Here is a 287,527-nt window from a genome sequence, read left to right on the forward strand (position 1 = left end):
GTTCCATAGCAAACCCATGGAACCCATGGTGAAAATTAAATCTTCACCTGCCTGAAGGATGAGCTCCTGTTAATTCCCCAGGCAAAGAAAAACTCTGTAAACTGGTAAAATACAGGACAAAAACAACGTTGTCTTCTATTTCAGCTGAAACGTGTACAGTGTCTCTATGACCTCGTCTAAATCCTTATTTTGACTGAACAGATGCTCCTAAATTTTTGAATGTGGAGAAAAAATGTTTGAAGATGACAAAAAGTCCAGCTGTATGCCCTGCGTAGTAAACTTGTGCTGTTTTTTTTTGTTTTGTTTTTTCGTTTAAGTTATCTTGAATCAGAGTGGCTGTGAACATCAATCCCCAAATTCTTTTGTTTGGACTTTGACTAGACCATTTTAACCACGCCATTGTAATTCCGCCTGCATGTGTAAGGCCAGATGAACTTTGACACCATTGTCAAGTCTTTTGCAGCCCAATAATTAGTTTTTTCAACCTTCATATTTCATCAAAGGGATTCTGGATGAAGAACTGTGTTATTAAAAGTCTTATTTAATAAAATAAAACCTTTTTTTTTTTTTTTTTTTTTTGCGGCAGACTCCACTCCCGACGAGCATCCTCCTCTCACGCCTCAGCTAGGTCATCAGAAAGCGGGCGCAACGGAGGAGAACCAAATGGAGAACCAAATGGAGATCAACTGCAACGGCCATTCCTCCTCACCGGAAAACAAGGACAGTTCAGAAAAACAAGGGACCAAGGAGTCTGCGGAAGAGCAGGAGGACCAACAGAATGCCAACCAACCAGAAAACAATGCAGAGACTCCAGACTCTATAAGTAACAAAGAGGAGCATGAAACCTGTGATGCCTCACCCGCAGAGGCTGATCCCGCCTTGGAGCCTCTCCCTGGATCCCTCAGCACCGACGTCGCCGTAGAGCCAAACGAAAGACAGGAGAAAAAGATGGAGGACATGGAGACTCAAGGGGAGAACAAAAAGGAGTGTGAGGAAGAGGACGGCCAGAGTGGTTAGTTGCAGAGCAGATATTGGTTTTCCCTTTTGGCCTACTTTACTACACTTTCAAGATTTGACAAAATTCATCTTGCTCATGCTGTTTCTCTACAGAAACAGCTGAATTTTATTGGAAAAATATTCACTGTTTAAAACAAGCCTGGAATGAATTCCAGGAATATGAAGAAAATGTTAAATGAATATGCTGTATTATTTTTCTTTAAAGACGAAACAAGACGACATCACATAATTAATGTAGATGTAAACCAGACTGTAGTTTGATGTAAATGTAATGTAGTTTAACCACAGTGAAGCTGTGCTTCATGGTGATTGGAATCGGCTTGCTGACGCTCTAAACTGTGTGGGTTGAATCCAGTCAGACTGCTGCATTATGAATGTGTTATTTTCTAGTCTTCACACATTAAGTCAAATCCTCCAATGTAACTTCAACTTTCTTATGAACGCCCACTGCAAACACTTTGCAGCAAAAGTTTCCTCTGAGTTCTAGTCCGTAAAATTCCTGGACATGTTTTTATGTAATCTGTGGTGATGGAGAGGACTCGGTGCCAGTCTCTCATCTGTTTTTGTCTGATTTCTGACTCCGCTCTGTGACAGGCTCAGCAGGCAGTTTGTTAGTAAACCCCCTGGATCCTCTTAACGCCGACAAGCTGCAGGTCAAGATCGCTGACCTTGGCAATGCCTGCTGGGTGGTGAGTAAAAATATGCATCAGAAACAAGGCAGCTTCTTGTAGGTGTTATCGGGCGGGGCCTCTGTGGGTCAGTCTTGACAGAAATTGAGCCATTCTTTAAATGTAACTCAACATGCTTTCTGTTGATTATAAGCGTTTTGAGTCTTTTCTTTTTTTTTTTTTTTATCTTGTAGCTCATCATGTTCGTTTTGGAATCTGAATTTTACTGAGATGTCAGCATTGTTTTTGCAGCACAAACATTTTACAGACGACATCCAGACACGGCAATACCGTTCGCTGGAGGTTCTGATCGGAGCTGGCTACAGCACTCCAGCAGACATCTGGAGCACCGCCTGCATGGTAAAACACAAACACAGGACCGCTGCATGGGCAGTGCAATGAAAGCCAGATACGTTCTCTTTAGGTTCCAGCAACCTGTCAGTAGAGAAACGCTGCTGCCTTTAAAGTAAATTCTCCAGCTTTGACTTTTATTGTTTATATTATATACTTGAACCCAGAGAACACAGGAAGTAATGCATTAATTTGTGATGTCTGAAAATATTGACTTGAAATAGTCGAATATTACAATAAATGCTTAGGTTCCATTGATTCCATTGGAAATATTAGAGGTGTAAATAATGATTTTTATCCAGAATTATTTTTATGGGATTTTATTCATCCTTTCATAGTTGTAGCTACATATACATCTGTAACTGTTTTCATTGTTGAATGTAATAATTAGGCGTCTTTTCGCAGGAAACTTTCAGGTATATAAAGTTTTCAGAGGGAGAAACACAAAAACTGGTATAGCTGTAATTAAACCCTCCTTAATTCTGCATGTATGTTTTGTTTTGTCAGGCCTTCGAACTTGCTACTGGAGATTATCTGTTTGAGCCGCACTCTGGAGAGGACTACTCTAGAGATGAAGGTTGGTCAGAAAACAGGAGTGCCTTTACAAATGTGTCAGAACTGGATTCAATTTGGGATCTGAAGTATATAAAACCTAAAATTGTTAAGAGTTGTGACTAGACGGAAACATTAAATCGAAAATATTTATGTGATTGACATATGTGTGTGTGTGCTTGTAAAGGGAAAACAAGATGTTGGTTTTCAGTATTTATAGCAAAAATCTCAAATGTAAAGATTCAAATTTGCTCAAACATCACCTGAAAGATCCATAGATCTCTAAGGCTGTCACGGATCAGCAATTTTCATTCACACAGCAGAAGTTATTTTAAATAGTGACTTGTCTTGAGTGAATGAAAGCTAGGATAAATTATATTTATAGATCAAATTTGACCTTTTTCAGTCAGGACTGGTTAAATTTTCCTATATACATATTTTTTCTTTCCACCAAATAACAATCAGGCCCAGATTAATCCGATTGGGTTTCTCTTCTTGGTGTTGTGGTTCTGCTTCTATAGCATCTTTTTCTGTTTGAAACCATGTTTTGTATTTTGTTTCTTTACTTTCAATTGTTCTATTTTGTCTCGATCACTTGAAAAAAAAAATCCCTTAAAATACATTTAAGTTTGTGGTTGTCGGAAAATGTGGAGGGAGAAAAATGTTGAAGGGTTGCAATCGCCTTTGGTGGATCTTCATGTTTGATTCTTGTCACCTGTACTCACCGTGCGTTTCCGCGTCTCTGCTCCCTGCAGATCACATAGCGCTCATCATTGAACTGCTTGGCAAGGTTCCTCGGAAGCTGATCGTGGCAGGCAAATACTCCAAGGAGTTTTTCACCAAGAAAGGTAAACACACTTGCCAGCTGTCTGCTGGAGAAGCTGCTTCCCCTTTCACTTTGAAACATCCTCAGGTATTTGGAGAGGAGATGCTATTTCAGGGCTAAGCATGTGACTCCTCAAAGGGAGCAGCCATCTGCTTCGCTCAGGACAGAACCTGCAGAAACTAAATGAAGTTGAGCTCTGTGAAGGTCCACCGAGACTGAATCTTATGACACGTGTTTCTCCCAGGCGACCTGCGACACATCACCAAGCTGAAGCCGTGGGGCCTGTTCGACGTCCTGGTGGAGAAGTACGAGTGGCCCAAGGAGGAGGCCCACTCTTTCAGCAGCTTCCTGCTGCCCATGCTGGACCTGGTGCCTGAACGGAGGGCCACGGCGGCCCAGTGCCTCTCGCATCCGTGGCTCTCCTCCTAAAGCCTGTACGCCACCGCCATTTTTATATTTCGTGAAAGAACCCAGCCAGCAAATTCATTCATGTCTGCGAGCTGGACCCTCATGGTGCCAGTACATCCAAACGACAGAGAGGAAAGCAGTCGAGGCTCTGTCACTAATTGTTCAGTAACGCCCTACAATTGTACTTTGAATAAATTGGCATTTATTTTTTTATTTTTTTTGAGTGCAGGTGTATCGCTGGTGCCCATTTTTTTCTGTTCAAGAACTGAAATTTGCACTTTTCTGACACAAACAGAAGTGAAAGAAGCTTTGTGAAACAGTAATCCACTGGGTGTTGTACAGCTGAGCCAAATCTTCGCCAGTCATCATGTGCCAGCTTTTACACTTTTTGGCCTCGCTTTGTTCAGTTTGTTCCTGCACAGTGCTTATCAGATTAAAAAGTAACCAGTGATTTTTAAGAACAGTCTTAAGATTTATCATCACCAACAGCAAAAAGAAGAACAAAATTGTTTATTTTGGTTTTTTTTTACATTCTTCCACAAACACTTCCACAGAATAAGACATTTAACAGTGCGCATCAATGACAGTTGTCCAAAAATACACTGACAACTAGGCTTTTTTTTTGTTTGTTTGTTTTCTTGCAATATTGTCAAGGTTCTACATTACTTTACATTTTTTCAGCACTTGAGGGTGAAACTGGTGTTTTTTTTCCTTCTGGGTGGACAGCTCTGCAGACGGTTTATAAACACTGGCATACTTGGAGTCCAGCCACACATGGATAAGCAACCAGCGCTCAGTACGGCGTACCAAAGAGTTTGGCTTGACGCAGGTTCTGAACGAGACACTGAGTAGCAAAGGAGATTATCCGAAGGGCTTAAAAACTTTCTCATTCTGTGTGATCAGGCAATAAATTTAGCTTCTACTGTGCAAGACTCCTCCCCTCCCCCCATGAATGTGCTGGTTTAACAAAAGATTGTACTAATTGCAGATATTATTTTATTGCTTTGACTTTCTTCACAGTTGTCATATGTTTTAATGATGCAAGTTTCTTATGTCCATGTCTTCCGTCTTTATTTCTTCCTGTAGAATATAAGAATAAACACTTTTCCAAATTAGTTTGCCTGGTGAGCTGAAGGTTTTTAGTAACTCCTTACAAAAAAATCAATTCACTCACAACAAACGTGAATGTATTTTGAAGTGTTTAATGTGATAGCCCAACAAATAGGAGTAGTAGAATAACATATTGTTGAAAGAATATGACAGACATTTTCCTACATTTTTATAAATATCAGTCAGATTATTTTGGTATGTATTTATGCTGCCAATATTACATCCCTACCAGTTTTGGACATCTAAAACTTTTTTCCTTCTAATAATTTTTCCCCACCTGAGCTGTGGATCTGTAAAGCTCCTCCAGAGGTACCGTGTAAACATATCGGAGAGTCTTGTATAATTTTCCTTCCACTTCACATTTATTTGTGACTTTGGCTTGTGCTATTTAAGAAAAAAAATACATTGAGATTTGTGCCTGATGCATGACAAAATGTGAACAAATTCAGAAACTCCTCCAATAAAACAAATCTTAATCATATAAAGGTTGAAAAATTAAAAACAGTATTTAGAAATTCAATTAAAATAATTCATAATCTTTTGGGATTTAGGTTTAACTTTATTTGACCAAAATCTTCTCACTAGAAGAAACACTTAGAAATGTTGGGAAATTTGTGTTTCCACAAATTCTGTTTGTGACTTGGATATGATTTTATTTTTATTTATTTTTTCTCTAATCTGTAGAGCACTAAAGCTTCGATTGACAACAAGCAGGTCTTCTGTCTTCAAAGAGAAATCCTCAAAATCTCTGAAATCGGCCATAAATTTTGACCAGCGATTGTAAGAACGGTTTGATCAGTTTGATGTCATTAAATATTTATAGTGGACAGTCGATTGCATTGTCTGGTTAAACTTCAGAGAGATTTTGACCTAATTTTCTGTCAAAAGTAAACTTCTTGCTTGAAGTCCATGATACCATAGCAGGTCTATATTGAAGCCAGAGGTCAGAGGAACACCTTCGCTCTGTCAGAGTCGTTTCTGGAAGGACTTGAAGGATTTTCGCCGGTAAACTCCTGGGGGTTTATGTCAGTGTCGAGTTGGTTGCATTTCCTCATTGTGTTCACCATGGATCTATGCATTATCTGTCAAAAGAGGTAAAAGGTCAAATTAGTCGAATCAGATGTTTGCACTTAGTAGATGAGTGAGAAGTTTTAACATTTATAGTTGGCAAAGCATAGTAAAGCCCTGTGCATCCTTACTGCATTTGTCTTTCTTTGCTCAAAGAATAATTTGCACTGCACATATCCAGATAGATGGGCCCAGTGTGGATGTTTTTGAAAGCTCTCTGATTGGAGTGTAAATTTGTTTTACAATTATACTCAGTCTGATTCTGCTCTACACATATACCGATGTCATCTTAATTGGACCACTCTCTCTGTGTCTCTTTTTTTCAGTGTGAAGGGTAAAAGTATTTTTGCAACCACCTCAACCATTTCAAGTCACGCCTCCTTGGGCTCTGTCCGTCCACTTCCTGTCCCTTCACGAATGTTAAAACCCCCCACTCCTCTTTTCTCGCCATCCTTTGATCCTCTTACCCTTCCCCTCAACCTGGAAGTCCTCGGGCAGCAGCTTGTCCTGCCTGCTGCCGAGGCTGAAGGCCAGAAAGGACAGGATGAGTGAGTCCATGATGCTGATGATGGCCAGGATGTAGGCCCAGCGCACCGTGCAGTTTCCCAGGGTGTATTTGTCAGTGCGCTGGCCGCACATGCGCTTCACTTCCTCCGAGTCCCAGCCGTCGGGATAGATCATGCAGCCGATCACCATGCACGTACCTGGACAGGTGGGAGACACGCAAAGCGGTGAGGCGGCGATTTTTGAAGCTCAGCGGAACTTGCGTCCGTTTGTTGATTGAGGCTTTGAGAAAAGGCCCCTGGCTTGCAGAAGGATTCTTGGAACAATGAGGTTTTGAAGCCTGGATCAACCAACAGGAAGATGCACAATTTGGAGTTTGTGGAAAGACTGAAAGAACATCGACATGTCGAGAATACAAACCATTTCCTTCAGCTACAAGTGAAGCAGATCACCAGAGAAATAAAACTTACGCACACCCTCAATATCGAGTTGCTAAGCAACGTCGAAGCGCAGAAAGACGCAGCTGTTCATCCATTATTAACTCCGCATTAATCTCACTTTAACGTGACGTGAAACTCGATTCTCTGACGTCTCGGATGTGAACGTCCCGATGCCTGCAAACACTTTAATCCTCACAGAAACAGCTCGGCTGAAGAGTTTCCTCTAAACAACACAATTTATTGAAAATATTTCAACTAGAAAAAAAATGAAGTTAAATCAGAAGTTTTGTTATAGGCCAGTCTGCGATTAATTTAGAAATGTTTAATACTGAAAAATAAATAGAAATAAATACTTCATAGCATCTGTGCTGACCTTTCCCCAACAGCAACTTTAATGTTGCTCCATTGTTGCTGTGTGTTTTTTTTTTTTTTTAAGAAAACTTTAAAAAGTTTCAAACTGACCACACACCTCTTTCTATAACCTCCTGGAGACAGAGACAGTAAGCGGCCAGGACGCACGGTGCGCACAGACGCGCTGTAGACAGCAGGTGTGTGTCGGGATGAAAAGCGAGAGTAAAGCGTGTAACAGCGCACCTCCGGTTTCCATCTCATTACTCGCTTCACTGCAGGCTCGTCCTTTCACTCGCAGGCTCGTGTTTCTCTGCTGCCTCTCGGTGTTTCTGCAGAGGCTGAACTGCGCCTGAGGCACATGCTCTCATTTACCTGCATGTTTTCATGCCGAAAGCGACTCATTGAACAGAAACTGCATCATCAAAAAATGATGATACTTTCATAGTAACAAAAAAATTCATAAAGAAATGAAATTTAAAAAAAATAACAACAAAAACGTGATTTAGTGTAGGCTGTATTTTCTAATGAGGCAACGATTTCACTTTCTGGATGCGCAAAGGCAAACCCAGACAAAAGTGCAGCTGCAATTACAGCTAAAAACTTTTCTCCACAAGAAGGCAACAATTTGATACCTCCACCTTAAGAAATGAGGGTTAGCTTTGTGTGGTGAATATACCCGCCTAGCTCTAAGTACACATCCCTCCATCTGTTCAACACGTCAACCGCTTGAAAGAGGAAAAACTCTGATCCAACTCTCACTGGAGGCCAGCTGCGTCCAGGCGCAGATCTTGTAGACGCTCCCGGCGTTGCAGAAGAAGAAGAGACTGAAGCAGACGATGCTCCCCACGATCAGCAGCATGGAGATGCCCACGAAGAACATGGCCGTCTTGAAGGCCCCGGACGGGATGGAGCCGAAGTCCAGCGCGCTGCCTTTGCAGGTGAGCTCCGAGGTGAGTGCGTTGCCGATGCAGTAGTGAAACAGGCCGAAGTAGCCCGCCTGCGGCGTGTTCACGCTGTCCCCGATCCAGTAGGGCTGGATGAACACCACCACCATGATGACGGCGAAGGTGACGGTGAACACCTGCCACATGACGCCCATGGCCCGGGCGTTGCGCACGTAGTTGGTGTGGTAGATCTTGGCCGCTTCTTGAGCAGGAAGCATCCCGAGAGGCAGCTGGTAAAAGTTAATGTCCTTATCTTCAGTTGAGTCTAATTCCCCACTTCAGATGACTCTCTGGAGGACATCAGAGGCCTCTCGTCTTGCGTCACGAAGATTCAACACCACGGACAGCTCCCCGGTGCTGAACGCCACGAGGTTCTCTGAGTCATCTGCCCAGCGGACGGGCTGCAGTCGCAGTGGCTTTATCCCCGAGCCTCAGGCTGTGGGCTTCACATGATCAATCATTAATTGTTAAACGATCCGCTGAAGGGTGAGACACACATCCAGCACCACCAGCCGCCTTACACAGCTTTACTGCAATGAACTTTATTTAAATAAAGGAAGGTGCGACTCAGACATCAGTGTCAACATTTGCGTGGCGCGTTTGGCGCGCCGTGCCACCAAAAGCGAATCCCCGTCTGTTCCTTGACACGTTGCGAAAAATTTGATACAATACAACAATAAAATAAGACAGAAAACACAACACCATCAGTTGGTTTCTAATCACAATACACAAACACACACGCGCGCGCACGCACGCATTCATGCGGTTAATGTGTAAATACCTGAGCAGTTTTTAAACTATATCTTCAAATTAGAGTTAAAATAGACTTTTTAATGTTGGAAGGCAGTTTTGTGATAGTTGGTTAATGTGATTATTTAAATGGCCTAATATGGCAACAGAGACTGTTCATGCAGTCCGTAGCGTTTTTTTTTTTTTTTTTTTTTTGTAGTTTTTTGTTGATTCGCAATTTTCACACAAACTGCTCTCCACCTCAGGACTTTCCAGTCTTGGATAAATTTACTGCGTCATCGTTGTGTCGTAACAACTCTGTTCATCTTTGTCTCTCATTTTTCTCATGGAACCTCCGATAAAGAGTAGATCCTTCAGGGATGGTGGGCCATCAATTGTTGCTGCAAAGCCTCCTTAAACAATAATAATAATAAAAATAAAAATGACTCCATCATAGGTCATAGGTCAGTAACAATTTAAAAAACAGAAACAAGCCTGTGACATGTTCTCTCACTGGCCATGACCCTTTTTTTCTTTTTAAATAATCTAATTTGAAGTAGTATGTTGTTTGAATTAAATTAAATAGCATTTTTTTTTTATTTGCTGGCAATGTACGAGAAAAGTTTCTGTTTCTATCACAGTCGGCACTAGATGGAGCTCAAGAACTGCTCCAAGCCCACAAGTCTTCCCTTTTTCTTTATTTTCTAGACCTTTGTAAAGAATTGTACCCCAAACGTGTAAAGCCGTGTTAATGCATCCCAGTCATTCAAAGTGACGAACAGTAGTCAATGAAACTCTCAACTGCTTATCCCCTCCCCCCCCAAAGTATGCACCTGGGTATTTAAAATAACTATTTTAAATTCTGAATCTCCTTTTCTGTCATGTTGAGTAGAAGCAATTGTAGAAGTGGCAACAAATCAGTGTACTTGAAAAACCAACAATGCTGTCATATATTTAAAGTTTTGTATCACGTAAGCCGACCATAAGTTTAACATTTTCTGACGTGAGCAAGTATTTATTTTTTCCAGTTCAGTTTCAAATCTTTGTTCTTAGTGCTTGTCTTCATGTTGCTGCACAAAGAGAACACAGGAATGTGTCGACTAAAAGATGTCTTTTCATACTCCTAATCCTAACAGATTTATTGTTTCACAAGATTTCTAATCCTGTCACCACCTAGAATGAAGCTATGTTTTGTGTTCACCTTTAGCTTGGTTTAGTCATGCTTCTTTCAATGCACATACAAAAGGAGTTATGAGTTATGATCACGCAATAGTTTCTCTTACTGTCTGAATGTTGACACACCAACAGGGCACTGTACTTTATTAAGTGTGCAGGCCCTTTTGTGAGGCAGAGGCTGCTCATAATCAAGTTATCTGGAGAAGAAATCCAATTTTCTTTTACAGAATGGAGTGATATTTAATGTGTGTGTAACTCTGTGTGTGTGTATGTGTGTAGAGGTGGACATTGGTGTTTAGAGAGGGAGTGAATTTCGTGGGGGTTTTTTGTGCAATTTTTTATTTGCATGCCCAAGATGGTGAATAGATGATATAAAATGTTACTCTGAGTTCACTTGACTGAACCTGTGAATTGTAACAAACCATAATGAGAAAAAGAAAACAAAATGTCTCCGAGGCTGATCATTTTATGGGGGAAACTGTCTTCCATATGTTGCAGCAATTATGCAGGTCATTGCTTCTCGTTGGACGACTATAAGCAACATTTAGGCGTGCAAAGATGTCTCTGTTGGCTTTGTGAGTTTGGGACTGACTCTACATTTTTATTGCCTGGTTTACTTCGAGAACATCAGAGAGTGAAAATGCTTTTCTGTCATTTTGCAGGTGGTAGGCTTGTGAACGGACCAAGTAGTTACAATATACTTGGTCTCCATTATTCTCACTTGACAAAACAGCTGCAATAATACTGCAATAAAATGTCACAAACATGGATTATGTTTAGGGTGAATAAAAATGCACTCCACATTTTTCAAAAAATTTTGTTTTTCAATTTTCTTCCACTTCACAACTATACACTACTTTCTGCTGGTTGTTAACTACATGAGTAAAGGATCTAATGTTTCTAATGTTTCAACAATTAGTTGAGGTAGTATTACAAATAAGCAACAGAAATAAATGTGTCTGCTTCATGATTCTTTTTTAAAAAAACAAAAGAAGAAAGAAAAAAGAGGTCAGTCAGGATAGTTTAGTATTAGAAAAGTGACTGACTGAGTGAATGCAAAAAGCTTGCAGTTACCCTTGGACTCATGAGCAGCCACACTACACCGTCCTTCACATGCTGGTCTCGATGTGCTTGTGTTGCACCATTTTCTCGGTCACTACCTCCATGCTCCCCTCCCCTGCAGCGACCAACCACTATGAGCCACCTTCACGCCTCCACCCGTCGGCCTCTTGCTCGCGGCCCATCAGGGAAAGCCAGAAACCGGAGAGAAATGCTGCGGGTCATTAAGTTCCCCCTCGGGAAAAGACTCTGAAATGTAGGTCCACTTTGTGGTGGAATCATCTCTGATCAGTCACAACCAATAAATCCCCCTCTCTTTTTGGACTGGTAATCTGCTCAGGGATGCGCAAGTGATCTGTAGCCAGAACCTTCCACATATCTTTACATTACACTGCTGCTTTCACGCTGCTCTACAGATAAGTCCACATTTATGTTGTAATTGTACTGCCTCTGCAGCTTGAAATATGCATTTTTGTTCAGTTCTTCCACACCGTTTCTACAGATGCTGCTGTTCAGCTCTGCTCTGCTTCAGCACTAACTGGGTTCAGAAATGTCTTGTACAGCTGTTCGCTCTGTCATGGTACGATGCATAAATGCAGTGTGTTGCAGAAGTGTTCACATTGGGTTTTTCGCTGTTTGTCTGTTTCAGCTATTGCAGCTGCAAATTAGTCGTGGAATGTCTCTGCCATCTTTCCTTTTAGCAATATCAGAGTATTTGAAAACACACATGGTAGTGTGTTTTATTTGTACAAGTCCTTCCACTGCACAGCTGTTTTTTTTTTTTGTTTTTTTTTGACAGTGTTCTTAATGTTGAATAAAGACCTCAATCGGCTTGAGGAAGTTTATTACATCGTAAAATATCGGATTGCTTGTGACTTGAAATATTTGCTTTTTTTGTGTGCTGGATTTAAACCAGACAGCAAAATGGTAAATAAAAAGAAGCATGACTGTTCATTGCCTGATGTAACTGCTTTTGTTAATGGTATCACAAATTTCTTTAGATATGTATTATGCAAATAATTCCGGACAGTGGCAAGGTTAGATGGGCGGGGTTGTCCTTTTGAAACGCCCTATCATCGTCTCATCAACATATTCAGATACTCTGCACAACCTGCAGCTCCATTTGTCCTTTGAAGGTAAAAGCTCCCACAAAATAATTACCTCGCCAATGAGATTTTTTTTTCATGTTGTGTATTTTTTGGTCAAAGATGACGTTTTCGTCCACCTTTTGGTGGTTTGGAAGGAGATTTGACTTTTGAAGACGGTTATTTTTCTTCTGCACATGCCGTCTTATTGGACCGCAGTCAGCATCAGTAAAGGCCTTAAGTTGGATTGAGGTTGAAAACCTTTCTGAATCTTTATGTACAGTCTGTTGGAACTTCCTGATCAGCACAGGAGAATTTTTTATTTATTTTTTTGTCCCATAGTCCTCTGGAATTTAAAAGGGTTGTTCTACTGTGGGCAACCTTGGCAGTAAAGGCACCTTTGCTCATGCCGCCTGACAATCCTGTCAGGTTCAACGACAAAGGCCCTTTTTTCCTTTGGTACCACGGAGTCATGAGAGAGTGAATGCCTGACAGGAAATTACATGAAAGACAGACTATTGTGCAGACTTGAATTTTAAAGCTCTTGTGGTCTGAAACCTTTGAGTTTAAATGAATAATTTGATGACTGTGTTTTGTCTCTGACACCTGCCTCTTGTTGGTAATCTGCAGCCACTTTAGTGTTTTTGTTGTGAGTAAAAAAAAACATTTTTAGGGTAATCCCTGATTAGAACTAAACAAGCTGGATTCCTTCTACTCAGGAAATGTGTGGCCTGGATTCATTCCACCAACAATTGTGCAAATATCAGGTAAATATTTATACCCCTCACCATAAGTCTTAAAGTTTTATGTTAACAGATAATTATTGTTTTTTTTCCCCTTTGAGGTAATATATTCTAGGAAGATGTAATCAGAATTCACTGATCAGGATGAGTAATATAGAAGTAGTTTCAGCACAGCAATGTTCGCCTTTCATTTTAATAATTTTTTTTTTTTCATTTTTACGGTTGTTTTTTTAAAAGCAGTCAGTAAGTCTCATAAAAAATAAGCTCAGACCCCCGCCCAACCCTACACCAACACTTCAAGTTTGCAGTATGTAATTTCAACATAAACATGATCCAGTGGGTTCCCTAGAAGCAAATGCTGGATTTTCTTAATTGGAAAACATCTGCATTAATCAAGAAACACCATAGCGTTGTAAAAATCACATATCTCAGTGATACTGCAGTGCCAAACTCACTTTTAAATACTTCTGGTCCATCCTTCAGACTTCTTCGTCCATTTGAGACCTGTACTTTGACAACAAGATGTTGGAAAGGAATTACAGCTATTATTAACTTGTGAAAAACCCACTAAAGACTTTCTCATGTTTGAAAGATGTGAGTCGAGTTTTGTAGGATGATGGGACAAAATGCAACACTGCCAAGCTCTAGCAGCAGGTTGTTCTGTTTCACACCACTGCAGCTGACACAGATAAATCTAAGACACTGTTCCTCTGTTGCACACATGCATGAAACACAGCCAGTATCAAACATCCATGAATGCTCAATAACACTCGGCCAAGAACTCACATTGTGTGTGTGCATGCGTGTGCATGTGTGTGCTTGTTTATGTAATCTACCTAACCTTCTCAAGACCAATGGGAACTTTGGGGGACAAAGTATGACCCCCTGTTTTTGTGCTGTGAGTTAGAATTAGAGGCATGATGAAAATTAAGTTTAGGGATAATAAGGTCATGGTTAGGACTAACATGTGAATAGAGTTTTGGTTAGTGTTAGGAATACATTGGTGATGATTGTGTAAGTGTAAGGATTAGAATGTAGAAATGAATGAAAAATGAATGGAAGTCAATGCAAAGTCCTTGGGAAAACAGAAAGACGAACTGCATGTGTGTGTGCATGTGTGTGTGCATGTGTGTGCGCGTATGCTGTGATTTCTCCTGCAGGCAGGCAGTCAGGTTAACAAGTTCCAGCTGCACCTAATCCGATCACATCAAGGCAGCTATAAGAAAGTGAAAAAGGAGACGGAAAACAGTCAGATATTGTTCCACACTTCATTGCTAAACTAGCTCCTTTTAATTTCCTCCTGGCCTTCTTCTGTAAAGTTGCTTACCTCTCACTGTCCTTCTCTTTAGATGCTTGGCTCTCTGACACTTTGTGTTGAAATGATTCCCCCTCTTCCTCCTTTGTGTTCCTGGTTTGGCTTCTGCACCGAGCATCTCCCTCCTCTTCCTGGTTCCGAATCCTCCCGATCTCTTCGCTGCTCCTCCACATGCCTTCCTGTCTGCCCTCCACCCACCTTTAGTCCTCACCCAGAGTAAAGTTCGACAGACATGCAGCTTCTCCATTTCCTCATGTCAACTTCAGATCTGGCCAATACCTGACACTATGTCTCCCAACACAAAATTACCAAAGTAAGTGATGTGTGTGTGGCAGAGCACTACACATCATCCTTGATTACAACATATCCTCTCTGAAACATGGTGGCAGAATCATGCTGTGGGAAGATGTTTCTAATGCAATTACTTAGAAGCTGGCCAAAATTGATGCAAGGATGTATTAGACTAAATACAGAGCAATAACAAGGATATTTTTAAACATTTATTTAAAAATATCCTAGTTTGTGTACATCTCTGACATACTATCCCAAGAAACACACTTTAATGGGGTAAAACATCCTAGTTTTAGCTGAAACACAAACCTATTTGATGAGATTTTTCTCCTTTAGTACCAATACAGGATTAATGAAAATTGCACCAAGTCAATGTATTTCACCATTTAATGTGTCATGATCAAAATGATACGTTCGGTGTTTAAAAATACCCTCAAAAAACTGCAGTACGAAACACACATGACTCATCTTTGTTTTCTGAAGGCAGGATCTGGTGGATATTCTCCAAAAAGCAGTCTGCTCGCATTGAAATCATGTATCTGTAGGAAGCAAAGCATTTAACCGGAGCTGAAGAAATAAACCTCTAAACCTCGCTGATGCAACCTAAGGGCAACTGGGATTACTTTATTTCAATGCCTCTGGTGGTGTTATGTTGCTGGTAATTTAACTGTATGCATCTGTAAATAACAGGATTATGTGTTGGTCTAACAGATGCCAAATTAGACCATTTTCAGGGTTTTCTCGCCCACGCGATGTACGCTCATGAAATATGCTGTTTATATTGTTGAAATGCTGAAGATTTTTTTTAAGGTAGATCTCACGTGATGAATCACATACTGTAGAAACGCATGAAGAGGAATGCTGAAGAAAACAGGGTAGCGTAATTACATAACGGTTCATAGCGTCTGAAAGTCTATGATGTGCATAAATGTGTGTTCGTTTAGGTGCGTCACCCTTTGATTGTGTGCCGTCGTTCCAGTTGGGGAGGCTGCAACCTTTCCCTGTAGATCTGGAAGGATTGCAGTTTTATCCTTATATCTGGTTGCTAATCTCGCGTGGAATCCAGCAGCGCTAATATTGCCACCTGGTCCCCGGCACATCAACACACAAACGCTGCAAGCTCCTCTTTAGCTACACAACATGGGTTTATAGTTCATGCTAGTGCTCACACTCTATTTTTGTCATGAAAAGTGACTTTTCAGCCTGTTTCCTGAATCCAGTGAGTCTGCTGCTGTGATCAGGAATCCGATGATGGTGCCAACTCCTCACTGTTCAGCCCACGGATCAGCATGTTGTTGTGAAATAGCCCAGTGAAAGTATTGCGCTGCAAGCTGTTGGTCAATTATGATCACTTCCTCTGGGGAATCAAAGCTTTTGACAGACTCCAAGGATTAACATTGAAAAGATGTGAGTTCCCCACAAGTTAGAGCCTTGCTATTAGTGGTGTGAAGTGTGGTGCTGTACATAGCTGGCTCATGGCAACCTAAGCTGCTGCTGCACATATTTTAAAGATGAAGTTGAAATTTACTACAGATGTACTTGCTGTCAGCTCCTTTTTTAACAAGTACAAATAAATGTCAATAAAATAACAATATATATTTTGCATACAAAACATATTCGACTTGACCCCTTCTGTAGCAAAATTGACCTACTTTGAAAATGCATTTACTGCTTTTTAGTAATTTGCTAATGTGGAGTAACTCATTTTTGTGTTGCAGAAAACATTCTGTGATTTGGCACATTTGCAAACTGGATCTAGGAATATTAAGGTTGCAGCACACAGTCAAATGTTGAGATTTTAAAAGGGAAAATAGGCTTAGATTTAGTGACTTTGGATGTGATCATAGATGTAATCCATCAATTTAGAGCCCCATTCCATATCCAGCCTGCTCTATTTGCATGTATTGTTCAATTTAGTAAAGGAGGAACATACATCAGATCAGAATGTAAAAAAAAAAAAAAAAAAAAAAAAAAAAAAAAAACTGAAAAAAATTCACATTATGCAATTGTTTGACGCAACAAAGAGAAAAGGCTCCAATTTCCCCTTTTGAGTAAATGTCAGTCAGGAGAAGGAAGAGTGTTTCATGCGACTTCCCTTTATATGCACCCAGCCAGCCTTTACCGTTCAGCTTGCACATAATAGGCTTTTAACAAGCTTTGGCCTTTGACCCCAAGGTGATCACACCGATGGCCCCTCCTCACCATCACCATGTTTTTATTGCAGCTTCCTGGGCTTCAGATGTCGCCGCTGCAGCAGAGGGTTCAGAAAGGCCCGGTAATCTTTACAGCAGGCGGTGGGTGTGTTTGGTGGGCGGGACCAACACGTGATTGCAGCCTCTGGATAGGTGTGTACTTTTAAAAGAAGGCGGGACTAATCAAGCCTGTGGCTTTATATCAAGTCAATCAAACGTGATTATGCTGCTTTCACTGACTTTTGGTATTATTTATTACTGCCATAGGAAATACTACATTCATTTGGTGTTAAGACAACGCAACGTAAATAATCTCTTCAAAACAAATGTATGAGGAGCAAAAGTTATAACATAAATCGTTGTTGTTTTTTTTGCTTTGGTTTTCGGATGTCCTGTATTGATTTAGATTATTTATTCCTAATTTAACCTTATTGAAATTAAACAAAGCTTTAGTTTTATTGTAATTTTGATTTGATACACACACATTATGTTTAATTAAGTATATTTTGTTGTTTAGTAGTTGAACTTTCATCTGGAGTAAATTCCTTTGCATCGCCCTTGATTGATTGATTGATTGATTGACTGATTGATATTTACCAGATTACTTTCATAACGGTGTATGCTGGCTTTTATATTCCACCTTTTCTACCTGGTAAAACATATTTAACGTAAGTATAAACAAACTGTTGCAGTAAAGATTTGGTGCATATCGAATAAATGGATGAACACAACCATGATGTGTGATGATAGAGGTTTCTTGGAAGGGCCCCAAAAAGCCCTGGACTGGCCTTGGCACATATGTTTTACATTAGTTTTATGACATAGGACACATAGTGTAGCTAAGCAGCTTTATAAAACAATCTGGCTGATGAAACATGGCTATTAGCTCACCGTATTCGATTCATGTATTTTAAAAGCATGTACAAGTGAAACCAAATAAAAGTATTTGAATGGCATGATTTGAGAGAGACCACTCTGCATTTCCGACGGCCCCTGAACGCGGCACCAGCTTCCCCCCCCCCCTCCCCTGTCACGCACCGGGTGAGCGCTCATTCAGCTTTATCGCCCAGAGAAGCGCTGTGGTTTCAGAGAAGTGCACATATGCTTCGCTCACAGGCAGTTCAAACAGGATGTAGCGACTGAAACAGACCACGGAAAGAGAGAGGCAGACGCAGAAGACAAGAGCGGCTCGAACTGTGTGATGTGACAAACAGCAGGCAGACAGAAATGACCGCCTCAGCGGAGGAGAGGAAGACGACAAGAGGGGTCCCGGTGAGGAGGCACCTCGCCGCCGCTGGCAGGTCTTGACGGCTGCTCCCGGTGACCTGAGAGAGCCGAGCTGGAAGCAGCAGGACGCTACCCACGCTGAAAAACACGGCACAGCCGGAACAGTCCACGACAACCTTGAGAGCCACCATGGCGAGCCAGAGCGATTGCTGTGTGAAGGTTGCGTTGAGGTAAGCCTCCGACGTCTGTCCGCCGCTGGAAATCTGCCGACTTTGGCAGACAACATTGTGTCTGTGCCTGCAGGCGGTCAGTCAGATCACACGCATCCTTTGGTATCATTTTCATCACAAAACGCGCCTGGATGTCACAGCTCAGTGCTTGATCACCCATAACACCCGTTTGTTGTTTTGCAACATATAGGTGCCGCTCCTCACTTTATTGATAAGAGAAAACGTGTCTGTGCCATGCGATCTTTGTGTGACTGATTTCATGGTGCATGGCTGGGAGTTTCCTTTCATCACCGGTATGCTTACAGTGGAAGCTGAATGTTGCATTCAGCTTTTAAGACTGGGTGAGGTGACGAGAAAGGACGGCTACAGCCAGGTGCAGGGATAGGGAGGACAATGGGCGTTTCTATTCACGCCAGCATTAGTTTAATCATCTCCACAGACCTCTCCCTGCATTGCCGCCTTGCATCTAGTCAACGCTGACCATGTGCATGGCAAAGTCTCTAACAAAGCTGCATAAAAAGCAGTGGTCTTTACTTTCCTATTGTTCCTGACATAAGCACAAAGACATGTTCCCCATTCCTGGACCTGTATTGAAAATGCAAGTACAAAAGCTCCACTCAAAACTCCACTTGATTTGTATGAGGACAGATGGATGTTTAGCTGTATGCAAAAATAATTGCAAATTCAAAGATGATTGTACAAATGCGCCTTTATATTTTAGCACATTTAGGATTGAAGCGTCTGAAATTGGCAGACAGGACCTAATTCTGGCTTTGTGTATATTCTGAAATCATACTCTAAAATAAAACAAGCAAAAAACAATCTTGCATAAATGAAGCAGTAATGTAACATATCCCAGACATCTTTTTTTTGTAGAACTTTTAAAACTTTATAATATTAGCTTTGCTTTCTTGAGTGAAAACTCGCTATGTCATTCCTGCATTTTCTTAGTTATGGACACACACTGGCTCCTAAGTGTGTGTCCATTAGGCGCCAGTGGTGTTACATGATTCAAAGTCTTGTCCTTCATGATACTCAGAATTGTCCCTTTGTCACCCCCAATCAGTGCATGCTCAGAGGAACCAATCAATAAGCATCAAGGCTTCCCCAGAATTCTTTCTTTCATCTGGGAAGAGCATGAGACCAGTATGATGGCACTCTTCAGTGGATTTCTGCTGCTTATTGATACTTTGATACCAACCAGAAAGAATCCAATAAACCAATGGCTGGAGGCTTCAGACACTGGATGGACTCTGATGCTTGTGAAGGATCTGCAGATGTTTTTACAGTGTATGTTGTATAATTCACTTTTGGACTCCCTTCTTTGGAATGCCTCATCCATTGGCCAAGGGTATCTCCCCATTTTATATTTTTTGATCTAGTGAGGATGACTTTGACTTTTTATACGCAACATCCTTGCACAAGGGCTGTCAAACAAAACTGATTAAAATGACTATTGGCTTTCCATGTCAGCTTATGGTTTGATTTAGCTTTTCATAGTAATACAATGCATAAGTGACCCAACTGGCAGGTCTTACTGTTTGCCAGGTTCTCAGAGGTTCATCGTGTCACTTGGAGGAGGTCGGAGGATGTAAGCCATAAATTGTGAATTTTAACAGATCTTCATCAAGACCCCATTTGAGGTTCATGGATTAAACTTGAGAAAGGGAGGTGACTGTAGGACTGCTTGGTACAGCTGAGACTTAAAACAAATAGCTCCATTCCCCAGGGGTATGTTTCAGCTGCTGAGTGTCTCTCTTTCAGTTTGTTCACACCGCCAACTGCAACAGGAAGTAGAGTAGATTCTGCTTAAAAAGTCTCTAAAGAGAAACTGTATAAACCACCAGTGACCGCTTCACAACAGGTCTTATCGAACAAGGGATAGATCGATCAGAGTTGACTCAGATCTGTGTTTAAGACCTTTGCAAGCTAAAGACAAGACCAAATCAATTCAGAGTGCTGCAGAAACCTCAGTAAACTGTTAAATCTCTTTAATTAATGTTCTCCTCAAGACTTTTTTTTCTAATTACACGACTGGTTTCGTTTTCAAGCTTTTCATCATGAGTGACCTATATTTATACACCCAGTGAGTGGCACACAAAGTGTCTGTGTATTCAACAGGAAATGGGAAACAGGCAAATAAACACACGTAAAAGGATAACTTCCTGCCGCATTTCCCCCCCCATATCCTCTTAACAACCTTCTGAGCTTCTTTTTCTTCCCAGAGAAAGTCGCCTGCCGATAAGAGGGGGCTGCTGTTTAATTGCTCCCATGTTGTGTTGCCCGTAGGCTCACTAGTTTCACCGTTTTACTTTTAAGTTTGTGTGCTGATGTGCAAGCATGCATTCGGGGGTCAGTCAGGTTTTTGTAAGGCTGAAGGAGCACTGCGACTGAAGTTGCCGTTTCCTCAGTGTCTGCTTTGCTTTTCCTAAACAATGTCCCTGTATCCAGTGACATGGCCTACAATCCTGCATTCAGACCCGACTGCCTGAGGGACGGATTATTCACACTGCATCTGCAGCGCTGTCAAGTCAGGCACGACCCCACACACCTAATGGAACAGTTACTTTTTTAAAAGCAAATCCTATGAAAAGGTGAACTCCTTTTGGTTATATGTTCCATGCACAGAGTGAAATATCTCACGTGTTTATTTGTTAATATTGATAATTATAGCAGTTTCCCACATTGCACAAGACCGCTGTATGGAGACTGCCTGCATTTGGATGTATTGTGGGGAAAAGTTCCACGCTTAGACGGCACCACCAATACACCGTGAATCAGATGTAGTTGGCGCTGGGATTTTTAGTGTGTCATCAAAACATGCGCGTGAAACCTCAGCTTCCGACTCATTTAGAAAACAAGAATCCATCTCTGATGAACAAAGTGTTTATGCAGCACATATATATTCTTTTTCAGAAGTTGTGTTAAACTGAAGAGGTTAAGTAGCACAACACAGCACAAAGCCATCTGCCATTGTTTTTGTTTGCCTGCCCATTCATGTGAAGAGTGAATCCTCAAGCCTTTTGTTCTCTGCATTTTCACTTTCGCGCCTGTGGAGTACTTCACACCTTCGTGGAGTTATTCCCGAAAAGCTTCACTCTGAGACCTGGTTTCAAAAAGCGCTGATGTCAGAGACTGCGATTGCTGGAGTCGTATGAACAAGCAGCTGGATTGCATCAAATGTTACGGTTTCACTAAAGAGCAGTTCTATTTAAACAGAACCCCAGAAAACCCAGACAGAAACGTATCCATAATATAGGTTACAAATTAACAGAAATAAACTTTTGAAATGTGCCACTTTGTGTTTAATATAGAATGTAAAGGGTTTTACTTGAATTATTGACATAAATTACCTTCTCAATTACATTTTAATTAATAGAGATACACACTATATGCACAAGCTAACTATTGGTGCACCAAGGTTTAAACAAACAATTTCAATATCCCTAAATCTTTAGTTACATCTTTTCATTGGTTTGAAGTTGTTGTTTTTGACACAAAACTTTTCCATCCCCATTTGTGGCTGCACACTGCCGGTTAGCTGGCTGAACAAAGGTGCTTTTCCATCACTTGCACAAAAAAATGTGGCTGTGCTGAAATAGTTATTACTGAAAGAAACACCTCCATGGTATGAAACCTACAGAAGTGCCACCCATCATTTTTTCTTTTAGTGAAAGTGACTGGCTATCTGAGCTGATATCCTGACTATTTAATCAACTGAAGTAAAGCTAATAATCCTTGAGGGGTTCTGTATAGGGAATCATGGTGGAGATAATGAGTTCATGTTATACATTTTTTGTTTTAAAACTTTGTGTGAATACCATGCCATTAAAACCATGGTATTTTTATTTCAGGTCATCAGACTATGGGGAATCTCATTTTGGCCCATGTCTAAATGTGACTCCTATACTTGGTGAACTGTGCATCTTTATAGTCCTGCAGTCTTTTACTAAACTACCTTACTCTGAAGCACAGGGGCTGTAAGGATAAAAAAAAGATTAATTTGCAAACACAAGGTTCTATTCACACACATGGAGTATCACTTTATGTTGAGTGCTTTAAAAGGTTTACATTAGAACTGACCCGAGTGTTTTTGTGCACCGTTATGAAAGCCAATAATTCATCTATGTGCACGCGGGGTGGAGCCCGACTTGTGAGTTATGAACTCCGTGTGAAATTCCTTCTGCATATTGATCGGGCCCACCATTCCTCCAATTAGACCAATGAGTGAGTCGTCTCCTGCTGAACTGCTCTGTCAGCCCCTGGCACTCCTTATAAATAGACACAAAGACAAATCTGTTTAATGCGGCGTTTGAACTTGTGGCCTCTCAGAGATGTTCTTACCTTAACACACTTCCTCCTTAAGGCTGTCCTGCTCGTTCAATTTGCAGCCATGGCTCAAGGAATTACCAAATAGTGAGCCTCTGTGTGCTTCCTGCTATTGTGGTTTTAGGGGTGGGGGGGTGGTGCAATGGGGATGACTTTAATGAGGCGAAATAAAAAGGAAAACTGGAAAACGGAGCATAAAATATTCAGTGTTACTTATTAGCCTACAGATGGATGAGAAGCGTTTATGACGCAGAGCGTTTTTAGCTAAGAGGCAGGGGGAGCTCAGCTGATGAGGTGATGATCAATCAATCTCGAACCATTCAGACAGAGAAGACTCTCATAAATCCATTACTGCTCCACTGCCTGCGAAACAAAACAAGAGCAGCAGAATACAACTGCGGAAGTGACCCCTCTCACAGCTGATACACAAAGGCTTTAAATGGGACAACAAAAAACATGTTTTGCTGTTGGACATTTGTCCCGTGTAGGCTACCAGTCTCGCCTGTTTCCTGTGTGTGTTAATAGTTTGCCACACATGCACTGTCTGGGTTACTTACCTCCCATGGGGGTCACTTCTAAAAGGTTGGGTTTGGTGGGAAAAAGTCAAGGATATCAGGCTTAAATGGCTGGAGTTACTGGTCATAAGGTTTGGCTGCTGCAGTTTAATCTCCTCATAAAAGCATTCATACACTTCGCCTTGATATTTTCCTCGGCCCTCACCTTGCAACTAGCTTGACAGCAATTGACAAAAGTAAAAGCATTTTTTTTTTCAGGAGTCGCTGCAGTTGATCACTGATTTTTTTGAACTCCAGGGAGGGAAGAGGAGCAGGAAATGTGGCAGAGCACACGCCCAAGTGCACCATCCACAGCTGTGCATCACTTCCTTCTTACCCACCGTGCTTTTTTTTTTCTTGTATTGCAGATTATTATTTGGTATTCTTATGTGATCGTGGAAAGAAACGGTAAATGAGTGCAAAGATAAAGTGAGCTTTAAAACAGGATTTCATAAACATCCATGTATTGGGGCACTCATGTCACTGATTTTTAGTGATTTTTGCATTGCTAAACCTGGGGAGAAGGGTGTTAAAGATTAGAAGCTGCACTTTTTTATGTTTTCTGTCTTTTGGACTTTTAAGGGCATACATAATTACTTTTTAAAATTTTAGACATGTATGTAAAACATATTATTTAACAAAAAAGGCTTGAATTTATCACAAAGCAACAGTTGTTGAGAAAGAATTTTAATAAGTGCGGTTCACCAAACTTTGGCGTTTTATAGCATCCAGCTCAAATATTTGAGTATTTTTAGGTAGACATTCTAATTTCTGCTTGGGTTCTGACTGGTGTTGGTTCACTCATGTGCTTGGGTAGTACTTCCTTTTCTCCCAACCGTTGCAGTGGTTTTATAAGTGCTGTGTGGCAGTAAATGGAAGCAGCTAAAAGTCACATTTTCCTCCACATAATCATCCTCTTAGTCTTGTAAAGTATTACAGTATTAGCTGTCAAATGTAATTTTAAGGACACCTAGTCATGTCAGGGACATTTTCTGTTGAAAAGCCACTTTAGTTCATAAGATCAAAATACTGCTTCACAGTATGCTGTTTACTTGGCTCATGAAACTCAGCTACTTAAACTAGGTCTTTAGGGAAAGTAACTGTGCTCACTTTATCATTTATTCCTGTGTTTCTCATTAACGACCACAAAACCGTTAAACAAATTCCCCTTTGAAAACATTCAGTTTGTCAAGATATCAATGAAGGTGCTAAGAGCAATTTGCAAATGCGCTGTAACATTGGTTTGAGAGAAGGGTGACTCAAAAGCAATTTTTTGTCAGAACAGCATGTCTAAAAGTAATATGACAAAAAACGGAAAGACATATTTATATTCAACCTTTTAAGTTTTTAGATTTCCTAAAATGACCATAGAATATAATTAAATTTGCAGCGAGAGTGGTTTTTTATATCCTTTGAATTTGTTGGTGAATATTATAAGGAAACTAGAACGTGTGTGTGCATTGGAAACGGTCAACTTTTGGATGCTTTTGCTCCAAATGTTTAAGTTGCGTCAGCAATCTTTTGATGAACTTCTCCTGATTCAGTGTGTGGGTACTCCCAAATGGTGTGCTGCTGTTGCAGAATGACTTCCTGTAAGGCCGCTGCTGAACTATCCACACTTCCTGTTCGCTTCCTGCTTTGTGAGCCGTTGCTGTTGACATGATTCAGTGTGCGACTCGGAGGTGAAACAGACTAGAGAACAGGCCTCTGGCCTTCACTTGACTGAAGCTGGGCAGTATGCATTCTGAGTGTGACTAGCGAGCTCACTTCATTTTATTTTACTACTCCCCTTTCAAATGCTTTTCTCCTCTCTTGTGGATGCTTGTTTACGCAGTCTGTAAAAATAAAGTGTGAAACTGTAACCAAATAATATTATTTTTTTTGCCTAGCCCCTTTTATTTAGTACCTGAACATTTAAACACGGACACAATCGCTCGGGTCTGTATTTATTTGAATGCACTCATTTGAATTTAGAAAGGAATGAATGGTGCTTCAGTCTCTTTCAGCATTAGAATTTCACTGTTAGACATGGCTCTCTAAATAGCCATGTTTATCATTATTTATGCAGCTTGGGCTCCAGTAAACCCTTTTTGCTGCTTGTGTGGCCAAAACAAATAATAATGGACGTCCTTGTGTTGTCGTATTGGCGGGAAACAATAAATGCGTTTCTTTTAGTGTCCTTTGAAGCTTGCATATTTTGATAAATCATGTGTGTGTTGACATTGTTGTGGTCATTTGGAGATCACAAGGGGCTCTGTGTGTGTGTGTGTTGAGGGGGAAGGGGCTCATCTGTAGCTCTTTAAACAGAGCACCTCTTGGGTGAGTGTAGACAGAGGACACAGTGTGAATGAGTCTGATGTCACTGCAGGTCTTTGTGCGCTCTGCTGAGCTTGCACACTCATACAGAGACTAGTAAAAGAGGATGAGGTTCAGGCTATAATTTTTAAATTGTGTAGAGAAGAGATGTGCTTGGAGTGTATTCCTTTTGTTGTCTTATTTTCATAAACCGCTCCTCCTATGTTAAAAGGAAATAACGTTTCCTTGATTTTTAGCCAGGCAAGCACAAGGAAGAATGAGGTGGAGATGCTGAGGAGGATGGTGGGCAGAGGGTGGGTGAAGTGAGGGGGGAAAAAAGAGCAAGTGTCTTGTCCTTTGTCAAAAGGGTTATTGTAGCGAGCTAATATGAAGTGCCCATGTGTGCGCGTATGAATAATTTGAGTGCAGCTGCACGTGTTTGCTATTTTCCCGGAGAGAGAAGTAGAGGCAGTGGAATGGAAGCCCTCAGGTGTGTCTAGACTATAAAGTATTTATCTACTTCCCTGTTTTAATGCCAGAAACCCTTTTGAAATAAAATATATCATTGTGTACTGCTTTCATTTTCTGTAAGCTTATAACTAGAGCCTTATTTTGTCTTCACATAGACACAGTGCACTTTTTGATGGACTCTTAGTTCGATATTAATTTGCTGTGTGTGTGTGTGTGTGTGTGACCAGCTGGCCCATGATCACCTCCACCATTAAGTAGCTTAATCACAGCTGGTGTCCATTTGTCTTTTTATATGTTTTTGTGTCACATCTTTGAAAGAAAAAGAGGAGTCAGCAGGAAAATAATTTTGTTTCATATGAGAACCGTAAGTCCTGAAGTTTTTTTTTAAAAAAGGAATCACATCTTCAGCCTTTATTTAACCATATTAATAGTCTGTCAGATCAAAGAATCCAAAAAATTTTGAAAAGACCAACACAGTCACATTACTGTGAAGTGGAAGGAAACGGTTGCATGGTTTAAAATTTTTTGACTTAGCAAATTGAAAAAGTGTAGCCTTCATCTGTATTTATGTACAAATTAATACACTATTCAGCCACTATACTCTAAATACCACATTTAATTTTAGATACTTCTCCACCAGCTTCACACAACTAGAAAGTAACAGTTGTGTCCATTTATTGATGATGGTAAAATAGCGGAAGCTTATTTCATGCTTTGTGTTGAATGGTAATCCTTAAGTCTTAGTTTGTTTATTTGATTTAGCTCTGGAAATCTTTTAGATCCATTTATCCTGCTATTAGTTGTGACTCACTCCGTTACATCATTGCATCATTATTAAATGGTGCAATGAGACGACCGGTGGTGATTGAAATGGCAACACTCTTCAGTGTGGAAACTGTCACTGCAGAAGAAAAACAGAAAGTTTGGTGAGGCTTGTCATTCTCCTCCTTTGCTGTTTTGTTGCAGATTTAGTGGTTTCAACCAAATCTGCAAAGTAGTCTAACAATTACTATTTTTGCTAATTTCCTTTTTAAAGGTTGTATTGGATCTAGTGGCCTTCATTTGATAGTAAATTGACAGGAAAGCGGGTAGAGAAGGGGGAAAACATGCAGTAAAGGTCGCCAGGACGGAAATCGAACCTGTGACAGATACGTCAAGGACTAAGGCCTCCATATGTGGGTTGTGCCACCACAACACCCCATTTAGCTAATTTCTTACATATTTTCCTATAACAACAAAAAGAATGACCAAGACAAAAAAAAAGCTAGAAATATTTTTTTATTTTGATAAATATATCTATATATTTATTTAGTTTATCTCTTTAATAAGTATTTCTTAGGCTGCACTCATTTTAGATTCCATATGTTTGCTGCATTGGAAGGAATTCATATGTTTCTGCAGATATCTGCCATAAAGGTTCACATACCTACAGACAGAGACAAGCTGGCTGAATGCATTAGCACTCAAAGTAAATGCTGTCTGACAGTAGGAGGCAGGGTGGGTGGTAATGTTAACCAGCCCTCAAGGGAGCCGGGCAGACGAGCAGAGTCATGGTAGCAGTCTGCCGCTCTGCTGTATTTGTTGCACATTTAACAAAGGCATCTGCTCCAAGTCTTTCTCATATTGGATTTGTTACCTTCAATTTATCTGTCTAAAATCATCACAGCGTGGTGGCTTTGGTGGAGGCTTCTTGGCTCGTCCAGGATTCAAAATGCCTTTTAAATCCATCAAGCCCCATTTACTTTTAGCTTTAGATTTGCAAATTTACTGCTACACTTCCTTCTCCTATGCTTAACCAAATGAATTATCAAAGAATTTGTAGCCGGGGATGCAAAGTTAGGCTTTGCATGCATTCCAAGGACAGTAAACCCTGGACAGACGACCTCAGGCTGTGAACATCCATTTTGTATCATATTAGAAATTACTTGTTTTAAATCTCAGATATTATTAGATTTTTTTTCTGCTTGATCTATCAATTTTTCTTACTCTGTGGAGTATGTCCAAAAAAAATCTCTCTAGTTTTCAGTTCCTTTAGTTTGTTTCTTTTCAGATGGCTGAAATTTGTTAGAATCAAGCTCGGATGCATACTTACTGACCTTGACAACACTGTCTATCATGAAAACGTAGGAGAGGAAGCTAATTTGATTCTTTGTCACGCCTCCACCTCCCCCATGTTGCAGCCGACAGAGCAGATGAGACGGATTGGAAGGGGGAAACGAGGAAGGGGGAGTTGGCTGAGGAAATGGGGTGAGGATTGACCCAGAATCGGTTCTTATGATGCGTGCTGATGTAGTCTGGTCACAATGAGCTGAAACTGACTGATGGATGCTTGTATTTGACTGCAATTGTGTAGACAGGGTAAATTTCTTCCCGACTGTCATGATATCTGTTGTTCTACAGTTTTAGCATGAGAAGTGCAAATATATGTAAAATAAACTGTTCAAACAAAGACGAAAAAAAAAAACACGCCTTGTGATGAGAACCTTCAGGGTAATTACTCTGACAGCCAATCAAGGCAATCTTTGTTGGCTTTGTTTTTTAATCTCTTGCCAAAATCTATCACAGCGAGGCTTCCCTCATGGTTTGCTCCATACAGCGCTGTCCTAATTTAGTAGATCTTTTCTGCTAAATAAAGGATAGTTTAGATCTTTTAGTCTAAGTAAACACAAACATATTGGCTTTAGTCCATATAAAGATAACCTATTAAGAATGGCTAAAACAAAATGACTTGTGGATTTAGACTGAAAAAATTTATAACCACTTTCTTTTTGAAGATCAATTGTTTTATTATTCATAAATACATCTTTTGATTGATCTGATACAACTTGGCTTTAGGCTCCAGGAAATGTAGGACGACTCTCTCTGAAGTCTGGCTCAGATTGGGAAATGTTCATGTTAATGTCCATGAACCAGTTTGCCCACTTGTTCTCCAGAGTCTGATACTGGATGTTAACAAATCCAGTCAAACCAATGTTCAGAGGGTATTTGAATCCAGCTCTCTCTCATCGCCGATTACCGATTGGCATCATTGCCTCTGGCAGCGGGGTCGCCAGCCTGCAAGGATCATTTTATAGAGAGGGATGACATGAAAGAGGAAAGGAGAACTGCATACTCTGTGTTTAAGAGTGTATAAAATAATTATACAAAGGAAGGTGCGGTATAGAAGATGGTGATTAGCAGTGTTTTGTTTCCAGGATTTAATAAATTCAGAGCTTCTAAACTGACCTTATTTTAATTAGATTAATGGTATTTTACAGACTACCTTGATTATAAATGAATGAATGGGAGATTTTCACTCATTCATTTTGCGTAACCTGAACCAACATAAGTAACTCTGAATGTGAGCGCCGTACCACTTGGACTGTGGCCCATCACCCTGCTGTGTTACTGGGTCAGCGGGAAGCGCTGGAAGCTGAAGTGAGACACAGATTTTGGAGCGAATGTCCCGCTACCATAAGCCAGAGTGGCAGAGAGCTTCCTACTATTTCACTCATGCACAACACTTAACTGATTACAATAAGAGAATAGCTCGGACATTATGGGAAGAGTGTCTGCGATTGATTGCGATGGCTAGAGCATCAAACAGAGGAAGAGAAGGAGCACTGGAGAGAAAGAGTCCGCTGATGGCTTTATGTGCTGATTCACTGCAGTTTGCTGATCCAGAAAATCAATGTCAGCACTGATTAAATGGGCAACAGCACAGAAATGCCTTGTGTAGCTCAATAATCCCAAACTTTTAGCTGCACTGTGCCGGGACCCTCTTTGTCAGATGGCAGGAAATTGGTGTTTACGCTATAATAAATAGTTGGGACCTTTAAGATGCCAAGAGCTTTTAATTTCTATGTTCAGAAAATTAACTGCAGAAGGTTAATTTGTTAGGGAAGCAAATTGAGCTGCCCACATACTGAAATATTGCTAATAAGGATTAGATCAGAAATGACAGAAAATTAGGTCAGTAAGTGACAGGATTTTTTAGAACTAAATAATTACAAAACTTTTAATCAGACCGCTTATAACAGCTGTATTTGATATTATTCTTTAAATTATTTGATTACAAACAATTCTTGCATTTAGCTTGAACCACAAAGTATTCTCTCAGTCAAGTACTGACTGAAATGGGGATTAAGTGTAATACACTGAAACAGATTTAACTTTTAAATTATTTTTAAACATGTGCTTTTGCTCAATTTCACTCAGGTTTCAATTAGCTTTGACCAGATTCTTTGTCCATTCTAAAGAAAAGCTTCTCCATATCATGATGCTGCCAGCACCGTGTTTCACAGTAAGGGTGATGTGTTCAGGGTGATATTCAGTGTCCTTTTTTAAGTTTTTTATTTAAAGATAGAATAGGCTTTGAAATACCCTCTGCCCATCTGATCTTTTGCTTCCTCTCCCCTTTCTCCTCTCATTCTTTCCTCTTAGTCATTTTGTTTCGACCTTAACAGCCATTGGTCTGCCTCTTCTTCATCCATTCCCGCTCCACCGGGCCTCTCTCATTTCATTCCAGAGTCACTGATATGCCCAAAGCTCCCAACCCTAAATGGGCCAGGGTAATTTCCTGAGTTTCTGAGCTTTTCATGTCAAACATGCGGCAACCTTCTTACGTTCCCATTGCAGCCATTATCCTGTGTCCTTACTTTCGTTCTCTCAGGCTCTTCATTGTGACCAAGGCAGATACAGTATGAATGCAAAAGAGAGATAAATTGTCAGGAGAACATTGTTTGATTCCACCTTTTTAGAAGTTCTGTATCAGTTTGTGTGAACAAAGGGTGTCCACCTTCAAAGGTGTCTTTGTTGAATGTAGATCCCTCATCCCTTTCCACCAACATTTAGTGCCGTAGCAACACATTTTAGTTCTCTGAATCTGGTAAGGTGCCAGCTGTGGTATCTGGATCAGTTTAAAGAGTCAAGAGAAGTGTGACACATTTGATGTTTTTGCTAGCAGAATGTCAGCTTTTGATAAAAAATAAAATATTTTTTATCAAAAGTGAAAAAAATGTTTTATTTTTTCACTTTTGATACCTCTCTTGCAATGTCTTATGTTCTGGGAGATGCCTGTGTCATTTCCTGTCAGAAATGAGCTTCTTAGTTGAAAGAAAATATCTAAATCTAAATCTGTCTGGCGTGTAAATAAATTGGGGCTTAACTGTATGCTGTTGGACATGGAAAGGGATTCAGAGTGTGGCTCCAGGCTAACTTTTCTGCTCTTGTTGAATTGGTGCACCACCTTATATTTTCTGCTTTGATTGTCAGATTTTTATCATTTTCTATATACAGATGGTCAAGTAATTGACTGCAGCTGCAACAAATGTGCAGGTAAAGGTTTCTTTACTTTAGCTGTGACAATCAAATGTTCAAAATCTGTCATTTTGTCCAACTGATCCTATAAAGTGGTGATCATTAAAGTCCACCCATAATCTCCAGCTTATCAGAGGGGGGCAGGGTTGCAGGGCCTGGAGAGAAACCAAGACCTTCCTCCACAATGAATAAAACAAATAGTCCTTATATTAAGATGTAATATATGGACTAATTACAGTCCTTATATTACAGGAATACAGTAGTCCTGTAATATAAGCGCTGTATTACAGAGGATATACAAAGTGTAAAGCATTTACAAAAAAGCAGACAGTTATTGGAGATTATTGACCATTTTGCAGCTAAATTGCTCTGGAGTCTTTGAGAGTATCCAGACATGACCCACAGACACGCTGGGTAAAATACAAACTCCATGCAGAAAGACTCCCAACTGTTAGGCAAATGTGAGAACTGCACCACAACCATGTAGCCCTGGAGCTAAATGCGCTGACTCACTTACAACTTAAGTTTATGTTTCCAGTCAACATTTCAGTCTCTGCTTGCTACATTATTATAAGAGATTAGAGTAAAGAGAAAAGGTGAAAAAGGTCCATTTTTTTTTGTTTTTTCAAAGAGGTCTGTTTTGCTCTTCACAGAAGGGAACTTCTTTGAAAGTATGTGCGCGAAGTTATCTTTTTCTGGTTGCCCTGGGACATGGGTTTGACATGCTCATACAGCAGAAAGATAAGAGCCAGCTGAGTTTGGAAAGTCGGAGAGCACACAGACAAGCTAGGAACCTTTTGAATTTTGTTAGGTGTTTTTCATCTTTATTTCTTCTTGAAAATTTAGCTTCTTAGTTTTAACAATGCTTCATGCCATCTTTCCGCGTAAAGTTTTCATACTTTTCATGATACGGTTGTCACAAGTCAAATGCATGGTTGAACATACAGATATTTTGTAATTCACCATTTTTTATTCTTATGTGGAGAGAGCCAAACACAGTCAGTTGGGGTAATCCTTATCTGAGATCTGATGACAAAGCCCTATTCTGAGGTATGGCACAGGCAAACTGAACACAACCAGATGGACATGTGTTTGTGTTTATGTAATCTCTGTGGTGCTGGGTAATCTCTCAGGAAAAAAAAAACCCTGTTTCTGCTCAGTAAACCAAAATTAAAACACTAAGCCTGGAAGGCTCTTTCAGGTGATCATTGTTACGTCATTGTTACTGGGTTGGATCATACATCCATCAGACAGGCTGCTTCAAAACTAAAAACTCCCAGTTTTGTGCCTATAGCCAAACAGGTACTTTGAGGCATTTTTGAAATGGATATCATCTGATGCATCAATGGGGTTAACCTTGTAATTTCAGAATTTTCTGCTGGATTTAAATTTACTATATCTTTTCGTTTGTTGGTACATGTTCACTTTGAAGCTTAATTGGTGGGCTAGAGTTGGGAGCTCATAGACGTCTCCTCCAGTATATTTATTGATACAATTTCATAGTAAAAAAAAAGCAGCATTGCAGAAAATTCTTAAAACCATCCTTTTACTGAAGTTTTGTTGAATTGATTGTTCTTAAGACAGTCATGGCTAACATACCTTGAGTATGTTAGCCATTTTTTTGCACATCTTTGAGTGTCAGCTGTTCAATAAGCACTTTCATTGATGAGACCTCCTTTTAATATTAAGTTGATAAAAAGCTTCATTATTCTTTGGCAGCATAAGACTGCAAGAGTTTATCAGGAACCAAGACTGTGGTGTTTCTGTAGAGGTAACACCCAAGCAGCTGACTGTGTGGTGGAGCTGTGGTGGAGTGAAAGCAGCAGGGATCAATCATGAAGCTGCTTGGAATGGTGGCTACTACAAACAAGTGATGACAGGCCTGGAGTTAAGAGGAGAACACCTCAAAGCACATTAAGTTTTCTCAGGAAAATTATTAGACTCTGGCTTTCATGTCTCTGCATAGTTTGTATCATGTTGAACAGAAATGGGTTGTTAAAAAGTGAACTGTCATTACTGAAGGTGTCTCAGAATAAAAATGGCAGTAAATGCCATTAATAGGTGACATTATTATGAATGATAATAAATGCTTTAGACATTTGAGCTTTTTATAGTTACTTTCCCCTTTCAGATTCTGGTCCCTCTGAAAAACAATACAACAAACCTTCAAAAATTTTTGACATCAAGAAGGTGAAGATGTAGATCACGAATTGAGAGTATGACCTGATAAGAGGTATTGTCTTTCTTTCACCTGACTCTCCAGAACCTTCTGTGTGTCAAACATCCTGTTCTATATGCTGAAAATATGAAAATATGAAAAGGGATAATGATGGTATGAAATGGAAGCATACTTTGCATTGCAAGGCTTAAAGTGGAGCTAATGGATTTTAAGTCTGTTCTCCAGGAAATATGTATGAATAGTTCTTACTGCCAACTTTCTTTTCATTGAAAACATAGAAACACTTCTGTCTAAGGTTTTATATAAGCAAGTGACATAAAAATTATGTCACAATATGGTTTAAGAATTAACCTTATTCTGGGTCTAAAGCAAATATCAAGGTTTGTTTTCTTTAAACATCACTGTTTAATTGAATTCAGCTCCATGTGAGTGAAATACAAGAATCAAAACAGCTACAGCTGCCCTGCAAACTGCAAACCAATGCTGCTTTGGCTGCAGCCAAATAGTTGTCACCACAGCTGAAAAGGACTGGTCCACAATCTTCCTGTCAATGCACATTGTACGATGATCATCCTCCTTCTACATAGAAAAGTGTATCCAGTCTTCTGTCTGTGGAACAGGCCTCCTGATTATTGTGAAGGGCACACACCTCCAAAATGCACATGATCTGGTTGCTTGGAGAGATTATCAGAATGTATATGTTAAAAGCAAATCTTAAAGGACTTGCACTCTGTCTTTAGATCTTAAGTTTTAAATACTTACTAACACAAAATCAGTCCCAATCTTCTGGTTTTCATAGAGATACGTTGGTTGTTTTTACAGTGGCATTTTTGAATATCCTCTTTTATCTGTGTATTTATTTACAGGGAAGACAGATCATGCTTTTATTGTCTACTTGTTAGCTCAACACTTCCTGGATTGCAAAAGAGCCATAGAGGTATCTGTCAACAGCTTTTCTGGATGTGCTGCGGGATCAAAGTGGGTGGACGGGGTGTTTGTATTTTAAACAGTAGTTGGTGGAGCAGACACAAAGAATTCAATGTGTGTGTTTTTCAGTAGCAGGGAGGCATTTGATTATTAGAGAGAAAGACAGCCAGAGGGTGAGGAAATGAGAGAGAAAGAGAGCTAAAGTCACAGTGTTGGAGAGGCTCTCTTGTTATCAGAAAGAAGAGGAAAGTGGAACAGGCCCTTTAACTCCCTCTGCTATTCAGTCTTTTGTGCTGCAGTTTTCATTGGCAGTAAACCGAAGCTTAGCTGAAAACAGCACGAGATGTGACGATGGACAAGAGCACAAAGCCTTAGGCACTTTGCTGCGCAGCAATTGTGAAGTCGATATCACAAATGGCAGAGAGAAAACTGGAAGTGAGTTATTTTAAAGAGTTATTGAGGAAGAGAAGATGTTAATCCTCTTAAAAACAACAAAAAAAAAGGGTCGCGCTAAAGACATAAATGGAGAGTTGCTTCCTCTGCTGGCTCTGTGCCAGAGGAGAGACAAGAGAGATCTGAAACACTCACAGCTCCAGTGAATACTATGAACTGTCGCTGTGTGTGCAGGCGTGCATGTGCGTGTGTGTGGGCTGTGCCTTTACTGAAGTGTTTACATTAGGGAAATGAACTGTGGCTATCATTCGCTTGGTCTTGGAGGTTGATTGAGCATGAACACACAAAATTGCCAATACACACACACACACACATGCACACGGGGGAAAATGCCACTTACTTATTATTGAAAGTGATCACACAGACTGATTTTTATTGGCTCTGTGGTTACACACCCCCACTCCCATCCCTCAGTTGTTCAGAAGACTTGTGATTTGGATGAAGCTGTTTTCTGGAATGCAAATGGATATCCTGTCCGCACTTGTGTTACAGCAAAAATGGATGTGGTACCTTATTAGGATATGTAGTTCACAATTTAAAGACCACGAGAATTATAATGAATCAGTAATTAAAGCTCTAAATTATGTTTATAGTTTCAGCCAATTTAGTTTATGGGGTCTCTGCTATTTAAATGGAAAAATACATCAAAATATTGATGCTTTTACTGACTTGGACATATATTTTTAATTTCTTTTATTTGCACATCACAAAATTAGCATTGTCTCGTTTTTAATTGGCCAAAAAATGTAAGGGGTATTATTTTACTATGTAACATTTCAAGTGAAATGAGGCATCCAAATCTCTGTGTTTGTGAATGTGTGAGGTCCTGATGTTTTGTGGCATCCCTCATCCTTCTTGCTGACATGTCAAATTTCAAACAGCGGTTGTTTTTAGCTTTTGACATGTTCCAATCTCAGTGTTCTTGTAAGGGTAGAAATCCCATTACTTTTGAAAAGCAGGATTGTGATGAGAAAAGCTGAGTCTTCATGACTGTATTTTTGAAGAAGCCTGCTGCCTTGTTTATGTTTCAGGTAACTTAAGGTAAGATCCCACCTAAGGTACTTGAACCTTTTTTATGTTTGAACTCAAAAGATGAGAACATATGGAATCATATAGTCTCTATTTCTGTCTCTCCCGTTTTATTGCATGTATTCATGGTGACTTGGATTAATTATAGCATCAGATGTTCTTTATTGATTGTGTGGTCTGAGTCTGATTGGTTGTGCACATGTGAGATCAATGCGATGGATCTATTCTTTTGTTGCTGCAGCTGTTTTAAACACTCATCCAGCTGAACCCTTGTGCTGGTTGATTACCGAAAGCTGTTAGTTCTTCATCCCACAGTTAGATCATGTGATGGGATCTCATTGCCATGTATGTGTCATTTGTTCACAATGGTATTAACTATTGATTAACTTTTGCTTATAGTAGTTCATTTAGAATCATTCCTCATGTTTTTGTTTTGCCTGAAAGGCACCCAAACTCCAGGGAACAGTAAATTATTTCTCTAGATAAAGAAGCTATTTAAGATTGGCTCATTAACCACTTGGTTTCTTCTTTTGTTCCCCAGTTGTTAAATTTTTCTCATTTTTCTCATGTTTTTGTATCAGCAAGTTCTGGCTTGCTGACACGGCTGAAAATAAGCAAAAAGACATCCAAAGTAGTATATAATAGTACTACATAAAATCCAAATACAAGACATCGAGGTTTGAGTAAAGTGACAAATGCAAGTAATTGCAGTGGTTTGAGTACATTTGCATAGTGGGACACAAGAAGTAATTCTTTCTGTACTCTATTCAGTTTTTCAGTACTCTTGTATAATTTCTGCAGGAACAGTTTAGCATAAATCTAAATTTAAGCTGTTTTATGTGCATTACGTTCTCTCTTCCTCTTCCCCCCAGCAGCACACACGCACGCACGCACGCACGCACGCACGCACGCACGCACGCACGCACGCACGCACGCACACACACACACACACACACACTCTCTCTCTCTATCCTGCAGTGGTCAACTCTCTCTGTATAAAGTCAGTGTGCTGCTCTTTTGCCATATTCACTTTATGTTTATAATTGGCCAAAACAGCACTTTTAGATCCATTAACCTCTGTGTCAAGGTCACATCCAGGAATAAAGGAAACTCATCTGTCTGCTAACTGCTTTCAGCCTCTGTCTTTATAATAAGGTTGGCCTGAGCTCGTATGTGGCTGCTGAATCGCACAATTCAAATGTGTTTAATCCCCTGCTGGAAGAATCTCTCTTCAGAGATGCTTATGTGCCTGAAGGAGAGCCAGACAAAATGCCCCGGTGTGTGTTTCTGCAGCACCATTAAAACCTGTGGTAAAGGGATTAAGTGTATGTGTCAGTGGAGGGTGTGGTACTTTATGCATACTTGAGAGGAACCATGTGTGAAGTGAAGATAGTACTGGTAATTTTTTCCCCCTTTATGTATAGTATTTACAGAAGTTCCAGTGTGGATGTTTTTGTAGTTTAGTCCCGTCCTACGACAGCTGTTGGGGATTTTTCTGAATCTCTCTGGCTTTATAACGTATGTTTTTGTGTTGCAATTGTAGTGCGTTTGTCTCAATAAGGAGGGTTTTTTTTTTTTTTTTTGCACCAGGTAAAGACTTTATAAAATATTGCTGTAGTAAATGTCACCTCCTTACCTTTCTTCTTACCCCTCGTCCCCATCGGAGCTCTACCGTCTCTCCAAAAGCTCCAGATGCAATCCAGCAGACCTGCTCTTCAATAGTGAAGTAAATTAAGAAAAAGTAAAAGTTCCCAGATAGTTTTTCTTCAGTGACTCAGCACAGATGCAGAAGCATGTAATTGTGGGAAGTCTGAACTGCAGTAAATCAGTTTTATCTTGCCTGTAAAGCTTTCTCCCATTGTTCTGTCAAGAAAATCAAAATGATCCTAAACTCAAATGTTCAGACGTCATTTATCGGTGACTTCAAAGCTGATCTTAGCAAGGGATCGCTTTCTTCCACTCTCGTCTTATCAGGGATTATTTTCCATCTGTGATGTTAGGGGAAAATAATTAATTTCAGCGAACTACCTGTCAAGATGGAAACCCGTCCTGATTAGAGGAGTTGACAACAATGCTTGTAATAGTGACTTTAGTCACTCTACATAAACTCAGATGCAGGTTTTTCTTCCGAGTTTCCACATTGTCTGATTTAGTACATCTAAATGTACCAATAATGTTTTGGATTTATTTCAGATTTCTGCTCAGTTTCATCACTTACAGATAAGTTAAAGTGTTTCTTTTATATAATTTACCTAAACTTACTCCAACTTTCCTCTTCCAGTCTGCTCTCTGTAAATCGTCAGGCACATCATTTACATTTTACGTGTTGGAACTATGTAAAACTGTTCCTACCCAATTGAAATATAATTTTGTTTCTCCTGTTCATTTCTGACGTCTAACTTGAATTTGTAGTCCCTGCATCCTTTTCCCTAAATGTACAAATTTGCATTTCTATAAATAAACTGGTCAAACTGGTTCTGTTCATCCTTTCGAAAAACTTCTTTACATGGTCAGTTGAAGGAACTGAGCATCGTTACCAAAATGTTGTGCTTTGTCTAAAACTCTAGAGTTAGTTTATGTCATGACTAAGAGTAATTAAGACAAAAACGTTAAAAACACTCGGTATTATCATTAATTAAAAGTGACATGTTTGGATCTATTTCAAATCAAGACATACAATTAAAAACATTTCATGTCCTTTCAATCCCATGTGTTCCAAAAAAAAAAAAAAAATCAGCACTATAAAAGGTATCTTCGCTTTTTTGAAGTTTTTGTTTGCAAACATTTAAAATGGGCTAAAAAATCTGGAAAAGCATTGTATAGAAATCTGTATGTTTGTGGGGATGCACTTTTCTTTTGGCATTTATATAAATTTGACCAAACATATTATTTAGTGAGGTTACGAAGAAATGTAGTGTCTCTATTGCTGTATTTTGACCAGTAGATTTACTCTGACTCAGCTGACATCCACACACACGTGAAACTAGACCGCAGCTTGAACAGACAGTGCCACGGAGTCTGACCTCATTCATTTTCTCGCACCATTTATCTTGATTAGTGTCAGAAAAAACTGTTCTGGTATCTGGTTTCATAGATTTTCAAACAGTAAAAAGACCTTTTTTTTTTTATATAAAAAACCCCAATCAGTTTGATTTGTGAGCAGAGAAAGTGACTGATACTTACTGTACATGAAAAAAAGTTTTACTGTTTTTGAATTTTCAAGATTTTGATTAAAAAGTCTGAAACCATTAACGTCTTTTAATTTGTTATGATTTAGTCTGATTAACAATAAAAGCAGGCATTTAGTTAGTTTTTTAAGTTTAATGAATTATTTTTGACATGCTACTTTAAATAATCTAGTGAATTTGGGAAGCCCCTTATTTTTGCTAAAGCATCTCGAGCCATTTTCTCACATAATCCCCACAGACTTTTCAGGAGAAAACTGCAGAGTTTGGTCCAGACGTTTCCCAAAGCTGCCGTCCACACGTATACTTCACACCAGAGGATTTTCTACTTGAGATGCATTCTCACTGCATTTTTTTTTAGCAGCTATATAACGCAATACCTAATGAAATGATCCTGTTACGGAAGATAATGCAACAATTCATGTCAGGAATGAAAGCAGAGGCTGTTAGGCGATTGTTTTGTATCACCTTCACTTGTAATTACAATAGTGATGAATGGATGAAAAGGTTCACACAAGTCAGCAGATACCAGTAGGCACCCCCTCTCAGCCACAGCAAATGCTCTCAAAGATTTACTGCCTATGTGTGTCCTTAAGATGTCCGGAGGAAGTTCTGCAAATATTTGCATATTTCCGTCATGCAAGCGAGTAAAACATTCAGATTCAGTTTGGTGTACTGTTTGGTGCACATTTTCACTGGAAAGATGTTAAAACTGCTTCTGTTTATGTTATACATTTCCACATTTAAATCTCTCATCTTGTCATAAAATCCTCCTTGCTTGATTTTTATGTCCATGTCGTTACTCCTTATCTTTTAGGATTCGCCCTCAAATGGCCAAGGAGAAGATCGAGGGCTGTCACGTGTGCACGCTGGTCACACCAGGAGAACCACAGGTCCTCCTGGGAAAGGACAAGGCCTTCACGTACGACTTTGTGTTTGACATTGACTCAGAGCAGCAGCACATCTACCAGGCCTGTGTGTACAAGCTCATCGAGGGCTGCTTCGAGGGCTACAACGCAACCGTGTTTGCTTATGGACAGGTGCGACCACGAGGCTTTGTAGATTTGGAGTTATTTAGTCTGCAGTTACCACACATTCACATATCATTGTATGTTAACAACAGAAAGCATGCCGGTCACTGGTGTGGTGACATCAAGCACATCAAAGTACTGTGAGCCATAAAAAAATCACTGTCAGTGTAAATGACGATAGCTAACTGATCATTTGTGGCTTATTTTTATTATTATTATAAACTGTAAGATGTAAGAATGGCTTTTGGATTATTTTTCTACTTTTCCTTGTGAGAGATGTCATTAAAGACATTAAAAAATAATATAAACTAGGCAACATAACTAAAAATAAGATTAAATAGTAGTTCAATGAGAAAGAACTACTGTAGTTCAACAGTGATGAGTGCAAGATTGTTCATTTATTCAGTTGCAGCCATGACTTGGAGTTGGTGCTAAGAGATTCTGTTAATTAATGTTGTCTTCATGCCAGAGGGAAAGTGGCTTCCTTTTAAATAGCCTTAATTTTTAAACACCTCACTGATACTGCAGACGCCGAGTTTATTCAGCAACAACTTTCAAATTGTGTTTTTAGTTCTTTAGCTCACTAATTGATTGTTTTTTGAAGTTTAGACCACCAGTCATGGCCAGTTAAAGTGAAAACCTTTGACTGGCCAGTTGATTACACAGTACATTAACTGGTTTAAGAGTTTTAATGAGCCTTCACTGCATATTCATGGATAGATAAGAAACGTTATGTAAATCTAGGGATGGTAAGAATGTTTTTTTTTTTTCTTTGTCAATAAAATGTCTTCCAGACGGGCTCAGGGAAGACCTACACCATGGGGACGGGTTTTGATGTGAGTCTGAGCCTGCAGGAGCAGGGCATCATCCCCCGGGCCGTTCACCAGCTGTTTGAGGGCATCCAGAGCAGGAGGGATCGAGCCCAAGAGACCGGCATCCAGCCGCCAGAGTTTAAAGTCAGCGCCCAGTTTTTGGAGGTGGGACACACGAAAAGATTTGATCTAACATTTTGAAAAGTTCTGGATCAATAAATTTGGTTGTTGGTCCATATTAATGCCAAGCAGAACATAAAGGAAGCAACAGGATCAGCCTTCTCATCCACAAACAGGATGTGACAGTCTGAAGACAGATGGGCTGTGATGTCTGTGTGTGCTTTGTGGGACCTGATTAATGTTTGCCATTACCTCTGACATTATTCCTCATCACTGAGGAGCAGAAGACGGATAAGAGCGAGGAATCAGAGAGAGGGCGGGATGCTTGTGTAGGAGAAATTAGATATATGGCTACTAATCATTTCCTCGGGGGATTTCTGGAGAGTAAGTGTGAGGGGCGTGTTGGGAAGGGTTCTGTTGTACGTTTGGGCGTGTATGTTGTGGTTTCTTTAATGATCAGGTTATAACAGAAATCCTAATAAAACCAGAAAAATAATAACCTTTTACAAACAGCTTCTACTACTTTCTTTTTTAGTCTGTCCTGCTCTTTGATATTAATGTGTTTTCTTTTAGCTTTTGGGTCAAAAGTTTATCCGTGTTGATGGTAAACAGATGGGTGTGTGTTTGACATTAGGTGGGAACAGCTGAGCTTTCAGTGGCCCTCTGTGACCTTTGACTTGGCTTGTTTGAAAGAGGTCATTATTTTGAATGTTGTTCCTGGAGATTTAATTTTTTTTGTGTGTGTGTAATTTGGGTGTAATGTGCAGTCTGAAAAAGTGCTTTTATTATTTACCAGGTTACAATGAGCATAAATATAAGAATGGTATAAAAAAATTGTTTAGGAAAAAAATGTACTAGATGCAGTGTTTTTACATTATCTTAAAATGACATTCTTTAATTAATTTGCCTTATTACACTTTGATATTTAACATACTACACTTCAGTAATGTTGTTTTTGAAACTAGAAAAAAAATAGAATTTTGTGATTAAAAAAAAAACTAAAAAGAGGCAGAAACTCTGACAGTAAATATCTCAACTCCTAATCGTAGTTGTACAATGAGGAGATCCTGGACTTGTTTGATGGAACCAGAGATCCAGAGAGTCGCAGCAGGAAGTCCAACATCAGAATCCATGAGGACGCCAACGGCAGCATCTACACCACAGGAGTCACTTCCAGACTGGTGCATTCAGAGGACGAGGTGGGTCCTGGTTTATATGGGTGGTCTTTTTATAGCCACGCAAACTGGGCAAGAGTTCACCAAGTTTTTTTTCTTTTTGGTGGTATTCTATAATTTTTTTTATGTGAAAATGCATCAGTTTTCCATACTGTTAGAAACCATCTTTTGCTTATATACCAAATTTTGTAGGATCTTATCACTTTCACGTTTATCCATCAGACACTGCCTGCTGCACAAGTCAAGACCATTAGCTGATTGATATCTAAACACATAGAAGACGTTTTGTATTAACATATTTTTGGAAACACTACAGCACCTTTGCAAAGTACAAAATTGTGACTTTATTCTTTAACTGAAAATAAAAAGTAAAAAAAAAAATCATTTCCACAATGGTACCATGCCAGTAGTAGTCAGTAATTGTGGGAGGAAAAGACTTCAGATATTATTTTATTGACTGATATTTGTTAAACGCAACAGAACGATCAGAGGAATTAAATGGCCTAGGCATGATTTCCTGATTCAGTCTGCATCACTATTTCAATCATTATTCAGAGTGTTGGATAGAAACGAATGATAGCCTTATTTGTTTCAGCTCACCTGGGCTCTAATTTCCCAAAAATATAATCTATTTAAAGACCCTTGAAGATGAATGGATGCTCCTTTTGTGACAAAAGACTTAAAGCAGCAAAACAGGTTGAGGGGGAGAGAGTGTGACAATGAAGGAGCGAGGAAGGCAGATGCAGGCAGGATGATTAAAAAGTTAGGAGAGGAAGCACCAGGAGGGGAAAAAAACATGGTTGACAGATATTCAAATGAGCAGAGATGAGTTTGAGTTGGGAGAGGGCCAGATAACAATTTTTCCTTCTAAATGATTAAATAAGTATGCAAGATTTTGAATTCCTCTGGGCAATGATGACAAGCATTAGCATAAAATTAGATTTTCTTTTCAAAGTTGTGTCTGCTTTAACAATTTTCTCTTCTAATTTTAAATGAAAAGTCTGCAAATGTCCTGTATGTTTGGCGTGTTTTGCAGCTGCTGCAGTGCCTGAAGCTTGGGGCTCTGTCCCGTACCACAGCCAGCACACAGATGAACGCACAAAGCTCCCGCTCACATGCCATCTTCACCATCCATCTCTGTCAGATGAGGGTCTTTCAGCAGCAGCAAATGGTAGGACTGGAGGTTTGGAGTAGAGATGTAGAGAGTGCCTTGAATGTGAAAGAGAAATAAGTAAAACGTTTTCAGAAAGCATAGTTAGGAGGTCTAGCTTAAGGTGTGTACAAGTTTCATCATTTTTCTAAATGAGACTGGGCAGACGGAGAAGACAAAGATAGCATAGATAAATGGAGTGTGTTTTCATATAGAACTGAATAAAACAGAATTGTAAGGAGCATGCAAGCTGGTGAAATAGTTACCAGTTTGAAGTAAGATGCTGAAACTCATTGCTTGCCTCTTTCTTGGAGCAGAATGGAGGAGAAGAGAACGGCGAAGTGAACGGCGTGGACTCCTCCCCCATCGCCCAGCCGGAGTACGAGACCCTGATGGCCAAGTTTCACTTCGTGGACCTGGCCGGCTCAGAAAGGCTCAAACGCACGGGGGCCACTGGAGAAAGGGCCCGAGAGGGAATCTCTATTAACTGTGGACTGGTGGGTCAGAAACAAAACAAGATTGGATCATCAGTGCATTTAAACATTTTGCTCTGTTTAAATGCTGTTTGGTCTCTTCTCCTCTCTGTGTTAGCTGGCTCTTGGAAATGTGATCAGCGCTTTAGGTGATCAGACTAAGAAAGGCGGACACGTCCCTTATAGAGACTCCAAACTTACCCGACTGCTGCAAGACTCGCTGGGAGGCAACAGGTACTCAAACTGTATCTTCAAGTGTAAGAAAGTCTCTAATTTATGAGATATGTCTGAAATGAACCGAGCTGCTGATTCTCTCCTCTTTAGCCGCACAGTCATGATTGCCTGCGTCAGCCCGTCAGACCGGGACTTCATGGAGACGCTGAACACGCTGAAGTACGCCAACCGTGCCCGAAACATCAAGAACAAGGTGGTGGTGAACCAAGATAAGACCAGCCAGCAGATCAACGCCCTGCGTGCGGAGGTGGCCCGACTCCAGATGGAGCTGATGGAGTACAAGGCGGTGAGTGATGGATGTTAGGTGCGTGCTTTAGGGGGAAAAGGAGGTGATAGATAGAACCAGAAATGCAAGAAGCCATTTTGGATTAAGCAGAAGGGGGAAGATCGAAATGGAAAGTGGCAGGTTGAAGAAGAAGTGATAACACCTCGTCGGTGGGACGGATACTAAAAAGAGAGCAAAGGAGGTGACAAGATGAATGAAACCGAGGATACTAACTGGACACAATACAAAAATATAACAAGAACTTTGTGGTTAAGCTGAGTAACATATTAATAAAAAATACAAACATTTAACACATTTAATATTAATACCAATTGAACTTCTCAGCATTTGGAATAAAAGGATATGTGACTTGATATATTTTCAGATCATGATCTAAAGTGTGGTGTGTATATCAGTGAACTTCCCATGTCAATTGAAACAGATTTCACTACATTTACAGCAGCAATGCTTTTGGCTCAAGAACCACAAGTGTAGAAATATGACGTAATAATATCGGCACCTTTAGGGGCTACTTTTCTTTAGCTTTGACTTGTGTGACTGAAACAGACAAACAGTTGTTTAGCTTGAGGTTACCATGGTTGCCTAAGGGAAGAGACTCTAAACTGCAAGCTGACCTCTGAGTGGTAAGAGATGCGATGTGACTGTAGTCTAGTAATGGACTGTGGCGTGAGCTGTGACTAGATACTGGCTCTCAGTTTCAGACATAAACAACTGATTTTTTCTCCCCAAACCCAACAATGACTCCTTGAAGAGCCACAGACGATTGCACTCATTCTGAACAATGGCGCAGTGTTCGTTTGGGATGCAGAACAACAGCGTTTTTTCCCCCAGCTCTGACTGCTATTCTACTGAAGACCGATTTAGTTTTTATTCACTGCCATGTTTTTGTTTACTTCCATGCAGGGTAAGCGTGTGGCAGGTGAGGATGGAGCTGAAGGCTACAGCGACCTGTACCAGGAAAACGCCATGCTGCAGAGAGAAAACGACTCGCTGCGCCTGAGAGTGAAGGCCATGCAGGAAACCATCGATCATCTCAACACACGGGTGACGCATCTGCTGGCCAATGAGGTCAGCACTCTGCTCACCAAGTCAAGTACGTGAATGCAGAGATGCTCTGCACCTGAGCCCTGCCTCTTACACTTTATATGTTTACCGGTTAAAAATAATCTTAACAAAGTCGACTTTATTTTTACCTGCAGGTGAAGGCAATGAGGAGATTGGAACGCTAATACAGAACTATATCCGAGAAGTTGAAGAACTTAGGTAGGGGGTTACCTGCAAGCTTCCCCAGAGTTGAGAGGAGATTTATGAGCTTAAATATCAATAAACCTTCCCACTCTTCCTACCCTGTTAGATCCAAACTCCTTGAGAGCGAGGCCATGAATGAGTCACTACGACGGCAGGTGGCCCGGCTCTCCTCTCGTTCCTCGTTTCCAGCCTCCGCTCTAAGCCCAGCCCCCGGCCATCCCCCTGGCTCCTCCCCAATAGCCATGTCCATGGAGGCCGAGATGACGGACGTTCTGCGGCGCGCCAAGTTGGACATCGAGCGGCTGAAGAAGAAGGAAAGGCGGCAGAGAAGGCTGAGGTGAAGGAACTGAGACTTTCAAACTGTCTACAATTTGCTTTATCTTTCCCAAACTACACAGTTTGACGAATCCTGTAAATGAAAGTAGAGATTTGCAGTTAGCTCAAAATTATACAATAGTGTGGTGAAGCATGATTACATTAGCTTTAACTGAAAAGGACCAGGAGTTTAATTTTAGTTCTTTTTTACACGTCAGCTAACAAAAACAAGTTACTGATAAAATCTAATTGTACTAATGTGTTTATTAAACCAGCATATAAATGTGTTGAATGGTTAAAAATACAGGCAACAAAACAACCTACTTATCATAACAACAAAAGGGTGTCTAAAGTAATGAGTGGGTGTTCAGCAATCTGATTAAGCTCGTGCAGTTATCCAAATTTCCTCTGATTTTCACTAATCCGTTTAAGAAAAGATCTCCTCTGAATCTGGTTTGCCCTCTGACCTAAGAGGTAAAATAGAGGAAGAGTTTGAACTTCTCTCTTCCACATTCATTCTTATCCAGTTCTACAGAGTAACACATCATTTTCCATGTTTGATTATAAATGCCAGCCACTTCCTCATGGGATCTCAGACTCTCAGCTATCAGGTGGGAGAGATGACGCTTGAGCTCTTTATCTCGATCTCTCCGTCGTTTATGCTGATTAACAAGAGAAGACAAACTCGCCGGGACCATGGAGTGGTACAAATGTTGATAAAAGAACTCAATCTCTCTGGAGTTTCACAGAAAAGTCTCTTTTCAGGGAAGTTGAAATAGTAAACATTCTCTGTAATACCACTGGCAGACAAGCAGGCAATGTTTACAAAAAAAAACAAAAAACAAAATGAAGAATTTGCACTTTGTCTCACCAGCCCAGGTGATCTGGCTGGACCTCACAGAAACTAACACATAGAAAATCCAAACATAAATAAAACCCTTCTAAATTGAAAGCGAAACAGTGACTTCAAACACCTAAGCTTTATGTAAAACAATTTCCTAATTTCTCCTGCTCAGCTTGGATTGATGCACCTGTGCTGAATTTTTCAGCCTGAAAGGGATTAATGTGCTCTGCAAACATGCTCTCCTGCCTCACTTTCTCTTTAAGAGATTCATCCAAGTCAATTATGACTCTGGGACTTTGGGAGAGTTGGAGTGCTATCAGTGCTGGGTTGTAATGCTGGCAGGGACACTAAAAGGTTTCACACAGTTAGCCATGGGGTCATAAGAGACAAGAGTAGGAATCTAGCAGACTAATTGCTTAGAAGTGGTGGCAGATGGAATTGGTGATAAAATCTGTGAAAGTAGGAGCAAAGGGGAAAATAAAGCAAGTAATAAGACTTAAGAACCTAATGGGAAGATAAAAGTTGATGTACTTTAATGGACTATGGCAATTACATTAGAAGACTCATTTTCTCTGTGAAAAAAAAAAAAAAAAAAGCCAGTGTTGCAAATGTTGCTGGAGCATAAAGCAACCATTTTAGCATCAGCAGTCATGCAGGGCGATGAAATACATTGATATTATTAGGACTGAAATGATAAATCGATTACGGAAATAACTAATTGATTATTTGATAACTGGAGTTTACAGACTAAATAAGAAAAAGGTGATTGGCTGAAAAGCAACATATTCTGTACAAAATGTACATACATTTGGCATTTATTATAAAAAAAAATGCACTTTTATTTCCTATATAAAAAAGGTTGTAGTGGTCAAATGAAAAATCTGTAGAATGTCAACATTTTTTAATCTGATTAATCATCAGAATAATTGATGGATTAATTGATTACTAAAATAATTGATAGTAGCAACCCTAGATGTTGTATATGTGTTTATTTTATAAACACCTTTTACCCAAAACCACTTTTCTATCTCCTGCAGCCCAGAGTTGGAGAAAGGTCTCAAGAAACGAGTAAAGCTGCACACTCAGGAAAACGGGGAGAGTCGGCGAAGCGGCGAAAATGGACAGAATGGAGAGATCGATTCAGATGACAATTACACCGAGGTGAGGTCTTCGTCCTTTACCATGTCATCACCATACAGGCAGAACAACATCTTAAATAAAGTGTTTGCCTCTGTAGGATATTATGTCTCCACTGCAGGAGGAGAGCGGCTGTGAGGAAGATGAAGGCGAAGATGAGGAGGAGGGCAGGGAGGAAGAGGACGATTTTGACAGTGACGAGAGCCTGGTGGATTCAGATTCTGACTCGGATGAGAAAGGTAATTGCAGACTCTACATTTAGTAGTTACACTCACAATGAAAACATTTTAAAAGTTCAGTATTTAACATGTCAGTTTGGACTGATAGTTTTTTTTAAAACTGTGCATCCAGTTCTTTCTTAGACTGGAGTTCCAATAATTTTTTGAACCTCCCAACTTGCAGCCAACTTCCAGGCAGATCTTGCCGACCTGACCTGTGAGATTGAGATCAAGCAGAAGCTGATCGACGAACTGGAGAACAGCCAGCGGCGGCTGCTAATGTTAAAGCTCCAGTACGAGGAGAAGCTCATCCTGCTGCAGAACAAGATCAGAGACACGCAGCTGGAGAGAGACCGCGTGCTGCAGAACCTCAGTGAGTGAGGCTCGGTAATCCTCAATTAATAACCCTTCGGAGCACCTATTCAACGTTATTACATGCCTACGCAGTGTCCATGGAAAACTACACTGAGGAGAAGGCCAGCAAGATCAGGCAGGAGTACGAGAAGCGCCTCAAAGAAATGAACCGTGATCTGCTGAAGCTGCAGGCAGCGCAGAAGGAGCATGCACGTCTGCTCAAAAACCAGGGGAGGTATGAGCGGGAACTGAAGAAGCTCCAAACTGAAGTCAATGAGATGAAGAAAGCAAAGGTAAGGGGGAGTCGGGAAGAATTATTCTGACAGAATGATAAGAATAAAGAAATTTATTTGAGTTGCCATCCTCCGGGCTGTTTGCAGGTGGCGCTGATGAAGCAAATGAAAGAGGAGCAACAGAGAAGGAGGATGGTGGAGGCGAAGAGGAATCGAGAGATTGCTCAGCTTAAGAAGGAGCAGCGGCGACAGGAGGTGAGGAAGCTTTTAAAGATTGTGTATTTGGAGGAGATGTGTATTTGTGTCCTCTCAAGAGGACATGTATCAGCTTCACTGGATTGTAGCTATCCGTCTTTAATATTTTGCATATGCATTTAAATATTTGCTCCACTGCCAGAAATAGAAGAAGCTTTGAGATACGAGAGCCAATATTTCACAACATGCAATGTTTAAGCTGACTTACCAAAGAATCTTTTCGGAAAGGGAAGATAGAAAGCCTGAAGAAAAAATAAATGCAAAGCTGTAAAACACTTAAAAATGGGGGTTTATATGTAATCAGTTTACATTCTGCATCTTGTTCTTCACATTAGCACATATTCTGAAAATATTACCTTCCCATTTGGGTTCTGTTTGCTTCTTTGGCGCAATAGACAGTACACAGTGATGCTGTAGGCCTCGGTCCTAATCCTTTTATCTAGGGCTTCATCTTAAGTCTTAAATCCCTTCTTGATCAGTACTTTGTGAACTTGTGTGAAAAGTAAACACTTTGTGCTACGGAACATAAATAAAATTTAAATAAAAGAAAAAAGCCGTCTATGAACTCTAAATGATGCTGAGGCTTGTATTACTCTGACGACATCAGTACCAGATTCGGGCGCTGGAGTCTCAAAAGAGGCAGCAGGAGCTGGTGCTGCGTAGGAAGACCCAGGAAGTGACGGCCCTGCGGCGCATGGCCAAGCCCATGTCGGACCGCGTGGCGGGTCGAGTTGCCCGCTGGAACCAGACGACTCCAGTTACGGACTCCGGAGCTGATTTGTCGGCCAACACGACGGCAAGCAGCTCTGAGGCGGAGACTGCGAGGACTGTGAGCGGGCTGGTGCGCCAGTGGAACAACAAGAACAACGCATATGGATACATGGCAGAGAGCGAGGGGAGTGTGGATGGGACGCGGGTGATTAGGTAAGTAATTGTCTTGTTGCATAAATGGGGCTGAATCTGTGCAGCAGTATTCACCTCCCCTTCCTGTCCAACCTTTCCACCTTTTGACTCGCTACAACCACATACTGCTGTGTGTTTCATCAAGGTTGAATGCATTGGGACAAGTAATGCTATTGTGAAGTTGAAGTTTCTTTAAAAACATAACAGTTTTATGAGTAAAAAATGAAATGTGTTGATTTTATGTTTTCAGTCCCCTTAGATCTGATGCCACTGAAGGAAATGCAGTGAAATTCTATTAGTACTTAGAAACAGAACAGTTTCATCATTTGGGGATGTTTTTCTTCATTATAACTTTCCAACAGCAGGAAGAAGCTTCAGAGGAAGCCAGCGGTCCTGGGCAGCACTGCACCTGCAGGCAGAGCCAACAGCTTCTCCAAGTCTGCCCGTCTGAAGTGGCAAACCCTTGAGCGTCGCATCATGGACATCGTCATGCAGAGAATGACCATCTCCAACGTAGAAGCGGACATGGATCGCCTTATCAAGGTGTGGGAAGGTGTTTTTAATATGTTTAGAAAATGGGATTTCTTTTCCTTTGTTGGAGTTACCTCGTTGCATGCCACCAGATGAGATGAGCTGTCAGCAGAAATTAAGCATCAGATTGAAAACGAAGCCGGTAGCAGCTGTTTTGACTCGTTCATGTCAGTAGATAAGAAATGAAACCACTGTGAGGACCTTGGTTCCTCTTCTTCCGTTGTGTGTGAGTAAAAGCAGCTCTCTGCTGTGGTCACTCTAAATTGCAACACCTTAAGACTAAAACCAACAAAGGTGTTTAAGTATGTATCAGGCCAAATGAAAAATGGATGTGAAACAAACTCCAATTACTTTTATTGTTTTAGAGAATTATGATTAATTTCTGAAAGCCTGTGCTGTTTGTGTTTTTGATGAGTCAGAAGCGAGAAGAGCTGACGATGCAACAGGAAGCTCTCTCACATAAAAGGGAGGTACTGATGGCCGACGGCGAGGGGCCAGAGGCGGAGGACCGCCTCCTCCAGGAAGTCAACGAGGAGATTGAGGTGCTGAATGCCAACATAGACTACATCAATGACAGTCTGTCTGACTGCCAGGCCACCATCGTGCAGATAGAGGAGACCAAGGTAAGAAACATAATTACATGAAAACACATCTCTGTGTGTGTGTTGTGATGCGATTCCTCCATTGATGCGAGTGCTGTTTTTAATCAGGATGAACTGGACTCGGTGGATACCTCAGTGGTGATCAGCTCCTGTTCCCTGGCTGAAGCGCGCCACCTGCTGGATCACTTCCTGAAGGCTTCCATTGATAAGGTGAGTTAACATGAGGAAAAACAGAAGCACAAAGACAAGTGAACCGATTTTTAAACCTTTTTATAGTTGCTTGTGTTGCAGTTGTAAAAGGTTCCTTGTATGTCATCTAGTGGTATCTCTTTGTACTACAGCAAGGTTTCATACTGGAATATTAAAAGTTAATGTTATACAATTGTATTGCCACATTTTCAGCTCTGATTCAGGTTTATAGGAGTATAAAAAGTTGTTTTCTTTATTGATAATTAAGAATAAAGTAGTATTTCCAAGCAATCCTATATTGGATTATTTTGAAAGACAAATTTTCTCTTGCAAGAAAAGTTCTGGATAAAGCCTTCATGACCATGGCTTTGATTTACTTCCTTAAAACCTTCCATGTGTTTGTTTTTTAGCTGCTAATTATAATGACTCATAAGAAAGGCTCCACACAAATAATAAAGTTCTGCATTTCATTCTGTGCCTTTGGAGAAAGTTTGAAGCTTTGTAGTTTGAAAAGTTTGACCCCAATTAAACCACTCAAATGAAAGTTATTAAATAAAAATGTAATCTTCTTACTCTCCTTGTCTATTTCTTTCTCTGCCTGTGTGACTGTGTATAGAGCTTACAGGTGGCTCAGAGGGAGGCGCAGATCCGACTGCTCGAGGGTCAGCTGAGGCAGACTGATGTGATCGGCTCGTCTCACAATCACATGATCCTCGACGCGCTGAGAGAAAAGGCCGAGTGCATTCCTGAGCTCCAGGCTCTCATCCACAACGTCCAGCAAGGTGAGAGCATTTCTTTTTCTATTGGAATGCAAGACAAAACATAAACTAAATAAAATGAGGGAAAAGTCAAATATTTTTTATTGCGTTTGGTTTGCTTTATTTCACCTTCTTATCATTTTAGGAACATTTAAGGCATTACTCTTAAGATTTGTTGTGTTCAAAATGTTTACTTTAGATCAGCAGCCACTAAATATTTGCTTTTGCTCGCCGATCAAGCCTTCTCTTGAAACTTGGGTTGTGCAGCTCAGGAATGTGTCTAAAGAAATTACCATTGGTCAAATCCTGCACCGCCTTTCACCCCAAGATTGTTTAATTTAGACAAACCAAAAATTACAAAATGTATTAGTGGCCTATAGATTAATATGATTTCTTAATATTTTACTACATATTTTACATAAAATTTTGATGTTTTATCAAAATTGAAAGGACAACACAAACCACACAAAGCTTTAGAAATTTTATGTGAATAAAAATGTAAAAAATAACTCTAACATGCATTTGTATTTAGATGACTTTACTCTGATAAACCTAAATAAAATCCAATGCCACCACCCTCGGGCACTTAAGACTTCTCCTATGTAGTCTAATTGAATAATAAATTCAGCTGTTCTGTGAATGCCTCATAGTTAACAAACAGCATCATGAAGACCAAGGAACACAGCAGATAGGGTGGAGATTAAGATGTTTAAAGCATGTTCAGGTTATAAATCCCAAGTCTGAACATTTTACAGAGCACTGTTCAATCCATCTTATGAAAACAGAAGGAGCATGGCTGAAAACTGAATATAGTGAAAACCATGTTGGCTCTATTCAAGCACATTAGCGTGTGCAGCATAAAACATCAAAGAAGGATATTTCACCAACAAGGCTGTGTCACCTTGTTTGTCTGAACATATGATTTGTCCTCACTGTTTACTGTGAGCTTTCGGGTTTTGTGCTTTGTTTGTTTTCAGAAAATGGTTACGCCAGCACAGACGAGGAGCCCTCTGAGTTCAGCCAAGCCTCTGACAGCAGGTGAGCCGTCAGCATCTCCACTTTACTTCCTCATCATCAAAAAATCTGAAAGCACACGGCTAACATATTTTGGTATTGATCATTTTGTCCTAATGTGGAAAAAATGCATTAAATCATCTCTAAAAGTTATGCAACATCTGTTTATATTGTTTCACCTTTCTGTGATTCATTTAGTGTGTCACAGATGAAGGAATCCAACAGCCAGGATGACTTTAAAATAAAGGTAAAGCTCTTTATATAGAGGAACAATATCACTTTGTATTGGTGTTTGAGGTTTTTGTCTGCCTGCTTTCACTGGTTGAAACCACAGGGAGGCAGTAGAGGCAAACACTTAAACCTTGATGGTAGAAAACAGTCAGCGTTGATGCAGATCTTCTGTTTATGTTGGTCCTTTTTAGACTTTGGTGTCTCTTGTTTTTAGTCAACATTAATATTTATTTGCTAGCAGCTTATGCTTCCTTGTCTTCTCATTTCCTCACCAAAACATGCATTGGAATAATTTTTAGCATTCATTATTGTATTATATGTTGTGATATTCTGTCATCCCACTGCCCTCCTTTCTCAGTTCACCCTGGCTTTTCTGGTACTTTTTAACACAATCTCTTCACTTGATTCACCCAGATGGAGCCTCGCCTCTCGGCCCAGATGAAGGCGGTGTCTGCGGAGTACCTCGGCCCCATCCTGGATCCCTCATCAAGCAGCAAGCAGCAGCACATCACTAAGTCCCTAGCCTCACTGACCGACATCCAGGAGGATGGCTTGAGTCTTGTTCCAGGAAGTCTGGCACTGAGCGTGCCCCTCCGGGACCCTTTTCACAGGGAACGAGCGTCCCGCACAATCAGCCTTCCTGTCAGAGGACACACTTTGTAAGTCATGGAGAAGCAAACTGTGTTGATTAATTGTTAATCTTAGGAGTGAGAGATCATACTAGATTAATGTTTGAAATTACTCTCAGTGAACTTCTTAAAGACTACAGACCGTTTTTGTTCAGATTCCCTAACTAGAATTTTGTAACAATTTTTTTTATGTTGTTTGTAAATATTTGTGCTGCAATTACTGATTTCTATGAGAAAATGTAAAAGACAAGCATTCCAAAATCTTTTTTCTAGCCTTCTGGTTATGAGTGGCTGTTTACTCATGAACCAAACTTGGTATTTAATGTTCATTTGTAGATTTTGCCATTTATAGTCACAATCCTTTATAACTTCCTTTTTCTGAAGATGTTGCTATAATATTTGTTAGTAGGCAATACACTGAGTATATCAGGAAACTCACTGGTTTTTGAGCAACTGGAGTAGAGTTAAGTTAGATGTCATTCCCAGTTTCAACACTTGCTACCAGCATTTGTTCTTTTTCTGCCAACTTTAGCTCATACTTTGTGTTATCAAGATCTCCATGCACATGCTGCTTCTTAGCTCTGCATCACATTGTTTTTGTACAAATAGTTCTTGCAACACTAATACTTAATAACATTTCTAATGAGATGATAGCCAAAGAATGGCCAGATGGTCATACACCTCTTGAAATGTTTAAGAAAATCTCACATTTTTGAGGGTTTTTTTGACTGGCTACTTAAATAAAAAATCATCTGATTTCAGCTGCAATTTGAGTTTTAATTTCCTGGTTTAGAAAACACACTTATTAAAATGGTGTCTTATATTTTATCCATTTCATCTCTCATGAGCACCTTTGCAATCAGCTTAGTTTTTTCTTCTGTTATCTGTGTCTTAGTCCCAGACAATCTCGAGGTTATGACACTTCCCCTATTACAAGAAGGAAATCTTACGACCGTTCGTACAGGTACGTATGACTTCAAGATCGGATGGAGATTCGATTATTGAGTTTTCACTGACATGTTATTATTTCTTTAATTCCTCATCAGGCCCACTGATGTCTACACTCCCCCTTCCTCACCTCCTTTAAGGACAAGGAATGATCGCAACGTCTTCTCCAGACTGACCAGCAACCAAGCGCAAGGTTCTGCTCTGGACAAGTGAGTACCGTCCTGCACAGAGACCCGGACAGACGCTGTGCACTTTTTGCACCCACATCTGCTCAGTTCAGTCATTTCCTCCTCCTCCTGTTCTTCCTATCCCTCTTCCTCTTCTTCATCTTCCCTTTCCTCTTCCTCGTGCTATCTGTGTTGTCAGGCCTCTTTCTCATATCGATGCATTAAATACATTACCTTTGGAGAGCAATGTAGAATGGAATCCCACTTCCACACTTTATTTCCTCCCATTAGTGTTAAGTGTTGCAGAAAGTCCAAAAAGCTATGTTGGAAAGACTTTAAGATACTGAAAAAGTCAGATCAGCTGAATTTTATAATATTATAGTATTTCCAAACTATTAATCTCCCTTAAACTTTTTCATATTTTGTCTCATTGCAACCAGAAACATTATTGAAGTTTGTTGGGATCTGATAAACATCAGATCACAACAAATTTGATGTTGCGGTCAGATTTGCAACAAAGTTCCTAAACCTATGTGATTTTTATTAATAAAAATCAGAAAATTGTGTTTGCTTCTGTGAACATCAAAATTGAGGTCTGTTTGATTTCAGAATTGGGTTTTTCATTATTATATTTTAAGGTCTTCTCAATTTTCAGGTCTTTTGCACCTACTAACTATGCTAGTTTTCATCTAGAATTGCTTTTTAGCTCCATTTATCTTTCTATCAACTGGGCCCAATTTCCCCGTTTCAGCCAAAAAAATAATTCTCTCAACAACAAAATGTTACCATCATATGCATTTTTCAGATTTTTTATTTGCAAAAAAGTTTTTTGTAAATCATGTATCCTTTCTTTTTAAATGTATACTTATGTAGTACGCTACTTTGTCTGTTCCATAAACATCAATAATATACATTTAAGTTTGTGGTAGTAAAGTAACAATGTTTGAGAAAATTAAATGGGTATTTTTGCATTTTTGAGGCACTTTCTTTTTGTTTTTTTTAACAAGATTATGCACAAAAAATGACTGATCTTGAAAATGCAAATGAAACCGTCCCAAAATCTGCATTGTGCAGTAGGTTTGAAGTTGGCTGCCACATTTCTCTAACGGTGTCAACATTTAAAAGTGTAAAAAGACACTTTTTGCAATGTAATTATTTAGTTACATCAAACTGAGGAGGTGAGGTCTTATGGATCCAATGTCAGCTGAAGGAAGGAGAGCCCAGCCAGAAATGAGGACTTGCTTCCCTTCCCGTTTGCAATCAATTCCAACATCCTACTCTGACAAATGTCAGTGGTTAATTTCAGCCAGCATTTGCAGTTTTTTTTTAGTTTTTTTCATTTCCCATCTGTTATTAAGTCATTGAATATCCTGGCTTTGTAGAACCCTAATTGCTAGCAAGATTGCTTTGAGGAATCAGTCAGGGTGTTGTGCGTGTGGTATGTTAATAACTGCTGACTTTGTGTGTGCTGGAGCCTGTGGCTCCTCATTATCTGGACCAGAGGTAGGTAAATGGGATGGCACTTGTCATGTGCTTGTGCAGCTGTTGTTGATGGAAGCCATTTTGAGTTAACATGGTGTGGGAAGGTGTTTATATTTAAGGTCTCTTATAAGGTTGCCCCAGGAAAATACTCTTGTACAATATGATGCAGCAAGATGGATTGAATTGTGGATTTTTTTTCTTCCTCATGTGCTGTTGTTGGCAGTCTTGGAATTTATTTATTTATTTGGAAGGACATCATCTGTTTGTTTTTATCTCTGTTATATGTGAGATGTGTAAATGTTTTGCTAAAAAACTGCTTTCATTCCAAGTTTATAATTTTATTCCATTGCTGAGACCTTTTGAACTCTACCACTTCATGGATTAGATACATGCTTACATGTATCTAATATTTTTTTAAAGCACAAAACCTCTTGAATGATGAGAAATGAGGAATTGTGCTGATAAAGCTCTTCTACATCTTTTCAAGTTCAAGCATCCCTTTGCATCTTTTAAAATGCAAAAAAGAAGTTTTACTCTCTAATCACTCATTCCTGTTTAAGTGTTTTTTTTTTTTTTTTGCCTACGAGACGAGAATCAAGCCATTTATGAGTTAAAAAAACAACAACTGGTGAGCCTAAAATAAACAAATTTGAAACAGTTTTCTTGTTTTATCTTCTGGCTTTAATCATTATTGTAAGAATTCACATTATATTTGAAAAAGCAATGCATTTTAAAGGCTTTTGGGGAAAGTTGCTATAAAAAGAGAGAAATGGATCAATTGCAGTAATTTTTTATTTTTTTTTTGTTAGCTCTGCTACTTCCACAAACCTAGAACTAGGTATGAGCTGGTATGAGATGCTTTTCAGTGGTTTAGTAGTTTATGCCCCATACGGCGAGTCAAAACTCTGGTACTTTTTGTTTTTAACTTAAACCATGGAAAGAAAATAAAGTTTTCCAACTATTTATACTTTTCTAGCTAACGTTTGATCTGTAGTTATCCATGTTTTGACCACAAGGAGCACTTTGTGGCTTTGTTTGACAATTTTTAAATAAATAATTTATTTTCTTTCTTATTTTGATGGATAATTGTAAGGGGTTAAAAATATTTTTTAAATGCATGCATTCTTTGAAATCTGTTACCAGCCCATGCCTACAGAATATTGAGATTTTTTTTTTTATTAGAAAAAAATAACAAGGTGACAAATAGGAGACGACTGAATATATTTTTCATCATTATATTGTCATTGTCTAACAGAACTTGTTTGACTTTTGAGTGTGGCATGGATGTTGGGTTTTCCCTTAACTCAGCAGTTTTCCCCTCCTTTTGTTTAACCCTGTTTTCCCTCCAATATCCGTTTTCTGTACTAATGTCTTGAAAATGTCAGCAAAGATTCAATTTAAGAGGTGACCCTGACCCCATTGCCAAAGAGCAACTAATCTGCGACCTTTGGTGTGACTATCTTGGCATCAGTGTTTCCTCCTTAGCAGCCTTTTTTTTCTCTCCTGATAATCCCCTTAAGTTTTTATTTTGTTTCGACTGACAGTTTGACATTTTTGGAGATGCGACTATTTGCTTTCTTCAAGAGCGATATGTGAGAATGTTGACACTGCTAATCCATCTTGTTGGTTCACAAAAGACAAGTGGAGAGGCAGCAGCAGCAGTTAGTTTAGCTTTAGTGAATAACTTCTACAATCAGTGTAAAATAAAGAAAGCTAATCTTTGTTTTTGTACTTTAAGGTACAGTCACAACAATCAGAGTTTTATAGACAATTTTTGGAAACTAGATTTATAAAGCTTTGAGAAAAGTCTAAGAATTTAAGAGAATGGGATTAAAAACGATTCTTCTGGCCTTATTTATTTTAGAAGCCCATGTTTTGTCACATTATGTTTGAGAGAGAGCTCTCACTCATTCAAAACAAAAATAAAAAGATTATTTGGTCAGCATTTTAAATGGTCTTCAGAATGGCCAGTAATACTGAAACAGTGATGCCTCAATAAATATTCCCTTGAGAGCAGAACTGAATATAGCTAACATACTGAAGAGATTTCAGTGACCTATAGCATTTAAGTATGGCACATTCACTAATTGGCTTAAAGGTCTGATCTTTGACGTTTTGACCTGCTGGTCATTGGTTAGGTCTTATTAAGCTAAAAAAAAAAGGGGCCAAATCCAGTCACTACATGATTTCATGAATCATATTTACTTTATAGGTTGAAAGCCAACATAGTCTAGTATGTATTTTTATAAACTTTTGTCTGAATCCAGACAGTTTTTGGTGTTGTTGACAGATATCATTCTCAGCTGACCTCCTATGAGCTAGGCTAACAGGCTGCTAAGTGTACATTTTTGTATGACTCTATTATTGTCTTGACCAGAATGCAAATGACTGTACTTATCCAAATGACCTTCTGTTCCAAACCTTTTAACCTGTATTTTTTAGCAAAAATTAAGTCAATTTAATGTTGAGTGTTGGTGGCCGGATTGAGACTGACATTGGTCAAATAATACAGCTTGTTCAGTGACTTATAAAGCGAGCTGCCTAATCTCACTGAACAAGATTTATTTTTGACTGAACTTTCCTGCCTGTTTGTGCTCTTATGTCTGAACCCCTTTCTACTTGTCTGTGCTCCCTTTTTTAACCCTTTGCCATGCAGTAACCCTTCTGTCTTTTCTTACCGTGGTTAACCCTTTCCTCTTCCCACCTCCCGCCTTCTCCTCGCTCCTCTTCTGCCTCCAGGTCGGATGACAGCGACTCCTCGCTCTCCGAGGTGCTCAGGTAGAGGAATCGTGTCTGTCGCTCTGTTTTCCCGTTTTGCCTGTTAACTTGTATGGTGTCTTGTTTTCACCTTCGCCTCTCCCTTCAGTCCTCCATGGTTGAAGTCACTGTGAAATGCATGCATTAACTATAGGTAGCTTTTTCTATCTTTGCCATGCTGTTTCTCTGTGGTTCCATGCAAGACCTGTACGAGTCATACAGCTTTTCTTTGTTCCACTGTTGAAAGGCATAAAGGGGCAATACATCAGAATTTGCAAAGCCTCATAGCAGTATTAGTTTAGTTTTAGATGAAAGGCTTAAAATAGAGGTTAGCAAATCAAAGCTTGCTGTGGTGTAGAAAAAAACCCTTCCCATATCACTATATACTTATTTTTCAAGGACGGCTGTTGACTTGGTTGGTCTAAAAGTTGAAACAAAACTAAGGGATGGACTCTTCTATTATTCACTATCACTCTCAGAAGTCCTCAACATGCAGCATTTTAAAACTCAACTGAATCACTTTATCTTTTAATAGTACGAGAAATAAAAGATTAACCATCAAATCTGAGACATTAAATCTGTCTTCAATTTAGTTTCACCCTAATGACCTGCTGGTCTTGGGGTGAATGACAAGTAGGGTCATTCAACCTTTTCTTTTGAAAACCAGACGTTTTCTGGTTTTTGAACGCCGCATGTTTCTAAGGGTTTGCTTTTACAAACACAACATGCCACTCTGAAAGAGTTCTGACATCTTGTGGAAGTAGTACAAGTCAGAAAACATGTGCTCACAACATTCATTTTGGACGTCTCATGGTAGATTACCTCCAACAAGTACCTAGTCTGTAGGGCTAGTAGAATGATGGAGTGAGCCAGTGTGATACGCCAGCAGCTAATCCACTCTGCCGACCTGCATGTTGCTTTCTATTCCCTCATCAACATCTTGCATATGTTCAAGCAAGGAGTCTCACCTGCTTTTCTTGACATGGTAAAGAAAAAAAAAAACAAAAAGGAAAAAAAAATACAAGAAATACATCTTCATGTCCAGTCTTCTGTTCAATCAGCCATTGCAACACACTGGAAGATTTCCACTTGTGAGAGCACATCTCCAGCTGGGAAAATCTCCAACTGTGAAGTACTTGAATGAGCAGCGGCTAAAGAGGATGTTTGAAACCAACTTTCAAGACTCATTCAACACAGTTCACAATTGTTCAGGAAATTAAGGCATCTTTTATTGCACTAGCATAACACTGAATAATTTTTTGGAAAAATATTAATATTAATTTGCACACATCTATTGTACAATGCAATTATTTCTTAACATTCCTATTAAGGGATGCTATTTCTTAAGTGTTTTGGGTAGAGGCACAATGGTTAGCCGTCAGCACATTGTGTTATAGGCGTCTCCTGTAGCATTTCACAAGTTCGACAAGATTGGGGGGTATAAAGAGAAAAATTTGACCGTTCTGAAGAGAGTTCTGGGCCCTTTCTTGTGTCTTCTCTTCTGCTTATCCTCCAAATGGCCAGAGGAAAAATGGTGATTATGCATCATGTGGTGATTTGACAAGGAACCCTATTAAAAGCTACAAAGTCCATCAGATTTTTATTAAATTATCTTGATGCTTTTGCTTTGAATACATGATGTCATACACTTTAACAAGGTTCTCAGGGCTTTTAAAAGGGAAACAGGCCCACAGTATCATAGATCCTCCACCTAACAGTGGGCATGAGTTGTTTTTACCCCATTATCTTTTATGGTTATTATGGAGACTTGATGTCAGTCTTTTCTACAGCTCTCTAATACTTGGCAGTGTAGGAATGTTTTGTCAATGCCTTTATCATTTTTTTTTATTTATGTACTTATTGGAAACACTGATTAACAACTAACTAAGTAGAAAATATAATAAATAATTATTCTGCTCCAGTTATTTTAAGGAGCTTGTTAGGGTGCCAGTAATTGTGTCACTGGTCATTTACAATCATACTCAAATGTTGGCTTTAAAATTGTCCATGTGTAATTATGCTACTCCAATAATATAATTTTATCTGAAGGCTTTTATACATCATTTTAATAATTGACAATAATTGTGGGGTAAAAGAGAGGGTGTATAAACAATACTTACACTTAGCAGCACTTAGTTTACGACTTTACAAAATGTCTTCAGTGTCACTTTATTTTTTCAGTTATGAGATTCAACTTTCTCTCTTGAATTATTAAAAGTTGTTCATTTTAACAAAATGTTGCTCACTTTATTAAAACAAACAACCCTTGATGCCGGACACTTAGATTCAAAAATCTACTACAATCCAATTTTAAATCAGGAATGATTATCTCCCACCCAGATGTTGAAACTTTCTTGGTATTTCTTCTAGACAAATATGGTTCATTAAATATAGATATATAAAACATCTTGATCTTTTCTAGTACACACAAAGACTTTCCTGAAGTTCCTTCTGCCAGTTTTTCTCTGTACTTCAGAGAGCACATGCTGATCTCCCTCCATGTTTTCATTCGTGCTGGTCTCTTGGTTCTTAGCCCTGCAACATCCATTAGCAGCTCTCGCAGAGTGCACAACACAGTAGATCGTGATATCCTGTCCTCAGACGCTGATAAAACTGGAACTATATCTGTCATTTGAAGTGTTGCTCTATTGTAAGATATGAAGTGCTGCATTAGGCAGCAGTGGCGGTTGTCATTTAGAGAAAAACAACATGCAGAATAGAAAGCTTTCAAATTGAAGCTGTCAAAACCTACTTTTGTCAAATAAAAGTAGTTTAGTTTCACATCATCTAAGTGGGGAAAAATGTATATCATTACTCTTATTGAAGTGCTTCTGAAAAAGTTTGGTATTGTTTTTAAATAATGGAGAAAACCTATTCAGCAGTATATTTATTTGACACAGTTTCTTTTAAAGTATTTGTGAAAGAATGTCATATTAAAATATAATATGAGTGGTTTTAAATTCAAATCCATAAAAATATTATGCACAGAAGACTATCTGGCAGGTGAGTTAGGCATTGCTTTACATTCATCCCCTTAACCCACATCCCTCCCTTTGTGATGCTACTGCATCTTTATCTTTCTGCATTTCTTGAGTCCTATCAAGAATATTGTGTATTTGCTGAAATGTACAGCATTCAGTCTCTAAACTTAGCAGGAAAATAGAACTTGTAAAATGAGTGTAGCTTAATCCACAATGGGAATTTTATTTAAAATGGAAAAAAAAAAAACAAGACAGGCATTTTGTGACTCTCCATTTCACTCTGAACTTTTGTCCTGTAATCCCTGGAGAAGTTACTCACTGGACAACTTGTTTCCACCTAACCTACATGTACCACATAGCCTTCTTTCTGGGTCCCTAAAGGCTTTTGGCTGTGCAGGAGCTGAGACTCCACCTCCCGTTTTGGGGGATAAAAGTCCACAGTGTGCTGCATGTGTCAATAAGGACATTCCCGAATCCCAAGATGGAGTTCATTGTTCGTAGAGTTGTTCATTTGACTGTGACTTTTTTTTTTTCTTGCTAATAATTGCTTTTGAGCTTGTTCTGTGCCAGTGAGTTGAATTTTTGTGCTTCGTGAATCTTGGCAGGCATGCATGTTTCACTTTTTTTTAATGGCTCATGGATGAGACTTCTGTTTTTAATTGGCTGGCCATTTTACGTGCTTTGAGCGAGATTTATGAAGTATGTTTTCATGTTTGTGATTTGAATGATGTTTTCTTCATCTCCTTGTGCACATGAGTGGAGCATGTTGCCATCTTTGACACAGTGAACCGTGTTTGTGTAGAAACAAATCTGTTCAGAATGTTTTTTGGTGTGCAAGTCACAGTTTTGCTTTCTCACATCCTCTAGTTGTCCCTGTATCTTTTGCACTTCTTCTCACACTTTCTCACATACATGCACCCTCACTTGTGTGCAACGTACAAGCCAGGAAGTCCACCAGGGACCAATTTTTTTCCAGAAGTCTTCCTCTCACTCTGATGACTGCTCTCCAGGCATTCTGGGACTCTGGCCTGTCACAGTGACATAGATTGGGAAGGTTGGGAGGGGATGGAGGCTGTGGCAGTCCATCTCGAGTGCCTGAGTGCACGTAATACATGTCTGTGTATGTGAGGTTATGAAGAAGAGGTAACGGACCGACAAGTAAAATAAGGGAGCAGATTTTTACTGCTGTAGTGAGCTAATTGGGTTGCTCTGTAACAAAAAGGGAGCAGGCCAGAGAGCGCGAGGAGAGCTTAAGACATCAATGTGTTGTTTTCCCAACATCGCGAGGACATGTAAAGCCATGCAAAAGTACTTATAACCTTTCAACTTTTTTATATTTTGTCATTGTACAACACAAACCTTCAGTGGGTGTCAGTGAGATTCGGTGTAATAGGTTGACACAAAGTAGTGCATAATTGTAGGAAAAGTATTTCAAAGTGTTGGCACAGAGTTTCAATTATAGTTTCAAACACAATTTGATCAAACTAAGATTATTTTTCCAACAGGTATAAAGTTTTCTATGTAATGTAGCCTGGTTGTTCACATCGAGTCACTGACTGTGCTGCCCTTCTGCTGAGTTAGCATGTGGCGAGGGGAAAGGAAAGACTTCCTTTTAATGTGAAGGAAGCTCCAGCTCTATTATGAGTCTCCTGTGGGTTTGAACAGACCAAGCAGACACCCCGAAAACACAGAAGAAACACATGATGGGTAGAACTTTATATATTAAAGAAAAAGAGATGCCCTTTTAAGAGAAATGCACATAAGCAGCTGATTACTGAGCATGTTGCTGTTAACATTTAGTTGGTGGCAGTAGTGGTTGACTTGATGACTTTGTCGTGGAGAGAAGGATAGGGTTAAGCACAAAGGCAAGACAAACTGACTTCTGTAGACAGAGATCATGAAGTTAATGGCATTATTAGCTCAGTCGTCCACCTCTGTGGACAGGTGTGTCATGCATGAGTCTTGAGATGCTTTATTCAGCTGTGGGAAGTGCTGCCTTACCAGTCTTTTTATTACTGGATTATTCCTCTACCAACTTTGCAGAAAAAAAAAAAGATCCAGCAATAGAAATGTCGAACAAATTTTAAGTTTTTGGCAACAAATCACATGCTAGTAGGACTGGACTTTTATTGAACAATAGTAGCACTGCATCCTCTGAGGCTGAACCTTTACCCCTGTCACAAGATTTTCATATCCTCTAATAGGTTTTCTTCCAGAATTGCCCTGTGTTTTCCTTATCTATGAATGGCTTCCCTGTTTTGATTGAAGAAGACCGGCTCCTCCAGAGTTACCATGGTCTTATTTGATTGTCTCTTTGTACAGTTTCCCAGTGTAGATGGATATCCTTGTCATGGTAGATTTTTGCAGTTCTGCCACTAATTAGATGACATCTTATAAAAGCATCATGTTGTAGTAGATTTTAGTTTAGTGCATTAAAGGGGGTTGAATATAAATACATGCCACACTTTTCAGATTTGTATTTGTTAAAAAAATAAATAAATAAAAATAAATAAATAAAAATAAATAATATATATATATATATATATATATATATATATATATATATATATAATTTCGTACTCTGCAATTATGCACTACATTGTAATGGTCTTTCATGCCCAAGCAAAATTATTTGTGGTTTGTGTTCAAAATGTAATAAAATTGTTCTGAACAATGAAACAACTTTTCATAGTTATTTCTTAGGGTAATTAGTTCAAGCATAAACTGGCTTCTTATTGGTTACAGAAAAGTTTCTAGTGTTTTTTGTGTGCATGCTCACTACGAGCTTATTGTATTGTGCATCGACTTTTGATCTAAAACAAACAAACAAAAAAAAAACGCATTTGACCTTTCTCATTTAAACTGATTAGAAACTGATGTCGTTTTGGTGTTTTTGACCCATAGGGGTGTGATCAATCCCATTGGAGGTGTAAAGGGGGGTCGGACAGCACCCCTCCAGTGTGTCTCTGTTGCAGAGGGCCACTCGAAGCCGGTTCTGTGTGTGGATGCTACAGATGAGCTGCTTTTCACTGGATCTAAAGGTACACACACAAAGACTCACAGAGGCATGCATAGTTGACAAAACACAAATAGGTCACCTTAAAATAATTGTAATATGATGTCACGAATGTTATCACTGCATTTGGTAGTGATTTGAAACCAAATCTGTTCCTGTTTGTAGAAGGAAAATGCCACATTATGTGGCTTTTACATTGCATAACCAATTTTAACAAAACAAAAATAGTGTAAACCACAGATATTTTATAAAACAATCACATATTGCACTTTCTGTAATGCCTCTGACTCATCATTGGCTTAACATAAGGAATGCAACAAGTGCAATCACGGACACGTTTGTGTGCTGTGGCTCTTGAAACGACGAGTTGAATGAACTTTGCTTCTAAATCCTGTCCAGCTTGCCATTGTCCCTCTGGTTTATGCACTGTTTTTGTAACACACTTTTTTCTTTCACTGTTTTCCACTATTGCACTAAATTAAGTCCCCTGTGATCACCCATAAAGTGGCATTAATCCGTATTTAATCTCAAATATGAAAAAATGTGATTTAAATTATATTAGCATTATGATGTTTTACACGTTGAATAGAGTTTAATGCAAATTGTTGATATTAAGGAGGCAGTAAGATTAGCAGCTGCTGCTTGTGTGATATTTGCAGCATTAAAACCAACATCAATATGTTACTGTTATGAGATCCAAATGACATTACTTCACAAATTACAAAAAACACCAAAATTTTTCAGTTTTATTCTAGCTGTGCAATAAAGAACTGAATTAAATGCCTCAGAAGAGTGGGTATGCAGACAGAAAGTGAATTGTATTGTAGATTTTGAAGAAAACCTTGGATCCTAATCCAACTTTTCCTGTTTTTGTCTTCAGATCGCACCTGTAAGATGTGGAATCTAGTCACAGGTCAGGAAATCGCCACCCTCAAAGGCCACCCAAACAACGTGGTGTCGGTAAAATATTGCCCCTCTTCTGGTCTGGTCTTCAGCGTGTCCACCTCATACATCAAGGTGTGGGACATCCGTGACTCTGCCAAGTGCATACGCACACTGACGTAAGCTTGATTCCTTGATCAATTAGATGGCGCCATTTAGAGATTGATGAAACATTTCAGTAAAAGATGATGTACAAAAATGCTCTTTTTCCCCTTCAGCAATGTGCTTCAGGTTGCATTAAAGTGACAAATTAAACTGAAGTGCTTTTAGAGAAAATGGCGGCCGCTGCTTCTTACATTTGATCTTTTTTTTTGTTTGTTTGTTTTACACTGCCTGACCTGGCTTTACCCTTTGACAGGTCATCAGGGCAGGTGGTTACAGGAGACGCGTGCGCTGGCACAACCACCCGGACAATCACCTTTGCTCAGGGCGAGTGTCAGATCAACCAGATAGCGCTCAACCCGTCAGGATCTGTGCTCTATGCTGCTGCCGGAAATATTGTTCGCATGTGGGACCTTAACAGGTACATTTGTAACAAGTCATTCACGTAGCATTTTTCTTCTTTGGTTAATTATGTAGGTAATAAGTCACTTATTCACTGTTTATCTATTGGTCTTTATGTTTATGAAAAATGTATTGAAAATTTATGTTAGTTTGTCCATGTGTTTGTACAACCATCCATCAATGATTTTCTCCAACTCTCATCTATCAATTCACCCAAAATTCACTGATTGCTCAATTTTTGTTTGTTTGTATAGCATTCTTCCAATTGTTTTGTCCATTTATCTGTCTATGGTCCTTCTTTTTATGCAATATTAATTATACTATTATGCTGCCAATCGCCCATAATTCACCTGTTAGTTCATCTGGCTACTTAACCATCCGTCTGTTTGTTTGTCCACCACTCTTCCAGTCATTTTGTCTGCCCGTCCATCTGTCGATTTGGAATCCAGTCAGTGTTTTATACAATCAGTTTTGGATATTTTTTAGTAAGGCATCATTTTCTTGAGTTTTTCTACGCCTTAAAAGAGAAGTGATCAACAGATTGGAGCAGACAGTTTGCGCTGAGGGGCTCCAAGGTATTTAATGATGCATAAGAAACCCCCCAAGAAATGAAAAATGAACAAATTAGGCATTTCTTCATTCTCTGCCAGAGGCATCAGTGTGTCGTAATAGTTCAACTTTACGCAAGAGAGGGAAGGTGTCTTCATGTGGTGACACAGACAGCTTGAAAATCAGATTTCATTTTCGTGATGAATTTCACAGACCTTTGTTTCATCTCCTAAGTGTGGGTGTCTCTTTGTGCAGGATGCAGGCAACAGGCAAACTCTCAGGCCACATCGGTTCTGTCATGTGTCTGACAGTGGGACAGTCTCTGCTGGGCAAAGACCAGGTCATCACTGGCTCCAAAGACCATTACGTCAAGGTACAACTCAGGAAAAGCAACCATACACTCTTGATTTTTCTTACATTCTGTCACTTTGCAATGGCAAATTATAAAAGCTAATTTTATTAATTGGGAAGTAGAAAAAAAAAGTATGCAAGTTGTCGTCTTTGTACATAAAAACATTGTGGCTTTCATTTGTATTCATTTCTGTTTGTCAAGACTTGGAACTGGAATTATAACCAGTTAACATTTGAGCTATGTTGCTGTGGAGAGCATTTGTGAACATCAGTTTTCAGGTCTTGACACAGATTGTTAGTTGGTATCAGATCAGGCCATTGACAGCAACATTTAAAGGCAAATATATTTGGATCTGAACCATTTTGTTACCTCTGACTGTATATTTATGGCTGTTTTACTGGAATGGAAACTTCCATCTCAGTTTGACCTCTGTTGCAGTTTCCACTAGATTTTCCTTCAGGGCTTCCCTGTATTTAGCTCTATAGTCCCACTAACGCTACCAGCTACAATATTTTCTGATTAAGAAAAGTATCCTCTCTTGTTTGACCATGGCATGTTCAGGGTAATTTGGAATGTTTTTCTATGTGTTGACTGAAAAGGTTTTTTCTATTTTTTATCTGACTAGAGCACCTTCTTTTTAATCAAGACTTCTTATGACTTCATCTCAAATCGTAAGAAATGAAGTTAGAACTAGTATAGGACTAGTGGTTATCCTACTTTAGATTTTTCTCTCCTGAGCTACAGATCTTTGCAATTCCTCCAGAGTTAGCATTAGTGTCCTTGCAGTTTTCAATGGTAGGACTGTTTTTTCTAACATACTCCTATTAAACATCTTCATAGCTTTATCCTTGACCTGATCCTTGATGCTAAAGCTGTTTATTCAGCAATGTTGTTTAAAAAAACTTATTAGAGAATGAAGGCTGCATAGAGGCAAAGGGCCCACACATTTGTTTTGTACTTTGTGGTTGAACTGTGACAAAATTTGAAATGGGTGTTATGAAAGCTTGAATTTTGAAAGATTCTGCATTAACTATCTAAGTGCACAACATAATGCTTCTTTCTTTTTTTCTCTTGAGATATTTGACGTGGCAGAAGGAACTCTGGGTAATGTGGGTCCCGCTCATAACTTTGAGCCGCCGCACTATGACGGCATTGAATGTTTGGCCGTGCAGGGAGACGTGCTGTTCAGCGGCTCGCGAGACAACGGCATCAAGAAGTGGGAGCTGGAGCAGCAGGAGCTCACACAGGTTTGTGTTGTTTTGCATGTATGAGGAGTGTAGCAGATGTGTGAGGAACCCCAAAAAATATATTTGTCATGTTTAATACATGTCAACAGCTGCAAAGTGATTTTTGAACAGAGAGCTACATGATCCTAGTGTTTTGTCTCCTGCTGACACTCAGAGGTTCACTGGGTTGAGTTAACAGGAGGAGGGATATTTTATTATCATGTGGATAATAATTCACACATTGAAATTAGAGGAGTACTTTCTTGATGAAACATGGCATGAGTCTGCAAGTTGAACAATGAGTAAGTCTTGAAGGCAATTAAATCCTGATTTCTTGACCCCCATAATTACAGGGCAATGTCCAGCCTGCCCCATACAGTCTGTGCTGCAATTAAAGGTCTAACAAGGTATATAGCTGCAGTAAGATTTCCCTTATTAGTTATAATGGTGAAGAACTGCATCACTACATAAGCATAAGCTCCTGATCAGTGGAGCACCTCTTTAAGTATTAGAACTTTGCTTCATCTTCCTGACTAGCAGGACTCTGTAAAATTCTGCACCACATCATTTAGGTTGAAAGCTCATAAATATTTACCCATTTATAGTTTAAATTCCTGCAAGCTGCTCAGAGCTAATCTGCATTTGGTAAGAGCAATGCGTGATTTCTGTATCTTAGGACGAGTGAACATGCATATGTAGATATATAAATGAAATCGCTCCATTTCTTTGAGACGTACTTGCTGGTATTATTTTTAGCAAGTACTTTACTAAAGTACTTGGACTTTACAGCTAGATTAGCCTCTAGCTGTAAAGTATAAATAAATTAAAGTGTCTGAGATTGGCAGGAATGAAATAAAAATGTTAGGTAACACTTTCAAAGTAGTTGCTTTATCCTACTGAGCTAAACCACAACATCAGAAAGCAGTAATTGGAGAGCGCTAATATAGAGAAAAACTAAACATCAAAATGTAGAATATACTACAAATAAAATGTTTATTGGTATACCTGTAATTACTTTAAATTTACCTTTCTGAAGTTAAGCTAACTACATCTTTTAACATTGTTTGCTTATTACTGGTGCCAATATATGACCAAAAAAGGCCTAAAAGACAAGTTTTTTGTTTTCTGTCTTGCCAGATGTTTCTCTTTTTTATGATTTTAAAAGATTTAAGTAAATAAAAATATCATCAGCTGACTTGTTCAGCCTGCTACTTGTAAAACTGTTGCATTTCAAAAATTTGTTTCATAAGAGAAGTCCTAAAAATTATTTAGCTCTCATGGTCCCTGTAATAACCATGAAGAACTGAGCAGCCAGTTGCAAGCTCAGCTGGTGGCCAGCTTCCTGCTACCCGAGTGATCCCTTCACGTCTCTTTTACCCGCAGTGTGCAGGTAGCCAGCGGTGTGTGTTGTCATGTGTAATGTGGCAGGAAAGTGGCGTGTCAACAGCGGGGAGCTTAAAGCCCGCTCACACCTCAACCACAGGTAGTGGTGGAGGAGCGTGTCTTTGTTCCTGTGATTCTCCACGTCTCCTGTGTATCCTCTGCTGTCTGTGTTTGTTAATAATGCATAATCGTACAGCTTGTGGGCGGATGTGGTTTACTCATTTGCATGCACATCACTTTCCCAGTTTGTTTTGCATAACTTCTGTTTTGCCTTTTGTTTATTCAAACAGACAAAGCCAAATCACAGGACATAATTATTTCTTTCCAGAGCTGGAATTAAATCATCTCTCTCTTTGCTACGGACTGTAGCATATGACCTTAACCACATTTGTGAAGCAGCCAACACTATTCATTTAAAGCCTTCCTGACTCAGCGATCTCTGTATAATTATGTAATGGGATCAAATTGTGGCTTTGGGTATAATAATGTAACATATTACAGTGGACTCTGAAGCTCTGCCTTCTTCAGGATTATTACTGGGAGCTCCTAAGCCTTGTCCAGCACCATAAAAAGAAGCCTCTGTTGTTCTTTTCCTCAAGGAATATGTGAAGTAATATTCTTATAATTACTCAAGACTGCAGTCTAGTGGATCCCACACTGCCCAACATGATGAATGTCCCAATATAGCCTTCCCAAACAGCTTACAGTGTGTATGCAGCTTTGCCGAGTAATAAGTGTTTATGTAACTGTTGTTATTACTGTGTGGTATTATTCTCTGTAAGGTGTTCAAAAGATTTGACAGATTTTCACCCTGATGTGTAAAGCTACAACAGAGAGTGTTAATGTAGATTTATCAGGTCTTCTTGTTCAGGTCGTTCTGCACCGTTTCTCAACATTTCTGTTTATGAATAATCATGGACCACATATGCTTTCCCTCCCTTGCCAACAATTGATAGTGAAGCCTACATTGAACTTTCACACAAGTTTTAAAATTGTTTCATTTAAGATGAAAAAAATGTACAGCAAAGAGTATTCACATCCCATTTCATTGTTACAATCAAAAAAATTTGGATATTTTGTGTGATATGCCAACACAAACTGTGCAGCCCATTTTTAATGCACTCTATCATCTTATTAAATATATTCTTTGTATTTGACTGTTGTCCTCTTACTCCCCATATGGGGCAGTTACCCAGTTAGACAGAAAAACATCCCCATAGCATGATGCTGCAACCACCATGTCTTCTGCAGAAATGGAGAGAAGTGTTGCATTTGGAGCAGCCAAAGATCTGCTCAATGTAAAAACAAGATAATAACAACAGTATGCCTTTGGTAACAATTCATGCACTTTTTCATTCAATTGTGAAAAGTACGGTAAATATATATTGGGATTATGTGTGTAAAATACATTAAGTGTGCTGTTGCCTAAAGATGAAATTAGTTTTGTTTTGTACTTGATCTATGGTTACCTCCTGGTGACCTGAAATTTATCTTTACCGGCAGTTCAGGGAAGGAAGGTGCTGCATTAAGATGATCTAACTTTACAGTGTTTTATTCTTTTATTTTTAAAATTAGAAAAAGCATGTATTTACATCTACAGGCAGATAGTAATAAATAAATGACATCTGTTGCGCAAGTCTCAACGATGGCAGATTGTGAAAAAATCTTTTAGGTGTATTTTCATTAAAAGCAAATAAAAAGCATGTATGAAATTTGGTGGTGACAGATGACAGATGTGCAAGAAAAAGAAGGGGATTAATTTAGGAAAGCAGTCTTCCTCAGTGTGTGTTCCTCTGCTCCAAGCTACCTTAATGTGAAGCCCTGGCGGCTGAGATGAATGCAATTATAGAACAACATTAAAACCCAAACTGTACGAGTCATAAAAGTTTAATAATGCCCTGCATAAAATTTAAATAGCTCTCTCTGTGTTTGCTCTGTGTTTTTGGGGAAAAGGGTGAACTGATTTTGTTTGACATCTTACCTCTGCAGTGATTTTTCACAGTCTTGTGTTAAAAAACTCAATATCCAATCAGAGTTTTTTTTGTTTGATGTTTCTGTGGCACTCTTGGATTTTCTCAGAGCAAAAACACAGCCTACGAAATAAAATGGCAAAGACGATTTGAGGGCAAAGATTTAACATATATGAACCATAATGAATCGTATTGTCAAGTAAAACTAAAATGCTTTTGGCTCAACCTGAGAATAAATGACACCAAGCTTCATGGGTCTCCACCTTCATCACCCGTTGCTGCAGAACAGACCTTCGTGTTGATGTGAGCAGATCGTTCCTTGCTTGTGAATTCTGTTTGAAGCCATTGTAAAACACACGGTGAATAGACGCAGTCTAAGAATAGCTGTAGCTCAGTCTAAAAACGGTCTCTAAAAACTTGTACTTTTATGTTGCCTAGCAACGACGAAGTGCACTTTTAATTCAAGGAACATGCCGTTGTTCCCAAGATAATTCATTTTTGCTCCATTATAAATGAAACACGGATGTGCATCTGCTGTTATTTAAGGAATGCAGCAACCCAAAAGTCGAGTGTCTGCTGCTGGATTATAGAAGTGAATGTCAGATATTTGTATTTTTATTTATTTATTCGCCTCCTAATGCAGGTTTGCTCTGACTTCACAGCAAATCCCGAATGCCCACAAGGATTGGGTGTGCGCTCTGGCCTACGTACCTGCCCGGCCCATGTTGCTGAGCGCCTGTCGGGGCGGCATGCTCAAGGTGTGGAATGTGGAAAACTTTACACCCATAGGAGAGGTCAGAGGTCATGACAGCCCCATAAATGCCATATGCACCAACTCCAGGCATATCTTTACAGCCTCCAGGTATGTCTCAAGAAATATATTGACAAACTGTGTCCTGTTTCAGCTCTATATAGTTTCTTGCAAATATGTTGACAGCTATTGAACGTTTTTCACTTTTTGCCCATTATATAGAGCACACACTTAAAGCTTATATATATAAAAAAATATATATATATATATTTCGTGGGGGGTCAGAATTTGCATTACAATCAAGAGTCCAAAATGAGCTTCAAGTTTGCTGGTGTAATGTCACTCAATGTAAACTAGTAATCACTTTTGCAAAGGACTTTGTTAGAAATGACCCTCAACCGGCATTTTCTTGTTTCCAGTTTGTTCATGCATGTAAAATGATTTGTAGGTAGTCCTTTATTGAAGTCTTCTGGAAATGATTTAATGAGAGCTTTGGAGTTACAAATGCCAAATGACATAAAGTTCAAATTTTCATCAATATAAAATGTTAAGATCAGAAGTAAAAAGATTGCCCTTTACCTAAAAGGTAATCTTTCTGTGGAAGACTGAATCATTTCGAGAGCTAATAAGCAGCTCAGACCAGAGTTGCTGAGAGTGTTGAACTGCAGCTTTGATTTCATAATAGTGTGAAACAAAGAGGGTGCTGGTTTAGCTGTCTGGGTCGTCTTCTCCCTGTCTTCTTTCATCACGTCTTAAACTTTATTAATCATCTCCTGTTGTTCTCTTGCTCCATCGCCATCCTCACTACGACCAACTGTTTCCTGTCTTGGACCTCCACACTTTGCTTTTCTCCTCTCGCCTCCTTGTACTCCTCCTCCTCCTCCTCCTCCCGTGGACCCCAGTGACTGCAGGGTGAAGTTGTGGAACTATGTGCCAGGCTTGACCCCGTGTCTTCCTCGTCGGGTCCTGGCCATCAAGGGCCGAGCCACCAGTCTCCCCTGATTGTGTCCTCTGCACACCGAACCTCCTTTCCTCTGGTATTCTCTTAGCCCATCATTCTTTTCTTCCTGTTGTTTGTTTGTATTTTCCCAACTTTGAAATTTTTTCTCCTCTGTATCTAAAGTCCTCCCTTTTAATTCTTTTTCTTTGTGTTTCTGCCCTGTTTTTCATTTTGTGCTCTTTTCGTTTTTGGTTTCTTTCAAAATCCTTTTCTGCTTGGCTTTAAAGAATCTTTTGTTTTACTTTTTGTAGTTATGTTTTGTAGGTCACTTGCCACATCAAGGACAACAGGAAATAACAATCTCAATCCAATTTGTTGCACATACACAAATGTTTGTTTTTATGCTGTGTATGTATCATTTTGTTTCATACTCCACTTTTAGCAAAGTAATGAGTTGGTGTCGACTAGAAATTTAAAGGCAGCAGATCTAAATATTGCGGGAATCAATCACTTCTACCATTTTTCCCTTTGCTCTTGGATAGAGTTGTGTTCACATGGCATATGTAGTCATAAAAATTTGAGTTGCTTGTGGTTCTTCATAAAATTTAATGAAACGGACCCTTGCAGATCTGTATAGAGCGCCACGCAGGCACTGCAGGGTCAAGCAGATGGGGAACAGTGCACTCATCATCTGTGTAACCCCTGCAGCTCGCTGTTGTCTCTCCCTGCCCACAGCTGCATTGATCTGATACACAGAGCAACATGCTCAATACCTCGCTGCCTCACCTGCTGCTTGCATCAGACAAAATTTTGTGATGGCGACCCAATGAGCAGCTGTTGTAATGGCATGATGTCCAAATGCTGTATCTGGTTTGAACACTGCAGTGTGAAAGGGAACCAAACTAAATGAACTTATGAAAGTTGCCCAGTCGAACAAAGCTTCCTGGATAAATACAGGGTGACATCAGCCCAGGTTTTCAGTTCATCTGGAAGTTGATGTTTCCCTTCTGCTCACACACGCTGGCTGACAGAACTGTCAATTGTCGGCATCTTTGTTGCCGTTTTGGAGAAACCTTCAGATGCAAACCATCAGAAGGCTCTTGCATGAAGAGAACTGGACAGAATCCAGTTATAAACCAAAAGCCTGTATTGTTTGTCTTAAAGGGAACAGAGAGGCATATATTTTTGCAAATTAGCAAAAGTTTGATTTAAAGTTTTTCAGTTAAAGTAATGCAGAGGGGATTTACATGGATTAACTGTTCTGTCTTGAAGTGCATTGTGTTACTGAGTTCAAACTTCTCCAAACAAACTAATGACAGATTTGACCTGATTTACGAGAAGATTGTGGATGAGTATGTGCTAAAGTGCAACAAGAAAATGAAACTATACTCTGTTGTTTGAGTTTAATGACGATGCAGGGTAGCTTTTTAGTGAAGAGTCATTGACTTTGAGAAAAATGTTTTTTCAATTATGTGTGTGTTGAGCATGTATATTAGTGAAGTGCACTTTGAGGTATGCGTCTTTCTAATTTGACCGATGCACACCAGTTGTTTGGGAAGGCAGGACTGCCTGATTTATCTTCTGTTATTTTTCCTCCATTTGTTGTGCTCTCCTTGCTTTTATTACTTCGCTCATCGTTCCTCTTCTCTCTCTCTCTTCCTCTCCAGCGACAAGACGGTGAAGATCTGGCTGTCAAAGGTGTGGAGGAAGAGGTGAGAAGCAAAGTGACTGTGTATTCTCTGTCAGCCATCTTGCTGCAACAGCAGCCGCTTCCAGCGACACAATGTGACGCCTCAGTCGCAGTTTCCAAAGCAATCAAGGTGTGGATCATGCAGAAAAACGGTGGACCGGGAAGTCAAGAAATATGCCTTTCAGAATTTTTTTTTTACTGCCAACTTTCAAAGTGCCATTCTGCTGTGGTGCTACTTGGAGATAAATGTTGTCAGCCTGGTGAAGCGTCCGCCAAGCAAAACAATTTCTCACCTGACATGAAAACAACCACCTACAGCCTGGTACTAAATGAAAGTGTCCTTCTGTTCTTTCACCAAGGTTTCAGGCAGTGAGAGATTAATCTGCTTATGTATCTGCTGGACTGCAGTATTAGGGACTGTCTCACAAACATTTTGGCTGCTTAGAAACTGAGCACATTAAAAAATCATGTCAAATGGTCATGGCAGTGGATCGGTGGACTACTGCTCAAACGTCACTGGAAAATTACAGACCACTCCTAATTGGCATCCAGTTTTAGCAGTTGTATGACTAATTGTTTGTCATGTTTGTGTTTTTTTTTAATCATAATTTCTAATTTATTGTTTTTCCTACCTCACTCGTTTTGAACTCTGACCTGAGGTGGGTAAAAAAACAAAAACAAAAAAAAAAACAACAAAAAAACATTTTTACAGGTCTTTGTGTGGAAACACTTGCTGCTTTCTGTCTCAATTAATCACTATCGCTGTATGGATGCGTCCTGTGCGGGCCCCCTGGCAATCACACCGTCTGGTTGCAGAACAGATATGGAGGTAGCGTCGGTCCGGCAGGACCTGGCTGAATCTCCTTATCTCTTCTGGAAAGGCTAACTGCAGCCAAAGTAAGAAAAAGACATGCAGTTTGCTGACAGCATGAGCACTCCTCGAGGAGATGTGTGGCAGGTATTACACTGCGGCCAAAATGTCGGATTGTAATGCTGTCAACCTGCAGAACGGGTGCCGTTTTTGCCATTTATCATTCAAAGCTCCCACTCCAACATTTTGTCTCTTTCTTTTTTTAAGGTTGCGCTTCACACTGACCTTACTTTGGAGTCCACCTTCTTTCCAGCTTCTAAACTTCTCCCAGAAGCCAATTTAATTAGAGCTCGGCTCTTCCAGCTGCTTTTCAGGCAAGATTTCTTGTGTGAAAGTAGGTCATCACTGAGAGGGATTCTTTTCTTTCCCCTCTTTATTTTTTTTTTTGATTCCCAGTTTTCTTCCACCCACCATTTAGCTGCTACACTTTCAAGCAGGAATAAACTTCCTGCGCCTGTGCACTGATGTACAAATCTGTTTATGTGGCAGATTAGGCGTGTGGGCAACACGCACATATGCACATGCCACGGATAAATAAACAGTCTGAGAAGATGTTTCGGCTATCCGTCTTGTTTGATGCGTCTTGGCATCTTTCACTGTGTTGATTTAGAGTCTCCATAATAACACAGAGACATGCACTCTAAGGGGTTGCAGCATGCTCTAAGTCGGCTCCATTGCCTTTTGGTTGCCTGACACCTCCCAATACTGAAAATAGCTCCACATAATTTCATTATATCCTACCTTTTGCTTAACACTCCATCAAAAGAAAAAAAAAGAAAAGCTTGGACAACCTTCAAGCTTCCTATCACTCAAATGTCTTACTCCTTAATTAAAAAAAAAAAAAAATATCATCAGTTTATGTCTGCTTGTCATGTTCTGCTTAGCAATATGTTTTGAAAAACCATGTTTTGCTCATTTGGTGCACTTTTCCTCGCAGAAGACCCAGAGTCGAACAGTATGTAGTTGAATTATGAGTGATGCTTGCATCAGAAAACTGAGTTCAGAGGAGAAAAAAATAGAAAAAACAAGTTTCCTGTTAAATGTCCTGCTGCTGCTTCATGTGTCCAACACGAATCTGAAGCTGCTTAAACTTGCCAAAAGCAATTTTCTTGGTTGTAGTGTTCTGCTTAGGGGAAAAAACATGATTATTCTAATAAAGCTTTGTCTTGAATAATATTTTGCTATGATTAGAAACTCAGGTATATGTGGAAGGATGATTTAAAACTTCAGTCATAATGTGACCCTGCGAACTAGCTTTTTTTCTACCAACCAAATGCCTTGTTTGTGAGAATATTATTATTTTTGAACAGAAATGGTACTATCAGTGTTTCATACCACTTTGTGAAATACTCATTTTCCATGTTTCACTTTTCCATTTGATGCCCTTTACTTCTTATCTATGTACTGTGCCAGTTTTACACGGCACCTTCCCAAACTGGTCAAAACTGAATGCCTTGAAAATGTGCACTGATATATGTTTTTTTTTTTTTTTTACCATAATGACATCTTTAAAATGTGTACAGTATGTAATATATGTACGTAGCTGTCCTGTAAAGCTGGAGTGACTGGTACATAACGTGGTCATTAGCAGGGTAATGAACTTCCACAGAGGAAAAGAGTAGAAAATCTTGACCATGAATCTGTTGAGCCCTTCACTGCATTTTTCTGTGCTAATTGCTCTTTTGGACTTCTGCTTGTTTTTAGAGGCTTTGTAGATCCACAGCTTTAGATAAGCTGCTGCCCATCGCTTGTACATTTGCTAAGGGTTTGTAATGTCAGTAGTGTCAATTGGTTGATTTAACCTCTTCAAACATTGCTGTTCAGTGGGTGACTTGGTTTTCTGTATGTTGCTGAACTAACTGATTATTTATTACCATTGACATGGTTGTTTTTCCTGGACCCTGAACAGTTTGCCAAGAATAAGAGTTACTCAGAAAATGCAAAGAGTTTACGTGGTGCATCTTAATAGATTTAAATATTATTGAAAGTTTAAACTTGTAACCAATCTGTGCATTGGTTACAGGTTTTATCCATTATCCATTAATTTTGGTGATTGTACAATTACCTCAATCATTTGATTGGTATGAATTTTATACTCCCACATTTTTTTCACCCATTAATGTACTTTGGTGCAGAACTGTTTGAACAGAGACCTTAACTGGAAGTGACAAAAAAAAAAAAAAAACTTGTCAGAAAATTTGATATTTTATTTTAAAGCCAATTAAAAAAAATTATTAATCTAAATCTGTTATGGTCATAAGATTGCATATTTGAGAGTTGTTCAGCAGACAGTCCTGGACAGCCCCAGTAAGGGCCTGAAGCCCTAACAGGTCATTTTTAAAGCTGCATCAGTAATGGAGTTAAAAAAAAAAAAGAAAAGCAACATTCATAACAGATTCACAGAATGATATATCAAGAGTTTTACTTTTAAAAATTGTTACGAAAAAACCTTTTTGAAGATATTCTAAGCTATTGAGATGCACATTTTACTGTTTTCTATGGACCCCAAGCTCTGACACTTCAAACTATTCAGCACCACCCCATTACTTGATGTGTAAATAATTGTACCATATGATTTTTTTAAAGCATTGTAGCAATTAATTTGAGTTTAACTGACTTCTTTCAGTTCAGTTGGTCTCAGATTGATCTCTGCAATTTAGGATTCACGAGCACTTTGGAAAACAAACTTGCTGCAAACACTTTACACATTGTTTTCTAGATGTAGATGAAGCCATGTTTTTATCTTACCTTATCAAAAAAATTGCAGACATTGTCCTAAAAAAAAAGCACACCTGTTTAAATCTACTGTAGGTTTAGAAGTAAGTTATCATGTTATGTCTAAGAAATATTATATGCTGGAAAAAGAAAAACAAAATGTAATCCTAGCTTTCAGATTTGCTTTTTAATCCCATTTTAGGACATAACACAACTTTATAGATGCTCAGGAGACTTTATCTTCTCTTTTGTAATTGTCTTGATATTCAAGTTCAGTTGTCAATAATAACCACAAACCACGTTAAACTGTTTACTACGCAATCAGGAATGTATGCTAATCTTGCTAATTCTGATTCATGCAATACAAAATAGGCAACTTCTCAAGAATGCTGGAAATATCTTAAAATATAGGAATGAGGAAAAAAAAAAAAAACTCAGTATGCAGTGGAACAGTCTACCTCACGAGCTGCATACTGCAAAGCAAAGTGCTTAAATGTCTGGTCAAAAAAAGAAAAAAGCTTGGGAATTGATGAAAGCAACATTGTAATATAATTTATCGAACTGTCAAGGAAAATTTCATCCTTGGTAGATCATGCAAATTTATCCAAATCGCTCATATTTTGGAAAACATTAAGAGATACTTGCTTTTACAGGTTAAGCCTCCCAGAGCATACTGCAATAAGAAGTAAGTAGTAGGTGGCTTTGAACGCAGCATGCATTTATTTGTTTAAATGCCCAACACTGGTCGCCTCCAGCTCAGTGTAAACCTCAGTATCCTGATTTATTGTCAGTACACATAGCGAACTCCACTGTCTGGAGAAGCACAGTCATTTTCTAATAATAGCATGAGAAACCTATGTTTAAAGGTTTGGACAAATACAGATGCACCAAAACAGAAAACATCTGATGAAAGGGATATTTAATTTGTTTTAAGGTAGGGTCGTGTTGAATGGTTGACACAGTTTGGAGAAAAGTGAGAAATTCTCATGGGCGAAATCAAGCAAAATGCTGCACAGGCTCAGTAAAGATGTATGTCATTCATTGTCTGAAATGAAAACAATATTCCTATTTTAGATGGCATATTTGTTATGAGTACACTTTTGCATGTAGAACTTGTTTACGTTGCTGTTTTCATTGTTATGCTGACTGTGAGGTGGAGTTTTTTTTAAAACGCTGCCAATCAGCTAAATCGTTTAGGTCTGGAATTTTGGTATTAAGAAAACATTTTTACCTGTTAGTGAAGTTTTAAGAATAAACTGGGAAAGTGTGGGTTTTGTTTGGAGAAACATTTAGCTGCTTCAGTTTCTATAGAAACACAGAGCTAAGGTAAAAAAATAAAATAAAATAGTGCAAACGTTAGCAACATCCGTTAGACATTAATTCCAGAGTGTAGAGGTTCTGTGGAGTTGTCATCACTAATGGCTCCTTTACATATCATAACTCCATGAGCTTGTAGAAAAATTATGTAAATCCTGAGTGTTGGATGACTAACAAGCTATGTAGATGTTTTAGCTGACTTTAGCTGTTTTAAACAACTTAAACTCAAAATTGCTCATATAAATGTGAAACGATGTTTTGTCTGCAACATCACAGAGACCTCAGAATGGTGCAGTTGTTTTTTTTTTTCAGCTGATGATGTTACTGACACAAAAATCAAACGCTTACAATTCCCACACTGACCCTAATGGACCTGGCAAGTTGCTGCTAGATCAATCAGCTAGATGGATCCAGCTAATTAAAACCTACAAATCCACAATGTTACCTCACATAGCAATATCAAACTCAACACTGGCCTTCTGTGAAATTGTAGGAAGCTTTTTTACTCTGATAAGATAATCCCGGGTGATGCTGTGTCCAGTGATTTAAACATTTCCATTTTTAATTGTTGGAAATTCCTAACATCAGCTCAAAAAAGGGAAACTATCTCCAACTACATTCTGACATACTTAGGACTTATTTTCCAACAGGCTCACAATGATATGTTTCTACAAGAAGTAAGATAGCTTTTACTGATGAGTAAAAAAATCAGGACTACCCTGTTAGGTAAAAAATAAAAACATCCCACAAAGGTTGAGTACTACTTGTATGGCAGGAAGCTGATTTTGAATGTGCCTACTATTGGTAGTGTCAGCTTGATTCTCTCATGATAACTTCAGCCTGGTTTTCAAGACTAAGGTTAATCTCACTGTTGTCTACTACAGGCAATATACTGACTCCTCAACTGCCACTAAACAACAAACCCACTTAGCACAAACCAACTATCCCTTTAATATTACCCATTGCCTAAAATTAAATTAATTAATGGCATTTACACACCATCATGTGGGCTCTTGATCGAGAGAGCACTTGGCTACTCTGTCACACTTCAACACGCATCTTCTCTTACAGCTGCTTCAGTAGATTTCATCCAGGATCTCGTGTCATGCTAACACAATGTCAGACGATGTATGTGAAATATGTACACTTAGGATAAAAATGTAGGTTCAGAGGCAAGGTGTGTCTCCTGTTGCACACACTAAGCCCTCTGTAGTGTAAATGTGTGTACAGATTTTATAAATAATTATGCATGTAATGAAGCCATGTACAATTATTTGTGAATAATGTAAATAAATATTTAATGAAGAATCCAATAAATGAGTTCAAACCAATTTCTGTTTTTTGGAAATTTCAATTTTGTTTGAATATATTTTCTTGCTTTTTGTAACCAGATATTTAAATACATTGTATAGCTCTATACTGTCCAATATAAGTGAAGTTGGATGTTTTTCCAAAATTACTTATATAGGATAAATCTAGGAACAATGTAGATAATAGCATAAAAATATTTAATGAAAATTGAAAGGGTATGGTAACATTTATGAAAACATTTCAGTTTTGCTCTGCATTATTTTAAGGTAGATTTTTGTGCTCCAATAATTAATGTAAAAGATGTAATATTTTAACTATAAAAAAAGCGCCATTTTTATGATGGAGATAAATGTCTTTATAATCAGATTAAATGGTTTATTTTATAGTAAATACCTAACTGTGTTTTACATAACTTGATATGAAAGCCGCTAACAACATAAAATTCTGTTTATCTTGTATATCACTTTGGATAAGCAGACAAACCCACCATGAAACGTGTCATGTACATATAGGAGGCATTTCTCATCCTGGTGCATTTCTTTCTACTTCAGGGGCAGAAATACAGACTCAAATCTCATCAATCTTCATTTCCTTTGCAAACTCTGATCATTAACTTGTGTCAGGCTGCGCCTGTCTCAGCCACGATGGGAGACGCAAGCACTGTGATATACGATGGCCATTAACGTCTCAGAGGAGGCAAAACCCATCTGAAGATGCCTGTGACAAACAAACAGCCATGCACAGAGCCAGTCACATCCCAGCTGCATGTGCTCCGACTGCTTTCTCCAAAAAACAAACTTCTGAAAATTCACTTGAATGCATCTGAATCTGTCTGTCTCTCTCACACTCACACACGGCGTTCCACTATCCCTGTGTGTGCAAGCTGATCCGTCAGTGTCTGACAGACAATGCCAGTCACCTTGCAACTTCAAAAATCTTAAGTCTTAACGTAGAGAAAAAAACGCATCCATCATTCTTCCGGTTCATTTTTACGTCAGTATTTCTGAAACTGTTTTTTTTAGGTCATTTTTTCACATAGGTCAGAACTTTACATACACAAATTGGGCAACTATACAGCATTTACCAAGCTGGTTTTTATCTGTTTACTGTTGATGTGCTGCTATTGATGTGCTGCGATTACCAATTTGACTTTGCAAAAAAAAAAAAAAAAAAAAAAAAAAAAAGCTTATGTTAAGTCAGATTGGATGGAGAGCATCCCTCAAAAGTCTTGGCGCATATTCTTAAAAACAAATAGATTTGCACAAATAGTTTTTTTTTTTTTTTTTAGGATTTTTGTTGCCTTTGAGGACTTTACTTAACAATGAATTGATAGGAAAGTGTGTTGTGAGAGAGGAAACACAAGGTCCAGGACTTAAACCAGGTTGAAAACCGAGGCCTCCATACATCATGCACTCTTCCCCTGATGCATTTCAGGTATGTGACAAGCTTTGACTCCAGTCCCAAGTCCATTTTCCTTCTTTCTATCCACTCTGAGCAGCTTCCATGCTGCTGCTCAAGAAAGTCTCCCCACAGCATGCTGCAGCCACTACCATGTTTGGCATTACAGATGGTGTGTTCAGGCTGTTGTGCTTCTATGAATTAAGTTGATCGTAGCTTAAAATTGTATGTTTTTCTTAGTTGATTTAACTTAAGATTTTCACGTTTTTAGTAAGTTGATTTAATTTAAGATTTTACCTTTTTATTAAGCTGATTTAACAATCTATGTAGGCAAGCTAGACATGTTTTCTCAAGCAAAGAAAATGGATTAAATTTAGGTTTTCTCTCTCTTATCCATCATAAGTTGGAGTTCTAACATATATTGAAAACTTGGGTAATGCAGACAGTTAACTTGATTACATCATTCCAACTGACGAAAACCCATAATTACTTTCATGCGAGGTTTTAATGACTTCTCCTTACTGTCTGTACTATTTTCCGAAAAAAGTTGTATAATTTTTTCTGCACATAAATCATAACTTTGCAAGCAGATTCTGTTTAAATTGTCTTTAGGCATTTTGTTTCTATGAGGCTGTCACAACAATACATAATTTGTTCCCATTTTTTAAGTTGCATCAGTAAGAAATGTCAATGAATTAGACAACAACTTGACAGGCATAAAAATAGTACCTTTGCACAAGAGCTATTAGCTGAAACTCTGTCATGGTGTATAGTAGATGGATCAAGAGAAGGATGATGAATCTCTCTCGGCTATACAGTATGTACCATTTTCTCTTTGGCTGAAACTATATTTCAAGACTTTATGGCATGCTATCTTTTTAACACTTTGTTGACTGAATGTCACACCGAACTGACGTGCAAATCCTAGTACATCTAAAAAAAATTTGAATATTGCTTAAAAGCGGCATTTTCCTTAATATGCAACAGATTGTGTACAAGAGGTGTACATATTTCCAAAAGCAACTGCAATAAATCTGGAGTCACTGATGCCAGTCACTGATCACCTTTATTTTGAGTAGTAAACCTAACTTTATTAGGCAAACATATACGCAAGCCTCCTTCTCAGAGAAATAACTCGATTACATCCTGACTGTATGACTTGAACTCACAGAGGACTTCAGTACGGAGTAATATAATAAACAATGCCTCAAAAAAAAGCAAAGAAAAGAAAAGAAAAAGTCTCCTACTGAGCCTCAGATATACAGCAAGCATCTGTACAACTTTTGAACAAAATGACAACAGAGCAAATAGCAGTTTAATCCCATTATGCCCTCACTCTTTGAGTCCGGGTTTGCACACACAACCCTCTCTGTGTTACCAGGCTTAACCACATCAGAGGATTACACTGTCATTCATGAACACAAGAGGATAATTAAAAAAAACACACATGGTTTTTTTTTTTTGTCTTTGAGAATAATTAATCTTCTTTTGCTGATAGGGTGTGGAATATGTTAAATATTTGATCAAATGAGCCATCTGTCACTTTAGGAGAGGTTTCCTGAAGTGAAACTGATAATTAGTGGCACTGTGTTATTGCAGACTTAATTAATACAATAGTCAAAAGCAGAAGAATTAGGGTTTATGTTTACTTGTTGAATTAGTTTAGTTTCAGAGATGAGACTGTGCAAAAGTCACAAGACTCACAGCAACTCAAAACCCGCAACTTCCTGTCTCTTGTTGACGTTTGGTCAATTTGTTGCCCCGAGATGCTTTAATTATAATGATCGACCAAGCAATTCCAACAAATTCATTTTAACTCAAAGTTTTGTCTGTTATGTATTCTGATTATATTCACATTCATATTCTTTTGAATTTAGGAAACCTACAAGAGTGAATCATAATCAGATGGCCAAACCAAGAAAGCTGTTTCAGTCACTTCTTTTGTGGTTGAGTGAACTAACGTCCATAATTTTTATAAACAAGAATTGCTTGAAGTTATTTTGCATATTTTTTTTAATGTTTAATGAGTCTATTTTTTTGCACAAGGAGAGGAAAGCAAACAGAAGGAGAAAATATGTGTGCAAGAAGCATAAAATCTGAGCGGGCGAACACAGATTTGATGGAGAACAGAACATATCTGACAGAGAGCAGAAGTTTTGGATGCAAGAGTTACAGAAATTTTAAATCCTACTCTTACACTGAACATGTAAGTAATTTCTTATCTGACATTTGAATCACCCCATTTACATAGAGCCTCAAAAATATGGATAAATTCCAGCTTGTGTTGGGATAAATAATAATCTGAATTCTTTTTTGATGGCATCAATGAGCAGTGGGATAATTCTAATAATATGGGATATTTTATAACTATGTTGATTAGAAATTAATTTAAAATATCGTTTTTTTCTAATGAGAAAAATTATAAACGCTTATGTCCAGCATTTATTTACTAAGACCCCCAAATACATTTGTGGTGCAGCTGCCAAAGCAAAAGGGATTCATGAAAGATAAGAGAGAAGGATCAGCATCCATCTTTGATACTTTGTAAACGCAACACTGTGTCAGCTGCAGCGTACTGTTGCATCACATCTCGCCTCCTATACACTCTAAACCCCCAAGAGGTTTAATAGATGCTTCAACACATCATGTAAAGAAAATCTCTTCATGTGTAAAGCGTTTGTGTCAAAAGCAACTGGACATAATTCCTTGGCTGCTGCCTCAGAATACATAGGAGAAAATTAAAAGTCAAAACTATTATCTATAGAAGCAAATAACACTGAAGTGCTCAGTCAAATTACATTTGTTCTCGTATATGTATTCTTCCACGTGCAATCTGTTCCACATCTCTTCTTCTTTATCGCTCATTTCTTTTTCTTTTTCACTTCCCTCTTTGTCATCTCTCTCCAGGGCAGGAAGTTGTAGGACACTAAAGCTGTGAGGAGGTAGGTGGCCATGCCGGTGTATCCTCCTAACGCCAGACACAAGGGCTGCGCCAACACAAACAGGCAGAACACGTTCATCGACGCCCCGTCATTCAGCTCCACCTTGTCCTCCTTTGAGGCTTTCATCACTCCAAAGAAGTAGATCAGCGCCACAGCGGGGTAGAAGGCAAGCTCCACCATGCTGGTAAACAGGAAGCACCCACGCACTCTGGAATGCTTTAAAATGAAGGTGCACAAGTGTTAAGAAGACAGCTTTAAAAGACAGAGAATTTTCAGGACATACACTCACCTTGCTGTGATTTACACCCTCTTCCAGGCAGAAATCCCTTGGAGGTGTAAAGGTGGACGTGACAGGGAAAACAGAATTGGACCTTTGATCCTTTGCCATAAAAATACTGTGAAACATTACCTACCTGCTGGGCTCCTTATCTAGACATTCAACCCTTTTTACCAGCACAGCAACATGCAATAACTATTTTATTTAATTTTTAATTTGAATAAATCCAGCTTATAAATGCTCCACCTGTCCAAACCAGTTACGCCGCGCTTTCATGTGCATCTTTTCAGAATGACAACCAGCTTCCTTCAACAGTTGCATCAAAGTAGCCGTCAAGCTTCATTACAACTTGGTTTGTGTAAATAACATGTCATGAATTGATCACGCTGTGGAAACTAGAGCATGTACTGCCTTGTTAAAATGATTCTCACCACTTGAACTTTTCAACAACAAGGAGCTTTGGTTTATTCTGTTTGAGTTTCAAGTGATAGACTAACAGGATGTAATCTTTAGTTGTTAAGTGAGAAGAAATTAATTAACCCCTTGACTGTCACCCCCATATCAGTTATATTGGTCAGTGGGTCAATCAATGACTAACATTGACTGAATCCTTCCTCTTGCCTCTGATTGGTTATTTCTGGCCATATACTGTGATGATAGTTTCATCACATATGTATAAAACATATTTTAGTTAAAGTTATCTACTATGGCTTTAAGGTTTATGTTTGTACCCTGACAAAATTTTGATCACGCTGTGGAAACTAGAGCATGTACTGCCTTGTTAAAATGATTCTCACCACTTGAACTTTTCAACAACAAGGAGCTTTGGTTTATTCTGTTTGAGTTTCAAGTGATAGACTAACACGACGTAATCTTTAGTTGTTAAGTGAGAAGAAATTAAATAACCCCTTGAACGACTCCGCAGTTTTACTATACATACAATAAAGTGCTTAAGTGAAAAAAGACAGGTCGTTAAGTGGAAGGATTCAAGGAACGTCGACTTCAAATTTGGTGTTTTTGTTGCTTTTTGGAAGAGGATTAGCTTTCATGTAAGGAGATAAGAAGCTGAAGTCATGGTCATATTCCTCTCTGTTCAGCCAGAGCTCAGGATTAAGGAAGTGGACTGTAACAAAGAAACATCTTGGTCGGGCCAAATAACATGCATTCATGTGTCATTGGAAGTGCTTCATGGTAGGATCCCATTATCAACTGAAATCATCATATAATGTCGACTCAAAGGACATTTGTATTATCAACTAAGTTTGGAAACATGTTCTTTTAAGCTATCTTTCTCTTCTAAATAATGTTATTGACTAATAGGAGCCATTAGTGGAAACATCAAGGAGAAGTCTGGCTGTTTCATCTTGTTTTCCTGTGATTAACAAACCAAATGAGAATTTCCTCATTTAAGTCGGGATCTATTCCATCAAAGCTTCTTAATGTAGGTATAATTTTAATCATGCAATTGGAGCTCTCAAGATTTAGATCAAAGCCTTAATAACGCAATTTCAGCAATCACATTTCATGGTAAAAAGCGCCGCACTTTCACACAAGGTTTATTAAATACATTTTACCAATGTTAAATAGGACTCATTCTTTAGCCTTTTGGCGATGTTTCTTGCTGGTGCTAATAAGAGGCATAGTTTTAAAAAATATGCTTTCAGGTGAAAGCCGAATAAATATATATGGAGTTAAATTATTCCATCAACTCTGAGTCAAAGCTGAGTGCTTCCTTTGGATGTGTTAAAAAGTCCCTTATGGGGTCATAGTGTGGGAGGATTTCATACCCCAGCCAGTCAATTTCACATTCCTCCGTTTGCACTCAGACAGAGCTTGCACAAATTTGTTGAAAAGTAAACTTTCACCAGACATGCTTGGCTGGAGAAACACCAAGAACCAAAGTGTCCAGGCAGCATGCTCGCTTTCCCCAACGATGCTGCACTTTATTCAAGACTTTGCATAAGCAGCTGCTTTGGATGAACCAGCCTCTGACTATCTGATTTTGTTCTGTTGTTTTTTTAAATGAGAATGAGCTCATGAGCAGATCTGGTCATTTTCAGTTTGATTGCAGCTCTAACGCAGCAGAGTGTTTGAATCTCTCTGGGGGTCCTGTTGCACCCTCGGGACGCTTTGGCACCTGAGCCAATCACTGAGCCACAGGTTCACCACATGGGCAGGACTCGTGTGTTTGCTTGCTAGAGTCAAAGGAGTCCTTCATAACAGCTTCCTTTGTGATGTTTGCCACCTGATGAGGAGGGGGTTTGATTCTGGATTAAACCACTGGCCCACAGAGCAGGATTACTCTCTGGGAGGGAACATGTGGCCCTTTGAACTGGATTTTTCAAACCTCTTCCTTCTCTACAGGGCACAGCTGAGAAACATACTTGCATCGTTCAGAGAGAAACATACAGTGCAGGTCAGAAGCTTACATGCTCTTTTTATCAGTATGGAAGGTGAATTGATTTGGGCCCTTTTGTGCATTTATTTCTTCTTTTTATGAGTGGTTTCACAAAACATTGCTCTGAAAATATTTAAAAGCAAGAATGGGCTATTGAGGGTTAACATATTTTTGTGGCTGTTCTCTATTCCAAACAGGTTTAAAAATATACACACATGCTCAAATATATATTTACATCACCAGAAATATTTGACAGTGTTTAACAAATTGCAACAAACTTTGTTGCCTTCAACAAGATTCTGGTGTAACTCTGCTTGGATGTTTGACCATTCTCCTATCAGTCATTGATTTGCTGCTTTCATTTCTTTGGTTGCTTCCATCAATATCTGACATTTTCAACAGGTTTCGTGTCAGGGCCCACAATGTTAGCTGTCTTTTCCCATGTATATGAAGGTGCCTCCCCTAAAAAAAATCCAGTAAAGTTTTCTGATGAACAGATTTCCAGTCATTCTACTTTGTTTTGATAATCACACAAGTTTTTCTTTTCGAAGAATATTTCATATTATAAAATTGTTTCTGACTGCCAGTGTGATTTTTATAGCCACTGTTGTTGGAATGTATTTATCCTAAACAAATTGACCAGTCAGGTTCAGTTAGTGTGAAACTGGATGAAAAAGGATTTAAAAAATAATCTAAGCACACGCAGATGTATTCATCCTTTTTGCATTTTCCTTTTTTTTTAAATCAGAGTTTTAATAGCAACACTTCAGATAAAGATCTGTAAAGACTTCTGAGAAAAAAAAAAGAAAAAAAAAAAAACATCTAACCACTATCAACATTCCCATTAAGCCATTCCTTTTAAAGTTCAGATAAAATCACTGAGCTCTCCATAAGTTTTATGATGCAGTTCTGGTTCACTAAAGCTAATGTTAAATTAATTAAATGCGTTATTTCTATGGGCTTATTACAGAATTTTCAGACACTCAGGTGTCGCTCTCTAAATGTGATGAAAGATCTTTAAAGGTCTCTGTTAACATTTGATAACACTGTGCTCTGAAATTATGTCAGCTTGTTATAAGGTTCTGCACTCATTAAGAAATGGGAGACAATAATTAGTTATATCGCAAAGATGCAACTTTTTATCTGTTGCAAAGCTGAATTTGTTTAACTCATGACAGCATCGTAACACCAAATAGCAGCAAAGCACTCAAACGACTTTCTGATGTCAAATTTGGTGTGAAAAAACGTTTTCGTCTCAGGACAGCTGGAAATCCAGTTACTTCAATTAACAGCCAAGCAAAGCTTTAAGATTGCATGTCAAAGCACAAATAAACTGATAAGATACAGTATACAATGTTTGAAACTCCACTCATAAAAAAAAAGAACAATGCAATCAGATGTTTACTTGACAGGACATTTGTTTATTTTTGCATAATTGCTGCCAGAAAGGCAATATTTTTGGATGGCATGACGCAAGTAAGAATAAACACTGTAATTAGTGCTGAGAAAACTGCAGGAAGCCGGAGAGAAAAGGACTGGGAAGCAGCAGAGGATACATTTGAATCCCCTATGGTGTTATTAATGTCAGCAGCTGAGCAACGTGTTGACCACCTCCTGGTCCACTGCTGTCGGATGACAATAGCATTTAAACCGACATCTGCTTTGGACTTGCTTTCTGTTGAAAATTTGACAAGAGACAGTAAATCATTAAAAGTAAAAAGTCTTTTCTAATTTCTTTTTACCACACCTTACCAGACTGCGGTGCTGGCCGGTTTGGAAACCGTGACTGACTGAATCAATGCACCAAGGTTACTAGTGTTAATGATTGCTAATCATTTTGCCTTCATTATTTTCAAATGTCAGCTGTTAATTAGAAAGCTGTTTTCTATACGACTGAGTTCTGAATGTATTTTCTGCTGAAGCTGATGACAAAGAGTTGCAGTCACTCATTTGTTACACACCTTTTAACCTAAATAATAATAATAATAATAATAATAATAATAATATACTCTGTTATAAAGTTCTTTTTAACAATAACAATTTGCAACACAACAAATCATGATCACATAATTCATGTTGGCTTTCATATGATAGAGAGCAACATCAACTTGTGAAGGTTGGAGTATGACTTTTTGTTCTTTCTAAAACTACAATCTTGAATAGTATGTTGTGAACTTAGATTTAGTTCTGTTTACTCTGATTTCTCCAAATAAAATTAAGTATAAATAACTGCCTTTTCACCTTAGTGTAATTTGATCTCAGTATAAATACATTTGTTCCACAAAAACCGCATACAAAAGTGGATGGATTTGTTGTCCATCCCACAGTTTCGTGCTACGTTCTGCCATTCTATCAAACAACATCCATAAGAAGCTTGTTGTTGTAACAAGAACAATATTTTACAATTTCAAGGGATGTGAGTACTTTTGCAAGAAACTGTAATTGAGAAATATTCAGTGGTTATGGGTCAAAACAGTTACTATTGTTTGTTCCTGCTCTCATCAGGTACAGATCCACCCTGTGGATCTGTACCAGACAGATAATGTAATTTTAAACACTGAGTTTAAGTTCCTAAACCCTATTTAAATGTCCTGCTCTACAAGACAGTACGGATGTTGGACATGCCTTGTTCATCCTTTTTCAACATTCCCTCCCCCAACTCTGCTCCCGCCAGCCCACTCTGTGGAACATCTGCAATAACATGCTCACCCACACCGAACAGCCAACCCTCAAAATACATGAATCACCCAGAAGAGAGGGGGAACGAGACATTCGTGTGTGCGTGAGTGTGTGTGTGCGTGCCTCTTAATCTCTGTTTATGGGTCGTTCAGTGACACATGAGAAAATAATTTGGTTTTATGTGTGAACATCTCTGCGTGCTTCTGAAAGAATGATTGTGCGCAACCCTTGTGTGGCTGTGTGCGTGTGCGCTTCTGATGCGGGGCTGGAGGGCTGTGTGGGCAGAAGCATCCTGTGCTGGTGTAAATTGATTTCCAGAATCCAGACGTTAGGTCCTCTACGCAGGAAAAAGAGCTGTGTGCCTCAGCAGCCTTTTATGAAAGGCGGTGAAGTGCTTTATGCCTGTTTGTGTCTCCCCTTGTGTGTGCGTGAGAGATATGTGTGAAAAAGAGGAAAAACAAAAACTGAAAAAAGTATAAAGCAAAAGGTGCAATGACAGAAAAATGTGATGCAAAAAAAGACAAAAAAAAAAACAAACAAAACAAAACAAAAAAAACCTGCAGCTTTCCAAAGTGTTGCAAAGTGATTTGTTTCCAGATGCAGTCCAGTAATCTATGGGAAACAGCTGGTAAGTGGTTTATTCATGACCACGAGTGTTACTGTGCATTTGTGTGAATCCTTTGTTTATTCATGAGAAGAGACAGAGAGGGATGAGCAGTGTCACAACAAGTGAGATAAACAGTGCGGTGGCGGGTTAGAAGAAGACAGACACCAACACCAACAGTTGGGAATAGCTGTTATTCAAAAGTGACAATATGGTTTCCTTCTCTGCAGGTGGGAAATTGAGTAAGTTTAGCACATTATGTAAAACATGTTTCACAGATACATCAGATTTTAAAATCTGGACGTGAAGTACTCCTGGTGATTAGTCTTGATTTTTAAAATCAGGCAGCCTTAAGTCTGAACTACTGGAGTCTTGCTTAAATAGAGTGCAATCATGCAATAATAAGCAGCCTTAAATTTTTGTTGATTACATCTTTGTAACAATTTATGTGCATTTTACTCTCTTATACTCTAATCAATATGCTTGAAAATAAAGTTTAATAGGAGCAGTGGAGTTATGAAAAAATAAGACCCCCAGTACTGTTTATTTTCTGTTTATCTGTTTATTTTCAAGCAATATCTGGGAATTCAATAATATACGCAAACTATAATAACCAAGAAAAAGTCATTTTAACATTTTCTGTGCTGTATTATAAAACATAACTGCTGATCTGAAAGACCCTGGCTATAAAATCAGAAATTAAGATGCATTTGGTCTTTGAATAGCATGAAAGTTTGCAGCCATGTGTGAAGCGGTCAAAATGAAAATTAGCACCACCAAATTAGTGACCATGATCTTGAGCCAAAACAAGGTAGAGTGTGTTATTCGGGTCAGGCCTACGAGGATCATCTTCTTGGGGTCTTGTTCCAGACCTCAAAACACACCGGATGGACGATGTCCCCTGGGACTCCCCAGGTGAGCTAAAGCTCACGTCACTGCATGAGCGAAGGCATGGGCTTCTCTGCTGAGCTGCTGCCGCCGTGACTTGCACTTAAACAAACTCAGGACGTTTGCTGAGAATACGGAAATGGACAGTTCTGAGCTGAATCAAAACCTGGATTTCATTTCATTGAGATGGTGTGGGAGTCACTTGAACTGGGCTGTAGATGTTACCAACCTCTCAGAGATCCGAGGGTAAGGAGTGGCTGAAACTTCCCTAAAATAGATTTGAGAAACTGGTCGATGGCGACAAGAAGCAACTCACTGACATCATTCCAGCCCAAATGACTAGCAGGTCACAAACCTTTATCCCTAAGATTGAATAATATACAATATATTTAACAAGTATGACCACTTCATGCATTTACCTTTCATTTGTTTTGCAGGACCGTTATGTGCTGCAAGGTTTTCAAAATGCTTTTCATGGTTAATCGTCTGAATGCAAATGACCAATGCATTTTAAAGAAATGTTCTCTACAGCATTAATGGCACCACCTTGGTTTTGCCTCAGTGACCCAGCTTGCCAATATCAAAGACAATAATAAGCAGATAATTCACAAAAAATGTACAAATGAAGCAACTGGAAGTAAAATGCAGTATCATTTCTGTAAGGAAATAATTCCCCAGCTTGTTTTTATTTCCCCTCTGCTCATGGAGCTGTTCCACTGCTGTGGTGCTGAAATGCCTGTCCCCGTTTCTCAAACATCCAAAATGACATATAAATCATGACAGCATCTATAATGTGATTCCGCTCTACTCTATTTATTAATATCGCTGCTGCAGAGTTTTATTTGAACTGAGTGGGATCAGGATGTAATTATTTAAGATATATAAGGAAGGTGTGTCTCATTCATCCATTAATGATTTCACCGTTTCACGTGTCAGTGACCACAACTATATTTTAAGTGAAGGTTAAGTGGATTATTATTATTATTATTATTATTATTATTATTATTATTATTATTATTATTATTATTATTTTGATTAAAGAAATGTTACACCTTGCAAGAAAGAAGAGCACCTGCAATATAACATAACATCACATCGTAATTAATTTGTCATTACTCCCTTACAGCTCATCTTCTGCAGGGTGAGAGCAGCAGCAGCAGCAGCTGCAGCAGCAGCAAGCAGCGGGGTACATGGGTTGGGTTGGCAGCACTTGAGTGTAATTCCATGTGGGAGGAGGATGGGTGGGTTTAAGTGCAGCTATCAGGTCTTTTCTTCTCACACGCTCCGCTGTGCGCACAGACTGAGGAGAAAATCAAAGAGCAGGTCCACCTCCCCATGCGATGTGCAGCAGGTCGGTGAGGGCGCAACAGTAATCTCAGATACTGTCCCCGCATTCAGATATTCACGCTGTTTGGCGAGTTAACAAAGTCCGCTACAGTTTTTTTTTTTTTTTTTTTTTTTTTTTTTTTTTTGCGCTTTTTGTTTCGTTTTTCATTCACTCATTGCTTCACTCCCCTCCATCCTCTCCAGCTTCAACATCTGTGAAGTGGCTGCCTCACCCGGTCGGACCGGAGGCCGTCTGGTCTCCGATCTGGTCTCAGGAGTCAGCAGGGGAGACTCGACGCGCTCCGTTGGGGCCAGACTGTGCGCCTCTCGGATCACACCGGAGCCGGCGCGGGCTCTCGCCATGGAGGTGATGGAGGGGGACGTTATGGACAAGCTGGGGGACATGTCATCGGTGTACGACTTTGACCCGATCACCGGCAACATTCCGGCCACGAAAGTGGAGATCACTGTCTCCTGCAGGTGAGTGGGCGCGAATGAAAAGTTCGGGAAATGGGGACGGCGTGCGGGGAAAGTTCTGAGAAAGCCTCACCCTTTCTGTGAGACGCGCTTATTCCACGATGATGCAACGATCCTGCCTTATGTTGAGAAAGCAACTTCCGAAGTTGCTCGTTTTGATTTGTGCCTGCATGCGTGGACGTGGGGGTGTTTCGGTGGACAGCAGTGGCCCTTCACCTGCTGTGGGTTGAGTGTGGCTCTCTGGGCATTGGAGGTGAGGGGATCAGTTATGAGAAGTTACCTGTCATTTCTGCCTGAAAAAACTATTTCATTGCTTATTTGCCAGAAGCTTTCTCTCTTTTTCTATAACAGGAAACTTTGGAAACAAAAACTTACTTTTGTTTGCCCCTGAAGAAGTTTTCTTCATTGCTTCTTTGAAAATGAGACCCAGCAAATGGTGCAAATTAGTGTCTGATTCATATTTAGCCCCGAAATATGCCTTATTTGTTCTGGATGATATCGGTTCTTGTTCTTTTTTCACATCCCTGCTTATACCTATTTACTTATCACTGCCATTTGGTCTCTTCTTCATGACAAGCCCTGGTTGGAGAACCATTCACCTAATCGAGAGCAACCACTATGCATCATGGCTAGAAGACTTGAAGTAGGCTACTCAAATTAAGCTCTGATTAGGTCCTTAAAATCTTGGGTCAGCTCTTTTAAAATAATGTATTATTATTATTATTTGTTAGTTTTTAATGAAAAATATATAGCCTCATTGCATCCTAAAGCCTGTCTCATGTGCATGTTTGTACAGTAACTGGCTGTTTTCAGCACCAACAAACCTCTGAAAGCCTCAACCCTTCCCCTGCTGCATTCTTTAAAAAAGGGACTTAAATTTTCAAAGCTTTGCATCACATTCACACTGTGCCCATGTCCCTGGCCTCAAGCTCGCTCCCTGTTCTGTAATATCAGTATTTCATTTTCAGAAATAATTTATAAAAAAAAGAATGTCTGCCGTCCTAATACAGTCACTCCCCTTCCTCACAGAAAGTGTTTTTTTTTTATATGTTAGGGCTGACAATGCTATTCGTCCCTTAAATACTCCAGAATGTGTGCGCACGCACGCACACGCATGCACATGCATGCACACACAGGCACACGCACACATGTGTTTCTGCTCTTTGATGCTGGGTTTTTGGTTGGTGAGCCATTGGAGCTGAGTGAGTTTGAGTTATAACAAGCTGTGAGTGCATTATTGATGGGCTCTCTGACCTTCAGAGAAGCTTGCTTCAACATCTCTCTACTCAGAACGGGAAAAAGGAGAATACGGACCCTTTCAAGAAATTTGCTGAATGAACAACAGTTATGTTGCAAATGGAAATCTTTAGTAAGCAGTCAGTTTAAATGGAGAACGGATGGGTAGCGAAATGCCAACTTGAGCACCTGACAGATTCTGACAGAAGTTTTGGATTTGAACTTTCCCAGCATGCCAAATCAAGCTGACTGGGCTCACATCGTACACAGGCATGTGCAATTAGATCATCATTCAGGTAAATGATGAGCTCCATCTTGAACCCCACCAGCATTTATGCAAATGAGTTCTCTAAATATATCATCCGAACATATCCCCATGTTGACATATGTTGGAAAGGCAGGAAACATAAAGGAGTGTTGATCATTCCCTCATACAGAAAGACGATGAGTTTGAGTCGAAACCAGTAATTGGAAGAGGGTGGTTGGTGCTTTTCCATCCTGGTTCAGTGCCAGTGTTTTCTGTAGGAAAGCACCCATCAATTTGCAGTGGATGTACAGTTTCAATGCTAATCATGTGAAGAAAAGAACATGTGGCGTACAGTAATTAAGCTCACAGCTCCTGCTGTGATTGTGCTTGAAGTGCAGTGGCTTGCAAAAGTTTGGCCTAAAAACACCACCAACAACAGAAAATATACAATTTTTCAAGTTAATTTTTGACTGAGTTTATCTTTTCTGCTTGGGAGATTATTGTGCCTGTATTACATGGAGTCAACACTCCACATTGTCTAGTTTCAGAAAATCAGTCAGTGTTCCTGTGTTAGCGTATCTGCAGGAAAGATAATTCAGATTTAACCGGGCTACAATCTCTGCTCTATATCAGTCAAATCTAAGGTTATCTTAATGTCAAAAAAGTATAGGAAAAATATTATTTTTAATATTTTCAATAAAAAAAGTAAAAGGCCAATGCAACTTAAACTGAGTTGCAAATAATCTCATTCAGGTGCAGAATTTAGCATTGATTAAAAGCAGTCTGCAGCTTTTTCAATCATTGCCAGATTGGGCAAAGTGAACAAACTACATCTTTAAAGTGATATGGACTGGCAAGCAATGTATGACAAATTTAGATGTAAATAAAACATCACTTATGTTTTTTTTTTAATATTGCAATTAAAATTTTTGTATTTATTTCTTCTTTAGGACTTTGCTATTTGCTCTTTTATTTCAGCATTGAGTTGAATCCTATTATCCCTTTATGAATAAATATTGTTGGCACTAAGGTGATGCAGTGTAAACCTAAAGCAGAATTGCTTGGTGTTTGACAACTTCTTTGACTAAGTATCATGATGAGAAAATATTGCAGTTCATTTGCTGATATGTCGCCCATCAGGGTCATATACAGTATTTGTGCTAGTTATTCTGATAAATGAAAATAAAGCGCTGCTCTTATCAGACTTTGATCATTCTTTTGGTGATTGTTGAGGATTTGGAGAGTCTGAATAATCAACCGGTGTCCTTAGATTTTAAAAACCAAATGCATCCAAACACATGCTTGAGTATGTGTTTGGATGTGCTTTTGTTTTAATTCCCACAACTGCTATTTTTGTAGCTGTTTCAGTTTTTTTGGAAGCAGAGGAGATCAACTTCAGACACCTACAATAACCTCATTAATCCCCCAAATCCTTTGCCCAGATGTCCCCTGAGTCACATTTCTTTTCAGGAAAGAAGCTTCTGTGTTTGGTGGAGTTTGCACCTCCTTCAAGTGTGTGCTTTCTGCGATGCCCCCATCCACGATGATTGCTGTTCCCTGAGGGTAAATACCCCTTATTACAAGCTACAGCCGCGTTTTTGACAATGCACCATTATTGGGACTAGTGTCAAACGGAGAGGAGTGGGTGGGCTCTTGATCAGGCAAATCGGGAGAAAATTATATGTAATTAGTTGGTCATTCATTCAGTTTAAGAAGACAAGTCAAGCATTTGGTCTTAAAATGTTGAAAATTCACTTTAAATGTTCATGTTTTAGGAATGTGCTCTCATTACAAACAAAAACATTCAATATGTGTTATTGGGATTTTTTTTATGAAGGAAAAGTATATACTACATACTGGTGAAGTTATATAAAACAACTCACATGACATTTTTTAGAATCTCAGTGAAACAGTGGCTCTGCACTGAGCTGAGCAGAAGTTAGGGTCAATGATCAACATGTCTTAATTACCCATTAGTGACTTTCATGGCCCTATTACTGTGATTATTCTGAGTACATAAGCCTGTTACTTCCGACCAAGCTAAACACAGAAGCAGCCTTTTGGATAAGAGGTGAAATATCTTCAAGAAACTAGACAAGTTCAGATGCCATTATCTTATCTTGCCTTTATCTCCTTTTACTGCTACAAGTCTGTCATTCTACTTTTTAAAATAGCAAAAACTCAGGATGACTGGATAGTGTGGGACCGATTATCAGGTCATACAACCAGGTTTTTATTCAGATTTAGGCCTGGATATATTACTAATATCTTAAACGTAGCTTTGATCAAGTTTATTTTCAACTGTGGTTCTAGTCTTGCTTTTAGACTTGTTGTCCTGCTGGAAGGTGAATCTTCACTCATACTCATGCCTTATGCTGCCTTTTACAGATTTCCTTCCTATTAGCTTTGATCAGCTTAATGCTGAAAAATGGATCTCGACAAGATGATGCTGCCACCAACAAGCTTTGCCATGGGGATGGTGTGTCCAGAGTGATGTGCTGCTAGTTTTCTACCACTACTAGTTCCCATGTAGGCCAGAAAGTTTATGACTAGACTGGGCTCATAGCTTTTGTTTCTCACCAATATCTCATTAATTGTTGCAAGACTTCCATCACCTTTAATAAAACTATATGTACTATTTAGTTGACTTCTGAAGGCAGTTAGTTAAAAAAAAAAAAAAAAACATAGGCGCACACAACACCTTTCAGAATTGTATTTGTGAAAAAACTTGAAAACCACCATCATTTTTCTTCCACTTCAAAATTATGGAATACTTTGTGGTATATGACATGTAATCCCAATTACATTGGCTGTGACATGATGAAATGGGAAAGCTGTGCAAGGAATATGAATGCTTTTACAAGACAATACTAGCAACAGGATGTTTCATTAAAACAAAGGTAGCTTTAAGCACACAAGGATTTGTTCCAGCAAGTGTAGACTTTTGAGCTCAGCTCACATTTTTCACACTGTTTTATGTAGCATTTTTATGAGTGTGTGTTTGTTTTGTGAAGAAGCATGGCTTCCAAGAGATGTGTCAGAGGAACAAAACGGGGAGTACAGGTGGGCAGTCCCAAAAAAAGGCACATTTCTTTTTGCTTGGGGATTCTCGTCAACTTGTATTTATAAATCCCACAAAGCCTGACATTCAGTGGTACTGGGAACCAGACCACTGAATGCCCTGGTAAATGAGAAGACAAAACAAGGTGCAATGACAAGAGAGCAGAGGTGTAAATCCTTCTGCCACAAAGCCACCGTTCTCCATTCAGTGCTATATGAAATCCTTGTAAACCCATTTACAGGCAAGTCAAAGTCTGCTTTACACTCTGCTCAGCTTTCTTACCAGTCAATTCAGCAACACAAAAAATGACTTATGCATCCAGCGTGGCCTGTAGCCATTTAACAATCTCTCAAAGCCTTTTGAGGAGAGACAGGGTACCTTGTGTATTCCAAGGCAGGTCTTTCAGTGGATAAAAAGCAGCTTCCTAAAATAATATCAAGAAGCACTGAGTTCAGCTAGTATGACTCACTGCTGTTTTGCAGATGAACCTATTCATAAAATTCTCATTTTAGGACTATAGACAATGTATATGCAATAAGTTCCAATTTCCTCATCGTATTGTAACTGGATGAAAGAGTTGCTGGGGAAATCTTTTAAAATCACGTTTTTCAAACTGTGGCACACAAACCACTTGTTGGAGTTGGGCTGCCTTTACTCAGAACAAATTATGGCTTTAGCTGTATGGAAAGTAAGTCAGAAACAAATGGAGCACTGAAAGCTAGACCATAAAACACCAGCCACAGGCAGAGAAATTGATAGTTTCAGCACATTCTGCACAAGAAGAACTATTTTTACAATCTTACCAAAGTCTCCCAGAATATCTTATACATTACATCACTTTTTAAATGTAAGGTTTTCTCTTGAGAGATACACCTTGTTTCTCAGTGAGATTACATGCATAATATACCTGGGATAACGTTTTGATAGATGGAAAAGAAATCATACCAGAGGCAGATTAATGAATATTTTATTTGTTCCTGTGTTTTCCCATGCTGGTCTTGCTCAGTCACTTCCTCTGCATTTCTTTATGTTTGTTTGGTCATTTCACCATTAATCCCACAGAGCCGTGCAAAAGGCTTCTGGTACTTTGTGTGTTTAGAAACACACAAAGTACGTCAGTTTGTCCTCTTACAATGATGTAGCAAATTCTGGTAATTGTAGTCATAGGTAACATCTAGTAATCACCATTCCCATTGTAAATACTATTTTTGTTCAGTCATTCCACTTTCTGTTCACCTGTTTCTCTTCATGCTTGTCAGTGTGCCAACCATGAACACAATTCATTTTTCTGCTATGAATCGAGTAGGTCTGCTTCCTCTCACAATATGACCAGTGCATATTTGTCAAACGTCAATGATGATGCACACAGCATTATTATTTTCTCTGCATGCACTCCACGGCAATTAGCAATTTTGAAAGTTCATTAAATTATGTCACGGACAAATGGCAGCCTGCACACAGAACACCTAGCATTCAGGTTGGTTTTGTGAGCAGAGAGGAAACTGCAAGACAGTTTATTCAGTGTGAATTGAGGTTCAGGGTGAAGTATTTTAAAAGGCTTTTATTGTGAATGTTTTCAAAATATTGCCTCTGAGTTATGTGAAAATTAAAAGAACTTTTCCCTTCACAGCTCTGGTCTGAGCTGGAAGGAAGTTTGCCTTCAAAACTGTTATTATCATTACTACACATTCAGATAAGAACATCAAACTAAAAACTAGATTTTGGCCTCTGGGGGGATCCATCTGTTGCAGAAGGCTTAATTCCTGTTGCTTTCAGTGGCCCTAATGACTCTGACCAGCTGCTTGTCAACAACCATCTCCAGAGCTCAGAATCAATGTAATGTCTCCCCTGAAGGTCTGTTCAACGAAAAAGTTTCTAAACACACAAAGTACCAGAAGCCTTTTGCACGGCTCTGTGGGATTAATGGGGAAATGGAAGCTATGGAGCCTTTGAGGTGTAACGCTTAACGAGCGCCGAGTCAAAAGTCACATTGACTGAATGCAGAGGAGAGAACCAATTAAACTAATAACGGATTGTCCTTTTCCTAATTGTGACATGTAATCCATGCTCTTTATTAAGGTGAAGATAGCTCTTGAATCTTAATATAATTTGTGGCTTCTTGTATCACAATGGCTCATTTTTTTTGAGCAACTTAAATGTAGGAATGTGGCTTTCTGCAGCTTTTCTCCTTCACGCATTCAGTGCAAGAGTTGCTGTAATTACATTTCCCTTTTCCAAATGGTGGATGACCTGCATTTGCATAAATATTTGAGTTTATGAGAACCACGTTTTCCAACTCATAAAGCGTCCTTCGAGAATCTTAAATAGATTTAAAAGCATATCTTGGAGTTTAGGACCTCCAAAGGGGGGATCCCCCTCACTTCACATCGAATGTCTTTTTGCTTCGGCTTCTCTGGTGCAAATACATACCCCTCCAAATAAACTAATTAGCTCCACAAATAATATGTATGAAAAAAGATGAGTTCAGCTTTGCAACTCACAACATAATTATCCTGCGACACACCTCCACCATCACCACCTCCTAAAGCCAGATTAAGCTGCACATCTTTCTCATAACCTCTGTTTATTTTTTGGCACAATAAGATGGGCTCTCTGCCCAGTGTAATGCAGTCCAACTTCTCTGGGGTGTGAGATAAAGGTGCGGATGGAGAAAGAATAGGGAGAAGGCAGATGAGCGAACTAGAAAGCGAGAGAGAGAGACGAGAAATTGATGGTGGCTACACCTCAAATTGCACAACACCATGGGAACAGGGAACAAGGCAGTTCATTATGGTCAGCACAAAGGAAAGATTTACAAATTAAACTCATGACAAATTTAAGTAAAATTGCGGGGAAAAGTCACCAATTAATTGATAAAACAGCATATCCTGGGAAGACACTGAAGGATCTGTCAGCAAACAGGAAAACCAATTAGAAATGTTTTATCTCCAACTTTGAACTGAGAGTGTCCTTTTCTAGAACCTACACTGGAAGAGGATTTCCACAGAATATTATTGATATTTTCCTGCAACATTATGATTTAAAAGAGCAGCATTATCTGTTTTCCAGACATGCAGTACATGTGCATAATCAAGTCACAATGTTACCTTGAGTTGCTATAAAAATGCTGTATCACATATAACGTACGGTAAAGAAAATTACTTCCTGATTTAACACTTGCAAATTGGGCTTCTGACGCTTTAAAAACTCCTGCTCTTTCTAAAACTCCACCTTCAGGAAGTCATCACAATATCTTCTATTGACCTTTCAGCTACGTTTTATTGCTCTGAGAAGTAGCACATGTTGCTGTTGGCGAGTCTGATGGACTGAGAGTTGGTGGTTTGGGGGAGGACTGCTCTGTGAGGTGGAGGCTCTGAAGCTCCGAAACTCCAGCTCCGAGGAGGAACTGCACCTTGAAGGCAGTGCCAGGTCCTGAATGGTTGCAATAGGAAATTAAAGGATTTCTCAAACATACATGAGCTAGTCAAGGCAACATTTTTAAGTAGTGAATATTTTTTATAAAATGAAGTAAACCTCAAAAAAGTCAATTTCACATGGTACCGCACCTTTTTGACATTGCTTGAAAGTAAGTTCAAAATTGCTTTCAAGAAAGATTAGAAATATATAAGCTTCACCCTTTTAGGTAAGCTCTAAAAAAATACAAAAAACAAAACAATAAAACAGACATGCAACTTGTCCAGAGGAATCTTATGAGCTCAAACCACCTGACTGCCTGAGGTCTTTTGCAACCACAGGGACTAATGCTCAGTAAACTCCAACTTTTCCCCACTTCCACACACAGCTTTCTTTGCTGAAACCCACTCCGTTCAGCTGAGGGTATCACAAGCCTTTGACTTCTGCATGCAATATTTTCTCTTCATTTGTGTAGCACACCCACACATTTTTTTTCTTTTTCTCATATCCTTGTAGTGTTTTAGCTGCTGTAAAAGCTATGATGAGCATGAAAGGCGCACCATGGCAATGCGCTCGCCTCGCTGACTCCAAACTTGACTTTTTGGGGGCAAACGTAACTTACAGACTCAGAGTTTCACCTCTTCTGTGTTTCATATTTTGTGGTTAACTTGACTGGTCTGGTTCCTCGACAGCAACGCGCTTCCTTTGGGAGGTGAATTAAAACACTGTAAGCCAGAATCTTTGCATGTTAAAATGGTGTCGAAGATTTTGTTTTTGTTGTTTTGGGCTTTGTCATTCCTGCCCAAGAGACAACATTGATATATAGCAGGAATATTGTGTTTGCATACAAGAGACAATTTAGATTGTCTTTTCTATACAAACACTGAGAAACTTTTCTTTTAACCCAGCCGAACAAATTTTGGAACATTTTCCACACTTATTCGCCAACAAAGCGATTGAGCGTGTTATAGATGGCACAAACAATTTGCAAACATTTGCTATCTATCACAGTTCCGTGCATTCCTTTTTTTTTCCTTTTGCCTTTATAAATTTCCTTTTCAACTGCTGTCAGTAATGTAATTGACAGACTGTGACTAATGCTTCCACTAAATCAATAAAATGGACTGTGGGCATGTTGGAAAGATAAAGCATTCTCTTTTCAAGAGCTTTGCTTCTGCAATTTCAAAAGCCGTGGCTGCCTTCACTTGTGTCATTATGTTAACAATGAATAAAATATCCCAATCACTGACCTGGAAATCACGCGCTTGGTTTGATTAAAAACACATAAAAATAAATTGATTTTCACCTGTCATCTCGTCCTAAAACGTTCCTTCCGACCCGGACAGAACCGCTGCTCTGCGTGTCAGAGCTCTCAAAGCAGCAGCTATAATCAGCTCTGTCAGCTGAGATATAAACGTCTAATTCCTGCAGCCATCAAATTCTTCCACCCTGCTTACTCATATCTTGCTTGTATCTGCAGCCCTTGTCCCTGAGTGAGAGAATCTCTTCGAATGCAAACAAGGCCTGGTGAGCCAGCGGATGACACCGCTGAACATAAGTGATGTCAATTTCAGTGGAAGGAGGCTAACACTCTTTGGAAGTGTTAATGATGGTTCACTGTCATGCTGGCTTTAGTGGTTGAGAGACTGAGACAAGGCTTTGATCTGTGCTCTCGGGCTGACAGGGCTCGGTGGGGTATCTGACGAGAACAGAGAAGTCATGGGCGGACAAAGTCAGATTTATCTGGGAAGGACTGGAGCATACCCGAAACACCATCTGTCCAGAGGACCTAAGCTTGTAAACATGAGGATGACTGTAACCAAAAGTGCAATTTGGACGGGGAGGCGGAGGACCCTGCAACTTTTACTGTACGTTGTGTTCAAAATCACAGAAAACAAGGAAAAATCTTTCCTGTGAACCCATTTATTTTTTATTTGAAATCGGTACATTTAAATTATGGACTATTCAAACATAACCCAACATGGGTTTCCTGCTTTCCTGTCTGACAACTGTCAAACAAATGCCACTAGAGTCATCAAAGCCTTTTAAAAGAGAATATTGTGGCTTAGATTAGTCGATTAAACATGGGCCTGAGACAACAGCCCAGAAAACACACATAATTATTCAGTTGAAGTTATTAGACTCATTAAAAAAAGAAGAAAAAAAAGGATTTAGTTTATCACCATTTAAGTAGAGGGTACCTGTAGTGTCAAGCATGGCATTCTTACGTTGCTTCTACACGCATGACCTTTTGTTTCCCATGTTCTCACAGTTCTCTTTTTCTATTGAAGCTAAATCATCTAAAATAATTCAAAAGTGGTCAAGCTATTTTCAATGCTGCTCAAATAGTTTTGTCAACCAGCTCAGCAGGAAACTAGCCAGCAACACAACAGGTTAACCAAAGAACTGCTTCCTGTTCTTGGTTGCCTTGAGCTCACATTTTCTTTTCCTTCACAACTGTTTACATGTTTGACTCATGAAAAGGAATGTAGCTGTCATCAACAAACTTGAACATCACTAAAGAGAAAAATACATAAAATGCCCTTTAAACATGCATGTTTCCATCTTATGCTTTGTCTGATAAAGTGCTGACAGCAACTGGACAGTGATTTGTTGGATTGACTTCTTTTCGATGGGAAATATTGGGGCATTTTAATGTCTTGTGGCTCTTTTTACATTTCATTCATTCATTCCAGCCCTAAGCCACAGCCAATAATGCTGCTAACAGGAAACTCTGCTACTGCATGCTATTATTGCATGTGGTTTTAGATATTTTCATTTTCACACATTCACAGGTTTGCTCTCAGCTTACCTCACTGTGTATGACCTAAAAAAGATCATATTGCAAATCCTTCATCTTATAAGAAATGTGCAAAAAGAAGAAAAAACATTGTACACAATAATCAGATTATGAAGAAAGTAAGAAAACAGAAATAACTTGACATTTAGCAAGTAGAAATCATTTTTATGTCATGCTTCAGGTGTGTATGCTTTTCTATTTTCCATAAAATGAACATGATCAAGTAGCAGTTTAATATTACTCATTAAACTATTTGAACAATTAGCAACTTTAATATGGCAGAAATCACTTGAACAATATAATCGCACAGGACTGGATTTAAATATCTTGGTTTTATAAGAAGCATTTTACCAACATAACTACTGGGTGGATCTGTCTTTATGTCAACGGTATTTTATGATTCTCATTTTTCTGGCTTATTACATTTGTTTTTTCTGTTGTAGCTTTTGACAAGTCACAAATTAGACAAGGCTAACAGGCTGCATGGAGACAAACAGTGGTCATTAAAAAGAAAAGAAAGCATGCAGGGAAGGAAACAGGTGAAAGTGTAATTACATAAAGGCCAAATCCAACAACCTGTAGCAATAAACTGGTGCATATGCAAAATATGCTGATGGGGTACACTCCATACCACCATGATGAGCTGAAACTCTGTCATTAATCCTGTTGTTGTCATAAAATATCCAAAATGGAAAGGCTTTCAGTGCTTTTTTTTTTCCTGTTGGAAAATGGCAACATGAGTGCTTGTTTACGAAAGCAAAGAACAGGTTCACAGAATGAGTCATAAATGCAGATCTGATGTCCCCTCAACATTCCAGTCCAATAAAACACATTGGCAACATGTGATAGGCACCAATAGTTCTTAGCAGAAGTATCTGAGAAAATGTAAAAATCATATATAAAGGGGGAGGGGACTTTAAAATAAACTATGGGAAATGGACTGCGGCAAACCTCTCTGCCGTCAAGATCCTGATAAAAAAGACAGTTGCATGAAGAGTCATTCACCTGTGTGAATTGCACCCATTGTGCTGTGCCAGAAGCATCTGTTGCCGACGTATGAGATGGAGTAATGGGAGCTTAATGGCTCTGTCAGAGCTTTTGAGGAAGGTGAGTCACAGCTGTGGACAGCTTCCACTCCTGTGCAATCAGACAAATGGAGCTTTTTTTTTTCCTCGGACCAAATCAGGACGAGTGGCGCATTCTAATTTACTACAATGAACTAATTTGTTTTGAGTCATTTACTGTCAAAAGTGAACCTTCCACCAAATTTCACTATACATGCTGCAGTGAGTCTTACGGCCAGCACTTGTTCTGAAGCTTTCCAGTAATAGAATCCACTTATCAAAACAAATTTCCTGAACAACCATGGTGAATTTAATCTGCGGCAAAGAAAAATTAGAAATAATATGGATCATGTTTCAGCTAATTAGTTTGGTACGCTTCTGGTCGGTAGGAGCAGATTTCGATCTCTTGATTTCCCTATTGGCTACCAGCCAGCAAGGATAAACCAGGAGTCTGAAGTCCTTAAGGTATTTTTCTGTTATTTTATTTCAAATATGCTATCTTCAATCCAGTTTAGCCAGATTGTATTTAATCCCATATGGTAAAAGCAGGAAGGCACAAACAAATAAGTCCAATATTTCTAGCTCTCTTGAAAGTTTCCACTTTATGTCACATGCAAACCACAAATGACAGAGTATTTCATTTGGGATTTATCTGTTATATTATTACAATGTAAAGTGTAAGTTTAAATGCTCCAACTGGATCTTTTTAATTGGATCTAGGTCTGATACTTTCCTGGACTGTTCTAACACATTAATATGCTTTGATCTGAGCAATTTTAGTGCCACTGTGGCTGTATGTTACTTGCTGGAAGGTGAACCTCCACTCTCAAGTCTTCTGCAGCCTCATAGGCTTCCTTCCCAGCTCGCCCTGTATTTAGGTCCATCCATCTTCCAGTCACCACTGACCAGCTTACATTTGCCTGCAAAACAAAACTATTCCTACAGCATGATGCTGCTACCACAATGTTTCCCATGGAAATGGTGTGTTCAAGGCATTTACGGGGATAATTTCCCCCGACACAAGGTGTGTTTGGCATGCAAACCAAAAAAATTTTTTTTTTCATCTTAACTGGCTCATCTTTTTTTAGTAGACAATTTTACACTATTGTTCTCTTACAAACATCTGGGAGATTCACATAACATGTATTTCTGCTGAGATCATATAAAACACACTATTTACTGATAAGATATCTTAGGCTATTGGGATTAGTTGCACCAGATTTGACTTAGAGGGATCAAAGTATTGGGGGCTGAACACATGTAAGTGCAAAACTTTTATAACTCTCCTCGCACTGGTCTACCACATGAAATGCCAATAAAATACATAACACTATTATGTATCATGCAACACATAATAAGGAGCATTGCAGCAGACTTGCCTAAAACAAAACTAAAGTGGGATGACAGGCACTCTGTGTGGCAGCATTGGAAACTCAGTGGGTCAGTTTGTCAACTTGTGATCCCCTGACACTTAAAACCTCATATTACAGTTTGTCAATTCCTCATGAAAACTATATTTCATAATTACAGCTGAAAAATGAATGGGAAGAATAATTTATTGCTCATGATTTTAGTTTGAGCAGTGCTTGTTGAATGAGCATCTTGTGGTGAAAGAGGCATTATTGAGTTTACTCCTCAGAGTAGAAACAAAATTGCTTGTCCATTTTCAGCCCATAGACCCGTTTGCGCCCCGCCTGTGCTCTCTTGAGTGCAGGAAGAGATGATTAGGTAAGACGGTCATGTGTGGTTATGACAAAGATGGGATGTGTGAAAGTGTGTGGGCGAGATGGGGCGATTTGATTATGGAGCAACCACTTGCCCTAAGGGGAAGAATGTGATGAATGAGAAAAAAGAAGGCTGTTATTGAGTGTGATAGAAAATATCTTGTTTCCCCGCCTGCTTTTATAGCAACTTGATTGCATCTTAAAGTGAATTAGGACAATTTTTGTAGCAAACGTAACTGTACGTTCACATTTCTGTTGACTTTCTGCACAGGTAAAGGTGTGGTAACGGTGCCTTCCTTTTTTCCCGTCTGTGTATCCTCGACAGGAATTTCACCAAGCATTTCTTGACTGTATATTAAGTAAAAAGCGGCATGTAAAACTGTATTAATTTATATTTAAAAATCAGAAACTGAGGACCAATGTCAAGTATTCAACTTAACTTGAAGAAATGTACAATTACTAACCAAATTTTTAATTCTAACCAAACCAAAAAGGACTGAAAAATGAGTTGTTTTGCCAAAATAAACAAATCAATTATTCAAAAGGAATTAGAGGGACAGATGGTCAAACTGTCAATCTCAAGAAAGCTGCTTCTCCTGGCGTAAAGTTATTGTAAGAGGTTATTGCACTGGGCTAGAACAACTTTCTTTATTGGTACTTATTGCAGTGGAGCTGAAGAAACCTCACACTGAAAGTTTGGAGCTGTTTAATCAGTGTTGTCCATTATGTTCATTTTATTCATCTTCTCAACATTACTTTTAGTGGATTCGAAGCTCTCCTGGTTTCTTGATCTTCATTCGCCCGTTGGTGCAGCGGCTCAAATGGATTAGTACTAAAAAAGTGGCAACACAGGCTTTTAATAATGCAACATCCTGTTTCAAAACATGGCTTTTTCAGAAATGACCTTGATTTATTTTGTTAACACGCTCGCTGAAGCAATTTCCATTTAATAAATATCTAATTTTTACATTATTTATTCCAAAAATGAAAATCACCTTCTAAATACAAAGCTGCTGATACCTCTCAAATTTCATCACATCCAGTACAATCAAATGTCTTTAAGGGTCACCTAATAATGCCACATAGAGTTGGTGTGTAATTTAATCATGGCTGTTCTGTGAAAGCCTCAAAGAAGTTGAACTCGGAGGAAGTCTGTTCAGGTCACTGGTTTGTTCAGGTTTCTATCAGTCTGACCTCCCTTTTCCCTGAAGCAGGTAATCTATTTCATCCCTGACCAGGCAAACCCAATGGAGAAAGGGCAAAGAAACACTTTGTGACAATATCACTGCATTCATATAAATCCTACATGGTATTTTTCTTGGAAGAGACATGATCACAGTGTTGGAAAGGTTGTAGAGTGACGGAGAAAGAGATGGAGTGAAATCTCTAAGAGTTTGTGTGAATGTACTTAGGTAACTTAAGAAAAGATTTAACTCAATCAGTTTTACAAAAAATACATTTCTTCGCTGTCTAAAACACAGGATCTCTTTTTCAAAGTAACATTTCATGTATTACTTTGCTAACAAAGCAAACCCTCTGTCTTCACTCTGCCTCTGCGTATTGTTTTATCTGTCTTCATACTCTGAAAGTCTAATTGAGACATTAGTGTCTGAAATACTTTCCTGCCGCCTGGTCCCAGTAGAATCCAAAGTTCTGCAAGTCCGATATTCATGCTGTGTAATTTTTTTCAGCACATTTATTTTATTTTAGAGGGACTTAACGCCCACCTGTGATGATGGATAAAAAGGTGGGGTTACTCAAGTACTATATCTTTGGGAGACTGGTCTCGGTTTGGAGATTACAGGAGAAGTTTAAATCACAATGTTGAGCTACTTGACTTCATGCTGGGTGTGCACCAGTACTGTGGGTCTGACTTATGCAGCTCTCCTAGGCCCGGGGTGCTGTTTGATCTCACACATCTGAAGGCAGACTGCTTTTTTAAAAATCTTCTGTACTTATGACAAGCAGTTTTGTACCATTATACAGTTGGATCCAGATATTTGCATATGCAGTGCAGAAAGAGAACTTTTTTCACACTCTCAGGAAAAAAAAAAAAAAAAAAAAAAAAAAAAAATATATATATATATATATATATATATATAGTTTCATATATAACTATATATATATATGTTCATTTCTATTCAAAATAACTATATATATACTATATATATATATATATATATATATATATATATATATATATATATATATATATATATATTACAGTTTCATATATATATGTTTTTGGTCAGCCAGTGTTGATAAAATTATTTCTTAATTATTGCTGCACGACTACAATGTAAGGCTTATATTTATACTCCTCCAACCCCCAAAAATGGAACAAGCGATGACAAATGTAAAAATGTTTGTGACTGTTTTCAGAACAAGTGACATTTATGTAGATATATTACACACAGAATGAAACATTTCAAGCTTTTTTTTATTGTATTTTTTATCAATGTGGTCTAATTTTTAAAAGTAGGTGTGCTTACTAAGAATCAGCTCACACAATGAAGGTAGTTTTGAGGAATAAATTTGGTGTTATGTGCTTTTTTTCTTTTGCTTTTTTTAAATCTTTATTCTGTCCACTTCAGACCCATAAAAATATGTCTTACACAATGCTCCAGCATCTATTGTTTTTACAAAATATGTTTTTTACACGTAGCTTAGCGAGAACTTTTTTATTTTAGTAAGAGTGGTGTTAAAATAATATTACTCAAGTAATACTAAAATATGACAATTATTTACCAGGATATTTTGTGCCTAATGAACAGTTTTTAGGCTTAATTTCTTCATATAGTCTAATCTACATAAAAGGTTGATGTGTTTATTTTTATGGACAATCACAAATTTATATGTGACTGTATTTGCTTTTTTGAAACGGGGGATTGTTCTGAAGAAAACACAAGTGGCTGATCATTTTCGGTTAATTTCCGTTAACCGAAAATGATGAATACATCATTTTCGGTTAATGAAAACATGCATAGCTGCACTATTAAGAAAGCAGTTGCAGGCGTACCTGTAAATAACTCTATTTGCATAGTTACTGTTCTCAAGATATTTTTTGAAATGAGCAGATATGGGTCTAGCAGAAATTCTTTGGTTTGTGATTGTTATTAAATAAAAACTAATGAAAGCTACATCTGTCCCAGCTGCACAAGTGTATTTTGAATAGAAATGAACAAAACACTGTGCCAGACTATGTCTGTGAACTTGTTAAATTACACCTTCTAAACATTTGCATGTTCACGTGTAAACATTAGCATTTAGATTAAAGTACCACGGCACAGAAGTGAAGCCTCACAGACTCACAAGAATAGCTGCAGACTCTTAGTCTGGATGATATTCATGACTGAGAGAATGAGCCACGTTCTCTTTTCGTTGTATCTGGAGAAGCTCATTAGCCGAGAGAGAAGATCCCAGAGGCAAACAGAGGTGGAAAGCTGACATTAAAAATTTCTTTCTGCAGCAACCCAATTCTCTAGTATAATTATACAGTTTACAATGAAGACTGATCAAGTGTCCAAATGTTTTACCCCAAGATATTAGTTTGAAAAGTCAGATACTGTAACTTTTCTCATTGCGTTTATTCTTTGTTAATTTATCCAAGGAATGAAGTTATAAAGGCAGAAAGTTCCACATCTTCTTACATGAGTCTAATTGGTGTAATCGTTAAAAGGCAGTTTTCTGGTTGGCAAATGAAACGGAAGGAGGTATTTGTTGTTTTTCTCAAATTACTTTTTCCTTAAAATTATCCATCACATTTTTATACCACACGCACACAGGCACACACACCCACACACACACACACACACACGCACAACAGATGCAAGAATCCATTAATATTCCATGAATCTCATTTTGTCAGGGTCCTAACCTTACAGTATGTGCTGCTGCTTGTTAGGAATTTTCTGATGATCCCGATCTTCTCTGGCAGGTTGCAGGCTCCCGATGTGTGTCTGGCTGGCAGGGCGGGAGTCTCCCTGGAGGAGATTTCGGTCTGAATAATTCAGCAGCTGGTGGGAAAAACGATCCTGCTTGGTTCTGTCATCGATCTGACACTGAAGCAATGCCAGTGCGATAAGTTGGACATAGGTGATTGAGAATTTTAGGGGCCCCAGAGTGGACTACATTTGTCTTAATTGAGTTTGTTCTGGATTTAGCTCTAAGAAAGGTAAGCAAGAAAAAGTAATATGGAGAACATATCCTCTATTGTTTAAAACTTTGGAATGAGAAGGTGAAAAAGATATTTTTCTATTTAACAATTACAGCCCTTTTATTCAATTTTGCAGTTAGGACAATAACAGGACACCAAAGTAATAATAAAGACAAATAATGAGAGAAACAATTTAAGTGACAGAGAGAAAGTGAAATGTGTTGGGATAACTCCTCTAACTTTAATAAACGTGTGCTCCATATGCTTAAGCCACTGCTTCATTCTTTTGCTCATAAACATATTACTGTCATTCTTCCACCCCCACAGCTCCCTATATTGCTCATATTACACATTTCCTTGAGTCTCCATCTGTTCACCCCACTCTTATTTGGTATCCTGTTCTACAAGTCCTCCTCCAGTGTCCTCTCTGTTTTTATTTCCTTTTCTTTTTCTGCATTAATTTCTTGCTTTCCCATGTCAGCCATTCAATCCATTTGTGTTGCATCCATTTTTCTTAGACTCCATCCATCTTCTGAGAATAACGTTTATATCCAATGTCCTGAGGCAAAATATCCACCCTGTATGTACTTTTTTTTTTATTTTAATAGCTGGATATAAAACTCATTTTTAAAAAACATATTGATTTCTTTACCCAGATTTCTTTCCAATTCTGAGTTTAAACCCCGGGTTTGTGAAAAAAATAATAAATCTTCCCGTCTTTACACAAACACTCAACAGCCACTTTATTAGGTACACCTGTCTTCCAGCTCAGTCCCCATTTATCTGTTGTCAACAAAGAGTTCTTGGAGATTTTAGTCCATTATACAAGATGTTATTTTTCTGGGTTGCAGTCGTACCTGTCTCAGTTGAGCAACTCGTTCCTTCCAAAAATCATTTTGAGTTCAGCAAAGACGTTTATAGTTTCATACTTCTAAACTTGCTCAGTTGTGCCTATTTTTCAATAACACAACAACAAAAAAATAAATTTTTATCATTTATTTGACAACTGTGGTTTTGAAGTCCATTAAAGTGGTGAAGAAAAGTACGGTCCAGAGGAATCCTACCATCAATTTAAGTGGCTGTGAATTATTTATGCTTGTCTATCACACTCTCTATTGTTGTGGGCACAAATAATGTGATAAGCATTCTTTATTGTGAACACTAACCCACTCCAGAGTGGGTTAGTGTTATCGTCCACTTATTGTTATTGAGGTTAACTGTTCAATATATCATGATATTGATTTCAGACCACATCATCCAGCCCTATTTAGATTATTTCTTTGCCCTGGAACAGCAGTAAGAGAGTTTGCTATATTGGACAAGCATACTTCAATTATTTCACAACGAAAGAAAAGAAGTCCTTCTGTTGATCACCCTTGCTCTGGTTTATGATTTCTGTGGGATCCAGAAAAAAGTCTTGTGGGTGCGTTAATAACTGACAAGGCGTTTCTTGACTGGTTCAAGGGTGCAGAAATCTTCTGTGCAGTTCATTGTCATGATATTAGCATGTCTGGCTATTGATAACAGCATATAGGAGCCAGTAACAGCAGTAGCTTGAGGCTTGTCCAACATGCAGCTTCATCACAGAAAACTGACTACACTGGCTTCTTTTTAAGGTTGCATGTCTACACCAACATGGCAGTGGTCCAGATAACCTAATGTTACAAAGTTTAAGCAACATTAGACTGGCTGCTCTTAATGTCTACTGATTGGCAAATGGTAAAGTGAAGAAAATAGTGACACTTTTTTTAAAAAGTTGACCTGGTCCACCTGCAGTACCTTTTCTGTCTTCATTTCAGTTGCAATTGAGAGATGGGAGACCTCCTGGCCACCCCAGGAAGGCTGGAGGAAGAATAATTCCTCCAGCCTCAAAAAATTTGGTTCATCACCAGAAAAATATATGTATTTTTGAGAAGTTCTTGTTCATTTTGTGTTCACTTTGCATACTTGCATTTCTTATTTGTGTTTGTAATTTTTTATGTTTTTATTTTTTCTCATTTGTGTATTTGGAATTAGCTTTGTGTCTGCATTATTATGGAATACTTGAATGACCAGCTTTAAGTAAAATTTTTGGTGTGTGTTTAACATTGATCCTAATTTTCTTGATCTTACGAAGACTCCTTCTCTGCACGATCATCTCCCTAGGTTTCCCAGAACAGAACCAATCTTCTTTATCAGGCTTTTGTACATTTTTAGGTCACTGGCTCTGATGTTATCAACAATTTTTATACTTGAGGAAAGTATGAAGTACTCCAAAATATACTTAAGTAGTGAAGTATTTTTACTTCGTTACTATACAACACTGGACAAAAGTATTAATTTTATTAATGTTCATTAATCTTTGTTAATCTTGCTTTGTGTGAAGCTGTTACACAATGTTATCAGTTATCACTAATATATACATAAATTCATTTTTACATAGTTTTCTCATATGTTCAACTTTAATGTGCACAAGAAAGATGTTAAGAACAGAGTGTGGGTTGTTCGCATTCTGCACAGACCTGTTTAACTCCCACAAACCATTCTTTCACGATGAATTTGCATTTTACATGGCAACCATTTACTATTATATTCACATGCTTATATTCAGCTTTGTCTTTGATGCAGCTTTCTATTGAACATTATGTCAACAACATAATTTAAACATGCAAAAAACAGCATTTGAGCTATTTCATTGTCAAGAAAATTAGCTCCTCTTTAATCTCTAACCTGCAGAGAAGTTCATTCATAGTAAATGGTGTCACATTTTTTTCTCAATACGTGGGAAAACTATGCATATATGCTGCAATAATGTGGAGCAATCATGTGAATCGGCACATGCTCATAAATCACTCCACAACTGAGCAGCACATCCATTAGCTCCCAAAGTTTTCCTTATTAGCCTGTGGCAGCTTGTTTCTGCTGAGTTGCGCTTCGTTCCAAGTCAAGAATCTCGGCAGCTCAATATTCACATCTTCAAAGAGAGCCACTGATCCCTAGATATTTATCATCCCTCTCTCAGCCTGCTCTCTCAACACTTGGAGTTGGAATGATGAGGAAGCTCCCGCAGGTTAGAGGAAAGGGGATGTCTAATTATTGTGCTTTGTGTCAGATTTCTGTAAATAAAGTCAGCAGTGTCCCTGGGTCTGTATAACAGACGCTTGTTTCTTCTCCCTGTGCAAGAGGAACTCCGTTATGCTCGGTCTATTTCTGATACAGTCTCCTAGGACTGTATTCGCTGCACTCTTTCCAACTCCATATGCACTCACACGTTTTCTGACACATTTTTTCCTCCTCCTCAGTCTTCTGCTTACATTTTATCTTTCCTTATATTCACACCCTCTTTTGATTTCATAAATTCCCATGAGTGCATAGCCATAAATATAAAAAATCTAGTAGCCTCCTATTAAGGAATCTAGTTTCTTTAAAAAACAACACAAAAAACAAAACTCATTTACATTGTAAAATATGCCTCACGAAGTTAGTTTCAAACCCCTATTTGTATTGCCTCTTCCTTTGAACATTTGGTGACATTTTTAATATTTTATTGTACAACTGCAGACTAAAACACATGCCACTTTATAGTGAATTTAGGAATATGACACCTAATTAACAAAAACATTTTCTTTCATAATCCTGTTGAATAAAGGATTTCTTTCAAAAGTTTCTGACTTATGAAATTATTCTCTTTTGCTTTGCTTTGCAAAAAAACAAAAAACAAAACAGTGACCTAAAACGGCAAAGACTGCTGGCTTGTGGGAATGAAAAAGACCTCATTTGGAATGAGAGCATTGTATTTTACAGTAATTGCTGGAGTCTGCTTGCAGACATGCACTGTTTTCCTGCAGATAAAAGCCTCTAAGTCCCTGCATTTTTAACGACAGTAACAACTGTTTGATTTTCTCTGGGCTCGTTTAGGAGCTGCATTCACCTGTGCAATAAAGTGCTGGAGAATTTTTGGAGTCGACACGTCTTTGGTAGGAATATTCGGGTGGGGTTTACTGTCAGATTTAGGGCAGCACCATTGTTGTTTTGGGGCTGGGGTGTAGGCAAGGCATGTGCTGAGGGGGGTGCACTAGACACGGGGATAAAAGAATTTCTTTGATGATGTTTTGTTTCAGCAGACCTACTTTTGAATTTACCCAAGTTAAACTGTTAATTGGTTGGTTGCTGGTTCCGGAAGTATCAGCTATTGCAGCCTTTTTTCCAGCACTTTTAACTTTTTTCTTGTATAGTATCTTTAAAACACATTCAGTCCATATGGCACACCCCCTTAATTAGCAAAATATTTCTTAATTCCTGTTGTTTTTTAGTGCATTGCAAAATAATTTATGTCCCTTGAAATTTTTCAGATGTTGTTATGCCACAACCATAATACATTCAATACATTTTATGGTTATTTTTATGACAAACCAGGTATATAAGGTGGGATAAGAGCATCTATTCAGTTTCTATCAATTTCTGCTCCAGTAAATGCTGCAGTTCATATCTATTGCTGTATATTTAGCTGTATAGTAACCCCACAATTTGCAAGATGCATCTCACCCCCCAGTAAAAATATCAAAAATACCCCCTGAATATTTTTGACACTTTTTCTCATAATACCAGCATGTTGTGAGGATAGTTTGCTTTAGTCTCATCTGACCACAGTATCTTCTTCTGCATGGCTGCCATGTTCCCTGCAATGCTTGTAGTAAACTGCAATCATGATTTATACTGTTCTTTCTATGTGGTTTTCTTTGTGTTACTCCTATTAGAAGGACAGGTTTGTGGACTGCATGACTAAAAGTTGACCTGCAAACAGATTTTTCCAGCTGAGCTGTGGATCTCTGCAGCTCCTTCAGAGTTGCCACCTCTTTTGGTGCTGATGAATCCTCTCCTTTCTCAGTTCAGAGCGATGACCATTAGTAGTTTTGCCCTACATTTTAATTTTTTAGGTAACTGACAGAACAGAGTTCTGTAAAATGTTGCTACCTTGACCAGTCTGCTCAGTACCTCAGTACCTTGGTCTTTATGATGCTGTTTCTTCACTAAGTTCTTTCAAGCATCTTCTGTATTCACTGAACAGCTGCATACACTGAGATTGAACTGCATTCTGAATGATATATTCACATTTACATGAGCTTTGAGATCAAATGGTTGCACTGGCGTAATCAAGTTTTAACACCAGTGATTTTTTGTGATTTTATTTCTACAGATGAAATGTAAAGACTCAGTTTTTCTTCCCTTTAATAATTGTGCACAATTTTGTGCCGGGGAATAAATTGAAGTTTCTGTTTGTAATGTGAGAAAATCAGAAAAACAAGTGAGTGAATATTAATGCAAAACTGTGTGTTCATATTTGTTAGGACCTTTGACCCAAAATCTTCTTTCTGTCACAGCCTATACCAATAAACCGAAGGTGAGGGTAAGAACTTGGCCAGTGAGACAAAACCATCATGCAGCTCTATCTTTAACAACAGCCTGGAGCACCCTCAAACCTGCAGACATTTATTTTTCCATCTGTCAATCCACTATTTCCTTTCTCACCCACTCACAAATAAGACTGCAATACACCTCAAATTCTCGACCCCAGGAGACCATTAATTTCCAACCTGGAGCAGACAGTCGATGCCTTTCCGTCTCAGAAGCCGAGCCTTAAACTTGGAGGTGCTCATTCTGAAACTAGCTTTTGCACATGTAACTACAAACTGCCCTTAACCATTTGCTATCTTTCATTATTGTGAAGATCCTGAGGAATTGATAATGCAGGTGCTGTTTTTAAATAAGCATTGATCTACTCTGACAAACGCTGAAATATTGCTATGAATCTCAAGAGTAAAAAACGATGTACTCGCATACAACAGATTTCCTGTATTTATGCATTTGGAAAATATTTTCCACTGTTTGTATCTATATTTACAGATCATTGAAAATGTATTTGCCCTCTTACAGATTTCTTCTGTGTTTGCTTCTTTCCACACTTGACTATACATCATTCCTAAACCTATTTTTGGCCAATCAGAGGTGGAGCTGCTGGGTGATTATGAAAGAAGTACTTAAATGGGATAATCGTCTGGGAAATGAAATCACTGTCTGCAAGCTGCTTTTTTTTGTTTATTGAAAATATTTTTCCCCAACACTTCAATTGCATGTATAATTAATCAATGTTTCATATATGCAGAGACAAATAAGTGAATAATATAGAAGACGATGTAAAAATATGTAATACCTTGTTATTATTACTTATTGTTTGTTTGTTGTATTCTTTTTAAAATCAAAATATCTGTTAATAAAAGAAAGAAAACTGAAGAGTAGCGGCAGGATGAAGATGGTTTGAGGCTCTGTTTACCATGAGAGATAATGGTGGGGCCATTAGAGGAATGAAACACAGCCAGCAGATAAACAGAAGGTGGAAATGACAGAGATAAAGAGGAGGCAGTAGTGGAGGACATATGGGTCGGTTCAATCTGTACCGGCAAGTGTCCAACAACATGAACTAAATTAGGAAAGACGTGGAGAGACGGAAAGAACAACTGGTCGGTTCTTGCATGATTGGGTGATAACGTCTGCAACGACAAAACACAAAGATTAAACTCAAATTTACATAAAGATGACCAAACTTAAATCACCATTTTTTATCTTGATTGAGAAAATTGTTGTACTATAAATGTAAATTACTCTGAAAAGCAGGGTGAAATTAGAAGAAGGAATAGCATACTTTCATCTTTATTTTCATGAAATAAAGAAAAAAAAAGGTTTCTTCTTCAACTTCTTTGGTTTCCTTTAAATTTTTACAATATCAAATATTCGAGACAAACTGCGTTAATTAGCCTTTCCAACATGGCTCACAGAGGTGGGTGTGAGGCTTATTAGAAAAGCTGTTTCTCACATTCACAGACCTTCTGCATCTAATCTTCCTATGTACACGGACAGCTTCAGAGCCAACCTTCTCATGAACTCACAGTTCCCTCTAATGTGTGATGACAGAGTAAGGAAATTTCAACACAGACTGGATTCTGAGCTAAAAATGAAAACGTAAAAAAAGAAATGCTACATAGAGTCTCATGCTTTCCTTGGGCTATTAGTGTGTTTGTAAATTAAATTGGAACAATAGAAGCATCAAATGTCCATTCTGAAAACAAAAAGAAACCGAACATCCAGAATATCTCCCATCTGCTATATTGCACCGCTAGTAAAAAAGGACAAACTGATGATTTAACAAGAAACAAGTGTTTTGTAATTTTAGAAATGTACAAAGATACAAAATAACTACTTGTTTGAACAGGACACTGTACAAAAGGTTTTTGATGCCAAAGCAATAGAGCAACTTTCCATGGACATGAGTGAGATTCCTTTCTCATCAACAGGATACTCACGAGAAACAAACTCGATTTGACTCTAGATGAAACATCTGTTTAAGGTATTTTTCCCCAGCAGTGTATCATCTCCATTTTGTTAAACTCGCAGCACTATCAAATTTTGACCTTCTAGTACATAAACGTTTTCGCTTTGTATCATCCTTAAATTTATTTGTCGTCTTTTCTCATGTTCTTAGCGAGTTTCAGTCATTTAAATGCTGTCAACCACCAGCATGTAGCCATCAACAACCTATAAACAGGCACAGAGGTTTTGTAAGGATAGATCACATTGGAGTAAACTGAGGAGGCACATGAGCTTTAATGAGCATTGCTTATGCTCTGCAGAGAAATGGAGAACAATTCCTTTGACTAGACTTAAGTGTTGACACTACATTTATTTTTCCAATTTGTTGTTTTAGATTAAAAACACCACAGACAACTTTTTGCACTATTTTTCATCAGTTCCTCTGAATGGGGCTGCTTCTGTTTTTTTTTCTTTCAAGAAAGCACTCTGGTTGTTACTATGGTGAAAGCAACCCATTTAAAATCATCTGTCAGGTGTAAATTTGAATGACTTATGACCAATTGAATTAGAATATCAGTGTGAATGTCTTGAATATTCATACATCAATCAGAATTGTGTGGCCAGATCTGTAGTTTTTGTAATTTTGCTCAATTACTCAGAAGAGCACTGAAGTGATTTTTAGCTACGCTTCAGTGAGAGGTCACAAATAATTTATATTGTGAACATAGAGAACATCACTCTGCTATGTTAGGGAGCAGTCGGTAACAGATAATTACTGAAATGATCATTTAGTGGGAAATATACACTCTCTTTGTTACCTTTAATAAGTGGATGATGCAGACAGCAATAGTAAAACTGTAGCCTCCTTGTGTTTGATCCAGACAACAAACATTTTCTTCTTGTTAGTGTCTGGACCAACTTCCACGGCGTAGACTGTTGTTGCATGTGCAGAGGAGTAATGCGCCATATTTTTAGATTTCCAAGCTGGAAGTCATTGATCAGGGCCAGTTAACCCAGTAATGAATAATATCTGGTTTCTAGATTGTCATTTTGGTTTATATGTATGATAGAGAGCGCTAAAGCAAGAGTTTCATCTCAGAGCAGAAATGGGTTCTATTTATTTATTTACCAAAATGGAGCCATTTTGGTTGAAATAGTCAAAACTTTCACTAAAACTTTAATCTGAATTTATTATTGATCCTTTGTTTTGTGTTGTAACATATACAGCTTTCTATTGTACGTAACATTGGGAAAACCTGTATGCATTTATTCAGCAATAACAAAGAATGACTTGAATTGAATTACTGACTCACAATGCAAGCTTATGTACATTTGAGAGCTGCTAGAGTTGGTGCTTGGAAATAGTCCAAATGCAGTCACATTTTTATCTGGACGTAATTTGAATAAACTAAACTTAGCAACACTGCCAGTTATCAGAAACAAACACTGCTGAGACGTTCTATTATGCGAGCCTAAATAATTGGCCGATTAAAATGTTTCTTTTGAAATTGCCTCTGTTGGATCAAATAAAATAAAAAATGTGGTATAGAAATTTTTGACAGCTATGTTACTCGAATAAAATCAACCATTTCCTTTTTAAGTCAAACTAAAAAATTTGCTTTAGTCACAGCCCATCACAGTTTCAACAGACGTTTTGAATGTGAACGATATGACAAAAAATACAATATCTTAAGTCTTTATGTGCCTCTTTCCTGACTTGAAACAACTCACAGAGTTTGATCTTAAAATCTGTGATGGAGGGACTGAGACTGGTACAGCTGAAAGATCAAAACAGACCGAGGCTGATGAAAGAGCTGAGCCGATGGTTCATAGCAAATGGAGGAAAAAGGAAACAGGATAGAAACAGAAGCAGAAACTAAAACCTGGAGGAGCCGGCAGGCATTGGCACCTGGAGTGAGAGCTCTCATGTCACTGTGGTGACCCTGTGAACAAAACAAAACAAGAAAGACATTGCTTCTGGGTACAGAAGCCCCGTAGCAGACGTTATAAAAAGGTCAAGAGAGGCTGATGGAAGTGGAGAACTCTCAAATACGGGCACAGACTAAGTTAGAGAAAGACAGATGAAGGAAATGTGAATTAAGACCAGATGAAGTCTGAACTGTTTCTAATTCAAAGCTCAAATTTCACATTTTCACAGAAAAAGAGCTACATATTCATTTTTTTGGGGGGGGATACATTTTTAAAAGAGTTAGGATTACTGCACTGAGAGGGCGATGAGCAAATCAGCTGAGTAAACAGACTAAGCACAACAGCAATCAGGCAGCCATTGTACAGGATCTCAAAACCTGCAATTTTCTGGTGTAATGTTGCTGCTGGTAACGTTAGTTTGTAACCGATGAATGCACAAATGAGCTTGTTGGGACACACTTTTCTTTTTACATACAGCTGGATGTGTGATACAAGATAAACAGCAGTGTAAATACTAACAACAAATTTGAAACTTCCATCTCTATATAATTGCTGTACACCCATTTTCAAAGTTTGACCAATGTTTTTTTATCTCTTGACTTTAACCCTTCAGCAGTCATAGGTTGGGTTGATTGTAATCTGCGTTTACATTGTGCGCAGATCCAGTAGGGATGCACTGACCCCACTTGCACCTTTAAACCTTAATATTTATATAATAATAACCCTACACCGGAAGTAAATAACCTAAGCTATCTATTCTTAAGTAAAAGTTTTCTTATTATACATTTAAATGTGAGTATATAAATAACATCAGCCCAGAAAGACCAGCCCCCTATGCAAAGATTAATCTGTAATACAGATTTTTACAAATATTTCAGTGCCAACAGATTTTTATCATGTCTGTTTCTCAATTTAACAAATTGAGAAACTAACAATTCCCCAGAGTGCAATACAGTGCACATCAGGAGGTATTTATAGACAAATAGTGAAAAGGGAGCTGATCCAACACATTAACAAACAAGTCTCTGGATACTTATTTGGAAACATGTTCTTGCATCTAACCCTAAATGAAACATCTTATATTTTGACCAAGAAAGGCAGTGGTGTCTCTAATTCAACAGAATTAATCTATTTCTAAATTACATTTTTGCTTCATGACTTTAGTTGTATTATTTCTTAGAGGTTTATTCCTTTTCTACAGAACTGCCAGCAGAGGTCCAACCGTCAGAATGACTGAAAACATGCCTGACCAAAGACAAAAAAATAAATGGAAAAAAATGATGATGAGAAACAAATAGCTAGTTTGAAAACCATACATGATGCAAATTGGTTTCCTCTTTTCTGTCTGAAATATGATAATATGCTGAGAGCCAAACAAGAGGCAGAATTAGAGAACAATAATGACTTTATGAAGCCATACTTTAATTTCCTCTGTTGCATAAACAACTAATTAAAAAGGCTGTTCCAGATTACCATATTGATTTTAGATCATTTTCTTATGTGTGAGATGTTGCTGTATTTTTTTGGTTTGGTATACATGGGAATAGATGCCTATCAGGCAAGTTTTGTACAAGATTTGAATTTTAGACATTTTACAATAATTGAATATAGCAATAAATGCCATTAAAAGTAAAACTTTGAAGGTTTTCAGATTTTCTGATCTTAAAAACATCTTAGTTTCACCGCTAACCTTTAATTACGTACTTACCCAGAATGAGTATGAAGTGTTTCAATTATCTTCTCTTTTTCCAACAGGAATCTGCTGGATAAAGACACCTTCTCAAAATCTGATCCTAGTAAGTACTTCATAAAGACAAAATATTTTTGTCAGCTTGTTGTGCTGTATGGCTTTTTTTATGTTGTTTCTTTCTGTTTGTAACCTTAATTATTATTATTATTATTTTACATATTTCTTAACACTATAACCAAGTTGTGACAGTATGGTATGACACATAATATGTGAAATGATCGAGCATCACTCCCGGTGAAAAACAACCAATCAGAGCCAGGATGAAGTTTTCAATCATGTTTGTGTACGTGCTGCTCAACCTGATAATGGCAGAGAAACAACCAGTCTCAGCAAAAAAAGCATTTATCCACTGTCTTTGGTGTGTATTTGTGAAGATGACATTACCACAGAGAGAAAGGAAAATAATTAGGTTTTTTTTCACAGATTGTCTGTCTTATCTTCTACTGTCACAACATTTTTATTATTTTTTTTTTCATAAAAAAACTGCATACTCCAGATAAAAGATTTTTGAAAATCTTTGTTTCACTTTAAGAGCAATTATTTGACTTCAACTTCTTATATTACCACTTTGTTTGCACAGGCTGCATCTTTTACTTGGTCTTTCTCTCTCTTTTATGTTTCTAATGTTTCCTGCAAAAAATGTATTATTTTTATTGCTGTTTTGTACTTTTTCCACCCCACAGTGTGTGTACTGTATACGCAGGGTGTTGAAACCAAACAGTGGCGAGAGGTGAGTGCACACACAATCACACACATATGTCAAAGCAAAAAAATAAATAAAAAAATACAAGAAATTAATCCTTTCTAATTAAGCTGAAGTACTTTGGGTAAGACATGTCATTTCAGTAGCTGTTTCACTGTGGGCTTACAGCAGTTTATTATACTGATTTATTACAGCTTCTCAAGCATAATTTTTCTGAAGATGTCAGAGAAACATACCCCAAATTGGGGCTTTAAAGCAAAATAAAAATAAAAATGAAGGGGATGATCAATATGTTGGCATTGTGGGGACTACAAAGCTCTCTGTTGAGGGATTAATACTATCCTCATTGTACTTGCTTAGTTTATGTAGCTTATTTAGTATTAGCTCCAGTTCTCTCTTTGACATATGATCTATTTGTTGGTTTGTTTTGTAAATAGCCCTAATAATGTAGGCGGGTATCAACATTCCCTGCTTATCCAGGGAATAGCACAGAGACGGGTTTAAAGTAGATACAACAAAACAACACACGAGTGGGCAACTATACCTAAATGTATTTCTTGTTTTATGTATTTAATTATAGTGGAACTTTGTTATAAATAAGAGAAAAAAAAATCTGTAGTTGTGAAAAAATACTTTAACATGAGAGTCTTGATGAGAAGAAGCAACAAGTTCATTGAAACCTTTCAAGTCTGTTAAATCTGCAAGAGTTAACGTTGATTCTGGCTGTCTTTGTTCTGGTCAGTAAATCTTGTGACAGAAGGTTTTCATTGTTTGGCTGCTTTTCAACACAGGGAAAAGAAACAGCTATAGGTGTACAGTTGTGGATTGTCATGCACCAAGGACTTTTTGCAGCTCAGCACAGGCCATCTTGGCATTTACCTTTCATGAAGAAAAAGGGGTCTGTGTTTGATGTTAAAGAGGACAGCTTTGATACATTCTGAGCCCAGGAAAAATTAAACTTGAGAATCAGTTCCCTGCTGTCTGAAGACACTATGTGGGTATGTAAATGGTCTGAACTTATCAACTGATTTCCCAATCATTTTGACCACACAGTGCACTTTACACTACAGTCACATTCACCTCAATGCGTAGCCAGTTTGAGTGCCACATTGAGATGTGCCAGGAGGATGTTAGAACTGAACCTACAACCTTCTGATCACAAGACAGCATCTCTACCCACAGAACCATTTGGATTTGGACATTTTATTGGACATTAAAATGTGAAACACTTTTGGAAAACCTTCCCCTGCCAATTGTCAGAGTCCTTGACCATAACACTGAACCTGCAGTTCCTTACTGTCTTTGTTGTCATGGTGTGCATGTGTGAGACAGGCTGAGTGGATAAAGATTATTGTGTGATAATGCTTTGAGTGGTCACTATGATTACAACAAGGGAAGGAAACAAAGTTAACTTTCACATACATAATGTAAATACAAAAGAATTACATATCAGTAATAATATCTCAGAAAAATATCTTATGTATGCAAATGCACAATTTCAGCAAAATCATTTTATTCTTTTAATTACTTTAAGTTTCAACCAATCAAACGCCAACTCTTATCACCACACTTCCTATAAAAGAGCTGGGTTTGAGGCAGGCCTCCTCTTTAGCAGGATCTCAAGATGGCTGCCACAAAAGGCACACAAAGTAACAAATGTTTCATCAGAACATTGACACAGAATATTCATTTGGACACTCTGAGAACTAACAAAAAAAGAGAAAAAACAGGATAAAGAACTGAATGGCTCTTTCAAAGTCATATTTTTTTTTAGCTCTTAACAATTATCAACCTCAAAGTTATCCAAAAAGTGTAAAACACAAACAAGCTTCACTGCTCTGATGAGTGACCTACTTATTTTATTTAGTGGTGTCACATAAAACAATACTTCCTCTCTCTGTTACTGATAATCTTCATCACAAAAGTGAAAAAAGTTCAAGAGGTAAGAATACTTTCTCAAGGCACCGTAAAGCAAAGTATTTTCTGACAGCACCTGCAGCACATAGGTCAAGTCTCGGCCACAATAAATGACTACATTTCCTCCAGGAAGTAGTTCATGCAGCAGATTCTTGATAAAGGTTATGTGTATCCTTTTTGGCTTATCTTAAATGACCAAGATTGTTGTATGCCCTCTGGTCTTTTTTTTTCCAGATGGACATTACCCCATACACCACAGGGCGCTGCTCCAGATTGATCTGAAAATACTTTAAGGCAATTTCTTACTTTGACTGATTGCACTCAACCAGCAGCTATTTTCTGCAGAAAGTTTAATAATTTTGGTTCAGTGGAAAATATTTATAAATCCATTGTAGATTAAAAGCAGATAAATTTCTAACCCATGCAGCTATCTGTAAAATTCATACAAAAACAGCTCAAGTTCAAAGTTTAAACCAACCCCTGGATTATTTTTTTCTCATTTAGACACACAACACTTTTAGCATTTCCATAAAAATGGTCCCGACGCTCTTTTATTCCTGGGGTTTTACAGAATGCTATTTCTGTTTGCAGTGTGTTTCTTTTTTTGTTGCTATTGAGAAATTGTTGCTTTTGTTAAGCGAAGGACTGAGCTGAAAAAGAGGCTTGTCTCACACTAATTCACACTAGTGTCATTTACCTCTGCCTGTAAAAGCAGAAGAAACCGCCAAGCTCATTATCGCAGCAGTATGCAACCGACTCCTCAACGACCCATGAGGACAGTAACATCCCATGTTGGTCCAAGAAACAACACAAATCCCCAGCTGTGGTCTGTGTGTGCTCTGGGGAAGAAGATAATAAAATTTTCGTCAAGTTTGGGACTGAAGTCTCACCACCAAGGCAAAGAATTATCCTTGCATTTTTTATTGCCCTACTTTGGCAGGCACACATAAAAAAAACACCCACAGTGTGATAATGTTTTTGGAAGCATATTCACATTCTAATATCAGATGCTGTAAATCTAGCTGTTGCCCGAAGAGTTCAGTTTGCCACGTTATCCGCATGTGCAACACATCTGTGGTGATTCAGTTTGTGTATGTGTGTGATAGCGAGGGTGAAAACTCAGGGACTTCATGCCAGATTCTCATTAGCCAACTCCTGTAGTCAAGCGGCATCTAATGAACTCTGCAGAACAGTATTGTCTCCTCCACTCAGTGGGGAAATCACATTACAGAGCACATCTTTAACCATCACCCACCTCTTTACTAACATGTCCTCACACCTTCATCAACACCTCGGGGTCTCTTAGAGATTCAAGGTGCATCAAATTAAATTTCTGCCTTTTATTTCCGTTTCCCACTTATACAATTCAGTTAGTGGCTTCTTTGGAAAAAGAGGTATTTAACCAAGCAAGTAGATAGTAAACAATGTGTCAAGTTCTCCAAAGTGCCAATTTGTCTATAAGCTGCAGGTATCCAGGTTATAACATGAGATACTAAGACAGATTTTTAAAAAACTTTTAATTAGTATTTATGTCTTGTAACAGACATAAATACTAAACCTGGCTGCTTAAAAAAAATACAGCAGCCTATGAGAAAAAGTCATCAGTCGTTATCTTCATCTTCCAAAACCGCTTGTCGTCTACTGAACAGCCTCACACACACGATCTCTGTCTCTCTTTTGCTGTCACTCAAAGTGTCATTTTCATTTTGAGGCAAATTCGCTCTTAAGTTTATGCTCTCCTCTTCATCACACTGTAGGCTAATCTTTAAAAATATGTTGGTAAATAGCCATATTTTAGATGCATCATAGTATTCAAAGCATGTAATAAAATACTGGCTTATAATACAATCTTACAATACAATACACCTCTTGCCATTCTCACTGAAAAAGGTTAAAATACAGAATGAGGCCACAACAATCACCATTATTGATTTTGCCATGCAGAGGTAAAATATCAAGTTGAGCGTACTCATCAAAAGGTATGGATTGACTAAAAAAAAGACAATTAAAAAAGAGAGATTCTAAGATAGTAGAAAGCCTTTATGGGCAAAATTCAGAGTGGCAAATAAATTAAAAAAATCAGATTCAGCAAGAGATACAACAGGATGTGGTAAACATTTTTCATGTTGTTAATTTCTTGATCTAGTGCTATATAAAATTTCTGCAAAAATATTTTCTATGTTCTTGATACCATCTCCTGTGAAACTCTGCTCAACTAATTGTGTTTAAGCATGCAAGGTTTGTGGCATTTTAAAAGTGTTTTCTTGCCATATTTTCCTTCGTTTGGCACCTTGGACGTGAAAATCCTGCTAATTAGGAAGCTTTAATCACTACTCTTCTCCAGCTCAGCTGTTTCCACCCCATCCTCTCACCTTTTCTGTCCAAAGCCCCTAGTTTTGAGTAATACCCCCTTTTCTTCTGCCCACTCTTTGTACTTCCTATGCCATTTTTATTCCTAGACTCTTATTTTTTCTCTGCCTACACATTTTCACAGGATCTTTTACTTATCTCTTGCTTCCTGTAGGGCTCTGATGAGTGGGTTATCTTTTTGTAATCAGGGATGAAGGTGGGGATATGGGAATTAAAGGAAAAATAGCTCTTTTGCACAGCAGCCACTAATAATAAGACCTGATTTAAAACCCACAAAACTGTTTTTCCACTTTTCTTTTGTATCCATTCATCATTTCTGTCTCTCGACTTTCAACTATTTTTTCCCTTTCATAGTTCGGCAGGACGGAGGTGATAGACAACACCCTAAACCCCGACTTTGTTAGAAAGTACATCTTGGACTACTTCTTTGAGGAGAAACAGAATCTCCGCTTTGACTTGTGAGTTATTTATAATCTTCTGTCTTGTCCTGTCTTCTTCTTCTCTTTTATGTCTACTATCAGTGATGAGAATGCCAACCAAAATAACTAAAATATAATGCAAGCCATGTTGTCGGTATGTTCAGATGGTACAAAGGCTTCAAACTTATGAGTCAAATTTCAGTCATGAAAAATGGTTCATAGCATGTAAATGTCTGTGCTGCATGTTTTACTTGCATAGCTTATTTTCTGCATTATGTCTTTGAATGTTGAATATTTTGAAAAATACATTTTCTTTCTTGTAAATTAAGTGAGAATAAACCACAAAAATAGCAATATGGTATTGTCTTTTAAACACCTTCTGCACTCAAACCAATAATGTCCTCACCAAAGACTTATAGCATGAGATTATGTGTCATGGCTGGCTTGGGAACACCTTTGTATGCCAGTGGGAAAGCTACAGGAATGGGAGGTCTGCAGATCACTGTTCAGATTACGCTTCTGCAGCCCAGTTCCAGATAAGAGACAGAGACTAAATGAACGACTGACTTTAGGAAAATATGAGTTTAACTTAAAATTAGAGTGACAGTTCTTGATATTTATTGCTTGATACCATTATCATTTTTTTAAATATGTAAACTGAAAGTGATACAGCCTTTTACTTTTTTTTAACACTACAACGTTAAATCTTTATACATTAATTTTGGTTTAAACAACACAAATCAGTGCATAATTCAACCCCTTTTCCTTTGATACACCTTAATCTAAACCAGGGGAAGAATTGCCCTCCGAAGTCACAATCTAGATATGTCTAATATGTTCTCATTATGAATCCAGTGGTACCGTGAAGGCCTCAGAGGTTTGTTAGAGGACATCAGTAAACAAATAGCATCATGAAGGCCAAGGATCGAAGCAGACAGGTCAGGGATAAATGTTCTAGTTTAGGTTAAAGAACAACATCTCAAGCTTTGATCATCTTACAAAGCTCTGCTCAATCCATCATCACCTGAAAATGGAAAGTATTGTAGTAGCAAGAGTCCGCCACAATTGCAAAACTATGAGAACGTCGCCATCTATGACAACTGACAGGCAAGAAAAAGTAAGCATTTAGTAGAGAAGCAGCCAAAATGATAATAGTAACTCTGGATGAGGTGCAGAGATGAATTATTGTTCTTCTCAAATTAATTATTTATCTGAAATAGTTTTATGTAGTAAAAGAAGAGTGGAAAAATGTATATGAATTAGGAAAGAAAGCCTCAGGACAGTAACATCTGCAGTGCACAACAAACAATCAGACAGAGCAAAAAAAAAAAAAAAAAAGAAAGAATGTGCTCTAAGGAAATATGTATTAGTTCATCTTGATTATAGGTCAAACCATTCAGTTCATAGCTCTTGTGTTAAAGTGTTTGACTGTATTTTTATAGTTGTTGTAAGTTCATCGAAGTTATAACGTCACATAAATAAGAGGATTTATGCGACATTATAAATCACACCTGATTACTGAATAAAAAGGATCCATTGTTTCGGTCATATGTTTGATATTGGCCATCACATACACTCCTTCCCTCACTTTCATTGTTTTATATTCACATGCAAATCGGATTAGGTTCACCTCTCAGGAAATAAAGGTTGGATTGAGCCCATCCTTAATTACTGAGCAGCACAAATGGGAACATCAGAAAAGATACTCAGATCCAGGTTCTTTTCATTTGGCCTCTTCTGAATTGATACTGGTCACCATATCAAACAGACTGGTTTTCTGTTTAGCACATTAAAATATGATGTATTTGTCTTTGTGTTTCCTTCTTTTCTTTGGTTTATTAGTTTCAAGTTGCACTTTTACACAGCGAGTTGTCTCTTTTCTTCATTTGATTTTTTTGTGACGGCATTACCTTGAAATTACCAGAAACAAAAACCAAAGACTAAAATTTAATAAAGCACATGGCACAAATGACACCGTCTATTTTATTTCTAGCGACTGCAGTCCTTTGTAGTTCCATGTTGTTTTTGGTTTGAGAGTATGTTAAATTAAATACTTGTTCATATTTTCTCTAATAAAAGTTCTGCTTTGGTCATTTTTTTTCCTCTCTCTCAGATATGATGTGGACTCTAAAAGCCCAGACCTGTCCAAACATGTGAGTGCTTGTTTTTAATTTAACCTTGAACCACAGACAAAATGAAGCAAATCCAGAGTAAAATCTGAACTACTGGCTTGAAATGCTCTGTAACAGATAAAATGTAGTGCTTGTCAATGCTTGATTTAACTTGATGAATCTGTAGTCAACTTGTGAAATAGTCATATTATTATTTTTGTTTTGTTATCTGCACGTTTTGAGTGGGTGTTGCTTGCAGCATGATATTTTTTCCCGAAGATGGAATAAAACAAACCCCTTACTTGCCTGATTTTGCATGCATCCAAATGCTGGAAAAAGCATCTAATTCTTCTGTTTTTATACAATCTTGTTGGGCAGTGGCGGTTCTTGCATGAATGATGCCCCGGGTGAGACCCTCTTTCTACTTTTCAAAACAAAAAGCCGATTTGGTAAGGAAAGAAATTTTTTCCACTGTGTCCAATTGAAAAACAAGAAGAGAAAAATCTTATTGATCTGTTTTTATTATCAAACAACCCCCATTAGTCCCTGCTTTACTAGAGATAATTCTTCCTTGGATCCACATCAAACATTACAATAAAAATATTCTTTGCAAACATGACAAAAAAGACTTAAAGTTATCCCTTAAAACACAAAGGAAATGACATTGAACGCAAATTTCAAATCAACAGCTTCAATGCCTTGCAAACATTATGAAAAGACAACAAAATACCTTACTACATAAAACTATTTCAGATAAATAATTAATCTTGCTCTCATTCTTTTACATGGCAAAATCTAACAAGTGTAAAAAGTAGTTTTAACACATCTGTCATGTCCACACTATGTTCACAATTTATAAACACTTTTTGAACTTCTGGGATTACTGTAGAATAAATACATCCATGATTGATCAGTCTATGATTCTTTATACTCGTCTCAATATGCAGTGTTCTTAATATTGTGAGAGCATTGAAAGATTTTTTGTGTTTTCAAAAATGTTCATGCTGATTTGTTGAATCAGACTGTGCTGTAAGCAGAATAACCCAACAACCTGATTATATATCGATATGCAACCAGAGATAGTCAAGGCTTCCTGAAAACACATTGAAATAATGATTTAACTTAGGACAGAACCACAAGTTGTAAATCCAACACAAAGGTCAATGTTATTAGTCTCACCTCACATTGTGACTGACACAGAAGGTGCAAACATGCAAACAGTCAATACCGCTTGTTTGGCAATGGGGATGGTGCGTGTGAGTGTGTATGAACGGAAGAGGGTAATGGGTTGTAGAGTTTCCTCTTTCTTTTGCCTCACGGCGCTCCTGACATTGTGCTGCCCTGGGCAGAGAGGCCTTTCATCCATTTCAAAAACCGTCACTGTTAGGCTTAGATTTTAATGGCATTTGTGTTTACTGTTAACTACTGTCCCTTCTATTAAATGATCATTTAGACCCATATCTATCCCACTGTCTTTTTTGAGTTGTTACAGTATCCATCCAGTGGCAGGGTAGTTGAAAAACTTTGATAGTGCAATGCTTTTGATTTTGAGTTTCCATTTTAAACAGTGCAACAGGCTACACTTCATGTGATTTTCTTGCACTAGGAGCACATGAGCTGTGATTTTCTTTTACTTAGGACTGGAAACTGGTAACAGAAAGCATTGACAAAAGTTTGGAGCAAAAATAATCATTGTCAATGATTATTTGATGTGTTTGGATAACGGGGGTTTGCATTTTCCATCATTAGCTCCACCTGTGATGAGCTCCGTGTCTTGGTTCCTCCGCATGGTGTCAATTTAAGCAGGAGTTTTTAGGTATTTGCCATAGTGTTGTGCCTTGGTATATGATGTGCTCTGTTGTTACTGTTGTTGCTGTCGTTGTTGTTGCTGCTGCCGCCCAACTTTTCTGGAAGCCCGCAGAACTCAATGTAGGTTCCTGCATCTCCTCTCACACTCACACTGCATGGCTTCTGTCTCACATTAATGATCTGTCTCTCAGAGGGAACGACTGTGTCAGTCATTAGGCTAGAACACCTGAAAACCAAAGCAAGCCAACTGAATATCTCCAAATCCCCAGAGAGAAACACACAGGACACAGTGTTTGGGAAAACAAAATGTAACTGTCAAGTCTTTTTTTTTTCCTTTATTGTAATTTATAAATAGAAAAAAGTATTTCCATGATGACATGCCACAGGCATCAACAGTTTACAGGGACCACAATCAGTAGGCGGACTGGAGCAGAGATATCTGTGAAATGTAAAACATTTCTGGATGACGATGAATTATTTAGTGGGCCCTGCCTACCAAGGCCAAAGTTAAGGACTTTTGGTTTGTATTGCTTCACCTTGCAAAATAAAAACCAAATTCCAAGTCTGATTCTCCAGCTATCCTGCAAATGCTGAAGTGATCATTGAGAAACCTTTGCTGATAAGGACATGTGATGCCTTGCCAAAGATTTTATGCCAATTGGAGTCTTTCACATTTTGTCAAACAGTAAAACCACAACAGATTACTTGGAGGTTTATGGAAAAGTTCAAGGGGTTTGAACATTTTCACAACAGAAAATATTTATCTAAGAAATCTCGATCCATGTGTAACACTCATATTGGGTCATGCTTTACATCATGGAACATAATGTTTCACTATTTTTACACGTTTGTCCTGGTATTCACTTCAAGTCAGTGAAACAGCTGTGGTGTTCAATATGAAGAAACAAACTGAAAGGTCAACTGCAGGTTGTTTCTCACTGTGTCACAGTAGCAACAGGTTAAAGTTCAGTACTCATCAAATTATCTGTCTCATATGAATTTACATTTGTTGGAAAACAATTTAACAAACACAATTGTTTTTAAGACCCAAAGCACCAGGTTCAGTGGGATTAATTTTTTACCATTTTGCCTCAAATGGTAAGAATTGGGGACTGTTTAATCCTGGCATTGGGTTTCAAACATCTGCATGAGTTCACATGATTCTGCCACTGGGAGCTAACATACTGCAGGTTTTACTCTGCCTGTATTTTTTTCAGGTGTAGATAAAGCATTTTTGCAAATATTAAACTTGTGCAGGAGCATATAGGCAAATTTTTTTCGACACCCACATGGGTAAACAGTGAAGATTTCAACAAACATATTAGACAATGCAAGTTTTATTTTTTATTGTGGACATAGTTTTTGATTTTTTTCCATTTTTACATTTTATGGTATACCAGAATGGTCAGTATACACATCAGTGTACTCTGTGCCACTTATTTGTTACTTTTTTCATGTGGAAAACTGATGCTCTGCATCCTTGGAAAACATATGTTTTGGGAGTGAAGTGCACCTTTGTGCAGCATAAAACTTTTCCTCTTGACCATAATAAATTGGGCCTGGACTATGATTCTATTCTATCTATTGAAATAACACATAATACTCAGGTAATCTGAAAACTGAGAGAATAGATATTGACCAAACTGAAATGCCGCATGTCAGAAGTAAAACTGGGACTTGTTTCTTGACGAGTCTCATCGATTGCTTTCCCTTTCTTGGTCAATCCTTGTTGCAAACATTGCTCATCTGACCACCTGCTGCACTCCAAATTATTTCACAGTGTCATAGACACTTGATCATTTGTGAACAGTCACAACATTTAATAGCCCTTACAACAACTACTATATATATTTTACAGGAGATGTTTGGGCTACATTTGACCTTTGATTATTCTGTCAGTTTAACAGATTTTGGTGGTGTTTGATTTCACTAAACCTTAATTTTTCTCACCAAATTTAATTTTTAGGAGTTAACAGTAATATTGATTGTAAGACAACACAATAAGTGTGGAATTGTAGACACAGCACTTTGCAAAAATACTCAGACCTTTGTTTCCAGCTTTTTACACATTCTATTATCCTTCAAACTGTTTTATTTTTATTTGGATAGGAGTGCTTCCTCAAGTACTCTGACTTGATGAAGCATTTGTATAGTTCTTCATCAAGTCAGAGTACTCCAAAGTGCTTTACTTTACAGTCAGTTATCTCCTTCTTCATGGACGCAGTCACACGGTGACAGTGGTGACTGATGGAGCCGGGATTTGACCTGGTAATACACTGGTTACACGATAAACCCCTACCATCTGAAACACTGTGGCCCCAAATACAAAAAAAAAATAATAATAGTTTGATTTGAAGAACCAAAGATTTCTGACACCACAAGTGTTGAAAACATGTCTAAAACTTGTCTAAACCTTGTACCGACCAGCAATATAAAAAGAGATGTGCAGTCTGTTCCTATCAGCATTGCACATCTAGAGATTAAAATTCTTGCCCATAGCAGCTTTCCAAAGTAGATAGTTCTGACAGAAAGCCTCTGTAGACCTCACATTTCATGTCATGCAACATATTACCAGTTGAATTTAGGTTTGGACTTTGACTTGGAAAGTCTACTGCAGGAAAGTGACTTGATCTAAGCTGTTGAATTGCAACTCTGTCTGTCTGTGTAGATTTTCTCTGATGCTGAAAGGTGAACCCTTACTGTACTTAGTGCCATCAGTTTTTTCATCAACTCTGACCAGCTTGTACTGCTGAAATCAAGCACACACAAAGCATGATGCTTTCACCTCCGTGTGGGCATTGTGTCTTCAGCAGGGTGTGCGGTGTTAGTTTTTTACATGCCGTAAGTTTTTACATGTAGACCAGTGAGTTAAACTTTGGCCTAATCTAATCAGAGCACTTCCTTCCACATGTTTGCCTTGTGTCCTACTTACTTTTTTCCAACAATAGATGGAGTTTGTAGGAGATACTTGAAACACTATTTTCTTAATTGCACTAGAATTTAGGTGGGATAAGAATTTCTCTTACTTGAGTTTCAAATGTCTTTAATTCCTCCAAAGTACCTGCCTCTCTAATTGACACTCTACCTACCCTGCCTGTCAGTAAATGTCGATAGCCAGGTTTGACAGTTTTTCAGTTCTTCCATGTTTGTTCCATTTTCAGATGATCAATTGCACAATGTCCTTCAATACAGCTTGTGATGTTCCATAAGCTAACCATGCCTTAAACCTTTCCACATCTTCATTCCTGACCTGTGTGGTGTGTTTCTTTGTCTTCACGGTCTGTTTGCTTACTAATTGTCTGCAAGAAATGTTCAAGAGCTTTCAGGCTGTAAAGAGTAATCAGGCTGTAAATAAATGACGCGCTGGAGGACTCTGTTAATTAATGTGACTTCTGAAGGCACTGGTTTTAGTTTAGGGATGGGAAACTAAAGATGCCTAACTAAAAAAAAAAAAAAATCTGCTTCTTAAGTTTATTGAAGAAGTTAACCACTCTAATTTTTCCCTCTTCACATAATCCCCAACAACAAATGTTTGATGGTGAATTAAAAACTGAAAACTGGTTTGATCAGTTACTGACTCATGGTGTGAGAAAATGTCACACTCTGAATTAATGCCTGATGTGCAAGGCACATTTTAAACTTTGGTTTGGTCTGCAAAATTTGAATGAACACAAGTATACAAGTTCTTTGGAAGAAACCAGTGCTCGAGATTGTCACTTGCATGAAATCTGGAGAAAGTCAGTCCCTAAGTATAAACATTAATTTTTCTCTTTCTGCTTGCTTCCAGAATTTTGCTCTTCCTCCTTTTTTCTTTTCAACTTTCAATTTTGCTTCCCTCCAGGACTTTTTAGGTCAGATGTTCTGCACTCTCGGGGAGATCGTTGGATCACCAGCCAGTCGACTGGAAAAACCACTGGGGTGAGTACAAATTTTGTGCTACTTTTCTCAAGCTCTCTGACTCCAAATGAGATTAGAAAACGGTGTATTGTGCTAAAAAGGGGAGTCAAAACAGAAGAAAAAAAATATATTGGAAGCGAACGTAGTGATTTTTATTGAAATGTATAAAATCAGCCATAAGGATTACTTTGGGTGTACATTTTAGGAACTCGGTTTAATTTTCTCTGAAATGTGGGTAGAAATTCAAGAAAGCATATGCTAATTTTGGAGGAATGAACCTGAGTCAGAGACAGAAGGAGACTGAGATAAAGAAAAAAGAGAGGGTAAAGAAAGACTGGAGAAAATAAACATGGGTGATTAAGACAGAGATGTGAGGAAAAGACACTGATCAGACCAGAAAAAGGAAGTCAGGAAGAAGACAACACATTTACAGATGTTTTCCACAGATAATTATTGTCATTAAAGAAAAGGAAGAAGCGTAGAACAAAATTACCTAAATTACAGCTCGTCTTTCCCGCCTGTGCTCTTACACAAGCCCTACAAAATGGAGCGTTAATGGGGCATCCTGTGATCTGCCTTTTCTACATCTGTCAACTGTCAACATCAGCATTAGTGTCCTGGACTACTGTGCACTTCAGGTGAAGTCTAACTAAGACTGCACCCAGTTCAACGCAACTTGCTTCTGAATATGTTATCTGCATCCCCTTAAGAATTTGTAAGTGTCCCAGTTAGTACAGAGTTCCTGGTTCATAACAAATGGTTCATAAAAGCAGAGCTGTGTACAATAATTTGTACACAGATCGAGTTACATTTGAAGGCCATATATTTCTCATTTCAGCAGCAGGACCGCGGAGCTGCGCCAATAAGCTAACAGAAACACTAAAGAGAAGAAGAGCTACCATTGACACAGTTGCAGCCAAGCATGTTTTAATTTTACACAATACTGTTTCAGCAAGTTGCTCAAATTGTAAACTGGTGTTGTTGTGCATATAAGGTGTGAAATTTACCTTTGAGCAAACATCCCCCAAAAGAATCTCAGCACTTCCCTTTTTTTAAAATTTCCGCCAGTGCCCCCTGCTGTCCTCTGAACGCCCCCCGGGGGGCGGTACCCCTACCTTAAGGGATTTCAGCAATATCAATATCAGTGAGAGGATAAACCTTAGTAATGCAATTTCAGGTGTCAAGCTGAAATTTATTTTAAACTCAGAATTTGTGTGAAATGGTTCAACAAAAACAAAATGCAATACTTGACAAGTCATTTCTTTCAATTTGACTCTGCAGCTGAGAGATAACCCAACTGCTTGCCAGACTGTGTTTTTATGACAGCTTTTAATCACACAAACAAAACGATCAGAAAAAAAAAACTTACAAAGAAGAACCCCCCCCCATGGTGAGAAGCTGCACAGCCAAAAATGCTAAAACAAGATTCCCTTCTCAACCTTTCTGTCACATATGTAGGGCAAGCCTGCCTTTGAAATACCAGCATGCACTTTGTTCTGTGTACTTTTCAAGGCTGGTAATGACTGTAAATAAATATAGTTTCATGAATCCATTGTTCGTCTCAGCCTCATTCAGCTGTTTGATGAATGAGTGTGTGAGTTTGGTGGATGTGTTAAACATTTTTCTTCATCTACATTACAGATATGAACTCTGGACAGTGTAAAACTGTAGATATGCAATTTTTCAAGTTATTCACAAGATGCTGTGTTTCACATGAGAGAAGGGGTATTTCACTGGGGTGGAGGAGCAGTAAACACACACATACAGCCTGACATAGCAGTGGTAGATATGCTCCCTGCTTGTGTTTGTTTCATGTCGTATCGAAGGATGATTCATATTTCAGTGTGTGAAAATTGAAAAGCATTTTGCCTGAACCGTGCAGAGCCAGTGGGAGAGTGCTTCTGACCATTTGTTTGTTTTTCAACCATTTCTCTGCTTTCTCTTTCCACCTGCTCATAAATACATCAAACACTAAAACCCATCGTCTGCATGACATGCTTCCTGTCACCTAAATGTTGGTATTCTAGTGCAAATCCAGGGCAACATCTCCCTTACGCTTAAATCCAAAAATCATAAAAAAAGTAGCACCAAAGATACATTTGCTTGTTTCATTGCCCTCAGAAATATTCTGTTTAAAATACTATTTAGGCATTAAGCTTCTTATCTTCTTTTTATGTTCTGTTCTGCACTTTGCTTTATTGGCACATAAATGAATTTTAATTTTGCCCTTTGTTATTGTCTTTAATTTTAATCATAATGGCTTTGGTCTTTTACAAATTATGGCTTATTTAATTAGGCAGCATGCATTGTGGTTGTCATTTAAGAAATAGGCTTCTGTAATTGTTCAAAGAGTGACATTAATGAGCAGTCAGGGATGCACATAAATGTCAGAGTAGAAAGGAAAATAGCAGCAGAATTTGAGGAATGAATGTCCAGCAAATGTGACGACTCGGCACAAAGGAGCTGAAATAAACTGGAGACCAGAGACTGCCTGACAATACTTGTGGTTGGATTCAATTATTCAATCATTCAGTCATTCAATCAATCATAAATGGAATGCAATTGATATGAATTGTTAATATTTCTTTGAAAATAGTAAACCAATCAGTAACAAAACAATAACAGAAAAATAAAACTGCTGGGGAAAAGGTTCTCCATGAAGGACTAAATACCGGGATGTAGAATCATGTAAATTCGTCAGTCAATCAATAATTTTTTGGTACAACATTTATAAAATTGTCATTGTCATCCATTTGTCTGGTTGCCTAAGATTCACCCCAGTTTTTCTGTTCATCCATCCATTTATGCCATCCATCCATCGGTTTGTCCATCCGCCATTTGTCCTTCCCTTTGCTTGTCTGTCCAACATCTATCTGATCTTAGGCTCCTTCGCTCCACCCTGCATGCTTATCCTAGCAGGGTCACATGGGCAGCTGGTGCCTGTCTCCAGTGATGAGAGGTGAGGTTCGCCCTTGACAGGTAGCCAGTCCATAAACCTCTCTGAATGAAGAAGTTTAATCTAAATTAATGCATTCAAATATTTACAAAAAACTGATCCAAACAAGTCTTTGACAAGTCAGAATTGTTTGGGCTTTGTTCACATTCATGCACCATCTCTCTCAACATTGGTGCTCCAACATTATATTCATGACTCTCATTCTGCCATTTTTGAGTCATTATTTACACAGAAGACAATACACATTATAAATTAGCTTCAGATTCTCTGTATTAAGCTGAAAACCACTTCAGTATTAAATCTATTTAATCCATAGATAAGCAACATTCAGAAGAGCGATTTCTTCTTGCATTTTCAAATTTCTTTTGTTGGACGTTTGAGACACTATTACTCTAAATATTAAATCACTGCAAAATCTGCGTAGATATCAACTAAGAACTTAGCTATCAGACAAAATTAAATATAGCGTACTCTGTTCCAGGATTTTGTTTCCTGGAATAGCTTTATAATTTAAAGAAAATAAGAGATAAACATTTTTTATTAATGTCAGCTAAATTCCAAATTATTTGTAGCCCAGCATAGTAGGTGTAAAATATCATTTTATTTTGGCCGGTATGGTCTTACCTTACCTATTCATTCATTTTTGAGTGAAAGTAATCTTAATGCCTAGGATTGACAGCGCTACTCCTCACTCGAATCTGTTTGGCAGTTTATGCAAAGAGCTAAAAGAGCTCTAAAAAAGCAAGGAGAGCTTTGAACCCCAAAGACGTTCAACACATCATCAAAACTCAGTCTTTGAAACACCTGTGATCACATGCAAAAAAGGAAAACGATTCATAATTACGAGAAAAGTTTGACTGCTAATATAAAAGTTTTTTAATATATATTTTTAGCATATTAATGTTAAAGCGTAAATTATAAGAGTCAAATTGTGTTGTTTTTTTTTTAACAGATGCTCAGCTTATATAATTTTTTATTATATTCATCTTCTCATTGCCTACCAGAAAAAAAAATGTTCTGGTAAACAGAAAAATAATTTTAAATCCAAACCCTCCATAGGAACGTTGCCTGGGCCTTTTCAATTCCCATCATAATTATATGTGAATAATCACAGTAAATTGAACAAAAGAAGAAAGGCCAGCCCTATAAAGTCAAGGTTTTATTAAGATACTGACTAATTTGTTCAGACTTCCACCATCATCTGGCTCAGCTGAAGGATTGTAAACAACTCCTTATAATGGATTCTATTTCCATGAAAACATTGACTCATTCAGCAAAAAGAGAAAAGACATATTGGATGAAGAGACTATAATATATACCTTTGGGTTTCTCTTACTGTTAGAAAACTTTGCTGAGCTAACAAACTGAATGAAGTATTCATAGTATTAAATATGTATTGCTTTTATATGCAATATAATTTGTAATATATGCAACAGTATTATAGCAATATAATAAAACTTATAGCAATAATGTCATTAATTCTGACTGGATCCTCTGACCTTGCTGAATAAAAGTATCTCCACAGCATGATTCTGCCAACACTGTGTTCACATATTAGTTTTTCTCCACAAAATGATCAAAGAAACACAAAAATTATCTTCTCTCTCAAGTGAACTTTTCTTATACTGAAGTTAATGGTTGTGATAATGACATTTGAAAACAATATGAGGGGAATGAATCCTCGTGTAAGGAGCTGCAACAACTTTCTCTGTCCATTTAAGCAACAAGTGGAATATAAAAACAATATGATAACAGTTTTAATTACTGGCTGCATTCTCTGCTCAGCAATTGTCTAATTTTACATTTTCTTGACAATTTTTTTTTATGCTAATCTATATTCCTTGCATCTTCATGAAATGTTTAGTGTAACAAATTACTTCAGAAATCTGAGTGTGTACATGAGTGTGCCATGGAAAACGAGGGATTGACAGGAAGAGAAAGATAGAGGCGAGCCGCCAAACAAGACATTTGTTTCATGTGAAGATGAAAGGCACTTTGCTCTTTCATGACTGCTTCAGATTTGACAGCGCTTTCTTGTTTTTTTTTTCTTTATTGTAATTTCGATTATACAAGTAAACGCTTTTATGTTTAATAGGCAAAGTGACATAAACTTTCTATTCCAACAAAAGGCAGCTCTGTTTCCCACTCACTCATAACTCTCACTTATTTAGGTTAGAAACTAAATTAATTTAGCTAAGCTGAGTTCAACTTTATTTATAAGCTCTTTAAAAATAGGACGACTGATCAAAGAATTAAACAGATATTGTATGTAAGCCTTAAAACACAAAAAACAAGAAAACATATTACAATTTGAGATGACTAGAGTCAAATTACTCTTTTACCATCAGTTGTGAAAAAATGCTTTATATCTCAAACATAGCTTAAAATAATTTGACTTGTCTTTTGAAGAAACTCAATGGTCTTTCCCACCATTGGTTTTCAGTACCTCATCACAGCCATGCTTCTCATCATGCTGTTTAGACATTTTCTGGAGCATTGGACTGAGAAGTAGTTTGCATGACAAGCTCAGCAGACTTGCCATTTTACCAGGTGCTTGCTAATGGACTGCCACTAGTCTGGTGGAGCTGAGTGTGGGAGGCATGGAGGAGAGATGGTCGGTGAGACAGAAACTCAGCTTGGAGGAGCTTTGTGCAACATGGCGACGCTTTGTGAGAGCAAGCAATTAGGCACTCCTGAATGACTGCCATGGGAGATTCAGGGATTCCTTAAGCATGCATGAATTAAAACTATCCTCCAGGTGTGTTTTGGATGAGGGAATCATTATAGCATGATATAAATATGGCAAAAGTTGATTTTACATAATGCTGCAGGATTTGAGACTGGAGTGGATGTTCACAAAGTAGTACAGCATTGGTTTGTGTTGCTCTATAACAGAAACGCTTAATATCAAAGTTTGTGGTTTACAAAATGTTTTTTTTAATCTGCAGGAAGTTTTTTCAGGACGGTAGAATAACAGCTGGTCTGGCATATCTTGAGTGACTGTCTCCAGTGGCCTGTGACTTTTCATGATATATCTAAAGACTAAAACATTTGGCAGCTAGCAGTTGATTCAGCGTGGGTTTATGCTTTGTCTATCAGTGGAATCCCACTTGCTGACATGGCATTTATGATCAAACTGACAGGGTGACAGTGTGCCTGTAATTTGGTTTTGAAGAATGGAGGATGATTTTTTTTTTTTTTTTTGCGCCTTGTGACTCATAATTACTCAGAGCAGTTGTTGTTAAGAGGCTGGTCAGAGAGCCTGGTGTCTGTGCGGCTCAGTGATGAAGGGAAACAAAACCGCTTTCCAGCAGTTAGAGTAAACACCTCCGTAATGTGAAATGAAAATATGGGCCATTATATTACCATAAGAAACAAGCCTTCAATTATCTGCACATCCCATGGGATAACTTAGCATTCTGTTGATGATTCTGTTGTAATGTGACTGCAAAAAAAAAAAAAAAAAACATTGATATAAAAAGGGAAATTAACTTTTTGCATTGTGTTCTAATGTGTTTGCTACAAGCCTGTCATTATGCCCAGCAGAATTGCTAGTCATTTGCTGGATTGCTAGATATGTTGAAGAAAAAGCTGAATGACAATGATGGCTTAATGTTCCTGTTTATATGGAGACTCTGCAGTTCTGCACATAAAATTGCTTATACCTGTAAATGATTCGATTAGGACGTTTTTAACAGTGATCCATAGAACATCTGGGCATCATTGTAAATGTATTAATTCTGAGGCACCAAGACAAAACAGAGAATAACTTGAATTTTTTAAGGGTTTGCCATGGGAAGAACTGGGCTATATGTAAGACTATTCTCACTTGTCAAACCCAATCTGAATCATTCTCATTGGCAAAAAGAATACCTCCCAAAAGCAAATCTGAAACTGTGCAATGAAGATTACAATCTAACATAGACAATGTCTTGATGAAGAACAGCACAAGCAACAAATGAAAACAGAATTAATCTTTATTTTTTAATTTCTATTTACAGAAAAAAATATTCTAACTGTGTAGCTTCAAAGTTGGAAGGAAGCATAAAACTCAAACAGCGTGTTTCCCCTGAGCAGCTTGATCAATGCCAGAGGACACAGATGGCTCCATCTGGGATTCAACACTGATTGACAAGATCACTTTACTCTCACTGCCTCATACATTATCACATGTTTACATTGGCCGTCTTTGTTTAGAAATCCAACAAAATGCCTAACTCTTCAGAATATGCAGCCAATACATTGAGAATTGCCAATTATGTTGATTGATTTATAAATATTCAGCTTTAAAAAAAATAATGATTTCAATTTAAAAGGCCAAAAGTATTTTTAAAAAATGGGGAGAAAAAAGTGGTTTACCATTTGTGACCTTTTACTAGTTTTCGCATTCAGTGACTGTCAGGGGAGATTACTAGAGCAGAGCAGGGAAATGGAGGGAAAATAGTTTTAAATGTCAATAGAAGCATCCATGCAAAGGTAGGACATCTAGGTGTATGGAAAGAAAACAAGAGCCACAGTTTAGACTTATTTGATGTTAAAAGGTTTGGACCATCTTTGCTTTCTTTATTCATTTGCAACCAAAGATTCTTAGATCTTTGATATTTTGTTTTTAAGAGTTAAGCTGTAATGTATAAACTGTGAAAGGTCAAATGTCTTTGGATTTTGTGCCCACATTTGATTTATATTGTTCAATACATTATAAAATTTTAAAAATGTATTTTTTTTTCTTCTGAAATCCCAAGGGTGCGTTCATAAGTTAAAGATTTACACCAATACTTCCAGTCAGCTACTTGTTCAATTAATGGAAAAAGCTGAAAGTACTTATTTTTTCACTCATAAAAGTTTTTTTTACTCTTCAGTCTTTAAACTACTCTAATGCAGCTGGTGATATACAATATTATTCTCAAGTTCTGGTCCACCTACTGTTTTACTACAACATGTTGCTTGTTCCTGAAAAATGACTTTTCAAAGGTACTGACAAAAAGAAAAACTAGTCACTAACGTGCCTACCCACTGTATCTAACCATGCAATAGGGACTTTTGTAGACTGTTTATTGCTTTAGTTAAATACATGACCTATATATACACATGCTATTGTATTGTTGTACTACTGATTGGAATAAAAAACATAGCAAAATACCCCAAATACCACATTTTTTACCTGGAAAACTTTGCTCTTAAATAACTTAAATAACTATAACTCTCAAATAACTTTGTGTTTACTTCAGTAGTCTGACCACTGAGTCCCCTGAAGCTGTCTAACGTCATGAAGGAATATTGCGTCCTCATCTATCAGCACTGAACTGTTGCTTTGCTTGAAGCCAGGCTCCCAAGTGTTTCATAATCCTGGGGCAAAATCTGTCTTGAATAGACAGTTTTTGTTGGGAGACAAGAAGTCTGCCCTCATCACTTTCACAAATCTCACCCACTTTTCTTGCATGGAGAAAATAAGAGTCTATACTTTTCTGTGTCTCCAATAAGTGATGTGTTGAGTCAGCATGTTCCCATTTGAAGGCCTTTTTTGTCAAGAAAAATAGTTTGTTTACAAGTTGCACTCAGAGATGAGTGATCACTGTATGATAGTATCTTCCTGTTCTCCTGTGATCTCCTATAAAGACATTTAGTTACAGTAGTGTCCTCTCCTGGTGGTGATTTGAACACTGCTTCTAATGAATACCAGTAACATTATCACGTTATAGGGAGTCATTATTTTAAAACACAATGACAGTATCTTATGAATGAACAATGGAAAACCAGATCGATTGTTTGCCGCTCTGAAATTCTCCACTGGTCCTGACAACAAACCAAATTTCCACATAAATTTTTCTGTCAAAATAATTTTTGTCTATCAGTCCCTGTGAACAAATGACATGCATTTAAACACTGCTGTTGGCTGGATAGTTGAGGAGCTCTTGAACAAAATCTCAGTGTTTCTTCTTCAAATCCCAATTTTTAGATTTGTTCCAGGGTAAAATCTCTCTCTCTCTCTCTTTCTCTCTCTCTCTCTCTCTTTATATCCTTTCTTGAAGCACCTTGACTAGTTTGCAGTTAATATTTTGGAAATACAAAATTTTACCCCAATGTTTTGGAAAAGAGAGAAACGATTGACATTTTGGAAAAAAGAAAATACTTTAAACTACCAACCTGAGACTTTTCATAGCAATACAAGAAGCCAAGTCTCGCTTACTATTTGCACAGCAATAATCAAAATTATCCAAATCCTGAGCAACTCTGGTTCAAAGGGAAGAATAGTTTTCTTACATGTGAACAGCTGTGGGTTCAATTCCACATTATTTACATTTCGATTCACCAATTCCTTCTAGTCTAGAATTGGTGATGTTGTCTGGGGGCACAGACCAACCACTACAAGATCTAGATCAGCACTCAATATGTTGATGCATGAAGTTTCTTTCAGATGTCTATGTCAGCACAGCACTCTTCATGCTGGATTATCTTTACGGAAACAGTAATACATCCTGACACTTATGAGTCGTCAATCTCAATCACACTGCCAACGAGAATGAAGTTGGTTTTGACTCAGTGATTGCTACTGGGGAATTTCTCTGTAACCTCTGCCAAGCGTACAGATTATTGTGCCACACTTAACATCATCAAGCATGTTCTGTAATAAAAAGCAGTTGTGGTTCTTTTGGTTGGGTTGCCTTCTGTGTTTTAACAATAAATATGACCTACAAGGTGGAAAAAACTGCTGTTTGTGGCACTTTTAATAAAAGTTTTGGACAAAGTATTTTTCATAAAATGACCTTAATTTTTTTTTTCTTTCATTGAGACACAGATAATAGAACAATTTGAACTTCCCTGTAGACTGAATATCTGTGCTGCTGCTTAGATTTTCTTCTCAGTTCTTTGTTTCTCACTTACTTAACATAAAATTTCAGAACACCTTGTAAGCTTCACCCTGCTGGGCTGCATTAGGACTATCTGAAATATGCCCATCCACACAAACAGGCAATGAGAAAAAAAAACTGTTTTTCACAGTTTTTGGTGATACCTTCTGTATGTGATATTTCCTAGGTGTTGAAGCTTATGCATGTATGGCATGCCTGGGGAAAAAAAAAAAAAACTGCTCAAGATTATACTGTTTGCCTTGGGAACATTAAATTTTACATTTGCAGCAACACTTCCACCAAAGGGACTTCTGTTTGCCAACAGATGTGCTCACACATGTTTGCTCAAAACATGCCCACAGAGATCACAAACTAACTGCATTAGCTCCTCAGCTCAGCCACAGTTATGAAAAGCCTCAGTGGCTATTCATGACTACCAAAGGAACCACACTCACCTGATTCTGACTGTTATTCTGTCATACTGTCTTATACTTTCCCCTTCTCAGAAACCATTCTTTATCTCTCCCACACATGTGCGCATACACTTTCTCCTCAGATTAAACCGCATTCCTCCTGAGCCGGTGGCAATGCTTTGATTGCTCTCGGGGGAACTCTTGATTGGTGGCCTGGGTGGCTGTTGCAAAATAAATTTATCTGCTGAGATGAACACACTGCAGGTGTTGGTTTCTCTGGAGACAAAGTATCATACAGTAAATATAGGGTATAGGCCTCATATCCTTCAGGGGGTTGTTTTAGTGGTCAGGAAAGAATGATGGCTGGGAGTGTAATTACCACTGGAGGGCTTCTTTTCCACATGAATACCTCTTCCTCTTCCCATGCTGTCTGTTTGGTTTAAAGCTCTGGGTTGATGGGGTGTTAGGTTTTTTTATAGGGTCATAGCTATTTCTTTGTCTTCTAAGTGTATAGTTAGATCAGCAGTAAGTGCAACAGAATCAGGTGACAAAGTGGTATTGGAAGGAAAGTTTTGTGATAAAACAGAACATCAAAGAGGAGGTTAAATGTCTAAAGACTTGAAGACTTAAAACATGTTTTAGAAACTAAAGTCAACTTGCTGCTTACAGCCAATATCTAAGAATAGCTCAGCAACAGCAACACCCCTGTCAAGCTTGTGGTGTGATGACATGAGCTTGTGAAAGATAAATGCACTGAAATGTCTTTATCAACCATGCTGCTCCAGTACATTAGCTACTTTACTGATTACATTCAAATATGCATAAGTATATATGCAAGCATAATGTTTCTGCGATGTGCTGAGACTAGGGCTTGATGTTAGAAGGGATAGTTCAGATTTTCTGGAGTGATATTCAGTGAAGTTATAAGTGGGTGTTCCTTTTCCTCTAGTACATTTGTCACATCGGACGAAGTTTGAAGGAACGTGAATTTATCCTCAGTATTATAAATCTAAAGGCAGAGAAAATTTGTGGTGAAAAGACAAATTCTGACAAGGTAAGAGAACAAAAGACAGCTAAACCTGTGCTTTTGTTACAATACCAACATGCTTGAGGTGTTAAGAACAATCCTCTAGTAAACAATGGAGACAGGTTGAACACAACACTGATATTTAAAAAGCTGAAAATAAAAGTAATTAATGAAGTGACTTTTAATAGACACTTACATGATTATACAGTGGGTATGATTATACTATTACTAATGATATCTTTGCAGAACAAGTTTTAAGAAATGCAACTTATATAAAAAGATTTTCATAGAAAGCTCAACAGAAAATTATTTCACTCCAATAGTAATGTGTTTAGAAAACTATTAGCTTACATTTTAGCTGCCATTATCTTAATTAAATATCAAATTAATGACTATGCTCTGCCTAAGACAATTGCTCCCTTGGTCTTAGTGATAGTAATTAGCTGTAAACGAGGAACATTTGTCTATTTTAAAGTGATTTTAACCCTTATAAAACAAATACTTGATACAGGAGAAATGTGATCTTTATTGGTGCAATGAAGGAAATAAGTGGTAAGGTAATAGGCTTATTCTTCTTTTTAATATAAACAATTTTAATTTAGAATAATAACATTCAGACTGTTATTTTTAAGATTGGATAGGATACTGTAAAACTGATTTAATTAGAGACTTTAAAAATGCTGCTTAAAAGTCAGCTTGAATTGTGTTTGCTTAAAGCTCTTACTGTTAAGGTTTGAAGGAGTCGCTCTGTCTCGTCTTACTAAGTTCCATCTTTCTGTCATTGGAACTACTTAAACAATATGCATGGTCAAACAGTGCATAGCACTGGTCCTTTTCAGCAGTAATTTCCTGGGTTGGAATTCAGGCCTGGAGTCTGTCTGCATGGAGTTTGCAAGTTTTCCATCAGCATGGTTGGGTTATCTGCAGGTTCTCCAGCTTCCTCCCACAGTCTAAAGTAATGCCTCTGAGCTTAATTGCTTCCTCTAAATCATTACCCTTAGGTAGAAGTGTCTTTATGCATGTTTGCTTCTCCTGCATGTCTCTCTGTCGCCCTGCAGTGGACAGGCGACCTGTCCGAGGTGTACCCCACCTCTCACCAGCTCCACCGCGACTCTGCAAGGAAAAGTGGGTGTAGATGACAGATGGTCAGTTAGCAGGAGGGTGTGCTAGAATATTTTTCACATGGAAACTGTGTAATTTATTATAACTAAAACTCTGGTAAAGTTGAGCTGACCTTGTTGGAGTTATGGAATGATTTCAGGGTGCAGCTGAGCCATGAGTCTAGTGCAACTTAATGCTGGTCTGTATTCTACAGCTGCCTTTTCCTGTTAAAAAAAACCCAAAACACATAATTGCACCTAGAAGACCACTCTATTTTTGTTATTAACAGGCTCCCTGGCAACATTGCTAAATTCTAGTTGGACATGCTGGAAGTGCTGGCAACTAAAACCTTTCCATCCAAACGCCGAAGCACTCACTCAGCTGTGAAACCTATATCCTGTTGCTATGGTAAATGTCTGATTTAAAATCCATTCAGTAATAAAATTGGTGGGATGCACAGTTGTTGGTTGCCATGGAGACTGAACTGTGGACAGAGAAGAGACATTGTGGACCAAGGAGTCACACCTGACTAATTAGAAAGAAATTACTCCCTGTGTCAAGTGCTGTTTAATCTACGACATCTTAATGAGGACAATGTTACTGATATCCTGCGGACATGAGAAATATAAGTTTGTTTCCTTTTTTTATTTTGATAAGATAAAAATAAATTACCCTACAAAAACACACTGAAAATTTTTGCTTTCCTTTTTTTTAAAATGACAAAAAAGTGTTTCATAAAGAAAGATGGATGTACACGGGCGGAATATATATATATATATTTCCACTAACCCCTCCAGCTCTTATGCTGACAGAGAAGTCTTTGATACTGTGATGAAAAGTGACGGCCACGGTGCCCAGAGCAGCTTGTGTTTGCAGGGCCAGGTGAAGTGAACCAGATAGTTCAGAGATGCTGAGCTCTATGGAAATGTGCTCACCAGGGCGAGGTTCCAACCCCTTTTCTGCAGGATCATTAACTGGACCTGCGGCCAATGCTAACTTCAAAGGGGAAGATGTCCAAATAACAGAGAACTATTGTTGATTTGGGAAAGTGTAGTTATGAATTTAGGTGTTTTTTACTAATACAAATGGCACAATATTTATTTTGGTAGCTTTGTGCAACAGAGACACTTCAATCTGCTTTGTTCTTGTAAGGAAGTACTTCATTCTTACATGCCTTGTTTGATTTAGACACTGCTGATTTACGAGCTGAACTTTCACTCGATCTGAAGTTGAGTCAATGGCTTGCTCCATTATGATATTTGCAGGTTAAAATGATCTATTACTAGTTGTCAGGTTTTGCCTTCTCTATACTTGAAAGTGTTACACAATAATTGATCTAGAGGTAGAGAAATGAGTTGAGTTATTTTGATGTTTTTGCATTAATATTTCCCACCAAATATCAAATGTATATAAATGCTATGAAAAGGTTATTAATATTTGAGTTGACCTCAGTGAACACTCGGCTCCAAAGACAAACCATACATGAAGAGAAGATTAACTTTTATTAAAACAGAAGTTTAGATTTTTCCATTGACATTCATAGTTTCTAGAACAGTGGGCCAGATCCTGACTCCAGTGCAGAGATCAGCAACCTTTGCAATCCAAAGAGCCATTATTACTCCAACAAAACTTTACACTTACTTTTGACACTGTAAAGCAGAGGTGTCAAACTCCAGTCCTGGAGGGACGGTGTCCTGCAACTTTTAGTTGTGCCTCTGCTGCACCACACCTGAATAGAATAATAGATCATTAGCAAGGCTCTGGAGAACAAGGAGGAGGTAATTCAGCCATTTCATTCCAGTGTTTTGTACTTGTGGCACATCTAAAAACTGCAGGACAGCGGCCCTTGAGGACTGGATGTTGACACCCCTGCTTTAAAGTGTCAAGAGCTGCAAAATAAAAAATAACTCATAAGTTTGTTTGTGCAGCTACTGTGTAAAGTGTAATTTTGTAGTAAGATCAAACAACCACATTGTTATTTAAATCATTTGATTTTAGATCACAGAAAAATACAAAAAAGTTACAAAAGAAGAACAAATGAAATATCCATATTTATGGAAAGTAATAAGAAATGTCATAACTCAAAAGAAGAAAGAAGGTTTCTTTTTTGCTCCACTGGTTTGATTCTATTTGAGAAAACACATGGAAAAATCTAAGTTTTGTTTCCCTCGTGTTTTAAAACTGTTCTTTTCTGTTGGAATAATAGCCTCATTGGAGAACTGAAGAAGCAACATGTAGCCACAGGTTGCAGACTCCTGCATGACTGGAACTGCTAAGAAGGTGATTGAAACTTAGTGCACATGTCTGTTGGAGACGACTCTTTTGTGGGTTGACCTTTGGTAGAATTGGCAATTGAAAATTAGTTTTAAAGAGCTGTTTCTGCACGTTCAGTAGAAAGTCAAGCTTGTTTCAGTTGTGGATTGGACTCCACCAGGGATGGTCTTTCAGGTCTGTTTGTGGTTTTCATAGATCTCAAGGTGGTGGAAAGGTTTGGGAACCTGAGGGTCACATTTATACTTTTGACACACGATGTCCTGTTTTGAGTTGTGTGTGAAGCAGCTTCTTTTTTATTGCCAGAAAAATAACTTTGGATGAAGATCTGATGCAGAGTCACTAAAAACAAGGGACTAGACATGTAGAAGACTGACAGACCACACGTCTTATACTTTGAAAAATAGAATCTGGTGTGCAGACAGAGATAAAAGCAAAATGAACAGAGAAGCAGAAGCCAGATAAAGAGAATACAAAACATAACACTAAACTAACAAAACAAGAACACCGTAGCAAAATCCAATAAAAAAAACAAAGACTGTGATGGGATTGCAGATGTTATTTTCTCTCGTCTGTGTGTGATCCTCACAAATGCCACACCGTCTCCTCTTTTAAGTACATCTTGACATTTGGACTTAATATTCTAGACTTTTATAAAAGATGTGGAATATTATGAGCATGCAAACTTTATTTTCTTCAGCATCTTCCATGTTTGTCTTCTGGACTCTCTAAATGGCAGTAGCATATCCACCCAACACTGACTGAAATACAAAATATGAATTTAGTTTACAATTGATCCTTTAATGCACGAACAGAGCAAAAATCAAATCTCAGCTATAAATTAGTTTATCAGGGAAACTAATTTAATTAAATCTCTCAGATTTAATGAAGAAGAGAAGAAAATAATACTTTGCATGTTACTAATCTCTTCATTCAATCAAAAATAAGCTCTAGAGTGGATATTATGTGTATCTAAACACACTATAAAGCCGAAACAACATATGAGGCTGACACTTGTGTTTTTCTCAATATCTGAACTTATACTAGACCAAGGTTTTCTGTTTTCACTCAGTTAGAATTACCACAGTTCTTGTTTGTTACATACCAGAATGATAAAAAATATTAATTTAAAGGATTTTATTTTGCCTTAAAGTCAAAATTGTAAATTCACTAAGATTAGCATGTCCTTAAACATTCAGGCTTTAGGTCAATTCACAATATTTGGTGTATTTGGAGTCATGGGGAAATTGTGTAAAATTGTGAATTAGAAAAATAAAATAAATAAATAAAATTTAAGAAAAAAAAATTTCCTCTCTTTAATATGACAATTAGCAAATGGGAATAATTCAGGCTTTCCTTATACTGACCTAAAGCAGAAAAGGTTTGGTCAGATTTATTGTCAGATGTTCTTTCATGCAGTGTCAGTAAACATATGATTTCAGCCATGCATGAACTTAAATGAAGTTCTTCAATTTGATCCACGACAGAAAATAAATTGAGAAAATTGTTTCTGTTTCATGAGAAACGAAGATAATAACAAAAAAACCGTTTAAGTGGTGAAAATGCATTACAAAAGAAAACCTCTGCATATTACATCTGGGAAAACAATGTGAATAATAAGCCCTCTGGTTGTTCAGTTTAATTTGTTGTCTTGCCCTCATGTTGGACTCATTTACCTCAATACACAATTCAAAGTGTAACCTCAATTAAACCAAGAAACCCTTATATAAAAGGCGCATGGTGTGTTTTCCCCTGAGTAAATTCAACATTTTCTCCTGTTAAGCTGACAGTATGAGTAATAGAATGCTTATTTCTATAATATAGCAGTGAAAATATTTGCACTCACAAAACATTCATAGAATAAAAATGTTATGTTCTAAGAAAATATAATTATTTATCAACCAGATACTAAGGCAGAATGAATTAAATAAAATAAAGAAAAGTAAGTTCTATATATCCTAAAAAAAGTTTAAAAAAAAATACAAAATATAGAAAATTCTTAAATACTGAAGTGGGTGTTAACTATTTTCTGCTTTGTGCTACTGCACAAAGCAGCTTTACCCATAAACCTTTTTTAAAAACAAAACAGGCAATTATCTGATGACCAGGCAAACATCTGATTGTGAAAGACTGTGGCGGGGGAGTTAAAAGTTTCATAAGCCAACCTATTTTGCATATATAGTAACAGGGCCGAGGCACAAGAGATAATGATTTTTCTTCATGGGTCCTTTTTGCTCCTGGGTTGCAGCAAGAGCTGCATTGTCTGCTTTACCATTCAGAAATGAACAACTGGCTTTGCCACATTCATGCTCTAATCTGAATTCACTCCGATGTGATTGATGACTTGCACAAAAGTCGAATCTGCAGCTACAAGCGTTCACATCTTTATTGGTAGAGGGTGGGTAAAATGAAAAACATTCATGTATCATTAAACTTGATGCCGAACTATTGTACTTGTGACATAAAGCAAATTTAAAGAAAAATATTCTCTTTGAGATTTACGGTGACGGTGAGGTTAATGCAAAAAGTCAGTCATAAATTTTGGCTGATAAAACAAAATTTTTAAGTCACCTAAAACTAGACGCTCGGTCTAATTTAACTTCAGATTGGGAGAAGAAAAGAGGAGTGTTGTTATTTGGCATGTGTAAGTATCTGGTCTCAACTGTATTTAAATATATTGTCTTTCAAGAAGAGCTAGAGCGGTTTCTAAGATTTTCTCTTTAACATATAAAATAGTAAATGACTGTTTATGGGGCTGAAATCCCCAACGTCCCCAGGAATGGGAAAGCTTTTTTATTTCATGCACCAAAACTAGAGACTCACTCCAACGGGCACACATGAAAAAAATTATATATACCATATAGAAACACCTACCACACCAGTATTGTTGTGTAAAGTATTGTTGCCAGCACCATCTGATACACATGGTGTGTTCGCTGATTGGAAAAAGACTGGATCTTTTAATTTAAGACCAGCTGGTTCCTGGTCAGGTCCTGTTGAGATGAAATTTAGCCAATGTCTTAATAATGACATTAGATGATGCATCTGTAATGTTTACATAAACTTATAATGTTATATAGAAGAAACTGATTTTAGTGTAACATACATCAGAATACACTCTATTTCAGTGTCTTCGTGCTTCTAATCATGTGTCGATTTTTTACAAAATGGGGCCAAAATTGTAGGAGCTGCTTGAAAGCAAATTGAGTCTCTGTTTGCTGAGCTCAGCCAAATGATCTGGCCGACTGAGAAGGACAGGCATCTCGATCATTAGTGAGTGTCTCTGCAAGCATGCCTTGCCATAGTAATACACATCCCACCTAGAAACAGGGCCTGGAAGTGAAAACCTCATCAGTTTTGCTGTTGCAGGTGTTTGCAGTGACAACTTTATGACAACTTTTGACAAAATTTTTCCAACTGTCAGGAAATGCAAATTGTTCTGTGCATGATGTTTTATGAAGGAATGATATTTGCTCGTGATCAGACTGGGTTTGTGTGTCTTTGTTTCACAAAATAGGGTTACCTATCTATTGCTCTTGAATAACTTGTATTGCATATTGTGACAGCTTTTGAATGGTAGGATTTCTTTTCTTTTGCCTACATGTCGCAGTCCATTGTTCTCCATGTTGCCTTCCTGTCCTACATATGGCCTTGACTGAGCAATGGGCGACAGGACGTAGAATTAATCTAGCCACACTGCTGTCCCTCTGGATTTCATGTCGCTATGACACTGGAAGAAATACAAACATCTTTTTAAAATGCAGCTTAGCTGTTTTTGTTTCAACAATGATGCTTGTTTAGTCCCTAATGACCCAGAGCTACTTAGCAGATGGCAGCATGAACATTTTTGTTGTTAGGACTGGAAACAGGTGCTTAGACTTTACATGACTCAGCAGTGAAACAGAAGGGATGAGCAATGCATGGTCCTGTTTAGGAAATAATGCAGTCAGTAACAACATTTTTGGCAGTAACAAATGTTTTTTTTTTTTTTTTTTTTTTTTTTTTTGCTTGATTCCTTTTATTATTTCACTCTTTGATTAGTACTGCATAGGTGGGGAAGAAGAATGTGTGCACAATCTACAGTGTTTCAACATATTATGAGCATCTCAAAGTAATTTTTGGAAAATAAAATAAATATCTTTAAGTCCCAGAGTGGATGTAAGGAAAAAGTATTAGAAAAGTGTCCCACAATTAAAATCTGATTTTAGGTTATTTGTATTGCCTTCATTCAGATTTACACAATTTTTTAAGAATACACTCTCAAAACTCCAAATGATTTTGGCATCCACTCTGGCTATTATGAAGAGAATGATACATTTTAAGTAGGAATTTAATTTTTGTTTTTAATGATTATAAGAAACATGTGGATACTTGACGGATTCATGAGAAAAAGTAAAGCTGCTCTGCCTGTGTGCTGTTCGACTCCCGCCTTTATGCCTCAGCATGGTGTGTTTGTGTCTCGTTGAAATGGATAGCTTTATTTTTCTCTTGTGTGAACCCTGACTCTGTCCACCCAGCCAGATCTGGACACTAAAGTTCTACAGACCACCTCTGCAGAGCCATTTCACAATAAACGACAAAGAGGTTTCCTCTCCACTGATGCTTTGGTACAGGAAGGGAGCTGTTGTCTGTACGGCGGCTCTCCCAGAACTGATACCCAAGTGGCTAATATATCTGTGCAGAAATCCATTCCTTTTCCAGCAGGCAGCAGCTGATCACATCTCTTGCTCTCCAAGCTCAGCCATCTGTCTGAAGAGTGGTATTTTTTATTTATTTATTTTTTTGTCTTTGTCATTTCAATTGCAGCTATAAGTCAAGATGGCATGCATTTTCTTCATTTCTTGCTATAAATGAAGAAAACTCAGGTCTTCTTTGAAAGATCAACAGTTTCATTCAGTTATGTTATATTATATAATGAACTTTTAAACATTGTGGTCACCGGACTGCAACTGAACAGAGAAACATGTTACTCCATTTGCACTGAGCACAGCTTGTTTAAACATTTGGAGGCAGCTCTTTTGGCAAATAACATTGATTTCCCCCCCAAATCGAATTAGTGGACTCAGCAGTGTTGATGGAAAACAAGGCATTACAAAGATTGGCTGCCATTGTTTCGATACTAATTGCCTGTGGTGTCATTTGTTTCCAAAACAGGCTGTTTTTTCCTTCCATGTTCACCTTTTCTACACAGGGCTTTAAACTAAAGGATGGTTTAGAAGTAATGTACTCTGAAATTTGCAATGATTGTTTTCATCTGTTCTCGTTGAAATTTAACAGCTCAATGTCCCCCTTTTTTCCTTTTAGCTTTGCTTAAAAAGAAAACAGTGATCCAGCTCTAAAAAAGCATTTGTTACAAGTAATCATATGAAGCTTATCCAAGTAAATATGTTAAGTTTATCAAGTTGTAATGTTAAACAAATGGAAATAAATTAAGTTTGACAAACTTAATTCAATTACATGCCATAAATTTATACACTTAAATTTATAAGTTGGTGTTCAATTGTGTCTTTTTTTTCTCGGGTTATTAACGGTTTGCATTACTAACCTGAATGACAAACTGTGCAGTGCTCTGTGAGATGTTTATAAATTGAGATGTTGTTTTACAATCTATTGTAACCTTTCTCTTAACATCTCCACAATTGCATGTCTGAGTTCTGGTAAATAATAAACTTTGACTGACATGATATGTAGTTTGGAAATGTAAGCCATCAGATAGACATAGTTTATTACATTACATTGAAAAAGACACAACTTTGTCACTCACATTTCAATATAAATATTTATGTACATCAGCCTGGCATTTTCTGTCGGCTCCCTTCAGTGAGAGCAACGTGAGTCTGGGCTGCAAAATTAATATTCAACAGTCATCTGCTGTGAAAGTTTGCCAATGAAGACGCTGTCACAGGACATCGACTAAATCAACTTGGTGGGACACAGACATCTAATAAACTTCTCAACCTTGGGATGCCTTCGTCTAAATCAAATGCAGACATTTATTTAACATCTTCTGAACATCTGTTTGCCGAGGCGGTAGCTCCCTTTGTTTCCAGGTGTGGACGAGGCTCCATGATGGATGCAGGCTCACACATCATTCTCTCTCAGGCAGAATTCGAACAGAGACTCCACAGTTCATTTCTCCTCTTTCCTGGGTGGCCGCTCACTCTTTGCCTCTGTTTGATTAATGACACCGCCCCTCCAGTGGTTGTAATAAAGTCAAATGAGGCCCCGAATGGCTGAGGCTTTGTGGAATCAGCAGTGGGTAATTGAGGAGGTGGTTTTCTCAGGTGGCTTTGTGTCCTTATAGCAATAAAGTAGCACTTCTCTTGCCCCCCCTTCTTTGGTGGAGTTGGGGAAGATGGTAATTGTGTTAGAGAGTTTGTGCTTCATTGCTCATCACTGTTTGTTTGAATGCACTGTTTTAAAGGTTACAGAGCCGACCATGCGGAAGAAGCATCTATGCTTCCTGGACACATGAAAGCATGCTCAGATTGTCTCCTGAATAATGCAGAGAAGTGATCACTGAAACTGTGCAATTGATAGTATATTCTTAAAACAGTTGCCCATTTCTCTTTTGTAAAAGAGGCAAGTTCTTCCTCCTCTGGTAAATTTTGTCAGTGGAAAATTGCAGAAACAAAATCCACTTTACACTTGTAATCCTTCTTCTCACTCGGTAATATTGGATTGTCTGTGATTTTTAGATAGTCTATTTGGAAAGTTAATAGGCAATAGATGTTGCAGAGCACTCCTCCTCCTTTGGGAAAATAGCTCTGATTCAAATTCAGTCCATTCTGCAAAACACAAACCAAGCCAGACTGAAGGAAGTGACTCATGAGTTTGTCATTTCTTACATGATGAATTTTGACTTTATTATTGTTTGTTGTGAGTGCTGGATTACTGCATCAGGTTGCCTTTGTTTATTGTGTGATAAAATGTTAACTGATTTCATAGCTGAATTTAGCACTGCTAAGTGTAGAAGACATTTAAACTTTGTGCTATGTGCACGTTTACCATTTCTTTTAATTTCCAGTAGCTGTGCAGACAGTGTTGCTCATAGTTTGTGTTTCGTTAAAAACAGCATACATATAAAATGGTTCAGGGTGTTGTGTAGGGAGTTTGGGATAAGACCATGCTGACATTTAGTAATACAAACATTTCTGAATCATTTAACAGCTGTTTTAACATAAATAATTTAGTGTACAAGTTGTACCTAATTGCATCATGGAGTTGAAACACAAGAAGCTCACCTAGAAACACTCAGACAGACTCTTAACTCAATGTTTTAGACAGAGTATTATCTGGTCTGTTGTTATGAAAACTCCCACAGTGACAAAATAACATGCTACATACCTCTCCATTGTTAGCCACTGTTGGATAAACCCTTGATGTTAAGTTGCCTGACACATCACAATAGTCCTACGTAGGAGACTTTAGGTATTGCTTTGAGTCCTCACACTCTGCTTTGTTTCAGTATTGCTTTTCAAACCTGCATGGCAGAACAAAGACATCCTCACATAACCACTCTGCATGTGTACAAATTTAAAAACTGCTCTATTCGTTAGGGGTTCTTGCATGCCGAATTGCAAAGCACATTCTTATTTCAGTAAGAATGCATTAGGGTTGTAAATCTAGTCGGCAGCAGAATGCAGGATGCACCTCAATACAGTGCAAACGATCTGATTCATCTACCATGTGTGGATGGTAAAATTTGTTGCAGGACTTGATTCACAACTTTATCACAATTTAGTCTAATTTAATGATTTTAGGGTAATCAAAGTGCAGCTAGATGCAGTGAAAGAAATAAACTATCCAGCTGAATGAGTCCAAAGGCTGGAAATGTGCTCAGTAACAAAGTAACAAAGCAGTTATCAGTAAAATGCATTTTCTATGTCATAAAACAACTAAAATTATAGTTCAATTTTTTTTCTTTATATTGTCTGCCTTTCTAAATTCATTATCATTCAATGTTACAAGAAAACAATACCACTACCAATTTATAGAAACTGTAGATGACAGCAAAGCCATTTAAAAATGTGTTTTAGTTTTAAAAAGCACACCAAGACACATAGGAGATACTGAAAGCCCTGTTTGCTATAAAGCTGTGGTGCCTATAATTGTCTTCAACTGAGCTGAGATGTTAGGATGGAAATCATGCAAAAAAGTTGGAATATTTTGCTCACAAATTTGGTTGCTGAAGCACTGATGGATCGAAATAGTCTCAGCATGCCCTATATTGAGTGTGTTATAAGACTGATTATGCTAATTTACGGTTTGCTGCCTCTGCCGTCTTTAACTTGTTTTTGTTTTTGCTTGTGAGACATATACATATGCACAGACAATTAGCAGTGCTAGTTGTCTGTTTTCTAGCATACATCAACAATAACATAAACAACAATACTTGAGTGGATATTCTAAGTCAAAGAAAAGTTTACCTGGTTCATAAATGGGAATTATGCAAGAGTCCTGTGTTTTTGACTTGTTAAAAGATGGACGTATTCTAGTCAAAAATATTTGATAAATCGGTGTGTCCTGGTCTGCTTTTAAATAAGAGTCTTTGGATGTTTATATTTCTATTCATTGTAATATTAAAAATAAAAGCAGTAATATAAAAAGAAAATAGTTAATAAAAGGTTAATATATTTTTTTAATTGTACCGAATATTATCCTTTTCAAGATTACTGAAAATCCAAATGAATCAAAACACACAAAAATGCAATCCAGCAATTGTGATGAATGACCATGTTTGTAACTCCCTTGATCTGCACAAAACCTTTCTAATGCTTCACTTTGGATGCCCTGCACAGGCAACAGGACAATGAACTGTGCAAAGTGTCCACTGTTGTGGTTTCACTCATCAGACTGTACAATGAGAATGTGACCTGACAGTGTTCAGACCTGTGTGTGATCCTGAAATGATCTGATGATAGAAGACGAGTTAGATGTGTTTTAACTTTGTCAAGTCACTCTTGAACTAACTTTGACAAAGTCCCATTGTCTCTCGTTACTCATTCTTCTGTAAAAATTTATGTCTGTATTTCGCCTTGAGCAAAATTGAAAGCAATATCATATACAGGGCTCCACTTTGGTAATAAGCTGCCTATTTCTTACTTCTCCTTAAACCTTAAGTCCTCTGTATCTTTCACTTTCTGGAACTGGGCTGAAATTGTTCTTCAAATAGAATTCAATGTTCCAAATATCAAGAGAAAATTTGCATAAGTTGAAGTGTTTTTCATTCCTTCTTCATTAAGATACTGTCAGACCACTTGGTGTCATTGTCAAACAAGCCAGTGGAGGCTAAGTGCAGGCTAATTCAGCCATTAACAAAAAAGTCACTTTGATTGTCTTTTTATCTTTCCATCTTCTAAAACATATATGGATGAGCATTTGGTCCATTTTAATAATATCTAATCAAGATTTTCATTAGGACCCTTTATGAGCGCTCACTGAATACTTCTTCCGTCTCATTATATTCAGTAAAGGTCAGCTGTTTGTGACCTGAAGAGAAGCAAAAGGCATCACCTCATTAGCCTTCTTCATCCAGTTGGAAAAAGAGACTGTGAAAAATTTAGTAACTTGCAGATGAAAGCTTAGTGCACATTTCAAAAGAACCGACTGCACTCTTTGAGCACTGCTCGCTTCTTTTTTTTTTTTCGATATACCCTCATTTTTAATTTTGGCCTAAATCTTTTATTCTTGTATAAATAGTATTAATATTATACATTTCACATGTTTTTGTTTCTCAGTTTTTCAATATCCATCCATCCATCCATCCATTTTCTAACACCCTTGACCCTTGTGGGGTCGGGAGGTGCTGACGTTCCGGGCGAGAGGCGGGGTCACCCTGGACATGTCGCAGGGCAACTTTTTCAATATACTTCATTTATTTTTCCTCTCCACATTTGCACCAAATTCCTAAGAGTATATCCTATTAGTTAAATTTTAAATGTACACTAGCTTGGATATTCAGACAAAATCTATTATGCAGCATTGAGAGGCAGTACAATGTATGAATAAGTCAGCTATAGCATCTGTCTCCTGATGGCTCTCTGTGTGATGTGAGGAGAAATTGAAGGCCTTTAGGGAGTGGAAAACATGTCAACCCTTGCAATGAAGCTGTCTTTAGTTTGGAGGCATCCTCTTTCATCCATACAGCCCCTCTGGAGGGAATAAGCAACAGATGTTTGTCTATAAGGTTGCTGTCAAGCTATTCTGTTTCATCACCATCAACACTCGACTCACACAGGTCTTTATTGGTAGGCAGCCGCTGTAACGCAACAACGTGACACAGGGGCATTAACTGCTTTCAGTTCATTTTAATTTGTAGACTTATTATTGATTATATCTGCACTAACATTGTGGCTAAAGAAAAGTCTGATTCCTGATGAGAGAGATATTGTTTCCACTCTGCTGACTGCAGTCAATGCAGGTTCTTCACAGAACCACAATCAGATGAATCACCCTTCTCCTTCAGAATGACCATTGTTCCTGATTTGTAAATGACACGAAGCCATCTACAGCAAGCTAATTAGTGCCTGAAAACCAGAAAAGTTCAGCTGGAAGTGATGATGGCAACCCACTGATAGGGTGAGAAGTCTGTTTCCTGCTAGTGGGCTGAGTAATGTTATTGATGTGATCTTTACAGGCGATGCACATGTCTTGATGATCTGGCAATGGCTGACAGGATGTGAAACTCAACAGGTTCAAATATGCATAGCCCCATGCGAAAGTTTGCTTAAATGTCTCTCAGCGAGCTGCAGAGAAATTAAATGCCTTTCGGACCTACGAGAAGCTTCTGACACAATTTTGGGTAAAACTGTAACTGCTTTCCTTTCAGGACACATTTGACTTTTTTTGACTCAGCTTTTAAGGAAAATTAATTCATTTTTCTGGAGATTCAGACCACTCTTAATGTTATCCTGCTTTATCTGTTTGAAAACCATGCTCAGGAACAACCCAGAACCAACCAAAGCTCAACAAGAAATGAGCAATCATCTGGTTGGTGCTTATTGAATAGAAAAAATAAACTTTTTGACTATTTTTAGTGCAGACAGTGAAGGCGATTTTAAGAATTTATTTTAATGGTTCAAATAAACTCTTAAAATCCCCCAAATATAAACATTTTTACAAATAGTGAGTGTTTATGGTGAAACCCCAAATTATTCATAATCCATACAGACTTAGGTTAATTTTGCCAAGATGTTTTTCTGAATGGATTCATTATTAAATTTAGGGGATGCCCAACCAAAGTCCCATCTTTAGTCTGAGAAAATCTGTGGAGTGAGCCGAGTTTTAGTGTAATGACAAATTTATCATCACCAAAGTTAAATATGTTCTTGTGGAAATGCACAAAGAACTGGTCAGCAATTCTGATTGGTGTAAAGCTCAAAACGATGTTTCCTTTGATTATTCAAAAGGGTATATTTAATTCTTGATGTGGTTAATTTTATTACATTTTTTCTATTTTATTTAAAAATAAATAATCAAAACATGTTTCTTTTCAAAAATGAATAGCTCTTTTACATTGTTTTATTCTTTTTATTGATATAATTTTGTATCACTTTCTGTGAGAAAGAAATGTAGCTGAATAAAAATAAATCTGTCAGTAGCATGTCAGTAAGTATTACAATTTCTCCTCTAAACCATTTGATGTAAATTAGATATTTAAGTTTTTTTTTTTTTTTTCTTGAGTGAGAAATGTTATGAGAATGCATTTTGCTCTAACTATGTAAATTGCAAAAGTTTTATAGTCAGGATTCCAGAACATCCATTATTCCTGGGCTTGTAGTTCAAGCAATTATTTTTTTCTTTTAAAGACTCTTGTTTATAATCTTCGTATGCATCTATAATAAGACAGAAAATGATTTTATCAGACCGCCTGAAGAAGTTTATCAAATGCAAGCTGGGTGTATTGGCTCTGTTTTAAAATGGCCCAGTCGCACAATAATTTCTTTACTGTTGTCAGTATTACTATATGTTTCTTTCCGGATATAACAAACTGAAAGACAATCCTGTAATGTCGTTAGCTAAATCTTAATTGTGTCTCTAGACTTTAAACGCCCTTTAAGGTATATATTTTTTCCTTAACTCTCTTCCTTTCACTTTCAGATCACATTTCTTGATCTATTGAATATTGATCAGGGTCTGTCAGCTGAATCAATGAGGAGCCATTGTTTGGCAGAGTGCTCCTGAATTGCTCACAGTTCACCTTCTGTCTCAAGAGGCCTGAACGTGTACAGCAGTATTTGACCTTACACACAAGCTTTTGTATTTGAAAGTATTGTGCCGACGTTTAACTGCTGCACTAGTAGAACGTTTTCAGGAAGATAATCAAACACTTGTTCATAATAAACTTTGTGCAGTCAGTGTAGAACTTGAAAACAAACCAAACAATGTTTTTACTAATCATTCTTCACAATTTATTTTAAATCACTTTTATATCTTTGTATCAGTCTAATTTAACATTGCACAAAAAAATCTTGTTTGCATGTCCTTTCATCTCGACTGGAGAATGCTTAAGAAATACACTAAATAAGTTTGTTTTCAGAGAAAACTGTTGTCTGGAAGAAATAATGTGTAGTTTGCATGAGGGGCCCATCCTTACAGTTCCCTGATGTTCTTTTCTTAGCTCCTAATAACCATTCTAAATAAATGTAACAGTTTTACTCAGAGCATCTTCATGCATTGGCTCAGGTCTGTGACTCCCTGAGGCTTCTCTCAATGCAGGTTCTCATTACGGAGTAAAAATAGAGTATTCATGCTTGTATGTGTGAATACTGAGTTGAGTTTCTTGGCTCATCTTGAATCTTCACATAAAATAGCGGAAACCCTGACTTCCTTTAAATCTCAATTAAAAACCTTTCTAAAACCTGTTTAGAAATGTATTTGAAATGTAATATGTAACAATGTATTGTTTATTCCATGATGCATGACTTTGTGTTTTCGTGTTTATGATGTAAAGCACTTTGAAATGCCTTGCTGCTGAAATGTGCTATACAAATAAAATTTGATTGATTGATAAGAGATATGCTCTGGTTTTGCGCATATGTGCCATTCAGTAGCTATTAGTGCACTTTCTTCCTGCTTATCTTTCGTGGACATTCAAAAATGTTCAGAGTGCTCTGCTGGTCTTTTAAGATCTTTGTTATTCCTAAAATAATAAAATAAATCCCTCCTTTATTTTGTGTTACTCCAGCTTCATTCAAAAAAAATTGCAGCCTTTTTAAAGGTGCTTTTGCTTGATTACTATTTCAAATATGCAGTTGTGTGTTTTGTGGCACCTTCCCAGGGACTCTACATATTTGAATTTTTTAATCAATATTATTAACAGTGCAGTTTACAAATTAAGTCTTTGTAGATACATTTCTTTAGAAAAACAGCTTTGATTATTTTTTTTCTTTTGGAAAAGGCAAATAAGAAGGACTCCATATAGGAATATATTATTGTTTATTACCAGACAAAACTATTGCTGCCAAAACATTTTCACACCTCACCGCATTTTGTCACACTTAAACCACAACACAAAGTAGAACCTAATTTTGAAGTTGAAGGAAATTGATATATGATTTCAAAAATATTTGACAAAAAAGTTGTGGGATGCCATAGTCAGCTGCAGCTTAGTTGTATAATTGTGATGCAGCTCATTCTAAAAATGGGATAAAATAGGCTGAACTAATCAGGTGAAATGCCATTAGGTAATTTTGTAGAAAAATTTTAAGGAGCATATTTTGTAAAGCCCACAGATCTATTCTAACTTGTTTAAGGAAGCTTAATAGGTTTAATTTAAAAAGCTATTTCTTTGAAAAATAAATTGATAGGGTGACATGCAGGGTGAGAAAATAAAATTTCAGTGTTTGAATCTGTAGCTGACAGGGTGCCAAGGGTCTGAGATGGTGTCCAAGAAAACTTTGGGTAAAAAAACAAAAAAGAGAAAGAAACACTCACACAGTTTCATGCATCCATCACTTGTGTGAACAGCTTTGCTTTTCTCACCTGAGGATCGATTGGAGTCTTTCAGTGTGTGAATCGAAGGTCTCCGTCTTCTGCTCAAAAACTCTCAAACCTGGTAGAGGAGCCAAAAACAATTTTTTACACATCTGGGAAATACTCTATTCGGGCCTCTGACCTTGGTGTATTAAGTTAAAACCCCAAAGCGTCAAAACCATCACTCTTTTAAAGCCTGTAGTTGTCACGGAAATCTAACTTGTTGAAGCTTCAGATTCCCTCTTGTTTCTGATGGAGCAAAAAAAAATGTACTCACTTTCCCCTATTTAAGTCTTGCCAAACATACATGGCTCAATGGTCGCAATAAAACAGTTTGGGCTAAAACGGTACAATAGGATTTTTATGCACTAGTGATGAGCTTATTTGTCTGAAGAGCATTTCTCAGTTTTATCCTCTGGACAAAATAATCCAACTAATGTTTCAAAATACATAAAATGTAATATTTGAACACTTTTACTGCAGTGATGACTGATTCACCAAAGATGAGATCTGCTGGTTATAAGTTAAGATTCAAAGTGTGTAAATATTTAAATAAAAACAGTTTTCTAAATGTTTTGATTAATTCACATGAAATCTTTCAAAGCACTTAATTTTTAACGGTATATTTCATTCTGCTGGATTTTACGGTAATGTCAGGAGAATTAAGACACAGTTAGTATAAGTAATTAATGTAATACTCTGCATTAATCCTCTAAGAACAAATCCTGCAGAGAAGATTATTTTTTCTGCAATTTGGATTAAGATTTCCCATCTTTTTTTCCTCACAGAGGGATTCCTGGGAAGAAATGTGGCACAATCATCCTGTCGGCAGAAGAGCTCAGCAACTGTCGAGTGAGTAAATTGTGATAATCTCCCAAATATACATGTAAACAAGAAAATACATGCACATGTACCTCTCCTAAAGTCGGGACATGAAACGGAAACACTGGATTTTTTTCTGTGGAAGCCATACAGCAGCTCTTTCCTCACTCCATACAGTGACCTGCTGTGCAATGAAATTGTGCAGAAACATCACCCAGAGCCCCCTATCAACCTTAAATGTGTGCCGTTTTCTCAGGTGGGCTCCTGCGAAAGCCACACTGAACTCCTCTCACACCAGATTGGGGGGTAGGACAGCGAATGAAATAATGTTGATCAAATTGAACCAAAAGCAAAATTAAAAACGTAGAGGAGTCAGAAAACTAATGAGCACAACAAAAGAGAAAGCTGGAAAGAAAAGAGCATGAGTGTAGGTGAAAGAGAAAAGGTGGAAAATTCAAACAGGCTTAGAGAGATACAGCAGCACAAAAAGGAATTGGCGCAGGATCGTTTCATGCCAATGTGAACCGGCCACAAAAAAAAAAAAAAGTCCTGGCTGGTTTTAGTTGGAGGCAGAGCATAGGTTAATTACCAGGAAGAACTGTGTGACCTTGTCCCCTGCTGGCTGCTGGTGTTAATTCTGTCTGTGTAGTCACAGCATGGTCAGCTGGGTGAGTATATGTGCCTGTGGCCCGTACACACTTGAATGCAGCTGGATGATGAAGACTCACATTGATGTGAGTCTTCAGCATCTTTCTCTCTTACAACCTCCTCTCTCTGATTCGGAGCTTACTAACAGAGCTACATGAGGGCAAAGCCTAAAAACATTTCTCACGTTACAGATTAGAAAAGCCCATCTAAGGACAAAATGCTGCTAGTTAGCTCACTCTATCAGCACCATGATAAGGGCAGGCGCTACTGCTTTATTACATTTATGTCCCTGTCAAATAAACTTAACAATAATGATTGGCTGGAAGGAATTTGAAATAAGGTGGATGATGGTATTCATTTGTTTTGCATAGGTTAAGTTTTCAGACTTTCCTAAACATATTGAGCTAAATTTAAAATAAAACAAACATAAAGTACTTTTTTTTTTTCAATTCATGCTATTTCTATTATCAAATTTTGAATTTTTTTAATGCAAAATATATACTAATTTCACATTAGCATTCTGTGAGCACTTGAATTGTCAGATTTTAAAAATTTCTCTACTGTTCTCTTTGCTATATGTATTTCAATTTGCCTGACTTTTCAATAACAGTGCTCTCATTTACACATGATTCTCTCTAAATTGTAAGATATCAAAATAACTCTAAAATTCTGATTTACAAATTAGGACAACTTTTTCAGCTGTGAAAGTAGTCCTGACAAGTCCTTGTACAATGTATAAAAAGTTTGCTCTTCCCCTCTGACAAAATCCTGACTCTCCTCTGTGGTCTTAATCCTCGCTTATGTTCTTATACAAAGAGCATTTCACAAACTAAATCTTACTGAATACTCCTCACTCAAACCACCATATAACATGAAGATCTTGATTGCAAATAATCTCCTGGCAACATCTGAATCAGAATAAAGCTTCAACAAAGATCTCTTACAAACATTCTCTTATAAACCACCTCTATATTATGCTAATTATTTTCATTTTAAATGATTGTTAATATTTTCCAGCCCCTCAGTCATTCAGCTGGAAACAGTTTTCCTCAAATACTGAATTCTTGGATGGAATATAAACTATATCTCAAGGTTATGTGAGGTGCTTTTCTGCACTGCCAGCAGGTCTGGGGAGGTTAGAGAGGTCAACATCATCTTTGCATTTGGTAGCTTGTGTTATTGTCTACTCTAATTTTGTCAGGCAGTGGGAGAGAGTAGGTGTAAGACGATACTTTAGAATAGCTTTTTTTACTATTATTTTTTTTATTTTATTTTTTTTAGCATCTTACTCCAAGGTGAAAAGTAGCAGGAAACAACTGTTCTTGTGCAAAAGTATTTATGCCCTTAGGTTTTTCATAGTGCTTACATTATAAATTCAACATTTATATTTAAAAGTATAACATTTTGTGTTAAAAGCCCAAATTTCTCCATGCTCTTTAAGATTTTTCTTATTTAAAAACTGTGAGCAATGTCAAAAGAATTTGATCTGATATATTCAGATGTGTCTGGTGAGAGTTCAACTTTTGGTTGCAGTAACGTAGGATTTCTGAACCGGATTTTATGGACCTTTTTTATTGCTAAATCATTTAAATGAAGAGACACCGCAGTGCACTGAAATTGTATTTAAATGGGATTTGAGAACACATAGTTCTGCACATACTTGTGCTATTACATTATTTAAAGATGTAGCACATCCCATTTATGACTATAAATATTGCAACACTTTGGAACATTATTCTTCATAAATTTGTTTGTCTTTTCACAATGTATATGAAATTGCTAAACAATTCAGTGACTTTACTATCAACCTTACTGCACAGGAGAAAACACTGCCAGCTTTTTCATCAGTTTATTAGCCACTCAAATAGCAGCCAATGGAAATGCTGTGAGATCTGCTGATTGGGAGTAATAAGTGTTTAAAACAACATGCAGTCCTCATTAATTTATCATGTAGGCAATATTTAGACTTTCTCAGAGAAAATATTGTTTGAGAAGTTAAAGTATTTCCATCACTGCGCCCCTACACAAAAATAAAAAATAGAGGAGGAGCAAGAATACTGAATAAGAAGCTTATAGGGACACCAGACTGTGGGTTTCAGTTTAGTTTTGAAATGGCAATGACCCTGTCAAAAGTGAGACATTAACCTGAATGGATGGGCTGCAGCAGAGGGTTATGCAGAAACTGATGTCTGCAAACCTCCGTGATTTTAGGAAATTTGCAAGAAGTGAGACCTAATTTCTTCACAACAATCTGAGGCTGTGACAGTCGTTCCAAAAACAGCTCAAGTCACAAGACACCAAAACTCAAAAACATCTTAATTTCAAGATATAATTATTTTTTAAAATCTCAATTTGTTGTTTTAGTCTTCACCAGAACACAAATAAGGTTTTTGAAAATGACTAGAGAGACAAATTCATAGTAAATAACTCCAGATGTTTATGGTTATCCAACCCCTTCGGTTTCTGCCTGACGCTTTTTCTAATTTTGAGTTCATCCATCCTAAGATTTGTAGATTCAACAAACAAAATTAGATTGGGACAAAATGTCTCAGATAATTTTGAATCACATTATTTCCCAAGCAGAAAGACAGTGATAGATGACAACCATATGGCTTCAATCCAACGAGAACGTGAGGAACACAGGTGGCAGTGAGAGGGAGATTTTTCTCCCATTTGATCTGGTTCATGAGCCGAGCAGTAATAGTATCAATTTAAGTTTATCTGAACAATTCTCAAATTCTGCAGGAAAGCTATTCAAACGTTTTGGATTGTAAATCCAAAATATTTGCTTATGCAAAATGGATCAATTTGTACTTTTTAACCACATAAAAACTAACTCAAAGCAAACACTAGGCACAGCTGGTAGTGATTTTATGCAAATATAAACATTTTCTAAGATTTGTGACAGATGCATTTGTCACATTATCACTCAGGTTTAATGAATTCATTTTGAGCTCCTGTTGAAATATCATTGAAAGTCTCATTCCAATATTAACCCACTAAAAAAGGCTCCTAACCAAGTTACAGCAAGGCAATTTAAAGCAGGTCCATGTGATGCTCTGATTCTCATAAGACAATGTTGTGTAGATAATCATTTTTATCTCCTTGGTGACATTCATTAAAGATTCCATTATACAGGTACATGTCAATAATTTAGAATATTATCAGAAAGTTTTATCTCAGTAATTGAATTAAAAAAGTTATAATTATATTACACAGATTTATTTCACACAGAGTGAATTTTTCCAACATGTATTTCTATGCATTACAAACAATTGGCTTAAAGTCAATTAAACTGACTGACTGGACAGTTCTCCAGCAAAACTCATTGACAAGAAGTTAAGTCACTAAAGATCATTGCTGAATAAGTTAGCTCTTCACAGGTTATTTTCAGATTATTACCAAACTTACTGCATGAAAGTTGAGTGGAAGGACAGGTCGTAGGGGAAGTTTGTTCACAAGCAACAGGGATAACTTCAGTCCAGGAGGCTTATTGGAGATTTTCAGGAAATGCATTGCAGACTGAGTCAATGTGCTAAGACAAGCGACTTAGAAATATATCCACAAATGTTGCAATCGATGTGTTAAACCAGAGACAACATCAGAAATGTGTTGAGGACAAAAAGGACTGGATTGTTGCTCAGTAGTGAAGTCTTTTTAGATTAAAGTCAATTTTGCTTCTTGTGTAATGAGGATCAGAGTTTGGAAGAAGAGTAAAGAGGTTATGTTACATGCTGCTTAAGTTCCAGTGTGAACAGAGGCAGCCCTGGCCTATTTGACGCCCTGGGCAAGTCACCTTTCGTTGTCCTGACCCTTCCATGGGATTTATGGTCAGCAATGGAGAATTACTGCCTAGAGAAGATGACAGACACCAAATCCAATAATGTAGATGACCCAAAGGCTGCAGTTAAAGTAACGTGAGCTTCCATTTGCACCTCTGCACAGTCACAGACTAACCATTTCCATGCTACATCAAATTGATGCAGGAAAATAGGCAAAAGTAGGCCTAATCATGGCATGAGTGCTTATAACATACAGTACATACAGAACTTTAGAAAATATGCAATTGAAAGTCCTTTGGGTTGTACATGAGCTGTTAGATATAATTACTAAAATTAACAAAAAAGAAAGCAAATCAAAATTGTCTATGCATAATCAACCTACACAGTGACTTTACAAACCAAATAGATAAATGTAGTTTTATTTGTTTACTTGTATATCAATTTGTGGGTTTGCCTGTGAAAAACTTGGGATGTACACAATAGAGATCTTTGTTTCAGGCAGAAGAAACAGTAAAGTTTTGTTAATTCATATATTAAGTTTTCTCACATATACAGGCCCTATGTTTTTAGTCTTTGACAGCTTTGGAAAACAACATTTTGCTGAAATGAAACATTTTTCATCTCAAACAGGACTGTGTCTGGATATGTACAAATGCCAAGCCTTGCTTTCTTTGCCTCCCTTCCTGTATTTCCATTGAACTTGTTGTCCTATTGGGAGCTTTTAAAGTTGGCTTCACACTGTGCCATGCGTCTAAGAGACAACACTGACTTTATTGTTTACGACCCAGAGCTGAGCAGGATTTCACACTGAGTGTTGAGAATAAGTAAAAGGTTGGAAAAATATCCGATACAGGCAAAAAAAAAAAAAAAAAGTCTAATGGGGCTGGTCATGCAGTGATTAGTGAAAGGAAGCCACAGTGGTTTTGGCAGCAGTTGTGCTGTTTCACTAATATACAGTCTTGTTTTGTATATAAATCACATAAAGATTTCTTGTCACATTAAACCCAAGCAGGCATGAGTAAACTAATGCTGCCTAAGAAACAGCTCCATGCAGAAATCCCACAAGTAGCATCCACAGACTTATTTCAGAGCCAGCTGAGATCGTGGCGGTTCGTTCTCATCATTCTGACTGAGCACTCAAGCGTTCACAGCATGCAGGAAAACTATACAATCAGCATATCATTCATCACTGTCTATTCCATTAAGTCCACCTTCTTTATTCATCTCTCTACTTTATCAGTTTAGCTTTTAACTGATTCATTATTTTTCCCCTCGTTTATGTCTGCCAATTACCCTTTTTTCTGTATTCACTCCGTAGAGTCGCAGAACATAGACCCTCACTAATTCTGTCTTCTCCCTATATCTCTTTCCTTAATTAGTTTAGCTTTACCTCTGAACAGTGACACACATTCTCACACTGATCTTTCTCTTGCCACAAACAATCTTTCATTTGTCCCCAGGGGCTTAAATGTGCATCTACCTTGCCTGCCCCCCTCTTTAAATATTGATACTCTGATTCTCTCCATATTAGCAAATGGCTGTTGATCACAGAGCTTTGTGAGTGTGTGTGTACGTGCTGCAAAACATTAATGAGCCTGAAGCAGATGCATATTTAATACCCCGAACGCATTCCATCACCATAAATGCTTTTATGTCCCCATCAGCTCTGTGGAGATTGTCTCATGAGTCCTGACTCAGAGCAGCAACAAAGCCAAACTCTCACTGTTAAACAACCAAATTCATGTGACCAGCTTGTTCGGAAAGTCATTGGAAGTCCAATTAATTCCCAATAAGAAAGCCAGTGAAAGCTGGTTAGAACATTGTTAATGAGGTCTACAGTACATTCATTTACATCTAAAATAAGGGAGTTTTGTCCAGTTGGGTCCAAAGATTAAAATGAGTCTTTCCCATGTAACGACATAATTTTATTTTCTATCTTATCATTTATCTACTTGTGATGATGTTGTGAAATACTTTGGTCAACTCAGGCTGTTTTAAACGTGCTACATAAATAAACATTTGCTTTTTGTGACCAATGTTGTGGTGATCTGGTGCATTCATGTAAATGGGCAGCTTTGCCTGACTTGCTGGGGTCTTCTGGGTTACCTATGTTTCCAACAATCCCCTTGGTGTAAATTATTCTGCAATACTTACAAATAACATAAAAAAAGACTCGTCAAGTTCTCTGAGGTTCACCAAGCCAAGGGTTCAATTTAATGAGATGACAGGCATTTGATTCAGCAGTTTACTTAATGCAGTGCAAGTTTTTTTTATTATTATTAAATCAGAACAGTTGCTACAGCAAATATTTCAATAGTTTCATATGTATAGGCAAAAAAATAAAATAAATCATATTAATCCATCACTGAGCAGTAAGGCAGCCCACAGCCTCCCAATGGATTAAAGGAGAATTTTTTAAAAGAATTAGACTGCAAGCCAGAGTGAAGTATGCGTAGGCGAGCTGTGTCAAAAGCCAGTCAAGTAGAGTGCACGTGTCCTCGGGGTGAGGGCATGAATGCAGATATAGGTCCCTTATTTCTGCTGGAGCTGAGTGGATGTGATGTGTTCAGGAGTGTATGCTGCCCGGTGTCTGCTTGTGTCAGATAAAGACACATCGCAGACACGGTAGCAAAATGCGCACAGGCTCTAAAATAATAATCGAGGTACAGTATGTGTGTGTAGAAACGTTCCCTGTCATACAATCATTTGCTGAGTTGCCCCATGACACAAAGCCACACTTGACAGGCAAGAGGGGAATGTTTTAAGGCTCTAAATAGAAATCCACAGTGATGCAACATCTAAATGTATGGTAATAAGCTAATGAGTTTCAAAGATTAGTGGTTAAAAGCCAGAGATAAGTCAGACGCCATTACACAGAGTGAGTCAAACAAACAGGGAGGGGTGGAGACAATCAAATGCAAAGAGATTCAACAGCAACCAAGTGGCGTATATTTGGAGTGCCTTCGAAACGCAGCATTTGCTAAAAAAGGACAAAGATAAAAACTCACATTAGGTTCATTTGTTTGCAAGAGCAATATGCATCACAAGAGAATATACATTAGTTAGTAAGTGTTTTGTGTTTGATTGCTAATTTTCTAAAGTTCTGACATGCTGGTTCCAGTTTTTACCCATCCTGATTTATTTTTCAGAACAATGACGAACAACATTTAAAAAAAATTCTAATCTTTTATAAATGGTAACTTTCTTAATGAAAGTTTGTTTTAGTGAAATAAAATTACAGAGCTCTCTTTGTCTGTATGACTCGATAAACTCTGTAATATTCTCCAGGCTACAGGGTAGAGACAAATGTGGAAGAAAAATCCAAGGAGCAACAACAAACCTCTTTTATAAGACAGATTATACATCAGTAACTTTTTTTACACACCACAAAATGTAGTGGCGTATCATATATCAAAGGATTACATTTTTTTTTCAAAGATTATTTTCCAAAATAACACTTGTCTTCCACCTATCTGTAGGGAAACGCTCTGATTTGTCATTCATTCATTCATTGAGTAATTCAGTCATTCATTCAGTCAATCAATCATTCAGTCATTCATTCAGTCAATCAATCATTCATTCATTCATTTATATTAGCTGTGAATATTTAAAATATTTTAAGCAGTTTTTTTCATCTTACATTAACAATTAGCACATATTTTAGCACATATTTAGCGTTGCTGTGTATTCGCTGCAGATGAAGTCAGCCATTTGCTATGCTGTGATTTTCAAATGACTCCCTATATTTTTCTAATCCGACATGTTTCATTACAGATAACTGAACTTTTAAAAATGATAAAACAGGGCACTGAAAGGCATCCAGCTTCCTGCTATCTGTTAATGTCACCCTTTAGGTGGAGCCTGAAAGAATGGCTGGAATAGCTCTGCAGAAAACATTTTTCTAGATGCTTATTTTCTTCCCTTGACTAAATCATTGTTAACCTCATGTTGATTTCTGAAATGCATGTGTCAATGCTTCTGTGACCCAGTAGTCATTGGTTTGGGTGGTTTCGCTAATTGAAACAAAATCTGGTTTAAAGTTTCAGATTAACAGATCACCAGGGAAAATTTAAAATGGACACATTATGTTCTAATTAGCCTTAAGTCCCTCTTCTAGGCTTAATATTGGATTTGACACATCATATATATCTTGATCATTTCAAGGTATTTTACTTTTTAAGATGTGGTGGTGTTTATGAAGAACTGCAATCAACTACAATAGTGCAAAGTTAAATTAGTTGCTCAGTTTAAAGATTTTAATGTGAATTGAATATCTTTCTACCATATGAAAACATATCAGTTTGTCCTATTAGCATTTTTTAAAAACCTGATCATTTTTAAAATGATGCTGTCACAATTACTTTGTTCCAGAAGCTTTTATGAACAAATACCTACAAGTATGAATTATTCCTGAAATAAAACTGCGAACATCTAATGCAATGTACCGTACCTAAAAGCTAACATGCAAGAAGAGAATTTGGTGCAGAAAATAAAAATCCTCCCTGCTTTGTTTTTTCTCTCTAAGATCTTAGAAGCCTCTGAAGCGTTCACTGTGAATATGACAGGTATCAGAAAGAGTTAGCATGATGACTATTACTCATGATGGAGTTAGACTAGTGTTGGCAAGACCATCGGTTAGTATCTGCAGTTGCCTGATTTGAAATTTAAAAATGTCTTCTTAATGTTTAGGTAAACATGAACACACACATGCACGCATACACATAGTATGTCTTTCCACTAGGAACATCCAGTCCATAAAGCATAGTAAGTGTCTTTGAAAAATAGTCCTTACAATGTATCAAACAAAAGGCCACACACACGCAAACTTTCATAGTGGATCGTGTTTGTAGATAATGTTAGAGTGATCGTCTGGCTGAGAGCCTGCAGTTTACAAGCGGAGGCCTAAAAGCAGGAGACATTTATAGTGTGCAAGCTAATTTTGACAAATTTTCCACAAAAATACGTACTTTGGGTAAGAAATTGTGCTGCTGTATTTGTAGGTTTTTGTTTTCCTTTCAAAGTCTGTTATGTTGTAGACAGTCAAAGCATTTCTAGTTTATTTACTTTGGATCAACATTATTAGCTTTTTTTTCTCTAGCTCTTTCTTCTTGCTTTGTTATTTTGTTTGCGTTTCCTTTTAAATCCTGTAAAGCACTTTGTATTACCTTGCTGCTGAAAATGTGCTATATAAATGAAATGACCTTTACCTTTAAAATTTTCTTTGATGCACAGAAACCAGCAAGAAGCTCAGATTGTTTTTTACAATCTGAGGTCATAAAAAACATTTTCCTTTTGTCATTTATGAATTTTAAATGATAAAATCCTAAAACCCTTCGTTCCATTAAAAATACATTGTGTGACGTGTGTTTTATTAAGATTTTTTTGAGAAGATAACACTTCATACACTTTAGTCTCATGATGTTTTGAATCTAAGAGGAAGATAGGTCACTATAAATAACACCTTAAAGAGCTTGCCTTCACTAATGTCTATGCTTTTCTGCAGGACAGTGCAACCATGCAGTTCTGTGCCAACAAGCTGGACAAAAAGGATTTTTTTGGCAAGTCTGATCCTTTCATGGTTTTCTACAGAAGCAATGAGGATGGCACGTAAGTTCATCTGATGTTGGCATTTTCTGCTTTGTCAGAATGTATGGCATCACTGTGTCTTTCTCAGGATGTCATGCAACCCTTTTTGCAACCATCAGATTAGATATTGTGAAAGCTAGAAATACAGTTAAAGGATGCAAAACAATATTTGGTGTGTTAGAATCACCCAATCAAAGTACAGGCCTGAATTTAATAGGCCAACTATTTTACAAATAAGAATTGACAATAATTTTAGTCGCTAGACTTTCAGAGGTGATAGAAATACATCGCAAAATACTTGCAGCTTTAATTTTATTCATAAAATGAATTCACTTTCCAGATTTGTTTTGATAAGGGATTTGAAAATATAAATTATTTTCCTTCCAGCTCACAGTTGTGCATTACTTTAAGCTCTCACAACATAAAGAGTTTATGGACTATTTTCCAACAAAAAAATCCTTGCAACAAGTTTTTTTTTTTTTTTTTTTGTCAAAAAATAATTAAAAATGTTCAAATATTCCTAATAAAAAATGTAAGTGAAGAGGACGAAAATTAATTACATAAACTGTGTTCCTTTCTTGCACAATCTGAGAGGAAATCTGAGGTGGTTATTGGGGCATGCACATCATACGAGGATGTATAAAAAGACCCATGTATCCTTTTCAAATTACAAGTAAAATTTTTATAGTGCAACTTATAAATTAATCCAGGACTGCAAACCAAAAAAAAGAGGCAATTAATGTAAAAATGTATGGAAAGAGGGGATAACAAAACCTCGGCATCTGCATTTTACATTAATGAGGTAAAAGCAGCCAATTGCAGAAGCAATTTACAAAGAGATGCATAACGCTCTTCAATCTCCTCACAGGAGGAGCACTCCTCTCAAAGTACTCCCCAGTTGATCATAGGGCTTTGTATTTCTAGCAAAGTCAGCTGTATCTTTCTAAAGATCGTCTACAGGCTTTTCTAAAACCTTTTTCGATAGAAATTACCAGAGTGAGTAGAGAATCCTTAGTCTTGCTGAAAGTGTGTCTCCTGCAAGTCCCGGACTACAGTAGGGGACTTGCAGTTGTGTGGTTAAAGGAGTCATTGGACAGTAAAAGGTTAGAGAAACACAGTCAAGCACAGACAGCCTAAACCAGGGATTTGGATTAAGGCAAAAACAAAAGCACGGTACATGTTGTTGCATTTCAAGAGGGTATTTGGGTGATATCTTCTCTGCAAAACATTTTCCATATCTGAAAAATCCATTTGCAGGTCATTGTCACACTTCTTCTCCACAGGGAGAATTTAAAAGCCAGGGTAGAATTTTAAATTGGTCTCTGTGGTCTGAGACGTGGGACCAGAGGAAAACAAAACTCTATTTAAAGCATTTCTCCTGTCACTGCAAGATATGACTGATTGATCTCTCCCCTGTATCTCCACACACTCCTCCCCCTTCTTTGCACATTTAGTGTATCTCTCTTTCATTTCCTCCAGGTTTTGTAGGCAACAAAGAATCAAATTTCTTCCCAACACTCTTTTTTGAAGATATCCTTTTTTATGTCCATTCTCTTCTGCCTCTAGGTTTACTATCTGCCACAAAACAGAGGTGGTGAAGAACACATTAAATCCAGTGTGGCAGCCTTTTACCATCCCAGTGAGAGCACTCTGCAATGGAGACTACGACAGGTACAACACAGGTCCCCTCTGCCCTATATGTTCTGCTGTTTTTTATTTGACCCTGCACTTTCCCCTTTATTTCTACCAGATCATTAATACATTTTAACCATGACTGGTGTCTACTGTCACTGATTCCTGCTGGCTCAGTCCGTCGACTGTCATTAAAGCTCTTCTTAATGTTTTCTAACTGACAGTGAGTGGACTAAGTGGAGTGATTAGCACACTCTGTTCAAATATAAAAACACTTTAGCTTGTAGGAATCTGTACCTGTTAAACAATTTTTCTGCAACCATTTTTACCTCAAAGTAGCTACGGGCTCTGTATTCGTCTCTTTCAGATCTGTTAGTCTGTATGACCATGTTTTTCTTTTTTTATTTTAAGTGAAAATGCAGTATAGCTAAAGGAAAAGATTCCAAGTCTATGACTTTTTGCTGCAACTGTCCGGATTGGTAATTTTTTCACAACTTGGTACATTAGAACAAGCCATAAATGTCTTCTGTCATCTTTAGAATGAATTTAGAAGCTAATGGTTTGACTTATTCTGTCTCTATGCCTAGAAGGAAAGATTGAGGTAAAGTGGATAAAACTATTTAGCTGTTTTCACATCCTAAACTACTTTCTTTAAAATAAAAGAAAGACATTACATTTTAAATGATCAGCTGTTGCTTTCTGAAATAGTTTATGTCTTGCCTATCTAAATAAGAATAAGGTATCAGAGTGAATGTGGGTGGACACAAATATATGTCATCCTTTTCAACTAATTAAAAGTGCAACTCAAAAAATCCTGATTGTTAAACAACATATAAACAGCTCAGGGGCCTGTCTAATCTAATTCAACCAGAAAAATAACCCTTGAGGGTCATTTTAGTTTATGGTCAGAGACGCGCTCCATGCAGTCTGACTTAGCATGAGTTGTTTTGCAGCTTTTTTGAGGTTTGAGCAGACATTTTCGCATGTTGATGTGTGGACTTACTATAAAACATGAAGTTGTAAACGTAATTAAATTGATGTTCTACTACAGCTTTTTCTCAGAGGTGCAAAACATTTTTTAGATTCACTGGTTTCTGTGACACCAGAGAATATTTTTCTTCTACTCCACAATCAGTAACTGCTTTCTATTGAGCCAAAACAAAATCTTGTAAAATGCCCTGACATTTGGAGGTAAAGTCAGAAAATAGGGAAAAGTTTAATGGATATGAAAACATTTCCAACCCACTCTGTTAAATACTTTAATGGTGGCAAATGCTGAATGTTCAGAGAAGAAATATTGAAAACAGCAAAAACAGAATCAACAAAAAAATTACAAATAAAATAAAAAAAAACACAACAACTATAATAATAATAATAATAATAATTAAAATGCAGGATTGCTTCTTTCCTAGCAGGCACATTATTAATGCAAACTTGCTTAGTCAATGATGATAAGAATTCACTTTTCTCAAAGCTTATCTGCATATTTCTAATTTAAAAAGACAGTGGTGTGAAGTAAACAAGATAAATCTTGAAGGAACTTTGAGGATAGATGAAAGGATAGAGTGACAGGCAGATTGCCTTTATGGGGTCACATATTTCACAAGGAATATTCAATCCATTTTTCTAACTTTTCCTTTCTCATCTCTGTCTTACTCAAAGGTGTCTGCCTTATCTTGTTTGTATGCAGTCAAACTAATTACAGAAACTGCTGAGAACCTGGTGTGTGAGAAAGAAAGCTGAGATAAATCCCAAACATACTTACTTTATGGATATGGAGGGTTGCCACATTGAGGAAACATGAAGCTTTGGTAAAAATGGATGAAACTTATCAGGTGGTCAATCATACACCAGTCCAAACTGTTTTTATTTTGCCAGATCCAGATATACATGGGCATAAAAGGCTCTTCCTAAAATGTTTCTGTGCCAAACAAACACACATAAAATGAAATGCTTAAGATGCTCACATACCCATTGCTCTGTGGAAAGAAATTTGACATGGAGCATCTTGAAACATCAACACATCGGATAAGAGAAGTTTTAAGTTTGTGAGTGTGATTAAATTTCCAAGTGGTGCTTGGTTATATTTTTGTTCATGTTGATAACATAAGCACAAAGATGATACATGATGTGTATATATGACTGTATTAGAAGACATGAGGTTATTTTCTCTTACTTACCATCCCTGCTTTAGATCTGATGTCCTGACATGTTGCAACAATGTTTTCATAAATTTCTTACTTTGATTTGTATCCGTCCATATATATGCATTGGATAACTGTTTATAATATACACAGCATAGGTATTTGCCAAACACAGCTTTTTAGGCTGCACAATTGCTGTTCACATCTGTCAGGTAAAGGAAAGCTTTCTATTTGTGTTTCCTCAGCAGAGGTGAAAAATGTGTTCAATGCAATTTAATGTACCAAACAAAACATGCCATCTCATCCTAGTAAAATCTGGAATCAAAATTTGACCTCTTCATCAAATAAGTCATACTGTAACTTATCTAGTCCTCACCTTTATTTCATCGTTCCTATGCAAATAAAAACAATCAAATTTTGACTGAAAACGCTGACATGTTCAATAGAAAATAAAGATATGTTTCAAATTAATTCAAGGCTGCACACAGTTGCATTGTATTGCAATTCACTGCACCGGCAGTGAATTGATGGTGCAGTGAAAGTATTGTATATCAATCTGCAGTGAATTGTGCAGATTGATATACTTTGGTTTGGACTTGCCTCTTATTTTAGAGTGAGATCTAAGGATTGAACAAGTTAACAAAAACTGCCCTACATTTTCCAAAGTGGATACATTGCTGTTCTGATATCTTCAAAGTATTTTCTTTGGATTTTAAGTGAATGAGCAACACAAAGCATTGCAGTATTATGAAGTGAATGTAAATTTGCTTCAAATAAACAGTTTTTACACGTCAGAAGACTGTTAAACATTTGCAATCTACCATCTGTTCACTCATACCCCTAAGTCATTGAGGAAGATTTTTGGCCTGATACTTCTGGGCATTTTATCTTTTAAAATCACCTAATTGTCAAACAGAGTCTTCCTAAAGTGCAAGCTGAGGTCAGCATTAATGCAGGTGTTCTGTGAAGGCCTTAGAGGTCTGTTAAACCTTTGAGAAATGGAGACAAAATGCAATCGTGAACTCTAAGGAACCCATTGGACAGGTCAAAAAGAAAGTTACTGAGGAGTTGACAGCATGGTTGGGATCTTTTGCATTGCGTCAGTGAATTATATAAAATACCAACAAAACACAACATTTTGTTGCTGTGATAAAACAAAATGCTAAAAAGTTAAGTTAAATGCAAGAAACTATATTTGATTCACAAATTGTTATGTTGACTTGGAGTTTTGTTTAGAAATACTTTAGACTTCATTAGAAAAATAATTTAAATAAATATTTAGTGTTTTGAGAGATATGCAATAGTGGACTGCTGTCAGTTTGAAGAAAACATGTTTCATTTAGGTATTTACACTACCTTGATGTGCATTGCTGTTGTATTAAGAGAAGACAGGAAAAGATTTGACTGAGTTCAAAACAAGAAGATAGAAACTAATGAGAGGGGAGTAATAGATCGTACACAACAAGGGCAATAATATTTACTCTGCTACAGAAGAAATAAAGAAACTTAATATGTCACAGACCCTGTTGCAGATGAGTTAATGGAGATACATGTGGGAGTGTGAACAGAAACAAAAGAAGTTGGAAGTGTTTCAGAGTGCTGACTATTTTGGTCAGCAGCTATCAAGTGAAAGGAGTAAGTTCTGGATCTTTTTATAGCTCCTTTGTCAACACCACCTGGAGAATTACTTGCCTTTAGTGTGGGTGGTACAGTTATTCACTGAAAACTCTGAACAAATATTTTGCATTATTCCCTCTTGGGTTACTTAAATGAACCATGTTGGTTCAAGAAGAAAAACCAAAAACAAGGAAACAGAAGCCACAGATGAAGAGAATCCCTCCACCGGTGCCTTTCATTGAACTTCAGGCGTGATTAATGAAAATGTTTCAATAGTTGAGAGAAGAATATCTTGCGTATCCACAACAGGAAGATAAGATGCACAGATCTTAAAAAAGGAAAATTTGATAAATGACTTGAGTGATATCAGTATCATTAACATATCAATATGCGATTAAACATCAGCACCTGCTTTTGATTTGTTCCTGTACTTAGGCTTGTGAAAGGAAATATGTTTCAGTCTGTTATTTTTACTTCTTTCTTGCTGTCATTTTCTGTGTGATCTCCTTTTCCACATTGGTGGAGAAGGGCCATGTATGTATTGGGATGACAAGCAGATTTTCTTTCGCTCACATCCTCAAAAGAACAAACCTTCAGTGAGAAACAGCATGTGCCAGATGGTGAAGAGGAAGCTGAGCTTCTAACAGGCATCTCAGTCCCTTAGTTGCAGGAAAGTTTCTATGATGCATCACTTGATTCTGGTTTCTTTGGATCTGGAAGGTGTCGGTGCTTGGTTGAGGCGGAAGAAGAGAGAAGGGAAGCAGAAGCGGGATCAATATGACTATGGAATGAAAGTGCAAAGTAAAGTTTTGTCCCTTTTATGTCTGCAGAAGCACTTTCTGCAGCATTTGCGTAAAATGTTGATGTGAGTTTTGAGTGCTGGAAGCAAACATGTGCTGCAGAGTCTTAGTTTCTATTGGAGCAACAGCTTTACATAAGTTCACCCCCCCACATGATACACCCTGCTGTTCAGCCTTATTCTGCAGCTGCAGCAGAACATTTCATGTCTTTGTTGATTAAAAGATTAGAAGTATTCCACAGCATTTTGGGAAAGTTTTTATACTCCTTTTAATGTCTTCAAGTTTCGTCAAGTCACTGGTACATTTTAGTGAGATTTTATGTGACAGGCAAACATGAGGGGAAAGTAGATTAAAGGTTTAATCTTGTGTGTGTGACACATGCATCCACTTTATACCTACTTGAATCTGTACTTTGTAGAATAAACATTTACTTGAGTTATAGATCCACATCTAGAGACTGAAATTTCTGCCTGATCTCCTTGCACAGTAACTCCAGCACTGTCAGAGTGGATGGAGAGAGTTTGTTAAAGACAATTACATGTTACATGTCCTTCAATATAAAGTGGTGTTCTGTAGCTCTAGCTGTATGTTTAGAGTCCATCATCTGCTGGTTTCTTGTCCCTGATGCAGAGAACGATACTCCTAACAACATGTTTCATGGTGGGGATGGTCTGTTCATCGATCCTTATTCCACACTTCTCACATTCTCTCTTGTATCATTTTTCATGGCTTTTTGTCAAGGAAAACACTTTCTACTTGTCACTGTTTCATAAAGACCAGATTTTTGGAATGCACAACCAGTGGATGTCCTTTAAGTTGTTTCCCGCACCCGAGCTGTGTCTCTCTGAAGCTCCTCCAGATGTAACTTTGCTTTGTTAGTTGGATTTTTTACATCTCTTTTTTGGTCTTTGAGCTTCATCAGGATGTTTAGTTGCTAATGTTGTAAAACACACCTCTCAGGCATTCATATAATTTATGTGGTTTTAGTAGGAATTATTTTCATCTCAGGTTATCTTTAAAGGCTAAGTTGGATCATGTGACAATGCAGTAAGTGCATTGTCATAGTAACCAAATACAAATCCACAGCACACTTTCCATATTTTGTTGTTGTTTTTTTAGAAAGCTTGTTTGAATTTTCCTACAATCAAAAATTCTGTTTTATTTTATATCACTCAACTACATATAATCAGAATAAAACAAATTTATGCTGTATGGATTGTAATTTCACAAAATAACAGATGTCCAAGTGCTTCCTAAGAAGGAATGGGTGCTTTTATATCATGGCCAACATGTAAAATGATAATTAAATATCTTAATATGATATATTTTATTTGCAAAAACTTTGCATGAAATGCAATTCTCAACCTTAAATGCTTAATGTCTAACAAAGCTGTAGAACATGCTATTTTGAAAACAATCATGTGCAAATGTTTTCTGAGTTGAGTGTTTTCTTTCCACAGAACAATCAAGGTGGAGGTGTATGACTGGGACCGGGATGGCAGGTGATTGTAAATGTGTATTTTTCATATTTTAAAAAAATTCCATGCAACAACACGCTCTGACATGCAAACAATACAAAAAAAAAAAAAACCCTCGGATCAGAATAAAAACTTCCCTTCTGAAGTTAAAGTTTGTTTTTCCTTTCCTGTTTTCCTTCGTTTTGTTTTCTTCTCACTTTTTCCTCCCAAGCCATGACTTCATCGGGGATTTCACGACCAGCTACCGAGAGCTAGCTCGAGGGCAAAGTCAGTTCAATGTGTATGAGGTGAGTCATCTCGCTGTTCCCACTGTTCAGCAACATGTCTGTTCGATCCTAAAACACGGAATCCCAGTGTGGGAGATATCTCGATCCTGTGACTGATGTGTTTGACACTTCCATCATTCGACAACCATGTTACGCTGCTTTCCATTAACATTAGTTCTTTTCTCTCCATGGACATTCTCTACTTCTATGAAATGAACTAAAAAAATAAATGTTTCAAAAAGAAACAAAGAAACACTGGAAAAAAATTGTATTAGTGTGTTTTCTTGAGCTTTCTTATTGTCAGTCTTACTGTCTCTCCACCTTCCCTGAGCTGCAGTACATTCAATAAAACCTGATCTACTTTATTTTTTTATTTTTCTCTTTGTAATTGCTGGTGTGTTTAGTTGCATAGAAATTGAATTATTAGCAGCAGCATGAAGCAAAATTAATAGAAAAAACAATGTAGGGATTTATTTGATGCTTTGAATGTTCATTTTTATGAAAATCCCATTTTAGGACGTGAATAATGACATGAGTATATTTCATGTTTATCCTAACCATGACTTTTGATATTCATTTAACAATTTATCACATTATATGATGGTTTTATGACAACAATCTTTTGAGCTCTTCTTTAAAATCTACCAATCGAAATGAGCTGAAATTTTTGAGTGGGAATTAAAAGTCAGAATCTTACCGAGAATAAACGACGTGTCGATGCCTACGTGCCCCTGTGGTTTGGTGGCCTTCAGCGAAGGACAAATACCTGTCTTTTAGATGTCAGCTCCATTATGCTCTGCATTTGATTCTTCTTTACCTCCCGGTGAGACTGAAAGGCCCTTTAGTTTTTGCATCAGCAGATTGTTTGGTGTGTCAGACAAATTGCCATCCCTCCATGTTAAATTAGGGGCTGTCACTTTCATGCCTTGCAGCCATTGAGAATTGAGGTAATGAGCTGAGACGTCTTTGGTGTCTGAATTGGCATTTCTCTCTTGTTCTTCATTCGCAAGAATGCAGCTTAATGTTAGCCGCATGCATTAAACCCATTCCACTTGAGAATCAATTTTAACTTAACATTCAGCCATGAATTTTCATCTATAACTATTTCTGACAAATATGTGTAGAGACAGACACTTCTATCATTATATCTAAAATGTATATATGTTTACAGTATTGCCAATCAAGTTTTAAGAAGTTGTAAAAGAATATTACCTGTATTTAATGCTTTTTATTAATCTTTTTATCTTCTTAGGTGATTAACAACAAGAAGAAAATGAAGAAAAAGAAATATGTTAACTCAGGAACAGTAAGTATGCCTTCAGAAACTAAGACTTTTTCCTCTTTTCAGTGTTAGTTTTCTTTTGTGTGATTTAAGTCTTAAAAGAGGCACATTTTCTTCTGTCTGGGAAAATGTATGTTCAAGATTAAAGGGTTGATTTGCTCAGATGTATTCTTAAATGGAAAATATGAAGCACATTGAAAAAAAAGATATGTGGGGGGAAAAAATCACGGTGCATTACATGTGACTGGCTGTGGTGAGAAAAACTTGTAAGAGACACAAATTGAGGGAAACTGAGGATCTTGAAAGACATCAGAAAGACGAGGGACACCAATGACCAATTGAGACATTACTTTTCACACAGCTTACCCAAACACATCTGCTGGAGTGAGTAATGCATACAAATGCATCCCATCTACTCTTCAAACTTGTCCTTTGGCATTGCAAATAATTCAATTATTTGAAAGGCAGTTTCCTTTCATCCTGTTTCGATGGGATGATTTGAGTCAATATGCAGAGGTGTAGGATGTATTAGGAGGAAAACACCAATGCCAATGGGTCTAAACAATTCTTTCTCCTTCTTTGTGATTCACAGGTGACCCTACTCTCGTTCTCTGTTGAGTCAGAGTTCACCTTCCTAGATTACATCAAAGGAGGGTGAGTGGGAATGACTTTTTGCACGAAAAGTCGAGGAAAAAAAAAATTCAAATAGACATTTTTTTCCAGCTGTTCTTTCTCATGATAGGAAAATGATATCCACGTTATTACCTGCAGGTTTGTCCACATTTTTCTCTGCACAGTGACACCTGAGAGCAGGGATGTTAAAGTCAAATACACCGAGGGCCAAATAACCAAATTTGCTGCAAGCTGAGGGCCGAACTGGTTCTACGTTTATTAAAATATGTTGAAATGATTGCACTTAGCCTGTTGAACCAAGACCTAACACAGTGTGTATTATTTAATAATTAAATTAATAAAGCAATATTTTGTTATGACTCTGTCAGTAACCTCAAGGGAAAACGTTTTCAACAGGCCAGCAGCAAACAGTTCAATTGTTTTGAAAAACTAGATATGTTTCCTAATATCAAGATAAATACATAAATTTAAGTGCATGCATTATAAACTGCATGCACTTAACTTCATCTTCAGGTCTGCAACCTGACCGTGCAAAGATTTCACTGTTTCCTCTTGTTCTATGAATTTAAAAGCTTGTTCAGTGTGTCTTTTGAGCTGCTCCTCATATTTCAGCCTCACTCTGTATTCTTCAACCATTACTTCTACGAGACCCTTGTTGCGGGAGGCATATTTTTCAGCCTCCTTCTTGAAGTAATCCAGCTGTTGAAGAAGGTTCTTATCGGCTGTAACTTTGGAAGGGCCACCTGTAACCTGTAACGTTTCTGTCATGATCATGTTTCACTTGCAGGTGACGTTCTTTTTGTAACATCTTTTGCAGTCTTTGAATCTCCTCTTGCTGTGATTTGACTTCAGCCTGATATGCAATCCTTCGGTCTCGTTCCTCATGGAGATCAAAAATCTTACTCTGCAACTCTTTTTTTAAGATCGTCCAACTGCTTCGTGAGATCGAAGCAGTTTGTCTTGTCCATGACTTCCACTGAGGGGGTGATCTTGAAGCCAGCAGACCGAGATGTTTTCTGCTCGACTTCCGAAGATGTTGGACTTTCAAAGTCGCCGGGAGGACTTGATTCCCCCTGGATCTCTGTTGATACATCTTCCGGCTCAATGGGGCTGTCGCTGTCATCCTCAAAAGGGAAAACGACAGCGTCATAGTCGACCTGGACGTTGAGGTCCATTATGTCGACCCATGAAAGCTTAGCTGGAAAAGCTTCATGTTCACAAGCAATCTGTTGTTGCTTCATGTTGATGTTCTTGCTCTGAAAGGTGTGCAATATCTGCAATCTGTACTCAAGGTGTATTCTCACAGTTGCTCATACTCTTGAGAAAAGAGGCAGGGCACTATTTGTGCTATTTTGTGTGTACTTCCTATTTAGAAGTACACATAAATACTTGATGAATTAAAGTTAAACTCTCCTTGAATCTCAGGTTAGCTTTAGCACTTGAGATGGCTTATGCATATCAAGTATTTGTCAGGTAAAGTGATACTTTTCAAGCAGGCTGGACGGTGCTTTGATCTCAGCTGTCTCTTCACAGCAGGGAAACTGTCAGTGTTTTCTATGTCCTGTGGTAGAACTGACAAGTGTGACAGATTTTGCTGACAGCTCTCAGTTTTGGTGGATTTATAATACAATAATCTTATGTTTTAGTGACCTCACTTCAGACATACAAATGGATGAAAAATAAAAAACATCTAACATAAGTTAATTTATGTTCTAGGGAAACTGGTTGATATTTAGCCTTTTCCCCCTTCTGATATGCATAAAAATAATCCTTATTAAAAGAAACATTATTTTTCAAGAGTAAATTAAAAAAAATAAATAAATAACTGGAACCCTGAAAATCTAAAGGAAAGATGGTATAAAGTAACTTTTAGCTCAAAGAGGAAGAAAATTCAGATTTAAAAAAAGAGAATTACCGGAAAAACTTTTTAAAATTCTTCTCGGAGATGAACCATTTGCTAACCTCATTCAGAAAAAAAAGTTAATTAATTAATAAAATTAACTTTAATTATGTTAGCTCGGTCAGGCTGTGGAACATTACAATCCTCATGCCAAACTGAAAGGTTAATGGGAACATTAAACACGTTCATTTTATCATCATTCTTTCCGTTCTCTCTGGTGACTTTTCTAGATAACGAGAGGCTGTCACTTAAGCCCCTTTGGGCCTCATTTTGTCGTAAATTAGCAAGACGTAGAGGAGGAAAGCTTCGTCAGCAGGGAAAATTGGATTATGATTTGTTCTTAAGTGCTCCATCAGTCTAATAGCTTGTTACCAGGCCTGGTCTCTCACCTGCTCCTCTAGGCTTTCATTGAGAAGGTGAAAGTCAGATACCTTGGATATCACATCCTAAATTTTAATTGGTAAATGAGTGGCTGCTGCTTGTGCTGTAATTGTTGTTATTGATTTAGGAAAGTGAATAATAAATGAAGTCCTGTTGAATAAAAAGTACAACTATTATATGGTTTGAACAACACCCTTTTAATTATTCCGAGGAAAATATTTCCTATTGTGTCACAGATTGTGTGAGTGAGAGTGCATTAATTTTGAATATGACGGTCCGGTCCCTGTTGTTGATTTGCTTTTTTTTTTTTTGCCTCTTCCAGGACGCAGATCAATTTCACTGTGGCCATTGATTTCACAGCATCTAATGGTGAGTGATTACAACTTCAAAGCGTGTGTTTGGTGAGGAGGGCAGGAATAAATTGAGGGGAATATCTGACTGTGACGTGTTCATATTTAGAATCAATCTCGCAAACCGAAACAGACAGTGCTGTCATGGGCACTGTATACAATCACTGCTCAGTAAGTTAAAGCCTTCACTGTCTGGGGAGTTCCTCCTGCTAAATGTTCTGCTTCTGCACTCATCAGGGAGAAGGATATGATGTTACAAGTTTTAATCCTCACACTGTGGAACCACTGAATAGCAACGCATTTAAATTCTTGAAAGTTATGTGTGGGGAAAAGTTCTCCCGATCAGAAAATAAAGTTAATGAGACAAATAAGTTTCAACTCTTTACCAATGGAAAAATGTGCAACACGCGAAATCACAACCATTTTTCAGTAAACGATAAAATGTGAAACTCTTGATATTTTCAATCTAAGTGGTTGTTTTTGACACATATCACAAATGCTGGGCTGTTAAAACCTAGTGGCAAATCATCACTGAAGGAATCATTTAGGTGGTCAGTGTGATGGTGCGTTCATACCAAACGCGTTTTGAGAGTCGGGTGATTCTGGTTTACATTCAAACTCTATGTGAACTTTTGAACCTTTTGGGGCATTTTGAGCGTTTGACACGTCCAACACGTCCGGTGCGCCACGTAGACTTTGAATGTAGACATGACACTCAAATTACATTTGGTGTTATTGCACCGTAAGTGTACACACGTCAAACTTGATGCGTCAGACGCGTTTTTGACACGCCTAACACGCTTGGTGTAAACACACCATGACTGGCCTATCAAAGATGTGGGATCAACACCTGCAGTACATACAGCTTTTCACTGCCAAAATGCATGGCTAAGCCATAAGTATGAACTTCTTGTCATTTCTTATGGTTGAATAATTGACAACACTAACCTGTGGTTTACAGCAGAGACTCTGCCTCCTGCAACAACTCAAGAGGAAACAATCATTAATGGGAAGGGTCATCTTCTACACTGACATTATTCAGTCTGTCCAGTGCACTTTTATTGTTGTATGGCTGAGCTCAGCCACAAACTAGGACCGGTCCAAATCAACGAACAATGAGGTTTTGAGAGGCGATTATTAGATTCTGTTTCATTTATCCATAGGTAATCCTTCCCAATCTACTTCATTGCACTACATGAACCCTTACCAGCTGAACGCCTATGCCATGGCCCTGAAGGCTGTTGGGGAAATCATTCAGGACTATGACAGCGACAAGATGTTTCCAGCTTTAGGCTTTGGAGCAAAACTGCCTCCTGATGGGCGAGTGTCTCATGAGTTTCCACTGGTGAATCTCCTTTTATACATCATAACTCCATTCAGTTGATTTTTCAAACTGTCAATTGTTTCTTTTAGACATTAATTGATTGATTTGGAAATTGTTTATGCCGTAAATATTTAGTTAATCTATTGTCAGCTCTTGTGTATTGTATATATGCGGAAGCTGTTTTGTTTTCTTTCAGATTTGTTTCTATAGATCTTAATAATCGAACCTTGTGTTTGCTTATATCATTTTCAGAATGGAAACATGGAAAATCCTTATTGCAATGGTATTGAAGGAATCCTGGAGGCATACCATCAAAGTCTGAAGACGGTTCAATTATACGGGCCAACCAACTTTGCTCCAATAGTGAACCATGTTGCCAGGTATTGAACTATTTGTGACATCTTCACCTGTTTGTGTTGCTGCTGTTTATGGATAACTGTGACTCTGTGGGTAGAGTTGCAATTCTACAAAACTTCAAGTGTGAAGCATTTTTGAGTAGTCACCATGACTAGAAAATCACTATTAAATTTCAGTTCCTTGTTGCAAATATTTAATACTGCATAGATGTTTTATCCATTAAAAATGTAGAACACTTTTTTGGAAGTAGACCAAGGTTATCCCTTTTATTTGTTTAGCTTATTATTATTGAGCTAAAAGGAATTCTGTAATCCCTACAAATACAAAACTAATATTTTTATTTATGATGTTCTTGTTCAGTATAGCTGTTCCTTTAGGTTTTTGCGCTCTGACAAATGTGCCTGAATAGATTAGAATATCAATACAAAGTTAATTTAGTGTACAGTGTCTTACAGATTTCCTCAGATTTTAGGTTTAGAATACAGAGTTCATATGAGACCAACAAGAAATACATTTCAATACAGAAGTATTGTACTATCAAACAGTAAGAATTGTATAAAATGAATGAATTACCGGATTATTGCAGTGTGACATAGAGGCAGGCTATCTGTAGCTCTGGTACAGCTTAACCTGTCAATAAAACAGTCCATAACAAAGTCTTAAGTTTGGAAAAACAGTATTTATATTTTGCACAAATTATATACAAGTCACTTTAAAATGCTAAAAGAAGAAACCGAAGAGAGAAAAAAGCTTTGAGTAGGTAATTGCTTGAATAGAAACTCAAACAACCTGCGCTTTAGTGCATCAAATGTTATAGACTGTTAGCCCTCCACTTGAGTTTAACTTTTTGTTCAATGAAAACTCTGCTTGAGATTTCACTCCTTTCTTTTTTAATTTTGTTTCTTCTGTTTATTCATTTTCTTCTGAGTTTTTACTTCTTTTTTTACAACCTGGTTATGATCCACCAACACAGAACGCCAGGCCTGATCATTACATTCACGTTCTGAAGATGTTGATCTGTAGTGTTTGCTTTTATATGCCACTTTGATCTACCAGGTTCTTTATCCATGAATATTGAGATTAACTGTACCTGAGGAGGGAGTCATCGGCTCCCTGCTGGACGACTGTCAAGTCTGTCATGTCAGTATTCAGTGGGACTGAACTTCAGATCAACATCAGTTGTAACCCATAATTATCACAGTTGGAAGGAAAAAAAGACTTGACATGAGTTAAATTATGTTTTTTCCATCATGAGAAACACGACAGAGCAGTCATTTTATAGAAGCTGTTAAATAGATATATGAGAAATCTATATTGTTGGTTATTAGTAAAGTACATGCATTTCAGTTATTCAAATTATAAAAACATACATGCAAATAAAGATTTTTAAACTTTGATATTACTTTCATTTGCTCTTTAATCAATTATATCCAACTGGCCACTAAAAATATTCTGCGATCTGCCAAAATGTTCAGTTTTACTGTCTCAAATCATTTATTAGGAACATGTTATTAACGTTTTTTTAACACATTTTCACAATTTATTGTTTGGTGAACCTTTGGGTAATTGGATTTTCTTCTCACTAAACTGGAGAACAAATTAAACAAATATTTGATGTTTGATTTGTTTAGAAATCTAACATCCGGTGAAGTGCTGTCACCTTTTCTTTTTCATTTAAAATAAGTTATAAAAATTAAAAGTAAATTGATTTTGGCCTCATAAATTAAAACAATAAATAAATACAATTGTGTGAAAAGAGAAAAAAAAATCATAATCAGACACATGTTGGCAAGAGCTCCAGATTACTGAATAGAAACTCTCCCAGACTTTCTATTGATAAAAAGTTTTAAAACCTATTAGCCTCAAATAATTTCCAGCCTCTATCCAAATGTGAATGAACTTGTTTTGAGGTTCAGAGTTCTTCAAATCATTTTCTGAAGTGGCCTGTGGTACCTGTACCTGCTTTGCTTTATGCAGTCTACACAAAATCCTCACACATTCAAGCTGAAGGACTGCCCACTGACTTGACATGACCACCCTGAAGCAGCATTGTTGTGCTGGATTGTGTTTGTGCAGAATGAAGCTCTGTATTCTGCTGCCAATCTTGACCAGAACTCTTTTTCAGAAGATTTTCTTTTTATCTCAATTGGATTTTCCTGGTGAAATAAAGTTTAGTAAATTAATGAATAAGGTTGGGGGAGGGGGGGATTTATTCCCAGTCGTCTTTTACACAGTCTGAGCTCTAATTTAGAAAATATGGCTGGGTTTTGTAGCCAGTATGGCAGCCACATGTATTAAATGAAGCAAAAGTTGAAAGTATGGCCAATTTACTGGTGTTATTTTGTGCTATGTACACTGAACCAGTGTCAGATATAGAGATGTACAGCCTGTATTTGTGAATAGGTTTCTGCAGTTCTTGGAAACAAAACACAGAGAGAAGCATATCATTTTCTTGCATAACTGCTTGAATTAGCGTCAGAAAAATGAGCAAATCCTACCATAAAGCACGCTGCTTATGATGTGAGTGATGACTAGTGAACCATTATTTTCCTGAAATCTGAGTGAAGAAAAATGGAAAATGTTCTATTAATAGCCTTATTTTTTTTGTTTTCTTAACATTGCTTCCACAAGTCTAGCTCTTATTGATCGATAGATATCAGGATGCAATGTGAATGAGAGATTTGTATTATGAAGTTTATTTTAAACACTGTGGTCACTCCATTGTAAAATCTTCTTAGTTTATTGTAATCTGTACTTGGATTAGATTCATTAGATTAATTTCTACTGAATTTACATGGTACATGCATATTAATGTTTGTGGAGCAGCTTACAGAAAACTCTCAAAAGCTTTAGTGCTCTGTTGTGTGTTAAAATCATCAGTTTTTTTAAGATGTCACATGATGTAATCTGCTTTTGTTCTCTTATCGCTCCCTATTATCCTCAAGAGTTTTGCTGCCAAAAGCAGAACATAAAAATGTTACTCTGATGACTGTATCTGAATCTAAGTGTTGTTCAAGTGTTCAAATTTATCAAGGTTTTGCAGATACAGTATTGTAGCTGAGGGATGTGCGCCACGTGTTTATTTTCTTGTAAATACTCTTACTGAATGGTTGCTAAACTCATCTACTTACATCTTAATTACCCTGCTTACATATTTTCCCAGGTTTTAGGTAATTTTAGACATGAGAAAACACCATGGAAACCAGGTTACAAGATGATTTGTTTTGTAAAAAGTGTAACCATTTTACAGGAAAGTAATCTTGTTTGATTTCTCCAATCAAACTGCGTAAAAGGCTTTAACTGAGCCATGAACGCATGTCATTATTTTCACTTTCTCTGCTCTGCAAAACTATATTGTTGGCCATTTTGATTAAATGTTCTGCTGGGACGTCTCAGGACACGACATTCACTCTATCAAAATGCTGTTAGTAATCAAGCACATCCATCTAATGGCAGCAGCCCGTCACTGGCGGTGTCCTCCCACAGCAGGATTATGTGCCCTGGACGCTCTGGCAGCCTGTCTGTAATTTGGAGCTCTTGCCTTGATGAGGACATCTGGTTTCAAAATGAGAAAATGAGCCATCTCTTTGACTGTGTTTGCCAGAAATACAAGTTCATTTTAAAATAGTTTCCAAAACATAAAATACAGCCAAGTTATACATTTATTTTAATCTTTTTCTTAGATCACAAAATGATAAGAATATTTATTTATCACTTGTACTTGTTTTTGTTTTTTCAAACTTGAGTTGTTAAAGTAACTTGTTCTTCTAAAACTACAGCAATTTATTGCGTTACTAAAAGAATGATAGTCAGTATTTAAAATTTGCACTAATCCACCAATAATTGTTTGATTTATGAATCTAATTTGTAAATCAGAATATAAACATCCCGCTTTAAACATGTCTGTGTTATCTGACTATTGCATATTTGAATATAACTTTTTTTTTCACACATCAACACAAAAACTTTTTGTGTGTGATGAGAACTGAAACAAGTTCTTTTTCAGATAAATTTTGGATTTATTGATTGTTTTGACAAATATGTGAGTAAATCCAAATGTCAGGCTTGTTTGGTTTCTATAGTGAATAACAAATGCTCTCCTGATGTGCAATTTTATCTTTGGGCAGATATGCAGCCGCAGTGCAGGACGGCTCTCAGTACTTTGTCCTCCTAATCATCACAGATGGTGTCATTTCAGACATGGCCCAGACCAAAGAAGCCATCGTAAACGTAAGAAACAAAGACAATTCTTCATTCTGTCCTACATCATGTGAAGCTAAACATATTCCAGGATACACATTTGATGGTACTGAAGGTCTGTTAAGGCTGCAATGGGCATATATTCTTTTCTTAAGCCTCTCAGTGAATTTCTACTGAATTTAGTAACTCTAAAACACAGAATATATATTAAGACAAATTTCTGATGACAATAGTCATTCTGACTTGAAAGAGCTATAGCAAATTGACAATTAAAGCTTTAGATGATATTGTTTTAAATAATTACTTATGACAAAAGCAATTGTGATAAAAATATACATTATTTTATAATTCGTCTTAAATTATGCTGGAATCCCTCAGTTCAGCAGTCTCTTTGCACCCAGTAGCTCTTTTCCCCTTAAATTCATAAATATTTATTTATGAATTTACCTGCAAAATCTTGTCAGGTGATGAAATCTACTGCTGCCAGGCTTTTTCAAATATAATGAATATTTCAATGGAAAGAAAAGGTGTATTATATGACATACAACAACAAGTATTGCATTTCAAAAAGTATTTTGTAACATCACTAATGAACACACTGACATTGCAAAGATGTTGTGCAACTCGTATGTAGAAAACTATGCACTAAAATCTCTCTGTAGACATTCATTAGAAAAAAAAAAAAATCACATTAACGAAAAACACTAACTGGCAATTTAAAGCAAAGAGAAAAGCAGATAACACACCTATTTAAAAAGCATTTCAGCTGTGAATTTCAGCATTCCTCAGTTTTGTCTTGTTTTCACACAAATCTAGACACAGCAGGAGCTTTGCTGTGTCGAGGAGAACAGCTGTTCTGCAGTATGTAGAAAAGAAGCCCTAAAGCCACGACTTCATATAACAGTGTCAACAGCAACAAGAGCAGTAGAGTGGATTTGTTTTTACTTTCAGCTGAAGATTATCACATTCCTACCAAACAAAATATGCTACAGATATTTGAAGGTTTTGCTGCTTCTATAAGCACAGCACAAAAATAGAGCTACTCTCCTGAAACTTGTCATTCACATTTTTTCGTCTTTCAGCTCCAAATGGCAAATGTGCGCTACTCTTTTCTTTTTCTTCAGTGTGTCCCTCTTTCCTCCATCCTTCCTGCACCTCCGCAGCCTGCCACCGGCACAGAACACCCAGCAGACTGGATTTAAAGGGAATTTGCGACTGTTAATCAAAACATTAGAACAGCCACACCTTCCTTTTAAGATCTTGCCTGCTGCTCTATCTCACAGCCTCCAGCCCTGTGGACTCCTGATGCTTGCCGCTTCCACTGTTCTTTCCCTTTTTCTCTCCACTGCTTCTGGACGAGAGCGATCACTGTGCTGAGGTTATACACTATGCTGAGGTTATACACTATGCTGAGGTTATACACTATGTGTGCTTCAAACTAAATCACAATTGAATTCATTTTTCAAATACGAGCAGAGAGACAGATTGAGAAAATCTAAACATGCTCAACTCTAAACATCTCAGCCCTCTGGTTAAGTTGTTAGCATGAGGCAGGATATTTGTGTTAAATTCATATTTTTTCCCTCAAAATTCTTTACACAAATACTTCATTATGACAATGTGGCAAAATGTTTTTGAGTGTTTTGCAAATTTTTAAAAAAATAAATCAGTTTTCAAGAGTGCTGTAATAATCACAATATGCACAAACTTGGATTTGATTTACTAGTATGACGACTTCTTCTGTGTTACAATGGGTTTTGCTTAGCGGGATCAGAGCTGTATACAAATGTGCACCACGTTTTCAAATCATTCATTTTAATTGAAAGGGCATTTAAATTACCTTTGTCTTTAAAATCACACGTGTGTTGACCTGTTGCATGAAATTCCAATAAATGTCGATGAGATTGAAGATTGTAAGGACAAAAGGACTAAACATTTTTGTTATCAAAGAAAAGAAGGAGCAAATTATGTAAGCTGCTATGAATACTGGAGCCTGGTATGCGCATATATTCTGTAAGTGATATAGAAACACATAAAGAGATTTAATTTGCATAATGGTTGAGAAATTATGTTGAGAATTTCAAGTAAAGCTGTTGAACCTCACACAAATCCTCAGACAAACATGAAATGTAATCTCAGTAGTTTTATGGACATGTGAAAATATTGTAAAAGAAGGTTAGCAGTAGCAATTGTACACATCACAACTGGTGATCATCCTTCTGAACTCCCTGATATGGAAACAGCTGTTTTATTTTAAATTAACTTGTAGGATGCATGACTAATCCCTCTCCGATCAATAGGTCATTCCACCTGAGCTGTGGATTTCTGCAGCTCCTTCAGAGTTACCATAGACTCTTTTTTTGTGCTTCATCATGACTATCGTTTTTGGTGGAGGGTTCTGAAATAGCTTTATGGATTTAATCCTCTTTAAGCTTTCCTGCAGCTTTATCCCTGAACTGTCAGCTGTGTCACGTGATTCTTATTATTCTGTTATGTTAAATTATTTTCTCCAACAAAACACTTTGGCCTTCGCAGAACAGATGTATTTTTACTTTTCTTCTATGATGGCATCACACACAGATGGTCTTTGTTGAACAATTGGGTGACATCTGGAAGCAATTAGTTCACCTAGGAATTTAACTAAATGACGTGAATACTGATGAAAAATGCCTTTGTCAGGTTTTTATTTGAAAAACTATTTCAAAACCATGCATTATTTTACCTTCCCTTCATATTGAAATTTTTCAAGCCAACTCTGCTCGATGTTTGTTTACAAAATGTCGATCTCGTATACTGAACCACTGTCTCGTTTGATTAGAGGTGGAGCCTGGAGTCGACTGGCAGGTGACGGGGAAGGTGGCTGTAATTGCTTGTCCAGCACTTCCCCCCTTCCTTCCTCTCATGGCTCATCCGTCTTTTGCAAAATAAGTCATGCTCAAGCTTGCTGCCAACAAATGTGTCCAATTTTCTTTGTCTAAGCCGGCATCTCAACCAACCAGCCAGGCACTTTTGTTCCCCACATTCTCCTCTTTCTTAGAGGTGAACACATTGCTGAGGCAGGCTGTCATTTCTGAGATAGGATCATAATGTTTTTAGGTGAAGACAGTTTATGTGAATGACTTGCTGCAGTTAGATTGGTTGTGTCGTTATCTAAACAGCATCAGCTACAAAAACATACATAAAAACTAAAAAAAATCTCCCCATGCATTTCAAGTTAAACTTTTACTATGAGCAGTCAGTTTCCACCACCATCTCAAATCTGATTACTAACATTCAGTGTCCTGCTCATAAGGAAATAGTTTGTTTACTTAGAAATATAAAAAAATAATGTTTCTGGCAAGAGGAGTAAAAAACAAGTTTAGAGGACAAGTTTGTTTTCTACCTAATAATGACGCCTTAGTAACTTCAATTTCTCTGTTGTTTCTTTTATATAAAATTGGGGTCTTTTGTCATATGATATGTTAACACACAATATGAATGCAATCCGATCATGGAGACCTCAAATACAGAACATTTTCACAATCACAATGTTTTTCTCTGGGAACAATGTTTTACATTTTTTGAATTTTGATTTCTTCACAGGCTGCCAAACTTCCTATGTCCATAATCATTGTAGGAGTTGGTCAAGCTGAGTTTGACGGTAAGATAACTTTGATGGTTGTATGAACATACAGTACCTCGCCAAAGTTTTTGTTCCTTTTGCGGTCCCAGGGAGAACTAGAAACTTTAATGTGGCCTTTTAATATTTAAGTCCAAGATCAACAAAAAGTGGACTTTTTACTAATTAGCTGATGTCTGGAGGTAATTCAGAGCATCAGACTTTATACAAATATATGCCATGTTTCACAGATTTGTTTTTGTGAAAAACATGTGAAGCATAATTTTCCTTTCATTTCACAATTATGCACTTCATTGAGTTCATGTTATAAATTCCATATATATATATTAGTTTGAGTGTAATGTCACAAAATGTGATAAAGGTTCAAGGATTATCAATACGTTTGCAATGCACTAGTAAGGTTAATGTTTCTTGGGCAAGAAGAGTTTCAAAAGTGGGATTCAGAAAAAAAATACAACCATATTCACTACAAAATCTAATGCAAAATAATTCTTCAGTACTAAGAATCACAACTAAACTCAATGCAGTGTTTTAAGTTGAATATGTGTGCTGCACGGATGTCTCCAAAAATGAAGAAAAGATAAAAGAGACAGGAGTTTTCCTGATCAGCCTACTTTTATCTCACCCTGACGCTCTGTCACTAGCTCGTGTCTGCTCTCACTTTGTTCAAAGGCTGCAGCTGAAAAATATTCATAAAACAGCAAAAATATAAATAAAGCAAAACCAAAGTAGCTTAGCACACATTTAAAAAAGAAAACAAAGGCTCTTATTTCTAGAGGATCATTGTTTGCTGTATCTTATTTATATATATATACAGTACCTTATATGCAGATATATACAAGGTATAAGTATGATAGTGTATGTGTGCGTGTACTTACATACAGACACACACATGTTCTGAGTCTGTAATAGTGGCTAACCTCTCTGACTGTATTTTACAGAGAAAACTGCTGTTCAAACTCTTAAATCTGAAGGGAAGCGACTGTGTAGGTGGATGCAGGCATAATTGCAGAAGAACCGACTAAGGTTAATTGCTGGGTTTGCAATGTTTAGTGCTGATGATTCTAAATTGCACAGTCTATAATAAGGGCCTTATTACGAGATTAGACCACCAATAAAGCCTGCACAGCTCAATATATGTTTAAGCTTTACTACAGCTAGAAGATGATGCATGAATACGGAGGCACCCACGTCTTTACATAAGTATGAATCTACCTTATCTCTGTTGTTATGGTAGCTGTTTTTGAAATATGCTTAACACCACATGATTTATGCACGCCTGCTCATGATTTGTTTCTTGCAGCTATGGTGGAGCTGGACGGTGACGACATCAGGATCTCATCCCGGGGGAAACTGGCAGAGAGAGACATTGTTCAGGTGATTGTGGAAGATACAGGGATTTTTATTCTCTTTGGAAAACCTGTGAATATTTAAATCTTCATTAGAGCTAATTGCGAAGTGGTAAATTAAAATAAATGAAGATTTTTTTGTGTGTGTGTTCCTTGTATCAACATATTTAGGTTGTAATTTATCATCAGTGGTGCTTCCAAAGTTACTTAGTTTTGACATATGTTTACTGATGTGCGCATCCCATAAAACATCATTTGTCACTAATGGAAGATGACAAAATGAGGAGTAGATTTGTGTTATGTGATTAAATGTGGGACACAGCATTGGAAATGTTTTGCATTGCATGTCTTACCTGTCAAGCTCTTTCATCTGCAGTGTTTTGTCCCTGTTATTTGGCTATTTCAATATTTTTGGCAGCATTTCTAATTCTTATCTAGATGAAAACATTTTTTACTCGATAATATTTCTATTTGAAGTATTATCTGAAGCATTTCACTGTTTTCACACCTGATAACCCAGAAGAGTCTGTTTGATTAGACAGTAAAACAGCAAAATATGTTACATTTTCATCTGGTGCGGTTGCATTCACACATCTAAGCAAATGAACTAGAGTTTGATTAAAGCTGGTCTGACGTGAATTTGCCATAAAGCCAGGTGATGATATAACACGTATGAAAGAACGAATTTCATATTTATTAAGCATCATGTTTACATCATGTTTTGCATTATTTTTAAGCCGTATATCTCCCCTGTCTGTCATTGTTCTTCAGTTTGTTCCTTTTAGGGATTACATGGACCGGACAGGAAACCATGTGCTGAGCATGGCACGGCTCGCCAAAGATGTGCTCGCAGAAATCCCTGACCAGTTTATCTCGTACATGAAGAGCAGAGGGATCAAACCCAATCCTGCGCCGCCGCCATACACTCCGCCTGGACACACACACCACCACACACAAATCTGAGACCTTTTTCTTTGCATTTCACTGAGGACAGATAGCATGCAGCAGCCACTCAGAGTCCAGTGGGAACTCTCTACCTCCTGATTTTATTTCATCTAATTTGCTGTGAACAGGAGGCCAAGCAATGGGTGTAGAATGTTGTGCTGTACTCTTCCATTGACTACAGAAGCAGTATTTTTCTTTTTCTATTTGTTCGGTTTTGTTTCTACTGTGATATGTTTCTTTGTAGGCTCTCTTCAGGAGATGCTGACCCAATTTTTCAGGACTTGTTGCTGAAAGCCTTTCGGGCAGTGACTGTTCCATGTCTACTTTTGACAGCAGGTTGATTCGGAGGTCATGTTGTGGTTAAACCTTGTGCCTGTTTGTGCTTGTTTCTTTAAGTGTATCAGGACATTTGAACTTGACCCAGGCTCTTCTTGTCAATCATCAGTGTGGCCTAATGCAGTAATATTTTTTTAGCCACCGTTGTCATTCTCGAATACGTTTTGTATTGGGGATTGATCTCAACTGGTGATGATATGACAGCAACACCACCTCCTTTCCTCTTTAATACTAAATGTTGGTATGTGCATGTCGTATGAAATTTATTTGCATTTTTTTAGAATGGCATGGATATTTTTTTTACATCTAATTTTGAACGAAACAAGCCTAATAAATTTTAGCAACCACCACTTATTTTTGAGTGACTGAATATAAAAGCTAGCACAAAGAACTACTCTATAGGACTGCTGCTAATCATTAATTCTGAGGAAGTCATTCATCCTCGTCAAATATTTTACTTCCATCACCACCATTTAATACAAAGCATGGAGAATTAAGTATGAAAAACACTGGCTCCTATTACACTGTTTGTAGGACGTTTCTTGAAAGTTTTAATGCAATGAGAGCAAATCCAAGGCATATGCAAAAATAAACTGCTGTTTACGGCCCCAAAATCACCAGGAGTGCATCCGTTGAATTTCTCATACTGATCATAGATCTTTTTTTTTCTTCTTCTTTTTATTACAGTGAGCATATTACTCATACAAACTGTCTCAGGACATTCAAGAGATTTTTAGTTAACATAAAAAATACAAATAAATGTTATAGTTATATTTTAATCTCAGCAGAATCAGTAAATATACTAACTGTATATAATATATAAAGACATGTCTTTTAACATTGGAGCTATTTAATGTAATCCTTTCTGTTAAGTTTCTGAAGTGGGATTCATAATTCATGCACTGCCACTGTTTACAAATATATTTCAAAACATCATTTTAGTCAGCTGCATACACAATTAAGTAAAACTTAGAGCCAAATAAACTTTGAACTCTACATATTAACACTACACCGACAAAGATCCTGGATGAAAAAGTCAACCAGTTCCCATGAAGCTAAAATGAAAGTTATCATCATGAGATGTTCTCCTTTCTGCTATCAGTCCTAAAACATACTGAGGTGTAATTTCATAGTAAGAAGCTGGATGACATTGTGGTGCTGGATTGCTTTAAAGTTGCTCATTAGAGGAAAACACAAAGTGAACATTTTTCCATAGCGATGACTTGTGATGAGTGGAGAAGAAAAATCACATGATGGCTCTAAAAAGTATAAGTTGTACTCAAAGTCTTTAGAGTGAAAGCCATTATTTATTTTCTATGCAAATGAATTCACTAAAAATGTTTACAAAATCATATCAATGGGAATAAGTATGATATTTGTTTTTTGTAAAGGGATGCCTCATACAGAAGACTATAAAAATGTTTGATATTTCCTGGCAGTACTACCCTAAAATAGTGCTACACCAATACAAAAAATAATCTGTCATGAACTGGATTTCATTCATTCATTCATTCATTCATTCTAACTTATTTGTAACTAAATAAATTAGGTCCTCAATGAGTGAACAAAAAAGATAATTTCAGAAAAAATCAGTTTCCAATCTTTTTTTCAAATAGCCTTTTATTCAGTAAAAGACATTTGGTGCAGATTTTCTTTTTTTCATCCCATCAGAAAAAAGTATAAACAAAGCATTACATTGAGCTCCATGTTGTCTGGTAATAGACCTTTGACATTTGACTTTGAACTTAAGAGGAGCAGAAAATCTTATTTTATTCAAAGAGAAGTTAAGACTAATTAAAAGAAAAAAATTCTCTTACAAGCAATATCAGAAAAAAATTTACATTTAATGTGTAATGAGTACACATTATTCCACTTTTTATGTTTTTGTATTTCAGTTTGCATCTTTTATTAGGTACCATTAAAAAAGTTATAATGAGGATTTTGCAGAAGATTTTAAACCGTTGAGATGGTGAAAATATGCAGCAAAGCAAGATGCTCCATTTTTAACCTCCTCAGCATGCAGACCTCAGAGGCAGAAATGTAGGTCAATGCCATGCTGAGACATTTCAGCAAAAGCTTCTCATCAGATTTCTGCATCTGTTTCTAAATTCTATGAATCTTTATATACCAACTGCAGAAGCTCTGCAAATAAAGCAATGATAATCCTGGACTTAAGATTTTTTTATTATATATATATTTCCGGTGGTATTCAGTCACCACTCCTGAGAATATGTGTATGCCTTGAAATGTTGAAACACAATTTACAACACAAGGTTGGAATAATCTAGAGGACAAAACTTGGCATTAGTAACTATGGCCTTGGTGAATTCATTTAATTTTGTTTTTTGCAAGTTTGTTCTCCCAAAAATAGAAGCAAAACCAAGATAATTGGAAAATGTTTCATTTCCAATTATCTGTGTTAGTCTTGTGCTTGATTCCATTATTTTTGTCTTTGTCTCGCTATTATTCAGTAGTCATTCTGCACTTTCAATTATTTTGTGTTGCAGTGAAAGAATGAATATTAAATAACAGCACTCTTTTTTAGTTTGTGTCAAAGCTCGGATGGCTCTGATAGATGGACCATAAAACAAAAGGTTACCCGTTTCTTTGAAAAACATGAAAGTGTTGAAGGAATAGAATATATTTCAATTCAAAAGGCTTGGCTGAACTGTTCAATGTTAATCATTTGAGCAACAGTTGGTTTGCATATGGAGTCAATTAAGTATAAATCCTACTGGAACTAAAGTTTGCCTTCAAATCTTTTAACCTCTTACAAACACATTTTCTAAAGCAACAACAGTAGTTTGACACAATCATGAACAAGACTGAACATTAATAGGAAAGTGTAAGTTCCTCTAAAAGTTCTTGCACTAGTTGAGTTTTTAATGAATATATTTTTCTGTTATTTTACAGTTTTATTTAAGGTTAGGATCTAAATCATCTTTGCAAAAGACTGTCTTGGACTCAAATAGTCAACACAAAAAAAGCACACTTTAAGAATGCTGTCTGAGTGAAACACTTTTTAAAAACATAAATCTCCTACAGCCATTAACATCAAATCCCTAAAATGAATGCTAACTGTAAATGTTTTTATATATTTTTTGGAAAGATTGCTGTATAACAAATATTTGTTACATTTTTTTAGAACATGAGAAGCCATTGATCCTTTTATCTTTTCAAGCCCAGATAATTATTATCTTTATCAAATGCATGACATTCTTTTTTGTATGCCTTCATCTGTTGGAGAAAAAATGCGCAGTCCATCCAGAATACAAGTATTTCTGTACCAAATGCGGCAATGAAAATGGACTGCAAGCTATTTGTTCTCTCTTGTGCCTGACTCCTGAAAATTTCCTGTCTCATCAGTGTTTCTAAAGAATAAAGAAAAAGAGCTGTAGCTAGTTTGCATGTTACAGTTAACACTTTTTGTTATTTGTTTATCATTATTTTTGGTCTGATTTCACTGTTTATATCTTTATTATTTAGGTATATTAAGTTCTCTGTTTTGCATGACTCTGCTTCACGTTTCAAGGGTTTTTATTGTACATGATTAGTGTCATATGGTGGGTTGTGAAATGCTTTGTATTGGATTGCCTTAAATCAAAATTATTAAAACCTGACTACTTTTATAAAAGCTGGTGAAGAGTTTGTTTGATGTCACTTGTCAGCACTGCAGTTTTATGGCTTTGAATCAGCAGAGAAAATTAAGTCTCGCAGTGTTACCTGTTTGAGAGAACAGCAGGGTGTGCGACAACTAATTAAGCTTGTGAGTTGGATGTCATAAAAATGCTATAATCTGGAAAACTGCTGCAGACTTATTTCTTTGTCTAATTTTATTGTTTGTCTATGTCCTTTCCATAAATTTATTGAAAAAAGTTGATCATTACATCTAAAAAAATTATCGTAATTCTTTGCACAATTTTTTTTGTATTACGCTTCTCAATATTGCAGAACCTTATATTTTCTATAATCAGGTAAATATATTTTTTCAGTCTTTCCTTCTCAGTTTTCTTCAAGTTTATATGACAGATATTATGGCAAATAGTAATAGAAAACAATAAGCCAAGACGCAGTAAAATGTTGCCAAACCCCATTGGTTAATTTCTTGAAGGACTTTTGGGACTATCTGATGAAACCTTCATGGCCCCTCCCCTCTTCTTTGATCAAAGTTACCAGATTTTGCCATTTGAGATGAATGGAGTCTGAGAGAAGGCAATGGATGAAGAGCAAAAGCACAGGGGTGGTGCAGAAAAGCTGCATGAGAAAAGACTAAGAAGCTTGCAAAATGCATCAAAATAAGCAATGTTTGTTGAAGGCATCAGAAGTTCTGAATTCTGCTGCACATTCAGGCGGCAGAATTGGTGGTTAGGGGAATTAATCTTTGCAGGATGAGATACGCGATACAGGAACAGATTGGGGAAGAGGTCAGATTAGCATCTGTCAGCCAGTTGAAATATTATTGAGAATGATGTTTCATGTGGAGAGGAGGGCTGGTGCCAGGGTGTCGTACTTTTAAAGTTTTTATGTGTTCTAACTCCACAATGAGACTAAAAATTCCTTTTAAAGTCACTCTTTACTGTTTACAACAGCAAAAAAATATAAGTAAATGTTAACTTTTACCTGCTAAAATTAGCAATGCTTCTTTCATTTAATACATTTTATTCAAATTCAAAATCTTTTCAATAAATTACTTTACTAGATTTTCTGTTTTTTGTTTATTAGTGTAAAAATTTCTTCACATTTTTATTAGAAATCACATAGTTTCTCAGACTGCTGATCAATTTGTGAATGTTGAATGAATTTTCTCTAAATGTTTATGGAAACCTATAAATATCAGTTTACACATGCAGGTTTGTCTTCCAGCATTCAGTTTATGCTGTATGTGCATGTGACAACCTGCAGTGAGGGAGGCAGCAGTGACATCTGTCACAAATCAAGTCTTTAAACAAATGTGAAACAATATGTCCACCATAGCTGCTCATAACATCCTGAGTAGCATAGTAGCTAAAATAATAACTTGGTTGCTGCATTAACAAATATGTTGTTTTATAGACAGTTTGCTCATTTATTTTCTAAAAAGAAATCTCCTTCATGCACCGAATCTTCTCTTTTCTGAAAAGTTTTGCACCTACCTGGGCTTTGCTGACCACTTTTCAGGAGTCATTTACTTTCTGAAATTGATATACCTGAGTGTAGAGAGATTCATGGGAATATTTTCAGCTTTGAGGTCAAGAGAAAATAAGGTGGAGAAAGAATGTAAAACTTCTGGATTATTTTTTTATTAATATTATATCAAAAGATTTGACAGCTTATCGTTCCAATACATGGGTAAATTGCACAGGATGGAACTAATAAGCATTCATGTCAAGGTTTGATTTTTTTTTTCTTTAAAGTTATGCTGTACAGAGATGCAAATGTCTTTAGTATCTGAGATCATTTTGGTTACACCTGTCATAACGTCATTGTGAAGAGCTCGCAAACATTGATTTTTTTATTTTTTTTCATTTAAAAAAGAATAGTAATTACAAATTAACTGTGATACCAAAATGTTGCTTATGCCATATATAAATATTTTGTTGATTTACATGCCTAGTATTTGTAATGAATAAATGTGATTCCAGCTTGACATTCAGCATGCTGCAGAGCTGTCTAATTAAAACAAGAGTCAAGACCAACAGTGGTCTCACACCAGACTGTTTCAAGGACTCTGTCATGTTAGGAGACCAATTTCCTGCCAGAATAAAGACAAGAGCCTCTGCAAACAGAAGGTAAGGATGACAGCCAGAAGCTGATTAGCACAAAGAAGAATTCAGAAACAGTGGTCATATTTTCATTCAGAGCTGCAGGTGACTGTATAATAAGATTAACATTTGAGAAATGGACAACCCAATGCTGGTCTCCAGTATGGCACTGATTTTATGGTACTCTGAAGTTTCTTTCCTCTAAAAGATATAATTTCACACTCTCCAATCACTGTTTCTGCAGTGATAAGTGCAAAGTGCATCAAGCCAAAATTTCCCAAGTTACTAATGTTACTAAGCTAAGTTACCGATTTGCAATCATTCATGCAGACCGCACCTTGGATAAGTTGTTTATCTTTCCAGGAGGATAGGAGAATATTTTCCACTGTTTAGTGCAGACTTTGTTAAATTTTTAATGGTTCAAGTGCAGAATCAAACATTGACCACTTGAATTAGAAAAGCTGGAGATGCTCTAATCACTCTCGAAAGAGTACACTTATTGAGAAAGTACTTTTTAATGTAAACTTTCTCTCAAATAATTTTGCAGTTCATGTCATGGACTTATTTACATTAATCTCACCTAATCCTCAAAAGTGTGCACCTTTGAAAGTGCACTCTAAATTAGATAAACCTAATGAAATGAGTTTATAATTATAATGTAATAATTTGGTCAGACGTAGGATCTGAGATTGAACTCAGTTGTTTTAGGTAAAGTCTAAGAAAAAGGCTTTTTCAGGTTAAAGATTTGTAACTTAATTTAATTGGATGCAAAAATGTAAGTTGTCAAAACTAAAGCAAAACATTTAGTGACATTAATTTATATAAAATTGAGATGATCTACAGCTCAAATATACTTTTCAGAGTGTCCGAAGGTAGAATATCGTCACAAGATGGATTGCATTGTACATCTGATCTGCGTCTCACAAGAAAGCCAAGAAATGTGAAGTTACTGTGGAGGTTTGATTCACATAATCACAGTGAACAGATGTGTATGGAGTGGGAATGCTATCCCATATGTAGAAAATACTATAATGATGATTAACATAGCAAAGCACAGATATTTTCATACAGATTAATAAGACTGATGTAAGGGGAAGTTTGGGTTAAAAATTAGTATAATCATCTTGTGAACCAGACATAGCAGGAATACAAAACTTACGCAGGAGTAACATAGAACTTCTTGGCCTACAATGTGTGGCTCACCACCCTGACTGTGAAATATGGTGGTGGCAGCATCAGTCCCTAGTTTTACAAACCTGTCAGAGAGAGATGAGAGAGATATCTCTTCAGTACTTAGTGATGCGGGCTGAATATAAGTTCTTATGACAAAGAATGGGATCAATAGAGTAACCTTCTGAAACTCATGTATAAACAAGAAGTTTAATTTTAAGATAAACTGTTCAGGTGTTTGTTGGGTGGATTTTTGGCTAAAATATGAAAGCGTTCCTTTCACTTAAAAAAGACTTTAAGAGAAAAAAAATCTGAAAAAACCGTTAAATGTGTAAAACTTTTGTGCCACTGTCAAAATTCTTGGCAGTGACTCTTGGCCCTTCTCTTGTTTCTTCCCATCTGTTAACATTCTTTCCCTAATCAGTCAGAGGCAGTTCTGTATTCTCTGTTGCTGCTGTTGTCTTTGCATTCTCACACAGATGAGTCTGTGATATCAGAGGCAGAGAGGCGACTTATCTGCTCATTGCCAAAAATTTCTGATATATGACTTGGCACTGAGCTCTTCAGATGGGGGGCTGATCACACAGATGTGCAGCTGGAGTAAACATATTTTTTTCTCCCTTATGAGAAAATTTCATTTGCGCTTCTAGGCTTGTTCTCTACTCAGTGATTCATACAAGTGTGAAACAAAATCTGGAGCAAGTAAATTATTTACCAGCCGAGAGAAACTGTGTTTGACAACAGTTTAATGATAACCGTAAATCTAAATGGGGTTTGCTGGTCAAACCACCGATTGGAATTGATGTCGATATCCATTTTAAGACTACCGATATTTGGTTTGTTCGCCTTTTGACTGCTGACAATAACGTCTGATTGGCTCATTGCTTTCCTAATTCAAAATCAATGTAAGGCCAGATCTGAAACGTAAAACTCAATCTTATTGTAGAGCTCAAAATAAAGCTTGATAAATGTTTAGCAGTTTATTTTAGACATTGAGGTAAAGTCATATTATTATTTATCCATCATTAATATTTTTGGTAATGGGATCAGCTCAGGCCTGTGATGTTCATTAAGGCTCTGGAATAAACTTGACCTCAACGTTATTCAATTCTTGTGCACCACGACCCAAAAATGTGTTTGCGATAGAAAATCAGTAAATTTACAAGAAGTGTCATTTCGTCTATAATTGTTATGTTCAATATCCAGATCGATTTGTACCAGGAGCTTTTTGACTGAAGTAAAAGAGCAGGTGGTGAAGGTAAAAGATGGAAAAGGCACACTTTGCAAAGGGACATTAGCATGAATGAACATTTCAAAGCCTTCCTGGATGACACTGTGAAAACTGGAGAAAACATACATTGAATTCATACTGATGAACCCAGTCATTATTTTAATCATTGAAGTTGCGTTTTCCATCATCCTTCCACATGGAAGAAATAAACTTTCAAAACTTCTCATTTAAAATTATTATGACATTCAGACATTTACTACCAGCAGATGTCTGATAAAATAATTCAATTTATGGAGATGTGAAAGAAAAAGGGAAAAGTAAACAAAACCAAAAGCAGAATAAGAAATGTTTTACTTGATAAAAGGTAAATCAGTGGAAGTGGGACAGGATTTCACACAGCACAATCTGGCAGTCATATGCTATGATCTAACCATTATCAGTTTTAAAATCAGCATAGATTCATATTTTCTATATAATTTTATGCTATGTATCAATTTTGCCCCAGTCTCCAAACAATTGCTGACAACTGGGTTACATAATAAGGAATGAAGTACTTCCATGCAACAGATTCTGTCAAGCAGAAAGAATTAATTTAGAGCTACTACCTAATAATACCAATGCCTGTGGTTTCAATTGCTTTCTTTGTGCATTTTGATTTATTCCATTTTTCTTACAAATTGCATATTTGATGAGTGCACTAAAGAATCTTGCATTGTTATTCTTAATGCCCAAATGTTTTCAGTTTGGCTGGCAGGCTCCTGGCTGTTGCACTAAATGCAGACACTGGTTGTGTTATTGCCAAAATAGTTTTATTCTCCAATTACTTTCCTATTACAAACAATATCTTAGTTGTCACAGGTTTCTCAAAAAGCGCATTGCAGGAGAATCTGTGGATAATTTCTATGTAACTCACTCTTGGAGCTCATTTCATTTTGAAACTTAGTTTTCTAATTTTCTGCTACAATGATGAGCCGGTGCTGCTTTTCGTTTTTGCACTAATCGCTTGTAGCTTTCCACATTTGGAAAGAGAGTTTTAGTCATCCAAGATAATATCTTTGCACTAAAGCAATCACTGCATTGTTGTGAAACCACTGGGTAACTTTAATCAGCCTGAGAATTCATCAGATAGTTGTTAGGAACTTGATTTAAAGAAAGATTATATCTTTTTATTTAAATTTAAAAGATTTTTCTTTTTAAATGAGTCACCATTTTTGCAGAGATATTCAAACCCCTTTAATTTTCCTCAAGGATTGCCAATAATTTAAATAATGGATAACAAACTGAAGTAGAGGAAAAGTAAAAAAAATTTAAAATGCATTAAGAAAAATAAAGAAAAATTTCACCAACATAAAAGGTCAATTGTTCTGATGTGCCATTTCAAAAGTGCACCAACTCTTAAACAAAAGGGCAAAGGATTTTATTTTCTCACACCACCTCCCCTTAAATCATGTTCTGAGCACGGCAGGCAAACAAATCATAAAAAAGATAATACATTGGAGGTGGCAGAGAGGTCACAGTCTCTGTTTATATTCAGCTGAAACTTAGATGCCAAAAAGTTCCTTAAATGTAAACATATGGAAAGCTCCCTCTCTCCTGTGACTTCAGTTCAATGCTGAGTTTGAAATTATGCATTTTTATAGAAAGGAACACTACTGTACATCCATGCCTATATTCATCTCATTAGCTCAAGAGTAACGAGGAACTCATTGCGTTTTACAAATCTTACCTGGTTGTTTGTAGGAAAAATAACTCCAGGAAAATATTGGCAACAAACCCAAGAAAAAATGGAAATCCATCAGTGTGTCTCTGAAGGTTGCTGTTATAATTATGAAATATGCTGCACATTGCACATTCAAAATCCTCCTCCTCCAGCAGCCTTTGTTCTCAGGAAAGAAATGCAAAATTTCACGAAGCAAAAGCAACGACCTGGTGGGAAATCACCTCAGCTCATAAATATACATAGGGATCAAACCTTAATATTTATGTTGATTAAAAAGTGGAAAACAATCATTTGTGGTGCAATATGGTGGTTTGCAAAGGTACTTGTACAAGTTTAAAATGTTTACATTTTGACACATTTCAGCCACAAACTGAAGATGTTTTGTTTGAGTTTACTAAGATGATGCTGCAGAAAAACACATGTAACCATTTTTTATTCAATAAGATAAACGTTTATCTTCTTTTTGTTTTCTTTTTGGTTGTTTGGGATTATTAACAAATTTTTGAGAGATTTTTTTGTGGTTTTTCATTTCAAATTCAGAAGTTTACACTCATTTTTTTTTATAGTATTTGACAGAATTGCATTTTAAACTGAATGGATTGGATGAAATGTTTTGGGTCTTTTCACACAGGCTTCTCTTGTCCCATTCCTCTGAACTTAACTGGTTTCACAAGATCAAGTTTGTAGACTGTTTTGATCACACACACATTTTCAGCTCTAGACATACGTTTTCTAGAAGCATTTAGAAAAGCTTAAGTTTGATTTCTTTAAATCGCTTTGTAACTAATTTGGTTGTGTGGTGTATGTCGTTGTCCATTTGGAAGATCGTCTGTGGTCAAGCTTCAACCCCCTGGACCTGGTGGACATTTTGAATGCTGAAAATACCAAGTTAAAGGGATGGTATTTTGTATTTCCAAAATACAAAATAATGATAAATAATTATATGAATAAAAACAGTGTAACAAAAGAGTCCGCTAAAACTACATCAGCCAACTTTTGCGATGACAATTGCAACCTGAAAAGTTTTACTACAAAATATCCATTTTGTAGCACAGTTTACCTTCAGTTGTTCTAAACCTGCTGTATGTATCAAGTATGACAAAAGAAATTTGACATTGGGCCTTTGTCTCTTTAAGAAGTTTTACTCTTTCCTGCACTCCGCTTTCAGCACATCATCATCATCACAGTACTTCTCATCATGTCTTTTACAACTGTCCTATTTGACCTGGAACGATAGTTTGCATGGTAGGCTTGGCAGACCAGAGGTGGAGGTGCTCTGAGAGGTGGAAGCTTGGCTGGACACTGCAGCTTTATAAAAGTAGGTGAAGGGGTTTGTGAGAGCAGAGTTACAGCAATCAGAATATATCACCCCAAAATGGCTGCAATAGGATGTTGAGGGATTCTTCAAGCATGTAAAAAGAGTCAAAGGAACATTTCAGGTGTGTTTTTGATGAGGGAATAAAACTATAACAAGATATAAAGTTCAAAAAAGTCAACTTTACTTAATACTCCTCTTTAAAATGTTGCTTCAATATTTCTTCATGTGCTAAGCTTCGACTATGAAACTCCAAATATGTTTTTTACTGGAACCATAGCATTACTAAAATACAAAAACAGACCCAAGCATCTACAGTGCATCTTACAGAAAGACCTTTACTAACCTTTACTATACCTGGTTTTAGCTTTATACAAGGAGAGGATCTGTCTGCCCTTTTTGTTAGCCTAGACCAGTTTATCCTTTTTATACACTCTTTATGAGGTAATTGTATTTATTCTTTATTGTTGCTCCTTTATTGTTGAAACTGTAATCTGTTGAACCTTTATTTTTGGTACTCAGCATCTAAATTAAAGATGATGCCGCTGTTGTGTTTTGAAAGATCAAATGATTTCAGATCACAACATACATTTCTGTGAATTATCCTGATCCTGATGATTAGAGGCCAATAAAGGGATCAGTAATACTTGAGGGAAATGTAGTCTTTTAATTATACATTCACAAGCATTACGGTTTTGTCCTTTATGGCATATTAATTTAATTAGTCAATGAATTTCGTGTAATTAAAATGATTCTCAATGGACCTTTCAGTGTTTATCATTGTAGTTAAATCCTGTCACAGGTGACAGAAAATTAACACAACATTCAGTGTGTTAGAAGGGAGTTGAAAATGTGTGGGATGAATTAAAAGAGGCACAGAAGAATGTGTGTTCAAACAAAAAAGATAGAATTGGATTTAATGGGAAGCACAAAATCATTTGTCTCAAATCTTGCCACCAGAATACACAATAAAACATGAGTATACTTTGATCCTAGCAGTTCAAAACCTCTGCTCCAATCTTAAGTCTTTTGTAGCCTTTTTTTCAGTATTTCCAAATTTCTGTGTAGTGAACCTTCTTACAAGTTTATGTAAGACAATAACAGTAATTACAACAATAGTAGTGACAATAATAATAGTTGTGCTTTGGATAGAGAGTTTCCTACCTGGGCAGTGAGCTTCTGCAGTTCCTCCACAGATAACATGGGCTTCTTGGCAACATATTTGATTAAACATGCTCTTTGTTCATCAGGTGTGTTTGCAAAGATATGGCTCTAGGGTGTTCATCTCAGTGTTTACTGTTTCCCCCTTGGTTTGTAGTGTCTTTGAGTCTTCAGTCAAGTCATTTGTGTTAATTACTTTGTTTCCCTCAGCCTCCCTTCTTGCATTCTGCCATAGCTGCTCCTCATCAACTCTGATTAGCTCATCTGGTTCCTTTGTTGTTTTCACCTCTGCATCAGTATTTAAGCTGGTTTTCATTATTCATTGCTGGATTCTTCAGTTATTCTGCCTGAATTAATTGATCTGCAGTTTTCCTTTTGTTATTTTTTAATACTTAGAAGGACTTTTCACTTAAGTCCTTTACAAAACTGCAACATGGCAGTTGTGACAAAATATTTCTTTTTTCAAGTGGTATGATTAAACTGAGCTGTACAACTATGAGTGACCAGTCTCCTGTGTCCCACTGTCTTCAGGATGCTGTTTATTCACTAATGTTCCTAGAAAAGCCTGTGATAGAGCCATCAAAAAATACATATTTTTACACAAAGCTCAAATTACTGCCAAGTGGGCAGTCATTTTTAAAGTATCTGACTTCTGAACTGTCAGAATGAGATGACAGAGCATAAATGAGCAGCACACTTTTTAGAGATTTAATTGTAACGCATCTCAAAACAAATTCTTTGTTTATTGATTTTTCACATAAAGTCTTGCTAAATCCATTTAACATCTGTGTCTCTGGCATGACACAAGATGTTCTTTGTTTATTTGTGCATTGGCTAGGCAACTGTACAAGTGAGTCAAATTTCTTTCAATGCAGAAAAACCCTTTTGTTCAAACAGTAAATTCTCTATAATAAGCAGTGCAAACATAAGCCTGCTGTTACATTGTGAATGAAGAGAATGAAGCAGAAAAACAGGTTAGTATATTAAAAGCTGTATTTCATCGTCAGTCACAGCAGCGGATTTGTGTTTGCAGCAGGGTGGGGCATTTCCAAGCAGATCTGGTCAGGAAGGTAGAAGTCGCCATCTTCTGGTCATAAACAGCATAGCATTTTGTTCTTTGTGCAGTTATACAATTGTATTTAACACTAACTAAAGATGCTCCTGCATCTCACCTTGTTATCATTGTGCTCCAGTTTCTTCTTGTTATTGTTGTTGTTGTTGCTGTTTTGTTTTTTAGTTTTTCAGGATGTCCAGGCCTGAATCATGTACCTTACCATATCACCAACTTAAAATATAAAGTAGGTAGAAGTTTAAAGTCAAAGAAAATAACGCAAGAAAAATATAAAATCAAGCAGAAGTAATGCCCTGTTGTACATGTTTAAAATACTAAAAATGTTTAAAAAAAATTACAAGTGGGCATTAAAAAGAAGAAAATAGTGTATTTATTTAGTGAATCCTCTTTCCAGAAATGTTGCATCACATTTCACAAGTGACAAAGTCCATGCTGGTTAAAGAGAAACAGCGATCGGGTTTAGCTAATAATGTTCTCAACTGAGTTTGTTGAACCACGTAAAGCATTGCTTTACCTCTTGTTGGAAGTACAGAAAATATTCAAAAGATTCAACATTTTAAATTTTTAATAAAATTAAAATAAAAGTCCATTCACTGTGACAAACCTTGACTTTTCACCGAAGACACACAAAGCGATCATAGTTTAAAACTCATAGTTTTAGATTTGATTGAATTAAACAGTTACATTAGCTTGTACAATTTTAGTAACTTGAGTTAACTTAATACATTTGAACTTAAATGACAACCAAAGCTTTTCCATTTTTTTGTATGTTTCTACCCCAAAGCTTTCTGAAGGCATTTTTTAAACTTGAAACTACATGTGTAAAAAGAAAATTACTCGTCTGTTTTTTTTTTATTATTTCTCTGCCTTGACAGATAATATAGAAATCAATAATAGTTTGCTGACTTTTTTTCAGCACAACAAACAGAATCTGTTTCTATGAGTATCCCAGAGAATTGAACAGGCTGGAGATGGACTGCATCTTCAGACAGAGCAAATTGTCATGACAATGAGCATAAGACTCACTCATGATGGTGCAGTTTTATGTATGCAAATGCCAAAAAACAGCTAGTAAGAGCTGTATTGTTATGAAAATAGGCACATTCTTGATTAACTGACTACATAGATCAAGCTTTGCTATATTTACTGTTTCACCTTAAACGTCTTAAAACACATTTTTGTGACAAAAAAGTGGTTTATACAATGTATTGTGGGATGCCTTGCTGGCCAATTCCAAATATCAAATTAAGATATTTCTAAAAAGGTTTTTGTCTTAAAAGCCTCAACTTATTTATGTAAAAAAAAAAAAAAAGTCTGCTTCATTTATTTGATTAAAATCAACATTACATCCAAAAATTCTTAGTTTAATGTTGGCTTAGTTGGCTTAGTTTAATGTCAATGACAATGTCAAATTTATTTATACAGCACTTTATAAACAAGTTAAAAACTACACCAAAATGTTGTACAAAAATTATAATAAAATAAGTTAGTGAAAAGAAAAGAAAAATATTGCAAGAAAAAATATAATGTTAAAATAATAAGAGTACTAATAATAAGAAACAGTACAAAAACAATAGGCCTTCGCAGCGCTTAGCTGCTCGGGCCTAATCAGAAAACATTGAGTGTTATCCAACATTGACCAAAATCAAGCTCTATTCCCTCAGCTTTGTCATTTAAATACAATGATACAATAAGAGCACATTTGCAGCATAAGGACATACCAAGTAGCTCGTAAAAAAAAAAAAACTCTGACTTTATTTTGTGCATTTACATGCACGCTTTAAATACATGTTTATTTGTACAAAATCTTTTTTTTTATGTCATATTGTTACAGAAAGAGGGTTACAGAAACATATTTCCATATGGTTAAGAGACACAAATTATTAGTCTTATAAAACACATTTTTAATGGTTTTATATTCGACCATGAACAGTGCATCTATAGTGTACTACAGTGTGAGTTTAAAGCGACATGTTTAAGGCGTTCCCGTCTAATATTAGTCTGAATGCATAGATAAGATAAGCTTTTATAGCGCATTTGACATTTCACACAACTTTAAGTGAGGGATAACAGAGCTACTGAGTTCTTACAGCTTTCTAAAGCTGATCTGCATTTTATTTTATTTTTTTTATCAATAGGATAAGGTTGGTTTTGTTTTTTGTTTTTTGTTGTTTGTTTGTTTTGTTTTCTGGAGATTCCTTATGCAAGTGACGCATCTTGTCACTATAGTGAGATGTTAATTGTGTTTTATTTTGTAAATTCAGACGGAGTTGAGGCCTGATCTTAGTTTTATTGTGAAATGCTTCATGGGCGGGGTGCCACATGTTGACGCAACAGCCATTAAAGAAAAGCCCCGCCCTGCTATGGTCAGACTGCGCCTGCGTACGCGGAGTGGCTCATTTTTTTCTAACTTTTCACCCGGCGGCAGGTAATGGCTCCTAATATAGAGGAACAGACAAAATCGGTAGTTTCTTGTCTACTGGAGGATTTTGATGACCTAGAATACAATCGGTCGTGCGGAAGAGTGGAAGCTGACGGGCCAGGAGACCCAGGTGAGTGTTTTTGTTTTCCTCTGTGTTCGTGACCTGCTTTCATTTTTTCTTTTTTTTCCCGGAACAAGATTTGCTCTGTCATTGACGTATCATTTCACCTTTTACCCCCTATTATCCTAAACGGTTTCATTCATTCAATTTTTCCGCATTGTTTTGGCAGCATAAAGCGCATCATTGCGACCACCTGCTCCCTGTTTTGGACCCCAAATAATGTGACGTAGTGTCTGACACCACAGTGGTGCCCAGCACGCCCCTCATATTAATGGTCTTGATTGATTCAGGTCTGGGGTATTTGGGAGACAAATCCACATTAAATCGTTACTGTGCTCCTAAAAAAAAAAACAACATTGAGCTTTTATGGATGAGGTCATGACCATGTGACCGTATAAAATGAAAGTATAAATTCTGAATGAAAGTATAAATGTGTCGTTTTATTAACTTGTGTTTTACATTACTTTCTAATCAATTTTAAGTATTTTTTATGTGTATCTGTGTGCTTCCACATACCCTCAGATTTCTGCTGATAAACTTGAATTTACCCATTTGAAGTTATATTCTTCACTATTTTACTAGGTCTTTTGCATTGTTCTATTATCCATGATAAGTTTGCCATTCCCTTCTGACGTCATGAAGAAGGCGGAGCAGTGGCCAGACAAAGCAATCCTCACTATTTCAGATTTCCTAGTTGGCACTGGGACCAGTGGGAGAAGGCAGAGGAGCTCAGTCTGTCTAATAATGTACAAACATGCAAGGCAAAATATTAAGCTCCATGCTGGAGATGCTCTGATCCAATTGTCCAGCTAACACCATTTTGCCTTTACTCTTGTTCATTTTTTTTCTGCTGCTATCAAATTAATATTGTGGACAAAATACTAATGTGCTTCCTAATGCATCCCACTCATTAACAAGTGCCATGATAGACTTAATTCACTAATTCACCTGTCTGTGATCACAATGTTATGCTTGATTGGTTGTTCTCACTGAAATTTAATGCATGGCATAATTAAGCTCTGGTTAACTGTATTTTTTTTTCTTTTCTGAAGATTTTGACCCAGTCATAATTGCGGATAGGCTGAGAACTATCGGTGATGCTCTGAATAAAGACCTGAACATCCCTGCACTTATTAAGAATGTTACACATGAGGTACGTTATCACAGTGTATGACTATCAGCCTATTTGAGTTTAAAGGTGGGGCCATCTGCAACAAACAGTATTTATAAATGCTGTATCTGTTCATATATGCTGAGATGTGAATTATTTTTCTAAAACCCAAAGTGTTTTTACTTCCATTTAGCATCGCTGACCTGTACTTGTCTTGGTATTTGTCAATGTTAAAACTAGACATCGCATGGACACGTTTAAGCAAAAGCCATGTTCATCTACAGCAGTGTTTCCCAGCCCTTGTCCTCAAGGCACTCTACATGTTTTAGATGTATCCCTGCTTCAGTACACCTGGTTTTAGTAGATGTCTGCTTAACAGGTTTTGCTGAAAACCAATCATGTGCATGAGGTGCGTAAGAGCAGGGAAATATTTAAATCATACCGGGCAGTGTTCCTCAAAGAGTATTTACTATAAGGTAGACAATTTCTGATTTCAAGTATTTGATCGATAAACATTTGAGCTGACTTCTCATGCTATTTGAAATTTTATTTCTAAGAAAATGTAAAAATAGCTTTCAAATAAGATGGGTTTTTTTCTTGCCTTTTCACCACAGCCAATCATGAAGAGTTTATATCCAGTGTTATAAAACGGGCTGTAAAACAGACACTTTGATTATGGTGGTGACCTTTTAAACTGCTTTTACTGTGTTGCAATGTATTAGTTGGTGAATCTATCAGTACTAAAACAGCGGTCTCTTAGTGCATCACCTGGAAATTGTGGATCTTCACTTTAACTCTGAAAGTTCCATAAAGCTACCAGCATTTCCAAATTCAACATGTTTCATGATGGGCAATCCTGGCAAGTTTAAAAGGCAGCATGAATGAACTGCAGACATGTCTGAGCATGCCTGGACCTGTCATAGAAAATACAGTTTCCTTTTGAAATGCTTCTCATGTTATCACCTCCTCTCACTTACTTTCAAACTCTTCACTAACACTGGAAAACAGCCCATTTTAAATATCCAAAGTGATGGTTTCAGCATGACATAGCAATGGTTAGTGTGGCACATTCACTGATTGTCAAGACATAGAAGTTTGTCATGCTTTTCACCTTGTCAGACACAATTTAGTCAATTTTGATCAATAGACATATTCTCAGTTCATTTATAGTGTTAAGATGACATTTGTTAGTATTCCTAAATGTATTCCTAATTGAGCACTTGCAACATTTTAACTATCATTACATTTATGTGTTAAATGTTTCCAGACTCCATTACGTTGATGCAGTTAAATATACAAGAATGAAACACTAGTTATCATCCTAAAAGTACCATCCAATATAATATATCAAATTAATGTATTTATTTTATAAATTATATGGTATTTATTATGATGTTGCAACTTGACTTTAAAAAAGCGGAAACCCGGAATACTTTCTTCTTTTTTTTTTTTTGTGGTACAGTTTCTCTTAATCCCATGACTTCAGAGCATTTCATAGCTCAATTGCAGAAATTTGTGAAAGCATTAATGCTTTAAGCAATTTGTCTCAGAGTAAAATTTCTGTTGGATTAGGATATTTTATTGGTATGATATATCATACAAATAAATATCAGAGTAGAATAATATCAGATTATTCTACTCCATTTTATTTGTAGATGACAAAACCATAATTATTCTCTTTTTAGCTTTGGAAACACAATAACCTGAACTGTATTTCCCCAGGCTGTAGCTACAGTGTTCGAGAAAGGTGTGGAGACCCTGTGTGCATCTTACGTCTCTAAGGGCACTGACGTAGCCCAAGAGTTGCAGCTGATCCATGCATCAGTGGCTTTGGGGCTCTATTTGAACAAGAACTCTCCAGATCTTAAAGAAAAAGTCAAGGACGCCATGACTTCCTTCCTCAACAGTCGCGTTGGTACATGGGTTGCTCAACAAGGTGGTTGGGTGAGAGCATGTTTAAGATATTTTTCAGTTGCATATCAACTATTTATCACTTCGAGCCTTTGTTTGACTGTTACACTTCGAATAACGACATTGAATGGAAATGGCAAAAAAAATTACTCCGCACCAGTTATCAAGATTTAATGCATGCTACAAATATTTTTTTCTTTATCTTCCCTAAATACTGACATCCCGTCATTATTTAGGGATGTTTCTGAAATGAACAAAATACAAAGGTAGAATGTGAACATAATCTCTCTGAAATGTCTCATAATTCACTGAATAATGCATTTGCAAGATTTATAGCACCTGCATTTAAATCTCTGACCGTATACATCTTGCTATTTCTCCATTTTAAAAAACCCTCTAGATCTTTCTAATATTCTTAATAATAATAATTGTGATTGCAATACTAAATCCCACACACACAGTCTTTGTTTATTACCACAGATATCTGTTTTATTTCAAACAAAAACACAATTATGTGTGAATAAACATTTTTTCTGTTTTTGTTTCTTTTCAGGATAAAGTGCCAGTCTCCAAGTAAATCTTGCCAGATGAATTTCCATGTAATGAATAATGGCAGCCTTAAAAAGCCAAACATCAACAGCCTTCCACTTTTTGATCGGTGATTTTTTCGGGTTTTTTCTCATGCACACGACACGTGATAATAATCTAAGCCTTCTCATCAGACCATGCCTTTCTTAAAACAAAGAAAACTTGATGTACTTAATGTTCAATTATGAATAAGTTTCAACTCAAACTGTGAAAAAATTACATCAATAATATTTTCATTGCAAACCTCCTAGCAAATATTTTAGGATTGGGAGATTTGATACTGTGAAACTTCAAGTTGAGGGGAAAAATGCAAAGCTTGATACTACAACAACCGTGTTTCACTTTAGACAAAGTTTTCTTTATTCGTAATTGCCATTAATGATTTGAGTTTTCAATTAGGTTATACAGGATTTATTACAAATTAAAGATGGAAATCATTTTGAAACGACAACCCTGGCATTGTAACAACCGTGTTTGTACGTTTTAGACCTGGATGATGTTTTGTAACTGTGATCTCTTAAAAACAGGCAAAATGCAAATTAAGAAAGGAAAGCAACAAAATATTTTTATATTTGTAAGAACATTTTGATATTACAGAGCAACTACTCTACCATCACTGGATCTCCACTACATCTCTACTTGAATTGTTGAAAGATTTCAGTCTTGAGTCAGTCTTTAGTATGGATTGCTATTTTTCTTTTCCGTTTCTTTACGAATCAAATGAATATCTGAAACCTCAATGTCTGCTTTATTTTTATTGTTCATTCTTTGAATTGTCCTAGTGCAAATATTTATTAAATCTTTGCAGATGAGGCAGTTCATGTTGTTCTTTGAACATCAATGATGCTCTCTTCTGGATTGATTTTAGCATTACTTTAAAGTCTTACTTTTCTTGGGATGAGGTAAATTTAAAATGCAAATACTTTAAAAAGTTTTCTGTCTCAATTAAAGGCATAAAGGCACAAATACGGGTTTATGAATCTACTGGCCTTTGGTGTTCAATTTCTTCCTTTCTAACGCTGTTTACAATACAGACAAATGTGTACGTTTTCCACCATTTGTATGTTGTTGATTATGGGTGACTGATTTGGTGTCATTGTCAAATGTGAGGGTTTAATCACTTATTTTACTGGCTGAGCTCAAGCCAACTGTAACAAATGTTAGAAAATGTTTTTGGGGGAGGGCTTTCGCTTGCAGCGTTGTGTTTGTAATAATTAAAATAAAATTATTTTGTGTTACTTTTGAATGATTTGGCATCCTCAACAAAAATGTCATTTATGTATTTTTGACTGAGTACCTTGATGTGTTTGAAGTTCTTGTGAGGATAAAATAGGAACCACTAGCTGTGTCATATGATGTCAGAACACAAGTTCCCAACCCTGTCATTTAGTTTAATAAATAAAACTGACTTATCTAGGGAAGACTGCTGGTGGTTCCCTTTTTTATTTTGTAGTATCTCTAATCCGGACATCTGCATATGAAATTATTCTTGCAGAGTAGGTTTGTGGGGAAAAAGTGTCCAGGTATTTGCATTAAACAAATGAGGTTCCAAAGAAGACTCGCACTAAACTCTGACACACACTAAACTGAAAGGTGTGTGACTTTTACTATGTCTGGTAAAAGACGTACGCCACATTTAAGATTGTCTTTGCTGTTTCAGGGTTGCTTCATCATGCTTTAATTAGTATATCTGGATCCTTCCCTGGTTATTATATTACATTGTGACTCAAGGATGTTAACAAGCTGGATAATTCTACAAAATGTAAAACCTAAAGCAAAAGTTTGTTAATGCCAACATTTTTCATGTAATTGTTATATGAAAAAAAAAAATTAGTAGCACATTTTCTTTGTCGTAAGAGTGGTCTTATATCATGACGTTTGTTTTTCTCTCCCCATGTTCTTAAAACAGTCAAGACATGTTAAGTGACAATGTGTGCATGCATGCCTATGTGTTGCTCATGTTTTCAAATTAACTATAGACTTAGAGTTCAGGCTGGTCACTGAGAATAGATCAATTTAATTACTACAAATTTACTTTAAATTACAATATATTTGCATTTTATAGAATTACAGCAATCAGAATATATCAACCTACTTCAGTCCAGCTTCTTATGTCAGTGGTGCTTTGAAAGAAAGCTAAGGTGTACTCAAGCTACAGCGCCCTCTAGAGTCAAATAATTTACTGTAAAACAGACCCAACATGCATGCCTTTGTATAATAAACTGTCAAAATTTGAACATTGCTTGTTTAGTTACCCAGATTATATTTTCCAGCCCACTCTTTGGTGGGCTAAATCCGGTTTCTGAGAGTTGAAAACTTTACCAATTATTCTGGGCCAAATGTATGTTGAGCTCTTGTGTTTAATTAATCCCAACCAAGATTGCTTCATATTTGGTTCAGGACTGGGTCAGCAAAGTAACCTACCTTGGGTTACTTTTCTACCATGCAATGTTTAGAGTTCACCTTCATCAACATAAGTTATGTTACTTTGTTAAAAAGTCTGCTTATGCATTGCCCACATGGGTGTAATTTTAGGATTCATGCAATCACTGCAGTTCTTCCCGTCAGTATTTAGGGATGTTTCCGAATATTCTCTGAATCATTCTGTTTTCCACAAGTTTGATCCTGGAGAGAAAAAAACACATGGCCCAAATCTTGATAGGTTATTTGCTTTCGCAGCCCACATGATGGCATCAGAATATTTTGACTTCACACCACTGGAATTTTATCATTTGGCCAAACAACATTTATAAATGACTGCTTTGCAGAATAAAATAACAGGTACCTAAAAACAAATAGTCTGTTTATTTCACATGTTTCTGTAAGTGGAAATTGAACTCTTGACAACCAGTAAAATATTTTTTTTTAATGTTTTGTCCTTATTCCTTACTGAAATCTGGTTGCATAAAAAGTGCTTGGTCACAGATATTATATGCAGAGAAGTATGTTGAATTTACAGTCAGTCTACATAGAATACGCACCATAAGCAATATCTTCTCAACACAATATCTTAGAATTACATTCCTGTTAAATGATTCTGCAACTATCCTGTTTATTGTAACATACAAAAAGATAAGCTAATATTTCATCTCTCCACATCTTGCTAGAATAATTCATGAGCTTAATAAGATCAAATATTTTTTGTCCCAAGTAATGTACACCATCAGTATAGCAGCACTTAACAGCTAGGAAACAAAAAAACAAAAGGACAAGATAGAAACAGTTTGTGAGAGAAGTCAAGAAACTGTGAAGACACTTCTGGAGGCAGCAAATACTCCAGGTCTGGTTGGCAGTGGATCGACAAGAAGGGCAACCTATCAGGTAAAGTAAAAATAAAAATAAATACTCCAAGCTGGAACAGAGATCTTTATATAAAGGGCAAACCATGTTCAATATTCAGTTGTGGAGAAAATAAGTTCAGAGGAAAGCAAGTGGAATAAAGAACTGGTTGACAGTGTTTCAGCAGATTTCCTATCCCAAAGCTGTTTCAGTTTAGATTTGGCAATAAAGACCTTTCCATCTAAATGCTTCCTGCCTGCTGTCTCAATGCCCTTCAATGAGCTTTTTTCACAAAACATTAATTATTCACCCTTTGTGAACTGAACTGATCCACTTTGATACTTCCAAGAAAGTGTATCTCCTCCTATTATTTACCTCTAATTTATAGAGGTAAATGTTTACCTCTGTAACAGTGCTTATCTCTAAAACAGTGCTTATTCCAAGCACTGTTCAGGTAAAATCACTCAATCAATTTTATTCATGAATTGTCCACAACTCAGAGAGCTCATAAGATAATCAATAATCAAACTCATAAGACAATCAATAATTAAACCAGTCTGGATCCAAAGCTCTGCCAGGCAGAGACGACACACAGTTTTATGCAAGGATAAGGGATCCAAAGCATGGGAATGAGTTGTGGTTCCCATGTAGCTTGTACATGTAACCCAAATAGCTTTATCAAGTGGGACCATAGAAGAAATAATAAAATACATATAACAATATGTCTAGCAAATTTGACCTAATTGTAATTTTTTCACCACAGCACTTAGTCATTTTAATAATGTTGAACAGAAAGCTGTCCCTGGACTTCGATGTGCACTCTCTTTTACCAAAAAACAATTTCAATTCAAATATAATCTACAAATAAATTATGAAACATAATACAAATCCCTTGGCACTTCATACATATTCCTCCTGTACCAGTGTTTACATCAGTAAATTAACAATTTTGATGCATAACAGTAATAAATTACCCTGCAAAAATATTTGATCTGTTTCCCATTTTATCGTTAGCGCAACAAAGCTGTGTACAACAATGTTGTGCATAAAGGTGAAGTATAAAGAAAAGACAAGATAGTTTTGAATGTTTTTATAAGAAAACATTTCAGTGACTCTGTTCACCTACACAATAACCCTAACCCTGACTGAATACTACACTCAACTACATTTTGCTGGAAAAATAGTAACAAATAGATCGATTTCTTGCTCTACTAATGATCTACATCTGAAGAATCAGACCTTTTCCCATTTCTGCTTTTGGAAATAGCTCACTCTCAATCATTCTCTTGCCAAAGATTCATATTGCATTTACCTTGAGACTTTGACTAGGCCATTAAACCACATAGATGTGTAGCTCCAGCCAAATGTGTGGTGTCAAAGATGCAGATGTTATCATATTATACTTTTCTTCCACATAGATTAAATTACATAGTTTCCAGATTTTTTCAGTTTCAGAGCTGAAAAAAATGTCTTTTTTTTTCACTTTATTCTTTGTGTTAGTTTTTCATTGAAAGTCCCAATAAGAAATATTACCTTTTGTGGTTATAATGTAAGAAAATATGAAAATCTTCAAGGGATCTAAATCAATTTACAAGGCACTGCATGTTTCAATTTGTACTGTATCATCCCACTACATCCTGCAGTTCGCAAAGAATTTTGTTACTGCAGATGAACTTATACAGAGAGACATGAACATGAAAGCTCTGTAATCTCAAATGTTTTAAAAATGTTTTATTTGAACTATCAGTTCTCAACTTATGATAACCTGCACTTCACTTTGAAAGCTCTTTTATGTAAGAACTGAACTGTAGTAAGGTGCTAATACACGTTGATAGTGTCCTTCCAGATTCAGAACTTTTAAGATTCTTGCAGAATAATTCAGTAAATTCAAAGGTTAAATCTGAATATATGTGGTGAGGTTGTATTCTGATCTTAAAACTTTCCAGTGCAATGTAGCAGGGCAATAAATGCACAGACATTGAAGGAAAGTAATCACATGGACACATTATTATATTAAAACTGTGCAGCATTTGAAATATACTCAGTCTTGTTAGGTTAGAAAGCTCAAGAGAAAGTTTTTCTTTTCTCTGTAATACTTGTGCAAAAGCTGTACTTGTGTATAACAGGTTTCTACTAAGAAGCAACTCTAAAATACAAACTCTAGATTTGGTTTTATTTCTTTCCTCCATTCATGCTTAGAAGCCCCTCACTTATTCACCCACTGTCTGCCACATAACAGAATCCTGTTATGCATGCCTTTAGAGAAAAACACAACTACTGCCTGTCTTAACATGTCATACAGACATCCATGGAGAAAATAATGAAAAAAAAGTAAGAAAATAAATCTGTTTAAATTGTGATTCTTCAAAATGTCAGTGCAAATAATGCATTACAAATCCAAAACCCCTCAACATTTTTTCTGGCTGGTGAAATAAGAGGTGCTAAGAGGTCAGACTTCCTGCTCTTTGCAAACAACAGCTGTGAATTTGTCACTGCACAGCTGTTCCCTCAGTGAGATGAATCTTTGACAGTGTCTCCTACCAGCGCCTATATGAGTTAGTTACACTGAATTCTATACATAATATTCGTGTCAGCAGTCATATTTTACCATGTGCATAATGTACAGCATCGATTATGATTCAGTTTACATGAGCAACACTAATTAAAATATCCCTAAAATTAATTAAAAAGACATGACTGTATGTTCACATGAATCAAGAGTAAACTTTGAAACAGTGAACGGCCAGCCCGAGTGCGCAGTGGGGATGAAAGGACTCATTCAAACAGAGCTGAGAAGATGAAGGAGCACCAGCTTTCTTTCAATGCATTGATCTTTAATTAAAACTCTGATGTGGCTGCAGTTCTATGACCAATGTGTTTGTGGGTTGTAAGCATTGTGTCCACAAACATCTAATTAAACTCAAGAGTTATTAGGTAGGATTAGTTATTTTGTCAGTCAAATGGTCTCAGACCCCAGCAATACTGTTTCAGATATTTTCTTAATATCTATTTTTGGGGGGGTAGATAGGAGGAGGGCATGTTCATCTAAACACTCTGGAACTTTAGTCAGAACTGTTGTAATACCCATCCGGCACCACAAGGTGGGGAAAACATTCACTTTCATAACATCAAGATTCCGCACAAGATTCTGAACAGGCCTGAAGCCAGGCTCGGCTAAAAAGCAGTGTGGTTCCTATCAAGAACGTTTTTTATCTTACATTTGAAGTTTAATGTTAAAGCAGTCTAACAAAGCGTAACAGAGGTGTGATACACAGATAAACGATTTCACTCTTGTGAATGTCAAAGATGTCAAATACCATAATGTTTGCCTCGGTGTGAATGTTTCCAGTAGTCTCCTGGCATCTGGTCCACATTTAAAACTAATTTTTCACAATTTCAGATTTTGTCTCCAAAAACTATGTTCCCTATAATGACAGACCAAATAATAAATCCCATATTTTTTTATGGTAAAAGAAATTCAAACACTTGTTTCATGTTTCATTTCTAACTTTTCTTTACCTTCAAAGTTATTCTCTAATCAGTTGTTTTTTCTAAAAAAGAATTTAATAAAATATTGAAGTGACAAAATGTGGATAATTTTAAGAAATTTTAATACAGTCGGAATGAGTTTGAATTTCAATTTTACTGTAATATTAATAAAGCCAGAAGTTTTGCTAAAGATTCTGATTTGATATTTTTACTCCAGGTCAACAGAGAACACACCCAATATCGTAAACCTTCTTAAAGCACCAGACGTCATTTCAAAGCTTTCTCTTCAGTCATAACAAGTTCACCAGAGTCATCCAATGCTCAGTTCCTTTTTGTCCGTAAGGCCACAAAATGAAGCATTTTAATGAAGCAAAGATTTCAGATGAATAGACTTGAGCTCTTTCAGATGAAAAAGGCCGTGAATTGTAATTTTAGTCAACGAATACGGTACACAATGCTATAGTACCACATGTGCTACACATTTGCACTTACTGATTTCAGTTCAAGAGATTGGTCATAAAAGCCCCGCTTTCTCCGTACCCTTAACGTCACTGGGATCTGCAGCTCCTTGAGCATCAGGTCTCTCACTTTCTGTAAACAACTACTGTAAAAAGTGTCAGTAACACAATAGCACAATTAGTTCCCATAGGTCAAACGTCGTCATCGTCATCATCATTCTGTCTGAGCCTCGTGTCGCGGCTCTTCTCTCTCTTGCTCCCTTGCTGAGGAAGGCGACCGATGGGGTCCTGACACAGCATGTACTGTTTCCAGATTTTCTGAAATGCTGTGCGGAATTTCTTGATGCGGAAAGCGTAGACGATGGGGTTGACGGCTGAGTTGCCATGGGTGAGAATGATGGCGACGTAAAGGAGGGACATCGGCATCTTGTAGCCTGGGAGGAAGAGGGTGATGCAGTTGAGAATGTGAAGTGGGAGCCAGCTGACTGCGAAGAGGAAAAGGACGAGGGCGAGAGACTTGGCTAATTTAAGTTCTTTCCCAAAGTATCTTCTGGGATCCATGTGGCTTGCTGTCACCTTCACAGACATTAAGAAAATCACAAAACATTACTGTAAATGTGCACTACCTTGATGAAGCAACAATGAGGTTGATCCTTTTTTTGAAACAATCTGATTGATGTTACACTTGAATTTCTTTTTTTTAATCTATTCTAACCCTCAAACTTTTTCCCATTTTGTGACAGTACAGCCAAAAACTTCAATGTATTTCATTTGGGTTTTGTTGGGGTCACACAGCACTGTGTGACCCATTTCTTAAAAGTGAAATGAGAATCGACCAATTGGAAAACTACCAAGCCATTGACAGGCAAGGAGAAAATTATTCAGAGAAGCAGTCAAGAAGCCCATGGTAACTCTGGATGAGCTGCACAGATCCACAGCTCCAGTGGGATAATCTATTGATCCAGACAACTATTAGTTGTGCAAATTTGACCTTTATTAAAAACTGGAAAGAAGAAAGTCATAGGAAGTTTTATTTAAAGCTTGCACAAGGCATACTGAGAGATGAAAAACCCCATTAGATCCTGATAATTCCTGTTAGATCCTGTCCCCCTGACCATGCTCCTTGTGCTTTTGTTTGTCCCTGATGTCTTTTGTTTGTTCTCCCCTGGCTGCCTGTATTCCCTGAGAATTTTGGAGATTTTTTTGATCTCTTTTCATTAAACACTTATTAAGATCCATGCTCCCAGTTCCTATCTGCATTTTGGACCATCCAAAAACTCATTCATGGTGACATTTTTTTTTTCAACAGAGACAGAGTTGAGGGGAAGATAGATGAAGCTGAATGTTGGGCAAGTAAACTTAGTAAAGCATGAATGTTTGAATCTGTAATGTGACAATATGTGGAAAAAGAGTAAGGGTTTTTTGATTTAAGAAAAAAAAAATACTCAACAAAATATTCCTGCATGAATAATCAAGCCTTACCTTCTTATTGAGCTGTCTATGGATCATGTAGAAAATCTCCACATAGATGGCCAGCATGAGCAGCAGAGGCGGCAGGACCCAGCCAAAGAAGTTAAAGTAGACCATGTAGTCCATGCTGATGACTGTCTCAAACTCGCAGGTCACCACAAGCTCTTCAGTGGTCACGGTGCCATTTTTAAGGAGAAACTGCAGGTTATTCCAGCCAAACATTGGCGTGAGGCCCACTATGATGGACACCAGCCAACACAATAATACGGCTGTCCCAGCTCGCCGAGGGGTCACCACTCGCTTGTAACTGTGACAAAAAAGAAGGTGAGAATTGTACTCAAATGATTGTACCCAAGATATACCCAACTGTTGTAATTTCTACAAGTTCATTTTCGTCTCAGGTACTTATAAAAACAGCCCAAGCACTGTTCCACTATTATCTAGCAATCCCAGCCAAGCCATGCTCTTCACCAAGCAACCCAAACAGAGCTCCAGCACGTTTGGTCAGCTGGTTTTACAGCTGTACAATGACTGCTGGAAACGACAAGTGCTTTTTTATGGATGCATTCTTGCTGCATCCATAAACCACTTGCTGCATTCTTGATGGTCGTGTAATTGCACATCTGCACATTTTTGGGGGTGTAAACATTGAGTTGGGGGAGCGGAGGAGGCGTGGCCACCAGCAGCTGATTTAAAGTGACGAGAGGCTCTAAAGCAGATCATTCTGATAGGAGCTCAAAATAGGCAGAATTTACCAGCCTAAAATGTCTTTATCTAACAATGACTTTGTATAAAAAATGTAATGAACATGTTTCATATATCCCATACATCGACCCTGACCTGTTGAATGAAGCATAATAAGTCACCTTTTAAATCAGAGTGAAAGGTTATGTGTCCATTTATCCAGTGCAATTTTGAATCTATCTATCATGTAATTTTCACTTAATAAAAACAGCAATTTGACACTTTTGTACAATTTTGAGATCCACTGTGATTTTTTTTGGGTGTGGGAAAATTTGCCTTGGACTGTAAAACAAATTCTTGACCTCTTAATTTAACAACCTTGGAAGACAAATAGCCACAGGAATTTGTTTTCACTATTAAAACATTTTCATTTCAGTGACAAAAAAGGATATGAATATTTTAGAGCACTCTGTCTCAAACTGCAGTCTCTGGACCGCTGATCTTTCTTTGATGCTCACAATTCTCTACTCAGACAACAACAGTTATTTTTACTTAGTTAAAAATGACTAAATTAATTAAATAAAATAGATAAATAAAATTGCTAGAAAGCAGTGGATAATTTTATATTTAATGGAGCAGAAGAGAATCCTTGTTTTTGGCAAAGCAACTCATGTCTTTACTTTTCCTTTTGTTGTGTTTCTAAATTGCAAATATTCCTAAAAATGTTATTAATCTGCACAACATTTGGTGTTCAAGAACAACTTCCTTTTTTTAAATTTAAAGTCCTGCGTGATCCTGCATGAGCTTGCGCTTTTTTATTATTCATCTGTGCTAAAAAGGAAAAAATTGACAAACATGAGTACCGTACATATTAGGAGCAATAAGGAGTATTTCTCCTCCTTATCACAGCTGCATGCTGTCTGGATAATCTCACTTGGCCAAAAACAAACTTCTGAAAAAATGTGTTATTTATCTTTTTCAACACTTGTCTTCCTTGACAAGGAGTGAACACATTCACAAGACAAAATAATTAAAGGATGTTAAAAGAGATTGTGGCTGGAGGAGGACTACTCAAATATATATATTTTTTTAACTCCACAAGTGGAGCCCAACCCTTGGAGCTGCTGGTAAAGCTGCTGCTCTCTGGCTGCATACCAATAAGCTCACCATCAGCCAAAAAAAATGGCTGTCTAGATTCTAACTGTTCTCTGTCCATCACTGATTCTCTTCAGGGTTTCCAGTTGTTGTGTAGCACCTGTAAATCCTTTCCAAGCTCACCAGCAAAGCATGAGAAACAAATTTCAAACCTCAGGCCAACCTTATCAACAAATACAAACACCTCAGCTATAAAAAGCAATCAGTGCTTAAAGCGTGTCCCTCCACAGTACCAAGGGAGGCACGAGGAGGGGGAATCAATTTCTGGTTCAAGTTATGGCTAAATAAAATTCATTCAAAACTGAAATGTGAATGTGATTGAAAGACTACATAGATCTTAGATGGCATGAAGATAATTTTTTAAAATTGCGTACATGATATGGGCACAAGTTTATGCAATCAACCACTAACAAAGATATTAGTTATTTAAGTTTTCTGATGTCAATACGTTTTCAATTTGTTGTGGAATTTGTTTGTATAATTTCCCAACGTATCCTAAGCAGGCAGAGATGTCCAGCAGAGCCCAGAACAGTTAGACCATCAGTAATCACATAATGGCCAATAAATTAGAAATGTTTCCTGATTAATGTCACTTTAACTTGTACTGATGTCCTTTTCCAGAAAGAGCCGGACTGTGCACAGGCCCATTTCCTTCCATGTGTGTGTTGGCTTGCTGGCTTGACAAATTACACAGTCTAAGAAGCATCCACCGTGAGCATATTGACCAGTCATGCATTCTCTTACAGACCCTTTTACTGGCTGATTGTCCAGTGGCTCAACATTGGCAGTTCTATAAAAAATATACGAATATGTGAGGGCAAAATATTATTAGGCACCAAGCTTTAAAATCTTCTCCGAAAATCATTTTGATAAATATAGACTCTTTTCATCTGTATTTATGAAATAGGCAGTACTATGAAATAATTTTTAGCCTCTACCTTGTACTTTTTAGATGATATTGAAGCACGAGAGTTGTAAAACAATAGTGCTGATCTGAAGTTGTGCTTTGTTATCTGTTTATTTTTTTATGTAAGGCTTTTAATTGTGTGACTGAGCCGAGTTTTGAAGCAAAGCTTAAAGGTTTTTGTGATTTAAATCTTTCCTTAGATTTCTTGTGCATGAACGATATTAGAAAAACCTGTCTTAAGTTCGATATAAAGTCTATCGACTGGGCTAAAGATTATGGAGATGGCAAGAAGGCATTCCATCCTCAAAGATTAATAATTAACATCCCCGCAAAAACATCATGTTGGTCAATTTTCCATGAAATAGGGGCGTATAAACATAGACAGAAAGATTACATCTTATTTTTAACTGACTCTGCTTGTTTTATTACCTTTTCATGGGCTACCTCTCATTTCCAATCAGAAACAAACTTCTAAGAATTTGATTAATTTAAAATCTAAATTTGTGATTAATGTGGATTCTAATGTAAGACGTGAAATCAGATTATGTTTTAGTTAAAACAACAACAACAAAGAAAAACATAAAATAAAATGAAAAAATCCAAAGGCACCCACTACACAAAGCTGCAGGAGTAAAAGGAAACCCTGGAGGGAGAATCCTCAGCGCGCTTATAGGTTCAAGCAGACACAAAGCCTCCAGACCAGACACATGAGACAATGTATTTAGAAACTATAGTGAAAATTCACCTTTAGGCCTACCTCATGGGTATTTTGACTCTCAGGTAGCGATCAATAGCGATGGCCAGCAGCGCCAGGATGGAACTTTGTGTCAGGACGAGCACCGTGCAGGCGAACAACAGGCAGCTGTAGAAATGCGTCTGGAGCCCGATGCTGATGGTTATGGCCAGCGGGATGACAAGAGCCCCGACCGCAATGTCAGCCAAGGCCAAAGAGACGATGAAGCAGTACGTGGTGTCTCTCAGAGACCGGTTGATGCGAACAGCCCAGACGACCATCACGTTGCCGATGACCGAGGACACGGCGATCACCGCCTCCATTCCGATGTAGAGAGGCAGAGCCGAAGTCATGGTCACAGACGCCCGGTCGGAGGTGCGCTCAGCGTGAACACGTCGAAGGAGAGCCCGCTTTGAGTTTGTGGGCATCGACCGAGACACCCCTGCTTGAGCTTCGCATTTTCTTTTTCTTTCTTTTTTTTTTTTTAAGTCACACAGAAGAAGAAGGGGAAGAAGAAGAACTCTGACGCTCGGAGGATTATTTAGGATGCAAGTACAGGACGCGCAGTCTGGATGCGCGCCAGACGCAAAACTTCATCGGTTTCCGAGAAAGAAGTGACCTCCCCTCCACTCCACCCCGACGCGCCGCGTCGGCTGGCTGAGGAGCGGGACGGAGCACCGGAGAAGAAAGTGACTCATGGACAGATCCCCAAAGAGCGGATTAACAGATGTGGCATCTTAAACACCCGGTGTCCAGCCCCGGAGACCGAAAAAAGTGTCTGAGTCATTTCAGTAATTGCGTTCTGTTTTTATACCTCAGTCTTTAAAAAGAAAAAAAAAATGTTTTGTCTTTCTCCTCTTTATGATCCTCCTAAATGAATATGATGACGCTCAGATGGAGAGACCACATTATTAGAAGTCCTTCTCTTGTTTTGTGCAAAGTCACATGTCTTACTGAAACTTTCCCTCTGTGGGAGTGGACAAATTAAGTCTTCGGGAGGATTCACATGGCAGGTGCATCCCACTCTAAAAATGCATGATCGTGTCAATTATTTACAAGCAAAGCATTTACTTTTCCCAGGAAAAACTATACATCTGCCTTGGATGCTTCATCCTTTTAGTGCTCTGATATATACGTAGGCTACAGCGGCCGATTGCATAAATATTCACACCCCTTCAATGCTATGAGCCTCATTTAAAAGAGAACAAACTAAGGAAAGTCAGCAGCATTTTTGTGCGTGAAATGGAAGTTACATGTTGATGTGTGTGAGTTCATCATAAATACTCATAGGTCCATCTTTAAGAAATGGTTGTAGGGCCACCAAGACACCTGCAATACAACCACTGAATGAGTCAAAAGCTTTGGTGGCTCATTCTTGGGTCTAATGAAACCACACAAAAAAAAGTATTTTTGGTAATCACAGTGCTGTTTGGGCAATACAGAACATTTTATATCTCTAAAAACTCACCATCTCCATCGTAAAGCAGGATGATGGCAGCATCATGCACTGAGGTTGCTTGGTAGCAGGCACTGGAGGTTCATCTAATGTGAAACATCCAAGGGGGTGAATAAAAAAGGCCATAATTAAACACAAATGTAATAATAATAAATTTTTTTATTTTTATTTTTTTTAACATTAAAATGTTGGATTATTGCCGTAATGCAAGAAAACACTAGAGAACCAAAAAACTGAAGGGTTTGTTTGCAAATACCAAAAGGAAGTAGGAAGAGACCGAGATTCTGTTCAGATCATCCAGACATTAGGGTGTTTTTGACTGGAGACTAATGAATTAAACTATTTGATTTAAAATCATTGTATAATATTATAATGACTACATGTATTAATTACAAAATTTCAGGTTTCACCTATTCATGCAACATATTATTGCCATGCTGAAATGATATACAGTAGATAAATTATTTTCATTTGAAATGATGAATTAAAATACACCACTTTTGGTATTCTATGTGTCAAACCATCAGACTTCCAAATGGTGTATAGGAGCTTTCTTTATTGTGTGATGGATGGGGTGGAAGACTTCAAAGCCTGTGAGGGCTAAATGCTCTGGAGAGGATGTACAATAAAAGGACAGGAGATGAAGACAGATGGTCATGTGTTTTATGTTGCAGAGAGACAATAAGACTGTCTTGGACAACATGATCTGGGATATCACTAGAAAACAGGTGCACTCTGCTGCAAGACAGATGCACAGAAATAAACATAAAATGCAAATGAGAAGCATATGAATTAGAGTACATAAAAGTCTGCTGGAACATGAAGAATGGGTACATTCACAAATTCATCTCAATTTTCTTTAACGAGGGCCATCTTGGGCACACTTTGTGACATTGCTCCCTTCCCTCACCTTCAAGACAATGACTATCCTGAAAACGATTAGAGTTTGGTTGTTTTTTTTCTGATTCAAGCCTAAGCACTGGAAACCCCAAAGAACTTTCTTATTGAGCGAAAAGTATACACAAAGATTTTTGAAACGGGTGCTGTTGAAACAGTCTTACCTGTTATAATTGTCTACAACAAATTCACAGTTGGAGAAAAGCCAAGACCATGTCAGACCCAAAAGCGTCATGGCAGCTAGCTGTTTTGTGAACCTTTAAAACACCGGATGAACACTATTTACATTAAGCCAGTATTAGCTTTCACAGAAAATGAAAGTGGAATACATCATCAGTGATCTTTCTGTGTGAAGCAGACGCTAAAAATAAAACATGTAAGTGTTTTCTTCCTGAGTAGCTTACTAACAGAAAAGTGAATACATGTAAACATATTAAAATCTAAAGTAAACCATTTATTTTATTTTTTGCTTTTTACTCAAGTAAATGAACTTCTTACAGATTGCCTTCTCTGCATTCTCTGTTTATAAGAGAAAATCTCCTCTTGTAATCACTCATTGGACTCTCCATTAATAACAGTTCGATTTATACTCAAAAACAGAACGATGCAGTTTCTTAGTTAGCCAAGATGACAAAACAATTCTAGATGATTCAATACGAGTCCTTTGGACTTATTCTTTTGGGTGTAAAAGTAAAAATTACCTAATCAATCCAATAGATTAAGAAATGAATTAATGGCTCTATTAGAATGAATAAAGCCTTTTGAAAGGTAAGTGAAATATCTTCATGTTGTTGTTCCTTTTATGATGGTGCTTTGGTCTTGACCTCTGCTTTGGTCTTGACCTCTTATTTTGTAAATACTTCTTCAAACTTCAAACCACCAAATTTGCATGGTTGTTTAGACAAAAGCTGCCGATTATCACAGGAATTGGAGGTGAGAGGTGGGATTAGAACTGTGTCAAGCCATCATCTAAATTAAAGTGGAGTTTAGGCCAAAAATATTTTAAATGCAATTTTTTTTTTACACTGCCTTACTTTTTAAATGATAATTTGATTGGAAGTGCTTGACAAGTTTCATTCTTTACATAAACTCACTGTATCTTTATTATTTAGACACCTTTCTTTTACCAGGTCAGATCCAGATTTGCTTTCAGATTTGACATAACTAACTCTTCAAGGTCTAAAAAAGTGTCTAAAAAAGTCATTTGAGATTTTTTGTCAACATTGACATGGTTGCAACACATTGTTGCAGTAGATCTGTTGGCTGGACCTCTACTATATGAATGAAGAGGGTTTTTTTGTTTGTTTTTTTTACTGTTGAAACCAGTGGATTATAATGAATTCACTGTATGTTGTAATCATATAAAAGAAGGGACTTGATCAGCAGCAACACCCAGGTAGACTGTGAGATTCAAATGATGCTAAGTTGGTACTAAGGGGTGCAAAGTGCAGCAAGATCATTTCTGAGATCAGCATTTTAAAATTGTTGCCTCAGTTTCCTGTTTTTAGCAGGCAGAAGTGACATCCGGTGTGGTCTATTCTGATAAGCCAGTTTCCATCGAAGTCTATGTGTTTCGCTTTGAGCAGTGTGTTCTGCGTGTTTTAGTCGTATAAAGTATTTTTTCTGAGCAACAATTATCTTTTCTCTCAGACCAGCCTATTTGGCAACAATTGTCCCATGCTCAAACTATAAATTCTCCTCCTTCCCATTTCTGAAGCTTGACTGAAGTTGAGTAAGTCATCTTGACCACATTGTAATGCCTAAATGTGATGTAATTGGTTGATTGATTGTTTTGCTTAATATCTGATAAGATGTAACAAACAGGGGGATTATGAGTGCATTTAACATGCAGAAATCTAATTTCTTTTGCATATTTTCACAGTTTACCTTTATGTCCATTGTAAATAATCATTACCTTCTGCATAGTCACTGCCCAATGACGGTATGAGAGTGCCAGCAGTTCAACGCTTCATAAAATAATTTGATTAAACCACAGCCAGGTTTTTGGTTTTGGTGATTTTGGCTTCATGAAAGATTTGCTCTTTTTGTTGAGTTTTTCTACTGCAGGTAGGATTTCATTGTTTTTTAGCCTTTTTAAATTTTAATTCAACATGCACAACATCTTCTCCAACCATCATGAGTGCTTTTTTACTGCTATGATAAATTAGTTAGGCAGTTCTGGCTTGACCTGCCTCAAAGTCTTCAGTGACCTTAAAGTATTAGGTGCAGTGAAATTTTTAACTCAAAAATGTCAGAACCATGACCTTGTCTTGTCCTTAGAAATGGGTGTATTCAAAAATAAATAGTAGGAATGCTTGAATCGCTTCAGAGAAAATAAGTTTGCTGAAACACAGAGGAAACAGGGACTCAGAGGACATACTGCCATGCTCTCATGTTCATCATCGCTTTCATGTTCAAAACCTTTGTCAGTGTTTGGTGTTTTGCTTTTTAAATAAAGCTGGTTTGGCCTGACTTAGCAAAGAGCTCTTCAGCGCTGCCAGTTATCACATCGTGCTTGTTTTTAGGCTTTGAAAGGAGGAAAAGTCATACATGCATGGGGAGAGTTAGCAAATTTCACACAGTCAGTTCATAGCCAGGATATGAACAGAGGATTTTCAAACTGGAGAAATAGTATTTGTAATGATTGTACTGTCTGCAGTCGAATGCAGCTGAACGTTTTTCTTTCCATTTGCCACGTCTTTCTCCCATTTGCAATTTTTTGTGCTGTTTTCAAAGTGTAGTCTGCCTACAATCTCTGAATGTTGTCATGTTCAGGCTTTTGCATAGAGCTCTAACATTGTTTCTCTATATTTAGTTGCACAGTCCCACCTTTGCTTCAGAATGTAAATCTTCATGTGAGAGTCAGCTAAACCACAGCTGAGTGGACTTATTTCACTCAGTCAATATTCCCCCACATTTGAATAATTTTTGTTTTTGTCGCTGAAACAACTATCTTCTCAGGATGAATGGTCATTGCAATGTGATTTATGTAGTAGTGACCTTCTGCACAAGATAAATGGTGTTGTTTAGCAGGGAAGACTGAAACAATCCTTCAATTAATGACATATTGGCTTTTTTTCAGAGAGAAGTGCAGCCGAAACAGGAAGAAAACTCTGGATGATTTAATCTTGGACTGGCTGATGTACATTTTCTAGCATGCATTAGATAACTTTATCATTATTTTGTCAATCTAGAGCAAACTGTGGTCTGTGGTGTTCAACTAGATCCTGTGGTGTTCAAAAAATTCGCTTGATTTGAATCTGAACATATGTTTTTTTTTTATGCTAGTCCAAGTGTTCACCTCTTAATGACTCAAGAGGTGAACGTAAAGGAATGAGAGCACAATCATGACTACATAAGGGTAATAAAAACAGGAACTGAATCACATCCTGAGTTATACGGCTGACTTGAGCAAGAGTGAGTCTCTGTGTTCAAAGCTGATGCAGTCATTGGCGATCCTAAAATCTGCAATGTTTTTTTATGGGCTTTTTTGTTTTTATTTGGCTAAGATTTCTACAGATTTCTTTTTCTTGTATCACAAGAAAAAGATCCTTATTGTTGGGATTATCATGAGATGGATAAAAAAAAATTGTTTTCAACTCTTTCTTTAAAAAGCTAAAAAAGTGGGTTAAATAAACAGTCCACCCTGAGTCAGTACTTTGTAGAACCTCCTTTGGCTGTGACGACAGATGGAACTGGGATGAGTCTCTACCAGTTTTACGCTCCTAGAGAGTTAGACTTTTTTTTTTTTTTTTTTGCAAAAAAAATAAAATAAAATAAAAAAAGGAAAAATGGCAAAACCTCAGAGAGGAGAACAGCATGGAGAGCATATGTGAATATCAATTCTACCAATCACCAACTCGAACACCTGAATTTGTTTCTTAGCCTGTTTTTCTTTCAACACAGTCTGCCACATCTAATTATGAAAACACGACAAACACAGGGAGAAAGGTTTCTGGTTTCCAAAATGTTACTTGTGGCAATGTTTCACACCTCTCTGACTACACCAATCCCATAATGAAAAATGACGGTGCCACAGAGCTAATGATAAGATGGATGGATCTAAATATTGGACAATCTCTGAAGAAAAGTTCTTAAGATGTTGCAATAGACTTGAGATGGGGTCAGGTTCAACTTCTAGAAGGACAATGACTCACACAGCCTGCTGCGAGGATCGTAAAGATCATCATGCGCAAGAAAGACCAAAACTTGAGGACAGCTGAAAATCTGTAGACCTGAAGACAAGAAAATTTATGTTTACAAATGTTGCAGCCCATTTTTACCAAGCTTTCTCAATTTCACAAAGAAAAAAGAGCAAAACTTTCAGCTTTTATACAGAGCTGTGCAGAGACCTTTGGAGGGCCAGGGGCTCAAAGTTAAAAAAGGGCACATTGAACAAGGGCACATTGAACAAGATCTTAAAACACTGTACAACAACATAACATCAACCCATATTAATCAAGAATCTAATTGGATCCTACTATATCATTCCCATCATATGGGGACAATGCAAAGCATTATATTTTCCCCAACAGGTATAAAGTTGCTGTTTCTGCTGCTGATAGTCCTGGAGTTGAGTTGATCTGAGACTGTATATGTTAAACAGACCAGAGGAGAGAAGGTTGCTGGTCATGAAGTTATGAAGTAAGAAAATTTGCTGCTATTTCACTAATGTCTGTGAGGGGCGAGGCGGGTATTGTCCCACTATTGCGAGGACAATTACAAAAATATAAATAGAAAGTTTTTCTAACGTCAACATCAGACCTACATTTTTATTTACAAACCAGTGTATAAAACAATATTCTTGCCCATAATTTGATAGTTAGAGGGACAGATCCGCCCCTCCTCACTATGGACCCGGTGTCTGAACAACATGGAGGCAGAAAACCTCAGAGTCATTGAACTGAGGGCAGCCAGACAAGTTTATTTTCCAAAATTATTATATTTAGCCCAATATTATTGCTGGCCTTCTGACACACAGATTAAAAATAATAATAATAAAAAATTGGAAAACAATGTTTTTGAAAAAAAAAAAAAAACTCAAAAATGGCTTTAGGGGCATCAAGGATAAAAGGGGCAAGGGCTCAATCCCCCTCCGCTCCTCCTTTCTGCACGCACCTGCTTCTATGTATGAAAAAAGGGTAACTTGGTTGATTTAGGGGGAATATAAATGCCCACCACAGTTTCAGATTTGTTTTGGCAAATCATTTGAAAGTCTTGGATCATTCTCCATCAACTTCACAATGTTGTTACATTGTGTTGGTTTATCATCTGTAAATTACATTATTTGTGGTGGTAACCTGATCAAATGCACAAAAGTTCAGAGTATGCTCTTTCAGGGCACTATGTTTTCCATAATGTCAGACTTTCAAAGAATAAAATGGGAAATGAGCCCTCATAAGCCCTCTGAATGTGTTCTGGCTCCCAGTGGGCTTCATTGTGTTGAATCTGTGGTGGCTGTTGAAGCATGATAATTTAGGGAGAGAACGTGCAGCTCCTCATCAAGCCTCGCCAGCTCTAAATGGAGGGAATTGTTCGCTTTGCGACTGGAGTGACTCCATATCGCATGCAGCTCATTTGGTGACCCAGAGGAGGGAGAACTTTATGAGACGGAGTTGGAAATTTAACAAAATGTGCACAAGTTAAAGTAGTATTCCTGCTGCTTCACAAATGACAGCAATTTACAGCACTTAGTTGATCATTCCAAGTATCTAAAGCACACATTTTTTTACATCTATTTGATTAAGTGTTTTAGTTTTGGGATGAGAATTTGTACATTACACCACAAATGAGTGATTATGATGCTTAAGGGCCGCAAACAATCTGCAAGGAGCAAAGCATTTTCCCTTTTTCTTGGTTTTTGCTTTGGAACTTTCCAATGAATGTGATTCCATTCATCCAGAATCTTAATGTTGAATTATGAACCCTGAGCTAAAGTTAGGCAAGTGAAGCCTGCAGTTCATAAGATGCTCCTTTAGGTTATTTTGTTACGTCCTGAATGAATCAATAATGAGCTCTTGGAAAAGTTTTGGTTGGCTGGCCATTCCCAGGAAGATTCACCACTGTTCTATTTTTTTCTTTTTGTGGATAAATGCTTTTATTATGATGTACTGGCATTTCGAAACCTTTTTACAAAAAAGTTTTGGGACCTTTTACAGACTGACCAGTCATAATTCAGAAGTTTTTGAGATCTTAACCTCTATTGTATTATGAGATTTTTTTTTCATTTGAGGAAAGAAATACACATTTGAAAGATGCCTTTTTGTTCACTCATCATCATAATTGAATAACATTATTTCATGGTCTAAAAAAGCTAGGTGTGGCAAAAATGCAAAAACTACAGAAATCAGTTGTTTCACACTACTGTGCATTAATGCATATTTTAAAACTGTCTTGCTTTGATGACATTTAAAAAAAAGCTCAGTGGGAACTGAAAGGCAAATGGTGAAAGAAATCACTAATAAAAAAAATCAAGAAATGTCAGCCTGGAAAAGTCTCATGAGCAAATAAATTCCCCCGGGCTTCCTAGTATGCGTGGGGTAATCCATGAATATATCCTTAGCAGCTGGACAGTAAAATTACTTCCATTCTGAATGAGTCCAGAGTCCAGAGTCCTGGATTATAGATTGCGTTCTCAGTGTACCTCAGCATAGAATCTCAACTCAAAATGAACACACAGAAAAAACACAGAACATGACACTATCTTCCTGGTTTTAGTGAGAACAAAAAGATCAAATGGAATGAATAGGAGTATTGCACGGTAACAATATAAAGTTGCAATTGTCTTAATGATGTAAAGTGAAAAATGGCATGTATGGAAAATATTGAATATTCTACAAAATTATATAGAATATTTCAACATGCATTACTAAAAATTCTATCCCATTAAGTAGCTTGAAAGAAGATTAAATGACTGCATACATATCTCCTCAAAAACACATAAAAGTGAGAATGGTCTATTATCTTTACTTTATTTAAGTGCATAGAATAGAGAAACTATAAATGCTGTGCAAGCATACTTTTTATTAAAGCAAACTGTCGCAATATTTACCATGCGGAACCACACAATGTATTTCCTATTTCACAATGTCTTCGCTTTCTTGTGCAAACTGTCTTAATGTTTCACTGTTCCAGAAAAGACTGAAACACCATCATTCTCATGTCTCTGAATTCAAGACCTTCAAAGAGATTGCTGTGATAGAGCAAAGCACTCCCTGTTGCCAAATCCCACGAGGTTCATAATTCCCATTTGTATAACAAACATTATACAATGTTTATTATACAACAAACAGAAAACATTCCTCTTTATCTCATGTTTAGATTAGTCTGTGATGCGTTTTCAAAAAATGTTTCAAAAGTATTCATGCAACAGTTTCATATTTCTCACATCTGATGTCCATAAATGGTTAAATTAATTTAAATTCTCATTGAAATGTATTTTCTACTTGTCATTGGCAATTATCCAACTTTTCATGGTGTAAACTAATATTTTGGAGATATGCCTTCTTCAGATCTTCAGATATTCTGAGAGGACACATCATCCTCTCCGTTTTGTCCAGGATCTGGAATTCTACTCGTTATATCTGCGACTTTATCTTGGCTAGCCCCTGTGGGAAAATACCAAAAGTGGAAAATACAAATATTAGCTCACACAGCTTCGTCAATTTTCAAATAAATAAAAAGCACTCAGTGTACTGTGGAAGTGACTTCACATCAGTTGTAGTCTGTGAATCAGCAAGTCCATTAGTGACTAATCAGCCATATCAAAAGCAATTAACAAGTGCTGTTACATTTACAATGTTTAGTTTCACAAAGCATGAACTGGCTGCCCACAGAGCCACAGAATTACAGAAATATGTTCCGAAACTTCACACCAAAGTCACCTCATAAGGTCAGGAGTTTATTCACACGGTCTGAGAAAGCATGTCATTTACATTACTTTTAAAACATCCCTGTTTTTTTTTTTTTCTTATCACTTGAAGGGGTTTTTAAATTACTATCTTATCATCTGTGACTTCATTCTCCCCTCAATTTTCACAGATGAGGAGCAGGAGACAGGTCACTGCACCGTGTGGGATTACAACGAGGATGAAGAGAAGATTGGAAACCTAGAAGTTAGGGGCAGTGTGTGCGTGAAGGCTTGTGGCAAAAATTGCATGTGAGCAAAATATGAAATTGCAGGTTATGTTCATTTTTTGTGTCTTTTTTTTTACTTGGTTAAAGAAAAACATCTTCTTAACTCTGTTGGGTTAAAGGAGAAGTCAGATGGCCGGTTTGCAGCAGTTTGTTAGTCAACCTCACAGATCTTGATTACACAAGACCGACACCAATTCTGAGTGACTGTGCTCCTGCTTGTCAAAAAGTTTGACATTCAGCAGTTTGAAGGAAGGTCTTTTGATATTTAATCTGTATGGCAGAACTTAAAAACAATAAAAGTTTTATGTTATCAATTTTATAGGTTAGTGTTGCGTCGATTCCTTAAAATGAATTTGTCCTTTGGTTTTTATTTTGCCCTCTCCACCTGATATTTAAAAGAACCCCCAAGAGCAAAGAGCAATCATTGTTTCACATAATACTTAATATGCCTTTAATAACTGTTACTGTATTAATTTAAATTTTTGGTTTGCCTTACAAGGTAAAAATGCATGAACGACCTATGAAATGTAGCCAGGAGACACGACTCCCGTTCAAGCAAAAATATTACAAACATCTGTTTTTAGATGTCTTTCCTGAAACAACAATAGCATTAAACATGAAAGATTACTTTGAAACCTGGTTTTAAGATTAAAAAAACAAAACACTGCCTTAAGAGCAAAAGATTGTGTGCATGAAGCAATAAATGCATTCTTTGGGTAATATTTGGACTGACAAACAGGTTTCTTATTGATTTACGTAACTTAACTCTTATGGCACAAGAAGTATTTACAAATTCCGCATCCTTATCAGAATAATAATTCACAAATTGAGTGAAAAAATGTGTCTAGAGTGAAGGTATGTGTTTTGACTCCACGTTGGACAGCTGATGCTGGGGGAGTCAGTGCAAACACATTTTTTTCCCCTCAGAGTTTGACTTGTAAAATCTCTAAAAAAAAAAAAAAAAAAAAGTTTTCCCCTCTCATTTATGTTCAGGTGTACATATTATTTTGTTTTATTTTGCAGTCTCAAACACTGACTGCACCCAGCACACAACAACACATGGTGGGTTAACTGAGCTGGTACTGACATGTGCTTTTTAAGCCCTGAACAACAGGTGGTGTGTTTGGGACAGTAAAAACGTGTCCAATGGGTCTGAACAGAGAAAATGAAGCTTACAGTTCAGATTGTGCAGATCGAGAATTAAAAAAGTGCAGGACATCTTGCACACTAAAAATTAGCAGGAGGTTGTTATCAAGTGAAATTAAATTGAAAACAAGTTTTGCATCCCAACAATATCTTTTAGTAGGCAGCTTAATGTCAAAGGCCACTCGGTGAGTCAGTGTTCATTTATATGCTGGCAGCCTGAGCAGCATCTCGGTGAAAAGATGTTGCTCTCTGACCAGCTTAGTGTGATTTGGATGAATGAACATATTATAATGCATGGCAACATTTTCTTTCGACACTGCGACCTGTTCTGAGATTAAAATTCAAAGAGAGCAAGACATGGATTTTAGATTGAGGTGCAGTAAACAATCTATTTTATTTCTCTCATTATTAAAGGACTACTTTTAATTTTCATATTCGACCAGGAAGATCAAATGTCCTGTTGTTGGACAATGTGCAAGAACAGCTGAAGCTTCTTCAAACATGACTGCAAACCCTTTTACAGTGAGACTGGGAATGAAGAGCTGTGTGGCCAGAGAAGATTGCAAATCAATCAGAATACAAATCCATTAAGTCCGACTACTAACACCATGCAATTCTCGTGGAGGGTTATTGGAATGATAGATGGAGGAAGCCAAGGTAAACCTCGGAAAAATGTGTTAGTCTGTGGGTGTGAATGGCAGGAAAGGATTCAATCAGAAACTTTACAGCTTAGCTATGATTGAATGTGCATAAATTAGACCAGGCAGGGAAATTTGCTTGCCGGCTCACATGGGGAAAGAGTTATTTTGAAGCTGTCATTAAGATCAAATAATGGCTCTGTTGTTGTTAACTGATCATGATCAAATCAAATTTCTTTATGAGAACAACTAAACACAACAAGGGTGTATGAATAGCAACAATGGCAAATCGAGTGGTGGAGATGTTATGACTATTATTTTCCATTACTAATGTCTTGAAAAGCTAATTATTTTTATACATGAACTTAGGTTAATAAAAATGTATAACAGGTCCTTTTGAAAACTGTGTTTTCCAAAAAGGGGGGGTAAAATTTCACAAAGTGAACTGGTTTGATAAAAGCAGTACATCTAAGAATGCCAAGACAACAGGTATGTTAAATACTGTTTCATCAGAGATATAATAATAAACATTTGAGAGAATCTAAGGTATTTTGTGTTGTGTTCATCAGGGAGAACTCATTCTTGAGAGGATTGTCAAGTGAAATCCGTTTAAGAATTTGGAGGAGCTTCACAAGGCTGAAGCAGGAGTCAGTGTGTTAAGAGTCACCTCATATACACAAACATTCTTCTTGTCAGGCCACTCCTGAGACGACGTCAGAGGTGTCTGACATGGACGACAAAGAAAAGAAGCTGCACTGTTGCGCAATGATCCAGAATCCAGTTTTCAAATGAAAGTTTTGCATTTAATTTGGAAATCAATTTTCCAGGGTCTGGAGGAAAAGTGGGGAGGCACAAAATCCATGTTGCTTGAAGTCCAGTGATAATTTGAGGTACCATGTGGTCTGCTGAGCAGAGGCGGAGCCAGAGGGGTTGCCGGGGTGGCACTTGCCACCCCCAACAGACGCCTGGCCACCCCTAGTGCCACCCCACTGGAAATGGTAATTTTAAAACATAATACTTATGAGATCGGCATAGATTTGCCAGGAAAAGTCTAATTTCCGGCTGTCCCTGAAAGCAGCCCGATGCCCGACGCTGTTGATTGGTTAAACTGACATGTGGTTCCTGCTTGTTCAAAAACACATCAAGGCCTTTAGAGTCCACCTTGGAGGAGTTTTGCAGGTATTTACATTTTACCGTTCAGCGGTAACCGCTGTTACCTTCCTAATGAGAGGCGGCACTTGTCATACATTTCTAAAAAGAAAAAAAAATGGTTGTGCACCGCTGCGTAGTGCCTCGTTTATTATATTAGCCATGCTAGTGCTGATAGATCGTGTTTTAGACAGATTCTTTACACATGTTTTAGTGACATGCTGCCCTGTAATGTTTTATATCTCCCAGCTCTTGCTTGAAATGTGTGTTTTAAGAATATGTGAAAAACCATTAAGTTTTATAATGACTGAAATGTAAGTAGGCTATGTCATATGAAAGCTTTGAATTATAACCTAACTAGTTATATTAATTAATTTTAATTGGGGCCTGCCTAGCAATGCATAAGGAGAGCCAGTAACTGCCTCCATGCATTGCATGGCAGGCACCTATTAATCTACACCCAATAGAATGTCTCTTTATTTATTTATTTTTCTTCGGTCAACCGGGCTCGTACCGCTGCGAGCCCACCCACAAAAGTGGTATGAAATCGTGCGGCTCGGCGCCGGGAGGGGTGCTATTACTTTTGGTGGGATTCGGAGTTACGATAAAAAAAGTAAAAAGCGAAAAACCATCAAAAATTCTTGTCAGTTAGAAACTGCCCAAACTAGAGTGTAATCAACGTTTCGTTAGAGTGTGGGAAGCACTGCGATTCTGACCCCAAATAAATTTTGAAATCGCCGTCACGACCACAAATATCGCCCTATCGGTATCAAACTCGGTCATAACATAGATAAGCATGCCTGCTCCGGTAAAATGTTTTCAAAATTTTTCGAGGGCTTATGGTTTTCTGTCTAGGGGCTTCAGAGCGAAGTGATGCGACAGGATTTCGACTCGCTCAGCCAGGATCACTTCCATGTATTTCTGAAAAATGTCAGACCTCAGCGCACACCATTTTTATCTCGTCGCTGTTATTAATGTGAGTGATGTACAGATATGAATCGCGGGACTATCGGAGACGAAAGATAGCCCTCTCATACGCTTCAAACGCTTTTCCGATACGTATCACGGTTTCCGAACGGGAAGCAGTTGTTTGGACCGCTTTTTTCAGTCAAAACTGACTGGGTGTCTCACAAAGAGAATTCTTTCCGTCTCACACACATGACAGTTGCAGAGGATTAATTACTATAGCAACGAAGCACAGCAGGGCCGAGCAGCTGATTAGAACTACAAAAACGCATCACTGTAGTTTTTACTGTGGCAGAGCTCTGAGGAAGGAGCTGGCCTTTAGAATTATAAATTAGAACTACAAATACGCATCACTGTAGTTTTTACTATGGCGGAGCTCTGAGGAAGGAGCTGGCCTTTAGAACTACTTGTGTTTTGATCATTTTATAACTGATTTTAACCAACCTTTGCTACACATGGGATTAGTGTTAATTAAGTTTAATTAATCTTAATGAAATTAAGCTTAATGAAAATTTCAAAATAAAAGCCTTGACAATTTTTATATCAATTGCTGTTTGGAGCATTTTAGAACTGATTTAACACAATCACTGTTACTCATGTGAATAGATTGGACATTTAAACGAGGCTTACTGAAAATTTCAAATAAAAGCCTTAAGATTCCTTTCTGGCTCATGCCTATTTTAGTGAAAATGGCTGCCTCAAACTGATAGAATTCTGTCTCCCCCTGTCTGACTCACAGCCTGCAGAGGATCCATTACCATAGCAACGGAGCACAGCAGGGCCAGTGTTAGGACTACAAAACGCATCACTGTAGTTTTTATTATGGCAGAGCTCTGAGGAAGCTGTTGGCCTTTAGAACTACTTGTGTTTTGGGCATTTTATAACTGATTTTATCCAACCACTGTTACACACAGGATTAGTGTGGTTATTTTAAATTAAGTTGAATTAAAATTTCAAAATAAAAGCCCTGACATTCTTTTATATTATGGAATTGCTCTCTTGGGGATTATGTGACTTTTTTTAACAAAACCACTGTTACACTTTGGATTATTTTGGACAGTTAAAATGAAGCTTACTGAAAATTTCAAAATAAAAGCCTTAAGACTCCTTTCTGGCTCATGCCTATTTTAGTAAAAATGGCTGCCACAAACTGATAGAATTATGTCTCCCCCTGTCTGACTCACAGCCTGCAGAGGATCCATTACCATAGCAATGGAACACAGCAGGGCCAGATAATTAGGACTACAAAACCGCATCACTGTAGTTCTAACTATTGCAGAACTCGGAGGAAAAAGCTGGACTTTAGAACTGCTTGTGTTTTGGGCCTTCTATAACTCTTTTTAACCAACCATTGTTACACATGGAATTAGTGTGGAAATTTTAAATTAATTTTAAAATTTTTTCTCTGAGGCTAGGGCTCTGCCTTGCACAGCAAAGCAGAGCATTAGCATTAGCCTTTTACCTTAAATGAGGTATTAGCTGTTTCCTTTACTTATTACCCATGTTCAATAATTCATGCTTGTGACTATCCACGTGCTATTGATGACATTGCAGCTTTCTTTAGCATGGATGCTAATGTTTAGCATCAGAACGCTGGGTCCAAACCGACGGGCACACTTTGGCAGGCCCTGGTTAAATTTCTTCAGGAATTTTCTAGTTTATATGTTGATTTTAAGTGTTTCTCTTTACTATTCTTGTATATATATGATGGTGTTTCTCACATCATGTTTTCTGCTCTTCTTCTATCCAGGTGTCTCTGCCTGATCATGTGACTGGAGGCTCTTCAGACCCAGGATGGTTTTCAGGTCCAGAGATAAAGAAATGAGCTCATGTTAGTGGACTTCCTGACCAGAGTTCACTCATCTCAAACACACACAATGTCTTTACATATCAACTACATAACTTTACACAAACCTCATGCATGTATGGACCCACAGTGTCACGGAAATAACCTGAAATTGACAAAAGGGATAAATGAAGATTTACTGAAAATTAACCAATAAAAAAATTATTTTGAATTGAGGTTCAACAGAATAAGAAAATGACAGAGCAAGATGACTACAATTACACAGATTATTCTTAAACTTAAGGTCCGATCCTCCCTGGCTGGAGGAAAATTAATGACAAATTCAAGAGAACTGTGATATGAATTGTTACTAAAAGTCCAGAACAACCAAGTCCAGGAAGTAAAGGGAAACTACAAGGTCAAGGTCATGTGAGGTGACCAAGGAAGAAAGCAAATCATTAAAAAGTGAGGCGGTCTCATCTGACCTTCAGACAGATGAGACAAAATGTCCATCAGCTCTATGGTCACAGACACAAAAACGCTAATAAGTTTTAACTACCATCATTTTAATTGAGCCACAATGAAAATCAGTTTGTCAGGAAACAATTGTTTACTATTTTTGTCAATTTCAAGCTACTTACCACTGTGGGCTTTTCGTTCATTAACAGAAGGTACCAGTTTTTCATGTATGCTCACTTACAAACTATGTACACAATTTGCCCCCATATTTACAGTTTTAGTTTTCTATGACTTTTATTATTATTATTAATAGTAATATTACTACTTTGTAGAGCGACACGCTCCTGCTTTTATATTTGCCTTTAATGTTTGAATGTTAATAAATATGTTAACAGTGACTGTCCCAGTTTCTCCATTTTATTTTGGTAAATTTGCTTTTACTTTATCACCGAGCGAGAAATGTCCCCACATTTATTCTTGGAAATATGGTCATTTTATGTTAATGCGGCTCGCACTGCTGCATATCCCCCCCACAAAAATGGTATCAAAACGTTCAGCTTGATTCGGAGAAGGGAGATATTACATTTATTGGGATTTGGAGTTACAATTTCCAACTGCCGAAACGCAGAGTACAAACGCCACCAACTGCCACTCCATTAGAGCTACAAATGAAGTGGATTTTTGACCCTAAATAAATTTTTAAATCGCTGTCACGCCCACAAGTATCGCCCTATCGGTATCAAACTTTCATGACATTGATACGCATGCCTGCTCTGGTAAAATGCTTTCGAAATTTCCCCTAAGGCTCCTAGTGCCAGCGGCCCCCAAAGCTCTCCCTCTGCCGCCAGCGTCCCTAAAGGCGCGTGGTGCCAGCGGCCCCCAAAGCTCTCCCTCTGCCGCCAGCATTCCCTATGGGACCTGGTGCCAGCGACCCCCAAAATGTCTCCCTCTACTGCCACTATACCCCAAGGCTCCTAGTGCCAGCGACCCCAAAATCTCTCCCTCTGCCGCCAGCGTTCCCTAAGGGACCTAGTGCCAGCGACCCCCAAAATGTGTCCCCCTGCTGCCGCTATACCCCAAATAGCCCATCTAGAAATTAAAATATCCATGCGGGTACCCAGTACCGCAATGTTCCCGAATTATATAAATTTATAAATGCAGTTCCAATTCTTCTGAGGACTGTTGGCCTCTCTTCCGGATTTTCTTCATTGCCATCTTCTTGGTTTTGAAGTGGAGTCTCTTTTGGTGGGCTCGCTTCCGACTTTGCCTTTGCATTAATCATTTCAAGTTCTTCCCTCAAAGAAACTACTTGTTGTTGGAGCCCAAGATTTTCTTCTTTGAGGGACTCCACTTCTCTGGACTTCTCTTCGTAAGCGTCCTTGGCGTTCTCCCTTGTTGTCCTATGTGTCCGATCGAGGACCACATAGGACTTCGCCATGGCATTATAATCGCTGTTTAATTTTTGAAATTTGGATTTCTCCCTCACCAAATCATAATTTAATTTCCATGCCATTTTTTTGTAGTGTCTATTTTTGGTTTCCAGGAGATCGTTTTTTATTTGAATACTCCTGGCATTATTGTTTGTACATTTATGGAAGCGCTCAATCCTTTCTCTCAAAATTTTATTTTCTCTTTCGAGTTCCTGGTTCTGTTTCTTGAACATATTTCGGCTGCTCTTTAAAATTTCAATTCTCGCCAGTAAAAAATCGTTTTCTAGCATTGCAGTCGGTTGAACTTCTGCGGAAAATAAATTTTTCTCTGCCATTATTGATTCTTTCAGACGTGAAGCTGCAAATGAATCTCTCTGAGGAATCTGAGAATATAGAGACAGTCACCAGTGATGTCACAGACAGGATGAGTGACATCACAGTTTCACATCAAAGCCACAAGACGTCTGTTGCATGAGGGGGAGTTAAGGGGGGGGAGGGGGGAATGTTTTTTTTTTAAACTTTATTCGCAATACAAGTGTGACGACAGAGTGAAACATTTATTATTCCCCAAGAAAAACCAAAAGAGATAAATACAGATAAACGGTATTCAAGAAAAATAAAAAGTCATCTGCGATAGCTTATTATTTTAAACGGGTTGGATATTCTGTTGAAGGAAGTGATGTTTTTGTCGTGTAAACTGTTCCAATGCTATACTAAGCATAACTTCCTGATAAAGCCCTTGGATTGAAACTGGATGTACTTTTTCTTTTTATTACAACTGTATTTTAATGAGTCTACATTTTCTGTCCATTGATCTTCTTGAAGGAACTCTATTGTTGGTGTGTCAAAACCGTCTTTTATCACAAAACCTGAGTGTTTTTCAAACTTGCTGCTTTTCCAATTAGCTAATTTATTATTTATACGGTCAATGGAAACGCATCTAGTTATTATTATTATTATAACTTATTCTTCCGTAAATAAAAGCCTGGACATTTTTATATCAAGACTTTGCTCTTTAGGCCATTATATAACTGACTGAACTAGTGTTACATGTGAGATTAGTGTTGCCACTTCAAATTAAGCTTACCGAAAATTTCAAAATAAAAGCCTTAAAATTTCACTCCGCCTTTTGCAGCGCCACAAGCGCTGCAATGATATTAGCTTGAATTATCTTTTTCTGTCAGGTTAGGGCACTGTCTTGCGCAGCAAGACGGTGCATTAACATTAGCAGAAACATTACCATTTCATTGTTCTCGACCAGTGCACTGCCCAAGGCAGTGCAATGAGATTATCCTGCCTTATCTTTTTCACTCAGGTTAGGGCTCTGTTTGCGGAGCAAGGCAGAGCATTAGCATTAGCCTTATTAAATTATAGCCATTTCCCTTATTACCCATGGTTAGTATATGAATGAGTAATCAAGTCCAGACTTCATGCTAGAGATGCCCGACATGCTACTGAAAGCATGTAGGCTCACATTAGCATTTTGGCTAATTTTAGCTTATACATTACTTTTAACATACTGCATGGTGCAAGTCCATGTTAGTTTACGTGCTTGTAACTTTCCACCTACTACTGATTATACTGCAGCTTTCTTGAGCATTATGCTAATGTTTAGCATCAGAACACTGGGTCCAAACCGACGGGCACACTTTGGCAGGCCCCGGTTAAATTTCTTCAGGAATTTTCTAGTTAATGTATTTTTAATTTAGTATTATTTTAGCTAGCTACTGAAAACTAAAAACTATAGTTTAAATAATAGTTAAAATAGTGTCTCTGCCAAACAGTCATGGAGTCTAAATACCAGGCTGTCTTATTTTGTGTAGAGCCCAAATGAAGAGAAAAGGGAATATCTCCCAGTTCTTCTTAAAGAGGCAAAAACCAGAACCAGACCAGGACCAGAAAGAACCCTGCAGCAGTGACCAGGACCAGACAGAACCCTGCAGCAGTGACCAGGACCAGACAGAACCCTGCAGCAGTGACCAGGACCAGACAGAACCCTACAGCAGGACCAGGACCAGACAGAACCCTGCAGCAGTGACCAGGACCAGACAGAACCCTGCAGCAGTGACCAGGACCAGACAGAACCCTGCAGCAGGGACCAGGACCAGACAGAACCCTGCAGCAGTGACCAGGACCAGACAGAACCCTGCAGCAGTGACCAGGACCAGACAGGACCCTGCAGCAGTGACCAGGACCAGACAGAACCCTGCAGCAGTGACCAACCTGGAGAATCCAGCCAGGAGACTCCAGGCCCAAGTGGATCACCAGCGGGTTAGAGGCTGTGACAGAGAGTTGTTAAGTATTAAAATCCAATAAGCCTAATTCTAAAGATTAGCATGATGCTTTTTGCATTTTTTATTGTGTCTGTTTATGCATTTCCAATTAAGTTCCAGAGAGAGATGAGGGTGATTCAGATTCAGAGTCAGACTCTGGGGAGGAAGACAGTGAAACAGAAGGAAATGGCACTGAACTGCCCCCACCCAGCACAACCTATTGCACACCAGAAGCACCAGTTTATTTATTTTTGAGAATTTGTTTTTGGTCATATTCTGGGCTCTGAGTTTATATTTACATGTTCACTGTTCCATAGTGCCGTTTAACGTCTTGTTTGGTCATGGCAAATCTTAGTTAAATAAACCATTTTAAATTGAGTGTTTGTGAGAAAATATTTGTTTCCTTTCGTTCATCATTTGTATATGGACCCCTCTGATAAAGCCTTGTTCACCCTTTGGCCACCCCTTGAAAAAAAGTCTAGCTCCGCCACTGGTCTGCTGGTGTTGACCAGCAGTGTCCAATGTGTTTTCTCAAATCCACAATCAATGCAGTCTGCTATGAAATTCATTTCATGTTTTCTTCTGCTGACAAGCTTAACGAAGATGCTGATATTACTTCCCAGCAGGACTTGGCACTGTCAAAGAAATGACCACAGTGTTCCTGTTCTTGATTGGCCAGAAAACTTCACTGACCTGAACCCCGAAGGAATCTATGTGCTGTTAAGAGGAGGATTATAAGCTTCCCAACAAGGCAACTCGCTGCTGTGGAGGTGGATGAATGGTATAAGAACCAGGTGATACTGATCAGAAGCACCCAGAACTGAGGAGCTGAGAGAAAGCGACTTAATAACCACAGAAATAAATGCAAAAGGGATCTAACAGAAACACAAAACTGAAAATTAACAACAACCTCAAATGATCCAAAATGAGACTCAATGTGAAAAACAAACTCCAAATCATACATTTTAGGAGAATAATTGAGTAGTTTTCAATGCAAACATTTTTCACTGAGCTGCAAAGTTTGACACTGAGTGAATGGCAACCCACATTAGGAGCTTATCACTTCCACTCGTCAGCTGGATTGTTGTTTACATGCCTCTGCAGGGCTGAGATGGTGCAGACTGATGGTGAGGTCATCCATGTCCACTGGGCTTTGTGAAATAAACTGTGAAAAAAGAGACACACTTCCAAAGACCTCTTGTTCACACCAGGAGAGGAGCTGAGAGGTGTGAACTCAGTTGACATGTTCCTAACAAACGCTGAGGCTGGTTAACATGCTCAGAGGGAAATTAAAAATTCCCCAAAACTTTTCACAAACCGTTCTGGTTTGTTCAATGAAGTTAGCTTGAGAATTTTTGTTTTATTTGTTTATTTATTGTCTATTTTTGATGTATTTTATCTTGGACTGCGTCCATGCCCAGCATTATTTTTTTTACATTTTTGCCGCACTAACTTCAATATTTATTTCGTATTTAATTGAGATTTTCCTTCATCAATAAACACAAAGTAGCATATAGTTGAGTACACAAAAATAGTTAAGTATACAAATAAAAACCATGCACGCGTTTGTTTTTATTATTTACTGCAAATGCAAATAGCATTTTCTTCATCTCTGTTTTTAGGAGTCTTTGGCTCTGGTGACCTTTATTAAAAGTAAAGGACAGTAAAGGAAACAGGGTGAGGAAGGAAGGGAACGACAGGCAGCAAACAACACAAATCTGACAACTAAACCCAGGAAAGCTCCATCTAGAGTTAAGTGGCAATGGTCCAACAGGGCCACACAGTTCCATCTTCAATTAAAGCAACTAATTAGAAATACTATTGCTGCTGAGAAGGAACAGAGACTTCTATGTCATTTTTTTTTTTTAAATTAAAGTTTGTAGAAAATAAATTTCTTCGACGGAAACTCTTTGTTTTATTTTGTCATTTTGGTGAAGTGGAAAAAAAATATCTCATGACTCCATGGACCACATTTTGATCAATACATGAATAAAACCCAGGCTTAGGTAAACAAACATTTCCTGGTGGTCGTCTTCCTGTGCTCATTTCCATGACTTTTCAGTCAATTTTAATTAACCTTTCCCTTCTCTGCTGGCCACCCCTTTCTTTGCACAGTTCAATCTTCCTGTTACTTCATGATTCTCTTCTCAAGCTCAAGTGATGACACACAAGACACACAAGAGCTGAGGTATGTGGAATAGAGCAGAACAGCATTAACAGAACAATATTTATATTTGTCTTTGCTAAATCTAAAAAAAATGAGTATTTTTGTCATTACATTTAGGAAAGCCCATGTGTTATCATGGCATTGTCAGCTTCTGATACGTCAATTTAAAACAGCTCATTTGAACACCGACAAAAGACTATGAACGAAATTAAACAAGCATAAATGCCATTTTTTATGTCCAGCTTACAGGTGGGTTCTGTGTCCTGGAGATAAATTATTTTGGGGTGAAAATGTGCGACTCAGACACAGAAGATGCTGGTTGGAGCTGATACACAAATGTCATTGTCCACAGTGAAACGAATCACTTATGGGCCTGGGCTTAAAAGTCACACAGAAAGAAAACGCCAGACTTTTGAAAAGGACACATGATTAAATTTTTGGAGATGAAAGTAAAATTGCAAATCATCATGACCGTAGTTACATTTGGAAGTAAAAGCCTAAGCATGCCATCACTTCTGACTGTGAACTACAGGGGTGGCAGAATCCTGCTGTGTAGATATTTTTTATTTTTTATTGCTGCAGGAGGATCTGGTGCACTTCACAAAATATATTGCATCATTAAGAAACTACATTTTTTTGATTCTAAGAGGAAGCCAAAGAAAACCCACTTTCTTTTAGGACCCTAGTTAAAATAAAATTGACACACAAAAGCAAAGTGTTGCTATGGATACAATTTTTGGTTTAACAGAATTAAAATATAAATGAATGTTTAATTTTTTTGTTTCAACACATTTAAAGCCAAAGTATTTTGATAAATTCCTGAGACACTTTTAACCAAAATTGACACTTTTGATTTTTTAAAGTTTGTTTTAATATGAACTTATTGATCAAAATAAAGGCGCAATACCAAATTACACCCTACATTTGCATTTACTAAGAATTTTTTACTATGGTAGTAGTGAAAAATTTAAAACATGCTAAATGACACTGTCTTAGGAAGCTAAAATCAGCTATAATCTTAAAATTAAACTAATTCTATTTAAGCTTTTCAAAAACAAAAGAGGAAAATCATGTTTTTCTCTGCATCAGGTTGTCTTTTCTATATCTTTTTAAGAACCAAATGTTGTTGCATAACAAAAACATTCATAGTGAATTTTCCCACTGTCCTCGCCTCCAAATGTTTTGATTCTCTTCCATTAACCAGCACAGCTTTCTACTGAGAACATCATTTTACCCATAGGGAGTTATGATTGTTATATTTTTCCAAGCCATTAGAAAGCTCTGTGTCTGCTTCATTCTGCTACGATGCATTGACAATATACAGCAGTGATGCAAACCTTTTGAAAATGATGTCTCTTTATCCCCAGGTAGGTCATTGAATCTGTAACAGCAGTCCTGCTGCAGCAAATGACAAAACTGTGGGGGTTTATGTACCATGTGGAAAACATGTAGAGAAGATTATTGATTCAGCAATAATCTTGTGTTTGGATTGGTGAATTAAAGCATCTTTTATATTTCAACTTTGCGGTTCAGTTTTCACATTAGAGCTGCTTCCGTAAATGCCTTGAATTATTACAAAAACTTATTATACAAAAAAAATCTTTGCAATTGTGTAAAATTACAGCTCAGCTGGGATGCTGTGGTGGCACATGAGTAATGGACAAACCTTTGACATTTCCATCACAGGTTTGAATCCTGACCTGATGACCTTTACCACATATCTTCAGCCTCTCCCACTTTCAGCCCCAACCACTCAAATGAAAAAGAAAGCAACAAGATACTGCATTATATATTATGTATTGTATTTAACAAAAAAATTATTAAATACAAAAAATAATTAAAACACAATTCAACTTGTCTTTACAGATTCCACAAGAAATGAGAGGATGAAAATTCGACCAATCTAAAGTAAAATTTTTAACTCGTTTGTTATGAAAATTTCTCAAAATAACTCTTTGTAGCGCTTCTCAGATTCTACACTGATGATGTTGTTTGCTGAAAGCTTTTCCTGCTTCTATCCTGCGTCCTCCAGCTAAAAGCTGAACGAATACAAAAGGAAAAAACGGCAAGCTGTGCTGCTGGCTTGCAATGAAAAAAAAAACTGGTTAGGAGTCACATTTTCAATAATCACTCCTCACTTTCACCGACATTTACCCAATGTTCTTAAAAATTATTTCTCAAAGCAGACAAACTGTCTAAGTTTAATGTCTTTTTTTCATTATTCAGAAAGCAAACTTTATTTTTTCTGTATTTCTCCAGAGTTTTAATTTTTGCCTTTTGTAAGTTCTGTTGTTTACCTCTTTCATCACTGCAGTGAGCCTGCTGTGTTGTCTGTGAAGAGAAAACAACCCCAATGTGATGTAGTATTAGGACAAATTGCTCAAAACTGCAAGACTTGAAGGGTGTGTTTATATCTGCATGCAATCTGCTTTGTGAATCATCTCCAGATGAAAGACAATACTGGATGCAAGATATCTGAAAAAACAACATGGGTTTATGTTGCCTTTTGATGACTTTTTGTTCAAACTGATGCTAAGAAAACTATCTGGGTGAAAGTGAACAATATGTTTTGCAAAAAAGTTTTCAGTTGTCACAGAAGTTGGCTTTAATTAACTTTAAGGGTAATTAAAGCCTTTAGGTCTTAATTAACCTTCAAAGACAACGATACAAATATCAATTCATCTCTTCAGCAAAATATGCAAGAGTCATCATTTGGTCCAAATTAGGATAAGCATTACTGCTGCACATTTACAAAAATAATGAGGTGTTGCCATCCAGAGTCAATGCAGCATTGATGTGTGTCACTGCTGCAAAGTGAACCAAAGTTGATCCACTTTTTAGTGTTTAAATATATTGTTAAAAGGAAATACAAGTAGCTACTTGGTGGAGAATTATCATAATGGTCTTTATGACATTTATTCAGCTCACATCTTTTAATAGAGGATTTTCAAGTCTCAAGTTCTTGTGGTTTGTAAAATATTAATCAGAGATAGATTTTGCCACACTGAAGTCCATTTTCATTCATCAGCCAGTCATACCAGATTCATACTGATAGGTTCTTAATGATAAAATGATATTTCACTTAGAAGAAAATGAGTTGACACCTTGCTAGTGTGGATAGCTACGAATGTGTGACATAGCAGATCTTTTTCAACACTGCCTTGATTTAACCGTGTGACCATCCATGTAGAAACACTCAGCTCTGACTGACTGCTTGTCTCTGAAGAAACGAACCGAGACACTCACAGATTTAACTCTGACAACATGGATGCCCATCCAAAGTCACAGCCTCGACTAAATGTTGTAGGAGTTCTGAGACTATATTGAGTTGTCTAAAATTCAACAATGTTTTTTTTTTCCCAAGTAATTTAACAGAAAACTGCTTGTCTGAATACCAAATGAGTCCTTTAGGAACATGAAGGAAAAATGACAAACCAGTGCAAAACAGCTGCTAAAATCTCAATGTGCTCATCATGATTCAGAACAAAAAACACATAAGCATGACTTCTTTTGCGGTACCAAACTTGTGACTTCTTTTGCGGTACCAAACTTGTTGCCATCTTAATCTATAATGGAAACTTTTTTTTCAGAGATTATGTTAAACTTCATTTTCCTCACAACATCCCATTAACTTTTCAGTCTTGGTGGTAACTCTCATCATTATGCCTCTGTCACACTGTGTGGGGTCTGCCTTGCATCTCAGTCTCACGTCTCACGTTTCACTCAGGTAAATAAGCCTCCTGCATTGCAACAGATGCATCAGATTTTTTTTTATATTATTATTCTGCAGCAAAACTGTTGCAGCTCAGTATCTTGCACAGCTACAACATCTACACAACTGTTATTCACATATTTTGGCAATTAACTCATTGTGAATTTAATCTCATGAACCACAATGCCACTGATCTGTCTGAGATGATGAAGAGTCACTAGTTTGAAAGTGAAATTGATGGCATGGCGTATTTTCTGATAAATAAAAGAAAATTTTATTGCCACTCAGTCAATTGGTACAAAAACATGAAAAAAAATATGTCCAAAAGTCTAATTAGAGTGAAATGCTAATAAAATAATTTCAATGGAGATATTTTTTATATTTTATATTTTAAATTCTGTACTTTAATATGTGTAAAACACATAATCACAATAGATTAAGCCAAAAAGTAATATATTATTTAATTCAAAAATGTTTTTCATCTTCCTCTATAGGCTTTATGGCAATAAGTTAAACTTCTCCCACTTCAGTATTTGCGAGTGGAATGTATTTCTGACCACTTTGCTTATTATTTTAGAATAAATTTCGTCCTTTGGATCTGGCATAATGAAGCAATTGGAAATCATACAACCCAGTTCTGTGAGAAAATGATATGAGATGATCGTTTGACAGAGACAAGTAAAACAAGCACCAGCTAAGTTATGAAGCTCTATATTTAAGTGAAGTTGATTGATCTTATTGCTTGTTTTAAATCAGTTTCTCAGCAAGCAATGATGTTCAGACATGCATTGTAAAACTAGTTGAAACTCACTTTCTGAGCCTGATTAAAAGATTTTTCACCAGCAGAGAACCATGTTCTTTATAAGGATGGCTAAACACTAAAAATAAAATGCTAACATTAATTTCCTGACTTAATAATTCTACAATAAGAGCAATACAAATTACAAAAAAAATTAATTGAAGAAGATACCACTAATTATTATTTTCTAAATGCTGCTTTAAAGGTTTCAGTCCAAAAATTTTAAAACATAATGGCACAAATGTTTTTTTCTCTCTCTCTGTCTTTCCTCCTGGAGCTAAGCTACTAACATGTAATGGGTTTAGAAATAAATGTTATTGATTTTTTTAAAAGACTAAATAATTTAGACGAGTGGAAACAACAAATGAGGCACTCCTGATCAGTGTGTGGTTTCAAAAGCTTTCTCCCCTCAAAACCTGGTTGCCTCAAAAGAGCAGAAGTGTTGGTAAAAATCTTCAGCTATAACCTCTCACTTAGAATCAGGTTCATAAAACATAGAGCCCAGCAATCTGTGGTTTTCACTCTCTTTCATTTGTTTCCTCACCCTCCTTCTTGTCTTCACACCACGGAGCAGAGTAGCTGGTGGAGGGTTTGACATTCTTCCGGCAGCGGAGGAAGAAAACGCTGTTTTAAACATTCTGACACCTTTCAGCAGTTCTGCACAGAAACTGCGTATCTGACCTAGAAATTGTGTGAAACAATAACCACATCAAATAAATAAACACTGAAGATTAAGAGTGACATTGTTAAGACTTCCCCAGGAATGTGATGCACATATTCGATTTGAAACTTTTGACTATGTTTTTAACCAAACCCTCTCTCTGTTGATCTCAACATTTAAAGAAAACTGCTTTTCCAGACTTGAGACCTTCTGACTAATGTACGCTCCTCGCAAACTCCTCATTGCTCTCTCTCGTGTTGTCCCCCACTTAAAACCGTCCAGTGGAGCAGAAAGGCCATAAAAAGTTCTTGGAAACAATGACCACCATGCTTTGCATTGTATGATTATGTAACAGCAGTGGGGGTGCACTTGTGGAACAGTGAGCAGCAGCATGAAGCAGATCTAAGAGTCTTTAATGAGTTAGCAGCACTTCTAATGCTGATGAAATATTTAAAAAGAAATTGATGGTGAAGGGAAGTAGTTTGTTTTAGTTGCAGAACAAATTTGATATAAGTGAAGGTTGGAAGTAAGCTGGGTTAGAATCAGATGTTAGTATTGTCAATCGTAATGCTATGCTTTTTGTTTGGCATAGTTATAGTTCAGTTGTTTTTTGTTTTGTTTATGTTTTGGTGGTGTGGGGGAACCTGCAGCACCAAACAACACCAGTCACCAAAGTGAACTGGTGATGATAAACACTTGAAATGTGTTCCTCTAATGAACTTACACCATATGAAAACATAATTCCTTGACATGCACATGTCAAGAAATTGAAATGCATGTTTAATGTAATAGTCAGTCAACATCCACCCTTTTGTTCAGCTCAAAACTTGGCAAGGCAGATATCTGGTGAGCCCAGTTACTCCGCAAGTATTTTCAAAGAAGGCCTGCAGTTATTTTCTTCAACATCATATCAAACTCTTTGCCTGTAGGTGGTGGTTTGCCATTCCCCAGAGCATCCTAAAACAAGGCAATTTATTTTCTCACTTATCGCCAATCACCGCCAACAAAATGAAAAGCCTACAGACAGTCACGTGAAGGCCTAGAAATGTAACTGTGCATAAGACCCTGGAGATTTATGGATTCAGACTACGTATGAGCACTGAAGCAGCCATCAGCTTTGCAAGAGACATTGACAAAGACGGAAGGAGAGTAGATGAGTTTATTGAAGAAATACAGAGTTTAAAATTCTATTTCAACACTTTCTACAAGTAACTTTATTTAAAACTACATATTTCCTGAGTTAGGTTTAGATTATTTATTTTCTAAATCCCTCACATTGTTTGCCAAATCCTAGAATGTGTATAAAAAACTGACTATTGTCTATACACATGCTTTTCCAATATTGTCCTTGTCCTTTTGCTTGTCCTTTCACTGATTGAATCAAGACCCAAATTTCATCAGACTTAGAGAGTCAAATACATCTATATTGATTCCTGCACTCACATTTGTAGGTAAACAGCATATTCTGATGTGGATTGTTTGTAAAGGCCAATCTGTATGTGATGTGTGTGTGGTTAATATGTAACTTACATCGCGATTAGAACATCAAATAGTTCTTCAGGTGTACTAGCCCAGCATTTGTGTCATCTGTTCAGAAGAAATTTTCACTGATGAGCATAATCACCATCAACAGTGCGTGTCTCTCCATTAATGTTGCTTCGGGACATTGTCAAAGGGAGCCCTAAATGTCAAATCTGACCTTATAAAATTATTGTTCATTGTTGCAGAAGAGATCCTGTATCCATCAGATTAAAATAACAGGCTTATATATTATTACATAAGCCAAGTATTTTAATCATAATTTGTTAAATGCACACTGATAACTTTTTTCCTATCCTTTTACATATAACATTGCATATTTTCTAGACTTTTAAGGAAACCTAATTTGACTCAGCCTTAAACATAAACAATTTCTATATTTTCAGTATATGTGATCTTTTATGACATTTAAATAAGATTTACTTTTCGATGAGAAGGTTGTTTTTTGTTTTTTTCTTTTGTTCTTTGCTGCAAAATAATCATCTATTTCAGTCTTTCAGTGTTCCCAGAAGGACCTTGGAACACCCACTACAAATGACTGGCTTTCTTAGAGTCTGAGAAATGATTGGTCCAACAGCTACGCTTTTTATTATCTTTCCTATTACTTAAACTCCTGCAGGAAAGCAATATGTGCTTTCACAACCACCGTCCTCCAGAGGCAGAGACATAGTGGGATAGAAGTGGGATCTCACGAACAGACACGTAATCCTACCAGGGGCTGAGGGGAAATCGATCGGTCAAAGAAAAGCATAACAGAAGCTGTACGACATGGGGATCTGCAGCAAAGTAATCCTGTTTCTGTGTGTGAGAGTGTGCTGTGCAGGTTTGGTTGTGTGGTAGCCCTTAAGACTGCAGGAAGTAACTTTAATTGAAGAAAAACATGTTTTTTTATATTTTTGTTAAAACTGCCACTATGTCCTCACAGAACAACATGAGACTAACAATCTGTGAAAAATCCTCCTCCCTGATCCTCCTGCTATCTGCAGAAATACACAATTTGGTCAGAAATAACCAATGAGAATGACCTCTGACATCAGCAGGAAAACAGTACATTGTAATGTTGTTTATCCACCAATATATTCAGTCTCCTTGGTAATATACACATTTCTATATCAGTATTAATATACCTGCACAAAATATATGCAATGGAAACACATATTTCTATATGAGTATGAATATCTGTCTCGTACACTCTCTAAATTGTGGTTTGTTTTCGAAAGCAGAGTTTGGCTGGATTTGTAAAATCATTCCCTGTTTAAATACTCTACTTCTTCAACCAAGTCATTCAATCAGTAACTCTGATTAGGATGCTGGTGTGAACTTAAGCTTGTTTGGACGAAGAGCAGCTCTCCTCTCAAAATAATGGTGACACAATAAGGAACAAGACACCAGAATCTGCCTGGACTTTGTGAAGCTTCAGTTCGCTGCCATTTTTTTCCCATGCAAAAGTACAACTTCAGTGTATTGTCTAGTATATTGGCTTTTGTTTCAGTTATTTATTTATGCACCCACCTTTTGTAAAATCATTATTCTCTTCAACATGCAAAGTATAAATGATTTTATACCAAAACGTTTCCTGCAAAACTTAAGGGACACTCTTCTCCTGTAAACCTATCAAACTGGGAACTCATTGGTCAAAAATGGATCTCCTTCCACTACCTAACATGATTCTTGTGTTATTACCTTGCAGCTGCTTAGCTGCTCCCACCTATGGTGTCCTAGCACAGTTTGGGATCATTAGCAGAAGGTTTTTGTGCCCAATAATTAGGATTGGGGAAGGTCACAGCTTTAAAAACATCCAGATTTTCAGCTACTTGATTTGTGTGACAGTGAGTCTGTGAGAGCACTTTCTGGAGAAATTTGAAACGTACTAATTGTGGCTATTGAATAATGAATTCAAATACCAACTTGGCTGCTTGCGTATTTAAATAAGAGTTGTGATTTTCTTCTAATATGTATTTGATTTTCTCGCAGATGCAATTATACTTTCAGTTTGAAACCTAAACACAAGAACTTTGCTGAAATGCAAACAGCCTAAACTGCAATGACTTGCAGCAACCGCTGGATTACTCACATTCAGTAAAACAAAACAATCATTTGATCTACATTCAATATCTTCAATAAGACATTTCTCATCTGAGCACTACACATGGTATTTCTACGATCACAATCAAACATATAAATAAAATAGTAATTTTCTGAATATTCACCGTATTTTAAATCGTACATATATTTAGTGGAAAAGAGATGCTCATTGACAAATACAATAATCCAACTCCAATGTGCGTTGCTATTGCTCAGGAAGTCATCGTGAGCCAATATGACGTAAGAAATCACTGTAACTTAGTGTCCCTCTACCTCCTGGTGCTGTGTCCTTACTGCTGTGTTCCCAATCTGTCTCCTGCTGGCACCTTTACAAGATGTGGTGTTTTAGTGGAGACCAGCGTTCAGAACAATGCCCTTGTATTTCCAGTGGCTGCAGACATGTCTGCAGTGTTGAAACCAGGTGGAGTTTTATTCTGACTTTAACAAACATCACAAGAAAGGGTATTTATTCACAATTGAGATATGCATCAAGTCTCTCGGCATTGGGAGTGTAAAAGAAGCCATGGATATCAGTAATACTTACTCGCATGATTTGATCATAGTTCATGTCTTTTTTGTTGTTGTTTTCACTTTGAAAACAACAAGCGTCCTTAAATTAAAGTGGTAAGTGTGCCCCCAAGAGTCGTAAACATGTTACTGCATAATCGTTTGTAGCAAATCGGTTTCACTAAATCACTCAGAGTAGTTGAGGACTTTTGCAGGTATATATTGTATATGACGAAATTAACTGTTGTTCTTTACTGCAGCACCTTTTTGTCTTATGTTAGGAAAAGCTGAATAGGAGCAATAGTGATGATTATACACTGCAGGGTAAAGAAGGCCTTCCCAGGGTTTAGAAAATATTCATGTTGATTTAACTTTTTCATGTTTTTGTCATGGAGACCACAAGTGGACAAAGTGTCTTACAATGATTTTATCTGGCAGACTGTCAGAAAGCAATGCCTACCTTTGTAGTAGAAGTCCATTTTTTTTCTATGTGACTATTTTGTAGTCAGTTGCCTTTATTGCAATCCATGTACAATAAATCCACCACAATCATGTGTCTTCAGAAGTCTTTAAACTAGCAATTAGAGCACCAATTTTATCTTTGTTCCTCAGTGAGCTATTTTGCAAAGAAAGGGTAAAATCGGAACATTTTATTTGCGGCGCCAACGGCAGCAAAATCTGATCCTACAAAGTATTGACTCAGGGAGACTGAACTAAACTCTCTTCAGTACAATCAAATGCTGTAGTTGGAATGTGATAAAGTGTACAGCGATGTATAAATATTTTTGCAAGGCGCCGTCTGCACGCCACAATGGTTTCATATTTGACACAGCTTTTATTGTGGTGGGAAATCTTAACATTCTCTGTAGCTAATCAACTTTCAAAACATAAGCTGATTTGGGACTCCTTAAAATAATGCAAGAAACTCACAGCAGATGATCAGGTATTACTTTATTTGAAAATAACATTTAAGTGGTAAAACACTGTACAGAGTATGTGCTGGGGAGCTAAGATCCCCCTAGGAAGACAGCATGTGATGAGCTACTGGCCAGTTGTGAAAAACTAGCAACTATTTATCAATTTGTGACACAAGCAACCAACAAGCCTCTGGTGTGCTCTGCTGGTAACAACCTTCGTTCATGTTCAAGTCTGGGTCGGTTCATCTTTCAGCTAAATTCTGCAGTACAAATCAGTTTGTGCTTGTTCCAGCATCAAACAAAAACAAATGTAATTGTTTTTATAACAATACGTCACACAATAATGCAACCTCCTGATATAAATGCAGCCTTAATTCTGTGACAGAAAACGATGGCGCAGAAATGTAAGTAGAAAGTACTTTTATTTTATGACAATCCAGCTTTCACCTGGAAATGAAAATATAAAAACCAAAAACTTCACACATTGTGGAAACACTGGTGCGCATAAGCTTTACCCACTTAGCACTACTAAATAAGTGATTGTGTTAATACTGTATGGTTCAACTTCATTTGTGCATATGCAACCTAAGATACCGCAGCACATATTATGAATGAAAGAAAAAGCAAACCTACACTCCTAAAATAACGGGCATTCTGCACAATATCACATTATTTTATTGGTGAAGTCTCACGTCAGATTTGACACTAATCCCGTGAGATGGCAGTGACTTGCTCTGTAAGAATGCAACAGCACTAAAGAGATATTAGGTTTTTTTTATTGAATGTAAAGTGGTTTGCCATGCACACATGCAGCTTCTTGTGTTGGCGCCTCACTAGCTGCTGCATGACGTTGTTTGGTCTGCTTTCTGTGTGAAAATGAACCAAATCAGAGAGAGGTGTGAAATCTTTCAGCACTCCCATCCACTTTAACCAAGTTCCCAAGAACACGCTAGTGAAATGTTCAAATCGGAACCAAGTCCAACTGAGAAAATGACACTGAATACTGTGGCGTTACGTTCAACATAACTTCCTAAGTTATTGATATTGCTTCATGATACACACTTTTTTTTTTTAATTACTGAGAATTGTGCTTAATCTTAATTCTAAAACCAACAAAAAGAATGACCACAAAGAAAATGTGTAGTCTGCAGCTGCAGCCACATGGACATAGTGACCACCTGGTGATAAACTGAATGTGCTGATCGTCCTTGATACATCCATGTTCCCAGGCTTGTGTGGAAGACTCCATGCCAAATCATAAGGCTGGAAAAACACTACATAATCGTGAAAAGTCCAGCTAATAATTCAAATTGTGTCTACTTTAATAATACGTAATGATAAATACAAAACACTGTAAAGAACATAAACTGGCTAATACAAACTATATAAAGGAAGTGAGAAATTACAGGTTCGGTTAAAAAGTGTTCTTTACAGAAGCAGAACTTCTACGTCCTTAGAAGTAGGAAGAAATGCCTCGTCAGTGGCAGCAATTGTAGCTTTATGCTGAAAACTTTCCCACAACAACGACGACTCCCAAACTGAACCCCTTCCATTACTGCCCCGAGAAGTAGGTCCCCTCGCGACTGTGCGTCTGAAGGTGCCTTTTGATTTTGTCAGAGCGGCTAAAGCACTTGCCGCACACGGGGCAGCTGTACGGCTTCTCTCCGGTGTGGATCCTCATGTGGACCTTCAGATGAGCCATCTGAGTGAAGCCCTTCCCACAAATCTGGCAGCGAAAGGGTTTTTCTCCCGTGTGGCTCCGCTGGTGCTCCTGAAGTCTGCCGGAGGAGCTGCAGCACTTTCCGCACACTCCGCAGCGGTAAGGTTTTTCTCGAGTGTGCACTTGCACGTGGACGTGAAGGTGTCCGATGTGACTGAATGCCTCGCCGCAGACTTTGCAACAGAACGACGACATGTGGCCCTGCAAGGGAGATTTTTGATGGGGGCACTCCATGGCATTGGCCCCTTGGTTCCTCATGAGAGGGGTTTGTCCTCGGTTAGGGCCGGTCACCGCTCCTTTGGCGCTGCCCATCTGTCCACCGTTCTCAACACCAATAATGTCGATATTGTTCTCATTTGAGCAGTTTGGGTTGACTGGTGCAAGAGGCTGGGCACCGCTGCTGGATGATGCGGCACCTCTGTGACAGCCACCGCTCTCGCCCTTCACGTGCCTCGATGCGTTGCGAGATGCAGGATCTCTCTCCCTGTTCTCCACACCCTGAGTCTGAGGAAGGCTGGCTGTGTGGGGACCCTCTTGAGGGTACTCGTTCGCTACACGTGGGGGGGTGAACATGTTTTCCGCTGTGCTGCAGGAGCCATGTCCTCGAAGCTGATCTTCTCCCTGGTTGGGCCGCATGTCTCGTTTGTCTTTGATCTGAATGGGAATACGCTCTTGATGTCCCATACTTGGACTCCACTCTCGGCGGGGATGCTCACCGTCCTCTTCCTCCAACAGCGCCATGGACGAGCGATCTGAAAGGAAAGGGGCAAGAAGTGGAAAGGATGAAAAGAAACGTCATGCAACCAAGAACATGTCACATGGAGGCAAGGGAAGTTAATTCAAAGAGACTTTCAATTCATTTCAAAATATCGAGAGAAACCTGTCAGAATAAAAGCCTCCACAGCAATTTAACAGTATAGTCAGTTAGCACAAAGACTTGTGGGCATTTCTTATTTCCATTGGTGGTCCAACTGGTTATTTTGGATATTTTGGAACTGAAATTGGTTTAATGATTTAAAACACTACAATGTGACAAAAAGCAGGTAAAGTCTGCTTTTTGTAACTTTGAGAAATCACAGTGCTTTTCCCGTAACCTTGAAGGTTTAATCGCATTTGTAGATTTTAAGCGATGCATCAAGAGGTCTGTGACTTTGGACTGTTTTAGAAAAATAATTTAATTAACTGAAAACACTTTACCATTAAGTCAATTCTTGATTCTTTCTTCTTCTTCTTCCTCAGAAGGTAAAAAAAAACCTATTCTGTTGGAATCAACAAATATTGAAGATAAACATATATATTCTGTCCTTGATAGAGATGTAGTTTTAAATCCAACAGAAAATGGAAGCATTACAAAATCATTCCCATTTTAGGATGGTCTTGTAATAATCCCTACTTTTAAAAAGCATAAAGTTTCTTTAGATAAAAATAAAAAAAAATAGCTAAGTGTCTTTTTGTTTGAAGCCTGAACATTCTTTGTTGCGGTTTTTCTTTGTGATGTTTCTATTACCATGTTCTAAACAGCCAGTGAGCAAACACATGAAGACAACAAACAAAAAATAGAGCCACAGCTAATAATTTCTATTGATGCATGTTATGTTCCCAAAGAAAGGACCTAATGAAGGTCTCAAAACATTTTTCTAGCTGCTATCACTTGCTGTGTGTCCCCGCCAAACTAATGTAGGGTTATTTAAAATAAAGTGTCAAAGTGCAAAGGAAGAGTTAAGCTTCCCTCAGTCAGGTCTAAACTGGACGTCTGCTAGCTAGCTGACTGGCTAACGAACAAAGGTCGCTAACATGTTAGCCGCTTCTCAGCAGCGGCTAATAACGCTGATATTTCCACCACAGCTCTGCAAGGATACTCTATTAATAAATCGGACATTTGTTCCAAATACTGTCCCCAACCCCAGTCTGAATAACTAGCTTTAGCAAGAGTTGGTGGCGACGACGCCAACGGTTTCCCCCGTTAGCTCCTCAAAGTAGCTAACCTGGCCATATCTCTATCCCAGCGTCTCGGAGCCTCCGTCTCAGATGGTCGTTCTCCCGCTCCCTGATCGCGATCTCCTCTTGGTACTCCAAAATCGTGTCCTCGACAGACTTGTAAATCTCCTGTGCGGCCAGCATAAGACGCTCAGTCAAAAAGACGTTCAGAAACTGAAGTTTGGTCATTTTCCTAGATTTCTCTGGAGATCCTAGGGAACATCCAAAATGGACCAAAAGGATGCTTTTCCCGGTCACGTGACCTGGATCAGCTCTTCTTCTTCTCTCCCCTCTCGATCTTCTCCTTCTCCCAAAAGAGTTTGTATGTCAGGCTGATTTGTCATTTAATAGCACGACTTCTCATGGTAGTATTCATAATTGAAAAGGTGTTCCTCCAAATAGATGGACAATTCAGCTATCCATAATGCAATTCACGCTTAATACCACACCACGTATTCCAAATATCTTAAATCTCCTCGTTCACAGCAAAATGATTCACTAGTTACTTATTAACACATTTTTGAAATACTTTTCTTGAACTAATGTATTCATTTAAGTGTCCGAAAGGTTTTTTGTTTTTACTTTGAGGGCTGCGCAAGGAAATGAAAGACTATTTGCACCATGCTGCCTTTTATAAAAGTGGACTGCACTGACTTAATTCAGTGACAGTCGCGGTAACGTTTCATTACGAAAATAATGAAAGGGAATATCTGATATAAAGACAGACATTTTTTATATCAGTTTGTGGGACCAACTCAGGATTGGAGTAGCCTGAAAAAAATTACAGTCAGAAGTTTTCTCTGCAGCCAAAACATTTCTGTGTTTAGGGCCACAAGCAGGCCTCCTGACACACATTTAAAATAAAAAAATAAAAATAATAACAATAAAAACACTTTTTTGAAGAAAAAAAAAATCTCAAAAAGGGGCACGAAGGGGCATGAAGGATTAAAGGAGCAGGAGCTTAAGCCTCCTCGGCCCCCCCTTCTGCACGTGCCTGCATCTAACACAGTAAATATGTTTCATTAAATTTTTAACAAACAACTCGCTTTTACCACGATAATTATGTTAAACTAAATAATTGTCTAATATTTTTTTTTTAAATATACAAGTTTTCCTAAATAGGCTTCTAGATTTTTTAAAAATATATAGTATTTTTGCTCTCTGGCATCTTGCTTTGTGCAGAGTGCAAGAGGCTTTTCCTCTATCTAATGTTGTCGTCTCTTATTTAGTGGAAATATTGCTGTTTATGAGACTTTCTAAAAAATGATAACATTTTTCAACCTGTATGACTCCACTGTTGAAAATGAGGAACATTCACAGATGACATTGAAATAAATAAATTCCAATGCAACATCTAGTTGACGTAATTCCTCTGGAACCTGTTGGAGGAAAAACATCCCAACTTCAGAAGACGTGCTTTTGACTTAACAGTGTTCTCATCCTCCTATGAGTATGAGAGACGCCATGTCAAGAAGACGAAGTGGAACCTGCAGGATCTTCTTGACAAACAGGTCTTGATTGTCCCTCTTTCTGGACATGGGATAAATATAATCAGTTTAAAAGCAAACATGAATGGTTCTATGCCAGAAATGGAAAGACTGGGATGCACTCTATATACACTTTTCTCATAGTGCTGCCAAGAATGTAAAACTACTTTTACCCCTGATGAACTGTGAGAACATTTGTCATTTTCTATTGATTGGCATCAAACTTCCTTGTAATTCTACAACAGAAGAACATTGTTAAAAATAGGAAAGTAAATATATGTTTACGTAATCTACAATTAGTTTCTCATGTACATTATTTCCAAAGAAGCAATGAATTAAACATGTCTTTATTATAGAGCTTTTTTCAAAGACACCAAAATGAAGTGACAGGAAACACAGGCTCTAAAGCAGAAAACAATAGCTAAGCACACAAAAACTATACAATTAAATAATAACGTAAAATGGAGTTGAGTTCAAACATTTTGCAAAGTTGAGTAGTTATATGAATAAATCATCTAAGTATGGTAAAGTATTGTCATTATGAAAACTTTAGTTTCTCATTAAAATCTAAAAGAAATTAACCCAAACACTGTCGTTCTCAAGATGTCCATCAGAGGGCGCTCGTAACATCTTATCAGTTTAATTGTTTAATCTTTAAACTTTTCTAAGGATTTGTTGAAATGAGTTATCTTTAACATAACGTAAAAACTATTAGGAATACCAGAGGCTCTTTTTATTGCATAGTAATTTGGAGAAACTTTAATTAAATGGGTTCACAAACTTATTCCCCTTGCTGCTTCTCGCCTTGTCTCAGAGGTAAAGAGGCAGTTTCGTGCAGAAGATGCTGGTGGCGTGGTTCGGCTGCAGCTCTGGTCGGACAAGTTAGAAGGATCACCCTGACTGAAGCGATCTTCGGGGCTTGTTCATCTTGCAGAAATTCTGCAACAGATCTGGAGAAAAATTATTTTTGCACAACTGAAAACACATGTGAAACACCTTTTTTTTTAAATTTATTTTATTTATTTTTTTTTTGCCCCCCGCCCCGCCACTTAATTGCATCCACCCGGAGTCTGGTGCGCCTTTATGCGCACAGCGGAGCGACAGATGTGTCCTCTCCGTCGCATCATGTGGATTGTTCTGGGGTTTGTTTTGGCAGCTGGCGGCGCCGATGGGAGCTGGGGGTGTCAGCTGCCCCACGACTGGAGACCGCAGACGGAAGCGTGCCGCGCTGAGCTGGCGGAGATCATCGTCTTTGCCAAGGTGCTGGCTCTGCACAAAGAGTCCTACAGCGTGTACAACTACCTGCCGTGGCAGCACGACACCGACCTGCTCTTCTCCGCGGAGATCGAGCTGCTGTGCGACCAGTCCTGGGGCAGCATGCTGGAGGTCCCCGCTGGCTCCAGGTTCAACGTCAGTGGCCTGGGATACTTGCCTTGCTTCTCCTACAGCGTCACCGAAAACAACAACTACTACTTCTTCCTAAGGTGACCAGTGTCTGCATCCTCTATTCATGGGCCCTATTGAGTTATAAATGAATAACCGCCATGCATGCATCTGGGGTGAATTGTTATGGTACCCAAAGGAGTCTAATGAAGATTTATTATATATATTTTTTTTTTGGGAGGGGGTTGGGGGTGTTCATTTCCCTTTTGCATTATTCCACATATGTTTAAAAGGCTACATCATTTGTTATGTTTGGAGCAGTTTGCCTCCAACACTTTGAGTGTGCAGACTTGCTGTCCTAATTTGACATGCATGACCCAGTTGCACCCTCTCACTGATGTGTTCAGTTTTGTTTCTTAAGAAATTCTGCAATTCATTTAACCTTTTCTCAAAAGTTCTGACATATGCACAAATAACTAAAAAAAAAAAAAAAAAAAAAGACCCATAACATGTGTTCAATTGTTGCCATTGAGCTTGGAGGTTCTCTGACTCTGAGAATGGTAAATACTTCTATTGCATGTAGAATGGACATCTTTTATTAGGGCTTCTCTTAAAGGTTGTCATTAATGTGCCTTGTGTCCAAGTTACTCAAACTTTAACGTATTTTATTGCGAATAACACAAAGCAGTGGGTAAATGTGAAACAGAAGGAAATTTATATATCTTACTGTTTGAGACCCATTTACTCTGACACCCTTAAATAAAATTCAGTGTGACCAATGGACTCTTTTGGGAGACGTAAGCTCAGGAAATGATGCAAAGAAGGATACTTCATAAAAATCAAGAAAACAATGGTCAACCCTGACCATCCTCTTCATGAGACTTTCTTGTGAAAAAAGGATTGTCTTCAGCCATAGCCTTCTTCAGACTTTCCGTAATACAGAACACTATAGAGATCTTTTGTGCCAACAGCCATCACAATCTACAATAACTCTCTGAAGAATCTGAATTAATACCAGTTACAAGAATTTCCTTTTGGGATCAATAAAGTATTTTTGAATTTGAATTTTAAAAAATGGGAGTTTTACTATCTAAACTTAAAGTGGAAGATATCTATACTCAAAATGATTTTCTGTTGATAATTGCAGTCAGATTTGGTTCCATAAAGTATTCATTCAAATAGCAGAACACAAATGTATGCTGTACTTTTAGGTTTTTTATTTGTTAGAAAAAATTGTGACCCCATGTATCATTTTAACTTTAACTTTATAATTATCCTCTACTTTTTACGGGTCTCCAACAAAATCCAGTAAGCAGCAGAAGGTTAGTAGGAAGTAAGGTTCCTATTTTCACCAGATTTTATTTTAGGCTTAAATAAGAGGTTTTTTTATGTTACATAAAATTTGCAGCACAAATGTAAACTTTGGATAACCTTTATTTCAAATATGAATTATTTAAAATAAAGTACATCTTTCGATGCTTAGTGTCTTGGGGTGTGGCTTCTCCATAAACTCATTACAAATTCCTTTTGAATCAGTTTTTTTGAGGCTGCTTAGCAATAGTTATTTACAGAAGAGCTGTTACCAAGTCCACAGGGGACATTTGTTTTCCTCTCCCCCAAAACATCTTCCTGAACAAAAATAGCTTCTCCAGTCAATCATGAGTACATGCTCCCTAGACAGGATAAATCACAGCCTAACACTGAAAAAAATTATCGAAGGACATCCCTCAGGAACCATAAAAACAGACTGAGAGTGCTGCTAAAGCCATACGTTTGCTGAAAAATATTTGGCCCACTTTTTGCTCTCTCTGGAGTTCAACTTTCTCTGTTAAAGAAAACTTCATCGCATTGATGCTAAAAATGATCGATATTCACTGTCAGTTACTGTACCTGATATTCTGTTAGTTCACTTCTTTTTTTTTTTTCTTTTCTGCCGTCCTTAGGTTTGTCTACCCTGAATCTGCAATTCCAAATACTTTTAGTCCCCGTGATTACATCTAACCTTTGACATCATGTGCTGAAGAAAAACATGAGCTCTCCCTCACCACTTTAACATACCTACGGCACAGCCTCTGATAGGGACTGCTAGGCAGAGGACGATCCCCGAGGGCCTTGAAATGAAATCCAGATGAATAACACAAAACTTCCTGCAGATTTGAAGCACACTTCATAAATCCCTCTCACCTTGTAATTTACTGGTTGAGTCATCCACACGCTTCTCTGGGTTTTATAATGTTAAATCAAAGTCTGCCAGCAAATTGCATAGTTATATTTTTTAAATGTTAACAGGTATATCTATGCAATGAATTAGCAGGTTTCCTGTGTGAACTTTCATACTTAGCGAGAAGGCAAAATCATAGTTTTTTTTGTTTTTGTTTCCTGCATGTGTGTGCTACCCTGTTATTGTCATGTTAACTTAATTTTATTGAGTTGTTCTGCACTTTGGTCGCCATCTGTTGTTTTATGAACGCGCTACACAAATAAATTCATATTGACGTGTATTTTCATTTGGAGTTAGTCAGACATGCAAACATTTTGCTTTGTTTTTTTTGTTGTTGTTGTTGTTGCTGTTGTTTTCTTTATTAAGCGTATTTGTGCTCTTTTTGCCATCTAGGATGGATGAAAACTACAACATTATTCCGCACGGAGTTAATTTCCAGGACCCCATCTTCCCTGACACTCCAGAGAACCACCGCATGTTTGCCAGCCTCTTCCAGTTCTCCAATTGCACACCTGGAACTCAAGTCCACAGCTTCACTCCGGAGTGGGAGGCCCAAGAGGATAGCCGGGTACGTACGCAATGAAGATGGTGACTGATGTCGGTGACTTACACCCACGTTGCAAAAAACAGAGACTCTAAACTTGACTCAGACTTGCTCAGGTAAAGACTCTAAATTTGATCCTCAGTCAAGTTCTAAGAGTTTTTATCTGATGTGTAATAAATGATAAAAGTCAGCAAGTGCAGACCAAATGAGTAAATATTAATGTAAAAATTCCCTCTGGGCAAGTATTGTATATACACATGATTTGTCATGGTGATGTTACACACAGGAGGTTTGGATTCCAATGTTTCTTGGCAGGAAAAGGAGTAAACAGCAGCTTTTGACTTCCTCTGTTTTTATTTAATATCAGCAGTATTAAGTAAACATTTATAGTCAGTAAGCCACTGACTGCAGGTTCTCATGTTTCAGGGTGTGTTTGATCAATCGATCAATCAAATTTTATTTGTATAGCACATTCCAGCAGCATGGCATTTCAAAGCGCTTTGCATCATAACAAACACAAAAACACAAAGTTCTTGCCTTTGCATCCACAAAAGGTTTACTGGTTACACTCCTACTGTGTTATACGGAACAAAATACCTATTAGTATTTTTATTCCCACTCACGATCACAGTCACACAGTTTACAGCGGTGTTAACAACCTTTCAATGGGCTTCTGGCACGAGGTACACGTGATGCATAAACTAAGAACTGATATGGGCAGATTTCAGACGTCTTTAACACTGAACCATTTATTAAATGACCAAAGATTCATGTTAAAACAAAATAAAAATAATTTATCTTCGACATCTTACTCTTTTGGGATTGAGCTGGCCTCATTATGAAAACACTTTTAGCTCTTTATGTTAGACGTATTAATTTAGAAATTTGACATTAACTAATCTTTTTTTTCACTTGGTGTCTATGAATGTAAATGCACGTTCATAGTTTACTGAGGTAAACCTTCAGTTAGATGTTCAAGATTTGATGGGATGCGACATAGTGCATATGCCTGTTAGGCATATGTGCATATGTTTGCTCGTTATGCATTTGTATATTTCTACTGGATTGAAGCTATTGTATGGCGTCATTTGAGTGTTGGCTTGTTTTGTTTTTAATCTGTAAAGCATGTTGTTTGCTAATTAAATACAGTTTGCTTTGTTTGCCACAATTCACAGCATGTAATCACAGTTTTGTTTCTGAATTGAACATGAAATAGATGGTGATACTGATGTTACATCTCCATGCGCTATATTTGGCTTGTAGATAATTTTTCACATTCATAACCTACAGTATTTCTCTGTATTTGACAAACTACATGGCATGGATACGCAATGTTTAATCCGAAGACTTGAACTTAAACTTGAGTTTTGGATTTACCCTGTAAAGACTTGTGTTACATTTGCCTTTTAAAGACTCAACTTGACTTGCACTTTGATCTAAGAGATTTGTCTTGACATTGACCTGTTCCTCAAAGGTTTAAGCCTCAAATCAGACCAGCACTGGAATAGTTGGGACTTTACCTAGACGTACCTCTAAAAAACCTAACTTGGCTTGATTTTGAATTACTCCTTCAAAACGTGGGAGCTAACTCGGAGTTGGCCCTCAAGGTCTTGACATTTGACCTCTACTGTTGTGTCCTCTAATGTGGACACAACAGAGCTATGTATATAAGTTTGACTTTGAAAAGAGTCATTTGAGTTTTCTGCTTCAGGCTTTTGGTCAAATAGCCCATTCTGGTTCAGCTGTAACTGTTGCACAAAAGTTTACCCTCAAAAGAAGTTGGACATACCATGGGACACACAAAAAAGGATTAGGCCTCACATCCGTTTGTTTTCGATGAAATGATGGAAAAAGCTGGCATGTCAAAATGTTCTTAATGCATGAGAAACCAGAAGCACATTTCTTGAGGTTTGGCAAGACAGAGAACTTGCAATGTCTGAAGGAAAATTGAAAAAGCACGAGAGTTAATAACTGAATTGTTAAGAAAATTAAAGCCAGGAATAGGACATTCATTGCAGTATCAAATATACTGCTACACATAAAATACTTTTGAGACTTCCCACAAACCCATGCACCTCATAAAAGAAGGACCCTGCCCTTCTTTTTTTCTTTTTCAAAATAACTTGATGTTGTTGAGCAGAGTTGTTTTCCCATCTAAACATCAATGCTGATCCCTTAGTAGTAAAATGTGTGCCTTTTCCTAAATTATGGTATTATGTAAAAATTGTGAATTTGCTCCATCTAATACATCAGATTTAGTCCGGCCTTGTTTTTCGTCTGTCTACAATTATTTTCTGGCTTTTCTTACAAAAAGAAATCTGCCATGGATTTCCGTGAACCTTTGGATCGGGGCTGTGATTCTAAACACGCAGCTGCATTTTTTCGAATAGATCATTGTTTCGATAAGTAATCCTCTTCAAAATTAGAAACATAATGGTCCTTTACTCTTGATCAAACTTATAAGAACATGCTTGAGCTGACTGTGATTTAAGTGGTAAAGTAGGACGATTTGGACTCTAGATTACAACATTAATAGGCATTGGCTATACACTTGTTTTCAGTTTACTGTGGCACGATTCAAGTTTTTTTGTGTGTTTTTTTTTATTGAAACATGTTCTGCTGCACTTGATTGACTTGGTTTTGTTTTTATGCCCTTGAGCTATTTAACTTTTGGGTTGTTTTAACTATTTAGGAGAAAATTATAGGTATTTCCAGTGTATTTACCTTATAAATAGAGGGAAAAAAATCCTTGTAAACATTCCTACCCCTCATTACATCTCTGACATCAATGAAAAACAATTAGAAAGAAAGGAGATAGCAAACAAAGCTCGCTGAGTGAGAGCAGACACATTTCAGTGTGTGTGGAGAGGTAGGCAGGGCAGCAAAGCAGTTAGTGGGGCAAATATAAGGGCTGATCTCCTGGAAACAACCATACCACTGTGCCTCTTGCTGCTTGAAAACAGGACAAGTTATTTACCGCTAAGTACACAAGCATTACATGTTTACCTGCAGCAGTAAATAAGTATTCACAACCACTTGTAGACTTTCATTTTCGACTGTGTCCACAGCAAGAATTTTGAAACCAACCAGACTTGCAGGTTGGGAAGTAAAAAGATAAAGTGTCTGCTGTTCAATCCTTAACCAAACACTGTGTTGAATTGTGGTCTGTACGTACTCTGGAAGGTCCGAGACGTTTCTTCACTCCAGGTAGGAAGAATTAGAACAAAGATTGTTCTAATTGGGACCTCACTTTAATAGAAACAGCTGTGCCGAACTCAAGATGACGTCAATCTTCTCTGCTTTTGTGGATCAAGCACGACGACGTCACATTTCTCACCAATCACACAGTCGTTGTAGGAGACCACACAAAAAAACAAAAGTTTACCCAGATGATCTAGATTTTCCAGAGCGAGAAATTTGAGAGAGATGAATGATGTAATTTTTTTTCTCTTATCCAAAATAGGGAACAAGTTGTTGCAGAGTATGTGCAGACTTTTTTTTACTTGAAATATGAAGCAGAGAGAAGCAGTGCCATCTATCCACCAGCACAACAGTTGGTCATCATGAAAACTGACAGGCCAATAAAGATACTTTTGTTGACGCATAAAAAAACCCGATATTTTTTAGACATTCACTGCTCCTCTCCCAATACATTACTTCATCAACATCCTCTGGACAATTTAGAATGACAGTTTGTTTCATTCTGGGTTAAAATGAAATATTAATTGATTCTGAGGCCTAAGTGAACCTGCAATCCTGTAGCTACTGATCAAATTATATTTAAATTATACATAATCCACAAATTCTTTCATAAAAAAAAGTTTAAACATATATGTTGCATAGGAGGCGAAAGAAAATCAGTAAGAAGTAAAGTAGAAGTCTCTGAAACATGGCAACTACTACATGGCAGCAGCTGCTACCTTTCCTGAAAAACCTCAGTAACTCTGACAGCCATAATCTTGGAGTGCTCCACCGCAGACCGAGTGTGTCCTCATGTAAAAATCATTTGTGGGCACAAAAAATGCAAAGTTGGTAAGTTGTTAAATTTAACACTTTCTGCTTTTCCCTGTTCGGTGTCTAAATGTGATTCTTTTCCGCTTGAAAGTTTCATACTTTCACATAAAGTCCTCCGGGAACAAAGTGAAAGCACATGGAAAGACTGCACAGCTAATATTACAACAAGTAAAGTTCTAGCCAATGATGTGGGTCGGCAGCACTTTTTTTTTTTACATTTCCTCAAAACCCTCAGTGGTTGTTATCTGATGGCAGAGAATTTACATCGGTTGTCCCGCTGGCCCATGTGGAAACATTAGAGTCTGCTGAGGAAATCTAAGAAACACAGTCAGAGCCATATGGAGGTAATTTTTTTGTTTTAGCCAGGAAGGGTTCAGGTCTTTGGATCGTCTGTCTCAGCTTTGCGGGCATGTTGGCTTTCAGCTCACAACAGTGTCTCAATGAAACAGAGAGACTTTGCTTGGCTGGTTTCACCACACTCTACTTCACACAAGGTTTTTTTTATGATAAGAATAATTTTTGCATGTCTTTATTCTCGTCAGCTCACATGCAGACAAGCTTATTCAGTTTGTTATTAGAATCTGATTCTGCTTTGCCTTTTGTTTTTGATGTGAAGTTGCACTTACTTCAAATCCAAAATCAAAATTATTTATCCAATTTATTTATTAAGTTCATTTAAAAACTGAATGTTTGCCATACGGACAAAAATAGATTAAAAAAAAAAGAAAAACAAAACACAAAGAAAAAAAGACTCGAAAGTACTACACAGATAATACGAGCATATCAATTCACAAGTGATTAGAAACAATTGAAAAAAGATGTGTTTTAAAAGAGACTTAAACACAGGAAGAGAAGTCCAATGTTTAAAGGCAGCTCGTTCCAAAGGTTGGGAGTCATAACAGAAAACGTTGAGCTCCTTTAAACTTCCACCTGGGAAACTAGAAGCAGCTGGTCAGCGCTTGCAGGTTTGCAAAGAAAGATACAAAGTGAGAAGATACTAAAAGGCAAAGAGGAGAAAGAGGCCAGATCAGATGAGATGTGTTCATGTATACAGATACCCCCATCAGCACTTTGAAAAAGGTGAAGAAGAACTAGAGATGGTTGACTGACACCAGCATAAAGTGCACTGCAGAAGACAAGGGGATGTATTCATCTCTCCAAGTCATGCCTAGATAAACCTAGTTTAAGTTTTGCTTTGCTTGTTTTAAATGGAAAAAACTTTTTTGCAGGACAGATTTCTTGTATTAAATTTAATGGGAGTCCACAGTTATTCCTGAGTTCTGTCAGATGTATGACTCCAGAAAATAAAATGTAATAGGCAGGTTGCTTTTTAGGCCTGATTATAATCAACTGCTATCATTAAAACAAAGAAATCCAATACGGACTGGATGATGCATGGATGTTTGGATGCTACAGATAGGTAGATCTGAAATGTGTCATGTTTTTCTCTGATGTAAGAAAAACAGAAGAGGACCGCAAGAAAGAGGGGCAGAGGCAGCACACAAAATTTTCATCACTAACATGAAACCTTTTATCACTCAGAGAGCCAATCAAATGCCGCCCCCTTTATATGCACTCAGTGCTCCACATGAGAAACAAGATGGGAGTATCGATCTCTGCTGGAAGATCCAAAAGCGCAAAAGTCACAGAGTTTCTCACACATCTTCGTCTGCAGCTACATCTGAATTTGGCTCTTCCTCATTTTCACCACACTCTACTTCACACAAGACGCAGGAGAAACGCGATTGCCTTCACATTGTTCCCCTTCAGTGTTTTTTGTTTCTCTTCCCAAATCCCTTGTTTTAAGCTGCAAGAATCCAAAAATAATCCTTTTTTGGCTCATTCTTATACAAACATGGGAATATCCTGGAAGACTTGTGAGCTGTTGATTCAGGCTCTGGGCCCAAAGAGCCTGTCAGCAGCGTTCCCTCATGTGACTTACACAAAGAATAGGCCGTATCCAAATAGCAGTTCTACATCATACATGTAACAAAAAGTTTTTTTTTTCTTTTTTATGACTTTATGGGGTCAGCTCAAGCCCTTAGCAGGTCTTAGAATAGTTCCCAAGTAACCATGTGACATCAACTAACAGAAACTTTGTTTAGTTGATTTATATGCGTTAGCCCTGAATTTATGACTCTTGTAAATCTTCTCAATATCACTACTAACCTCTTCAAATGGAGCAAATGGTGCATATCAGTAACATTAAACCAAAATCCATAAAACTGATACTGGTTTTACAAACTCATTGTAAATAGAAATTTAAAGTTACGTGCAAAACTTTGGCCTGGGTTGGTTTTGCTTCCAAAATGCTGTCGCGGACGTTTGCATCATGTCAGCAACAGCGCATCAGATAAACAGCTGAGACATAAGTGTTACATGGGGTGGATTACAAAATCTGTGCTTCCCAAAATGGGTGACACGCACCCCTTACAGCTGGATTGAAACAACAGAACATGAAACATGTCAGAACAAAGAAATATCATGGCAGCATTATTTTAAAAAAATCTTTCGTTTCTGAATCAATTTATTACATAAGGCATTGCCATGTTTTTCACTAATTAATCAAAGCTTCACTTTGTTATTAAAGTAGCAGTTGCACATTTTAATGTTGTCAACCAATAGGAAAGAAAAATATGTTTTCATCGTTTTAGTCAGAATATTTATAAAAATCAAAAGTTCTTCTGATGCAAAATAATATCTTGGAGGTAACACTGTGCATTGCAAAGAAAAGATTCATGATATTGGTCTCCCTCTATAAAATGAAAGTGGTCAGTATTCAAATATACAAAGAGTTTTTCTGATATTTGGTTGAAAACAGTTTCTAAAGCTATCTTTTTATTTCTGTCCACTTGAATTACGTGTCACTTTTCTTCCACGTCACAATTATTCGCTACTGACATTTATCCATGCGAGTTTCCCCTTTTTTACTAAAAATTGCTTTTGTGGAAAACTTGAATAACCAACGCTCTATTTTTTTTCTGTCTCTTCTCAGCTGTTGTGCTCCACAGTTCAGAAAGCTCTGTTTGAGGAGGAGGAGCGAGTGAGGACTCTCTCCCAGAGAGTGCGTACTTTGGAGAAAGCCAACGGCCACCTGAAGGAAAAGGTGAAAACTCTGAAACGTCTCTTGCGTCTGGCCCAACGAGAAACCACGAAGGAGCAGCAGACACTCAGCCTTAAACAGCTCCATGAGTCAAAGGTGGCCCAAACTCACCCTGACCAGGACACTACCCAAGACCAAAAGAACCAAGAACTTCAAAAAGTGCCACCAAAGAAGCTAAAAACCTAGGCACTCATTGGTTTAATAGCAGCAGAAATAACTATTTTTTTTTTGTCTTCAGTGATAAATCACGCAATATGCCTTTTGATGACTTTCTCTCTCTCTTTTAGTGCTGGACACATCATGCATTGTATCAATATTATGATCTTGCCTATGAAATGCAGAACACAACATATGCTAATATGTTAATTGTGAACACTAAAAATATTGTGATAAATGGCTTGAATGGTGCTGCCTCATAAGTCAAGATGCTTTGCGTTGTTTTATTTGAGCAGGTCTGTCTTTAAAGGTTTTCCACAGAACTAATCTCGAGGACATGGACCAAATGGTGGAAGTGTTTGGATTAAAATGTTGTCATGCTATAAATATGTACAGTCCATTTTTTTTAATGAGACATTGATGAAGAGAAGTTTCTTCTGTTCCATTCTTTACATTGTTGTCATTATTCAAAGTTAAGCCAGTGTCCATACACAACATGTTTATGAAAAGAACATTTTTTTATTTTTATATATTTTTTTTACATGTGAATTTGCCACCTTTGGCTTGTCGTAGCTAAGATCACAACACATTACTTCTCTCAATAAACCACTTTTGAGTGATTATGTTTTCTTTTTGTTGGTTTTGTATTTGGTGCGGAGCATCATATGGTTTAAGGCTGATTTATTGCGTGTCAGAGATGAAGGTTGTCTTTATGAAGCATTCTGTGATTGCTTTGGTTTTTGCTCTGTTTCATTTATACCCTAAGCTTTTCCATTGCTGCAACATCTTTTATATAAAGCAGCTTTGAAAAAAAAAAATAAATTATCTTTTTCAAAAAAGTTATCCTCTGGTTATTAATGGCATGTGTGACATGTTGAATTAAAATTTTCTTTATGACCCTTTACAGTGATATCTGTGAAATGTAATATTCCTCTTGAACGCTGCTTTCAGTACAGAGTGCCAGCTTTATATATATCCCAGTGATATATTAGTTTGAGTCTTGTGCTGTTGAAGATTTATGTTTTTAACATTACATGTTCTTGTCTCTCACAGTTCTCCAGATTTAGGCAGTCAGCAAGAAATAAAAAAAAAAGTTTTCATGTTCCAATCTGAATCAGATGTGATTCTTATGATTTGTTTCCTGATGTTATTGCAGTATGGGGGTCAACATAAGTTAATGTTCAAAAATCTGGAACACTAATGTTTTAAGATGAATGTGTCTGGAAATATGTCTCGCCAAGAAAAGAAGAAAACAGCCCCTGACAGCTGTGAGCGCTGTTAAACTTAGGTGAGAATTTCAGAACCCTCTAGGAATGTTCCCATAACCTCCATGTTTTAAAACGAAGAAACGATGCATGCATTAGAGTATGTTTTCGTGTTCTTCATAGCCTATGAAATTATAAGTGTCCGAGAACAGGTACAATATCAAAGGGCATCATTAATCCGAAATGAAAATTACTCCTGCGTGGGTCACTCCACCATTTTCGGACTGATGTGAAATGTTGTTTACAAGTGAAATTTCCAACAGTCTTTTCAGGAAACCTAAATCAAATGTTCTTCCAGGGCTCAGTTGTGTTAACCATTAACGGGGGCATGCAGCTCTTTGCACAGAAAGAGAAGAAACAAACACAGAAACGTAAAAACAAAAAGAAAGTACGGGGGCTTTCCTACGAGGCGGCTTACAGAAATGCTTAGTGTACTTAGCAAATAATTATATAGTGAATCATTTAAGGCCTAACGTTAAGCAGGAAGATTTTGGTGGAACGGCTCATCGCTGGTTGTCCAATTTGTTGGCTGTTTGCCCTCCCCATGAAAGGCCTGCATTGGACGACCTCGCCAGTGGCCCGGACCCCTTGGATCTGGGCCAAAGATGATATACGCACGCTGCTTTCTCAACACAAACCGCTGCACAGAGCAAAGCTGCAAAACAGATGTCAAACAATGTGGCTGCTCAGAGGTGGTCCCTTTGAGGAGGCTATTTGAGCCGGCTTTCTGCTGACATGATTTGTTCATTTACCCTTCTTTCATCTTGTCAAATGCTGTTACCTACTCTATCTGGTTCTGGTTTTATTTCTTTCCTTAAGTAATCCAGCAGAGTCTGATCAGTTAAGATATCCTTCAGTTTGCGATTGACTTGTTTCCATATGTCCTTCTTTCACACAAAAACCCCACCAAATGTTTTCAACTCAAAACGTCATGATTTGCCATCATAGCTTGAAGTTAAGGTGGCTTTTTGTTAGCATGATAGCTGTAGCACAAACATTGTTTCTATCTCCCGTTATTTCAGATTAAAACATCGCAAATGCTCACTCAGGTTGTTCGGTAGTAAGCTATAAAGTATAATATTATCAATGAAGAACTTTTTTGTATTGTGCATAAGTTTGAAAATAAATTTAAATTAACTGTAAAATTGGCACGTGGCAATAGAATAGTAAATATTAAGAAAAAAAACATTAGAAAATTATTTACATAAAAGAAGGACTCAAGATTCAAGAAGTAAAGGTGGCAAGGAAGCAAGGACAACAGGAAAACAGAATAAATGCAAGAGCTGTCCAAAAAAGGAACACACACGCATTTCTACAAAGACAAAAGCACAAAAATATGATGACTGAATTTCAACCAATTTACGACTTTTATCCTGTTACGAACATAAACTTAAAAGTTCAGCATCAGCTATTCTGCAGAATAATAGTCAAGAATTTTATTCTCTAGATGTGCAAAGCTGGAAGAGTCTCACTTCATTTGACCTGGACCTGGAACTGAAATTAAAAGGCATTTTGACAAAAATAAACATTTATAAACTATTTTAAAACCAGGTTTTGTGTTTGTCTCTTAGTGGCGCACAACTTTGTACTGTTGTGCTATCATAGTCTAATAAATTCAAATAAAATACTGACACTAGTTATAAAGCGACAAAATAAAAAAAGTCACTTGATGCAAAGTGACAAAATCTTAGAATTAATAAAACTGAAGTAATGTAAATGCTTTTGCAAGGGACTGTAAACCGCAGCTGGAATCATTTTTAGATCCCAGGGAAAATGGATCCCCAACGACGTTTACTGCCAAATTCAAGTTCAGTGTTGCCCGTCATCCTCTGTTACAGATCGAACAACTGGTGGTTTTTTTAACCTCAGATGTTGCATATGTTTTACTCCAAACCTCTGCACAGCCAGCCTGGTCTGGATATCCCAGACAGAAAGGAAAATGCAACACAGGCATCTTGGCGACCCACAACAAAAGCGAGAACTGCTCCAGATAAAATTGTTCGGTCCATTAGCGGCACATTGAACGTTCAGATGAATAATTAAGAGTGCACTGATTTTCTTTTGTGTGTGTGTGTGTGCGTGTTTACTGTGAGTATATATTTCACCTCCCTGCTTTCAAACAAACGAGCTGATTACACAACATTTCTTTCGAACAAATTATCCTTCATGAGGCTCAGTCTCCCCCCTCCAATCCATCTGCTTTTCCTTTGTGAGGGAAAGTTAATACCTTCATACATGAGCTAATAACGATTTCTTGGTTCCTACTCCCAAGTCCCTTAAACTCCTCTTCTCTTTATTCTTCACTTGTAAATGTTCCTGCAGTTATTGTGTTTGTTGGAAAGGTCTGCAGGGAACGCAGGAGGAGTCAAAGCTCATATGTTTGTTGTTACCTCTGACAATCTGTTTTTGTATCTGGTGGTCACACGTGGGATAGCTTTAGGGTTGCCATATTTCCCATCTTGGTTGTTTGGAAATTTGGAGGGACTGTTCATCAGCAGGGGGGACGGTGCTGTGTCGCGTCTGGAGTTCATTTTAGTGAGCGGGGGTTTGCATGCCACTTTCAGGTTAAGTTTACACTGGCTTTTTAAATCAGAACTACGTCCCATCATTCTGGATGGATGTCCAGCAAGATTATCCTGACTAATTGTGAGCTCAAGGGTTACAGCATGTTAAATGATATGTTGGAGGTTAATTATAAATGACAGATGAACTAGTTGATAGCTGCAGCTACTTCAGAGAGCAGAGGAGGCTGAACATGTGAAAAAAAAAGGTCAATTTGAAAATGAAAGAGCTGTTCGATGGTCCAGCACTCTGATGATGAGATCATTGGGGGATATTTTGGAAATCCTTACTCTCCAAACTCTCACAAAGATAATACAAATACGCAAAATAAAATGAATGCTTGATGTTCAACTTTCTTGCCTGTTTAATCGTAGGCTTACAGTTGGCAGCCCTTTTGTTGATTGATTCTGAATAGCTTTGTGAAAAATAGTTGAATTTCAAAAGCAAAAGCCGGTGAGGGTGACAGTAAATCTACCAGAAACACTTATTTATTATCATGTCCGTGTACAAGATCTCAAATGTTGTATTTTGAAAACACCTTGAACCTTCCAGTCAGTAGCACATCCTTGAGGATCTGAGTTTGATGCAACTTTTAGATGTGTTCCTTGTCTTCCCACAGTTTAATTAAGTGACAAAACTGCCTCACTAATATGGAGTCACACTCTGCACAGCTCCAGCTGATATTGAAGTCAGGTGTGCTGAAGCAGAGAGACATCTAACAGCTGAAGGACTCTGGCCTTCTAGGTCTGGAGTTTGAGACCACTGGGCCACAGTTAAATGAGAGAAACTTTCTCTTCAGGACATTGGTCTGTAAATGTTTAAGAAAATAAAAAAGTTTTTTTTTTAAAAATCAATAAACCATTCATATAGATGAAAAATTCTCGGGGAGGATGCGAGAAGCACTGGGCAATATTTACAAGCCTGTTCATGCGGCAGCTGCTGAAAACAGATGGACATATGTTAGGTCACTTAAATTACCTTTTCAACTCCTCTCCCTATGTGCGGTGCCCTTTTGTCTGCTATACTGCATTTCCCTGATTCCCAAGACCAGCAATATTTTTCAGACAGGTGAATTCATCAGAGATCTTTACTCCAAGGACTTTGACGTTGTCTACTCTGTTAGTTGCAGATGCTGAGGGTGTGTGACCAGGTCGTCTCCTCCGAAAGCCTCTGACCGTCTCCTCTGTCCTGTTTGACTTCCTTCATGTTTCATAATTCTGGGCCTTGCTGCAGTTTTCTTGACATGATGCCGAGTTCTGTTAGACACTGTAAACAACAGGACATGCAGCTTACAGGGGACCCAATGCTTAGAATGTGTAGATTTTTGTCAGTAGTCTAAATGGATGTTATCATGAAGATGATTCTGATTAGAAATCATCCAGTCATTTAATGTGTATTGGAGCAGAACTGCAATTAAAAACTGGACACTTTGCTTTATACAAAGTACAAAGTGATATTTCAATGCTGCAGTTTTTAAAATGAGAGAAAACTTCAGGATCCCTTAAAAGAATATAGATTTTTATTTTTTTTTTATGTAGCACATGATGGCTGAAATGCAGCCACTATGCTGTGAGAAAAATATTGTTTCCATCATATCTTTCTGCTTAGCGGAGCATGGTGGACCTGATTTAACTCGCAGCTCAGCAGCTTAAACTTTGGAATGAACAGATCCTGTAAAACAAGCCTGAGCATAACGTCCTAGCATGAATTATCCTTTAATAAACACTTTCCAGAATGACATTTGGCATTTGTCTTTAACAAAGAATGAGTTTTATTTGCAGTCTAACAAAAAAAAAAAAAAAAAAAACGGGGAGTCTGCAACAAAACAAGTCTAAATGCCAAAAACTGGGAAAGGCTATATATCACGACACGCAGCGGTTGAGAGTATTTCATAAGGGCACTCATTCCCTCCTTCAGGAGTAATCTGTGGTTACCTGGAATTTCAGTGTGCATTTGTGTTTACGGCCCGGATTTGAATAAATGGCCCCACAAACTTGATCACATCCCTTTTTGTGTATATGACTCACTGA

At 37.5% G+C, this 287,527-nt stretch overlaps 7 protein-coding genes across 12 annotated transcripts in view; 4 read left to right on the forward strand and 3 right to left on the reverse strand.

Moving 5' to 3' along the window:
- srpk1b (SRSF protein kinase 1b) overlaps positions 1-4,937 on the forward strand; it is a 17,591-nt gene extending 12,654 nt beyond the window's left edge. For all 3 annotated transcript variants that reach the window (XM_055022706.1, XM_055022697.1, XM_055022713.1), the window contains 6 exons: positions 587-1,012; positions 1,612-1,706; positions 1,938-2,045; positions 2,544-2,613; positions 3,344-3,436; positions 3,659-4,937. In XM_055022706.1, the coding sequence (XP_054878681.1) occupies positions 587-1,012; positions 1,612-1,706; positions 1,938-2,045; positions 2,544-2,613; positions 3,344-3,436; positions 3,659-3,843 (977 nt within the window). In that variant the 3' untranslated portion in view covers positions 3,844-4,937. The remainder of the gene's footprint in view (positions 1-586; positions 1,013-1,611; positions 1,707-1,937; positions 2,046-2,543; positions 2,614-3,343; positions 3,437-3,658) is intronic.
- A 985-nt stretch (positions 4,938-5,922) lies between these two features.
- lhfpl5a (LHFPL tetraspan subfamily member 5a) lies at positions 5,923-8,604 on the reverse strand. The gene is made up of 3 exons (XM_055022745.1): positions 8,055-8,604; positions 6,468-6,704; positions 5,923-6,014 (listed from the first exon to the last, which is right to left on the reverse strand). Exons 1-3 carry the CDS (start codon positions 8,455-8,457, stop codon positions 6,004-6,006), a joined length of 651 nt encoding a protein of 216 aa, XP_054878720.1. The 5' UTR covers positions 8,458-8,604; the 3' UTR covers positions 5,923-6,003.
- A 9,308-nt stretch (positions 8,605-17,912) lies between these two features.
- On the forward strand, positions 17,913-81,640 carry kif21b (kinesin family member 21B). 3 transcript variants are annotated; one of them, XM_055026982.1, is made up of 34 exons: positions 17,913-18,286; positions 39,824-40,046; positions 40,832-41,014; positions 42,019-42,168; positions 43,181-43,315; positions 43,612-43,791; positions 43,886-44,001; positions 44,092-44,287; positions 45,191-45,380; positions 45,487-45,550; positions 45,642-45,872; positions 47,732-47,855; positions 47,932-48,070; positions 48,234-48,422; positions 48,497-48,696; positions 48,784-48,891; positions 49,499-49,815; positions 50,157-50,337; positions 50,745-50,948; positions 51,036-51,137; positions 51,733-51,898; positions 52,852-52,912; positions 53,087-53,135; positions 53,534-53,778; positions 54,644-54,712; positions 54,795-54,905; positions 59,085-59,123; positions 64,988-65,124; positions 65,980-66,160; positions 66,400-66,564; positions 67,350-67,467; positions 68,523-68,693; positions 72,688-72,887; positions 75,384-81,640. In XM_055026982.1, exons 1-34 carry the CDS (start codon positions 18,246-18,248, stop codon positions 75,430-75,432), a joined length of 5,034 nt encoding a protein of 1,677 aa, XP_054882957.1. In that variant the 5' UTR covers positions 17,913-18,245; the 3' UTR covers positions 75,433-81,640. The 3 variants fall into 3 exon arrangements, with proteins under 3 accessions (XP_054882957.1, XP_054882959.1, XP_054882960.1); XM_055026984.1 differs by lacking the exon at positions 59,085-59,123; XM_055026985.1 differs by lacking the exons at positions 64,988-65,124; positions 65,980-66,160; positions 66,400-66,564; ... (2 more) ...; positions 72,688-72,887; positions 75,384-81,640 and having other exon boundaries at positions 59,085-59,141.
- A 12,371-nt stretch (positions 81,641-94,011) lies between these two features.
- cpne5b (copine Vb) lies at positions 94,012-200,954 on the forward strand. 2 transcript variants are annotated; one of them, XM_055026993.1, is made up of 22 exons: positions 94,012-94,157; positions 94,337-94,612; positions 123,340-123,380; positions 124,018-124,064; positions 128,679-128,782; positions 130,857-130,896; positions 132,769-132,783; positions 136,505-136,581; positions 165,942-166,005; positions 175,909-176,012; positions 177,558-177,662; positions 183,645-183,686; positions 183,874-183,949; positions 185,181-185,234; positions 185,803-185,864; positions 188,447-188,493; positions 189,638-189,819; positions 190,051-190,178; positions 194,283-194,385; positions 197,938-197,995; positions 199,278-199,351; positions 200,095-200,954. In XM_055026993.1, the coding sequence occupies exons 1-22, from the start codon at positions 94,147-94,149 to the stop codon at positions 200,284-200,286; spliced, it is 1,902 nt and encodes a 633-aa protein (XP_054882968.1). In that variant the 5' UTR covers positions 94,012-94,146; the 3' UTR covers positions 200,287-200,954. The 2 variants fall into 2 exon arrangements, with proteins under 2 accessions (XP_054882968.1, XP_054882969.1); XM_055026994.1 differs by lacking the exon at positions 132,769-132,783.
- Positions 200,955-222,953: 21,999 nt separating this feature from the next.
- LOC129358206 (adenosine receptor A1-like) lies at positions 222,954-233,197 on the reverse strand. Its single transcript, XM_055027097.1, has 3 exons — positions 232,367-233,197; positions 228,876-229,170; positions 222,954-227,969 (listed from the first exon to the last, which is right to left on the reverse strand). Exons 1-3 carry the CDS (start codon positions 232,768-232,770, stop codon positions 227,586-227,588), a joined length of 1,083 nt encoding a protein of 360 aa, XP_054883072.1. The 5' UTR covers positions 232,771-233,197; the 3' UTR covers positions 222,954-227,585.
- A 31,882-nt stretch (positions 233,198-265,079) lies between these two features.
- On the reverse strand, positions 265,080-269,015 carry LOC129358552 (zinc finger protein 77-like). The gene is made up of 2 exons (XM_055027684.1): positions 268,771-269,015; positions 265,080-267,537 (listed from the first exon to the last, which is right to left on the reverse strand). The coding sequence occupies exons 1-2, from the start codon at positions 268,949-268,951 to the stop codon at positions 266,618-266,620; spliced, it is 1,101 nt and encodes a 366-aa protein (XP_054883659.1). The 5' UTR covers positions 268,952-269,015; the 3' UTR covers positions 265,080-266,617.
- A 2,059-nt stretch (positions 269,016-271,074) lies between these two features.
- Positions 271,075-282,719, forward strand: ccdc3b (coiled-coil domain containing 3b). Its single transcript, XM_055021267.1, has 3 exons — positions 271,075-271,733; positions 274,247-274,421; positions 281,407-282,719. Exons 1-3 carry the CDS (start codon positions 271,333-271,335, stop codon positions 281,698-281,700), a joined length of 870 nt encoding a protein of 289 aa, XP_054877242.1. The 5' UTR covers positions 271,075-271,332; the 3' UTR covers positions 281,701-282,719.
- Positions 282,720-287,527: the final 4,808 nt, after the last annotated feature.

This window comes from Poeciliopsis prolifica, unplaced genomic scaffold (genome assembly GCF_027474105.1).
Source record: "Poeciliopsis prolifica strain line A6 unplaced genomic scaffold, Auburn_PproV2 SCAFFOLD003, whole genome shotgun sequence".
Lineage (NCBI taxonomy): Eukaryota > Metazoa > Chordata > Actinopteri > Cyprinodontiformes > Poeciliidae > Poeciliopsis > Poeciliopsis prolifica.

What these genes read in the sequence shown, in the direction of transcription:
- lhfpl5a (XM_055022745.1), bottom strand. Translation starts at nt 8,457, where the DNA reads ATGCTTCCTGCTCAAGAAGCGGCCAAGATCTACCACACCAACTACGTG. An exon ending in CTGGACGCAGCTGGCCTCCA is followed by an intron (nt 6,705 to 8,054) that starts GTGAGAGTTGGA and finishes CCACCTGTCCAG; the next exon opens with GTACGTGCATGGTGATCGGC.
- kif21b (XM_055026982.1), top strand. Translation starts at nt 18,246, where the DNA reads ATGGCGAGCCAGAGCGATTGCTGTGTGAAGGTTGCGTTGAG. An exon ending in CACTCTGCTCACCAAGTCAA is followed by an intron (nt 45,381 to 45,486) that starts GTACGTGAATGC and finishes TTTTACCTGCAG; the next exon opens with GTGAAGGCAATGAGGAGATT. An exon ending in AGGCGGCAGAGAAGGCTGAG is followed by an intron (nt 45,873 to 47,731) that starts GTGAAGGAACTG and finishes TATCTCCTGCAG; the next exon opens with CCCAGAGTTGGAGAAAGGTC.
- cpne5b (XM_055026993.1), top strand. An exon ending in CGACTGGAAAAACCACTGGG is followed by an intron (nt 136,582 to 165,941) that starts GTGAGTACAAAT and finishes TTTTCCTCACAG; the next exon opens with AGGGATTCCTGGGAAGAAAT. An exon ending in TGATTTCACAGCATCTAATG is followed by an intron (nt 188,494 to 189,637) that starts GTGAGTGATTAC and finishes ATTTATCCATAG; the next exon opens with GTAATCCTTCCCAATCTACT.
- LOC129358206 (XM_055027097.1), bottom strand. Translation starts at nt 232,770, where the DNA reads ATGCCCACAAACTCAAAGCGGGCTCTCCTTCGACGTGTTCACGCTGAG. An exon ending in AGAGTCAAAATACCCATGAG is followed by an intron (nt 229,171 to 232,366) that starts GTAGGCCTAAAG and finishes TTTTTGTCACAG; the next exon opens with TTACAAGCGAGTGGTGACCC. An exon ending in ATAGACAGCTCAATAAGAAG is followed by an intron (nt 227,970 to 228,875) that starts GTAAGGCTTGAT and finishes ATGTCTGTGAAG; the next exon opens with GTGACAGCAAGCCACATGGA.
- LOC129358552 (XM_055027684.1), bottom strand. Translation starts at nt 268,951, where the DNA reads ATGACCAAACTTCAGTTTCTGAACGTCTTTTTGACTGAGCGTCTTATG. An exon ending in TGGGATAGAGATATGGCCAG is followed by an intron (nt 267,538 to 268,770) that starts GTTAGCTACTTT and finishes CTTTCCTTTCAG; the next exon opens with ATCGCTCGTCCATGGCGCTG.
- ccdc3b (XM_055021267.1), top strand. Translation starts at nt 271,333, where the DNA reads ATGCGCACAGCGGAGCGACAGATGTGTCCTCTCCGTCGCATCATGTGG. An exon ending in AACTACTACTTCTTCCTAAG is followed by an intron (nt 271,734 to 274,246) that starts GTGACCAGTGTC and finishes TTTGCCATCTAG; the next exon opens with GATGGATGAAAACTACAACA. An exon ending in AGGCCCAAGAGGATAGCCGG is followed by an intron (nt 274,422 to 281,406) that starts GTACGTACGCAA and finishes GTCTCTTCTCAG; the next exon opens with CTGTTGTGCTCCACAGTTCA.